This window comes from Pelodiscus sinensis, chromosome 25 (genome assembly GCF_049634645.1).
Source record: "Pelodiscus sinensis isolate JC-2024 chromosome 25, ASM4963464v1, whole genome shotgun sequence".
In the NCBI taxonomy this organism is placed as follows: Eukaryota; Metazoa; Chordata; order Testudines; family Trionychidae; genus Pelodiscus; species Pelodiscus sinensis.
The window spans coordinates 7,045,658-7,334,015 of NC_134735.1; the positions used below are offsets into that span (position 1 = coordinate 7,045,658).

The 288,358-nt window shown below is 44.8% G+C and overlaps 4 protein-coding genes and 3 long non-coding RNA genes across 16 annotated transcripts in view; 3 read left to right on the top strand and 4 right to left on the bottom strand.

Annotated features, from left to right (window-relative positions):
• Positions 1-433: 433 nt before the first annotated feature.
• On the bottom strand, positions 434-68,687 carry KIAA0319L (KIAA0319 like). Of its 4 annotated transcripts, none has more exons than XM_075908829.1 (22): positions 68,458-68,687; positions 66,746-66,879; positions 65,362-65,507; positions 41,586-42,118; positions 30,990-31,284; positions 27,950-28,051; positions 25,349-25,446; positions 24,101-24,188; positions 22,130-22,222; positions 21,242-21,374; positions 19,956-20,184; positions 19,364-19,487; positions 18,953-19,085; positions 17,358-17,506; positions 15,996-16,147; positions 15,627-15,765; positions 12,361-12,520; positions 10,468-10,610; positions 8,342-8,464; positions 7,503-7,593; positions 6,530-6,621; positions 434-4,188 (listed from the first exon to the last, which is right to left on the bottom strand). In XM_075908829.1, the coding sequence occupies exons 2-22, from the start codon at positions 66,778-66,780 to the stop codon at positions 4,001-4,003; spliced, it is 3,246 nt and encodes a 1,081-aa protein (XP_075764944.1). In that variant the 5' UTR covers positions 66,781-66,879; positions 68,458-68,687; the 3' UTR covers positions 434-4,000. The 4 variants fall into 4 exon arrangements, with proteins under 4 accessions (XP_075764944.1, XP_075764942.1, XP_075764943.1 ...); XM_075908827.1 differs by having other exon boundaries at positions 41,436-42,118; XM_075908828.1 differs by lacking the exon at positions 66,746-66,879 and having other exon boundaries at positions 41,436-42,118.
• Positions 68,688-68,780: 93 nt separating this feature from the next.
• Positions 68,781-80,464, top strand: NCDN (neurochondrin). Of its 3 annotated transcripts, none has more exons than XM_075908833.1 (7): positions 68,781-69,068; positions 72,212-72,348; positions 72,811-73,806; positions 74,672-74,904; positions 76,616-76,840; positions 77,615-77,757; positions 78,064-80,464. In XM_075908833.1, exons 2-7 carry the CDS (start codon positions 72,226-72,228, stop codon positions 78,498-78,500), a joined length of 2,157 nt encoding a protein of 718 aa, XP_075764948.1. In that variant the 5' UTR covers positions 68,781-69,068; positions 72,212-72,225; the 3' UTR covers positions 78,501-80,464. The 3 variants fall into 3 exon arrangements, with proteins under 3 accessions (XP_075764948.1, XP_075764947.1, XP_075764946.1); XM_075908832.1 differs by having other exon boundaries at positions 68,783-68,888; XM_075908831.1 differs by having other exon boundaries at positions 68,809-69,076.
• A 7,595-nt stretch (positions 80,465-88,059) lies between these two features.
• On the bottom strand, positions 88,060-128,380 carry LOC142819957 (uncharacterized). 2 transcript variants are annotated; one of them, XR_012897647.1, is made up of 4 exons: positions 125,630-128,380; positions 108,139-108,302; positions 91,149-91,206; positions 88,060-89,985 (listed from the first exon to the last, which is right to left on the bottom strand). It is a non-coding gene; the product is annotated as an uncharacterized LOC142819957 (long non-coding RNA). The 2 variants fall into 2 exon arrangements; XR_012897648.1 differs by lacking the exons at positions 88,060-89,985; positions 91,149-91,206 and having other exon boundaries at positions 95,712-108,302.
• On the top strand, positions 92,512-150,866 carry TFAP2E (transcription factor AP-2 epsilon). Of its 4 annotated transcripts, none has more exons than XM_075909037.1 (8): positions 92,512-92,716; positions 97,399-97,845; positions 99,961-100,012; positions 138,030-138,128; positions 139,653-139,881; positions 142,566-142,684; positions 148,044-148,185; positions 149,625-150,866. In XM_075909037.1, exons 1-8 carry the CDS (start codon positions 92,672-92,674, stop codon positions 149,911-149,913), a joined length of 1,422 nt encoding a protein of 473 aa, XP_075765152.1. In that variant the 5' UTR covers positions 92,512-92,671; the 3' UTR covers positions 149,914-150,866. The 4 variants fall into 4 exon arrangements, with proteins under 4 accessions (XP_075765152.1, XP_075765153.1, XP_006126017.1 ...); XM_006125955.4 differs by lacking the exon at positions 92,512-92,716 and adding an exon at positions 96,726-96,972; XM_075909038.1 differs by lacking the exon at positions 138,030-138,128.
• Positions 150,867-177,305: 26,439 nt separating this feature from the next.
• PSMB2 (proteasome 20S subunit beta 2) lies at positions 177,306-202,827 on the bottom strand. The gene is made up of 6 exons (XM_075909053.1): positions 202,627-202,827; positions 198,295-198,417; positions 195,601-195,671; positions 182,552-182,714; positions 181,008-181,057; positions 177,306-177,530 (listed from the first exon to the last, which is right to left on the bottom strand). The coding sequence occupies exons 1-6, from the start codon at positions 202,715-202,717 to the stop codon at positions 177,423-177,425; spliced, it is 606 nt and encodes a 201-aa protein (XP_075765168.1). The 5' UTR covers positions 202,718-202,827; the 3' UTR covers positions 177,306-177,422.
• A 140-nt stretch (positions 202,828-202,967) lies between these two features.
• LOC112546262 (uncharacterized) overlaps positions 202,968-288,358 on the top strand; it is a 117,706-nt gene continuing 32,315 nt past the window's right edge. Inside the window, exons 1-3 of the long non-coding RNA XR_012897654.1 lie at positions 202,968-203,532; positions 207,066-207,247; positions 274,575-274,750. This is a non-coding gene — a long non-coding RNA (uncharacterized LOC112546262). The remainder of the gene's footprint in view (positions 203,533-207,065; positions 207,248-274,574; positions 274,751-288,358) is intronic.
• Positions 207,124-213,102, bottom strand: LOC112546263 (uncharacterized). The gene is made up of 3 exons (XR_003089914.2): positions 212,573-213,102; positions 211,343-211,407; positions 207,124-207,245 (listed from the first exon to the last, which is right to left on the bottom strand). It is a non-coding gene; the product is annotated as an uncharacterized LOC112546263 (long non-coding RNA).

A 288,358-nucleotide genomic window follows, 5' to 3' on the forward strand; every position in this document is an offset into this window, starting at 1 on the left:
AATGCCTCACTGGTGGGTCAAATAGAACCCAGGAAGTTTTATATTGCAGACGCCGGGGCATCCCTGGCTAATACAGAGAAACATGTCTAGGCAAGATCTACAAAATCCAACTTGGGATGCTCTAGCCAGACTTGAGCAGCCTCTGAGTTCTAGGTGAAGTACTCTTCAGCAATTTACACATTTAGAATATCGCCCTCTCGCTTCTGGCAAGTTGCAAACACAGCAGTCAGCTGGGCAAGGGAGTAATGCACTATGGTTATTAATGAATGGTAACAAAGTGATTGGCAGACATGGAGCATAGGGAAAAGGGAACAAAAGGGTATTTGACTGATTGTAGGCAACATATTTTTCAAGTGGCAGTCGCTTGCTTTAGACACCCCCTCAAAGTTTCTCTCAAGAGAAACTGAGCCAGAAGTAAAGAAGCAGCAGCAAAATAACTTCCCCTTTTATTTGCAAGAAATGTGTGGGTTTTTTTTCCCCCCAATCATTCGTTAATCTTGATCCAAGTAACACTGCAATCAAACAAACATCATTAAAGTTCAGACAGGTTGGGCTGGCCCCAGGTACAGAAAAATTAAGAACAAACTATTTAAACTGGGATCTTGACATTGCAAGAAATTGCGCCCTTTGATCCAACATCTGGACTCAACACAAATGTGTGTCTGAAGTACATTTACACTGAAGAATGAGGAAAACAAAATAAAATTCGGCTGATGGTTCATCTAACAGATGTCTCAGCTCTTAACTTCCACACATGGGTAACTTGTAGCCATAGAATCTCTAATTGTGGAATTATAATGCACAGCCATGCAGAAGAGTTCTTATTGCAAGGTCAAACTCTGATCAGGTTACTTAGGTAACAAATGAGCAATGATATTAATACCCGGGGGTAGGAGGAAAGGGAGTTACAAGATTTTAAACTAATGTTTTTGTTGTACACATTGCTGCATCAGAGGAGGGTTTTCTCTAACATGGGCTGTCGTCTTTTTCCAAGTAAACGATCTTTTCCCTCCCTCTTCCACCTGAATAGAGATTTTTTCACCAATATGCGTAATGCTTCTACCTGCTGCTTGCAGGATTTTTCACTGACTCCCTCTCCCTTGATCAACATTAGATTTTCCCAGATTCCAAATTTATGAAAAGCTTCTCACACTTATCAGTACATAATGAGGGCACGTGTATATACATACTTCTTCTGGTAGGGTGAAACAATTTAGAGGCACGGAGGGTTAATATTTGAAGTGCAGAGCAGGGTTTTTTGGGGGGTGGCCGAAGGGGCATTTCATGCAGAGGGAGACTGTTGCGCAATAGAAGAATACTAATGCCAATAAGGAAATCTAACTTTCGAGATTAGTGATTGACAGTCATAAGCCTGCATTTTGAGATGACAAATGACTAAGGACAGGAAGCACTCCTACCAAAACTGGTTGGCAAGGAGTCTGAAGAAGGCCCATCGCCTTCTGCAAAATGCAAGTCTTCTCTTTATCAGGCAGGCAATAACTATTCCATCTGCAGCGGTGCTGTCAGACAACTAAAGCACTTCAGTGTAAGTGGGCAGTTCCCACAGCGAAATGGGAGGAAGGAAAAAAACCCTCAGCTAAAGAAAGGTGCTGTTGAGTAATAGCTGGACTGAGTTTAATGCTTTCTCCTTCCGTCACAGGAAGCCAGAGCGCCAGTGTAAAGACGCAGTACTGATGTCTGCAGCAAAAGAATCTCAAAGTGTTACTGCTGCAAATAGGCTGAGAATTCCCTGCAGGGAGGACCTCTCCAGGACAAAAGGGAAGTACCAGGCTTCAAGTGCCTAAGGGAGGAGAGGGTTCAAGGGATACCTACCTCAAGAGTTTCATGGATGATATCCTGCCCAACATTTTCAGCGCTACTCACAACAACAGCACATTTCTGACAGAAGGATGATCTGTAACTTGACTGAATCCCCTTACATCATCTGAAATGGAGAACTGTGGTGTTACCTACCGCCCTGCGTGGTGGGGGAAAGGCGGGAGCGGACGTGGGATCATGACAGCACACTGGGGGTGCCATCATCTAGGGAGAGGCCAGGCCAGGCTGAGACCACCATGACTATGGAGAGATGAATAGGCACACAGTCAGGCTGTATGGCAGAAGCGCAGTCTGTGCTACGGTGCACAATCAAGAGAGGTCAAGAACTATGGTTGGCCTAAGTCAATTGGGCAAAATGCTTATCTATTAGCTAAGTAGAAATAAACAGCGAATCCAACACTTGTGCCTAAGGAAGACATCTGATTGCACAGAAAAATAAAATTAGCAGCAGCCACGACTACATTCAATGGGGGAACACTCCCTCAAATTAAATAGTGTCTTTAATCTTCATCTGGTTCAACACAAGTCAGTAGTGCAGCAATATAAATACAATGTCAGAGTTAAAAGCCTTTTGTCTTTCAGTATCCAAAAAAGGGAAGCCAATGAAACAAGTTTCCAGTTTTAAGTAAACATGAAGAAAGGCGATAAACTAAGCACTCATCCTACAGGGGCAGAGGCATCTGACACCCCAATGAAAAGAGCAAATACGTGCCAAGGGGGGAGGTTTGGCTCAAGAAAGCAGCATGTTAAGAGACAGAAGTAGCAATGGAAAGGGAGAGTCACACACAATCACTGAACCCCATGCTTTCACAGACTGAAAGGAGCATGTAATTCAGAACTCCGCTGCTCAAGAGGATACACTCCATACTGTGACGTGCCTCTGGGAGCCATTGGCAGGTATTTGGGCCTAGAGGGTTTGAACGGCCCCAGTTTCAGTCAGTTAATGAATGTGAAGTGTGCATGCCAGCTGTCTGCCAAAACAATTTGAGAGTAAGAACATACCCCGGGCTACTCAATGACAGCACAACAAAAGGCTACCGAGGTGCCAACTGGAGGGGAATGAAGGTATCCGCCCAGGTTTGTCTTTGACATGTGTAAGTGTTTGAAGAAAGGACAGTGTCACGACATTCTACAGTAGGGTGGGAAGTGCTGATGTTTTAGTGTTACTGAGCACACGTGGACGCGTATAAGAATCTACATGGTGTGCTGCCGAGGGGAACAAGTATCTCAGGGCTTGGAATTAAGCTATTAGTCGCAGATCCCAGAAAGGCAGGCACTCTCCTTCCCATTAGCAAAGGATCCCTAAGGTCTGGAACAAACCGGGGAGGGCTCACTGACGGGATGAGGACATCCAGTCCAGCTGGTCGGCACAGACTCTGGAGATGGGCTGTTCATTCCAGCTAAAGTTTCGGGATCTGATTAGGTGCCACTTCATCTCCATTCCCAGTGAAAAGACTAATAATTTAACATAATTGCAACCCCCTTAGCTGTGAACCGATGCAGCCCCTTTTGTGTGAGCATGGTACTTTAAATGCCCCACACCCCGCATGGTTAGCTGGGGTGAAAACACAAGGTTAATTTTTAGTAGAACTGGGGCTTGATCAGTGGAGGGGGAGGGGAGAGACGGGAAAAACTAAAAAGCTTTTTCTGTGGCTGAAGTAGCACATGAGCTAGGTGCTTTCTCGTTTTTAAAAAGTCAGTTAGTGTGCCATCACTAGTGGAGGCTACAGTGGTGCGATGGGAGCCCAAAGCACGGCTCTTACACGCACGAGCCAGACCCTCCTTCAGAGAGAAGAAACCTCCAGTGGGGAGTAAACTGAAGGTCCATGGGAATTTCACCTCCATGGCAGTCCTAGTAGGTGGGTCTGTGCATTCACAGCTGCAGGAAGTGGCTCTATCCTGTTGCATTCCAGAGGCCAGGTAGTCTGCATTTCACAGTTTCCTTTTCCTCCCTTTAATTTCCCTTGAAGTCAGGATTCAAGTACAACCAGTTCTAGTCACATAAAAAGAAACCCACAAAAACAAAAGTCGTTTCCGGGAAATAAGTTAGCAGCTTTCTCCTAACACGATCCAGCTGGTCTCCAAAGGCTCCCTGGAACCGGGGACTGGAGTGGTCCCCGCTTTTGCTCTGTCCCCTACCTAAAAGTGACTTAGAGCTTGGCTATAAGATCTCTTCCCTCTGGTTCTTCGGTTTGGGCAGTGCCTGTCCGTTGCGCAGGGAGCCATTTTGACTACGGAGCAGTTTCCCTTTCTCTCGGTCTGGCCACGTGAAGATGGCTTCGTCGCTGTCCAGTTCAGATTCAGAGTGCATCAGGCTGGTGTTAAGGACCTGAGCTTTCTGTCTGCTGCCTTTAAAAGATGCCAAAGAGAATCCCACATTAGAAACACTCTCAACATTCTCAATGACACACATGTGAGTGAACAGAGAAAGGTCCACCTGCTCCCTCCATGCTGCTATTAGGCATACACCCACAGTCAAGAAATCCACCCAGTTCTCTGGAACTATCACCCAACTCCACCCGGCTTGCAAGATCCCCGCCCCCAAGTTTGTTTTAGGCATCATGACACGATCAGGTCTCACATTCATGTTGAGATGCTCCAGGACACAACACACAGAGAAATTGCTGAGGTTGTTTGGGGGGGGGGGGGGGGGGGAATGAGAGGTATTTGGGGCTTTCACACCTCCCTGACCTAGGGAAAGGGCACTGCCTACATATAGTTCTATTATGGTAAGAGAGGAAGTAGTAAAGAGTAAGCAAGGATGTACCAGTATTATCACTGCCTACTCTTACTATTTGCCCTTCTCTAGCACTGCTGCTTCTCCTCCAGCCTGCAAGGGAAGGAAGATAAATTAATGGGCTGAAATGAGATGAAATTCACAAGGGCGGAGGAGAGACATGTTTACCAATATTGTCAACAGAAGAAATATTTAGATTTCAGTTTTCAACTTAACAGTGAAATGAAACATTTGCTCTGGAAGAGAGAACGCTCCCACATGGAACTGAGCAAAGAGACACTCTGCTTAGCAGACAACAGCTAAAGCATCAAGGAGGGAATTTAGTTACCAGTGAAAAGCGAGTGGTTGAGGTATGTGTGCCACAGAGTGATGGTGGAACAATAAGCCCTTTTGCTGATAAGGATCTTTGGTGCTAGTTGCCCACCCCAGTTAAGCCTGGCCATCTGGCATGTTATCGGCAGAGGAAGTCCCCGCTTTCTTCAAGGGTATTCAAACTTGTGCTTTCAGGATACATCGCTCCCAGAGGAATGATCTGATCGGCACAGTCCTGGCAATGCCCTCCACTGCTGTCATTAGGCACTGTTCACTTTGCTGGAACGTCATTAAGGAGGATACTACTATGATGAGCAATTATTTTCAGCTAGCAAACAAGGATTAAGGACTATTTTCCATGCACTGTTAAAACAACCTCTCCCCTTTCATACAAACAGGAGGTGAAGAGTCTCGTTAATAAGGATTATTTTAAGAGCTGAAATCTCTCTCGCTCTTTGGAGGATGTGTACACATTCTGCCCAGGCTTTGCATCCTCGTTCCCTACCCTCGGCCATTTCCCCAGCAGCAATGATTGGGTGCCAGTGTTCTGCAGGTACAAACACATCATTTCTAGATCCCCCGCAGAACAAATGCAGTCACCTCGGGTAGAGGTGAACCACCCCAGCAGAATGCACCAAGTGAAAGGGGAGGGGAGGGAGGGAATACTGGCTCAGGACATAGGGACAAACTCTGACCTGGTGGGAAAGGCAATGGATTCTGTGTGCACAAAGAACACGCACAACCTGGGTTTTTAAAAAGTCTTGATTCCAAGGAAGACGTCAGCCTTCCTAGCCAGCATGGCAGGCTTTCAAACCCAGTGTCTCAAGGCCTCAATATGTTTCCAAATTCTTAGCTTAGGTTGCTGCCCTCCCATACATCCCAGTTCATACTCACACCAGAGTCATGAGAACCTCTCAGCACACAGTCCCACTGCCTACTTGTCCTAGGGCAGCAACCAGAGGGAACAATTCACTTTGACACAGACTCTTGGGATATTTTTAAATGGAAATTTGAGGCTGGAGGATTGGGGGGGGGGAGGGGAAAACCAGAGTCTCTCATGAGTGGAGCAGACCAGGCCATGCAGGTGCCTGGTTCCCACTGCCTTTATAGAAATCAGACACTGCTTACTGTTGTTCATTTGTCAGTCCAAATCCAATATGCTGCTCCATTTCTCAGCAGCAAAAAAACTATGCTACTCTGGGATCCAGCTGAGAGGTTTAATAAGGACAATGAATTTTTAGATGCTAGAGAGGAGTAAATACATTCAAAAGAAAACTGAGCCCAAACTCTTTATATAAATAACTTTTGATTATGCTTTTGCTCCTCTCTTCACTGCTTGGATCTGGTTGGGGTCAGAACCAGAGGTGGCTGTTCATGTGCTTTTTTTGTAATGTGACAAAAGCTGGAAAGACCAGGACAGGGCTATTTCCTAGGAAGTTTCCAGCCTTTCTTCTAGAACAAGGAGGGTGATAAGCTTTGACCATGTGGCTCTTTAGATCTGAAGCAAACCCCCAGACCTGCTTAGCGTTGCCTTCATCCCTCAGTATTACGCTCGTGTCACACTGCCATATTAAATCCTCGGGAGCAGGACTGTACTGTGTCAGCATTCCAGAAGTGTTAAGTTCCTCTCTCATGTATTACCTGCTTTGAGGTTTGGTTTTAACTCCAGACTCTCTTGATCGGTGGCATCCAAAATCTTGTATTTGCTTTTTCTTTTGGGTTTTCCTTTCCTCCTGGAAAAGGAAGAAAGTTAGGCTGATGTTCCCATTTAGACAAACTCAGACAGGAAAAGATTTAAACATAAGAGTTGTGTCTTGTTTCTAATTTTAGTCATATGAGAGGACACTATATTAACAAATTACTTTCGTTGCACAATTTTACATGAATCTAAATATTGCATCCAAACTCAACCTTGAGTTCCTTTATGCTTCACCTGTACCACTCTGCCCCACCCTCCCCTTATTACACCATTGTTCACAATGCATTTTTTCTAAATCAGCAACAAATGGCAGATACTTTGAGAAATGGGAATAACAGAGGCCTGAATAAGTGACTAGGGATGTTACATTTTGATTCATTTCCATCGACTACTCAATTAGTCGATATGGAGTGGGGCTATCTCAGGTGCACCTCTGCCTTTTAAATGTAATAAGAGCAGCCTGCTCTTACATTTAAAAGGCAGAGGCGCAGTGGGGAACCCGGGGTGAAGTGGGGCCAGTTGAGTCCCTGCTTGCCCAGGGTTCCTGCTGCACTTGGGCTCTTGCTACATTTAAAAGGCAGAGGCACAGCAGTCACACTGGCACGACTGGGGACCGCTTCAAGCCCTGCTCACACCATTTCCCACAGTGCCTCTGCCTCCCCTGCTATCCCAACCCCATGAAGACGGTGCTGGGGAGAACCAGCTTTTAAGCCGGCTCCCCCAATACTGGCTCCTGTTCCCCCCTTCCCTTGCTGCCTCTGATATAGAGGCAGCAAGGGGGGCAGGGGAGTGACTAGTCGCTTACATCCCTTTAAGTGATCTGCTTAAACTACTGGTTTGGATCACCTCTGCCTCAGGCAGCAGCTACATGCATTGAAGCTTTAGAGATGAGGATTTAATGGCCCAGGTTGTTACCTCTTACAACAGCAGACCACAGTCCAGGATAAGATTCCAAAGGCAACCACAATGACAAAGGACGCAATGATCACATACAGCACGCTCCATTCTGTGACCAAAAAATCCCAAGAGATACACAGTTTAGAACCTCACACAGTTCATGGCTGGGACTTTAGGTGACCCTTCTATAGAAGGTCAACTCTCACAAAGAGATGCCACATCACTTAATAGCACTAAAGAGACCAGCGTTCTGCTGCCAGCTCTACCACTAACTCCTCTGGCAGACCCGATTCTCCAGACCCTCTCTCTGCTTGTCTCTCTGTCACCCACACCACTAACAAGACATGTCTCACACGATGTATTTAATTATTAACTAGTTAGCCCTCCATGGCAGGGAAGTGTGAGTCTGATTTAATAGTGAATTCTGCTTCTGTGGTATAACTGCATTAACATTAACATTACACTTTGTGAAATGGAGGCGGAAGCATGGGCAGCAACTCCACTTTGCTGTGCGAGCAAGGGAAAAGGACAGAGGTGCTAACTGTATGCGCTGAAAATAGATTCAACTCTTTTGGTCAGGGCTCATTATCTCAGGGCTCTGGAGATCAGCTTCCTACCAATAGTCACTGACCAAGATAGGGATTCTGCTCCTGCTCCCATTAAAAATCAATGAGAGTTTTGCCTTTAACCACGTTGAGCCCCATATCTAGGTAACAGGATATCAACGCTGGCAGACAGCTGCTCTTCAGCATGGCAACGGGCTTCATGCAACATCAGTCCAACTAGGCAGCCCTCGGCTGCTTCCACGCAGCTCTCTTCAAGAAAGCAGTAACCCCCGCACCCCAGATTGCACATACCACAGTTACTCTCGCCATCTCCCATCTGCACTTTGATGAAGTTCTCCATCCAGAAAGGGTCACAGATGCAGCGCTTGGTGAATGAGTCGCAGCGCCCGTGCTCGGAGCAATTCAGCTGGCAGGCTGGGGACAGGAAGCAGGAAGATGAACTGAGTGGCTGAGAATGAGATTAGACTGAGACTTAAGCCACAGAATGCACGAGTTACAACAGCAGCCGTGCAAAAATTAGGGAGGTCTGTGTAGGTTTATCAGTTTATCAGACTGGGTTTATCAGTTAATCTTGTCGACTACATGCATTCACGCCTCCTTGGGTGGGTGGAGGGTGGGGAGCTGGCTTAAAAGCTGGCTCCCCACGAGCACCAGATTCGCCTGTTCCCAACCCCCATGCTGCTGCCTCTGATAGAGAGGCAGCAGTATGGAGGGTGACAGGCAGGAGCTGATACGTGCACGGACCAGCTTTTAAGTGGCTCTCTGCGTGTGCCAGCTCCGCAGACCCGCCTGCCCCCCTCTTGCTGACTCCTACAGAAGCAGACAGCGGGGGGAGGGGGTGACAGGCAGAAGCTGGCTTAAAAGCTGGTTCCCCACAGCACCGGCTCGGAGGTGCCACCTACCCCCCTTTCATTGCTGCCTCTATCAGAGACAGCAGCAGAGGGAAGGAGGACAGGGGAGGCTGCTGCGAAGCAGCTTCTGTCTGCAGTAAGCCCAGGCAGAGGCTGCTCTGTGGTAGTAGCCCCTGCCCACAGGGGTCTGAGCTCCCCACGGACAGAAGCTGCTCCAGCATCGCATGGGACAGCCTCTGTCTGCAGCAAGAGGTTGCTTAATATATCAGTCCACAGGGGATGCCATGAAGGGGTCTGAGCTCTCTGTGGACAGGGACTGCTGGCATCCCGTGCTGCTGATTCTCTATCTGATTTTTAAACTGGCTCCCTTCGTGGACCAGCTCCCGCTTGCCACTCCATGATGCTGCTCCTGTTACAGAGGCAGCAGTGCAGGGTGCTTCCCGGGAGTGGGTCTGGGAGTGCACTGGCTGCCACCCTACCCCTGGGGACTATTGAAAAGTTGTGTAACCACTAAAATTTCATGCGGTCACATGACTATTCAATTACATGCTATCTAACATCCCTAGTAAAAATCGGGGCAGCCTGTGGGCAAACTGGCCCCCTGCTTTTTCCCATTCCTGATTACACATGGGAAGAGGAGACAAGAGTGGAGCCAGGAATTCAGGGTTCCAGTGCCTATTTTTACACCAAACTCAAAAGATGAGGGGGTTATAAGGCAAGTCACTGTGGGGACAATATTTTGGTATTTCTTGCAGGGGTTGTGGGATTAACTAAGTACAAGCATTGTATATCATTAGGGCAGAATGATTCAGAACTTGCATAGTACCCAAGAAAAAAAATCAGAAACTATAATAAAGTGGATGCTTCTGAACTGCCCAATCCCACAGGCATCAACCTGGAACCCGTTCACTCAGTATGTTTTTCCTGTTCTCACTGGCCTGTGAAACCGACCTGATTTCTCATTTCTGGTTTTCATTTCTTAAGAAAACGGAGCTAAATTTCTCTCCAGATCACAAAGCTAGAGCTGCAAATAGATCAGCTGTGTGTGAGTGGCTCCAGACCCACTGAGAAAGTTAAGGATAATTAACCTTCTCTGTAGGAGGCTTTAGCTGAGATAGATGCCAAGCATGTCTTCTTTTTCAAGCATAATAAGCAGAGAGCAAAGCTATGCTGTCGTGCTCCAACACACTCGGATCCACAGGGCAAACGGGAAGCGGCAGGTTCCTAGCACAGCTTACCAGTGTCTTTGATACGTATAATAGGAATGGGGATGCACATGGGATGATTCCCTCTTGGCCCACGCTACGGACTGAACAAGGCAGCTCCAGACCGAAAAGCACAAGTGTCTACAAACTTCAGCTAAGCAGTCAGACTCTCAAGCTGAGAACTGACATAACTCTGTGGATCAGGCGTCGGCGGTGGTGGGGGACACACAATGCTCACTGCGGACTTTGATTTACTATTGGCACAAGACCTAGAATCCTTTCTTCAGAGCGGGATGGGGAGGGGGTAACAGCCCAGTGTGGGGAACAGAAGTTAGCTCCTTCCACCATTACTCCTACTTACTGACTGTATTAATTTCTAGTGCTCGGAAGATGAGGAAGTCAGACTGCTGTTTCCGGAGTTCACTTTTGAGCGTCCATGCCACATCGTGCCCTTTGAAGATCTGATGGAGAGGCTGGTTCTGCACAAAGAACACCATCTTTGTGCTGCAAATCAGACATGAGAAAATGTTACCGAGAGAATCTGGCCAGAATTACATGTCAGCTGGTCATCACTATATTCCAGAAAAGAGAGTAAACAGACTCTTCCTGGCTCACAGAACACAGACCAAGACCATGCAGCTCTTGCACGAAAGAAGCTCTCATTTTACCTCAAATTGAATATGACAGACAGCCATGGAGACAAACACATGTTCTGAGTTATGTTTTGAGTTATCTGTTACAACAGAACTGCACCTTTTTAGAGTTCTTTTCACTCCATCCATTTACTTAATTATGTTTTACTTGTAACAGGCAAATACATATTGTTTCGAAGAAATGCCTCACTCCCCTGCTCAGAGGAAGAACTGTGGCAACTAGGTTCAAGACAGAGATGGAAAAAATATCGTTAGGACTAAAAGCATCGGTTCATCCATTTCTTGGCTCATCTAATTTTTTTTACGTTTGCCAAAGACAATGAATTGCTCTGCTTTTAACATCGTCATAGGTAGAGTGGACATGCAGGAATCAAGAAAAGGCTGGAAATCAGGAAAGCACAAGGTCTAATCCTGTATTTGCAACTGACTTGTGTGAGACCATGGGTATGTCTCACTATCTTTGTTTCCTCTGATCTTTGAGAGGTGTTTGTAAAGAATAAACATTTTTACTGAACACAGACCAGGACAAAGCTCTACAGACTGCTAATGCTTTCCAGGTGGGCCTATAGTTCTCTAGGGGTGCTTATCTACATGCACTGTCATGTTCTTTAAATCATTCCAGTTCAACAGCTCTCAAACGGCGAGTCGGGCCCCAAAGTGGAAGGTACCCAGAGTTGTCTTAGACTCAGAGATCATGCTTCAGCCCCAGACCGCAGCAACACCCAGGGCTGAAGTTGAAACTGGAGCTGTGCCTAACTGGCCCTTGCCCAAACTGCCAATGAGCGTCAGAGAATTCACCCTGTTCTCAATGTATCCTGCCCAACTGTTTACATTTCACCAAAGCATCTCCTTAGAACACATCAGAGAACATAGGAACTGCAATACTGGGTCAGATCAAAAGTCCATCTATCCCAGTATCCTGTCTTCCAACAGTGTCCAATGTTAGGTGCCTCCAGAGGGAATGAACAGAACAGGGAATCATCAAGTGATCCCACCCCGTTAGGCCCATTCCCAGTTTCTGACAAACAGAGGCTAGGGACATCATCCCTGCCCATCATGGACCAATCCTCCATGAATTTATCTAGCTCTTTTTTGAAGTCTGCTAAAGTCCTGGTCTTCATAACATCCTCTGCCAAGGAGTTCCACAGATTGACTGTGCACTGTGTGAAGAAATACTTCCTTTTGTTTTAAACCTGCTACTTTTTAACCTCTCTTCATATGGCAGCTGTTCCAAACCCCTAATAATTTTTGTTGCCCTTTTCTGAACTTTTTCCAATGAGAAGATATCTTTTCTGAGATGAGGCGAGTACATCTGTAGAAATTCTTCCTAACCTTCAAAAACATCAAGTTACTTTCCCATCTGACCTTGTAATAGACTGCCCCACTGATCTGTAGAATCAAGGACCAAACACAGCAGCAAGCAGGACCTGGCTTTTGGAACAGGAATACCTATCTGACCACTCACATTCACAAATCCGAGTCACTCAAGAGCACACACTTTAAGCAGCATCTCAGCATGCCGTTATCACCCATTCTGATTTCCACTGGAGAGTGAATGTTTCTTGAGTTCACCCTTGTGCAGCTCACTCCATGGCTCCTACCTCTGCTCTGTGTATGGCTGAATCTTTTGAACAGTAATGTCCGAATCCAGGACTCCCAGTAGAACGCCTATCTGACGGATTAACATGCCTTTCTGCCGTTCTGTCAGCTGGCTGACGTTAACATCCAGTATCATCTCCACAAGATTGTTTTTCCTTGGATCTATGGAGAACACAGAACAAGATCATGCAGATCCTTAAGGGCTTTCACATGACAGTGTGGGTGAAAAATCTTAATTGTTAATATCCCCCAGCAAACTTTTATTTGGAGACAAAGTGGAACATCTAATAATGAAGGGATAACAAAGATGACATGGCCTTAATACATAATGGAAAATAGTAAGGCTCTTTGCACTGGGGCTCTCCACATGGAGAATGGGCCAACACCTTCAAAGGCTGTAGAAAAACATAATTGTTGTCTCCTGCCCGCCCCCACACACAGTTTCTCACATGTGTACTATTCTTAGCCGAGTCAAAAGTTCACTACAATAGGAAATCCCATATTCAGAACTATGAGCAAAGAAGACCAGTTAATTTTCCATCAGATGTCTAGTACATTACAGAAGACAGTTCACTACAACTCCTCGGCTCACCTGTGTGGTATTTTCAAAAGGCAAGGCCACACTGGGTCAGACCAAAGGTCCATTTAGCTCATAGAATCATAGAACTGGAAAGGACCTCAAGAGGTCATCAAGTCCAGTCCCCTGCCCTCACGGCAGGACCAAGCACTGTGTAGATCAACCCTGACAGGTGTCTGTCTAACCCGCTCTTAAATATCTCCAGTGACAGAGATTCCACAATTCCCCTGGGCAATTTATTCCAGTGTTTAACCACCCTGACAATGAGGAAGTTTTTCCTAATGTCCAACCTAAACCTCCCTTGCTGCAATTTAAGTCCATTGCCTCTTGTCCTATCCTCAGAGGCTAAGAAGAACAATTTTTCTCCCTCCTCCTTGTAACATCCTTTTAGGTAACTGAAAACCGCTATCACGTCCCCTCTCAGTCTTCTCTTTTTTAAACTAAACAAGCCCAATTCCTTCAGTCTTCGCTCACAGTTCATGTTTTCTAGACCTTTAATCATTTTTGTTGTTCTTCACTGGACCTTCTCCAATTTTTCCACATCTTTCTTGAAATGTGGTGCCCAGAACTGGACAAAATACTCCAATTGAGGCCTAATTAGCACAGAGTAGAGTGGAAGCATGACTTCTAATGTCTTGCTCACAACACTCCTGTTAATGCATCCCAGAATCACGTCTGCTTTTTGTGCAACAATGTCATACCATTGACTCATTTTTAACTTGTCGTCCACTATGACCCCTAAATCCGTTTCTGCAGTACTTCTTCCTAGACAATCGGTTCCCATTCTGTATGTGTGAAACGGATTGTTCCTTCCTAAGTGGAGTACTTTGCATTTGTCCTTATTCAACTTCATCCTGTTTACCTCAGACCATTTCTCTAGTTTGTGCAGATCATTTTGAATTTTGACCCTACCCTCCAAAGCACTTGCAACCCCTCCCAGCTTGGTATCATCTGCAAACTTAATAAGCGTACTGTCTATGCCATCATTTAAATCATTGATGAAGATACTGAACAGTGCCAGTTCCAAAACAAACTCCTGCAGAACCCCACTTGTTAAATCCTTCCAGCATGATCGTGAACTGTTAATAACTACTCTCTGGGAACGACTGTCCAGCTAGTTATGCACCCACCTTATAGCAGTCCCATCTAGGTTACATTTCACTAGTTTATTGATAAGAAGGTCATGAGAAACCATGTCAAATGCCTTACTAAAGTCTAGGTATACCACATCCACCACTTCCCCCTTATCCACAAGACTTGATATCCTATCAGATTGGTTTGACATGATTTGTTCTTTACAAATCCATGCTGGCTGTTACCTATCACCATATTTATTATCTTCCAGATGTCTACAGATGGATTCCTTAATTACTTGCTCCGTTATCTTCACTGACAGAAGTTAAACTGAATGGTCTGTACTTTCCTGGGTTGTTTTTATTTCCCTTTTTACAGATAGACACTGTATTTGCCCTTTTCCAGTCTTCTAGAGTCTCTCCCGACTTCCATGATTTTCAAAGATAATAGCTAAAAGCTCAGATACCTCCTATATCTGCTCCTTGAGCATTCTATGATGCATTTCTCTGGTGACTTGCAGACATCTAATTGTTAACTAGTTCTTTTATTTTCACTTCTAAACCTACCGCATTTCCACTAGCATTCTCTATGTTAGACATCTCATCACCATCCACCTTCTTGATGAAAACCAAAACAAAGAAGTCATTAAGAACCTCTGCCATTTCCAAGTTTGCTATTATTGTTTCTCCCTCTTCACTGAGCAATGAGCCTACCCTGTCCTCTTGCTCCTAATATACTTGTAGAACATCTTCTTGTTACCCTTTATGCCTCTAGTTAGATTTAGCTGGTTTTGTGCCTTTGACTTTCTAATCTTGCCCCTACATACCTGTGTTGTTTGCTTATATTCATCCTTTGTAATTTAACCCAGTTTCCATTTTTTATACAACTCATTTATTATTTTTAGATCATATAAGATCTCCCGGTTGAGCCAAGGTTGTCTCCTGCCATACTTTCTATCTTTCCTACATAGTGGAATAATTAGTTCAGTATCCTATCTTCTGACAGTGGCCGACCTGGTGCCCAGGAGGGAATGAACAGAACAGGCAATAAAGTGATCCATCCCCTGTCGCCCAGTCCCAAGTTCCAACAAAAAGAGGCTATGGGCACCATCCCTGTCCATCCTGGATAACAGCCATTGATGGACCTTTACTCCAAGAATTTATGGCATCTGTATAACCTGCACTGCTATTTCACCTTTCATCTGAGCCCCTCAAAGCACTAAGATATTATCTAATTCCCAAAAGTTACACTTATTCTATCTGACACACTAGAGAGACTGCATTGAAATAGCGTGTCCAGAGGCTAATGTTCATCAGGCATAATGATCCACATCATTTAATCAGCTCCCTCTAAATTTATATTCTAACTTTGTCGGCTCTTAATGGATTTTGGTTCATTCCAAATACAGAGACACAATTTGCTGCAGCTGATTCTGTCATTTCAGAGCATACATCAAGGTACAGAGTTCCTAAACAAGATCTGCAATAAGAATCCTTTGTTGTTACTAAGATCCTGGGTATTCAAACCTGCTTTTGTCATTGCCAGGAAAGGAGCATTCATGGCAGGATACTCCAATTTAGAAAGGATCTCCATGGTGCAAAAAACAACAGGACTCACCAGCTTTGACTTCCACTGTGGTCCTCTCTGCATCACTCTCTCCTTTGGCATCCATCACTTTCAGATGAAACGTATACGTCCCTTCCACCAGGTTGGAGAGGAAAAGCACGGGGTGGTGGTCTGAATTATTTAACACCTCCTGGGAATGTGAACAAAACACACATTAGGAAACACACAAGGCCGCTACAGATTTGACCTCTATACAGCATACTGGGATGCATCGCTCCATGTAGCAATCAGCGTGCAGGAACCAATGTTATACACTTCCAGGAGCTACTTGCCAAAGAGTCTAGCAAAACCTCCCTACATCCTCCCTACTCACGCAATACTGAATATTCCCTTTACAGAGACCATATTTGCAGCACTCACCCCCGCCGCTGGACTCCCCTCATCCCGAGTCCACAGGTAGCTGACAATTCCCTTATCATCCCAGGATTTGGATCCATCCAGGGCTGCTGTGTTTGTAGGCAGGGTGATGACCACATTCCCAGCAATCTTCGCTATTGGTGGCTTGTTTATCTCTAAATAAACAGAAAGAAAATGGGGAAGAGACTTTGCTAGACCTTAAATGGAAAGTATAGCGCCCGGTGCTGTGCTGTAACCTAGGCACCTGTAACTTGCAGGGTCTGATTGGACCTAGGTACTCCAGGCATGTTTGAACCTCTGCCCAGTACGGTGCTGGGAGGGGACACTGGAGTTCCTGACCAGACTCATACTAAGGATCCATGGCAATTTTTGTAAGAATAACTGTTAATGGCAAAGTCCTGGCTGAATTCTGAACCAGTGAATTCCCTCAAGTAGCAGCAAGAGAAACTGATCATACTGACGTACAGGAATAGGAATTACCAGACTGGATCTAGTCCAGTATTCTGTCTTTGTCAGGTGCTACCACCAGATGAGCGAGAGGAAGGTGCTGAAAACCTCACAGTTGACAGGTAACAGTCTGCCTCACAAAGGTCTCATCCTAATACAGACTGGCTTAAGCCCAAGCATGAGATTTCATAACCTTCGAAACCTCTCATTATAGCATTAACTGTTATAACGGGATATTCTTGTTATGTGTATAAAGCCCTCTATGACTCTTGCTAAGGTTTTAGCCTCAATGACATCTGAAGACAATGAAATCCAGAGTCTCGTTATACTTTGTGTGAAAAAAACATTATCAGGCTTGAATTCAACACCATTTCATTTCAGTTACAGTCCTCTTGTTCTTGTATTAAGAGACTAGGAAAACAAAAGTTACTGATCTCCCTTTCTCTAGGCCATTTGTTATTTTATATGCTTGTATTATGCCCTCTTCTAGTCCTTTCTAAACACTCTCAAATTTTGCAATTGCTCTTCAAATGAGAGTTTTTCAAGGCCTCCAGCCTTTTTTCTTCTTATGATTACTTTTATTTATTTGTATTATTGTGCTTAAGAGCCTCAGTCATGAACCATGATCCCACTGTACAGATGCCGTAGAAACAGAATTAAAGAAGTTGTGGCGCTTCTCTGAACCCCCTCCAACTCCAGTGTTCTTTCTGACACAGAGTAGTTTACCCCATGCCAACTACTGCTGTGTATAAGGACATTAGAACATTTCCCATATTATTTTCCATCCTGTTCCCTAGGCACTTTGATTTTTTTTGAGCACAGCTTTTCAGTGAGCAGAGATCTTCACTGATTGCCCTCAGTGATTGCATAGTCAGTCTTCTGATGTTACTGTTCACTTCCAAGCACAACTGGACATACCTTCTTTGACAATGACATTAACTGAGCTCTGGCTTTGCAAGTTCCTTTCATCTTTGACAGTCAGTGTGAATTCATATGTTCCATCCTGAAGCCCAGTTACGGTAGCAATGCTGCTGTTGGCATTCTCTAGTTTTACACCATCTGGTCCCCTAGGCAAAACAAAAGCGCATTAGACTGTATTCTTTAAACAAGATTGGTCTAACACCAATGAAGAGGGGATATAAACTAACAACAATTAGAGATGTAAAAAAAACCAGCTAATAACGTCACTGTGTAACCGTTAAAAATCATAATAGTTACATGCTGAGGGCTCTGCAGTATAAATCTTATACTGCAGAGCCCGTAGCGCAGCTGGCTCCCCAGGAGTGGGGCCAGTAGCCAGTGCATGTCAGGAACTGGTTTATGCCGGCTCCACTTCTGGGGAGCCAGCTGCTGCCCCATGCTGTAGGCTCTGTATCAGAGTCCACAGCACAGGGTGGCAGCTGGATTCGAGCACGTACCGGCTCCCGACTCTGCTCCCAGGGAGCTGGCTGCCACTCCAGACTGCTGGCTTTGTATCAGAGCAGTCAGCTCCTCGGGAGTGGGGCAGGGAGCTGGCGTGTAACTGTAATGGAAACCAATAAGCTTATTGGTTATGCTTATGCTTATTGGTTAACCATTTAAATAGCTACACTCTTACATCCCTATTAACAATAAGCATAGTTACCAGGTAATATCCCTGTACCTCAGCAGGAGATAAGATACTGGAGTGTATAAAGAAAAATTTATTTCTTCCAAACTCAGGCAATAAGATAGTAAAATGGGTAAATCCCACATACATTATACTCTGCACGATCTCAGGGGGTCTAGGGGAAATTAAACGTGCCAACATTCCCCAGGCCAAAAGTGCTTTGTTAGCATTTACTGAATGCAAATGACTGTTAGAAAAAATAGCTTTATGGTAATTGCACAACGAGCAAACAGTGAAAATATTATAGCAATTACAGCTCCTTTTACAGCAGAAACTTTGCACACAGCTTGCATTTTTGGGCTAACACAAAACCAACAGTTACATGTAGAAGTTATCTATAGGCTTTGCTCTAAACTTCACAAAGTAGTCAGAGCTTTCTAGGAGAAGACTGACAAGGACCAAAATTAATAGGGCTGCAGGAGAAGAAATGCTATTTGTGGTCAAGAAGGTGGTGCAAGACGACCCCATTTAAAATAAAAAAGGAGTGTCCATTAGCCCAAATTCTCATTTACACTGTTAGTGTTAAGGGGCTTTTTAAAGTGGGTGAGGTCTTTTAACACTATCAGAAATGCAGTGTAAATGAGAATCAGGCCTAAAGAGTTTAATGCTAAGCTAAGATATTCCTAATGCTTAAACAAACTTAGGGTTAGGGTCAAGCTTTGCTGGAACCCTTTGGTTCATATGTTACTTATGCTTAGGGCTCCAGCAAGGCGTACACTGGGGCTCTTCAATCAACAACCTAATCACAGTCCCATTGTAGTTACTGGAAAAACTCCCATTGAATTCAATGGAACCAAGATTTTAACCCCGGTATATTTTAAAACTCAAGTTTAAAGCTACCGATGCTCCCAAGTTTGATACAGACCTTGTTTTTTCCCAGAGGAAAGAAACTATCTTCTGGTCGTCTGAGCTCTTGCTGCCATCTAGAGTGGTGCTGTCAACAGGGAGGGTCAGTTCTTTATCTGGACCAGCATCTGCTTTGGGGGGCTTATTGTTCTCTAGCAAAGGATTGCAGATAAAAAAACAAGAGGAAATGCAATCAAACACGCTGATTGTTCTGTGAGGCAAAGTTTGGGCTTGTTTACTCATAGATACTTAGTTCAGTAGAAGCCTTAGACAGATATTACCCCTATCCCACGCTTAGAGAAAGTGAAGCACAGAGGGTTGGTGAAGTGACAGTCAAATTAGAAGTGTTTTGGTAGAGTTGGGAGTTAGCGACAGCAATCTTGCCAGCTGTGCCTGGCAACAGCCCAGTTTAATAATAATGAGAACTTACCAGGCTGCACTATTACAGTGACTTCAGCGGTGGACTGGTGACCTGCTGAATCAGTCACCGTTAGCTGGTAGGTGTAATCACCTTCTTGCATTGCAGAGAGCTGTAAGATTGGTGTCCTCACACCCTTTGAGAAAACAAGTTAGAGCATTAGGATAACTCTTGACACTGGAGGGGTCAGAGATATGAAGGGCCAGAACCAGTACTGGGCAGAAAATGGCTGCTTATTATCACTGATCACATAGATGGGGCCCACAAGTATGCATAGCATCAAACCAATAAGTAATGTACAACTCAATTTGTAAATGAAGATAATATCCACACCTTGGAGCATGATGGGAGAGTAGTGAAGTGAGATACCAAGAGGAAATGGGGAAGACTTGAATAAGGCTAAATGAGGCTGTTAGTGCAGCCATCAAATCTGATACCATCTTAAAATGTATTTAGGTTTAAACATACACTGATATTTAATCAACACACAGACTTGCATGGATTATAAGAGATGTTTCTGCATACAAACTAGACCTTAAAGTGGCTACATCACAGAACAATGGATAAGCACTATGTAGGATGTTAGGGGGAAGTCTCCACCTACTTGCATCTCCATCACCTTTCCTTTGCTACTGGGACTGAGTAACCATTCGTAGCTGACAATGCTATGATCATCAGTGCTCTGGTTCCCATACAAGGTGATCGAGTTTTGGGGAAGCGTTATCACTTGGTTTGGACCTGCATTCGCCACTGGAGGATAATCCACAGCTTTATTCACAGTCAAGCTTGCAGTGGTAGAGTTGCTGGCACCATCTGAATCCACTACCGTTAGGCTAAAGAACAAAGATTAAAAATGGAGAGGTTAGGGTGATAAGCAAAGAGCTCAAATGCAAAGGGACAAAAGAGTCTGGATTTAACTTAGGAGTTAGAAATCTAGAGCTACTTTGCTATGGGATAGAAGCCTTTGCTCTGCAGAGTAGTGGAGCCAAACACAGTTTAAGTCAACTGTGCAGTTGCAAAATAAGCTTCACAAAAACATGTAATGATAAGGGCAGAGCACAATGTTCCACAACCAAATCCGTCCCCCTCCTAATATCCATCACCTAGTTACAAATGCAGAGAAATTTCACAAAACAAGATTTTTCCAATACCCTGTTAAAAGTCACACCCTTTGTACTGGAAATGCAGGGCTTGTCAGTTTTAAAAGCACATGTTTATTTCAGCTATCTATCATTACTGTGGTAATGATGTTCGTAAGCAGAAAAAAGGCACAAAGTAAGACAGTCTTCTACTAAAACTTGAGCCCCAGTTTCTACTCGGTAACCTATCACACTGCTGTATATAAAAGGTATTCTGTTCATGCGGGTACTGAGTTATATCGTGTGTCATACTATTAATTAGACCCATTGCTGTGTTTAGCATTGACTCCACAGCAAATTAAAAATCAAAGGAAATATATACCTTCCTTGTCTCAAGCTGATGGCAAAATAAATCAATCACTACATAACTATCCACCGATTTGTACAAATACATAAGTCTAAAAACATGTTCATTGTTAATTAACACATTATATTCAGAGTAGAATATTTAAGTAATTTAAGTATTTTCTCCTGAATGTAGGATAAACTATTTTTGGAACTTCAAAAGACATTTTAGTAGTTCTCTTGTATGAAACTCTCCTTTTTCTGCTAGTCTTCTACTGATGCTACACATTTAAAAAGTCAGTCAGGTATTTTTTAATCTTTACTCAAGTGACATAGTATACACCTCTATTAGCAACTGATCAGAAAGCTCCTGTATCACAAGAGGGCAAACCACAACATAGGATATAATTAACTAAAGAAATTCATAAGAAACCTGGACTAATTAAGTGCTTTATGCAAAACTTACCTGAATGTGTAATTCCCAGGTACCAAGTTGGTCAGTTTTAATATGGCAGTATCAGTGGATACCTTCTCCTCCCGTAGTGGTCCCTTCAATTCTTCCCAGTGGAAACTGACAATTCTATCATCATCAGTGCTTTCTAATCCAATAAAAAACATGTCACAGGAGTCTGGTTTCATGAGGCCACATTTCAAATAAAGAGTTTTGGTTCTTTATACACAAGTTTGGAGAGTGAAGGTTCTTTTCCCAATCCCTAGCTACAGATCTTTCTCAATTATATTGGTTTGGTCAAATTGTGTATGCTGTACCCTGTTTTTGCAGGCACACATGTCTTTCCCAGGGAATGATATTGGTTTTGGGCAGGCAATGAGACAAAACTGAACAAGTTTAAAAGGAAAGCTTGGCAGAGTTTAACAACAAAATTGAAGGATCAAATTGAGTCTATTTAAAAGTGGTGGCTCTCTGTGTTAAGTTGCAAACGTATCAGTTAGCCAGTTTAGCACACAAATACACCACTTTTGAATAGACTCTTTTGATTCTTTGTACCTCAGTCAGGCTTCAATTCTTTTGGGTCTTCCTATTTCAGGAACTCACCATGGCAAGAGCTCCCACAAGGGAGACCTTGTGTTTAGGCTGGTGTGTGCCAAATGAGGATAGAAATTGGCAACAGAGCACCAAGCTAACAGGAATCACAGGGAAAACCTAACAAATAATTAGGATGAGTTAACTGAGTTTCCAGCAAAAATAAAGTCAAAGTCTTGTGTGTGGTTATGAATGGGCTCTTTCCACTAAAACGTGGCTCGTCTACTCCATCTTAATATGACAGAGTCTGATCATTGCCTGAGTGGACAGCCAGCCTCAGCTTGCAGGATCACATTTGATAAGGTTACTCACGGCTGCCATCGATGACAGTAGAGGTGGTTGGCAGTGAAATCTCTTGGGACTGTGGTGACACAACAGCCACAGGAGGCTGATTCACACGAGGTTCTGTGACAACAACAGCACCATGACAATGTTGTTTACAGGTAGATCGATGGTACAAACGTAAGACAAAGAACTCTGCAAAACTGTTCAGATTGCCCACCAGGGGCTGCTAAAGTAATATATGCCGCATATTCCTTCTGCTCCTTGCAACTCTATGCCCAATCTACTCAGTTTGCTAACAGAATTGCCTTTATGGTCCACCTCAGAAAGACCAAGAGAAGAGAGGTCCAAAGTACAGCTGTGAAACACAGCCGCTCCCTTAGACTGCTGATAATAACAATAGGTCTGTGATAGGCATGCAATGATTACAGCTCCCAACTCTCTGGGATTGAACACTGCACTATCCAACTAGTTACATACCAACCTGAATGGCTGTGCTTACAGGCGAAGGGTTCTAAAAGAAAGGTGCCGGTGCTCATGCAGGGATTATGACACTGTCTTGTCACTATCAACTCTAGAGCATCAGGCATTCAGAATGTGTTGTTTTGTAACCAGCTGGGCACCTATGATCACTCAGATGAGTTCAGCCACTATGAAAAAGGAGCAATTTAACAACTATGCTAGGCAAGCTACAGGTTTGTTGTTTACATTCAAATGGGCAGGGCTCGCCAAACCACGATGAGCCCCACTCGCCAGTCGCGTGGTTCGGCACGCTGCGCATGCCAGCTTATAATCTACTCGCTACGAGCGAGTAGATTACATTAATTGTTGAGCCCTGCAAATGGGCTATACATTTGCTCAGGTCAAAGGGGACATCTAACAATACTGAAAAGCCTAAACCTCCCCACTTGCAAATTGTTGGGAAGGCAAGAATATTACTTTATCTTACAAAGTTTGAGGAAAGAAGGCGTTTGAAGCTCAAGAAAAGGTTCTTTTGTATAAACAAGGGAGACACTGAATGTTCAATATAATCACAACAATGAGTCAGGAGGTTTGAATCTCTGACCTGCTAAAGCCCAATCTAACATCCCTCCCACTTTTTCTCCCTCTGTAAGCAGACCTTTATCTGGAAATGAAGCCTTAGCTGATGATATCTCGAAGTTTACTGTATACATTAGGGGTTTTCAAACTATGGGTTGTAGCTTGTAAGGGAAAGCCGCTAGCTAGCCGCTAGACACTTTGTTGACCTGCACCTCCACAGGTACAAGCGATCATACTCCTATTGGCTGAGGATCACCGTTCCTGGCCACTGGGAGCTGCAGAAATGTTGCGGACTGCGACACTGCTTCCCGCAGCTCCCATTAGGTGGGAACAGTGATCTTTAGCCAATGGGAGCTGCGATTGCCCATGCCTACAGAGGTGCAGGTAAACAAAGGGTCTCGTGGTCAGCTAGCGGCTTGACTTTACGAGCCACGACCCAGGGTCTGAAAACACTTGTTGTACACAACACAAACCCACTGCAAAAACAAATCCTGGTAAAGCATGCTGCCGTCAGGAATGAGATTTGATTTAAGATGGCTGCAGATGGGGATAATACTTCTTACTAGAAGGGAAAAAACCCACAGCGTTTCAAAGATCGGGCTTCATCCCCCATCCCTGCTGCCCTAGGTTTTTCCCTTGGTGCAACTAGTCTGTTAGAGTGGTGCTTTTCCTAGGAGCACTAGCATGCTAAATATTTCTGCAGCAGTGCTCCACAACTTGTGTCATATGTTAGTGTTCAATAGATTGACACTCAGTGTAACATAGCTAGGTATACAGGAGATAGCTTTTCATTTCAGAAATAAATTTCTCTCTCTCAACGTCTAACGTGCACGCATGCACTCTCTCTCTCTCCCTTTGTCTTTATTATGTTAAGCCAAAGCCAAGCCCAGCAAACAAAATGCCACAATACAGTTGCCAAATTAAAAACTTATAGGGATACAATCCAGCCACTGAACTTACTTGGGTTAACTGTCACATTCACGTAACCTTCCCCGTGTGCATTTTCCCCATCAACTATCACTTTGAATTCATACAGACCAACGGTGAGCTGGAAAGGAAATGAAAGAAGTTACTGACAATCTGTCAAGAGCAATTAAGAGGTCAGCCAACCATCCCCATATTGCATCCTGATACAGTGTTAGTAGCACAGACCAGAGGAAACAACGTTTTGGTCTATACATGCAAGGCAGAGGGTTTCTACTCCAAGGCAATTTAATGGATTTTTCATCTCAACAACTCCACCATAAATTAAAAGACTGATGTTTCCCATTGCCCCTGATGAGATAGGGTTGTCAACTAGGATAGATTTTCTAGCAACAGTTGATGACCAACAGAAGAAGCGTTACAGAGCTCAGTTCAGGTATCCTGGCCAAATCACAGAGCAGAGGAGAGAAAAAGTTTACACAGGAGGAACTCTTTCATTTGGCCTTCACGGACAAATGGATTTTACCCATATTATGGCTCAGCCAAGGCTTCCTTCACTTCTCTAAATCCCCAGAAGTCTAGAATTGCATGTGTTTGGAGAAGAGAAGACTGAATGCTAAGGCTCTATGCTGAATGGCAAATGTGGGGTTGAGAGCAGAGGAGGGACCCTGCATACTGTTATGGCTATAGCACTGTTTTTTTCTGAGCGCAGTGTTGGAGCAGAAGTGATACTTCTTTTACTGGGGAGATTCCTGTGAGAAGTGTTATATTCTCAAGCTGTTTAAAAAAATCTTCTTGTTAAAAATTCCCACATCTCTGTGGAAAAGACTGATCCTTTCAATCTCCTATAAAACACCATACAGCAAAGGTCAGGAAGCTAGAAGAGCTGATGACATTAATAAAACTGTGCAGCACCCCCAAATACTGGCAAGATGGGGGAGTATGTAAAGTGGGTTTTCAAAATAATCTCACTACAGACCAGCTTCATGGGGAAAGGCCTGTTCTTGAATTTTATTACTAGCTGCCATTTTAGGGTTTTAATGCTGCTCTTCAATCTGTCTCTTCTTTATCACAGATTTTATTGCACTACATTCAGCTCTTCTTTATGAAACGTTTAGCTACAAGTCTTTCAGCCAAACACTGGCAGCCTGCCAGTCATGCAATTTCCTCTTTATTCGGAAATAACATGCAAGTCCTTGGTGGCTGACAGGGTCTCTGTCTTCTCTGTTAAAGGGAATCACCCTGCATGATACACAGCAGGACAAGAAGCAGGCAGAGCTTCACCTTAGATAACTTGAGGGTCTGGGTGTGTTTGCCTTCCATCTCTCCACTGTAGTCTTTTGGATGAGTAATCAGCCCCCAGTCATAGGTGTAGCTGGTTCCTAAAGGAAGGAGAATTTCAGAGACCACATAGTTAAAGGAGCATTTAAAAAAGGGAGAGAAGAACAGGTGCTAAGTCTCTGCTGCTGCACATTGGGGAAGTCCTGGTCTATACTGCACCACCACTTTTTTTGGGAGCTAGTAATGCTTTTATACCTCATTAAGGCAGTGGTGGGCAACCTGCGGCCCATCAGTGTCCTATGTGTGGCCCACAAGACCGTTGCCCACACACAGGGTTGCCAGATTTCACTGGTTTCTGTCTGCATATTTTTTCCTACAAGTATTACTAAAGTGACATACACGTAAAGCAAAGACATGTCCCACTATATCCAAAGTAAGTGCTGCTGCAGTTCAGTCGGCACACCCCACAAATTCTAGGTACGCAAACGCAATTAGCAAAACTACCCTGTCCAGGGAGACTATCTTGGTTATGACAATCTTGCAGCCCACTGTCATGGAGGGCCCACTCACTAGTGTAGGTTGCCATCACTGCTTTAAGGAGTTAAGGAGATTTAAAATGATCACACCTGCAGAGTGCAAGGAAAGAAGAGAGGATTACTGCGCTCAAATCCTGCAGAACACCTGTCTGAAAATTTCACCCTTGACATCATAAACAAAAAAATTGTCCATTTCACTAGCATTACACTTGTCACACCAAGTCCCTCTCTACTTCTGCTTCCAGGTCCTCTGTTGTCATTGTGGGTAGAACTATAAATAAGCTTATCACAAGCAATCTCTGAATAATTTTCACTTCTTAGGTTCAAAACACAACTGAACAGACTCACCACTCTTTTGGTTTCTCAGTTTCCCCCTTCTCAGGCCTTGTCTACACTAAACAGAAGATCACTTCTGCCATGATAGATCTTCATGTGTTAGATTTAGGGAGTCTGGTAAAGACTCGCTAAATCAAACTGAGAGGAAGGGAAGCCAACAGGGAGTGTTTGCTCCCATCAGCCTCCACTGTGGGGACTCCGCCAAGCTCAGTTTAAGGTAAACTAACTCCAAATACATAGATGGAGTTGCGTAGCTTAAGCCGAGATTTCGGGTCTAGTGTAGACCTTGCCTCAGTGTAGCAATCCCTAAAAGCCACAGCTTTGGCCACCAAATCAGAAGTCAATTGCTACAAGCTGATAACATTCCTAACAGCACGTGTTATCAACTGACATTGAAGAACCACTCACTTCTTATGGGAAAGTATGACATTACAAATGCTCCTAAACCTGATCTTACTTGGGACTACACACTTCTAGTGTCTGTATTTCTGCCCCTTGCTATTATAGGAGGCAGCAAGGTCTAATGTTTAGGACAGGGGACTCACTGGGAGAACGCGGTCAAATCACATCTGTGCCTCAGCTAACTTCCCTGTAAAATGGAAAATTCCATTATCTTTATGAAGAACTTTGAGACTCTCCATTGAATCACATATTCTATGTGCAAAGCATTATTATTAGGTCAAAGGATGTTTGTATTTCAGGTGAGGTAAATAAGAACAGCTGAGTTCAAGGAGCAAGTCTCTTATCTGGGTGCAAACACTGTAATGCAATGTCATAATAGATTTCTGTAAAAGTTTTGTTGTCAGAGACCTTAGAACTTCAGTTTAGTGAAGAAAGTTTTCAGGAAAGCAAGATTCCACTTCTGTGCAAAATTCCATTCCAATGAACAACTACTTGCCACAGTTTTCTGTAATATTTCACATAGGTGAAGGCATACAGTCTGACAGCCCAGGACAACAAAAACAGTCCAGACAAGTAAAATATCTTCACTGCCCATGGGGTCAACTGCTAATCCGGATTAAAAATTCATATATATATGAATTTTTAATCCGGATTAGCAGTTGACCCCATGGGCAGTGAAGATATTTTACTTGTCTGGACTGTTTTTGTTGTCCTGGGCTGTCAGACTGTATGCCTTCACCTATATATAAACTTTTAATCCGGGTTAGTCATTTACCCTCTGGGGGTATATCTCTGCCTATGTATTTCCCTGCCTCTGTAATTTCCACTCCAATGCATCTTATGAAGTGGGTTTTACCCATGAATGATCATGCTCTAATAAATCTATTAGTCTCTAATGTGCCATCGGACTCCTTGTTGTTTTCTCAGCTATTTGTTCATCCTTATGCCTAAATCTGTATGGCTACAAGAAGAGAAAATTGTGATAGCCAAAAATATGGCTATCTGTTGACAACCATGTTGTCCTTGGAAGGGGAGAAATATTAATCTGAAACCAGGTTTTCCTAGCCTGCACTGCAGTTTTTTAAAACAATGGTTTTCCAATCAGGTTGTCACACACTTATGAGCAAGAAGAATATCCTCATTCTTGCTGAGTAAAAACAAGTCTGAACAGAATTTCCTGCATTCAGCTACTCATTTCTGAGCCAGCTCATACTGCAATGTGATGTTTAGATGGGAGAGACTTTCAAGATTTTCCCTATTTAACAAAGCATTTATGTATTGTTTGTTTCTTCGTCATCACACACTTTAAGAGGTCCCAATGAAGTCTTACCCATTGGAGGTTCAGGAAGGACAAATGCATTTAACTGAACTTCATTCTTTGGCAAGGTCACTTCGACGTTGTTTCCTGCAGAAACTACCAGCTCCTTCATAACTGAGAAGGAGGGAGAATTACAGCATTAAAAGAAACAGGAAAAAATATATACACACATACACATCAAAAGAGTGTTCGCTTCAAAGCTCGTGGAATAAAAGCAAGCTGCAAAATGGCTGTATTTGCAAACATCACTCACTGCAATTGCTGTTTCAGGTTTCGGCCTAGTACTGAATGCAAAAGTCAACGGGGCTTCACAGATTTGAGGGAAGCCTAGAATTATTCAGGTACCTCCCACTCTTTGGGGCGACTGTAATTTCTGCTGGTTTTCTGAAAAGCTGAAATGGAACCCTGGTGCCTAGTACAGAGAGGCCTCTATTCAAGATGATTCAGCAGGGATGAGAAGGGCTCAGCAGATAGAGTTTCAGGAAAGAATCCAACTCCTCTTGAATGGAAGGGGGAAACAAGAGCTGCTATTTACTGAACTGCAATTTCAGATCTTTACAAATATATGAAGAATTCAAGGTATTCTCAGCTGAAAAAATAAAAGTTCTTTGGGAGCTAAAAAGATTTACTAAAACAAGCTGCCCAAATGCCACAATTTCATGCTGTTCTAACCAATGTTCATTCTATTTTTTTCCATCCAGGTACAGAATAAATTTTGTTATGTGCACTGAGGCACGTGCAAATGTACACCACCAACAGAAACAAAAACCTAGCTGTGGTTGCTCTGCTAATCAGCTGGACGACACTGAAATTTCTCCTGAATGGCCACATAAGTGCACAATTTGTATGGAACGCTGGTTCTAACCCTAAATATGAGGTTATTCCATTTACTTTGATTTTTCTTCTCATCTTCCCAATCAGGAAAAAAAAGATCAGTTGCATTTCTTATGCACTCTTTTCCAAAGCTGACTCAAGAGAAATGACTGATTTTGTTCTTACAGGTGACTTGACAAAGGTAGGGGAAAACAGGATTTGTGGACTTTTCTGCTTCTTTATATACAAAGACTTAAAAAGGTGATAGTTTTTCTCAGAGTATTTTCTGCTCTCATTTTTTTAAATCCTGGGGATGGAGAGGGGTTGAGAAAAAAAATAAGAAAAAGAGGAAGTCTGTTCTTCTCTGGAAACTTATTAGGATCTCAGAGATGTACACTGGGAGCTATTTTAAAAAGATAGGGAGACTGAATATTTAAACTCCCATCTGATTATTAGTTAAATAGTTAACCAAAGAAACCTAACTTCCTTCTTCTTTCAGTTACTCAACCTCTTGCAATATCATAATTCTATAAGTCTTCCAATCACACACAGAGTGTCCCAAGAGAAAAGGAGAACTGGATTTCTAACAGAAAAAAAAAACAAGTAGATAAAACCTCCAATCCTTTTTTTGAAAATAACATTTCAGGTCTCCTTTATATTTTATAAAGGAGCAGACACACACTAGCCAAATATTTTCCTATGAAGGTCACTTTTAAGGCATTTAATTTAACTAGTGAGTGTGTGTGGGGTTGAGTGGAGGGTAGCTTTTAAAAAAAGACTAGCAAACTAGTTAGTTCAGATAGTCAATTGGCTTTCTTGCCTATTGTGTCGAAATCTTTCCTTTCCACTGTACGATCTGTCAATTTTCAGGGGTAAAATACATCCTATACAGGCCGGCCAATGGAGGCAGGGGCAAAGCAAGCAACTGTCCTGGGGGGTCAGGGATTCAACCCCAGCTGCTACTGCAGTAGCAATTGGAGCCCCAGGTTCTTTAAAATCGCCTCCGGAGCCCTGCACAGTGCACTTTGGGCAGTGCTGAGTGCTGCCTGGTAGAGGCATTGTGCACTCTGGGTGCACGTGTGAATAGGAATATGGCACTGTGCTGCAGCAAGACATGGTTAATGACCAAGTGTACTGCTTCTGCATGGCTGAACAATACATTGACATTTCAAGGGAAAAAAAGTCATACCCCATTATGAGTAACCACCTCACAGATTTCCTCTTAGCTGGATGGAGAGCAGTGTACAGCAGATAGTTGCTGAAACAAGGTTTCACGCTAGGGAGGTTAAATTTAGATGAATTTGAATCGACTATTTAATTAGTCGATAAGGGCGCCTCTGCCTTTGAAGTGTAGCAACGGCCTCAGAGCTGTTGCTACACTTCAAAGGTGAAAGTGCTGCGTGGAGCAAGGGGCCAGTGGGGGACTCAAGCTATCTCCTGCTGGCCTAGGGCTCCCTGTGGTGTTTCAAAGGACAGCGCCACATGGAGCCTGGGGTCAGCGGGGGAGTCCCCAGCTGATCCTGGGCTCCACGGGGGAGTCCCCAGCTGACCCTGGGCTCCACGCTGTGCTGTTGCTTTGAAACACTGTGTGCAACCCAGGGCCAGCTGGGGATGGCACTTGGGGTTTCAAAGCAGCAGTGCCGCATGGAGCCCGGGGTCTGGCCCTGGGCTCCATGTGGCGCTGCCACTTTGAAGCACCCCCTCTTCTTTCCCCCCACCCTTGTTGCCTCTTTCTGATAGAGGCAGCAAGGGGGAGGGGGAAAGCTATCAGTGTGTTGACTATCCGATAAGTATTTGCTTATCGGATAGTCGACTAGTCGTTCACATCTCTATTTCATGCCACTGAAACTCGTGTCAGATCTCTATTCCCTTTACAGTACTGGAAACATCATGTCTGAGCTGCATTTGGAGAATAAATTCAGTAGACACAGAGATCTGCAATTTTAAAAACAGGATCCCATCTCATAGCCCTAGGGTCTGCCAGGGATTCCCAGGGGCGTGTTCAAGGTCTGTCATGGGCCAGGAGCCCTCAGGATCCCAGCCCCCATGCCAGGACCTCCAGGATGGGATAAAAGTTCTAACTGACAAACATGTTGGAAGAGACCCCTTCAATGCTCTCTTGGAGAAATTGTATTCAGCTACTGTCCCACGGTAGTGGCTTTACAGTGCTTTAATGTCTGATCAGTTGCTCAGTGGGATAGTCTGTTTTTGGAAGGTGCTGCAAGGTGCACTCTCTCACCTGGCACTGGTACTGGGGTGCTTGATGAAGTGGCAGGGATAGCCCGGACTGTGGTAACATTATTGTTGGTGGGGACACCGGTGGGCACAATGGTAACAGTCTGCATCTTCACCATGCTTTTCTCCTGCAAAGTGCTGATTGTAGGGAGAATCTCTTCTAAGGAGTGAGGCTGGACGGAAGTGTTGTTTGACTGCTTGGGTTTCTCAGCCTTGCCAGTGGCAGTCAAGCCCAGTGCGATGGGGCTGGAAAAGGTTGCCAACACAGGGAGTTCTGAGGTGGATGTCCCTGCATGAGCCTGGAAAGAAGAGAACGTCTCAGTCTGAAACTGGATGCCAATTTAGTTTTTAAACTCAAACTGACCCCAAATTCCCCTCATATCTGCACAATCCAGTGCCTTTAGAATATTCACGTATTCCTCCTAAAATTAGGGAGTAATAGGCCCCACTCCATAACTATTCTCCTATTAATAGGAAGCTTTACAGCTTCCTTTCCTTTTTCTAACACTGCTACTATCTGTTTTTGCCCACCCTACACTTCCCCTTCAGCTCTTTCTCCAGAACAGCTAAGTTGTTTCCAGCTCGGCTGCATACAGCTTAGCCCTCTTAGAGTGAAATACATCCACTGTTGCAGCATAGCAGGTGCTAAGGCAGGCTCCATAGAAGGTGCTGAGGTGCTTGCAAGCCTTGAATGAGCAGAGTTACAGGAAAGTAAGCCAAATACATTAAAGCAAGGAACCAGATTTCCCTGTGGTAGTTTGTCATCACATATTCCTATTTCTGAACTGAGACGTGGGCTGCTCTGAAGGAGAAGAATTCTATCAGAATCTTTGTGCTTTAAGAATCATTCATTGCAGCAGGGAGTTATTTGTTTTAGACCATCCCTAAAAGAGACAAACCATGCTTTGAATGACATGCACCCCGCCAGTTATGTGAGTGTATGCCACAACCAAAACTATGCGAGAAAGAGGATCAGAAAGCTTGTACACATCCCCTCTCTGCATACCATGCAGCATGAGTCAATTTATTACAAATAATCAAAGCAGACAAAAACAATTTCCGTTCTTTCATCAGAAATTCCTTCTACAGCACCTAGTTCCGCCCTGGTTAGTATCCTGTAGAGTCACTCCCGGACATTTCAGCTGTAATTGGGTTTATCTGTACAGTACATGTGCATAGCATATTTTGTTGAGCAAATAATGTTTCAATAATATCTGCTGACCACTTACAACGCAGCACTCTACCATCTTTGATCTGGAACCTGTTTTGTAACTGAGTTACCCCATCACAGCCTTACCTGGTATAGTTGGGTCCAAAGGTTAAACGAAAAAAGGCACATGTGACTTTAATACCACATTAATGGCATTAAGTCTGGGCAATGGATGCAGCAGTTATGGTAGCTAGACTAGGCTGGACAGAACATTTTGACACTACTGGTAAAAATGAAGCCCTTGAACATGCAACACTGAAGCAGCCAGCCAACACTAATATCAGGGGAGGTTGGCCTTTTGTTCCAGTGCTGGATAGGCTACTTATACCTGCTCTGTCTCAGCTTCCTCATCCTCAATGCAAGGGGGAAGAATTGACTATATTTGTTCATGCATTTAAAGTACTTTCAGCTCCATGGACTGCAGATACGCAGGTAAAGCACTATTAATATTATGGGCAAAGAAGTATTCTCACCACTTTTTTTTACAAGTTAATGGGCTCGCATGCTTCAGTGATTCTATAGATTCTTCGCACTGAACGAGGCAAATCTAGGGAGATGTTACTCTGTAGCAGTCCTCATTAATAGTCTGAATACGGCCAGCACTGGCTTCCTTTAACATGCATTAGTTATAGTCAATGCCTGTTACCATATCCCTTTTACTAAGTGCACTACAAGGATAAACAGAATAGCTTTAGTGTGATTCAGAGATGAGACAAAAGAGGGAATAGCCAGGAGAATCCAGGATACAGAGCAGAATTTCAGGAATGCAGACACACAAGTCAGATTTGTTGGAAAAGCAGGAACCAGAGAAATTTGCCAGGGTTTTGAGCAGCTGTCAGGAGCCACTTTTTGTTCTTAACAAATGCCCCTCATAGGGTTGTAAGAGATGCATGGGAGGCTAGGGAATCCCCACTGTGTATGGTGGGTCAGGCCCTGTCTTCTCCTAAGAACATTCTTAGCAAATCTGACCCTTCTCTCATTCACCCTTTAATAAATAATTTGACAGAGATATGGTCTATCAGTGCACATGCATGATTGGGAACCAGGAACCTCTGATTCTAGCCCTAGTTTGTGGCCTCAGGCAAGTGACCTAACCTCCCTACCTCAGTCACCCCTTTCTGTAAAATGGAACTGTAACAGCAAGTGGGGGGGGGGGGGGTTATTTAATGACTCCATCAATCACTTGCCAGAGGAAAACCATATGTCTAGAATGGGTTGGGTTTTTTTTAAGTTCATTTAACTGGACTCTCATTTCTGCACAAGGTTTGAATTTACATTGTAAGTAGGGATATAATAGTGTATCTGTTTAAACGGTTAACCGATAAGCATGAGCTTGTCGGCTAATGTAACATGCCAGCTCCTGGCCCTGCTCCCAGGGAGCCGGCTGCCATCCTGCGCTGTTGGCTGTGTATCAAATTCCACAGCATGGGGCAGCAGCCAGCTTAAAAGCCAGCTTCACACACTGCTGCCTCTGATATAAAAGTAGCAGTGCAGGGCAGCAGTCAGCTCCCCAGAAGCAGAGCTGGCAGGCGGGAGCTGGTGTACACTGGAACCCAGCTTAAAAATCCATCTTCCAGTGTGCAACAGATCCTGAGGAACTGGCTGTCGCCCCATACTGCAAAGCCTGCAGGTAAGCCAGTTCCTGGGAATGGGGCCTGCTGGGAGCCGGCTCCCAGAATGCAATGGCTGCCAGCTCAGCTCCCAGGAAGCCAGCTGTGCTGTGGGCTCTGCAGTATAAGCTTTATATTGCAGAGTTCGTAAGATTTTTAACAGGCACACGGTTACCTAATTAACCATTTTTAACATCCCTAATTGTAAGTGCTATGGAGGAGTGACGGAGTGTTCATTTGTGTCTGTGGAGCACTCCAAAACTTGATAGGTACACAAAATATCATCAATAGTTACAGTGTTTGTGCTGGCCCCAAAGGAAAACCTTTCCCCTTCCTGTCTGCAGGAAAGGTACCCAACAACATAGGTTAATTCATTCCAAGACCAGATTGGACCATTTGATCATCTAATCTGATTTCCTGTAAAACACAGGCTAGAGAATTTGCCCAAAATAATTCCTAAGGCAGATTTGTTAGAAAAATATACAATCTTGATTTAAAAATTGTCAGTGATGGAGAATCCACTATAACCCTGGTGAACTGTTCCAATGGTTAATTACCCTCACTCACTGCTTTTGATTTTCTTACAGAGGCTGCCAAAGATTTAAATGCTGAATCCTTAAAAAGTCCACTACAGGAAATATGTCCTTGGCTTCATTTAACTGATCTTAGGTCAGGAATGCAAGAAGTACAGCTGTTCAGTTTGGCTCTTACTTTGGCAGTGAAAGAAGGACGAGATTAAGTGGAAATAAAAGCCAGAATTCAAGAAGACTAATGCCGGATAGGGAAGTGAACGAGTAGTCAACTAGTCCAGTGTTTCTCAACCTTTTTTTATAAAGTACCCTTTAAAAAAAAAAGGTATAAATATCCCCAGTACCTATAGTTTTCAGACACACACACATTTTTTTCTACCACTGCAACACATTTGTTTAAATAACTTAATTGTAGCTGGGCGTGCAATGAAATGTTTAGGTGTAAAAAGTACAAAAATAATAAAAAGCTGTAAAACTTAAACGAAAAATTCAGTTTTCTCCAAATTTCAGTTGTGTTGATGTCCCCCCCCCCTCCCCCCCACACACACTTCTCTCGAGTACCCCTAAGGGTACTCGTACTACTGGTTAAGAAACACTGGACTAGTCGATTAACCAATAAGCCTAGGATTGTGGGTTAATCTAGTCGACTACTCGATTGTGGATTAATCTAGTCAACTACTCGCATTCCCTCTCTCCCCCACTTGCTGCTTCTGTATCAGAGGCAGCAAGGGGGGAAGCAGGAGTCGATGTTAGGGGGAGCCAGCTTAAAAGCTGGTTTCTCCCAGCACTTGCTGCACGGTGCTGCCTGTCCCCACTGCAGTGCTGCCTTCATCAGAGGCAGCAGTGCGAAGTGGCGGGGGGGGAAGGAGGCTGCCACAAAGCAGCCACTGCCCAGGGCAAGCGTGGGCCCGCTGCAGGCAGAGGTGGCTTCACAGCAGCAGCCCCTGTCCACAGGGGGTCCAAGCTTCACGGCAACCTCCTCTGTTCCCTTCCTCCCTAGCAGCTTCTATCCACAAAGTGCTTAGCTCCCCCTCCCTCCACAAAAACAGAAGCTGCTGCCACCCCGCGTTGCTGCCTCTGTATCAGGGTGGGAGGCAGCCGGTCTATGAGGGGAGCTGGTTTTTAAACCGGCTCCCCTCACAGACCAGCTCCCATCTAGCAGTGCAGAGTAGCAGGGGTCTCCCCGGGAGTGGGGCCGGAGTGCACTGGCTGTGAGCCCTGCCCCCAGGGACTATAGAATAGTTGACTGACTACTAAGAATTCATGTGGTGAGTCAAGTATTCTATTACCAGCTATCTAACATCCCTAATGCTGGGTGACTGAAGTTGTAAGGCTCTGTATTTAAGAACTGGGTTCCCGTGGCTCTGTTGTAGCTGCCATGTTGATCAGCAATGCAGTACCTTTCTCTTGACTGGCTTTTAAATTCAATGCTGCAATTTAAAACTGGCAAACTTTTTTGCAGCAAGGAAGGAACTGGGACTTGGTGCCTGGAGAATGCCACTAATTTCTCTTTCTTGCAGAAGGACTGATACACGGGGTGGACTGCAATTCACCACAACATGCTTTCCCCCTCACCTTACATAATGCAGCACACACGCACTAAGCCTACATATTTACACTGCCCGTGCTTTAGCAGATGACATTGCAGCTTCGACGGCATCACCTTCATAGGGGGAACGAGATAATCCATGAGCTGCAACAAAATTTTTACTAAAACGACAGCCACTTGATCACCTCTCCAGTGTTTAGAAACAATAATAATTGGTCTGACTTGTCATCCCTCCAACAATAGTTAGGAGAGGGAGAGCGTATACACAGGGTACTTTCTGCTTCTCCTCCTTTAGCATTCAGGTAAGAGCCAGTTTGAACTAACATGTCTTTTCCAAATAGAGATGTTTGATGCTCTCAGGTAATAACTATTCTGCATGCAGTAATGATCAAGTATATTACAGACCATCTGTAAACCATGCAAATTCTCTGTATACACATGAGCATGAAATGCAATACACTTGACAGCCAAAGCAACTGACCACATGCACTGGACCAAGTTGATCCAAGATGAAATTCCATTGGTTTCAATAGTATTACCAAAGAGAATGAATATGGCCCCTCACCCATCCCCGTTTGGAAAGTGCACTGCTTTTAATTTCCTTACAGAGGCAGCCAAAGATGTAAATGCGGAGCCCTTAAACTTTCCACTACTGGAAATATGCCTTGACTTCATGTAACTGTTGTTATGTCACGAATGCAAGAAGTACAGATGTTTAGTTTGACTCTTATTTTGACAGTAAAGAAGAATGGCTAGGATACTATCTTAGAACTTGGGAGAGACAGGCTCAATTCTCTACTCCATCACAAATTTCCATGTGACCATAGGCAAATCACTTAGGATATGTCTACACTACAGCGCTAATTCGAACTAACTTAGTTCGAATTAGTTAATTCGAACTAAACTAATTCGAACTAATGCGTCTAGAACTAAAAACTAGTTCGAATTAGCGTTTTGCTAATTCGAACTAGCATGTCCACATTAACTGGACCCTGAACCGGGCTTAAGGATGGCCGGAAGCAGTGCCGGCAGGGCATCAGAGGAGGACTTAGAGCGTGGAGATGCTGTCTCAGGCTAGCCGAGGGTTGCGCTTAAAGGGTCCCGACCTCCACCCCGGACAGACAGTTCTCAGGGGTGCCCCACTTGCAAAGCAGCCCTGGCTTGGAGTGCCCGGAGTACCCACACTGGGCACATCACACCACTCGGCCATCAGCCCGGCTGCACTTGCCGCAGGCTGCCATCTGGGGAAAGGGGGCAATTGGGGGGCTGCAGGAGAGCTTCCACCCCCAGAAGCCCACAGAGCCAGCCCAGTCCTCCCCATCGGGGGCTCGTACCCCAATCCTACCTCACCTCCTTCCACTTACCCTTCCCTAGCCCCTTTTCTTGATGTACAAAATAAAGGACAATTGTGTTCAAAAATGGAATCTGTCTTTATGGAACAAAACTGGGGGAGACTGGGAAAAGGAGGTGGGAGAGGGGAAGAGAGAGGCTGGGAGAGGGGAGGGCAACTAAAATGATCAGGGGGTGGGAACAGGTCCCACATGAAGAGAGGCTAAAGAAACTGGGACTTTTCAGCTTAGAAAAGAGGAGACAGAGGGGGGACAGGATAGAGGTCTCTAAAAGCAGGAGTTGGGTGGAGAGGGTGCATACAGAAAAATTCTTCATTAGTTCCCATAAAGAAGGACTAGAGGACACCAAAGGAAAGGAATGGGTAGCAGGCTTCAAACTAGTAACAGAAAGTTGTTCTTCACAAAGCAAAGAGTCAACCTGTGGAACTCCTTGCTGCAGGAGGCTGAAGGCTAGAACTAGAACAGAGTTTAAAGGGAAGTGAGATCAAGTCATGGAGGCTGGGTCCATGGAGTGCTATTAGCCAGGGGGTAGGAGTGGTGTCCCTGCCCAAAGTTTGTGGAAGGCTGGAGAGGGATGGCACGAGACAAATGACTTGGTCACTGTCTTCGGTCCATCCCCTCCAGGGTCCCTAGGGTTGGCCGCTGTCGGCAGACAGGCTACTGGGCTAGATGGACCTTTGGTCTGACCCAGGATGGCCATTGTAAGCTCAGGGCTCAGGGTCGGGGGTCTCAGTGGACCCCCTTGATTTTCATGCACACCTGCTCCTGGGTGGCCAGGCTGGCAGCTCTCCTGCCCTAGACGGCCACTTTCCTGTGCCTAGTGCGGAGATCGTGGACAAGGTCCACGATGTCTGCACTAGCCCAGGCAGGTGCCCGCCTCTTGCGGTCCCGGGCAAGCTCCCAGGAGCCGCCAGCCTGGTCCCGGGAAGAGGGGGAAGGCTGGGGGGCATTGGGTGGGTGGCTCGATCCGTGCCAGGTGCAGGGTCTGCTGGCTGGGTGCTGGCAGGCTTGCACCTGGCACGGGCACCGTAGCCAGCCCATGCCCCTTTAAGGGCTCCGGGGCTGGGAGGGGGGCATACAAGTTTCCCTGGTGTTGGCCAGAGTGGCCACCAGGGAAACCTGGGGAGGGCTAGCCTCCCACTAGTTCGAATTAAGGGGCTACACACCCCTTAATTCGAACTAGCTAGTTCGAACTAGGCTTAATCCTCGTGGAATGAGGATTACCTAGTTCGAACTAAGCGCTCTGTTAGTTCGAATTAAATTCGAACTAACGGAGCGCTAGTGTAGCGCCTATGAAAGTTAGTTCGAACTAACGGACGTTAGTTTGAACTAACTTTGTAGTGTAGACATACCCTTAGAGTGTGTCTACTATACTGTAGGGCTTAACTCGAAATAAGCTGCACAAATTGAGCTATGTTAATTGTGTACCTTATTTCGAAACAGCGTATTTTGAAATAGGGAGTGTATACACAGCACTTATTTCGAAACAGAGCACTCTTCCTGTGACTTCCCTTACTCCTCATACAATGAGAGTTACAGGAGTCGGAGTAAGAAGTCCTCCATCTTGACAGTATTTTGACACTATTTTGAAATAACTGCCTGCTGTGTAGATGCGGACTAAGTTATTTCAGAATAGCGCTAGTTATTTCTAAATAATGTTGCTACGTAGATGTACTCTCAGTGCCCAAGTTTCCCATCTGTAAAATGGAGGTAGTAACACTTCCCTGCCTCACTATTAGAGACACAAGTTGGGTGAAGTAATCTGTTTTATTGGAACAAATTCTGTTGGTAAGAGACAAACTTTTGAGCTTACCCAAAGTTCTTCAATAAAATATATTATCTCACCCACCTTTGTCCCTCCTGGAACCAACATAGCTTCAACAAGCTTGCGTATCATGGGGTGCTATAAGAATAAAATCCATGAGGATTGTGAGGTGCTCATATACAATGCAGGTGAAGGCCTTATAAGTACGTAAGATAGTCAGAATGAAATATGTATGCTCATTAAAGGTAAGCATGTAGGAGAGCCTGAAGAAATTATGAAAGTTAAAAAAATATATTCCTCATTTCTTTGGGGAGCAGCAGAGTTTACTGGTTAGTACAGGGAACCAGGAGTAAAGATTCCTAGATTCTATTCCTGTCTCTGCAATTAACTTGATATGTAAGTCACTTAAGCACTCTGTGACTCAGTTTACCCATATGTAAAATTAGTAAGATAGTTGCCTACCTAGCAGGCTGCTGAGAGTCTTTTATGAATGCCATTAATATATGTCATGAGAATGTCTGACTGAAGGAACTTTAACTGCAACTATCATTACTATCTTAAACTTTTAAAAGAAAAGAGCCTAATGTACCTGGAAATAACACCATGAACAGAACCAGCTTATCATGGGACTACAAAACTGAAGCTAAGAGTCTAATCAGTAAGTGAGAGATTTATCTGATATTCCAATCTAGGTCATACAGGACATCAATAGCAGAGCATATGCACAGGCTGAAAGTAGGAAATGGGACGATGTAGTATCATTTACATTCGTTTTGTAAAAAAGCCTGTCAGAGTCCGGGCCTAGCTGCCAATGACTGCAACACATCTTCCTAGCTATTAGGCTGCCCAGGTCACAACTCACAGTGTAAGAAGATCATCTCCTGGGAGACTAATGAAGGAATCCTAAGCAATGAAACCATGAAGTGGAATCATGCCCCATAAAGTACTCCCAACAGTATAACTTAATTATGGAAGGAGCGCTTCCCAAAAATGGGAAACTCCCATAAAATCAGTAGATGGTGAGCAGCTAATGATGCCACAGCTTTTAAGTTTGGTTTAAAATATCCTGAGCAGGAGTAGGGCTTGATTCAGGACGTAATGCTGCAGACCGAAAAGGCCAAGCAGTTAGAACCACCTAACTTAACTGAGAAAGGCAAGAAAAGTTCAAGGTCAGCTGCAGTGAAATCTCCCCAAAATACAGGTACATTCAGAATGGGAGAATGCAATCACTGGTTAAGTCTCAATCTCGTACGAAATGCTAGATGAAGGAAAGGTTTTGGGCAGGACAGAAATACTGCAATATTGCAGGGTAGGGAGAAAACAAAGAGAAACTCATGAGTCATGCTTAAGTAGCATGGGGCTCTAGAAGATCAAACATTTGAAATGCAAAGCTAAACCACAATGTTGTTTAACACACAACTAGCTCTGGAATTCTCAGTGGTGTCCTTTGGCTCCACTCCACATCCTGTTCTGCAAGATGATGGCTGATACCAGTCACAGTGCTATATAGCACTACAAGATTTGCATAGCTGGAGTGGAATATAGTCTCTTAATTTTCCACAGCCAGAATGTAACTACAGGAGAAAGGAGCCCAGCGCAATAATCCCGAATTCCTGAAATATGGCAGGAGATATTCAAGCCCTGTAGCTTCCTAATGTACGATTCACTCTGCAACACCACTCCTATTAGGGATTCTACAACGCCTATGGATCAGACCCTTTGCACATATGACAAAGAGCACCACAACTATTTATGTTTAAATCAGACATCTGGAATTTCTGTACTGACTTCCTATTTTTTCTTTAACAGAAGGCCAAATGATCCTCATTTATCAACTGCTAATGCAAGCCTCTCTGGAAGTTAGAGTACGAAAGAATGAGTATTAAAACAAAAATAAAAATTAAGACTTTAGATCAATTACAGAATATGATTACTTAGATCTGATTGAGGACACATGACAAAACAGCATAGATCTGTACAGTAATGTGCTGAATTGCTCCAGAATTCAATACTTACTTGTTTTATTTTGTGGGTCAATCAGATATATTATGGGTAACTGACTGCAACATCCATGAACTCCCCTGCCTTTTGCTTGTTACAGAACACCAACCAGACAGTTCTTCCTCTTACCTGTCACTTTTATGATGAGTATTATATGGACAGGAAACAGTCTGCCTCTCACCTTTTTTTTTTACTGAAGATAAAAATTAAACTAAATGAAACTAAATCCTCCCCCAATTCAGAGTCAAACTACTGCCCTGTCTCTCTGCAGAGGCTGAAAGCATATTTCTGAAGGTACCTTCTAAGTATTGTTAATAGGAGATTGCATAATAAGAGACAACCAGAAGGATGCTCACCTGATACAACACGTTAAAATTAACACTAGCAACAGAAAATCCATTCACATACCCATTTCATTCCCAGCAAATACACTTACCCACAAAGAGCCACTACCACTTGGATCACTCAGTGCATTCACACTATTGCTCTCAGGAGAGGCAGGGCTTTTGTTTTTCTGCTCTTTTGAGTCCTCTCCATTTTGCTGTGAAGTTCTCTCTAGAGCTGTATGGTTATTGGGAACATGTACCTTGCTCAATGAAGGCTTAGTTTCCTGGTTATCCTTTAGGCCAATTTTACTCAAGCTGCTCTTGGATTCGCTGTCCAAGGTCCTGGCTGGTGGATTTGCAGCATTCCCATTGGTGGGGACACCTGCTACGTCCCTTTTCAGCAGCTCCGGAAAGGACCTTCGCAGTCTCTTTTTGGCTTGGGCTGGTGTGTGCCGGTCCAACAACTTGTATAGCAGAGTCCCCACCTTGCCATCAGGTCGAAAGCTTAAGGAGTGCTTTGTAGTTTTCAATTTCTTTAGAAACACCAAAATGGAATCTGAGGAATTGGTCCTGTTTGCCTGACAACTATAGGGAATCATGCAGTTCACCTGGATACACATCTTTTCCAACAGCCAGAAGGCATCACAGCTGGGGCTCTGGCAGCATGCAACCCAGCATGACTGGACAGTGTGAAATCCCTCCAGAAGATGTAACTGGTGATCTTCCCATGATCTCAAATGGCCACCAAACAGGATCTTCTCTGGCAGGCACACAGCTCTCTTCCAATTTACATCTGGGAAGGAGGCAGAGTGGAAAAGACAATTCAAAATGTAGTAAAGTGACTGACAGTTAACCCTTGGTACTGCCAAAGAGTGTTCAGAGTATAGGAGTGGGGTCAGAGCAAGGAACAAGAAAGAAGGACTCCTGGATTTGAGGATCAGCTCAACTGACTGCATGTGACTTTAGACACATGTGCCTCAGTTTCCCTCTCTAAATCAAAACAGCACCTTATCCCATGCAAAGGGTCATCATGAAGGTATTACAGAAGGGCAAGATATTACTAAGCAGTACACCTAGTTTCTGGTATGCTCAGTTTGGGCTGGTAAGTCCATCTCTCTACACCGAGGCCCCTTTTATATTAAAAAAAAATCTCCTGTAGCACCTAGATACAAATGTTATTTGTCACCAAAGCCATTGGAATCAAGTTTTCTACAATCAGCTATGGGCTGCATCAACTGAAAACAAAACCACTAGACTGAGCAAATCTAAGTACATCACTTTTGACAGCTCAAGTATAGAAACAGCTTCTATTATTTTAATGATCCTGGGTTTTTAATTCCCCTCCCAATTTTTGATTTTCTAAAGGACCACTTTACTCGCAGTCAGAAATCAAAAGGAGACTTTGTAAACCATCATGTGAGACAGCATGGTGGCAAACCACGCTGTGAGAATAACCAGGTCAGGCCACTGCTTTGCGGAGAATGTATCCATGTTCCAGAGACTTCTGTCCGGAAAAAGGGAACTTCAAGCACAGGGACCAGTACTGAGTTCTGAGACTTCACCTTTCATTGAAACAACCTTTCATTCTGAACCCAGAGGATATCTGCTTTGAGTGAACTCATGGAGAACTGAGTTATGAGAAGCAGTGCGGTCTAGTGGTTAGACCAGTCAGGAATCCTGGGTTCCATTCCTGGAGCTGCTGTTAACTTGCTATATAACCTTGGATTCACTGCTCAATCTCTGTGCCTTGATATATACTTCTGCAAAACCATTTACTAAGGTCACAGGTGCATTAAGACTCTAATAATGTTTGTAAAACACCACATAAGTATTAATACTTTCTGCTTCCCAAAATGAACACATACATAATCATGCCCCTCACCTACTGAGATGTGTGATCTGTTGTAAACAGATTCAGTTCTGGTGATAGCACTGTAAACATCTTAAACATCTGGGGCCTCTTCTGAAACCAGATCAGCCTATATGCTTGTATACGGAAGCTAGTATAGCTCTGAAGCCCCAGTCAATGCAGAAATGCTTTCCTGCCGCAGATGCTTTGCATAAAGAATGTTAAGGTTGGCTGACTGCAGCATGAGCCTTGGGTAATGAGATGTTCTGTAGCAATTAACCTTGTGGAGAAAAGACAAAATATTTTGAGCTTAGGTTATCACCTGTGTAATGCACCTTGGACTGAGTTTTTTTCCCAGTGTCAGTTCCATTGAGTCCACTTGACAAATACAATAGGTGCAAAATATTCAGTTCACTCACTATACCTCCTTTGAAATGCAGTGACATCAACCACAAGTAACGCATGGAGAAACTTGCTAAGTTTTCTAATCAAAGTAGGCTTTACTATGTAGCTACATTTAAAAAAAAGAAGAAAAAGTTATAGCTTCCATGAGAAATAGGTATGGCTTTACATGCTGCTTAAAAACATATTCAGGAGAGGCCATGTGCTTTAGTGGACTCAGAAAGGGACTGGAAGTCAGATTCCCAAAGTATTAATTCTGGCTGTGCCATGACTCTTTCAGCGACCTGTGGGAAACAGCTTCATTTATTTGTGGTTCAGGTTCCCCACAGGGCAGCTACTACAAGCAGAAATGCTTTCACAGAAGCAAAGTTACTTTTTAATTTAGAAAGCAAAGGTCTCTTTTGATGAAGAGCTAGAGAAGATAACTTGTGCAGAGTTGCTGGTTAATACTCCATTAGACCAGGTCAAGGCGGTGAGAAAAATTCCTTTTAGGAAAAGTGATAAAAATGACAGTTACGATTTTATTTGGAAGCAGTATCTGGATGAACACTGGGACTAGATACCTTTGAGGTGAATATTACTCCTGCACCTCCTCCTTCCCTTCAGGCCTTCTCTCTCTCACACACACAAGGTAGTTTGGAATTCATACTGCCTTCTTTTAGGATGTGTATTCTCTTGTAATGAGTACTTGCCAATTTACTGTAAATACATTTGTGTGAAATTTCAATTAAATAAAACCACAAGAATCCCAGCAATAAAGTCATGTGAAATAATCACTGTTCTTCATAAGCAAGATCAGGTTCTACCTGTCTAAACAAAACCGCCTGGTAATCCGAGAAGGATGTGGTATGGCTGTGTATCAATTATTATCAGGGGATGGTCACATTTTCCTTTATGGAAGGGGGGATGGAAATGTTCAGTCAACAGCTTGAAGTCTGCATCTCTTCATGCAGAACAATGATTAAAAGCAAGATTAAAATATTATGGTAAGATTCAAACCTAATATACCAGCCTGTCTACAAGGCACTTTCTGTTATGGAACGTCTTTTAGATATAAAGCAGCAGGCTCTGCAGTCTACACATACTGAGAAGTTTATACACAAACCCCATCAGCTATTCATTTATGATTGAGGATCATGCACAGTTTTGCTGCCATGGGGAAAGGATCAAACACTTTTGTATGGATTTCTATGCTTTGACAACAAAGAAATGAAAACTCACTTCTACTTAGTTGGTGAGAAAATTTTAGGAAAAGATGGGAAGAGAACAAATACAACTTAGAATTGTCTTCACTAGCAAAGTACAATGGCTCAGCTATACCGATGCTGCTGTACCACTGCAAGATTGTTCTTATAGCAACTTTCTGCTCGTTAACATTTAATCACCTCAAGGAGCACCAGTACTTATGTTAGTGGGAAAAGCTCTCCCACCAACATAGTGCTATGCACACAAGTGCTTATGCCGGCGACACTTGTGTCACTCAATATTGTGTTCTTGCATGCCCTTGAGCAACATAAGGTACCAACAAAAGTGCTAGTGTACACATAACCTTACTCTTCACGTACAAGCAATTTCTACCCCTCTCCTCCTCAAGACATATTTTGGCAGGCTTGATGCCTAAGCTTTGTATCTAGGCAAGGGGTCGACAACCCCTGGCATGCATGCCACGAGCGACACGTGAGATGATTTTGAGTGGCACACGCAGACTAACCTACTGCTGGCACCCTTCCACTTCCCCGGCAGCAGGTTAGGCTGCGTGCACAGTGGATCTGCGCTCAGAGGTGCCCCTTCGTCGGCTGTGGTGTGTGCTGCTGCCAGTGAGTCCCTGACATCCTCTTGCGCTGCACGACCCCCTTCCTCTCCCATGGGACTACCTCTGCTGTGCGGGGCCCCAGGTCCAGCTGCACCGCCTCCTCCTTCAGGCCGCCGCTGCCAGGGGGACCTCTGCACCTTGGAGCTGCTAGCGAGCAGAGCAGATGGCATGGAGCTGAACAGCTCGTAGCTGGCTGAGCTGCTGCAGACCAAACAGAGCCGCTGCCTGCACTGCGAGGACACACTGGTTTGCACCAACCACATGGACGAGGCTCTGGAGGCCTCCAGTGCTGCTGCCCAGCTGGCTCAGCTGCGGCCTGAAGAGCTGCGAGAGCTGGCCGAGAGCCTGGAGCTCAGTCTGCGCCAGAAAACACTGCGCCTGCTGCCCTAGCCTGCCAGCATCCCCGAGGGACCGGGCGAGACACTAGGTGACCCCTGCTTAGCTGCCCCCTGTGTCGGTGGCTGCTGTGCGAGCCAGTGACCCTGCGCTGCAGCCACACTCGCTGGCACTGCTGTGCCGTGCCTGCCATGTGGCATGAAAACAAATGCCTCCCACCCCCTCATGCCCAGATCCCCACTCCCTCACTCATCATATCCCCCCACGTCCCCCGGCCAGACAGTCTTGCTCCTGCCCCCGACCCAACAGCCTGGCCCCTGGCCTGACAGCCCGCCCCCTCTCTTGCTTCTGCCTCCTCCCCTGGCCAGACATCCTATTCCCACCCAGACCTCGCACCCTCTCCCCCTCTTACAGTCCACCTCCTGCCCAGATCCTGCACCCCATCCCTATCCCACTCGCTGGCAGCCCTGTCCCACACATTGGACCCTGCATTTTTGTCCCCACTCCAGAGCCTAAAATCTACAAAATCCAATGGAACCCCAGAAAAGTAAATCTGGCCTATGGAAAGCCCCAAACCTCAGTCCTTCCTGTCCCTTCCCCTCACCCCATAGGGTGGGAGCACCAGAGGAGTAAGGTGTCTCAGTTGGGGGCCATATCAGAGAAGGTTGGGGGGGGGGTTGGAGGAGGTTTTTTGCTTCTCACTGTGTGGTCCCCAACTGATTCCCCGACCCAAAATTGGGTCTCCACCCCTGTCATAAATAAAGAAAACATTCACAATTTTAGTGTTGGACATAATATTTTACTTTATTTAAAATGAAGTTTGATAAATTAACATGAGAAAGATAAAACTCAATCTGTTTCATAATTTAAATTAAACCATTCTCCCTAGCTGCAGCTGGTTCAGAAAATAAGGTCACCGTACCCAGCCTGCCCTTGCCTCCCCTACTCTCTCCTTCCCCCGGCACACAGATCCATGAATAAGTTAAATCTTGGTACGCCAGTTCTGAAAGTTTGCTGATCTCTGCACTAATAGGTAAGATCTGCATCTTTATTTATTTATTAATGACGCTGCTGTAAATTGAACTATTATTGAATTAAAAAGTATCACCGGCACTTGGACCCGTACATAGAGGTGAATAAGTCAAATCTCAGCACTCCACCTCTGAAAGGTTGATGAGCCCGATCTAGGCTTTTCTGGTGACATACCAATATTTTTCTGTAGAGCTCTGAGCTTTGTTTACAGGATGAAAGGGTAACTGAAAGCCTCTCTCTCACCCTTCCCTCCAAAACATTCCTCTAAGTCTTATCATTATTGGCACGTTGTGTTTTCCAGAGATCAAAGATCACTCTGCCCCTGCTTAAGAGCCAAAGTTAAAAGGAACAGCTGATATATGGCTTGTATGCAACTGATCAAATATTCCCTCCTTTACTCCACTGTGATTAGAGGAAATCTGTTTGCCCCAGTACAGGTTGAACCTCTCTGGTCCGGGACTCTTGCCAGATCAAAGAGCCCTAGGAGCAGAGGCGCAGGGAAAAGAGCTGGGAGCTTGGTGACTGGGGCTGGCTCTGGGCAGCAGAGCCCTAGTGATCCCAGAGTGGCAAAGCTCCGGCAGCTCCAAAACTGCGGAGCCCCAGTGGCCAAAGGGAAGCAGCAGCCATGGCGACCCTGGCAGCCCCACCAGCCCCATGCCAATGGCAGCCTCAGAGCAGCAGAGCCATGGTAGCTCTAGTGGCCACGAAGCCCCAGCGCAGAAGGAGCTCCCAAGCCCCAGCTATCCCAGTGGTCGTGGGGCAGCAGGAGCCCAGCAGCCCTGTGGCTGGGCATGTAGCCAGAAGCCCGGCGGGGGAGGGGGGGGAGAGGGGGAGCAGGAGGAGCAACCCTGTGTCTGGGAGGAGAGCCAGACCCAGGGAAGGCCTGGAGTCCGTCAGCAGAGAGGTGGAATTGACCTCCTCTGGTCTGGCCAACTCTCTCGTTCAGGCCTGGTCAGGTCCTGAGGGTGCTGGACCAGGGAGGTCCCACCTGTAATCACCAGGATATCTAGTTGTATATGTTCTCTAGCTACACCAGAAAGATGTGGATATTGAGTCTTCCATACCTCCAACAACATGCATCCTCAGTAGTCTCAACTCCATATCCCTGAAGCAGTCTTTAGATTGGCAACATGACTGGTACACAAGTCTCCATTCCTACCTAATGCACTGCAATTTTTTTCTGCTGGATGAGGTGAACACCATTTAAATGCAGTCCCACACTGCTATGCATCCTGGGGAAAAATCTGGATTAACTCTGCCTCTTGCCCAGTATCAAATATGCACCTCCTTATTAGTGCACTAATAGGTACTGCTGCTAATTTTCCAAGCAGAAAGCAGTTTCATGCTTACTGCTGCTGTATTTATATACCAAATAATTTAAGGTCTATTTACTGAAGGACAGGCCTACATTGGTTGTATTTTGGTCAGTAGAAGAGCATTCCTACAACTTATATGGGAGGGACCTTTAGAAAAGGTCAACATTATTTGCTGAACTAAGTCTCTAACATAGGTTGGGATTACATACAACTTGTAACGGCTTTGGAACATCAAGGTGCTTCCCGCCCTGAAGAGGAAACAATTTTCTCTTACTGTACCAGTTGCACTATTTACATCATACAACATTGCTAGAAATGGTAAGGGGAGCTAGTGATTTAATGAAAATGCATTTCAGGGACTCAACAATGAGCATGGCAACTAGCAACAAGTGTCATCAAGGCATGGAAAGGGACAGCCAACAGCCAGCTGAACATATCTGAAGAGAATGGAGAGGAATTATTCAGAGTGATTAAAGGGAGCATAACAAGCAGTAATGGGATGAAATTGAGAAAGGAAAAATCAAGTATATCCAGAACAGTTCCCCACAAGGGAAGGACTAGACCTCTGATTGGGACATTTAATATTGAAATGAATGATCTACAAGAAGATGCAAGATAGGAAATAACTCTACACTCTTTCATGTGTCACGGACTAGATGATTTAGCAGAATTTAGTACTGAAGATAACCGTGATTCCGGTTTGATACAGAGGAGTTGTAGCAGGTACAACAAAAATAATCCATTTATCCAAGCCCTCGCAGACTTGAAACAAACATACTGAGCGAAGTTAAATACACATTGCTGCAGACAATTCTCATCTAAGTCATGCTGGAATATTTCCAACGGATTACAGCTGAAGGTGGATACTTAACAGGGAAAACAGAAGACTTGTACATAGGACTGGAATGTGAGAAGCCTGCATTCAGAAGTTCTGATTTGGAAAAAATCCTTAGCAAAACCTGAGACACCTCCTCAACACAAAGTCGTAAAACAAGGAACATGAATAGTGTGTGAACCAATACTTGGAATTGCTCAGAGATGGGTGGCTTGAGTCAGACAGTCATTTTAGCAGACTCACCCACTGTGCTTCCCTGAATAAGAGGAAAGAGAGCTGCATGGAAGTTGATTAAAAAACCACTTTGGCTTTAACGAGGAAAACAAATGAGCAAAGCAGGGAAATGTCTGAAATCTGGTATTTTTGTTTTTTTGAGAGATTGGGCCTCCCCAAACTGATTTCCTACACTCTTCTGTTCAGACAACATACAGTTTTAGCTGCAATGGATCCATTTTTAATGGGCTACACATTCAGTCTTGCTCCTTACTAACATATTGCTCCTTCCTAACCTGGAACAGCATCAGCACTTCCAGCGGATGCACTGCTGGGCCAGACTATGGCTATTTATACCATGTCTAGGTAGAGGAAGCCTTCGGAGTGCTGTTTCCTCCCTCAATTGGGCTGCATGCCTGTTACTGCAACAGCAACACAAAGACTCCTCTTCTCAGTGGGACAAGGCTCCACCTTCTGCATGCTCCATGGGAACAGAAGATTTAGACTCAGGCTTTGATCCCACAGCGACACTTAAATTAGCCTTAGGAACAAGTAGCTGTTTAAGTCCCCATTGTCTGTGACTGGTCCACACATCACTTGGGATAACAGCTTGTTCCAGAAGCATGTGCAGAAAGCTTCATAACTTGATGATCACAAACTGTGAAGCTTGTCTGCCACCAATAGGTCTCTGAGGCTGGTAAGAAGAAAAAATTAATATAAAGAACACACATGCCTGAGACCTTGTGTCTCACATTTCAGTCTGAAGCACTTTTTTATGATTAACATATAACTAGAGGTTTTTGATTGGAAAGGACTTGTATCAGCTCTCTTTTAATGAAGCTACCTGCTTAAATCTGGAGTTCTACAATGTTTAAAGCAGTTTCAGAGGGCAATTATTAAAGCATGGGGGATTTTCTTCCAGTGGAGTAGATGACTATCTTTTCTCCAGGTTATGCAGTCCACCATGGTTTTCATCACTATTTCACATACAACTCCGTTAGCTCATATTAGTTCAATCATGGAACATACGTAAGGTTTGCTACTATCACATGCATCTGACGAAGTGGGTCTTTGCCCACGAAAGCTTATGCTCCTACACTCCAGTTAGTTTATAAGGTGCCACAGGACTCCTCGTCGCTTTTGCAGATTCAGACTAACACGGCTACCCCTCTGATACTTACTATCACATAGTTCACCCTGCGTATGTGATCTAGTCCTTCCCTTAGCCTGTGCCTGTCTCGTCTGATTAAACTGTAAGTGCCTCAGGGCAAGGACCACTTAGTTCTCTAATCCGTAAAGCACTTAGCAAAATGGGGCCTCTTTCTTAGTGTTCCCTTAGACACTGCTATAATAAACACAATTAAGAATAATATTATTAAAACCTTTAAAATATTGTTTAAGATTCTAAGTCACATGTATTTCAACACAATATTTTACCAAAAAATAAAAAATGATTAATTGTAAAATGAGAGGGTAATAGGGACTACACGATATGATGGCTTCTAGTAAAATGAGTTATTTTTTTAAAAGTACTATATGAAGACAACTATCAGCATTTATATGTATAAAGGGACACAAATTTACACCAAAAGTTTTTAATTAAACAATACATTCTGCAAAATCTACTAGTAATATTTGCATTATATTTTTAAAAATCAATGAAAATAGCTTTTCTAGATATTAACCTCTCTCAACATCAATCAGAAACCTATCCACTGAATCACTATGTACCAAAAAAAGAACAACAGTATTTTCATTGACTTACCTGCAGTGAAAATTGAATGGTGAAGACACGGTATTGGCAAAATGCCAAAATATCAACTTTCAAATGAAGAAAATGTTGAATTGCTTTTTGTTTTTGATTTCTTAAATCTTGCAGAGAAGAAAATACCAGGATGGTTTAATAAATCCAAATAATTTATCATCTGTCATTTCTGGCTTTTATTGGTAGTTACTCATTAGCCAAAACTAGTTGTTAGTCTCTCCTTTATAAAGGGCAGATAAAACCTCTTGGTGTACATTATAATTGTACATTATAACTAAAAAGTTTGGGAATGAAAGGCTATAACACTTCTTGTTTGAAAACAGTTTATTTAATGGACCCATGTATAGGACTTTTGGATTAAATGAAGTGGCAGTAAAGTACAGGAAGTAACTCAGAGGGTAACATGAAGTGTGATACCAGCAGCTAGTCACTACAGTAAAGGTTACGTCATCTTACCCATTATAAAGCTTTCATTTCAGAGTATTCTGTGTCATAAAAAAATGTTGCCCTAGGCTGAAAGCTGACTTATGATGTCTAAACCACTGGAACAAAATTTTATTATCAATTTTGGAGGGAGAAGAAGTCAGTTTGACCAAATTTCAGTCTGAGAAGAGAAAAAAAAGCCTCACATTTCTAGCTTCAGGATTTATTTACTATAGTTATGTGACTTTAATTGTATAGGTGATTATTCTACCACGTAAACTAATGTAGTTTTCAGGTGTTTTTAAAAAGCCAAGTTACTTCATACTTAGATCAGGCACACATAGCTCGCACAACAGGCTACTTTAAATTTTCCGTGCTAAAAAAATCCATAGGCAGAATGCATGCATAGATCAGTGGATTAAAGGCTCCCTATACTCAGAGCTCTGCAGATTAAGGACTCCCTAAAATAGATTAATGGCCTAAGGGATGTTGCAGTGCCCCAGAGATAATGGGTCACTGGGAGATTACCTGACAAACCATGTCAATGTGTAAAGACTGACCCCAAAAAGAAGGCTCCCTGACTCTCTGGCAAAGTCCTCTTGATGGCTGGACACTTTTATAACTTCTATTTCTTTTAAAGGATGACAAATTCATGACAAATCCTATGTTATTCCCTAAAATACTGTAACTCACACTCTTGTGTTTATGTTAACAGTCTAATGATTCTGCATATTGCGTGTGGCTACTACAGCGATGGACACTTTGGAAATAAGAAATGGTTGTACTGTGTTATACTCAGTGATGATTGTGATAGTTACAATGTAAACATGTAGGGAAACTGTGACAAGCAGAAGGCTATTACTCCATCCTTAATGTTGCTTTAAATTTCCCTCAAAAGGGAATGGTTAGAAAACTTTCCCTCCTCTCCCCCATGTAAAACTTCCATTTCCTTTCCTTCTCCACTCCAAAGAAAATAAGGTTCTACATTTGGCAAAGATTTTTCAAGTAGAATGTATGTGTTTTGAGGCAGGGGGGAGAGTTCAAGTTTCCATGCCTCAATTTCCCTAGCTATTAAAATTAAAATAATTTGTATCTGCCTTTGTAAAATGCTCTGTGACTCTTGCACAAGAGGAAACAAACATGAAGTGTTATGCTTCTTTGTTCTTCTAACTATTGTTCCTTGATGCCTTTTGCTGACCTAGGTCATGCTCAAGGCCACAAGTATAGAGAAGCCTGAATTCCACATACTGGAGAGCCACAAAAGTTACTCAAGTGTGTGAGAAGGGGATTTTTTTTTGCCGGGGGGGGGGGGGGGGGGGGGGGGAATAAAATTTGGAGTTTACCACCTGTCCTGAACTATAGTTTAATTAAGAGCGCTAGTGACCAAAACTTGCAAAATCACCATGAAAATCGAGCAGCAAGGTAAAAAGTCTCCTTGGCAATCCTTATTCCAATGATAAAGAGAATTACATTTCACTCTGCTGTCCCAGGTAATTGGGTGCATGCAATTTTGCCATGATGTAGCAACTCTTCAGTTATAATATTTATCACTGAAAGCATCTGGTCACAGTAACCTCCACACAATCTAAACAGAGAACTAGAGGCAAAACCAAAGTGAACTTAAATTCTGCTCTAAAGAGGCGTTAATGTTTTATTCAAACTTGATGGGTTATTCCAAATAGCATGTTCCCCCAAAATGATAAGTTTAAAACCATCCCAACTGAAAGGTGATTTTGTTCTCCAAATGTGGAGAGGAACAAAAGGACTGTTTTATTTCCAACTTATATTTAATGTCTACTCCGCAAATACAACTTGAAAATAAATGGGCAGCATGACTAGTGAAAGAAATCATTGGACAACAGAATTTTGCTCTAAATCTGTTTTGGCAGCCACTCTGGGATCACCCTCAATTTAGAAGATAGAAAAGAGGAGGTGAAGGTTTCTAACAAAGCAGAGTCCAATTGCTATTTTAAATGAAACACTGAATAAATGCAACAGAAGGGCTAAGTTGACAACAGTACCTTTTAAACCAGCACCATTGTTGTCACACTTTATCAACATAAAGTTCCTTCTCAAAGAGCAAGCAGACCAGCCGCTGGGCCTGGGGGGAACATATGACCTCATTACACTTTGAAGTGCTTAGATTGTGATCACACTGACAGAGCATCATGTGAGCCTAGCAGGGAAAATGACCCTGCTGTAACCTGAAGTGTTCATCATGTTACTGGGATGGGAGCGTCAAAAAAAAATTCTTTTTAAACAGGGTGAGGGGAAAAAGATGGTCATCAGATGCACATTAAAATCTGAAATTGACAATTCTCAGTTCTCTCAACTTTCCTATGAGCACAAAACAAATTGGGTTCTTTGATTTGTACTATGGAGATTAAAAACTAGCTCCATCATTGTGAATATTAAGAGGAATTTTGCTCATCTTAAAGCTGTTTTTTAAAAAAATTAACTGTGCAAAATACACTTCTTTTTGGAAGCTAAGAACACTCTCTAAGCTAAAAAAAACCTCTTAGGTGAATTGAATGTAGGGGAGCAATGGAATTTTCCCTGCCTCTAGAAGTCTATATCCCTCCACCACATCCCCTTTTTATATTGGTCACCTGTTCCTACCTGAGATGATCTTATCCCTAGCTCACTGACTTCTGCAGGGGAAAATGTGTGCTGAGCAATTTAAGAATTTAAGCCCACTGAAAATCCATGGTATCTGTCCATAGATTCCTGTATGTGTATGATCCAAAGCCAAATGAACAATGTCTGTTTTTTTAAACACCAAAAAATGGTTTATGAGAAAACATCTCCCCTGGCAAATCACCCTCAAAATATTATGTTCCTCTAAGAACTCATGTTTGCAACCTAATAAATGTATCCTAATAAATGTAGATATACCAGTGCAATCACATCAGCACACATAACCCCCCAGGGCACTGCATATAGAAAATTTCATCTCTCTTTTTAGTTGGCTGGCACATGGAAGGACAGAAATACAAAGAGGAGATTAAAACTGCATTTGGTCAAGTTATAATTTTCAGAGCTCTACTAATACACACCTGCACAGTATTTTACCTGCCACCAGCATCAGGTTACCCAACACAGCTTTCCAACAATTCCACATGGATAATTAAAAACCTAATTTACTCAGCTCCTGGAAATAACTTGCATTTATGAAGAAGTGCAATTTATTCTGTATGAAAGCAATGTGAATATGGATATATGCAGGATTTTTAACTACATGATTCTATGATCTTTGATGACACTCACAAAATCAAGTTGATACAAGCAAAATGACATGGTATAAGATGGGACTTGTAGCATCATAGACCAAAGAGCTGGAAATGAGCTACTAGATCCTCTCTAGTCCAGCTTCATATGGCAAATGTAGGATTTTTCCCTGCAGGATATTTTCTGGGTGTCTCTCCCAAAAAAGTCACCTGGTTCTGTAAAATGTAAAATGCATTATCCAATAAAGTAAATTGTATAGTTAAAAGATTCTCTCATTGATCCATTTTCTTTTTCCTAGAAAGAAAAGGAGGCACTAATAATTTAAAGCAAGTTTTAAATTAAATTAAATTAGACTCGTTACCCACAGCTCAATGTTTTCACAATCTCGGTATGATGCACATCTTTGACAAGCTCTGATGTTTTTAGTGAAAATGGAACTTTGGAGATTTTATGCTACCTTCCATAAAGAATTAATAGCTAAAGCTTTTCCTGAAGTGAATTTAAAACAGACAATATCAGGCTCAAATGGAGAGGACTGATGGCCAGCTTTTATGTTTTAATTAAAAAAACCTCAGTGATTCTTTGACTTGGTTTCTTTCACATATTATTAAACCTACACAGCCAGTATAAATGGTGGCATAACAGTTTTGAATCATTACTGGAGTTTGATTTTGACAGAGTTCTATGATTAATTTGTTGTGTAAATGAGTAAAGGCTCATTATAGCATCACTCAGCAGGTGATGCAATATTATTGCCAACTTTGAGAAAGTGAAGGAAAAAATAGGAAATTTTATTTGCATTTTCCAGCTGTTTTCCTAGTTATGCTCTCGTGCCAGTTTCCTTAAGCTGATTGTCATGCAAGACTGGACAGTAGTAGAAGAATACTGGAACAGAGGAAGTATCAAACTAAATCAGACCAGGGATTCATCTTCCCAGTATCTTATCTCGCAGGTCATCTCTACATTAGGAAATTATTTCAAAATAAGTTATTTTGAAATAATAACTCCCAAAATAACTATTCCAAAATAGCATGTCCACACTACATGGAATCCTCAAAATTAGTCCAAAGCAGGCTCCTTTAATGTAGATACGCTACTTCAATTTACAGCCCCAGGAAGCACTGGGGAGTAATTACTCTGAATGACTGGAGAGTAGTTATTTTGAAATAGCAGCAAAAGAGCATCTGCCATCAAGCTTGAACAAAGATATGAACTAGATGGGCCATTATATTCAACACCCTAATGACATCAAAAGCTAAGTATTGGGCACGTACAGCCTAATCTAGTGGCCCCATTTAGCATGGACACTTTAACTGACGGATTTTTTTCTCCTCCCCCTATTTTTCTGCTTTATAATTCAACCTCTGTGCCTCTTGCTCCATATTTGTCATCTGAAGAAGTGGGTTGCACCCACAAAAGCTCACGATACTATCTATATATATTTCTGGTTAGTCTCTATGGTGCTACAGGACCATTGTTACATTTTTTTTAGTTACAGACTAACATGGCTACTCCTCTAATATGGTTCAAGTAGTTTATCAAAACTCAACCTCTTGCAAAAATGAATTACTTTGCATTGCTTACACCAAATCTTTGCACACAGCATACAATGCTGTAGGTCTATGAATATGCAGTATTTGCATGGAACTTCAAGGCCACAAATTAGAAGTGCACCTTCTGTGTTTTAATTGTTGACTCTAGAACTCATTGACATAAGTATTCCTAAACAATAGATAACCTGAGTCTAGCCATTTCTTTGTTACAGACCTTACTTTTAGAGGATTGAAAATAATAGCCAACCAGTCACCAACAAATAGTACTGGTTTAACCAGCTAATGCAAGGATCGATTTTTGCAAGAGCATAAGAACAGCCATGCTGGATCAGACCAAATGTCCATCTAGCCCAGTATCCTATCTTTCAACAGTGGCCAATGTCAGGTGCCCCAAAGGGAATGAATAGAACGGGGAATCAAGTGATCCCTCCCCGTCAACCCATTCCCAGCTTCTGACAAAGACTAGAGACACCATTCCTACACATCCTGTCTAATAGCCATTGATGGGCCTATCTTCTATGAATGTATCTAGCTGAAAAGTCCTAGTTTTATTTCTCTCTCCTTACAAGGAAGCCATTGCAGATGCCTAATCATTTCTGTTGCCCATTTCTGGGCTTTTTTCAATGCCAACATATCTTTTTGAGACAAGGCGACCACATCTGCACGCAGTATTCAAGATGTGGGCATACCATGGATTTATACAGAGGCAATAAGATATTCGCTGTCTTATTCTATATCCCCTTTTTAACGATTCCTAACATTGTTTGCTTTTTTGACTGCTATTGCACACTGAGTAGATATTTTCAGAGAACTATCCACAGTAACTCCAAGATTTCTCTTGAGTGGGAATAGTTAATTTAGTCCCCTTCATTTTATACATATAGTTGGGATTATGTTTTCCAACATGCATTACCTTGCATTTATCAACATTAAAATTCATTTGCCATTTTGTTGCCCAGTTACCTAGTTTCGTGAGATCCTCTTGTAGCTATTCTTAATCTGCTTTGGTCTTAACTATCTTGATCAGTTTAGTATCATGCAAATTTTGCCACCTCACTGTTCACCCAATTCTCCAGATCATTTATGAATATGTTGAACTTCTTAATTGTTTTAGGTACTAGTACTTATTTTATTAAAACCAGATAATAGTTAACTGAGATTTTTTTTCGGGGCCACTGCCACTAAGTCTGTGAAGATATTTAGGTAATCAACACTCAGATTTACTTTTTTATGCCAAAATTCAGATTAGTGATTTGAAGCTGTATATATGGAAAAAGTTTGCCATCTATAGCAGTATAGCTATGCCAGCAACTTGTTGGCTGAACGCTCATTTGGGTATAAGTGTGGGATTGTTTGATTTAGTTTACTTCCAAAGTGTGTACACCAAACCTACAAAAATACACTTTTGTGCCTCAAAAAGAGTGTCACAGCTAGCAAGGTTATAGTGGTATAACTGTCAGTTTAAATTCACAACTTAGCTTATACTGGTAAAGTTATCCCATGTAGAAACACTCTTACTGACTCCTTAAATGTTCCTTGCCCAAAGCTCAAGCCATATCCACACTGAGAGATAAGGTCAAATTTATTAAGGTCAATTTTTAGCACCTGATTTTGTAAAGTCAAAGGTTCATGTCCCCATGACGTGCAAGAATTCTATGTAGTTTGAAGTAGCGTGTCCTCAATAGGGTGGCTTCTGTTGACTCAGAGCAATGCACTGTGTGTAGCTATCCCACAGTACCTGCACCCCTTTGCATTTTGACTTATGCTCCCAGTGCATGCTGGGATCAAAACTGTGCAGTGGGTGCTTCTGGTACATATCATCTACATCTTCTAATGCTCCTTTCCTCCCTCCTTGAGAGCAAGGGCAAAGTGTTTTTTTGCACCCTCTTTTCCCTTGGTCATCCACGCAGACTCCATAGCAGCATAAGCATGGAACACATCATGGATCACATTGAGCATCAAAGTATTAGCATAATGATATTAACCAGGGTGTGCTTAATGATGGGGTATGTCCAGAGAATATCTGCAGTCTGCTGCAATGAGGAAGAATCTTGGAAGGCTACAAATATATTCTTCTGTGAAGCACTTGAGCTGAGTGATTGATAAATGCCACCAACAATCGATCCTCTGAACACAACGGAATGCCCGTTCTGGTGCTGTGAGACAAGCACAGACTGGTGGGACTGCATAGCAATGTGGCTATGGGACAATCAGCAGTGGCTACAAAACTTTTGCATGCATAAGGCCACTTTCATAGAAGTTTGTGAATTACAGGCAGTCCCCGGGTTACGTACAAGATAGGGACTGTAGGTTTGTTCTTAAGTTGAATTTGTATGTAAGTCGGAACTGGTACATATTGTAGGGGAAACTCTAGCCAAACATTTCTCCAGAGCTCAGTTTTATTCTCCCACACCTCACTTCCCTCAGTCCTTTATTCTCAAGCTGAGGTGTCTGCTGAGAAAAGCCGCTCCGCGTCTCCCTGGTCTGCTGGGGGGGAGGGGGGTGCTAGCTTCGCGTCTCCCTGGTCTGCTGGGGGGAAGCAGCTAGTGCGGGGTTGTCTCACCCCATTTGTAAGTAGGGATCCGATGTAAGTCGGATCCATGTAACCCGGGGACTGCCTGTACTTTCCCACCCCCTGAAGTGCAGGAATGAGAGCTGCTTGGACAGTGGAAAAGCACAGGGAAACTGCTATGACAGCTAGGAATCAATTTGGAGTAGGGAAATCTACACAAGCACTATTGTGATCCAAGGAACCACGGCAATCAATACCTTTCTGCTACAGTGGACAGTGACTCTGGAAAAAGTGGAGGACATAGTGGAGGGCTTTGCCATGTTGGGGCTCCCTAACTTGCCAAGGAGATACATAAACCACAAGGAGTACTTCTCAATGGTGCTGCAAGCTATAGTAGATGACAAGGGCTGTTTCATCTACATCAGCGTGGGATGGTTGGGAAAGGTGCATGACATGTGCACATTTAGGAACTCCTGCCTCTTTGGCAAGCTGAACTTTTTTTTCCAGAGCAAAAAAATACTAAGACATTGAAATGCCAATTGTGATCTTTAGGGACCTAGCCTATCCCTTGCTCCCCGTGGCTCATGAAGCTGTACATGGGTAGCTGGACTGCAAAAAGGAGTAGTTCAACTATAGGCTGTTCAAGTGCAGAATGGTGACAGAACATGCTTTAGGGTATTTAAAGGGAAAGTTCTGCAGTCTACTAAGGTAGGCCTCAGCAAACAACATTCTCTGCTTGCTCTGTGCTCAGTAATACTTGTGAGAGTAAGTGGGAAAGCTATCTGGTAGGGTGGGGGGAGGGAGGGAGCTGAGACACAGTGCATAGCAGGGGGTTTGAGCAGCCAGCAGGGCAATAAGGAGAGCACAAGAGGCAATGAAAAGCAGAAAGGCTCTGAAAAGATAGTTTTATGAATGACCAGTTTTGAGATTCAAGCATGTTGCTCTCAATGAGGTACCCCTGCATTCACTGTGTTTGCCTGTAAAACTCCCCTCATCCCTTCAAACAGAAGCAATAAAGAGATTGTTGCTCAGAAATCATGAGTTTTTATTTAGGGATGACAGCAGGGACAGCAAAGGACTCTGGGTTGGGAACTTTGGGGGGCGGGGGGAAGAGATGGTGATCACAGTTGCAAGGAGGACAGACTTTGACTTTGTGATACATCCGTGTGGGTTGAGTGGGAGGCTACCCTTGACTCCACCTCGAGAACACCCTGCATTCCAGGTCCCCTGGGAGAGAAGGCTAGGAAACTTGGTGAGGAGGGAATGTTGGTCCACCAGGGCTGGAAGGGGTTCCTGTAGGCATTCCGGAAAGCTGTCAGAGTTTATCACACCTGCCATGGATGATAAGTCTTTCTCCAGGTTCCTAACTCCCAGTTCCCTGTACGCTCGCCTAGCTTCATGCTCTGCATGCATCTTCTCCAGTAGTGTATTCCTCCACTTGCTTAAGTGCTCCCTGTCTAAGTGGGCAGATTGCATTTGCTCCTTGAACAAGTTATACCTAGTCTGTATTTGCCTGCAGAGTTTTACCACATGGGCAGTGGATGTGCACAGCAGGCTCACTGCTATTCCCACTATAATGAAAGAATAGACTTTACAGGAGATAGACTTTCCTTTTATTTTAACAAATTAGTTTTTACTCTGTTGTGTGTCTACAGATAATAGAGAGGTGTTGTGTACAAGGCCACAGTTATGCTTTTTAGTGGTCGTTATGTAGCAAGTATAATTCAGAGTTCTTAGGGGAGCAGTTGGACTCAGGTTAGTGGCAGGCCTGGTAAGTGACAGGCGGGGGCACGTGCCTGCAAGAGGGAGGGGGGTCTGGGTGTGGCAGTAGGGCAGTGGTTCATGCAGTGACCACATGTTACGCATCTCCCATTTGCCAGGAGAATTCAACTTTCCTTTCCCACAGGAGTGGATGGGCAGGGAGGGAATCTGGATGTGATGGTAGAGCAGGGCTCAAGCCATGCTTCTTTGGAGAAGACAAACGGAGGTTTACTGCACAGATATCAGCCAATAGCTTCCCCTGCTTCATCCAGACTGCCATGCGAGCTCTCAGCCTTTGTCCAATCACACAGAATGATAAGGAGCAGATGCTGACAGTGTAGCCAGAAACCTGAACCTTAGGCTGCAATGCTTTGTGTTGCAATGATGCCAGACCACTTACTGCTGGCTTGGTGAGGAAAGAGGTCCTATCATGGAGGACTGAATAGGGCAGGCTTCTCCTAAAGCCTTGCAAGAAGGAGTAAAGCGTTCCTCTCTGAGAGCTTTATGGAGATGTGCAGGGAGGATTCCTGCTCTGTCTCCAGACATGCTGTTCCTGGAACCCCTGCTGTGTAGACACATTGGCCACCACAGATCATGCTTGATTGCCTTAAACCATTTTTAGCAAGATTAAAAATGTGAACTCACCAGAAGTGCCCTCCCCAGGATCAGTGCCCAACTGTGAAATGTCCTGAGAGGAGGGGATTATCTCTAAGGTTATAAAAAGGTCCTGGCTGTCAGTGACATTGGTTCCCCTGCTTGCTTGTTGACCATTTCCCTCTTCTTCCTCATCCATGCTGTCCCCCACACTACTGTCTGAGGAGCACCTTGTGAGGAATCCATGCGCTTGTTAGGGAAGCAGGTCAAGTCGCCCCCAAGGATCACATGCAGATGCTCATAGAAGTGGCATGTCTGCAGCAATGATTCACATTATCCATTTGCCTCCTTTGTCTTTTGGTGTGACTGCCTCAGCTCCTTTATTTTCACTTAGAATCACTAGGCGCCCCGGTATATTCTCTCTCCTCAATGTCCTTGCTGTTTTGGCATAGGTACCTGTATTTCTTTCACTGGTTTATAGGTCTGCGAGAAGAGATTCCTCTCTCCACAGAGCAATGAGGACCAGGATCTCCTGCATACTCCAAGCTTGGTGCTTGTCTGCAAGCCTGGGATTCATAGTCAGATGTGCTGGTCAGGCATGCTGCCTGCTCTGAGGTCTGCTTGCCATGCTGGCTACACAGAAAATGAAATTCAGTTTTTCCCAGGGCTCTTCCTGTTCACCTGGAAAGCAGCTGAGCTGAAAGTCCTGGCCAGATGTTCACCGCAGAGTTCTATGGGACACCTTCTGGAGGTCAAGAATATCAACGTAAAGTCAACCATACAAGTTCAAATTTAGTGTTAGCCCTCGTGAAAGCAGGAGTATAGAAATCAACTTTAACAGCCCTTAAAGCTGTGGTTCTCAACCGGTGGTCCATGGTGACATTTTTGGTGGTCTACAGGAACACTGTCCAAAGTCACACGGCGTGAGCAGGCACCACCATTAGGCTGTTTTACGCCGTGTTCACAAGCATGCAGTGTCATCCATAGCGTCACCTAGGACGCAACCCCGTTGTGTTGCCAGTAACTTCCGTCTGAGGCTCTGAGCGTCAGTGTAGCTGCCACCATCATACTGAGCGGTTGCTGTGTTGTTCGTCCTGTGATACATGTGCTGGAGGTGGTCCACGAAAATTTTTTGATTGGCCTGGTGGTCCATGGACTGAAATGAGTTGAGAACCACTGCCTTAAAGTCAATGAAACGAGGTTGGTAGTGTGGACTCATTTTAGAAAATTGAACTAATACAAATAAGTTTAAAATAAATGCCCAGAGTAGAGCTGGCCTCAGTCACACCAATACAGAATCAACAGCTTTAGGTTTTGAAACTATTAAAAAGAGGCCATTTCTAACAGGGAAATCAGTCTACAGGAACCAAGCAAGAGATCTGATAAAAGTCAACAGAATACAGAAAGATTGGAATTCTCAGCTAAAAAACATGGATTTAACAGATCTTTCAGTTCTGACCATGAGATTAATGACACTTACAGTTCATCAGCTTAATCAAACCTACCACTTAGCAAATATCAAGGTAGACGTTGAAATTAAGACATAATAGAAGCTAAGTGTATCCCACACAAGGAAAAAGAGCGTACCCCCACACAAGGAAAAAATTCTTATGTGGAACTAATAAATGGCAAAATCCTAGTGAGACAAGGCAGTTTGTGGTTTTTACACATTAGCAGGTGTAAGAAAACAAAAGGGGCATCTATGATTCACCTGGATCTGACAGCGGATCTGACAGCTTGTGTAAAAACTGCTTTTTCCCCCCCAGTGTCTTTACCTTGTTAGTTAACCGGGTAAAAACACAGCTTATACCTAGTGATGATAAGGCCTGAAACACAACAAAATGCTTTGATCTGGAAATACCAAAGATTAATCTTAAACACAATAAAAAAAAAAAACCCCTACCAAATGAAAAATCCTGCACCCAGTAGCTAATTTAATTTTCATTTAAAAAAAAAAAAAAAAAAAAAAACAACAACAACAAATGGCCTGGTAGCACTGTATAAACTAAACAAAACATGTAGATGGTGTCATGAGCTTTCATGGGCACAGCCCACTTCTTCAGATGACCGGAGTTATGAGTTTAGGATGTGCAGACCCAAAATAAATAGGAGAAGGGAAGGGAAGTGGGGAGGGGAAAAAAAGGAAGGGGGGTGGGAGACAGAGAGCTAGAGGGAATCAGTAAGTATCTGAAGATTGGGTAGTTAAAACGAAGCAGATAAGAATCAGTCAATTGATAGTATCCTTGTTAAGGGTATTAGGAAGCTGCTGTCTGAACAAGAAATATGAACAAAAAACTTTTAATCACACATGAAGAGATATTAGAACGAACTATTAACCAATTTGTAAACAAAGTATAATAGGGTTACAAGGAATAACCAGCATGGTTTTGTCAAGCACAAGTAATGTCAAACCAACCAAATTTCCTCCTTTGACAGGGTTACTGGACTAGTTGATAAGGGGTAAGCTGTGGATATGACAAATCCTGATTTGACACAATCTCACATGACATTCTCATAGGCAGAATAGTGAAATATGGTCTAGATAAAATTACTATAAGATTGATGCACAACTGAATGAAATATCATACTCAAAGAAAAAGTATCAATGATTTACTATCAAACTAGGAGGGCATAATCTAATGGGGTTCCCCAGGGATGAGTCCTAAGTCAGGTACTGTTCAATATTTTTATTAGAGCCTTGATAATGGAATGGAAAGTATGCCTATAAAATTTACAGATGACATGACATTGAGAGGGGGTTCTAGTACTTTGGAGGACAGGATTAAATGCAAATGACCTTGACAAACTACAATCTGGTCCAAAATCAACAAACTGAAATTCAATAAAGATTAAGTGCAAACTACTTCAGCTAGGAAAGAAAAAAAAAAATCAAAGGCACAACAACAAAATAGGAATAAGTGGCAAAACTACAGAAAGGGTACTGTGGGTTATAATGGTTCAAAAACTGAGCATGAGACAATATTGTAATCCACTCTCCTCTCTTTCGGAAAAGATTCTTAACTGTGAGAATGACAAGGAGTCCTGTGGCACCTTATAGACGAACAGATGTATCGGAGCATAAGCTTTCGTGGGCAAAGACCCACTTCATCCAATACATCTGTTCGGCCATCTATAAGGTGCCACAGGACTCCTTGTTGCTTTTGCAGATCCAGACTAACACGGCTACCCCTCTGAACTGTGAGAAGACTCTCTGGAAACTTCTCCAAGCAAAACAGACACACAGATGTATATGAACTAGGTGGAAAAAAGACTATTGTTTCCTGGAGCTACTGAGAGATAGCTACTATCTTATTTAAAAGATTCTCAGGTCAGCAGCACTGTCATCTTAAGCCAGGTATACAAGAAAATTAGCTTGTCTTAACTATGTTGATCAGGAGAGTGAGAAACCCACTCCCCCAGAGCAGAGCTGTTAAGTCCCCATGTAGATAGCGCTAGGTCAATGGAATAATTCTTCCCATTAACCTAGCTACTGCATTCTGAGTAGGGATGTTAAATATTGGTTAACTGAATAGTTGAGTAACCTCATGAATTCTTATCCATTAGTCAACTATTCTATAGTCCCTATGGGAGGGGCAGGCAGCCAATGCGCGCTCCTGGCCTCACTCCCAAGGAGCAGCGTGAGGTGCCAGGTGAGAACTAGTCCATATGGGGAGTCAGTTTAAAAACCAGCTCCCCTCATGGACCAGTTGCCTGTTGCTTCTGTATCAGATGCAGCAGCACGGATCAGCAGGGTAGAATGGCAGTAGCCTCTGTCTAGAGGGTTCTGAGTTCCTGGACCCGGTGTAAACCAGGTTGCCTGCCCACCCAGTGCCTAATACACTTTAAATGCAGAGCCACAGCAGGAGTAGATCCCGGACCTGTCACAAGCCAGGACAAAGCCAGGCTCTTGGTCAGCCTGCTAAAAAATGTACTGGGGGTGTGGGGGTGGAGAGGAAATGCATGTAGTCTATAGCATTAACCTTTTGCTTTGCTTATCAGATAATCGGTTAATAGACTACACAATTACATCCCTTATTCCAAGAAGATGGACTACCTCAGCTGTGCCACTGTAGCATTTTAAGAATAGATAAACCCTTAGAGTAGTAAGGTGGTGCTGCAGAAAGAGTTAGTAAAATCATCATTACTACAAATTGTGTTACTTGGTCTACCTTTCTACCAGTTTAGAGGCATACGTTGCTATGGAGACACACTGTAACCCCCCTTCCTCCCAGGTACTTGCATGTGGATTGGGGTGGAGGGAGGGGGGCTATTTCACTAGCCAGGATGTCTGGCTGCCAATTAACAAATTTCAGTGTCCTTATTCTTGATCCATTTTAAATTAATCAAGGAGCTGAATCTAGACTGAGGCACAGAAATAGCTGAAAAAAAGACTTGAAGAGTCACCTGTAGATGAAGAGAGGGCACAGAGGCAGGCACATGTATAGAACAGGTGCAGACTTCCCAGGCAATGTCCTGATAAAATCCAGAAGCTAATGCTGAACTTCGCTTCCAGCCTCTTCTCCATGGCCTTCGTGGGCAGAACCAGGGCTCTAGAAACACACAAGAGAAATTATGAACCAAATAATTTATATGTAGTTCTTCATGAAGCTGACAAGGGGAAAGAACTGGAGGAGTTAGGGAAAATGGAGCATTCAATCTTATCTACCATGACTCAGACCAACTGCAGAGAAGTAATTACCAAGATTATGAGAGATATCAAATAAAAACAACAGTAGCCTTTTTGTGTTTGTACTGTAAGAAATTTGGTTTACTCTCACAATCTCTCTAGACACTACCACTTGCATCTCTGAAGCATCAAAAGCAAAATCCCCAATAGCATCATTATAATCCATTTGATTCTGTATGAGCACTCTGGAAACTTCCTTTTCCAATCTGCAACATGCAGCTGACATTCAGCCAGCTCTGCTTCGATAAAACAAATACCAATAAGCCCAGCACATCTGCTAGGCAGGCAGCACAAAATGTCATCACTTGGTTATTTGTACTGGCTGGTACCAGTCAGAAACAAAGACAGACAAAAGTTAAGCAGCATTGATAAGAGACCAATTAAAAGCCTATCTTGTTACACAGTTCGTTTCTAAGGACACAAGAGGATGATACTACTGGTCAAACCAGAAGCTTAATCTTTGAGTTTCCAGTTTTCATGTGTGCCAAGAATGAGGGTGCATTCAAAAACAAAAAACAAGTTGTAACTGGAGTTTGACCCGGTTCCTCTCTGTTCCCTGGCTACCCTCATTCTCAGACTGAGGGTGTGTCTAGACTACAGGGTTTAAGGCCTTTTTTCGAAAAACTTCACCTGCGTTTAGACTGCTGTCATGTTCTTTTGAAATTAAATCTAAAGAAGGCGGCAGTTTTTTTGACCGCGGAAAACCTCATTTTACAAGGAATAACGCCTTTTTTTGAAAGTGCTCTTTTGAAAAATGGTGTTATTGAATGCAAACAGTGCTTTTTCAAAAGAGAGCATCTAGGCTGCCCAGGTGCTCTCTTTAGAAAATGCAGCTCTCTTTCGAAAATACTGGCTGCTGTCTAGATGCTCTTTTTCGAAAGAAGCTTTTTCGAAAGCCTCTTTCCAAAGAGGCCTGTAGCCCAGACGTACCCTGAGAATAAGAGTCCAGATGTAACATTAACTAGCTCTGAGGAAATCTGTCACTCAAGTCTTCTTATAACATCATAAGTTACCTAAGTCCAGTTAATGGAAGGCTCTAGCGGATATATCTGAAATGTAAATGACTTGAAAAGTTAACAATCTACAATATCAAATATCTACCTTACAAGGCAGAATGTGGGCATTGTGATGCTCATGTAGTTTGTGTCTGTGAGCCACCTCACGCTTCTCTCATGAGATTCAGCAGCATTTTCGTCACTGAGTATCAGTTTATTCCTAAGGAAACTTCCATAGAACTAGGAAAAGAATTTTGACCAATGGCAGCAGACAAGAATACAAGACATTAGATAAATCTTATCGATGCCAACAGTTTATGACAACAAGAAAATTTCACAGGGTAACTAATGAGAAAAGGGAGTAGAAGGGAATAAAAGAATATTTAACCAATAGAAAGCTTGCAACATTTCTGTCCTGTATATTGAAAGCACCCCAAAAAATAAAAATTTCAATTTCTGCTGCTGCAGCTGTCTACGTGAATCATCTCACAATGTTTACTTGAAATGTTTTTAGATCAATGAAGATTTATCATAATCCGGTCTGTCCAGCTACGCAAAAGTCTGTTCGTGTACACAGCGATAAACTCTGTTTGATCAGCATCTTAACAGCTGTGAAATGAGACGTTCAGTTTGAGTAATCAGAGCTATTTTTTCATAAACTTGCAGCTCAGACAAACTAGTAAACCCACTGAGTATATGACTTTTTAAAACACATGTTTGTCTTGTAATCATATACATTGCCTTGCATACATATTATGTTTCAAAGAGTTTGTAACTTCTACCTACCCATAACAGGTGAAAGAGGAGCATAAAATAAAGCAAAACCCTTTCCAAAAGGTGGCTCACAAGGAAAGTTTTGTATGGGCAGTCACACTAGTTCACATAGATACCAAGTTTTAATAATGAAAATATCTCCAGTATCTACTGTTATCTGACAAAGTCTTTACCTCATTACTATAGTTCTCAATTTCTTTTCTTTCTACTACACAATCATTTGCAATTTGGGAACAGTAAGGTAACTATCCAAAATAAAATAAGAGAGACATTAAATAAAACACTTTTCAAAGTAAACCTGAATTTCTCTCATCTGCAGTGCTTCCCCTCCCCCAAACTACACAGCAAACTGAGAATGGAACCAAAAAAGACATTTGCGCTAGGTTCCCCTCTCCTGCTTGCAGCTCTTGACAGCATTTCTTTTGCTTAGAAACTCGAAGACCAGTTTGTTTTGTACAGGGGAAAAGTAATTTTCTGGAATAAAAAAAGGGGGGACTCAACTGAAAGTCTGACAGGGATCTGATCCATGGACACAAGAGGAATCCTGAGACACCGGAAAGAGGAACATTTATTTGGGCATAAGCTTTTGCAGGCAAACCCCCCAGTTTGTCCAATGCCCAAGTAAGCCTGTTAGTTGTTAAGGTGCCACAGGACTCCTTGTTTCTGCGGACACCGACTAACGCGGCGACCCCGTCAGAGACTCGAACCATTGGCAGCGATATGATGAGTCCAGCAGAGAGTTACTCGCTCAGGTACATCCCTGGAGCCCTTTTATGTCGCCGAGCGGGGACTAAAAAAACCTCAGGGGATGAGACTGGCAACCAAGCCCCGTGGCCAGCACAACAGGCTGAGGCCAAGCGGCTCAGCCGCTGCCTGGGATCCCAACACGCCCGGAGGTTACCAAGCCAGGCTGTCGCCCCCTGCCACGTCCCAACCGAAACGCTCCCAGGCCGGGGCGCAGCCGCCGCCTGGCAACCTGCGGAACTCCCGGCCCCGGGGTGTGCGCAGCGCCGAGCACCCAGGCCGCGGCGAACAGGCACCTACCACGGGCACATGACCGGGGAGCTCCAGGCGCTGCTCTTGCGGCGGGGCCCGGTCAGAGCCCAGCTCGCTGCTCCAGGCGGTGACACTCGGGACCCGGCGGCCAGGAGAGCCCCCGGGGCCGCCCCAGACTCGGGCCCGGCCCCCGCGCCCTCACCCGCGCTGCTCCCCGCAGGGCAGGGGGGGCTCGCCGGGGGGCCGCGCCGCCTCCTCGCCCGCTTCCATGAGGAGCCGCGGGCGCGAGCAGGGTCCGAGCGGAAGCTTCCCTCAGCAGCGGCAGCGGGGGAAATGTAAGGGGGCGGTCCCCGCTCACCTCTAACCCGGAAACGCAACCCGCCACAGCCACCCGGAAGCGGAAGTCGGCTCGGCTTCTGCGGCGGAGCCCGTGGTTTTCCTCTATCTGCCGGCGCCTGAGCCCAGCAGGAGCTGCCCGGGTAGGGAAGCGCCTCGCGGGCTCGTCCTGCCTGAGGCGAGCAGCAGGGAAGAACTCCAGCCGGACACTGCCCACATCCTCAATGGCGGCGGCCGCACCACCCGCCCCCTAACAATCCGGCACGCGATTGGCTGGAGCTGGAGCACGGGGCGCGCTCACTGGCTGAAGGCAGAGGCTGAAGGTTGTGAGGTGAAGGCCCTGGGGGAGGCGGGTCATGTGTGGGCAGCGTGTTCAGGCTCCTGTGGCATGAGGGGGATCTTGGGGGGGGGGGGTGGAGGGAGCCTCTATGTGAGCCCCTCCCTTGGGGGGTGCCAGGCGGCCAGCTTCGGTGGAGGGCAATGGAGGAGGGGTTGCCCCAGCCTTTGGGGGTTATGGCTTGTAAGCGAGTTGAGGGGGGGGGGAAACCTCGGGGTGGGGGATGGGGGCCTGTGTTCCCGAGGGCGGGGTGGGGGGAGGGGACAGAGCGTCCCCAAGGGCAGGAGCTTACCCATAGTGTCCAACGCGCTAGCCACATGTGGCTATTTGGCCGGTTGATTGTGGCTAGTTCCTTATACCAGTAGCCACTGCAGTGGCTGCTGCTTCAGGACGGGTTGGCCACCATAGTCCAGCTTGGTCACTGTTTCTGCTCACCCTCAAATTTGTGAGGGGGGCGTACGCCCCACTCTTAACAGGGCAAGTGTCTCCTAGAACCCTACTAACAGAGCCCTGGAAAATGTTGCCACATGGCAATGCAAACTTGTGGGTCATGATTGATGCCTAGGTTTACAGGGGACTGGAGGTCCAGGGGTTGCAGGACACCGTGTTGGTGTATGATAGTCATAGGCAGTGCCTTTGCTGCAGGATGAGGCTAGGGACTCTCTTCTGCTGGTAGCACCAGCGTTCTGGGAGGATATGAAGGAGAGGCCCAGGCTGCTTGTGCTTATTAAGATCCTTAGAGCTGGACAAATTTCAACACAGATAATTGCTTTATGGTCTCAAACTATAGCAGCTCTTTGGTTTGGATTCTTCTATTGTGAAACAGTTATGTAGCATCCCTGCATGCTGTCCACTCTAGAGGTGACTGAATCTGTGTGGTGGATGAAATGTGTATTCTGTGTGGTGAGTGTTTTATACAGTGAGGTACATTGCTCCAGAAGGAATGGAGCTCTGGAAATGTAATTGCTAAAGCAAGCACACTCTTACCCATCCACAGGCTGTAATAGGTAGTTTCAGGACTCTTTCATTTAGTCCTGATCTATACTAGGGAGTTATTTCTAAATAACCCCCCTTATTTCAAAATAATAAATGGAATGTCCACACTACCTATCCCGTTATTTTGAAATAACAGGCTTGTTATTTTGAAATCTATACTCCTGCTTTCCTCAGAGAAGAAGCTTATTTCAAAATAGTTATTTTGGGCGTTGTTATTTTAAATTTAGTTACGTCAAAATAATTTCCTAGTGTAGGCATGCCGTTAGCCTAATAGGCAGATTTATGACTCAATAGTCCCACCTGTAATATGCAAGTACACATTCATGTTAGTATGTGCTGTATTTATATGTTGTGGCATTATAAGGCCAGGTAGTTATTTAAAAAAGCTTTGTGTAGAGTGGAAATATGGAAGTGTAATGAGCCTGGAGACATCAGTTAACTTTCATGGTTACACACAGTCTCCTGGTATGCACCCACTGGCTCCCAGGAAGCCTATTGCCCCCACATGTAACCATATACAGGCAGTCCCCAGGTTACGTACAAGATAGGGACTGAAGGTTTGTTCTTAAGTTGAATTTGTATGTAAGTCGGAACTGGTACATATTGTAGGGGAAACTCTAGCCAAACATTTCTCCAGAGCTCAGTTTTATTCTCCCACACCTCACTTCCCTCAGTCCTTTATTCTCAAGCTGAGGTGTCTGCTGAGAAAAGCCGCTCCGCATCTCCTTGGTCTGCTGGGGGGGGCGCTAGCTTCGCGTCTCCCTGGTCTGCTGGGGGGAAGCAGCTAGTGCGGGGTTGCCTCACTCCGTTTGTAAGTAGGGATCCGATGTAAGTCAGATCCATGTAACCCGGGGACTGCCTGTAATGGCTGAAATTTTCAGTGGTTACACATTTATGTAATTAAACACGTTAGCATCCCTAATGCTAAAAATTGTACTAATGTACAATCACAGAGTTCATCTCTCAAATATTGTGGCTATTTTGAAGTTAAATGCTAAAAAGAATCCAACTCTACAAAATATCCTTGAGGAAAAAATAAAGTGTGTTGTTGAGCAGTAGAAGCACACATACAAAATGTCCATACTCTTGTTTTCTGTTTGTCTAGGGATTCTGTAACTTGAAAATAGCCTCAAGAGCTTAAACCAAATGTCATTTAAAAGCTTTTTTCATGTCTGGATTTGGACATACTGTACCACGTTCGAGCTTGGAACAATTTTTTATAGTTGAGTAATAAACTTCTCCGAAACTGTGGTTTGTAATGGAAATGCTGATGACCGATTCTTGAGCCCAGCCACATGAATACGTAGCCATAATTAAGGAAGCTTTCTGCTATGTAATTATCCAAACAAAAGAGAGCTGCAAGCAGCCTGCATGGAATACGCATTCGAGAAAGGCACTACCCTACAATTTAAGACCGAAATAAATTTAGCTCTAAATGAGCAAAATTTGGCATCCCTTAGTTTGAATTGGTTTTTAATAATTCCTTCTCTATTTAAATGGTGAGCTGCAATGTTTTTTTTCTCTTTTCTTTTTCTAGTACTAATGAAAGTACTAGACAGATAGTTCTGGAGGCCTGGCACATCGGAATAGACCATATAGTCCAAATTAGTCCCATGATGCTTTAAACAAACATACAAAGCAACATGTATAACACACCTGGCCAATTTTACCATACTACCGATTCCTTCCAGACTCCTACAGCCATCAGCTTATGCCCTGAAGCCTCATATTTGATTACCTTTATGGTAGTTTACATGACTACAGATTTTATTATGAGCCATAAAATAACCCAGGTCCTTTTAAAATCCAGCCACTGTATTTGACATGCTGACAGTCTGCAGTGAGAATTCCACGGGTTGACTATGTGCCATGGAAAGGAACATTTTCCTTTTCTTTTAGATCTTATGATTAATTTGATCCCCATCCTCTGATTATGGTGCAGAATGATGATGGGGCTCTGAGTAGTTTTCAGTGATTTTAAACATCTCTGCCACATTCCCCTCTTCTTCTTTTTTCTTCTCAATTAGAGCATCTCTCCATCATACCTGGTTCCGCCATGGAGAGTGACTAGCAGCCTCCCACCCCATCCCAGTGTTTGCTTGTTTAGTAAGCGGTGCCTTTCTGTGTTCACAGGTGCATGTGGCATCATGGCTTCTCATTCAGGAGCTGCTGAGGCCAGTGAAAATGCAAGGAGCGCAACGCTGGAGCGGTGCCTCATTGTGCTCAGAGACGCAAAACATGACAGTGAACAATTTGCAGCCCTACTCTTGGTAAGTATCCATCGAGTGCAGCCACATCAGAAGCAAACCTAGTAACAGCCACTGTCGGTTAGACCTCCCTGCATGGAGAATTGTTAGTGCAGATCAGAGTCAGGAGTCCTGGGTTCTATTTTCAGTCCTGCCATTGACATGCTGTGAGACTTTGGGCAAGTTCCTTCACATCTCTGTGCCCTGACTTGCCTGTTTGTAAAATGGGCGTTAAACTGGTCTCCATGGGGGGGATGAGAGAGTTAATCTGATAGCAGAACACTCTGAGATGCTCAGCTGGAAGATGCTGTGAGTGTTAACAGCTGGTTTTTTGTCCAGGTGCCCAGGATGCTATGCAGATGTGGGGGCAGCTGGGTGGTTGGGGGTCTACTTTGCTGTATAAATGAATGAGTTCCTCTAAAGAGCCTCTAGCAAGGCTGCTGCCCATATGCTTGTGCTGCTTACTAATCCATGGTTGTCTTGTAGGTGACCAAAGCAGTCAAAGCTGGAGACATCGACTCAAGAACCCGGCGTCGGATCTTCGACGCAGTTGGATTCACATTCCCAAACCGGCTTCTTGCTTCCAGGGAGCCCCCAGCTGGCTGTCCGGAGCACGTGTTCCAAGCGCTTGGCCTCACCCTGCTGGCATGTTTCTGCACTGATCCAGAATTAGCTGGCCATTCCCAGATCCTTAACAAAATCCCAACCTTCAACAACATTCTGGCTTCCCCATCTGATCCAGACGATGGGTCCAGGAGCTCCATGATCGATGACGTTTACCAGTGTCTGGGTGCTGTTCTGGCCACTCCCAGGGGCCCCAAAGAGTTGGTGTCCCAGGGAACCGTGTCAGCTCTGTGCCAGGCCTACCTGAATCGCAGTTATGGTTGTGACCGTGCCCTTGAGCTGCTCGTAGGGCTTCTGGCCATAGCAGAGACAAAGTGCTGGCAAAGAGCCACCCCTGACCTCATGGCTGTACTGAGCAGGCTCAGTGAGGAGTTCCACCGAGCTGAAGACATGACCAAGTTCCAGCTGTGTGATGTTCTGCCTCACTTTGTGTCTCCGTCGTTGCTGCTTACCCGGAACCAACAAAGTTCTGCGTCCCTCTGCAACCTTTACAGAGGCCTGGTTAGCATTCTGAGCAGCAAACTGAGCCAGTCCCAGCGTGACCCCGCACTGAAGCTTGCTGCCTGCCTCACGCAGGCCTGTGGCTCAGAATGGATCCCGGCAGAAAGGGCCGGGAGCAAGTTCCTGGCCCTGCTGGTGAACCTGGCTTGTGTGGAGGTCCGTCTGTCTCTGGAGGAGCTGGACCCGGCAGACGTGGACGAGAAGCAAGAGGTGGTAACAGCCTGTTACAGTCTGATTGAGCTGGGGATCCTGGAGTGCATGAGAGAAGAGAAACCACGGCTGAGGGAGGCACAGAAACTGCAACTAGTGAGGATCATGGAGGAGGCATTTGGGGCTGTGATACACTACCTGAGACAGGTAAAGCGATGACTGGGAATAGTCCCTTCCCTTTCCCCAATGTGATGCCTGCCTCGGAGTGGGGGCAATCATGGGGAAAGCTCTCTGTTGCTGAGCCGTGGGAGATCCCAAATGCACATAGGTCCGTGGAAGTCGGGGAGAGTTTCCTTTGGCTTCGATGTGTTTGTTTTTGTCCATGTGATTTTAAAAAACTATCTCCCCAGACACACTCCCCACACCCACGTGCTCATTCTTGCTCCCTCTTCCCATCACCCAGATGCTTGGAACAGTTCTCCCTGATTCCAGAACCTCTCTCGTGATCTTCTCAAAGTGTTTTCAGATCTGGCCGGTCATGAGACCAGAACTGTGATCACTGTGATTTGCTTCATGTTGGTGACACTGTCTTTCCTGGAAAGAGAGAGAGTCTATTTGGCAGTTGCTCTCTAGAGAACAACCAGAGATGGGAAGTAATGCTTGGTAGTGTCAGAAATCCCAGGCGGTTGTAAACCTGTCCCATGTCCATTCATGTAGCAATGCTGTCTCAGCTCTGGGCCAAGACTGAATACAGCAGGACTTGGACCAGTATTTTCATTTCCTGTATAGCCACAAGCGAGGTGGCTCAGTTCACTAGCGTTCAGGGGAGTGTCGGAAGTTAATGCTGACAGGAAGTATGCCCCAATTCAAACGAGTTTCTCTCACTGGCATGAGAGCCCAGCTTTTCCTGTTGTGTTTTTCTGTCCTTTACTAACTGCTCAGCACCGAGTAGAAGGGCCATCAGGGGTTTCTGCCTTTTTCCCTCACTTCATAGGAGGACTGAATGGGAAAAAGCCTATGCTCTCGGAGTTCTCTGCTGCATCATCTCATGCCTGTTCTGTTCCATGGACAGGTGGGAGAACAGAAGCTGAGGGATCCTTTCATATTTGCCTCTGTTCGAATCCTGAGTGCCTGGCTGGCTGAAGAGACCTCGTCTCTCAAGCAGGAAATCTGCGACCTCCTGCCTTTCCTCATTCATTACGCAAAGACGCTTTTCCAAGAGGAGGACAAAGCCAGGAGCCTATCCCAGCATGCAGCAGAACTGAGCAGTCCTCAGGGCTCCCTGTGGCCCAGAGACGCTCTGAGGTGAGTCTCTCAAACGCAGGATAGACATAGGTATGCTGCTGCTGGAGTTACTTCTGCATCTTGGCACAGAAATGTACATCCCATTGGACAATGGGGCCAGCCAGTCTGAATCCTGCTTCCAGCAGCAGCCCACAGCTGGTGCCTCAGAAGAAGGAAAAACTCCATAACATTGCTATGTATTGGTGCAGTTCTGCATAGAGTAGCTAGAAAAATCCCTTCTTGCGACCTAGGGCAACAGCCAGTACCTTGGAGCACGAGAGCAGAATCTTGTCTTAGCAGAACTGCTGTCGATCATCATTCATGTTTTTAGGAGTCCTGCACAATATTTGACTTTGTCCCTTCCTGCAGCATAGAGTCCCGGGGGCTGATTGCATTCAGTGGGAAGTAGGGATGGGAATGGGTAACCGGTTAACTGTTACCCGGTAAGCATCACTCTTACCAGGTAATGCTTACTGGGTAATGGTTAACCAGTTACCCCGGAGCAGCCACTTCCCATGGCACCGCCAGCCCCAGCACAGGGAACTGTGGAGCAGGCTGGCGGTAGCGGCCCCAGCGTGGGCTGGAGGGGGGTGAGAGCCTACCTAGTCAGTTAACCGGTTAATTGATTCATCAGGATTTTACATCCCTAGTGGGAAGTAGCATTCCTATTGTTCTACACATACCAGGCATTTACTTCACGTGTCTTCTTGCTCACTGCATAGGTGGCCAATCAGATTTCGTGTTTTTCCCCCTTGTTAACCGCACTCTTTCACCCGTAAGGCTGGTGCAGCTGGATATTGCTCCCAGCGTGATCCCAGCACTTGGAGCTCAAATAGCACAGGGGGTAGGAACCTTCTGCTGTGTTCTGGCAGGATGCTTTGAACTCGACGGTACTTCAAGCCTGTCTCTGATGCTTAGGACCAGGACAGGAAATTGAACCCTGGTCTCCTGGACAGCAGCACACACAGCACCAGGCTTCTAGCTTGGCTGCTGTTCAACAGATTTCTCATTTGCTGCTCAAGAGACAGTTGGAACACCCTTTGTAAGGTTCCAGGAGGGACTGGATGTTTAGTCCGATATCGAGACTAGCCAGAGTTGTAATGGTTAATGCAGCAAAGGGTTCTGAAAGGGTTATGGAACTTAAACTATAGCTATTAGGAATTAGAGCGAGACCTTCCTGGGAGCAGATTTCCCACATCTCTCTGCTGTGGGGTTTCTTGCACGTTATTCTGACACCTCCTATTGGAGCCTGCAGACTGGACTAGATAGTAGGGATGTAACCGTGTAACTGCTCAATGAATAACCGTTTAAACAGTTAACCAATAAGCTTGGGCTTATCTGTTTCCATTCACAGTTACATTCGGGCTCCTACCCTGCTCCTGGGGAGCTGGCTGCCACCCCACACTGCTGACTCTGTATCAGAGGTGATGCTGCTGTATCAGAGGCAGCAGTGCGGGGTGGCAGCTGGCTGCCCGGCAACTGACTGCCACCCTGCACTGCAGGTACGTGTAACCACTGACATTTTCAGTGTTTACGTAGTTACCCAATTACCCACTTGTTAACATCCCTGCTAGAAAGCCTGTGGGTTGATCCAGTCTGGCAGTTCCTACATCCCATTCTTTCTTCAGTGTCGTTCCCACCTGCTTGTTTTGTTTCTAACAGATTGAAAAGCCAGCCAGTGCCCAGCTAACTGCATTTCCTTCATTGTATTTCCAACCCTGTGCCTTTCCAGATTCCTGCTACCGGGCTTGTGCCATTTGACAGCAGAGGACGGCCCTCGGGAAATCCTTATTTCAGTGGGGGCCCCAGCACTGCTGTGTCAATATTTCCTGCACCAGTGGGAATTGTTGGCCTCGGACCCCCACGCCGCTGCTCTTCCGGACAGCACCGAAATCAGTCTGCAAACCTCCTGTGGAATTTTCCTTAACCTCGTGGTGACCGCCCCAGAGTTGGTCAGGTAACAAACCCGGAGCCGCAGGAATGCGCTTGTTTTAAGAGCGTCAGTTAGAAAGCGCTATGAGAGATGAGTTTGGCGGGTCCCAGCATGTATCACTACTTAGCTGCCCATTGGCAGGATCAGCAGAGGCCACCACTGCCTGTGTCATAACACTGAACTTCCCCTCGGCCTAGACACCCTCTGGGCAGGCTGGAGGCATGTTGGCCAAGTGAGGATTTCTTGTAGGCTGCTCAGGGGCTACACTGCTCAGTGCTTTGAGTTGAATCCAGCCCTTCTGGATGTGCAGAGCTGTTCCAAAAGGGCGTCTCATTACCTCGGTTTCTGCTCCCCACATGTCTGAATCAAGTCAGCTGCCTCTGCTGAGACAAACAGGCGTGGCCTCGTGTTAGCCCTGCAGACCAGCCTGCGGGAACAAGCCAGAGCCCGTTCTCCCTTACACCGCACTGACAGAGTGATCAGAGCGCTGGAGGCTGAAAGAGCTCCGAAGCAGTGTAGTGCCACGTTGGAGAAAAATTTCCTTTTGATCTGTAACAGGAGTGTGATTTATTTGGGGCATGACTGAGAAAAGAATTAGAGATTTTACCACCCTCCGGAGTCTTTTATGACACTAACTTTACTGTAAAAAAGCATCCGGTTTCTCTAGGACTCCAGGGTTGAGGGTTGGGATTTTCACACTGTCACAGTGTCGCTTCCCTGCCTTGCATGAAGTCTCGCACCTCTGGGTGCTTCTCACTCGACTCAGTGCATGTCTCTCTGGGTTGGTTGTCTCTCCAGGCGAGACAAGTGCTTTTCCTCCCTGATGGACGTGCTGCTGAAATCTCTCCCTGCTCTGCTGCTCCAGAAGGATCGTCTTGTGCTAGCAGCCAACATTGCCACTCTGGGCTTGATGATGGCCAGGATCCTTGGCAGTTCTCCCGGTAAGAAGTGATCCTGCTGACAAAGCAAAGCACTTTGGTCGTCACTGGGAGGGGACTGAGATCGGGGGAGATTGCACAACCGGGGTGACCAGCCCCATTTGGGGTCCCTGGAAAGGCGTGTTCAGCGAACAAACCCAAACCTAGTGGAGCAAAGAACGTGCGCTGTGCTTGGGGGGGGTGCTGGAAAGAGACGTGGGTGAAGGAACTCCCGTATCACAGAGTATCGCCTAAATCTGCTGAGGAAAGCCTTGTGCAAGCTGACTCATGGCCATCCCAGAGAATTAATTCATTTCCCTTTTGTTTCAGCTCTCCAGGGGACACCCCCAGCCCAGGACTTCTTCGAAGCTGCCATCTGCTTCCTTTCTCAGGCCCACGTTGCCCGGGTAGATCTTGCCAGCCAGGGCTCAGCAGTGGCCGTATCCCCAGCCTACGAGGAGGCCTGGGCTGACCTCCGTGAGCTGTGGTTCCTAGGGATGCAGGCCTTCGCCAGCTGTGTGCCACTCTTCCCCTGGCTGCCCCCAGCAGTCCTCCGGTCGCGTTGGCTAGATGACCTCTTGCGGCTCTTGGGCCAGGCTGCCCCAAGCTCAGTGGACTTGGAGCTCGTTACGGCGCTGCAGGGCGTCCTGCTGGAGCTGGCCAGAGCCAGCCAGCAATGCAGAGATGCAATCGCCTTGCAGCAGGGCAGGGAACTGGCCAATCTTTATGGCATGGCAGCTTTAGAACAGTGCCTTTGTGAGCAGTGAATGGGACTCCCCTGCCACAGGCGGGGGAACACAGCCCGGCTTTGAGAGAGGCTTTCCTAGCCCCTCACACACCATTCAGCCCTTTACTGCCAGGACTAGGAGAAGTGTTCAAATAGCCCAACACCTTGTAAAATGAGAGAGATGCAGTCAGAGCTCAGCAGGGCCTGGAGGAGCAGGGTTTGCTCTGCCCGGCACTTGCCGCTCAGAGTAATTGCGGCCTGGATGCGTTTTGGTTCTTTGCAGTCACAGACTTGGGCACAGGGGCCCTTTTGGGTGAGGGGGAAATTTGGTCCCCCCCAGGAGCAAGGGCTGGCGTGAGGGCACCCCTTGAAATGCCTTCTGTCCAGGACGAATGAGTCTCTGCTGTTGCTGTGAAACTGGCCCACTGACTAAATTCCCCCGAAGCGGCTGTGCAGTTTCCCAATAAGCCCTGTGCAGGGGCTCAGGGCTGCAGCGGAGAGAAAGATCTCTTCCCCAGCCCCTGAAGCTGGTGGGGGCAGGACGGGCATCCCTCCCTTCCATCCTCAGCACACACAGTTGCCACAGCCAGGGAAAAGGGACACCTCATTGCTATCCCCAGCAGGGAGCCGCCCAGGTAAGCCTGATCCCCAGCCCCCCAGGCCTGAGCTAAACTGCATCCCAAAGTCCACACCCACAGCCTGTAACCCCTCCTGCACCCCAAGCCTCTCCTCAAACCGAGCCCCCTCAGCCCCACCCCAGAGCCTGCACCCCAACCCTCTATTCTAGTCATGAGCCCCCCCAGCCTCACCCAGGAGCTCACATCCCCAGCTGGAGCCCTCACACCAATCCTCTGCCCCAACCCTGAGTTCCCTCCTTCTCAGAACCACTTGGCCCCACCCTGCCACATGAACTTTGTTGTATGCACCAATCTGAAGGTGATGTGTCGCACGTCCCCTCCACAGCGGTGCACACAATATTCATTCTGCTCAGGGATGGGAAAAGCTAGAGGGAGCGCTGCCGCTGACCAGCTCTCCCTGGATTCCATGTTGGGCAGGTGGTTTCCCAGAAGGCTTGTGTGTAAGGGTAACAAAAGCAGAGGCACTTGCTTCTCTGAAGCCTGAGCAGGGCACTGAGTCACTTGCCTTGCAGCGTTCTGCTCGCACCGAGTGCCCACCTACAGCCTCCCAGTCTTGGGCGGTCCCTCGACTTTACGGCTCCTCTGGCAAGCAGCTCCCCCTGCTGGTCAAATCTGTGCTCTCAACAAATCTCCATTCTGAACTGCAGCCCTCCCCTGCATTGACAGTGGAACTCCCCTACCCCCACACCTTATCCATAGCTTGGGGTCCGCACCAGTTTTAAGACTGGGACTCAGACCTGATCTGCAGCACTCTGCTATTCCAGTCCTAAGCTCTCAGCTGAACAACAAGGATGACTCTGTCGGATTCTGACAATTCCTCGATTCAACGTGAACAAAATTCTACTAGGGCCCGGAGCCGAGACTATCCAGAGTCAGTTCCCTTGTGACCTGAGTGGGCCTTGCACTCGGGTCCAATGCGCTGGAGGTGAAATGACTGCACGCTCTCAGATCAAGCAGCGTGATTGTACACAGTGCAGCTGAGCTTTTACTTGAAAAGGGTCAGGGCTGCAGTTAATTTCGGTCTGTCGTTTTTGGCAGGTCCCTTTCATTGTTCTGAGAATGGAAGGTTATCTCCCCCATTAAATCAGGCACAGCACGGGAGAGCACCCCCATGCCACGGATAGAAGGGACCCTCGGATTTAAACTTCCCAGGATGTTGATTTTCTATTTTCTTACCTTGACCAAAGGATTTTTATTTGCCTCTCTCTGGGCTCTTGGATGCAGCCTATAAACCCTGTGTTCCCACGTGGGGGATGGCTTTTCCTTTTCCGAAAGAGCCAAGGAAAAGCTTGATCATCTCTGATTCTTTTGGCATTTCAAATTTTGTAAAAAGCATTTTAATAAAAGCCCACTTGCTACTGAAGAATTGGTTTGTTGCTTCAGTTTGAAAATCCCTTTGCTAATGAGATTTAATTCTCTTTAAAGTGTGGGACTGTGTCTACACTGGACCCCTTTTCCGGAAAAGGGATGCAGATGAGACAAGTCGGAATTGCAAACGAAGCGGGGATTTAAATATCCCCCGCTTCATTTGCATGAACATGGCTGCTGCTTTTTTCCGGCTCGGGGCTTTGCCGGAGAAAAGCGCCAGTCTAGACGGGATCTTTCGGAAAATAAAGCCTTTTCCGAAAGATCCCTCATTCTTCTTAAAATCAGAAATAAGGGATCTTTCGGAAAAGGCTTTATTTTCGGAAAGATCCCGTCTAGACTGGCACTTTTTGCCGGCAAAGCCCCGAGCCGGAAAAAAGCGGCAGCCATGTTTATGCAAATGAAGCGGGGGATATTTAAATCCCCCGCTTCATTTGCAATTCCGACTTGTCTCATCTGCATCCCTTTTCCGGAAAAGGGGTCCAGTGTATAGATAGCCTGAGAGTCTCATCCTTTCTCCTTTGTACTCACTTCCCTGAATTACCTATTGTCATGCTTGAAATTATAGCAACAGACCAGAGAAAAGACTGGAGAGCTCCAAGGATGAGTAATGGGGTCCCCCAGCCTATCGCCTAGCCTTTCCCTAATGTTTCCAAGGCTCCGAGGACTAGTATGGTATCACCAAACTGACTAGCCAAGTATAGGCCCAATCATGCAAGAGCCGCCACTGATGTTCACTTTAATGTGCGGAACAAATGTTATGTGCACTGAGAGGTGAAAATGTGCACTGCCATGCTGTCAACTTCGGGCAGCTGTGGGTGCTCTGCACATCAGCTGAGCAGCACCTGAATCTCTCTGGGGGGGCCATGCATGCACTCACCCATACAGGGAACACTCGCCACCATGCAGATGGACTCCTATGCCACACAAAGCATCGTATCAGAGTGGGGCCTGTAAAAGGAGCCTGTTTTTACCCATGAGGGTAATTAGTCATTGGAACAACTCATCTCCAGCACGTGGTGGCTTCTCCAGCACCTGGCTTTGTTGAAATGGTGATTTGACAGCTTTCTAAAAGATGCGCTCTAAGCTCAACCAAAAGTCAGGGTCTGGATGCAGGAATCACCAGGTGAAATTCTCTGGCCTGTGTTCTGCAGGCGGTCAGACTAGACGGTTGGAAGGGTCCCTTGTGGCCTTAAGATCCATGAATCCATTTATCTCCAGCAACCCTTGATGTCCATCTTCGGTGACATAAGCAGCTGCTTCTTTTTAGCCACTAGGGGGTAGAGCACAGCTTCAAGGCAGAGAGGGCTACTGCCAACAGCATAAGTAGCCCAGTGCACAGGTGGGGTGTTTACTAACACGAAGCTTCCTGGGTCTTTTTTCTTCTGTCTCATGCAGCATATTGGTCCCCTATGAATGAAATGCCTGGTAGTACTGGATCCAGCAACACTGTTCAAACCTAGTCCAGAGGGTGGGCAGAAGTGGTGTTCTCATTAGTTCAAATGATTTGGTTCCTGACATGTTGGTAAGAGAGGGTCAGATTTACTCCAGGTTGAATTAAGTGGGTTGAAGGCATTGGCACGTGGGTGTTTTTTGTCACCCACATGATGGTATTTGTGGGACAAATGCCTGTATTTCTTCAGCCAGGTGATAAATTCTGTTTGATTTGCTGTCTCATCCGCCCTCTGATCCATCGTTGCTAGAGCTGCTTCTGACGTCCCTGCTCTTATTTCTGATAGCTGTGCTGATACCACAGAAAAGTTTCTGTTAGAAAAGAAACAGGCGACCCAGGAGCAGATGGGGTAAATGGAACTGCTTTATTGCCCTTGCAGGTATACCTTAGTCATTCAACACAATGTCCAAGTGGCACCAATTACATCCTTTTATCTATTTTAGTATGTTCATTCACATGTCTAGCACTACTTTTCCTAAAACCTTATTTAGTGATGTTAGCTCCCATAAAATGAATATTAATAAGCAGGTGGTGAATATTATTATACCTGCCCCTAATTACTATTTACAGAATTTCTAACTAAATCAACACTTTTCTCTGCTACAGACTTTCCAAATCAGCAGGTTACAGAGATTACAAGAAAAGTAACCCTGAAATATTCATACAGAGCCAGTGAGGGTAGGTAAAAGAAGAGCAGCTGCATGCTTATCTGTTTTTCTAGGCTGCAAAAATGAAGGAAAAGAGCATATTCAAGGGTAATACCTACCGTGGCTGAACTCCTTAAAACTATCCCAGACCCCTATTCATTTTATATAGCCCAACAGCCAAGTATTGAAATTTCCTTCTCACAAGCCCCCTACTATTAAATGCAGGACCAGTGTCATCCTGTAGTCTCTCCGTATAAAACCTCCGTGCTACGCACAGGCAGGAAGGTGTATGATATTTGTTTGGCTCCACCTCAATATCTATGATGATGGGATCTTTTCTTTACATGCGAAGAGAGGGGCTCTTGGGCTAGCAAGTCCTTTATCTTTCTGTAGCTCCCCCTGGGTAGGGTTTCAAAGAACTTTATAGATATCAGTGACTTTAACCTCAAAGCTTCCCTGTGAGGTGAGGTGAGGAGTGTATTGTACCCATTTTACAGAAGGGGAAACAGGCACACGGAGGCTAGGTAAGCTGCGTTATACAATGCAGCTACAGAAGAGCTAAGAGGACAGCAAAGCTTTCCTAGGGTTCAATTCAGGGCTGTTACTGTTAGACTGTTCCATGCTTTCTCTTAACCTAATATTATAATATCAGCCTGCAGGTGGTTGTTTTTTTAAAAAAAAACAAACAAACAAACCCCTACAGCTTGGATGGACCAGTTAATTCCAATTTTATCCAAAGAAGCGTCACTAGCAAAGATGAGCCGTTCTGGAGCCAGCCAGCTATGCTGAGGCATGACCACCAGAGGTCACCCTAAGAGCTTGGAACAAAAAAAGTTCTGTGACTAGTGTTTGCCACTTCTCAAAGAGAACCGAACAAACGGTTCAGGGCGGATGCCCTGAAAACCACTGGGGAGGGAGCACTGTCAGCTTCCTGGGACAGGGAGGAGGTCATGATAAGAGCTTCCTTGAATGAAAGGCTCGGTTATTGGCTCTTGTTTTTCAAAGTCCCAGGCTTATGTAAGGCATTTGCTTTCATAATCCCAGCAATGGCATGTGCCGTCTGGAGAGGCCTGCGGTCGAGAGGCGTATCTTTCTGATCTCCCTCACTTGGAACCAAATGCAAGCCAGCGGCACCAGGAAGGAGCATCCAAGACAAGCAAGTGGATGACCCCGCCCGGATTAAAGACGGTACATCACTGTGTTCGCATAGGCCCATCTGCTGAGTGGCTGAAGCGCCACACCCTGCCAAGAGCAAGCCTGACCTTCCGCAAACAAGGGGCCCCGCAAGAGGAACAGGAATATTTTTAAATGCATTTCAGGTCGTCAGCACCGCGATTTAGCCAAGGTTGCTCCTGCCCCTGATTCCATGTACTGTTCCCCTACTAGGCATGGAGCGCCTGTTAGTAGAGGAGATATGTGCCCGCAGTAATGCAAACTGGACCCTCTGCCCAGTGTTGGGATTCTCTGCCTCCCTGCTCATGAGTAGCACCAGCCTGATGACCCCAGAGACTGGAAACCTCCTGGGTACCAGCAGCCCAAACTTCCCATGCATGGTACCTGCATGGATACCTGGCCAGGCACTAGCAGGGTCCCCTTTTAAGAGGGGGAGGGAATTCAACCCCTGTGACCAATGTTCCCTCTAATTTTTTCCATCCATGTGTGGAATACAATTTGTTCTGCGCACTGAGACACGCGCAGATGCGCACCAGCCATGGCAATGCAGACTGCCGGCTGTGGGCGGGGTAGCTGGAACAGAGCATGGATCAGGTGATTCACACGCTCCAAAAGTGCTGGGCTGGAGAAGGAAGGAGCAGGTAAGTGTGGGGCTCCATTGTCCCAGTGCACCAGAGGCACGTGGGAGTGGGGAACAGAGAAGAGGGCTGCAAGTGGAACCCCACTGGGCCATGGCCGGCTGCAGCACACTGAGGTGGAGGGCCACCTGTGTGGCCCACCCACTATTCATGGTTGTCCATCATCCCTGATTAAGCCGGTCAGCTCAGCCATTTAACACTTCATCCAATGGCGAAGGCTTTGTGGAACTACCCGTCCCTTTAGATTAGAAATGGTTCCCTAAAATCCATGTCCGATGTCAGATTCCTGTACTCTGCAGCTCAGGTCATCCTATTGATGCTCCTGCAGGAGATGGGGCTGATGCCCGCTGCTGTATGGAAGTGGGTGATCGCTCAAGCCATGGGCAGTCCCCATTTTTCTTCAAAGATTCATGTCTCCGCATACACGTGACAAATGTAACCCCAGGCTTTCCATGAGCCACCTGGCAAAGAGAGCTGTCCCGTGTAGGCACGTAGGGGGTAGAGACAAATGGAGCTAAATGCTTGACAGTCAAACATTGTGGCTGTGTCTACACTGGCAAGTTATTCCGGAAAATCAGCCGCTTTTCTGGAAAAACTTGCCAGCTGTCTACACTGGCCGCTTGAATTTCCGGAAAAGCACTGACGATCTAATGTAAAATCATCAGTGCTTTTCCGGAAAAACTATGCTGCTCCTGTTCGGGCAAAAGTCTTTTTCTGGGAAACTGTTCCGGAAAAGGGCCAATGTAGACAGCACAGTAGTGTTTTCCACAAAAAAGCCCCGATCGTGAAAATGATTATCAGGGCTTTTTTGCGGAAAAGCTCATCTACATTGGCCATGGACGCTTTTCTGCAAAAAGTGCTTTTCCGGAAAAGTGTCCTGCCAATCTAGACGCGCTTTTCCGAAAATGCTTTTAACGGAACACTTTTCCGTTAAAAGCATTTCTGGAAAATCATGTCAGTGTAGACATAGCCTGTGTATAAGCGACTGGGCTGCTTAGGAAATGCCATCGCTGGCTCATCCCAGGCCCGGGCGGTCTAAAACCCAGGTTGGGATGCAATATGCCATTAAAGTTTGCTCTTGTCTACTCTGGCCCAGGGTGCTGTGATGAGAGAGGGGGAGCGTTTTCGAGTGGCTAGCTGTGATGCTCCAACTTTTTGGCCCGTGGATCACCTGGCTCAATGTAAATTTTTCCGCAGACCACCCGTTGCTAATGGAAACTCACCGTTAATTACATAATTATGCCCGAGCCTGTGGGAGCCCACTTTTACCATGGCAGCGGCGCTCCTCCACGTGTAGCCTATGCAGGGGCGGGGAGGAGTTTGCTTTCTTCACCTCCCCGCCTGCTGGTTGGAGATAATATTGCAGCCTCACGGCCACATGCCAATTGTGAGGCTGCAGCAGCAGCACGGGCTCCCTGCTGCATGGAGGAGGGGGACTTCCACCGTGGACCACCTGGGAGGCAGCTGTGGACCACTAGTGGTCCGCGGACTGCACTTTGAGAACCACTGGGTTAGAGCATAGGAGGCGGGGTCAGGAGTCTTTGTATGGTAGGAGTACTCTAAAGGCAGCATCTCACAGGGCACAGCACAGTGTGAGAGCCAGTCGCTGCCCCAAGAGATCAGTCTAAATCAGGGGTGGGCAGCCTGCAGCCTGAGGGCTGCATAAGGCCCATCAGGGTTCGATGTGTGGCCCACGAGACACATTGTTCATTACTGCCCATGTGCAGGGTTGCCACATTCTGCTGGTATGCAGCCGCATCGTTTCTTTTTTTCCTGCTGGTGTTACTAAAGTGACACGCCCATCAAGCAAGAGCCCATGAAGTGAGGGGGCAGGCTGATTGTGCACAACACTGATGGGGAGGGCCGTGTGCTCCCTCTGCAGCCAGTCAAAGTGCTGCTATGGTTTAACTGACACACCCCACAAAGTCAAGTGGAATTAGGAAAACTACCCTGTCCCGGGAGACCATCTTGGTTATGTCAATCTTGTAGCTCATTTGGATGACACTCATGTGACCCACTCATTAGTCTAGGTTGCCCATCACTGTCTTAATAGACCAGACAGACAAAGGAAAGCATCATGGGAGAATAAAGTGACTTGCCAAAGATCATGCAGTAGGCCAGTGTCAGAGCCTGGGCTAGGACCATGCTGCCTTCTAGGTTCTCTCAGAGCTTCTACCTGTGAGTCAGTAGCAGCCCTGAGGCAAGTCATGTCACAGTTTCTCCATCTGTACAATGGGAACAATAGCATGTTAATGCCTGCCAAGTGCTTTGATCTCCCTTAGCGGCAGGTGTTAATACTATTGCTGGTAACACCATGCCTTTATCTCACAGCATACACCAGTGCAGGCTCTCCAGGAACTAGCTGACTTGTTCTGCCATCATGTGGGTGGGATGGATAAGGTCTTGAGTGAGCGGGTGCATATTTTGCTTTGTTTTATGTGTCTCGCTTAAGGCGCATTGCCAGTTCTGCAGCAACGTACGTTAGCTGACAGTGCTTACTCCTATCAAATCATCTCTCCCTACAGTACGGGTGATTAAACTAAATATTTCATAAGGTTGCTATTTGGCGGCAGCACCACCTCAGAAATCATCCCGGGCATTTGTTCCACTGGCTTGCTGCAAAATATGATGAAGTTGGTTGGTCTTGTCGGGCTCTGCGGTGACAGGAACGGCACTGACCCCAGCTCACCTCCAGGGGTAGCTCTCCCATTAAGTAAGCGCCCTTCATCTGAACCCTTTTCATTCCTCCCAAGCTCCAAAAGAACTTTGTGGTTATGTAGCTTTGTTTGTTCCCTGTTACTTCTTTTAAATGGTGTAGGCTGGGAAAAGTATTAGATGAGAGCTGAGACAAGATTCTTAGTGGCAGGGAATCCAGAAGAGGCTGAATCAGCTTATTGTTTTGTAGGATAAGCCAAGCGACCATATAGTCTTATTTATGTTCCCCTGTCTTCCCATTGCAGCAGTGGTTTTCACTGGCAATGACATGTCTGAATGCAGGCTGCAGAGTGACTGCGTAAAATACCACACAAGCTGCACAATTGGTGGACAAACAGTTCTGGCTGGGGACAAGTTTCTGTCACCTCCAGTAGGTGATCAGTTTTGCAGGGGTTGCCAGTTTGAATGGCAATATTCACAGCAAGGGAACAAGATGCCAACTGACCTCAATGGAGCCAGGTTCTTACCCTTGGTAAACACTGGTCTCGGCAGAGGACGACACATTTTGTACACACGCAGTCCATTCATACAGTGGCTTTGGAACTGGTAAGCAAAACGTCCCAGCTGGTTCCATGAATCACTCCATGCACCCTGCAGTTTTATTAGTGAACGCTTGACCCATAGGGAAGTTTTCCCATGCAAAAATGACTACAGGTTGGCTGTGTGTGTATATTCACGCCTATCTGACTTTGTATGGGGTAACTGAAATATATACTCCTGTAGGTAGATTAATTAGATCACACGGATATTTTAATTGCTTTTTGAAAAGCTTCGGAGGAGTAGCCGAGTTAGTCTGTAACTGGAAAAACTTGAAAAACCATGACTAGTCTAGCAGCACCTTAAAGACTAACAAAACATGTAGATGGTATCATGAGCTTTCATAGGTACAACCTGAAGAAATGAGTTGTACCCAGGAAAGCTCATGATACCATCAATGTGTTTTGTTAGTCTTTAAGGTGCTGCTAGGCTGTTTGTTGTTTCTCAAGTTTTTAAATTTTGACAGTCTAAGCCAATTAACTATATTCAGTTGTGATCACTCTGGGGCCAGGGCAGTGTTTCAATGTGTGTTTGTGCAGCGCTCGGCACAATGGGGTCATAATCCTGGCTGGGGCATTGGGACCCGAAGGTAACAGTTTGGGAGGTGGCTGTTGCCTTAGGAGCAGCAAACTGTGTCTAAGGTTCAGTTTAAATGGTGCCCATCAATGACTGTTTGAAAATGCTCTCCAGAAACCTTTGCAGCACTGCCGGGCAGATGGGAGATCTTGCCCGGTTTGTAAGTGCAGTCTAACCCGCAAGTAGTGACCTGGGGTGCAGTGCAAGTCCAGCGCAGTAATGGGAAGCCCTGGAGATTGCCATGGGATGGACAGGAAGGGGATGTGCAATTCCAGTGATAGGGAAACTCCAGCCAGAGGGAGGTTGTACAGGGAGAAAAGCATAAGAAGGTTCCCAGGGCGGGCGCTGGGGGCTGGGCAAAGCCAGGTGTGCTGCTCACCTAGGCACAGCAGATGAAGAAGAAGCAACATTACCTTTTCCTGCCCTATAAGAAAGGAATGAATGAAATCATGTGTTCTGTTCCCTCAGCTTGCATCTGTCTTGTCTGGGACACAAATCAGACATCAGAAATGGTAACACACATAAACCTGTAGGGGAACATTTTAACCTGCCTGGGCACTCAATCATGGATTTAAAAGTAGCCATTCTACTACAAAAGAATTTCCCTACTCAATTACAGAGACAGACTGCAGAACTGGAATTCATCTGCAAGTTTGACATTGTTACCCTGGGCTTGAACAAAGACATTAACTAGATGTCGCATAATAAAGCCAATCTCCCCGGCTTTTAACACTGCATTTTTACATCAAATGCTAAGTATGGGACCCTTCCAGTCCATTTAATTAGCCTCATTTGCACTGATCCTATAATAGACAGGTACTTTTTTTTTCTCTGTTATCATTAACTTGGTTTCTGATATTTCTACTCCCACTCATCATCTGTTGAGGTGGGTTTTGCCCATGAAAGCTCATGATTCTATAGATTTTTGTTAGTCTTTGGTAGTCTCCTTGTCTACACTAGGAAACTATTTTGAAATTACTAAAATTGACTTAACTTCCGATTTAACAAAATTGAACTTGCGTATCCACACTAAGAGGGAGCCTTGAAATTAATCCAAGGCAGGCTCCATTAATGTGTACATGCTAGCTAGGACTCAGAGCCCCAGGAAGCACTGGGGTTATTTCAAATTACTCTGGGGAGCAGTTATTTCAAAATAGTGGCACCGGTGCATCCACACTGCTGCTATTTCAAAATTACTGCTTTGGAATTAGTGTTATTCCTGATGAAAAGCAGGAGTACAGATTTTGAATTAAGTGGCCCATTATTTTGAAATAACGGGGTTGGTAGTGTGGACACTCTGCTTATAAATTCAACCTAAGGGGGGAGTCCTAGTGTAGACCAGAGTTAAGGTGCCAGTTTTTAAAGTTACAGACTAACATGGCTACCCCCCTGAGGCTGTCTTATATGGTGAGACAATGTTGTCTCCTGGTTTCCCTGGATTTTGCATCTGACTCTAGCTCCTACTTAGATTGTGAGCCATTTGGGACAGGGGATAGCTTTTTGCTCTGTTTGTACAGCACCTAACACCGCAGGGTCTAGGTCCATGACTGGAACTTCTAGGTACTTGTGATAAAGCAAACACCTAATCCCCAAAGCATCAACACACACTCACCCTTTCAAAATGTATCGCACCTTCCTCTAGCACAGCTGGGATTGGTCACAGTCGGAGGCAGGATCCTGGGCTGGACAGACCCTGGGTCGCATCCGTCCCTGCAATTCCTACCTGCTTACACCTGAATGCAAAGCTGAGACTTGTCCTCACAGGCAGCTGGAGGGATTTGTCCTGAAACAAGTTCACCAGGAATATTTGGTCAAAACGTGGTCACTTTTTTGTGCTTCTTTTTGTTTTTGTTTTCACAGCTTCCTCTCTGATGTGCCCAGCTTTTAGCTCCCTGCCTCCCCCATTGTGTTGCGATCCTGTGGGCAAGCGAGTTAGCTGTGTTTACTACTAGCATTTTGCACAGTTTCGCCTCTTTCTGACGAATAAAGGATCAACAGTATACGGCTGAGACGGGCGAGGGGCTTTAAGAATGAACTGAAACATAACTGCAAAATACAGCATGTCCAATCCAATTTTTCTTAGCAAATGAAACGGATCTGGTGGAAAATAAATACAGCTCCCACAAACTTTCAGGGGCAGCATCTTTGAAAAGCATTTTTGGAAGGAGGGCCCAGGGAGAGGACTTGAACAGCATTTGAATAGATCAGCCCTTTACACCTCTACATATCCCTCTTCCTTCCCTTAAATGCCATCTTTAATAGAAATAAATTAGAATAAATGATCTGCCTTTGCCTCCTAAAGACAGGTGGCAGAGTAATATTAAAAGAAAGGAATAAAAATTCACTTAATGAGCATTGTTAATTAAACCTGGAAATCAAAGAGGTCTGAGTTGTGGGAATTCAGAGGGAAAATGAAAATGAAGGGAGCTGTAGCTCCGGGCGGGAAGAGTGGAATTAAATTAAATGTAATGTGGGATTCTGTTTGTTAATGTCTATCACACATCACAATGTATTACAGTTTAGGTTAAAGTGTTTCTTCTCTGCTCATGCACAAATTACACCCTGCCACGAATGGAAACTTCGCCACAACCGCGGACAGTCTGGTCCTAGCAAAGACTTGGTTGCTGTTTATGTGTGTTACAGTAAAACCAAAGTAGATCAAGTCCCTACTGTGCCAGGCACTGTACAACATATGCCAAGAGACAGGCCCTACGCACAAGCACTGACAAAGGCCAGGAGGGAAAACCGAGGCACAGAGCAGGGATGTGGCTTGCCCAAGGTCTGTGGCAGAGCTGTGACTAGAACCCAGGTGGCCTGGGTCAGTGCTTTGATCACAAGAGGGAGGAAGGAAGGAAGTTGATCATTTCCCAGCCTGCTGCAGAGCAGTGAGGCAGGTTGGCACTTTATGGAATAAGGTGAGTGAGAGAAGGGAGTAGAGCCCTGTACCTCCAGTTGTCCAGCCTCCAGTTCATCCTCCACCTCATCTTGAGGCACAGTCTGGGCCCTGTGAGGCAGAAGAGACATTTAAGATAGTGCTAATAAGCCAACAACTAGAAGACAGAAGGAGAAGGATTTGGTAAATAAGGGGCCCACCGTGATCCCCTCCAGTTCAGTAATGCACACACTGGAAGGACCCCACACTTATTACTCCGTGCTGGGTTGGGTTTTCATGCTGTGCTGGTAGCATCTTTTAGAATTCAGTCCTCCACCTGCCCCTGCCCAGACACACCCCAGCACACGCTCACCCCTCAGACATACCCCAGCACACCCTGACCGACACGTCCCCACACTCACCCTTTAGACATACCCCAACACATGCTCACCCCTCAGACAGCCCCACACACGCTTGCCCCTCAGACACCTCTCCTTATCCCTCAGACACACCCACACACTCACCCTTCAGACACATCCCAGCACAGACTACCCCCCCACACACACCCCAGCACACACTCACCCCTCAGACACACCCCCACACACTCACCCCTCAGACCCTCCCACACACTCACCCCTCAGACACCCCCCACACACATTCACCCTCAGACATACCCCCACACACTCGCCCCTCAGACCCTCCCACACACTCACCCTTCAGACACACACCCACACTCACCCTGAGACACCCCCACACGCTTACCCTGAGACACACCCAGCACACACTCACCCCTCAGACACCCCCCACACACATTCACCCTCAGACATACCCCCACACACTCGCCCCTCAGACACACCCCCACACACATTCACCCTCAGACACCCCACACACACATTCACCCTCAGACATACCCCCACACACTCGCCCCTCAGACCCTCCCACACACTCACCCTTCAGACACACACCCACACTCACCCTGAGACACCCCCACACGCTTACCCTGAGACACACCCAGCACACACTCACCCCTCAGACACCCCACACACACATTCACCCTCAGACACCCCCCCACACACTCACCCCTCACCTACCCCCGCGCACACTCGCCCTCCCCTATAATGGGTGGAACGTCAAACTACTGGCCTGGGCCCAGAGTGCTCGGTGCCCGGCGCCGAAAGGCACCAGCCCCAGGGGCAGCTCTGCGCGGGAAGCGGGTTTCCCGGACACCCGAGTCAGGGCCGCGGTGGGGCGCGGGAGGGGGGGGGCTTCCGTTTGGCCCCTGCCGCGGCTCCCCTCGGGGGGCCCTGCGCGGCTCTGGGGCGGCTCAGACCCACGCGGCGACTCCGGATCCAAGGATTCTAACGCGAGGCAGCCTCCCACCGCGCCGCGCACAGCCGCGTTCGGGCTGGACCCCACCCGGCCCGGCCCCGCGGCTCCCCCGGGGGTCACTGGAAGCCTCCCTGGGCTCCTCGGGATTCACTTCCCCCGCCCCGAGCGGCCTGGGCAGGACGAGAAGCCGGGGCCCGCAGGGGGATCGGGCTCCTCCGGTTTGGTTGTGCGCGCCGGGTGCGTTTCGCGTCCAAGCCTCTGCCCCGCCATGCACTGGCAGGCTGGGCGCGTTAAGGAAGAACCCGGGTACCAGGTAAGGAGCGGCTGGCGGGGCTGGCCGTGCCCGGGGTGGGTTTAGTTCGTGGAGCTCCTTTAAACTCCGCTTTGGAGAGCCCGTGAGCTACAGGCCGGCCAGGCGCCGCGGTGCGGCTTCTTCCAGCCTCCCTGCGCGGTGCCTCGCCGCCGTGCCGCTATGGGGTGCATCTCCCGGCTCCGAATCGTGGGTCCTCGCGGGAAGGCCGTGTGAACCCTGCTTTCTAAGGCTGTGAAACGATGCAGGGCCCGAGTAGTAGAAGAGCTGGGAGGCGAAAGGGGATGGAGGAGCCGCGATGGATCGCAGGGGTGGCCCCGGCGGGGAGAGGGAGGGGAAGAGCCCGAAATGGTCTTTTTCTTCTTTTTCTCTGGATGGTCCTTCAAGTCCGTGTGCGGGGTTGGCACACTGTGTGTGTGTGTGTGTGTGTGTGTGTGTGTGTGTGTGTGTGTGTGTGTGTAAAAGGGGGGAGCGGAATTTGCTAGCTCACAAACAGGGAAAGTGGACAAACTTAAAAAAAAAATCCGACTTTGCTCCTTCACTCCCTGCCCCGGTCTCCGGAGGCGCACGGTGATGGGCACTTCGAGGGAGGGGGGGTCTCTCCCGGCACTACCTTTGCACAGCTCACAGAAAACGGACAACACCAAAAAATTGAGTCTGGCCCTGCACTTGGTGGCGGTGGAAGGAGGAGAAAAGTAGCCGGGAGAAAAGAAGCCAAACACATTCATTTCACCATCAATCTAAGGACCTTTCTTCTCCCCTGCGGTGTTTCTCATATTTTTAACAAATCCATGATATCTCCATTGTCAGGGAAATACGCTGATTTCTTTGTTTGTTGTTATTATTTTCCACTCCGCAATAAACAGCTTAATTCTCCTCTTCCCGACTTGGTGCCGCAGGCAGAACGTTGCTATGTTCCCTGTGCGTTTTTCCGCTCCGCCTTGCGCCAAGTCCTTGCCTCTTCTTGGCCCTGCAGGAGCTGGGAGAATTACAAATATCGAGTTTGCAAGGGAGCTCCTGTTGCTGTTGGGGGGAGGGGGCGTTGGGGGAAGAAAATGATCCGGTTTCTCTAAACACAGTAAATTGAGAGCAAACCAGTGTCCTATGTTATTTCAGTACAAGCCCGTGTGTACCGCCAGAAATTTACTTCTCGGGATGTAGGCGTGCATGTGTGATAAAGGAGCAGAGATCTAAATTTGTGCGCGCGCGATACAGGTGTGAATAGATGTGCGCGCATTGCTCCATTAGGCGCGCAATTATCTTTCTGTGAGTGTCTCATTCTAAAGACAGAAGCGTAGTTGTGTGTGCGGTAAATGAGCTGTTGGCGCATTATAGACTTCTGAGTAGTTATGAAAGTCCGTGTCTATAGAGATATATTTGTGTGTGTGACTTTGTTGGAGTATGTGTGTGCAGAGCCATTTGTGTGTTTGTGTGTGTTCAGATACTTTTCTGTGTTTTTGTACAGACTATTGTGTGTATGTGTGCAGATCCGTTTTGTGTTTTTTTACAGATTTCTATTGTGTATTTGTGTGTATGTATGTGCAGAGCCGTTTGTGTGTTTTGTACAAATGCTTTTGTGTGTATGTGTGTGAAAATCAGGGTTTGTGTTTGTACAGATATGCTTGTGTTTAGTGTGTCTGTGTGTGCAGACCCCTGTTTGTGGTTTTGTACAGATACGCTCGTGTGCTTGTATGTGTGTCTGCAGATCTGTTTGTATGTATTTGTACAGATACTCATGTGTGTTTGTGTGTGTGTGTTTGCAGATCTGTGCGCGTGTGTTCAGATACTTTTTGTGTGTTTTTACACAGATTCTATTGTGTGTTTGTGTATGTGTTTGCAGATACTTGTGTGTGTTTGCACAGATCCGTGTGTATTTTTGTACGAACACGCTTGTGTGTGTGTGTTTGTACAGATTTCTGGTGTGTGTTTGCACAATTCCGTGTGGTTTTGAACGTCTACGTGTGTATGTTTGAGTGTATGTGTGTGCAGATCCGTGTGTTTGTACAGATCCATATGTGTTTTTGTACAAACGCGCGTGTGTGTACACACAGATTTCTGCGTGTGTTTTTGTACAGATCCGTGTGTGTTTGTTTGTGCAGATCCGTGTGTGTGTTGCAAGGCACAGATCTCACGCGTGAGGGTGCCTGCGCTAAACTGGCACCTATCGGAGAACTCGCCTGACTTTATCACTCCGAATTTGCTGAGGACTTTCGAATGCTGGGCAGGAATCCGGGTGGGGGATGGGGTGTCCACACAGTGATTTTGTTGGTTTTAATCCACACAGAACCCCCATCTCCACCCCCGCCCGCCTCTCACAAGCCCTCGCTCGTTGGCCGGGGTTGCAACCTGCCTCTGCTGCACGAAACACCTGCGGAGCTAGGGCCGGCGAAGGACTGGGACAACGCCTCTCTCCTGGCCCCGAGCCGGGGCAGGAACGCTCCACTTTCCCGGGGGAAGGAGCAGGCTGCTCCGAGCTCCCCAGCCTGCCTGGACCCGGCCCGCTCGCCGGGTCACGCCGCCAGACAGGCAGGCTGCGGATCCACAAAGGGTGGGGGACTCACTCCAGCTGGGAACCGGCCTGTCCAGCTCCCCCCGAGCGCTTCGTGTTTTTGCTAGCCCGGGGTCAGGCTCTGAACAAGCGCAGCGCTGGGGCGGGTGGCAGAGGGTCGGCGGGGACTGAGATGAATTTCCCACCAGATAGAAGAGAGACAGAGGGGCAGACAAACAGCTTCATTAGCAGGGCGGGGGGAAGAAAGTGGCGCAAACCCAAATGCCTCGGTGCCCCTGGAGAAGGAGGGTGGGAAATCATGACCCGGTGGCGCTGAGACGCGAGGAGAATTCTTGACAACCCGAGCGCGGCGGAGGAGAAAGGTGCCCCCGCGGGGAGCGAACTGGGCGCACGGAGAGCTGGCGGAGGCAGCTGCGCTGAAGTTGCCCGTTTATTTTCAGTCGCGCCCTGACCAGCGCTCATTCGTGAGTTTCCAAAGGGCGCAGAGGGAGCCGGGCGAGCAGGATCGATTGATTTCCGAGGCGGCCGCTGGGAACTGCGCTGCTCTTACGAGACAGAAATTAACACCTTGCTCGGGCTAATAAAATTAAACCTTAGAGCAACACAAACGTTTCCTTTAAACCTCGAGTCACCTCCACCCCGGCGTCTTCCCTCCCCTCCCCCCGGCCCAGCCTCCTCTCAGCCGTCTGAAATCGGTCTCTGCTCCCCTCCCCCACCAGCCCGCGGGAGATTGCGGACACCAGTGGACTCGAGAAAAAACAACAAGAGATGCAAAGCAGTTTTGCAGCCTGCTTGGAAGCCGCAAGGGTTGGGATTCACCGGCGCCCGCCGCAAAACCCGGGGCTGGTTCTTGACCGGGGAGGACTTTGTCGGTGAGTCTGGGCTCCGCACAGAGCGTGTAAGAACGGAACAAAACCGCAAAACCCGGATCCCAGGGCAAGCTGCGCAGAAAGGCGCCGCGAGCCTGCAAAGCCGCGCAGGAGACAACCCAGTGGTTCCAAATCCAGATGAGAGGAAGAGTTAATGAGGCGTCTGGAGTTACAGTCCCTGCTGCCTTTGGCTTGCTAGGGATCTTCCTTCTGCTGCCTCCTCTGTGCCCCCCCGAAAAAGAGACCAAAAGCGGGGGGTTTAGAAAGCACTAAGAAAAACGCTAAAAGCAAACTGCCTTTTGGCCAAACGGATTCTCTCTCTCCGCGTATGTGTGTGGATGGGTGTGTGGTGTGGTTTTAATCCAGATTCCGTTCAGTGTAAACGAATCTCTCCGGCTGAGAGACAAATCCACACCGATTTAAAAAAAGATTCTCTCCCTGAATGTCGTGATTGTTTAACCAAAAAAACAAAAACCAAAACCACAACCAGAAAGAGACACCAAAGTCTCCCCGTCCATGAACTCGAAGGGAAGCGGCTCTGTCTCTTTAACGCGCGCGCCCGGCGCGTCCTGCGCGCGCCCGGCGCTATAACTGGCGTGCATGGAGTTGGTCTGGGCTCAGAGGGAGACGGAGTGGGAGATGGGAGCCATCTGAAATACTTGGAAACGGAGCGATTTGGGTAATTTAAAGGAACAAAGCCACCCGCTTAGCTCTCCCCCGCTGGATCTGGGATTTTCCTCCATGGAGCTGCGGAGCTGCGCCCGATTTTAAAGGATTGCGACCGGGGGTTTCTTTTATCCCGCCGCCTCTCTACTTTGGCACCGTCCTGCAGGGTCCCCCCCCCCCCTGCACAGATGTTAGTTCACACTTATTCCGCCATGGTAAGTTGGAAGGAGAGGGGGGAAGGGGAGTCCCTCCCCAGCCACTTGTCCAAGGAGCCCCCCAGAGCGGTGAAGGCAGACCGCCGGGCCCCTGCGAGGGGAAAGGGCTTTCGCCCTGTATCGCTCAGCGCTGGGGCGGGTGGGGATGAACCTCAGCTCCCAGCGGAGCAGGGAAGTGGAGGCTGGAGCGAGGACCTGCCCGGCCAGGGAGAGGAATCTGCGGCGAGTCGGGGCCCCCCACGTTCGTGTCCCGCTGCGCTGCGTGGCGGCTCCTCTCCCTGCCAAGGGCGGACAGCGGATTCCTCGCCCCGTGGCGGCCCTGCCAGGCCGGGGGCTTTGCCCGGGGCTTGGGGACTTTCTCTGCGCCCAGAGCCGGGCCCCTAGCTCCGCCTGACCGGCCTCTTTCTTCTCCCTCTGCCTCCGCAGGACCGTCCCGATGGGCTGAACGGGGCCTCCACCGGCGGCCGCCTTTCCCAGCTCTCCTCCCTGAACCAGGCGGCTTACTCCTCGGCCCCGCCGCTCTGCCACACGCCGGCCTCGGACTTCCAGCCCCCCTACTTCCCGCCGCCCTACCCGCAGCCCCCCATGGCCTACTCGCAGAGCCAGGAGGCCGGCTACCCGCACCTGGGGGATCCCTACAGCACCATCAACCCCATCCACCAGCACCAGCAAGCCGGCTGGCACTCGCAGCGGGCCCGGCAGGAGGAAGCCGGACTGCTCTCGCAGACTCACCGGGCGCTGAGCCTGGATCCCCGCCGGGAATACCCGGGGGTCCCCCGCCTGCTGCACGGGCTGGCCGATGGGGGCCACGGGCTCGGAGACGGGCCGCTGGGCCTCCACGGACTCGGACATCCCAGCCTCGAGGACATCCAGGTACCTGGCGGGCTCGCCAGAGCTGGGGCGGGGGTGGCATCCGAGCACTTAACTGCCCCACGCACAGTACAACCTCGGGGGCCGCGTAGGGGCGCGGGGCGCACCCCAGGGAACCTGGCTGGCGGGGACTAAGCAGCCTTTGTCGGCTGGGACCGCTCCGTTCCCCCCAGTGCCCAGATGCCAGCTGACTGCCTGATCCCCTTTGCTTCCCCCCTCCCCTCTGCGTAGCCTTTCCGGGGAATTCCGAGGGGGGACAGGGAGTGGGGCAAAGCGATTAACAGGGGAAGGGGGTTATTCAAAAGGGGGGGCTGACGGGGAGCCCCTTTGTCTGAGAGAGGCTGTTCGGAGGGGGGTGTCAGTTCACCCTAAAAGTGCCCCTCGCTGCTCATCACTCCGGGGTGAGCGGGCGACTTGTAATTGGGTTTGTCAAGGCGGAGAGCGACCCCCCAAAGTGATGCGAGAAAATGCCCGGCTGGTATTTCAGAGCCGAAAAGACTCCATTCTGCGGTAACCCGGGTTAGGACCTTCCCGCTTGGGGTAGGGGGAATTTTCCCTTTCCAAACGGACGGGCCCGGGTCTCAAAGGGCAGCTGTGCCTTGTTTCTCTTCGCACCGCTCCTTTCCCACGCGGCGTCGTTTGGGTTTCTTTTTAAATAAAAATAAGAATAGCATGGGGAGGTTGGCCCCCGAATTGTGGTTTCTTTAGTGTCGGGGAGGACAGAAGGACACATTTCTGTTTCCAAATGGGAAGGAAGAGGGGTTGCTTTGCAAACGCGCTACTTTATTTTGGGGATCTTTGCTGTAAATTCTGGATTGGCTGCAAATCAAATCCAAGGCTCTCCTTCCCAATCCCTTTTCCTGGATTTGCGCCTCCGCCCAAATTCTGCCCGCTTTTGCCCCCTAAAGAAACTAGATTTCCCTTCTGCGATCTAACATGAAATGTTTTCTAACTTTTGAGCAGCGCGATGTTTTCATTGTATACAGTGATATTAGCCGCAGAAGGACTCGGGGGGACGAAACCGATATTTACAAAGCATTGTTTAACTGTTTGAAAAGAAGGGGCGAAACACTAGCTTGTTTATAAAGGACAGAAATTTAGTCATCCCCTTCGCTTTTATTCAATTATGTCACAGCGATGCTTTCATTGGGCCATCAAAGAGACAAACAGTTAAAGAGCATAGAAAAGGAATAGTGGCACTTTTATTGGCTCGCCTTCCCAAGTGTCTCGTATGAGTTCAAGTTAATATTTGTAGTTTCGCATCGTTTTCTTCATTCGCGGCTAGCAGAGGTGCAAGAGTTTTGTAGAGAGCTTCAATTACTTACGTAAAAACCCCAAACATACAAAAAACCCCACCCCGTTTCGTGTTTTGTTAATATCCACGTGCTTTTTATTTCGGGATTTGCCCACGCGTGAGCAACGGGACATATGGAGAAAGAAATAATTATGCGCAGAGACTAAAAAACGCCCATTAAAAATATTTAATCCCCAGTTCAAGCGATCTTTGTTTTAATTTTAAGGAGCCATCTATTCTATTAAGAGAAGTCGGTCCAATCAAAAAATATGGCCTCGCTTTTCTGGTCTCTCTTCATAGCCTGAAACCACGCTGCGCACAACCTCCTTCGCGATCCCCCTTCCAGCTTGGATTTTTTTTTTTCTCCGTCTGCCGCTTGGAGGCAATTGCAAACTGCCCCCCTCCAAATAAACCCCCTGCCTGGAATTAGCTCACGAGTTAGCTGAAACGATTCTTCCTCTCCCCAAGAGATTGGGGCCGTAAATTCTAACGCGAAAGTCTGTGCGTGGCTAGCAAGAAAGACCAGACCTAGTTTCTTGCCCTCTGTAACAAAACAAAACAAAACAAAACAACCCTAAAGTTGGTTTCAATCTGATGAAATAGCCCGGGTGGTTGTTCCGGGGAGCTGCACGAATCCATTTGCAAGCTCACTCTATTTAAGGGTCTGCTGGATCTCATTCGATCTTTATTTCCATACCCCCCCCCCCGGGAAGCCCAAATCTCTGCCGCTGGGGTGTGTGTGTGTGGGGGGGGATGGGGCCCGCACCTTGGGGTCTACCCTAGAAAAAGCAGCACCCTGATATTTTTGCCTTGCGTGTTTTCAGGCGGTGGATGAGGCGGGGCTGAATTTACTGGATCAGTCGGTGATCAAGAAAGGTAAGCGGACCTCCCCTGCCAACAGGGGCTGCAACGAACGGTTGATGAGGAGCCCCGCAGCGGGGCAATTGGACCCCGGGGGAGGGGGGAACCCGCCATCTCTGACGCTGCCTAGGGTTTGAAGCAGCCGGGTTTGCTCCAGAGGCGCGCTCCGGGTCCCTCTCCGCGTTATGGGGTCCGGTCCCTCCCTGTATCTTTTTTTTTTTCTAACGACTCCCCTAAAACACAGCTCGCGCCGCTCAGGGACGAGCTGCCAATCCGGGCTGCTTGCTCCAATTTCCGGACTCGGGGCCTGATCCAATCTCCGGTGTCTCGCAGAGACCCTCGGTTTTTCCTATTAAAAGTAATTACTTCGGGGCCTGCCCGGCGTTCAAATGCATCCTCTCTGCCTCTGGATATTTACTGCCTCATAAAGCACTAACAATGTCAGCGCTCACAGGGGCAGGAGAAACCTGGGGCGGGGGGGCTGGTGAACTGGAATCTGCCCCCCCCCCCTTGCACACTCCGCCAAACCCGCGTGGCCCTGCCTCGCTGGCTCCATACGCTGGAGCCTGGGGGGAAGGCCCCGGGTCCGGATCTTCCAGGAGTAGGAAGAAGCGAGCAGGGGAGGGTGTCTGTGTTGTGTTAAGCCGGGTGCGTCTCTCCCGAAGCAAGGAGCTGGCGTAAGGCGATTCGGCCTCTCTCCAGATCCGGGCCATGGGGCCCGGCTGGGGCTGACAACCGAGGGCTCTTTTAATCGGCCTCCTTCGGCCCAGGTATCTTTCCTAAACCAGAATCAGACAGCGCGGGTGCGCCTGTTCTGGGGTGCTCCGCAGCCCCCCTCTGAACGGGCCCCCGGCGAGCTGGCCAGGTTGGGGCCTGATCCAAAGCCCGTGGAAAAACTTCCAGGGATTCCGGTTGGCTTTGGATCGGCGCCTTCAGCAGCCAGGACCACCAGGGGCCAGTGCAGCAGGGCCCCGCTCCCCTAGAAAGCGGCAGCGTTCGTGGGGCCGATCTACTCCGGATTAGTCCTTGTCCTCCGCGCCTGCAGCTCCGGATCCAGGGCGCGCCCAGCGCTTGGTGGGCTCCCCTTTGCTGAGCGAACCCGGAGCTGGGAGGGGGCAGAGTTTCCCTCCCTCTCTCTCCCCAGGAGAGTAAATAGAATTAGGAAAATATTTTTAAAAATAGACTCTGACTTGGGGAGTGGGGGGGAGGGGAGGTGTTCCAGCCGGGAGAGCTGCGCCGCGGTGGAATCCTTACAAACTTCGGCCATCGCTTCCCAAATTCAATCGGCCTTTGAGTCTGTCAGAGCCTCACTCGGCCCCGTCTGCTGCGGGGCAGTGAAATGGAGCAACCAAGGAAGGACAGTTTAAAAAAACCAAACGAGTCGTGCAGGGTTGGAATCGCCGGGGGGGAGGGGGGGAGAGGGAAGGGGACAGAGGCATAAGAAAGAAAAGGGACCAGCTGGTTTCTCAGAGCCCTTCAGCTACCTCCCCAGGAGCCCGGCCCGCGTGTCCCGGCAGATGCCCCCCTGGGCTGCGTACCTGGGCCGGGTAAAAAACGTGCAGCGAGAGCAGCAAAACCGCAGGGGAAAAACTCGAACAAACGAAACATTCGGTTTGATTCACAACGGCTCGCGTCTGCACGGGGGGCTTGGATTAGAGTCGGCCCGGCGTGCGTCTCTTTGTCCTTCGCCTTCTTCCTCCCCCCCCCCCCCAATAGTATTCCTGCCTTACAAGGGGTGATGGAAAAATCTAGCTCTAGGTCCCTATGAGCGTGGGATGTGCCCCTTGTCCAAGGCCAAGTCACAGGCCAGTGGCGTAGCCAGGGTGAGCAGCCAGACTCCGGAGTAAGGCGCTCCGGAGTACAACTTTTCCAACCAGGAATCTAGGAGAGGCCGCGGCCCAGTGACACTTGCTTGTTCGGAAGCTCCTAGGCCAAGCCGAGCTGTGCCATGCGGGCAGCGCTCAGAGTCGGGCTTATGCGTTCTGGGCAGCGTTTGGCCAGCTCCCAGCCGCTCACGTGGGCTCAGGGCAGTACCCACTGGGCTGGGAGCTGAAGGGAGACCAGCATGGAGCCTGGAGGTCCGAGGGGGAAGGGAGGGAGGGAAACCTCCAGGTTATTTCCACCTTGCTCTGGGGGAAAGCCGGAAACTCAGAGCCAAGCCTGTTTCTCCCAAGAGTGCGCCCAGGAGGCTGGCGAGGCTGCTGAGCCAGCAGGCCGTGGGGTGTCAATTAGACAACTCCAAAATAACCCCTGTCCTATGACAGCAGGCCTCGGAGGAGCCCCACCTATGCGAGGGGTGTTAGCCCGTCCCGCACTGTTCATCAACCTCCCCTCCTCTTCAGTGTGCGTGGCCAGGGAATGCAGGCTCGGGCCGGGCCCGGGGCAGACTTGCTCCATGCAGGACTGGGCGCGTAGTTTGCAAACTGTTCCGGGAACTTGGCGGTCTCTGGAGCCCGGCCGGTGCTGTGCGGAACCCAGCTGTAATTAGAGCCAAGCCGTGAGCTCACCGGTTATTTCTCCCACAGACTAAAATATCTGCGGAGAGGGTGGTATGTGCTCCCATTTTGGAAACTGCCGCATTCATCCCATGGACCCTACCGGCTCCGAGGGGGGCTTTATGGTTAAACCCAGGCTAAAGCAACTTTTAAAAATAAAGTGCCGCGTTTGCATTCCTGCCCCTCCCCCAAACAATCTACCCCAAAGTCATTGCACAGTAATAGGCAGCAAAACGCTTTCCAGCAGTGACACTGGGGACTTCAGGGGCTGGCTTCGTATTTTCAACAGTTCATTGCGAGTTGATGGCGCTGCGCCGCGCAATTTGATTTCGGGATCCTAGCATCTGGGTCACACGCCACATACCCTCCTTCCCCCATGCACCTTCATCAAACCAGATGAAAGCGGGAGGAATTCCTGGGAAGCTATTTGAATAAAAAAACAAAGAGCAGCGACAATTAATTACCGCGCTGTATTTTGGAACGAGCCTTCTTCTAACGAATGCAAAATAAAAGGCATTAACAACTGTGACTGCAAACTACCCAGCTTTGATTTTAGACAGCAGACTCCTCGCTCCGCTTTTAAAACGCGACTCCCTCCGGAAGAGCCGAATGCACTGGCTTTTCTTTTTGTTGCCAATCTGTCCTAGTGAGGCCAAATCCCAGACCGGAGCCAACATTTTTCTGGGTGCGTTTCTGTTGATTTCGGACTCAGTCGGGGTTTAGACTAGAAAGGTGTTTGCAGAGGGAGAAAGGGGTCCGGCTGGGTCCCGCATTCTTGCAGAGGGAGCAAATGGTCCTTGGCAGAGGAGAGTGAATGCGATTGAAGAACCTGGTTGATTCCCCCTTTCCCCACTAGGAAATCGTTTCTCTTGTTCATGAAATTATCCGGGCATGTGCCACACGGGGTGAGGTTCTTGCTTCGCATTGCACTGGGGCGCTTTGGGGAGGAGGGGGACTCGAACGTGAAGCAGGTAACCGGGGTGAGAACGACCGTCTCCAAACGGGCAGGCAGTGAAACGTGACGAATAGCGGAGGGGAGGCAGGACATGACTGAATCTCGGGAGGAAGGATCAGTCCTCCCCGCGGCATAGGCTCGCTTTCCATCTGCCCTCCCTGCGCGTCCCGGCTGACACTCTGGGCCAGTCGCGGTGGGATTTGCAGAACCGGCCCCAGACAATTCCCTCGACTTCAGCCACTTGCACTTGAATGAGCCCGGTCGTCGGGGGGAAGGACTGATCAGCCAGAAACTCAGGCCGGGCCCCGGCGGGCGATTGTCTCCCTGGGCGCAGGAGAAAAGTAGGGTGGGAAAAGCAGAGGCACCTCCCCGGGCAGGCAGGAGCCGCGGGTCCCATGGGCAGGGAGAACTCTCCAGATAGGGCGAGTTTCCGAGGACAGTTGCGAGGTGCTGCTCCAGTTTCAAGTTGTTCTTTGCTTTGCTTTTCTTGCGCCTCCCCTCCTCCGAGTCCAGGAGACGCACAGAGTCCGGCATACAGGTGTCCGAGGAGGCTCAGGGGATGGAAAGGGCTCTCATAAAAACGCAGCTTCGAGACTATTTTCTCATCTTAGTTTGCAAACACCAGACCAAGACTGAAAAGCCCAGAGGCCGCGCAAGGGCGGGTGGCCTTTCAGGCCGGTCGGGGAAGCACTGGCCGTGCAAGTGAAAATCCCAGAGACCATGTCAAAGGCGACACAAAACCTCCAGCCCGGGGTGGGCTGTTAGCTCATCCGCGAATTACTTGCGCTGCTGTCAACCCGGCTAGCGAGAAGGCGCCGAAAAGCTGCGGGAGAGGAGAGGGCAGGTTTCAAATAGGAGCCCCGCAGATCTAGATGGGCCCGGAGATATTGATCCGGGGCCGCTCTTGTATGAGCCGCTCCCAGGTCCCGTAGGACCAGCCCTCGTTGGGGAGAGAGGCACGTGAAAAGCGAAGCGAGCTGCAAGCGAGTTGAGCCCAGTAAAGCGCATTTGAGCCCCACGAGGGCGGAGGGAAACTTGCCAGCGGATCCTTTGTAACCTTCCCAAACGAGGTTCGACCCCAATCCCACAGGCTGAGCCGTCAGTGGAGGCTGCGAGCGGGTTGTTTCCAAAGTCGGACAATCGCTCCGCGAAGGACGCGCTGAGCCCCGGGAGAGAAACCAGCGTGTGAACGAAATATTCCTACTGCCCGCTCCTTCGAAAGAGCCCTCTGGTTTTCTAGGCTTTTAAAGACAAGCCATGGCCAGCTGCCTCCCGTTAAAGAATTCAAATCGCCCCCCGCTCTGAACTCCAAACCCTTCCTCCCGGTCCAAAGACGGAACCGAAATTGTGCTTTGCTTGCAGCAGGGAAAATCAAGGCTGCTGGTTTTCAGCACAATGAGACCCGGGGAAATTCTCAGAACGGACAGCAGAATGCAGCCCCTAGATTAACACCACCTGCAGAGGCAACCCTGGGTTTCTTGGTTTGTGTTTAATGCATTTTATTCCCTGTTTTAGACGTCCAGGGAAATTGATTGCAATAATGACAGTCAAATAAACGCGAGCCATAAATATAGGCGAGCATAAAGTGTGTGTGTGTGTGTGTGTGTGTGTGTATACACACACACACACACACACACACACACACACACAAAACGAGTTCCCGGTGTCACTGAGAGAGTGTCTTTCATCATTTTCTGCTGACTTTCCCCTACCTGTTCGCTATCCCGTCTGCTTGCAAACAAAGCTCCGTGGTTAAATAGCCCAACTCCGTAAAATATTTTTCTAATAAAAAACTCCATCGGAGTATCGCGGGGAGCGTTACACCATGATCGATTGATGCGGCTGCCCGGGATAATAGCTTGTATGAAATATTCAAGCCTTGCTCTTGGCTCCCCTTCGCAAACAGATGTAGATGCAAAGAGCAGTTTAACCACTGATAGGTGTAGCCATTACACCAGGCCCAGGGACACAGCCGCGGATCTATTAAAAGGCTTCGTGGTGACGGGGAATACGGGCAGTTGCAGGTTTCTGAAGCTAGCTCCGAAGGATGCAAAAGCTTCTGAGATAACGACACCTGATAACAGCTGAGTGACAAGTGAACTAGGGTAATAAGGGGAGGCCTCCTGCTGAGGCAGAACACCAGTGAAGTTAATGGGAGTTTTGCCTGAGTAAAGACTGAGGAGTTGGGGTCTGATTCACCAGTGCCCTCCACTTCTGGACAATCATTTGCACTAGTGCAAAGTGGGTGTAAACCCCTACCAGATCAGAGGGGTAGTATCTTACACTAATGTTGCACTGGTGTAAATAATTCTATTATACTAGACATAGACTAGAGCAATGGAGAAATCAGGCCTATTATTTATATACTCCAACCTCCATAATCCAGGTTTCCATGATCTGGGGGAAGTGGCTCTGCACTACTGTTCCCCCCCACTCTCCGGGCTGGTGGAACAGCAGTACAGTAAAACACTGGTGAGCCCCTGCACTGCTACCCACAGCGTGCTCCTGCACCACGCTTCCTCCCTCCTGCACCCTCACCCCCAGCACACTTCATTGTTGTGAACACTCATGGTCTGGAAAATTCCATAATCCAGTATAGCCTATTTCCCAAAATTGTCGGATTAAAGAGGTTCAAGTGTACTGTATTTTAAGAAGAAAGGGTGTGTGTGTGTGGGGGGGGGGGGTGACTCTTGGACCCAGTTTCTGATCTTAATGTCACCAACTGAAATCTAGAGTAACTCTCTGAAATTAACAGAGATCAGAATATTTTCTTACTGGGTCTAATCTTGCAATCTTTACACAGGCAAAGCTCCAATCAACATCAATGGTATAGGGATGGTAGTCATTACATAGTAAAAAAAAAATCATGGTACATTACAGTACCCTTTACAGGAAACAATGTTATTCTATAATATAATTTAATTGCAGAAGGCATTTCAGTGAAGCATTAACAACCATAATTATTTTAGCTTTAATTAGAACACATAAGAGGCATTTCATTAAATACCATTGCATGAGAAATCGTTACAACAGGCTCCACTGTGTGCTTGTGCTCTCATTACAAATAAGTGTTTTGCTGCACATTTGCTTTTTTGCCTGTGCCAAAAGCATCAAAGATAACAGTTTTAAAATATGCTTCAATGAGAATACAAGTCTGGAAAGTGGGGCTGTAATTATAGTGTGTGAAGGGAGGGTGTTCCCCTCTTCCCTTGTCAAAATGTATGATTATTTAGAAAAATCTCTGTCTCCCAAATTGGAATGATCATTATTGTTACAGAGCCAGGCTTGCATCCTGAAGATTTTGCTGTGTGTCAAAGAAAAAAAAAAAAAATTGAGAAGCAGAGGCAAGTACATACAAGTCTTCTGCAACCTCAGTCCCAGCAGATAATTTCCAATCTGATTTCTCTTAGAGCAAAGGTAGTATAAAGATGCACAGTATGTTTTGAAGAGAAGTCAGGGTTGTTGTTGTTTTATTTACTCTTCGTAGTATCTTTAAAGTCTTGCACACAATTTCCAGATCTCTCCGTATGTACATACTGAACTTGTTGTGTTGGAGCTGCTTGGGAAGTTGATAAATGAGAGTGCAGGGTGTGCAAACCAAACCGATCATCTCTAGCCACATTTCCAGAACATTTCGGTGGCTCTGCAATAACACAGTCCACATTGTTGCGTTATGATGGAAGGAAGCAGTTGGGGAAACTTTTACGTGAGCAGGAGCTGCAAACGTGTGACTGAAAAAGATCTACTTGGTGGGAACAAAAACAAAATCATGCCCAGCTTTCCTCCATGGCCCTAATGTTATAGGGATCTTTCCGTCTGCCCAGGAACCATATTTTTCAACAGAGAAAGAAAGACAACCAGCCTTTTAAACCTAGGGAGCGATCCTGCCTTCCTTAGCACAACAGAATTCTGCCAGAGTAAGAGCCCCAGGATTGCCATGTGTCATGGGGAAGTTTTTAAAACACAGAAAGATCTCCCTCATTTTCAAGGTAATCAGGCTGGAATGCCTTCTGGTGCAGCTGGCCAGCAAAAGGCCCATGGGCTAAAAACAGTGCCTATGCATCCTGCTGTGGTGGGGAGGTCACCCTATGGGCCAGACCTTGAAAACTCTTATTACAAAGTGTACATTGGCTTTACTAGCCAATGGGGCTTCTGACAGTGCTTCATGTTATGTTCCCTAGTTACTGTTTGCAGGATCAGGCCCTATACTTTTCTCCTGGTGCTCAGTCCTTTTACACTTGGAGGTTTGCAGTAACTCCTCATTGGACACAGACCTAGTAGGGCGCAGGAGGCGTGTGAGTCATACAGCTATATAATGTCTGTTTTTCCTTTTTTGATTAACACCACCTATAAGAATGGACATATTTTGATTTAACAACAAACCAGGGCCGGATTCTTCTCTGACTGAAATCGGTGGCTAAGATTTCATTCCCATCAGTGGGAGCCTATCAGCCCTTTAAAGTTGTTCAGAGTTTATATCTACAGCAATAGTTAATGGTATGTTAATCCTCAAATGACTGGCCATTCTGCTCTGCATGTCTGAAGGGAAGGTATGTTTTTGCATTGAGAGCCAGGAGTTTCTAGTCAATAGTAAATAAACAGTGGAGCTTTTAACTGGAAGGAGGTAGAATTAATTACCTTGCAGCCTTATTTATTTTGATGTGATATTGCATCATTCTTTCTTCACTCACCTCTGCTTACTTCAAAGTCAAATCTGGAAGCCTTTGCTCCTGTAGGTAAAACTCCCAGTTAAGTCTTGTGCATAAGAGTGGGGTTGCTGTTTTTATTCACTAGAACACTGGCACATACTGTTGCATTTTCTCTGAGAGATCCATCCTTCCCTGCCCTGGGATCACTGAAAGAATGAATTATAATTACAATTAAAAAAAACACCTCCTGCACAAATTCCAAATGTTTTACAGTCTGGTAGTAAAAGGTATATGATGAACAGATTTATAGTGGGGATTTCTCATTACATTTCTCTGCTAGATGTGAATGGGTGAATGTAAAGAACACCCAGTTTTGCAACAAATTGCACTTTAATCTTGATACATCAGGCAAGTTAACCCAAAACTTCCTCACAGTGTATCTCTCTGGCACAAATCTAATATAAATCTTTACAGGTGAAAAGGGGGGAAAAACCTATCTAGGTGCTCAGACATGGTCAACAAAGCATCCAGCATCCACCCCATAATCTCTACAGTGACCTTTTCCCATCTTTATCAGGAAGTTTTTCATGCCCCGAGCTATTAAATCATTTTACTGCAGCCAACTACAGAAAATTTGAGCAAAAAAAAGGGACGGCAAAATATTAAGAGACCTCTATAACTTTCCCAACAAAGACCTCTGATACTTATAAACAGTAGCTCTGCCTGTTTAGTCTGTCACCTTGGGTGTCCCTAGGGTACATTATGCCTCGTCTCTTTAGTACAGTGACTGTAATTATAGATCTGGCTGGAGCAGATCCATATTCCCTTTGCACAAATTGATACTAACATTGAGTGACTGAGATTTAATGCAATCTGTTCAACAATGGAGTAAAACAGCAGCAAAAGGCAGTTATTCAATATTGCAGACATCTTGTTCAGATATTTGCCACAGCAGGTATGGTCACAACTGAGGAGATTTCATTTAGTCCCAGGGTTTATTGCCAAAATATTTTTTTAACGTCAATAGTTTAGGTAGCTAGTGTCACCCTATACCATTTCATTTGTATGTAGCTTTAGGAGATGAAATAAGTGGTTTGATGTGAATCTGTTGTGTTTTCCCAGGCACACAGAGCTAACCATGTCTCCTTCTGTCTAAGTGGCTTTTATGTAAGAATAAGAAAAGCAGCAAAGAAAGAACAAATATAAAGTGCGAGGGGGGGATGAGCCTAAGTCCCAGTAGCTCTCCACCTTGTGTATCATTAACCTATGTGCAAGCAGGGATAAAACACTGCTGTTTGATTTGGTGGCATTTTAACCCAGTTGCACACCCTTTACACAGATGTAATGGATTGCACAGAGTGGAAGATCAGTCCGGAGTGTGTGACTCACTCCACATCATTCTGCCTCTGAAAGGAAACTCAAAATGACAGCTGCCAAGCAGCAGACAGGGAGACTCCTTTACATTTAAAGGTGTAGTATATATAAAGCAAAACAACACTATTCCTTTCAATTACGTATCTCTGTACCCCATAGCCGTCAGGGCTGGAGAATTTAGGGCCAGATTTTGTTTTGATTCCGCTCTTTCAGCATGGCAGCAGGTTAGGGATTTGCGCCTGCAAGAACATTCAGCTGTTTGTGGAGATATTATAGCAGGAGGAACAATTTATTCTGTAAATGGAGGAGCCTCTTTGCTTTTCACAAATCATCTGTGAGCAATTTACAATGTTCTCATATTCATTCTTTATTTGGAATTATTCCCTGGGTGATTTCTATGGATAATTCCTGGGTCTGTAGATTGTTCAAGAGCACTTTGTTGTTGCGACTATTCAGAAGTCACTGTGTAGATTAGTTTTGATGGGTCATATAGGATCATATCGGATTGCTTCTATTCCCTCACTGGATAAACAGAACTCTTAGCCAGATTTTGGGTGTGAATATGCATTCAAAATTCACTTGCCACAAATATTCTCATAATTAGCTTAAATTTGCTGTTTCCACAGACATTTGTCCCAGTAAATGCATTTGCTAGAATCGTGGTGGGATGGAGCACAGGCATAGACTCACAAAATCTGTGAATAGCCAGAGAAATTTGTGAGGCATTTTCTGAATCCTAATGTAGGTGCTGGCATAGACCAACTTCCGTGGGCTTTTAGCTCAGATGCAGAAAGATTACAGGTCCATCTGCTCTGCAGACGAAGGCGTCACTGCAGTATGGGTAGGCACAGCCACACTAGCTTTAATCTAGCAAGGATATGGCAGCACAGATCCCGCGACATGGGCCAGCAACCTGAGTACATACCCACAGGCCCCCGCAGGTTGTACTGTGTGGCTAGCCTGTGCCAAAGCTACATCCACCACTGTTCCCTACACCAGCTAGATTGCTAGGCTGACGTGTCAATCCATGTTGTAGTCACACCTGCGTTTGCAGTGTAGCCATTCTCTAAGTGACTCGCCCAAGGTCACAGAGGCCTGGTCTATGCTACATGGGAAGGACAAAGTAAGATACACAACTCCAGCTATGTCAATTACATAGCGTTGACATATCTTAAATCCCTGTCCACACAGTGGGAGGTCAACGAGAGCAAACGTTCCCATCAGCTTCCCTTACTCCTCGCAAGGAGCAGGAGTACTGGCACCAATGGGGTGCCCTCTGAGTTTACTCCAGCGGTTCTATACTACACCTGCTAAATCAAACCCCGGAAGATCGACCGTGGCAGTGTCAATCTTCTATGTAGTATAGATGTGCCCTCAGTGATTTGCCCAAGGTCACACAGGAAGCCTGTGATGGGAATTAAACCAAGGTCTTCTTAGGGGCAGGCTAGTGATCCAACCATTGGACCATCCTTCCTCCTCATTGCAAACATGGTAAGAGATAAGAATAACAGGAGAAAAATTCAGAACAAAATATGTAAAACCTTAAATCACTAAATCAGGGTTCTATAGATATTTCAACTATTCCACACATGCACAATCTCCACTCCCTGCCATGCACCTGTTATGCATCCTCTTGTTAGAAAGTGCTTTAGAAATGCCTCTTTTCCATATCCATTTTTCAGAGAAAGCCTTAACTGAGAAGGGGAATATATTTTTCCCCAGTACTGTTATTTAACCAGAACAGTCAAACAATCCCTCTGAGTTCACGGTAAGAATTTAGTTTAGGGCTTGGCTGCCCTGATGGATTGAACTCAATGGCATTTTCTGCTCTTTCACCTGCTCTCGTTGTGTCTTTGAGGCGTGAGACAGCTGCTCACACTCTGACATTAAAAAGCATCTTCAGACAAACAGCTATATGGGAGGCACAACACATTTCCAAAACCAGACAGCGGGAGCTCAAAGCAGGGTCGCTTAACCAGGCTTCACTGTGCTGTCTTTTAGAAGGTGGAGAGAAGTGTTCTTCTGCATGTGAAAGTTGCGTGTGGTGCCACTGAGTTTTACATTGAACGGCTGCCATTTGAGCTCAGAAGTCAGGAGGTTTATTTGGTTGTCACATTCACGCCCTTTCTGGAATGTTTGAAACTTTATGATAAAGCCTTTTTGTTCAGTAGAAAACCTAGATCTCCTAGGTACCTTAGCGCCTTTAAGATACATATCCATTGTGAGACCAGCAGAGGGCACGTCTGCCTGAAAAGCTACGGCATGGTCATGGTGGTCATGGTGGTCTGGCAAATGGGTGCTTACAGGCAGCAGTGAGGCGGAACAGAGAGAGTACTGAAAGAGAGCTTAGATGTCAACAGTGCAATGCAATCTTATAAATAAACAGTTTGGCTTTGGTGCTTCATAATTCTTAAGTATCAGCGAAATGCATCCAATGTAAATAGCTATTTGCATCCAATGCATTTATAGACTAAGGGTCTGAAGGAAGAGGTAAATCTTCCCTTGATATCAGAGGCAGCAGGATCGGGCTCTTGCTGTCTTTATTCATGTATTTGAATTTGTTTGATTTGTCAGCTGAGGATATTTTGCTGTTGATAGCGGAGCGTCATAGCTCCAATCAGGATCAGGACCCCATAGTGTCAGGTAGTGTGGAGACATATTGGGAATGAAATTCAAATTTTCCTGGGGCTTTTCCTGTTTACCTGGAGAGCAGTAGAGGCGCAAGTTCTGGCCAAAGAGATCAGAGCAGGGAAATATGGGATGCCTCCTGGAGGCCAATAGCCTCAACTTTCACCAATGCTGCATCTACACTACTGTAAACTGAATCATGCAAGGTCAGGAACAGAGTTACTCATGAAATCAGGAGTAACCAACATCAGCTTCAGTGGCACTTAAGGTCAATGCGACAGGCTTGATAGCGTGGGTGCATTGTTTAGAAAATTGACCATATGCAGTTAAATTCAATGTAAAGTCCCAGTGTGCACCAGGTCATAGAAACTAAGTTCCTACCTCAAAGAGCTTAGAGTCTAAGGCTATGTCTAGACTACAACCCTCTGTCAAAAGAGAGATGTAAACGAGCCCGATCAAAAGTGCAAAGGGAAGTGCAGATTTAAATATCCCATGCTTCATTTGTATATTTGCATCCAATTGCTGTGTCAAAAAAGTTTATTTCAAAAGTGAAACTGCAGTCTAGATATGGTTCTTTTGGGAAAAAAAACCAACCCTTTTTCGAAAGAACCCATACTCCTGAAAAAATGAAGAGTACGGGTTCTTTTGAAAAAATTTTTTTTTCAAAAGAACCACGTCTAGACCGTGGTTTCACTTTCGAAATACCCTTTTTCAAAACAGCGATTGGACATGAATATGCAAATGAACTGTGGGATATTTAAATCCGCGTTTCATTTGCACTTTCGATCGGGCTCATTAACATCCGTCTTTTGACAGAGGGATGTAGTCTAGACGAGCCCTAAATTAAGACAAAATGCAACAAGTGGAGTAACAAGCCAATGGATGGAATGAAGGCGGGAGTGTGAGGGATAGGTATTTATATGGACTAGTCCTGTGCATAATTCTTCAGGTTTCAAGATTTAAAAAAATCCTACAGCAAAATTAAAAGCCCTGATTCACCCATAGAATTTTCAGTGGGAACTTCGTGTGTAGGACAGTGGCTGGCTGGGACTCTCGTAGAGTTTTATGTTGGTGTTAGGGGAGTGATTTTATTTTTTGTTTATTTCAGTATGTGTAAGAATTCAGTTGTAATTACAGGCAGTCCCCAGGTTACATGGATCTGACTTACATTGGATCCCTACTTACAAACGGGGTGAGGCAACCCCGCACTAGCTGCTTCCCCCCAGCAGACCAGGGAGACGCGAAGCTAGCGCCCCCCCCCCCCAGCAGACCAGGGAGACGCGAAGCTAGCGCCCCCCCCCCCCCAGCAGACCAGGGAGACGCGAAGCTAGCGCCCCCCCCCCAGCAGACCAGGGAGACGCGAAGCTAGCGCCCCCCCCCCCCAGCAGACCAGGGAGACGCGAAGCTAGCGCCCCCCCCCCCCAGCAGACCAGGGAGACGCGAAGCTAGCGCCCCCCCCCCCCCAGCAGACCAGGGAGACGCGAAGCTAGCGCCCCCTCCCAGCAGACCAGGGAGACGCGGAGCGGCTTTTCTCAGCAGACACCTCAGCTTGAGAATAAAGGACTGAGGGAAGTGAGGTGTGGGAGAATAAAACTGAGCTCTGGAGAAATGTTTGGCTAGAGTTTCCCCTACAATATGTACCAGTTCCGACTTACATACAAATTCAACTTAAGAACAAACCTACAGTCCCTATCTTGTACGTAACCCGGGGACTGCCTGTAATAGAACACGAAGCCTGATTTGGAGGGGGGGGGGAGCTGTTAATGATTTAAGTATATTCATAGGCCATTACTGTTACATCATATCCTGCAAAAAGAAAGGAAAGATGCAGTATCATTTTGTAAAATAAAAGACCACTATTTGGAGAGTTGTTTCTCTCCACTCTGTGTGAGCCTGCACATGCACGCATACAGACACACACTCACTAATAATCACACACACAAAGATCAAAAGAAGGCTTTTTGCTGTGTCTGCATCGACATCCCTTCATTAAAATGATATTTTAATGCCTTATAACTGCAGCAGGACACTACAACAAGGTGTGTGTTAATGTGAGATAAAACATGGCGGGCACAGTGGAAGGCCTTGGTTTTTGTCTCAGCCTTCAGAAAGCCTCCCGGGCATATGTTATCTCCGAGTTTCACGCACCTTGTCATGACTCACTGCTTAATTAGATGTTTTGAAATGAATTCTTCCCCCTCTGTTGGAAGTAGAAAGTCTTTTTTTAAGAAAGCCAGGTTCAGAGGAGGTTGCTTGGCTGCTCCCTGGGTGTGTTCTTTAAAAGTTACCCTGGCCGTTTCCTTTGGGGAGATGTGAATTTGGAACATGGATTCTTCCTCATGAGTTGATGCCTTGGAGGAAGTGTGCTTGGCCCACAGAGATACCTCCTGTACCCAATCCACAGCTTGAGGGGCTGAGCTTGGCTTTTTAGTTCAAGTGTTGGGACTCACATTTTTAGCTCTGGAAGTTTCCAGTTTAGTTCCCGGCATTGGCCAAGATGGCAGCCATCACACAGGCTTCCAGGATTAGATTGGGCAGCAGGTCCCCGGGGTTTTGTTTCAGGTTCTATCACTTTCTACGGTCTTGGTTAAGTCACCACACTTATTGGAGCGATAACTCAAGTCGCTGCATAACAGATCACGTACAAATGCTCTTTAAAGGAGACTAGGTGGGTGTGGGAGACACCGTGGGACAAAAGCGTGAAACAGGCACTGAGCGAAGATTGGGAGGCTATTTCAAGGAAGACAGAAGGTAGCAGCCTAGGAAAGGGAGATCGGGGGGCAGATCAGGCCCGATTCACAGATTCTAAAAGGAACCTCCAACTTTCTATTTATTATGAGTTGCCACATGGAATATTGCTTAGCCAGAGTGCCTGCTGACAGGCCCCAAGGTGGAGCTGTCCCACATACCCCGATAGACGGCCATTTTTTCTACTGGCATTTGTAAAGCTGGGGGATTTGAGTTTTTGCGCAGCCTTGCTGGCGGCTGCTGAATTCTATTGAACTGTGCTGCTGCTCCGAGGTTCTCTTTAGGCATCCGTGATGTTGGATTGGAGTAATGCCTAGAGCTGGTCAGAACAGACGAGTTATGCTTTGCAATTCTTTTTAAACATTTCATTGTACTGAACATTCTTGTGATGCTGTCCAGATTGTAACGCCTGAAAAAGTTTGGATTTTGTTTTTTCTTCTCTCCCTTCTGACCATTTTGTTTCTGAGGAGATGGGACGATGGGGTAGAGGAAACTGGAGAGAAATGAGGGGCAACTGAAAACTTTTCTGATTTAGTTTTTTCCATCCAAAAATTTAAAAACATTTTTTGTTTTTTTTAAAGGCCATTTTTAATCAAAATCCATTTTTGAATGAAACATTGTGACACGTTCTAGCTATGTTGAGGGGTTCCCACAGCACACGGTGCAGGGACTGCGCGAGTGTGAACATACTGAAACAAACAAAGCCACCAGGGAAGCTGAGTTCACAGCAGCAATGTGAAGCCGATACGAGCGTTTAAAATGTAACTGATAAATTAACACATGAATGCTGTTAATTGACTATTCTTACTAATGACAAACTCTTCTGTGAGCACCTGGCGTGGAGGTAACAAGCTTAGTTTGGCATCCTGGGGCACCGTGCCTTGCCCACTCTGGTCCTGCCACTGCTCCTGGTGCAGTTGAACTAGCAGGGCACATTATGTCTCAGGCCCTGTCTGGTCATGGGGGAGAGAGAGGGCAGGATCTGAGGTTAGTTTATTAGAGTTACTTGAACTTTCTCCTTTTTCTTCACTGGCACTTTTAAAATCCAGACAGGCTGTTTTTCTAAAAGATCTGCCCTAGGACTAATTTTGGGGGAGTTCACTGGCCCGCGCTGTATAGGAAAGATAACTATATGATCACAGTGGTCCTGTCCTTTCTGGCCTTGGAATCTACGAAAATATTGAAGCATTGTCCTTCGAGTCCACATGCTCGAAAAGGCACAATGATTAGAGCCAAATCCCTGCAAGCTGCATGGAAACTTTTTAAAGACACCATAATAGAGGCTCAACTTAAAATGTATACCCCAAATTAAAAAACATAGCAAGAGACCTAAAAAAGAGTCACTGTGGCTTAACCACCATGTAAAAGAAGCAGTGAGGGACAAAAAGGTATCTTTTAAGAAGTGGAAGTCCAATCCTAGTGAGATAAATAGAAAGGAACATAAACACTGTCAAATCAAGTGTAAAAATGTAATAAGAAAAGCAAAAAAAGATTTTGAGGAACAGCTAGCCAAAAACTCAAAAAGAAATAACAAAATGTTTTTTAAGTACATTAGAAGCAGGAAGCCCGCTAAAAAACCTGTGGGTCCCCTAGATAATCGAGATCTAAAAGAAGCAACCAAGGACAATAAAGCCATTGCGTAGAAACTAAATGATTTCTTTGCTCCAGTCTTCACGGCTGAGGACATTGGGGAGATTACCAAATCTGCACCGTCCTTTGTGGGTGATGAATCTGAGGAACTGTCCCGGATTGAAGTGTCAATAGAGGAGATTTTGGAACAAACAGAAAAACTTAATGTTAACAAATCTCCGGGACCAGACGGCATTCATCCAAGGGTTCTAAAAGAACTCAAATGGGAAATTACGGAACTATTATCTATGGTTTGTAACCTATCGTTTAAATCGGCTTCCGTACCTAATGACTGGAAGGTACCCAACGTGACACCAATATTTAAAAAGGGCTTTAGAGGCGATCCTGGCAATTACAGACCGGTAAGCCTAACTTCAGTACCGGGCAAATCAGTCGAAACAATAGTAAAGAATAAAATTGTGAGGCATGTAGAAAGAACATAATTTGTTGGACAAAAGTCAACATGGTTTCTGTAAAGGGAAATCATGTCTTACTAATCTATTAGAGTTCTTTGAAGGGGTTAACAAACATGCAGACAAGGGGGATCCAGTAGATATAGTACACTTAGATTTTAAGAAAGCCTTTGACAAGGTCCCTCACCAAAGGCTCTTGTGTAAATTACATGGCCATGGGATAGGAGGGAAGGTCCTTTCTTGGACTGAGAACTGGTTAAAAGACAGGAAACAAAGGGTAGGAATAAATGGTAAATTTTCAGAATGGAGAGGGGTAACTAGTGGTGACCCCAAGGGTCAGTCCTGGGACCAATCCTTTTCAACTTATTCATAAATGATCTGGAGAAAGGGGTAAGCAGTGAGGTGGTAAAGTTTGCGGATGATACAAAACTGTTTAGGATAGTCAAGACAGAAGTAGACTGTGAGGGACACCAAAAAGATCTCACCAAAACTGAGTGATTGGGCAACAAAATGGCAAATGAAATGTAATGTGGATAAGTGTAAAGTAATGCACATCGGGAAAAATAACCCCTACTATAGGTACAGTATGATGGGGGCTAATTTGGCTATGACAAATCAGGAAAGAGGTCTTGGAGTTATCGTGGACAGTTCTCTGAAAACTTCCACACCGTGTGCAGCGGCAGACAAAAAGGCAAATAGGATGTTAGGAATTATTAAGAAAGGAATAGAAAATAAGACACAGAATATCTTACTGCCCATGTATAAAACTATGGTACGCCCACATCTTGAATACTGTGTACAGATGTGGTCTCCTCACCTCAAAAAAGATATTTTGGCCTTGGAAAGGGTTCAGAAAAGGGCAACTAAAATGATGAGGGGTTTGGAACGGGTCCCATATGAGGAGAGGTTAAAGCGACTGGGACTTTTCAGTTTAAAAAAGAGGAGACTGAGGGGGGATATGATAGAGGTCTATAAAATCATGAGTGGTGTGGAGAGGGTGAATAAAGAAAAGTTATTTATTAGTTCCCATAATAGAAGAACTAGAGGACACCAAATGAAATTAATGGGTAGCAGGTTTAAAACTAATAAAAGAAAGTTCTTCTTCACACAGCGCGTAGTCAACCTGTGGAACTCCTTGCCAGAGGAGGCTGTGAAGGCTAGGACTATAACAGAGTTTAAAGAGAAGCTAGATAATTTCATGGAGGTTAGGTCCATAAAAGGCTATTAGCCAGGGGACAGAATTGGTGTCCCTGGCCTCTGTTTGTCAGAGGCTGGGAAGGATGGCAGGAGACAAATCGCTTGATCATTGTCTTCGGTCCACCCTCTCTGGGGCACCTGGTGCTGGCCACTGTCGGCAGACAGGATACTGGGCTAGATGGACCTTTGGTCTGACCCAGTACGGCCATTCTTATGTTCTGTGGAACCAACTTTGCACTCCAGTTTTCTTATGTATCTTATTCTCCATACATGTCTGGTGGCTAAATGCAGGAGAGCTTCCCCCACGGTTGGCTTGTAAAGTGGGCTGCAAAGTACTTTGAATGCCCACAAGCCCAGCCTGCCAATTGCAGGCAGTTCCCAGCAGAGTGCAGACACCAGCAGCAGGGCACTGGCAGAGTAGGCTGAGTTCTGAGATGCAGTTTAATCAACCCCCGCATCCTATTATGCTTCGTGTAGGCAGCAGGCTCGGGGCTCTCAGGACAGGCATGTCCTTACTGCCTTGAGCACTTGTTTTACCTAACAAAAGCTCCCGGCTCAGTATATTTCTGCTGTCATCTCCCCTGGTGCTGCCCCAACTGGAACAGAATGAGATTATCAGCATATCTGCACAGTCATAAACCTGGGGAGCTCAGTAATGTCTCCGTGCTGCGAATACCCAGCACACCGCTCAGAAATGATACTCATCTTGCCTGCGAAACTCCGTCAGCTCCACCAGGCCAGATTGCCTGCTCCAAGCATCACTTTCCTCTGCCTGCTTGGCTTTGTTTCACAACAAGTCGTTTCACCTCCCAGAACTCAGAGCCTTGGAGCAAAATGTTGCTCTTCTTCAGCAGACAGGCAGTTATGCCTAACAGGAAATCCTGGGTTCTGTTCCTGGCTCAGCTACTGTCTGGCTTTCAATCGAGGTACTTACCAGGCCTCATTACAGCAGGCATCCAAGCACCTTACAATAGTTAATGTATGCTCTTCGTACTGCCCAGGTATTGCTGTTATCCTCATTGTACAGGTGGGGAACTAGAATCGTAGAGCTGGAAGAGACCTCAGGAGGTCATCAAGTCCAGCTCCCTGCCCAAGGCAGGACCAATCCCAACTAAATCAACCCAGCCAGGGCTTTGTCAAGCCGAGACTTAAAAACCTCCGGGGATGGAGATTCCACCACCTCCCTAGGGAACCCATCCCAGTGCTTCACTGCCCTCCTCGGGTAATAGTTTTTCCTAATATCCAACCTAGACCTTCCCCATTGTAACTTGAGACCTTGCTCCTTGTTCGGCCATCTGTCACTACTGAGAACAGCCTCTCTCCATCCTCTTTGGAACCTCCCTTCAGGAAGCTGAAGGCTGCTATCAAATCCCCCCTCACTCTTCTCTTCTGCAGACTAAACAAACCCAAATCCCTCAGTCTTTCCTTATAGGTCATGTGCTCCAGCCCCCTAATCATTTTGGTTGCCCTTCACTGGACCCTCTCCAATGCGTTCACACCCTTCCTATAGTGGGCACAGTGAGGATATGTGACTTACTCAAGGCCATTGTGGCAGAGCTGTGAATCAGATTCAGGTATCCCCATTTACATCTCTCTAACTACTAGACTATCCTTTCTCCTTCATCTTTATTTGCCTGCTCGGTGCTAATCCAAGACCCCCCCCAGATGAAAATGCACAAAACCTTAATTACCCAAAGAATCCAGTTTTTTGAGTCACTGATTGTCCCCTGATCCCTGGGCCATCCCTCCTCTTCCTCTGTGACCTTTGGCAGGTTACTTAGGCCCAAAAATATTTAGACTTCTAACTCCTGTTGAAATCAATTGAAATCCATGGTAGCTAAGGAGCCTTAATGCCTTTCAAGACGTGGGCCTTGATCTCTCTGTGCCTCTGTGAGTTTTTTCTCTTTAAAATGCGGATTATTTCTTCCAGGGGGGGGGGGGGAGGGGGAGGGAGAGGACCTTTTTGGGTTAGGGGCCGATGACCCACAGACAAATCAGTCGGGGGCTACACATAAGTGCGAAGCAAAGTGAGAAGCCCCTGAGAAAGAGAAATACATTCCCCACATTCCCCTTGCCCACCAGAGCCTAGGGGGCCCCAGGCTAGTAGATTTTATGTGCTCCAGTCCTGTGGGTGGGTGGGTGGCTGGGGGGCTGGAGTTCCAGCGCAGACTCCTCAATGCTGAGCTTTGGGGGCTGGATCCAGACAAGCCGGGGCTGCATCCAACTCCCTGGCCTGAGTTTCTCCACCCCTGATTTATTCAAAGTGGGTAAAATGCTTTGGAGATGCTATGGGCTAAATTCTGCTCTATTCAGATTCCCTTAGCACCCCAACTCCTGTGGTATCTGGGTACCACTGTTGGATGAAGCAGATCCAGTAGAGGGTCTGGGGCACAGAGAGAGTTGCTGCTGGAAAAAAGAATGTACATGTTTGAGTAGATTTGCAAAGGCTTTTCCCTCTCCCCGTCCAGCTTCATGTCCTGCTGTGCAGAGTGGACCAAATCGACACCCTGATTCCAGACACTTTTGTTCACTGGGGACAGAAACCCTTCTCTAATTCCTAATGATTTGAATAGGATCAGGTCTACATTTGCCCTCAGGGTTCAGTTCAGTGAAACTCCAAAAATTCAGGAGACTCCCCTGCATGCTAGCACCTGCACAGCTGGGCTGCAGAGCCTTTTAGGAACACCTGGGCTTGGCTGGAGACACTTTAAGAGCCTCTCCCAGGCTATTTGGGCTTTGCAGACCCGTGACAAAGCCAGGATGTGTAGGCAGCCCCCGGAATAGTTGAGAGATGAAGGCCTCAGGCGGAGGCTTGAGGAACCACAAAAGCAAGGGAGAAGTTGGCAGCTGGGCAGGTTTGGGGGTGTGTGGGAAGGGGGATCAGTCACTGGAGGTCTGGGGCAGTTTGTGCCCTAAGTCCATAGTGGACATATGAGGGGTCACAGAGGCCCAATGGGAAGTGGCTTTGGCCAAGCAGCTGCCAGTTGACATGTCCCTGGGGCCAGCTCAGAGTGCAGGAGTAGCACAGGGTGGTAAACAATCATTGCTAGAGCTGAACCCAAATGAAACCTCTGCAACTGATGGCAAGTCTTCAGCGAGGTGTTGGAGTTCAGGAGGGGTCAGGTCGATGGATGGATGGTGGGGCCCATGAGGAGTCAGTCCTGGAGCTGAACTCTGCCGCTTCAGCTCATGGCCAGAGTTCTCTGACATGCAGAAGGCTTGCAATTCTGGCTTGGTGCGGACCCTCTTCCCCTCTATCTCAGTTGCTTATCTAGCCCCAGGCACCAAAGTACTTAGGGGCTGGGTTATGAGGGATCCAGTCAGTCCTTGTTCCATCTGGACTGGCTGGACAGGTCCTGATCTGCATGAGCTCCATCTCCAAAGGTGAGACGACTAGGCTGAGACACAATCTCCCAGACTCTGCTCATCTCTCTGGCGCGTCATGTTCCAGTCTCCACCAGCCATGAACAGACACTCCCCCTGCAACTCTCAGATACATTTTTCTCTTGGCTTGTTCTGGATCTCTTCGGTACTGGACTGAACTGATTTTGTGACTCGAGGGATCTTTTCATGTGTGGCTAAAAGCTCACACTGGTGTTAGTTAGCACAATATCCTCTAAAAACAAAAAATAAAAATTGCTTATGATGAACCGCATGTAAATGAGAACACTGAACGCAGCCAAAGATCTTGCCTCATTCAGTGAGCTCCAGGGGGTTTGCAAAAGCTCAGCAAATCCAGGTTCACAAATGGGAAAATGGAGGCACCGATAGGACAGGTTGAGACACTAGGCCCTAGTCTGCACTAGGGAGTTATTTCGAAATAACCCCTCTTATTTGAAAAAATAAGCAGAGCGTCCATAGGAACATAAGAATGGCCATACTGGGTCAGACCAAAGGTCCATCTAGCCCAGTATCGTGTCTGCTAACAGTGGCCAATACCAGATGCCCCAGAGGGAGGGAACACAACAGGTAATCCTCTCGTGATCTCTCTCCTGTCATCCATTTCCAGACAAACAGAGGCTAGGGACACGATTCCTACCCAACCTAGCTAATAGCCATTGATGGACCTAACCACCATGAATCTATCTACCTCTTTTTTGGACCCTGTTAAAGTCCTAGTCTTCACAACATCCTCTGGCAAGGAGTTCCACAGGTTGACTATGCGCTGCATGAAGAAAAACTTCCTTTTGCTTGTTTTAAAACTGCTGCCTATTAATGTCATTTGGTGATCCCTAGTTCTTGTATTGTGTGAATAAGTAAATAACTTTTCCTTATTCACTTTTTCCACACCAGTCATAATTTTATAGACCTCTATCATATCCCCCCTTCGTCTCCTCTTTTCTAAGCTGAAACATCTAAGTCTTTTTAATCTCTCTTCATATGGGATCCATTCCAAACCACTAATCGTTTTTGTTGCCCTTTTCTGTACCTTTTCCAATGCCACACTACCAAGCCCGCTATTTTGAAATAACAGGCTAGTTATTTCTAAATCTGTACTCCTGCTTTCCTCAGGGAATAAGGTTATTTCAAAACAAACATTTCGGGAGTTATTATTTTGAATTTAGTTCTTTTTAAATAATTTCCTAGTGTAGACATGCCCTAGTGTGGGACTTGGGAGATGTGCAGTTAATTCCCAGCTTTGCCTCAGATTTACTTTCTAACCTTGAGCAAGTCACTTAGGGCCAGATCTGCAAAGATATTTTAGCTCCTAACTCCCACTGAAATCAATGGAAGCTAGGGGCCTAAATATCTTTGTGGATCTGGGCTCTAGTCTATCTGTGCCCCAGTTTCCCACCTGTGCAATGGGAATAATAGTCTGCCTTAGAGGGATGTAGTGAGGATAAATTCATTAAAGACTAGAAGGCACTCAGATACTGTGTTGATGGGCCATATAAGTAGCATTAATAGAAGTTGGTTAAGAAAATTGCTCAAAGTTACTCAGTGAGCCAATGATGACAGTGAGGCCTCCTGATATGCAGTTCCCTCCTCTAATCGGTAGGCACCATTAACTCCCTGCAGGCTCATTACAGATAGACAGTAATCAGATGCATAAAAATCCCTGCTAAACTGTCTGTGCTTAGCAAATACCCAGGGCAGAGATTTTGACAACGCTGTGTGCACCGAGTGAGAGAAAGCGGAATTGTGTTTGTTTTGTCTGCCGTGGTATTAGCAGGAGTCACTGCCTGTCTTTTCCCAGAAATATTCAGGATTGCTCTAAGCTGGGGTGGGGAACCTGTTTTTGGGTCAGGAGCTGCAGACCCATAACATTATCAGTCAGGGGCCACACAAAAGTCAGAAGACTCCTCCCGCCCTCCCGACTGGGAAGCAGAAAAACACTTTCCACATTCCCTTTGCACACCAGAGCCTATGGGGGCCCAGGCTAGTAGATTTTCTGGGCTCCCCAAGAGATAGGGTGGGGCAAAAATGAAGAGTTCTGTGTGTGGGAAGGGGCTGCCAGGGGTCTGGGTGGGAGGTAAGGTGCAGGAGTGGAGTAGGTGCGCAGGGTTTGGACGGGAGGGGGCCACAGGGCTGGAGCACCAGCCCAGCTCCCCAATGTGCTTTGGTGGGGGGCAGTTCCGGGCAAGCTGGGGACAGATGTTCCTGACCCGTGCTCTAAGTGCATAACATGCAGGAAGGGCCATTCCAATCAACAAGTGATCAGAACAATTATAAAAGTGACGAGAATGTACGGCTGGGTTAACATCTGCAGTTAAAACAAGCCTTTCATAAGGATAGCTGCCTGTTTCATGCTGATCATTGAATTCAATCTGACACTTATTAGAACTGGCTGGGATTTTTTTTCTCCTGTAAAAATGTTGATGAAAATTGATGTTTTATGAACAATCCTGTTTTGTTGAAAAGCCATTTTACACTGAACAAAAAACATGGACAGATATTTTTCAACCAGCTCAAATTGGTTAATAATTGCCACCATAAATGCCAGGAGGGATCAATTTCTTGACATCTGTTGTTCTGCAAAATGATTCTTAACTCATGTTGGCATTACATAACCTGGCGTCTGATGGAGGCCAGTCATACTGGTGTCTTTTCCTTACAGCTACCTAGCTCCACGCCACCCAGTGACTCCAAAATGGCAGGTGGACTGGCATATTTACATTACTGTGGTTTGAAGTTCAAATCAAAGCCCTCCCCAAATGTTCTGTGGATTGGCAGCAAGTTCTCCATGAAGAGAAATATTTTTTGTATTACTATTTCAGTCTAATCTTTGCTGAAGGCTCTTTCACCCTTCTAGAATCTAAATACATTTTAACAAATTGATAGCAACATTAACACGGCTTATATAGGGTTTCGAAAAGACACCGAATCTTTGTTCTCTCCATTAAGATTATGTAGATCCAAGCCACACAAATTCAGGCGCTTCTATAGGAAATACAGTGAAAATCTCTCAAGCATATTACTGTAAAATGGATTATACTGTTTAAATACATAAAGATCCCATATACCATTGCCGAAATGAATAAACCTATGATGCTTAAGGCTACTGAGCAGAGTGTGTGTGTGTGGTGTGTGTGTGTGTGTGTGTGTGTGTGTGTGTGTGTGTGTGTGTGTGTGTGTGTGTGTGTGTGTGTGTGTGTAAGTAAGAGTTTGGTACTGTGGTACACACCGGAAACTGGGCTGCTGATATATATTAAAAAAACTTTCTTTGTGATCAGCACCAAACTCCAGTTTCAAATTTTTCATTTACATTTTTAGACACTCTCAAATCTTTATTTTTATTTTCATTCCTTCTCTCTCTCCATTTTATTTTCTTTTGCTCGCTCTTCCAAAACCTATATGTTTTTCTAAATTAATATGAGGCAAATACAGTATTTATGAAAAGGGGCATTTGCTATTGAATTAATAAAGAGCTAGTAATAACTGAATTAAAGATTTTATTATATTTTAATTTTGCTAATATAGACATGAAGGGATTCAGCTGCATGACTTAAAGGAATATTATATTTAATTATGAAGGAAAAATAGAAAGAGCTAATGTTTTGTAATGAATCCTACTTTTCATGAGAGATATGAAGGTGAAAATAAAAATTACAACATTGTTCACTATAGACAGCAGACAGCATTGTGAAGAGCATTACTCGGATAGTTATTTCTAGAGCTGAGGGACCAATAGAAAAGTTATCTGAAATTATCAATTGAGGTTTAAAAGTAAATTTATATGGGACTGTGTCTGTGATTTATTTTATTCACTTTCTGTGATCATTTGAGTTTTAAAGTAACAAAAAGTGAATTTTAACCTTGAATATTTGCTAACTGTGAATTACAAAATTTGCAATTCAGGTTGTTAGTTAAGTCATCCAGTCAGAGAACTGAAACAATTTCACGTGACTTGTTAAACTGAGGAAGACTGTACGAACTGTGAATATTCACAATGAACTGTTTGTGAATTAGTTGCAGAAATGCACGAATGATTCTGAATAACAAATACACTGGAGCATTTTGTGATCCATTGGCACTCAATTCATGAACATAAAAGAAGTCAAAATTAATTAAATGCAATTATTAAATGCAGATTACTTGCGTACCTCTATTTGCCAAACTTGAAGATGAAAAGGACTTTATGCTCATGTGTTGAATAGTTTTGTTATAATCTTGATTGGCTTGTTTCCTTAAGGAGACAATACAGTATTCAGGTTTCATTCTTTAACTTAATTAGCACCTTTCAGTCCAAAGAACACTCAACTGCTCTAATAAATGTTACAAGCTGTTAATGAAACCCACCACAGACATTCAGCTACCTTCTGGGATTAAACACAGGATATGTTTAACAGTCTATAGCAACAGCGGACCACATTTTGAGGGAAAAGTAAAGAAGAATTTGTAGTCAACTGAAATCACAGGGGAAATTTAAGTAGGTTGAATGTATAGGACTGACAGGGTCTCTGCAAAGTCATGAAACTTGCTTTGAGGCAGATCTGATCCCTGACAGGTATTGTCTAACCCAATCTGTCCTTAAACACATCCAGTGAGAGAGATTCCACAACTCCCTTCAAACTACTCAAATATTAATTTGGTCCAGTATATTTAAGTGCCCACCTTTGAAGGCATGATCTACTGTATTGATTTGAACTTGGAAGGAAAATTTTAGTATAAAGACCTGACCTGAGCACAGGATCTCTTGGTGTTACTGATCTTGTGGGAACAGCTTGGAGGCTTCTGCCTTTCTTCCTGCTGCTCCTTTCCTTTGAGATTCTAAATTCTATTTAGTGATCAGCACCCAGGAATCTTGAAAGCCAAAAGATAAAAAACAAGAATCTTTCGATCCTTCCATTTGAAAAGGCCCAGTAAGCAGATTACAGCATTTCCCAGAGAGGCTCTTTGACATGGGGACTTGGTTCAGGTTGTGCATTCAAGATAAAGAAAATACCTGTATAATCCCCTCTGGGAAGAAAGGATAATTACAGACTGCAGGTTTGAAATATGGCTGATGGCACTGACCTCCTTCTCAGGACCTTCAATAAATACCTCCCTGCTGAAATGCCAGGAAATTGAACTATCTGAACTCCGAAGTACCGTCTGATTGAGAAGCGCTTTCAGAGGTACAGCAGAAGCTCACACCCTCCTGCAGACACTTCTTACCATGTGCAATGTATAACTGGAGACATTCCAGATGAGGTTAGATTAGTCCTCCTTGATGGATGATGATAACCCTCTGCCCTGCTGAAGCACCCTTCATCAGAAGCTGTTTGCAAACATTAAATAAAGCCTACATCAATATCCCACACTAGCGGGCAAAATGAGGCAGAGAGAGCTCAAGTGACATACCCAGTATCCCACTTTGTGTCAAGGAATCAAATTCAGGAACCCTAGTTCCCTGGCTCCTGCTCTAACCACTAGGCATCACTGTTTCTTATGCAGGGAACTGGATTAGCGTACACAAAAGCTTCCTTTGTGCTAGCCTCTAGAATTTTGTCACACACAGTGAAATTTATCTTAAGCAACTTCTCAAAGGACTCGTAAAAACAGATTTGTCTGCACAGGTGTCCTTTTAAAGGTGGAAGAGAAATGTACTCTCATGGTCATAACCCTATAGTAATTCCTTCAAATCAGGGGAGCTGACACCAGTGTAAGCAGTGAGAGGAAAACCAGGACCAGTGTCTACACTTCTTTTTCAGAAAAAGGTATGCAAATTGCACTCCACAATTTGCATACATTTTTCTGATTCTTTTTTTGGAAGAGGCTTTTCCGAAATTTGAGGAATATAGGGCTTCTGAAAGAGCGCATCTGCTCTTCTGAAAAAAAATTCAGAAGAGCAGACGTGTTCCCTGGATGCGGAGGAGTTTACTCTGTAGTGTAAACATAGTTTCTAAGGATACTTCTGGGGACTATGTCTTAAAACTACAGGCTGTATTACATTGGTGGTCTCTTATACAGGTTTCACTGAATACCTCTTAAATGCCATTCAAGCATTACTGACTTTCTGAAGAGATGTGCTATAACAGCTTCATTACCATAGGTCCGATGTAGTTGCGATCTAGAGTTCAGTTGACATGCGTCAGAGAGAGGGGGAAAACACAGCTTGTAGGAAGGGGAAAGTTTACTAATCTATACACCCCCTGAAAACTTGTTTCTTCTTTGCTATCCCCAGCGATATAGCTGGAAATAAATAATTTAGTCATGAAATGTTACCACATTTTTGCCCCCAGAAATGGTTTTCAGAAAGGACAATTGGATTTGAAGTGGAAAAGCACTTGCACATTTTTGTTGACCCCTAAGAACAGTCCATGTGCACAGTCAATATATGAACCTCAGAATGTGTCCATTATGCTCCTGATCATGGTATCTTAGTGGCTGCGAAAATCATGTGGTATTTTTCATGTACCGGTAATTTGATTGGATGGCATCTGTACACTACCTGACCACCACTGTGCAAACTGCTAATTTTACAATTAAATAGAAGATTCAGAATTTGCTTGTGGTGAATATTCCTGCTTAAAAATTGCTGTTTATAAGTCGCCTACTGAAGCTTGAAAGCTCAGCTCTTTGTGAGAAGCAGACACCTGTGTACTGCAAACACAGCAGAAATGAAATTCACTTTTGAATTCAAATGAAGATTTGCAGAAGGATTTACATCCAGATATTGTTTGAAACTTCTAGCAAAGTTCAGTGATTCTTAACTCTCCTCATTAGGATGGCAGGTCAGTGGGAGTAAAGCCAGTTTTAGGGAATGAGGGGAAACATTTAAGCTTAGAGTTGCCTGATAGGTTCAACAAAAATACTGGACACACTTGACATTACATCACAATCTACATTACATCTTATTTAGAAAATACTGGACATTTATATTTTCTCAATTTATTTCCTGAACAGAAAGCTCAAATATTGGAGTGTCCAGTTCAAAACCGGACACCTAGCAACCCTATTTAAGCCTAAGAAATACCAAAGCCAAGACTGCAAGACTCCCTCCACCTGGTCCAATTTACTTGCAAAGCTCTTTTTGCTACATACTGGTGTGACCCAGGGGCTAAGGATGCATTTTTCTAAGGAGAGAATAGAGCAAGGTTGTCACTGTTTTCAAATGTACACCAGGAACCAATGGACTGGTCTCTAAGGACTGTATCTGGCCCAACAATAGAGTTTTCAGAGCCCAGCACTGCAAGGAAACTTTCAAAAGCTCAAATAGTAACTCCTTACAAAGACAGGCAGCATCAGGGATTCCTGGCCATGGACTGTCTTTTTCACCGAGTCCCCATGCACTTAGGACAAAGAATGGAGGGTGTCTCCAGAGACAACAGTCCCACGAGATGGCAGATATTTTAGTGCTGCAACCCTAACCCATCCCTGACTGATGAAAGCTTATTCTGCTTGAAGTGCAGTGGGATCTGGGGATAGAGAGATGTCTGCTTTCTAACAGACACTGGGGACTGGCGTGGGATGGGACAAACTGGACAGAAACAAATAGGAAATTCCCCGAGCCCTTTCTCTTTTTTTGAGAGGTATATTCCCCCTTCCCTGTCTGGTTTTTCTCTGTGCTGAATCCAAAGCAAAGGCTTCTGTGTGCAGGGCTCTCCTAGTTGGGACTAGGGGCAAACATGCTAGAAACCTTGTGCTAAAGCTTCCTAGTCTTGGGAGATCTCCAGCTAATTCTACGGAAACCAGCCTTACTTTGTTCTCCCTGGTGCTGGTTTTACACCCGTCTCATTCCACTGACTCAGTGGAGTTCCTCCCACTTTACACTGGGGTCAATTATTGGTGAGAACCAGTTTCAGGACATTCAGATAAAGGAGCAGGAGTTTGGATGCTTCCCCAGACAGGACCGAACCCAAACACCAACTGTCCTTTCGTTCTGCTACACTTTGTAAACACCCATCTGATTTAAAGAGGAATAAAGGATCTTTCGGAAAAGGCTTTATTTTCCAAAAGATCCCCGTCTAGACTGGCGCTTTTTGCCGGCAAAGCCCCGAGCCGGAAAAAAGCAACAGCCATGTTCATGCAAATGAAGCGGGGGAGATTTAAATTTGCAATTGCGCTGTGTCTAATCTGCATCCCTTTTCCACAAAAGGGGTGCAGTCTAGACACAGCCCAAGTGTCCTTTCGTTCTGCTACACTTTGTAAAGACCCATCTACAGAGGTGGAAGGAAGCGGGGGTGCCCTGGTGCACAGCTCCGGCAAGACTGGGCTAAGCTGCAGCAGAAGCCATTGAAAGAGCTGGCAGGGACCCGGGTTGCAATAGGAAAGTACCTGTAAGACATTTTAAGTTACTTTCACCGCTGCTCATCTGTTCATTTTACAAACCTTGGTCCTACCCCTGCTCAAGTCAGAAGGGATTCCAGCAAAACCCATGCAGTTCCCAGTATAAGCGAGATCAGAACCAGGGCCCAGGTTATCAGCCAATGTGCTATTCTTTCAAGGGAGCAGAAGAGAAACCCTCCTCCAGCCATGCTCCTGGTGCAGGGAATAATCAGCTTACAGATTGTAAGGTGACAAAGTTCTCAGTTGCAGGGAGTGTGATGTACCATTTCTTATGGGGAGCTGAAGCAGCTGCTTGAGGAAAGTCAAGGGCTGGATGCAGATGTTTTTGAAGGAAGGATTTTGATACCAGAGTAAACGTGTAAAGACTTTTTAAAAAAAACAATCTGTAGGCAAAAGTGGATCTAGTGTGATTCTCATTTCCCTCAGTTCTTGCTGGGGGGCAGGGGAGCTGTGTTTCTAATATGAGCCTTGTGTCCCTCAGATCCCCTGACCCATCTTCACCCTGAGCCAGGCACAGGGCACAAAGAGACCCACTCATCTGAGGCTATGTCTACACTACAGAATTTTTTTTTCGTAAAAATGACCATTTCCCCCCAAAATCTTCAGTTACATCCACACTTTCAAAAAAAATATCAAAAGAACAGAGGGGTTTTTCCGACATTGGTAAACCTCTTTCTACAAGGAAGAAGCCTTTTTCCCAAATAGCTCTTTGGGAAAAAGGCGTGTGTGGACGGGGAAGAGGGAGTTCTTTCGAAAGAAGAGAAAGAGGAAAAAGCACAGGTGCTCTGGTGGCCACTCTGTCCATAGTAATCACAGCTGAAATGCGAGATAGCGTCCATTCAGTGTGGATGTGATCTGTCGAAAAAGCAGATCACTTTTTGGATGCGCTTTGGCAGTGTGGCACCTTATAGACTAACCAAAGTGTTGGAGCATAAGCTTTCGTGGGCAAAGACTCACTTCGTCAGATGCATGTGACGTCTTTGCCCACGAAAGCTAATGCTCCAACACTTCAGTTAGTCTATAAGGTGCCACAGGACTCCTCGCCGCTTTTACAGATTCAGACTAACACGGCTACCCCTCTGATATTTGGAAGTGTGGACACTCTCTTTTGGAAGAAGATTTTTTGGAAGCTCTCTCCCAGAAAAGCTTCTTCCAAAAGAAGACTGCAGTCTACCAGTGGTCCCCACCACTGTGCCTGCGGGCGCCACGGCGCCCACCGGGGCATTTATGTGCACCTACCAAATGATCTAGGCCGGCTCCGCCCCCGGCGCATGCGCGGTGCTGGCCCTGGGTGCATGGCGCATGGGTGGCCCCTGTCCCGGGTGCGTGGCACATGCGTGGTGCTAGCCCCGGGTGCGTAGCACGTGAGCGGCCCTGCCCTCAGGCGCTCAGCAGCCCCGAAAGGTTGGGGACCACTGGTGAGTCTCCATTATACTCAGCAATAGGAGGGGTAGATAGCAGGCAAAGACGGCCTTGGGTAAACGCCCTCAGAGCAGGGGGCCTCCCAAGCCAGCATGGAACTGGCAAAAGGCCTCTGCATTGTCCCTGATCCGCCTCTGGTACCAGGACATCCCGATGGGAGAAGGGCTTGTGGCCAGGGAGCTCTGCACTACAGTTATTCTGGGCTGTGGAATGGCCATAAATTAGAGCAATTCCTGGGATCTAATGTAAACCAGGGGTTATGCAGCCCCACCCCACACCCAGAAATGGCTTAAAGCTGCCTTTCTCCTTATCCCTCTGGGCTGTATCTCTGGAGACACAGCACAGAATCCAGGCTCCTCTCACCCATCATGTTTTGGAAAAATCGCAGCGTTCCACTGGAAACACCAAGCTCTTCACGTGTTGCTCTTTCAACTTCCTTCTGTCTGTCTCTAAAGTGCCAATCAGCCTTGTACTGAGGCACTGTATCTGTCTGCATCTATCGTCCCAGCACTTTTCACCTACGGGCTCTTCCATCCAAGGATCTCAAAGCACTTGACAAGCTTTAATTAAGCCTCACAGCATCCCTCCAAGGTATCTTTCTCCCCATTTTGCAGATGGTGAAACCCAGGCACACAGGGAAGAAATGGCACAAAGCATGTCCATGGCAGGGCTGGAATAGCACCCAGAGACCTGACGCCAGTCTCTTAGCTCTTACCACCAGGCTGCCCTCGGGCATATGTGGGTTTATCGCTGCTCCACTGCATGATCCAGCAAGAGGAGTGTGGGAGTGATGAAAGCTGGTCCCACCCTGTTGAAAGTAGGGAGGGAAGGTATGAAGAACAGCCACATGGCTGTCTGTTCTGAGAAACTAGGACACATTTGGAAATCTCTCCCTGCCCTGGTGTGAAAGTTCCTGTCTGAGATTACTTGAGTTCTGTCTCAGCGTGAGTTTCAGCCTCTGAGACGGCTACGCCCAAGGTGTGTGCAGAGGACAAAAGAGATGCAAGTCAGCGTACACGTGGGAGCATGCAGACACACACACACAAAGCATTTCTGGGTAGAATTGGAAATCACAAGGTTCTCTCATTCAAAGGGAAGACAAAAGAGAGCGTGCCCCCTAGCACCATGGCTGGATGCTCACATGGGATTTTAGGTCACCATTTATACTGCTATTTGGCACACAAAGTATGTAGTGTATAATCACCAGTGCCTCCCACGGGAGCATGAATCAGTCAGTGAGACCCTGAGCCCTTCCTGATGGAAACACACCTGGCAACACGGTATTGCTGAAACACAAAGGCAAATTCCCTTCCAACATCTGCCCACTGCTTGCTCATTTATTACTCACTCTGCAGTATTTTCAGTGGATAAACTTATTATATGAGAGGATAATATGGAGCAGAGACTATGTGAGAAAATCCCTCTTGATATATCAAGGCAACATAATTTCAAAGCAAGTTCAAAGTATTTCATACTTTGGGCAAGTCCATAAGCCTAGAGTCCCCTAACTCCCATTTATTTCAGTAGGAGTCAGGTATCTGGCTACCTTTGTGAATTCTGATTCTCCTTCTATAAAATGGAGATAAAACTTCTTGTCTTCATCCTTGTCTATTTACACTGTCAGTTCCTTGGGGCAGGGACTGCCTCTCGCGATGTGTCTGTTCAGGGCTCACTATTTTGTGCTCCTTTTCTCAGCCGGGAATAATAATAAATGCTGTTCCTCAATGATACGCTGCCGTTTTTAGTCTTTACGATTCTGGTTTAACATGAGATTCTAAAGGGATATAGCTAACTAGCCAATAGCCCATCATAAGACAGGATTTCCAGGTCTCTCCTCCACATCCTATTCCCTTTCTATCTCGCTCTTCTCTCCTGAGCCTCCGGTCTCTCTCTCTGTCTTTCTCTCTCTCTCTCCTTTGCCTCCTGCCTCTCTCTCCATCTCTCTCTTTCTCTTCTCCCCCTCCTGCCTCTCACTCTCTCTCCGCTCTCCTCTGCCTCCTCTCTGTCTCCGTCAGGGATGCACACTTGTCCAGGCCCCGCCCCCGGCCATGTACGTCACTCAGCTGACTTCTGTGTCGCTCACCTGGGCCGCCGCGGAGGAGCAAGCGGCGCACATGGCCATTTGGGCCCCACACTCCCCATGCTGCATGGGCCGCCCAGAGAGAACAGCCAGCATTTCAGCAACAGCGCCGCCCACAGGGAACAGCCAGCATGTCAGGCAACAGCACCGCCCAGAGGGAACAGCCAGCGTTTCAGCGTTACAGACTCACAGACATTGGGCTACTATATATAGCTAATGATAGGTGGCCCCAAAACACAATCTATTCATCTGCCTAAAACTCTCTGCAGACTCCATGAGTGCCTCTGCCTATGTGAACTTAATATTCCTTGCTTAAAAATAAATTAGTGCTGATTGCCCAGCACACAGGTCACTTCTTTTAAATCCCTCTTTACACCCCCTTTGCTTTGCAAAGCACTTTCTCCGAGCATTTCCTAGGCAATAAGCTCCCTGCGGCTACAGATTTCAGGGACCACTCGCTGCCCCTAATGCTACCACATCCTCCCTTTATCAGAGCCGATAACTCAGCTATGGCACAGCCTGTAGGCTCCCTGGGGCAGGGGCTGTCTTTTGACACTGGCGCTAAATGGGGTTCTAATCTGGATAATTGTTTCACAGAATACTAGACTGGAATGGGTCTCGGGAGGTCATCAAGTACAGTTCCCTGCTCTCACAGCAGGACCAGGCACCATCTAGACAAGTGTTTCTCAATCTTTTTTTTTTATATAAAGTACCCCTTTAAAAAAGAAGTTATAAGTATCCCCAGTACTTACGGTTTTCAGACACACCATTTTTTTTCATAATTGCAACATATTTGTTTAAACAAACTTAATCGTAGGCGGGTGATGAAATTTTTGGGTGTAAAAAGTGCAAAAATAATAAAGTGCTGTAAAACTTAAAACAAAAATTCAGTTTTCTCCAAATGTCAGTTGTGTTGATGTACCCCCCAGACTTCTTTCACTGTACCCTTGGGGATACTTGTACCACTGGTTGAGAAACAGTGATCTAGACCATCCCTGATAGATGTCTGTCTAACCTGCTCTTAAATATCTCCAGTGATGGAGAATCCACAACCCCCCTAGGAAATTTATTCCAGTGTTTAACCACCCTGCCAGTGAGGAAGTTTTTTCTAATGTCCAACCTAAACCTCCCTTGCTGCAATTTAAGCTTCTTCCTCTGTCCTCCGAGATCAAGGAGAACAATTTCCTCCCCTCCTCTTGTTTCCATTGAAAAGTGTCAGAAAAGAAACAGGTTTCAAGCTATCCAGGCAGTTACTGAAAACACGCAATAAGTGTACCACTTCAAACATGACTGGGGAAGGGCAGGTGACTCAAGAGGGCAAAGGCTTAAAGGCATAGAAGCTAAGCTGAGCAGACAGTGCCACCTAGCCATATTTTATCATCCTTTCCATTCTCCCTGCCCCATTGATTCTTAGAGCTTTGAAAGCTCTGTCAGGTATAGCTGGCACTCTCAGGGTATGTCTACACTACCCCGCTAGTTCGAACTAGCGGGGGTAATGTAGTCATCCGCAGTTGCAAATGAAGCCTGAGATTTGAATTTCCCGGGCTTCATTTGCATGAAGCCGGCCGGCGCCATTTTTAAATGCCAGCTAGTTCAGACCCCGTGCCGCGCGGCTACACGCGGCATGGACTAGCTAGTTCGGATTAGGCTTCTAATCCGAACTAGCTGTACACCTCGTTCTAGTTCGAACTAGCGGGGTAGTGTAGACATACCCTCAGTATCTTAAATCAGATCCACTGCCAGCCCCCTAGCCCCGTCTAACACAGACACACAAAGAGAAACCCACCACGGCAGCATCCCTTCCTAGCAGTTCTGGAATAATTCCCTCCTACAGAGGCCTGGCTATCTGGCAATCCCTGGAGGGAGGGAAGAAGACACCTGTGGTGAGGTCTGTATCTAGGAGAGCATTTTAACTCCTTTGCTAACCAACGGGCGAGGTTTGTTTTCACCCTGTGATGCTGATGGGCAGTGCCCCATGGGTGTGTTCCTGTCACATTCACACTGGAAATAGAGTCTGTATAATACAAAAGACAGATGGCTTAGCTCACTAAAAGTATGTCTACACTAGCCCCCTAGTTCGAACTAGGGAGGCTAATGTAGGCATTCGAACTTGCAAATGAAGCCCAGGATTTAAATATCCCAAGCTTTATTTGCATGTTCCCATCCGGTCGCCATTTCTAAATGCCACTAGTCTGGACTAACTGCCCCCGGCTACACGCGGCAGTTAAACAGTAATTCAAACGAAGTCCTCAGTTCGAATTACCTGTTACTCCTCCTGGAATGAGGTGTAATAGGTAATTTGAACTAAGGACTTATTTCGAATTACCGTTTAACTGCCGCGTGTAGCCGCAGGCAGTTAGTCCGGACTAGTGGCATTTAAAAATGGTGACCGGATGGGAACATGCACATAAAGCCTGGGATATTTAAATCCCGGGCTTCATTTGCAAGTTCGAATGCCTACATTAGCTTCCCTAGTTCAAACTATGGGGGCTACTGTAGACATACCCTTCAGTACCTAACTAGAGTCCTGCATTTTTGGGTTGTCCAACCGCAGTGAGGTCAATACACTCCTTGTTACTCACACCTATTTCTCATCGACACAAAATCGACTGATGAGAAGGCAATATTCCCACTGTTCAAACATGGATCGCACCTGAGACAGGACATCTCAGATGGTGTAAACCAACGAGACGTCAAGGAGAAAACTTGGTACAATGCAGACTGCTTGATTTTTATATCCCAGCCTTCATGCGGGAGGCAAACCCCTGTGAACATTGAGAATGTTCCAATCCAGACTTGTATACACACTGTGCAACCCAGTTCTGGCTCTGCTTTCAGTTTGCACATGGAGTAACAAAACGCTTCCTGGTGAGAACCATCCACTGGCCATGAAAGCCTCCTCACCGTCATGTAACTTTAAATCTTGCTACAGTGGTTCCTCCTGCTACCCTGGGGTGCAGGTTGAAATGTTATTTGGTTAGAAGTCAGAACTTCTCGGAGGGTCAGTCATCTGGCAGCATTGACACGGTTCAGAAAGTGAGACTCTGCTCTTTCAAACTGCATCGGAAACAAAGCGCGCCCAGCGCTAGCACAGACAGAGCTTCATGTTGCATGCTGAGTATTGGGCAAACCTCCAGTAGTCTCGGGTTTCCCTCTTGTCGGCAGGCGGGCTCAGGTGTTCTGATCACCTGCATCTTCGGCTATGTCTAGACGGCAATGTTAAATTGGAAAAAGTATCTTTTTCCGATTTACTTTCGAAAGAGCCTTTTCTGAAATTTGGCGCATCTACATGGTGCCAAATTTTGGAAAAAAGTGCTCTTTCAACACACCCCTTATGCATTGTAGAACGAGATTTATGGCAAAAGAGCGTGTCCACTTTTTTGAAAGCCAAGCAACAGTTGAGCAGATCCAGGGAACATTTTGGTTTGCTTGTGACAAGAGCCGATGTTGGTTCTGAAAAAGCCCAGGAAACCAAACTCACAGTCTCTGGAGGTAGCTTTGTGTCTCACCTGCAGCAGGTTGATTGGTAAAAACACTGCAGATCGGACCAGACAAACAGAAGGAGATGCCAAACAGAAAATAGTTCCTGTTGTTATGTCTGACTGTCTGATTGGATTGAGGAAGGCTGGCCTAGTGGATAGGGTAGTGATTTTGGAGGCAGGAGATTGGGAGTGCTATCAGTGGTCTGCTCTGCAACCTTGGACAAGTCACTTCCCCGCTCTGTGCCTCTGTTTCCCCTTCCACCTTTGTCTGTCTTATCTATTTACATTGCAAACTCTTTGGGACAGGACTCTCTCTCCTTCTGTGTATGTACAGCACCTTGCACAATGGGGCCCTGGTCTCAGTTAGAGATTATAGGCACAACTGAAATACAGATCCTTATTAAAATTGTCCGGTATGGGTTCTCCTTGTCACGGTGCCTATAGAATTCAGAAAGTCATTGTAATGGAGAATGCCTAATTGGTTATGAGCTGCGGTTCTGGGAGTGGCAGGGACTAGCTGAAGCCTCTCGAGGTGGATTAGTTTTCTGCAGTGTGCGTATTCCTAAAAAAAGTCAGCACATGTTTTAAAATGGTCGTAGTGGCTGTGGGGGCCACCAGACAGCTGTGCCCCACCATATGTCTGTGCCTGATGTGTGTCCCTTTTCATATGTGTTTCCCTATTCATACACCCATCACTGTGCTGCCATGCACCGTGCTTGGTCTCACTGCCCAGACTCTGTCATGGCATGGATGGCCTCCCACACACACCTCTGCATTTTTCCTTTTTTGCTCTCCAAGGTGAGCTTTTGAATAACTTCCAGCATTAAACCACATCAAGTCCAACTGGATTCACTCTCTCATCCAGGACCCAGGGGAGAACATATGTTGTGATGTGTGGATGAGCGGGGTTGCATGGTTCCACCATGTTGCATGGATATGTAATCAGACACACCAATGTGTAGGTGCCCAGTGGTGTATGGATGCATGAATCCACATGCATGATGAAGTGTGAACCTACTTGTAATGAACAGCTCTTCACTGACCCACGAATGCATGGAGACATGCAGCTACCCAGTGATGCACAAAACACACGAAAGCACAAGACATGCACAGTTTTCCAGGGATGCATGGGACTGCATGGATGCATGATGAAGTCCAAAACCATAGCAATGCATGGAACTGCAGCGAGACACATCTTTGTGGTGATACGTGGACATTTTTAAAACATGCTCTGGCTTTTTATTTTAGGAATGTGCCAAGGGATAAATATTAACCATCCTGGGAATGTGAAAGAAAGCCCTGACGTCGCTGCTGTCTGGAAGCAGCTCTGCTTTCCTAGCCCATACGGTGATGTTCTTGAATCTTTTAGCCTCTGTTCTTCCCCTTAGAACCTCTTAATAAGCCACAGACCCAAGTGTCTTAATGTCAGATCTTTACCCTTTTCGAGTCAGTTATAAAGGGAAACCCAGGCAACCTGTCCTTCAATCCCCCAACGCTGTCCAAGTTTCACGCTGAGCGGGAACTTAATATACCTTAGCTTATTTCCATTAATCTTTCAGCCCTAAAACATGAGCCATTTTTATGTAACATGTGCTGCTTTTTTATTGCCACGCTAACAAGTTGTTGAGCTGTATTTACAATATGCTGATTGTAAGACCCCTTTAATAGGCTCAGTATACTTGCCCTTTCCGATTAAATTTCGGGTTTGCTGTTTCATTCTGGGCATGTGTATTTCCTTTATAAAACCTGGATCTCGCCCTGCTATTTGTTGCTCTAAGTATTAGGCATGTGTACTGTTTGAATGCACATCATGTAGTGACCATGACTCAGTAACCACAAAGCATGCCAGGGTTTAAATGATCTGGAGTGACTGTATTTGCAGTGAGCGATGGAGTCTTTGGAAACCGTGGATTTACTTTTGTTCAGCTAAATTGGGTATTAATTTCAAAATATAAAACCCAGAGTCACTTGGCACAAATCTCTGCCAGGACTCTAACCAAGAAACCTTTATTGTGTCTAAAAAGGTTTCTTACTGAAGTGACGCCTGGGGAAAATAGGTCAATTTCATTGTGGGTGTAAGGCCACGGACCCTGCATGGTGCCTGTTATTCACCACCATCCATCTGCCTTTCTGCTTTTAATTGGCTTTTCCCCCAGTAAGTGCAAGGCAGTTTGTTCTGCGTTGTTTGGGGAATGGATCTTTTCAGGTAACTTTAGACTGAGGTGACCAAAGTGTGGGGCTTCAGCTTATTGCTTGTGGGTCCGATTCAAAGCCTGAAGAATTTGAGTGTGAGCCTTCCCATAGCCACAAACACAGCCCTTCGCTGCCCTAAGAGTTTCAGATCACAGAGGTGCTAGAGTGAGAGTCCAGGTCTGTCGTGCCTCCCGAATGGTGCTGTGTGAACATGGGCCCCAATGCAAATCCAAAATCCCGCCAAAAGCCAGGAGTACTGAGAATCTCAAAACGGGATCCAGATCTGTGACAGGCTCAACTAAACCCTGTATCCCCGAGCTCTCCTCAGGCAGACAGGGTTTGGGCTATGGATCTAGATCAAAATACCCGATCCTGTCCCAGAGGCCAAATGAGAACCCCAGGTCGCAGCACCCCAAATTGTGGAGGGATGAGTTAGAGTTCTGCATTTTGCCTGGCCTTCAAACCCACCCCTCAGGCAGCTTCTCCTTCTCCATTAGGAAACATACAAAGACCAAGGAAAACACCATGGTCACGGTATGTTTCCTGACAATGGAAATGCCTGTTCATTGGCTTCCTGGCAGGCTGGCAGAGTAGCCCTGAGTCTCACCAAGTCTGGGTTTCCCCTGCTTTAGATCCTTTCCAGTGACTTTTTTTCTCTTTTGCTGCTTTTCCTTCCAGTGCCCCTCCCCTCAAAGGCAAACGGCACCACCATCTCTGCCTTGTCGATGAACAAAGACAGTCTGATCGGAGGGGTGACAAATCCCAACGAGGTCTTCTGCTCCGTGCCTGGCCGGCTCTCCCTTCTGAGCTCCACCTCTAAGTACAAAGTGACCGTCGGGGAAGTGCAGAGGAGGCTTTCCCCACCAGAGTGTCTCAATGCTTCTCTTCTTGGGGGAGTCCTCAGGAGGTAAGCACCACACCGGGGTTATCGTCCTCTGATTTCATCTCTCCTCCGCTTCCTTCAGCTCAGAGTGCATAAGCTATTTCCAGTGATGAGCCCTTGCTGGTCATTATAAATCGTTGGTCTTGCAGGCCAAGTCATGCAGCCGGAATCAAATCTGGGACCCCTGGAGATTAGTGCATGAGCCTTTCGTGCATGAGCTAAAAGTCAACTGGCTGGTGGGAAAGGCTGTAGAGCAGACTCTTTATTCTCTCTGTAGTGATTTTGGTGCCACTGGATGGGCCAGTGAACCACACCCAGAAGGTGTGTGGGTTACACACAGGGCCAGATTGAGGGGTGGGCGTGCCGGGCAGTTGCCAACTGATGGGGGGGCGCCTGATGGCAGCTGTAAGGGGCGCGCGGTGTCCCTTACAGCTGCCATCAGGCGCCACGCGCCCGGCTCCCGCAGCGCCAGCCCACCCGCATCCCCACGGCGCCGGCCAGCAACGCCCTTCCCCCCACAGCCACGGGGCCCTACATGGCTTGGCGCGTGCGCCAGCAGCAACAACCAAGCCGGACTGGGCCATGCTTGCACTGTGCGCCCCGGGGGGGGGGCCTGCGCACCCTAGGGAGATGGGCCCGCTCCCCATGGGCAGGCTCGTGCTTGCCCCGTGTGCTCGGGGGCGGCGCCGTGCACCCGTGCCTGGGGCTCCAGAATACCACGGGCCAGCCCTGGTTATACAAACACAGAACAAAAAGATAGTTCCCGTACCAAAGAGTTTACACTCTCGGGAATGCCTCTGAGACTGTCCCACCGATGTCAGAGGGCACCCGCGGGTCCTTCTGATCAGGTGTGATGTACAGGTTTGGTTCCAATTTCAAACCCCTAGATCTGAATCTGAGAAAGTTCACAACCTGATCCAAATTGTGCAACTGTCCCCTAGGTCTATAGCAGGCCATGCCAAAGCCCTGGTCCCAAACACCCTGCCAAATGTCCGGGATGTTCAATATCTGAATCCAAGCATGAATTTTGTAGCTAGTGCCCAAGTTCTGGGATCCACTCTGAGTGCTTTGTTCAGCTCTATCAAGAACTTATTCCTATATCTTGTCATGGGTAGAGAAAAGATCCAATCCAGGGCTTCTTTTATCTCAGAATAGCAAAGGCTTCAGAGATGTCGGGTTAAATTATTCTAGTAACAGGCCCCTGTTTTGCGGCTTCTTTGGGGGTTGGGCAATTTATTTATTGCCTTTTGCAGAGCTGCTGCCCAAACTTGCCATGATGTCTGCAGGGGAAGCTAACTGGTTGGCTGTTACTGTGGTCAATCATTCCAGTAAGACCAATCTTTGGGAGGTGGCACTCCCTAAGAACAACATTAATGCCTAGCAAGTTTCTGTGCACCCCTGGGCATAGGGGCATTTTGGCAATACATAGCATTGCTAAGCTTGCAGACCAAATGTTTCTTTGTTACTGAATCTGTGAGATATCTGTGTAACCTACATACCTAGGCTACATCTAAACTATGATCCTCTTGCGTAAGGGTAAATGCAAATGGAGAGCTCATTTGCATATGTCGGACTCTCATTTGCATTTCCTCTTCCTTTCCCTTTTGCGCAAGAGGTTTTTGTGCAAAAAAGCGCTGTGTAGACAGTGCCTTTTTGCACAAAACCCCCCTTTTTTTGAGGAAGAACAGCTCTTGCGCAAAAGGGGTTTTTTGCGCAAAAAGGTGCCGTTTACACAGTGCTTTTTGTGCAAAAACCTCTTGTGCAAAAAGGAAAGGAAGAGGAAATGCAAATGAGAGCACAGCATATCCAAATGATCGCTCCATTTGCATTTGCTCTTCCGCAAGAGGATCGTAGTTTAGACATAGCCCTAGTGTGGTTCACTGTCCCGTGTAGTGGCACGTAGACCACTTACAGTGAGAGATAAGAACAAGGGAGCTCTACAACATAAGCTGAGAAGCAGTGGGCTTTTAGCTCAAGTGCTAGAAGCTCCTATACGAAACTCCAGAGATTCCAGATTCGAATCTACAAGGTGGCAGTTACACCTGCACAAACTTAGATGAGCTGCTGTTTGTTGGAACAAAGGCATCGCTATGGACTGCTGTTGAGAATTTGAAACAGTAAAACTAGTGACTGGATGAAGGTTCTTTTATTCTCATATCTGTTTCATTCATGGAATAGCAGGTCTCTTAGGGTATGCCTACTCTACAGAGAAGATTGAAGCAGTTGCTGTCAATCTTCCAGGGTTCGAATTAGCGGGTCTAGTGAAGAGGGGCACTCCAGCTGATGCCGGTAGTCCTGCTTCCATGAGGAGTAAGGGAAGTCGAAGGAAGAATGTTCTCCCTTTGACTTCCTGCAGTGTAGACAGCACCAAATAATCGAGTTAAGGTACTTTGACTTCAGCTACACTATTAATGAAACTGAATTTATGTATCTTAATTCGACTTTACCTACCTGTAGTGTAAACATACCCTTAATGGCTATAAAAGAATCCAGGACTACTATGTCAGTTGGAATACAGAAATTGATTCTAACAAACTTTATATTCTGTTATCAGTAGTTCTTACAGTTGAGATTTGTGTGGGGCTCATTGTATATTTTATGCCAGATCAAACAACTACTCTGTTAGTGGGCTGGGGAACAGCCATTTGTGTGTTGCTTTTTCTTTTCTTTCAGCTAAAAGCTTTTCCCTCCTTGTTTCCCACTTGCAGGGCAAAATCAAAAAATGGTGGAAGGTGTTTAAGGGAAAGATTAGAGAAAATAGGCTTAAATCTACCTGCAGGAAGGCGTAAAGCTGCCAATGTCACTTTGCTAACGTCACTGGTGGAAGGTAAGAGTCATCTAGTATGATGGTTTAACATCAAACTGGGGTGCATGACCTTTGCCCGGTCTAAGTCTTCCATTTTCAATGTGCCAGAAGGCAGAGGGCCTAAAACAGAACAGATTATGCACCAGCCATCATTAATCCAAAGTAGGGTCCGCATATACTTCTCCATCTTGACCAAAGCATGTCTTCTGAAGCTAATAGATTTCTGCTGGGCTAACAAGAGCAGTTTGGAGAAATCACTCAGAATCAGAATGAGATAGGACTCTGACTAGTTCACATAAGTTATTCTTTCTTCTCCCTCATTGCATGAGTTTAACTCTTCTAATCAAGTTTTGGCGTGAATTTGAAATGTGCTATCAATTACTTTTCAAACTTAAAATTCACATTTGTGAATTACTACAAGTAAAACTCAGCTGCATGAAAATTCACAGAAACCAAATACAAAAGGACCATGAACATGACCAAAGCAAACTCATTAAGAAATAATCACGAATATTCACCAGACTTAATTTCCAGTATCTACGCACCACTATTACAGACTTATTGCACTTCTGAAAACATTGGCTACGTCTACATTGGCCCCTTCTCCGGAAGAGGCATGTTAATTTCAAACTTCAGAATAGGGAAATCCGCGGGGGATTTAAATAAACATGGCCGCCACTTTTTTTCCGGCTTGGGGAAAAGCCGGAAAAAAGCATCTAGACTGGCCCGATCCTCCGGAATAAAGCCCTATTCCGGAGGATCTCTTAGTCCTACTTCGAAGTAGGAATAAGAGATCCTCCGGAATAGGGCTTTATTCCAGAGGATTGGGCCAGTCTAGACGCTTTTTTCCGGCTTTTCCCCAAGCCGGAAAAAAAGCGGTGGCCATGTTTATTTAAATCCCGCGGGGGATATTTAAATCCCCTGCGGATTTCCCTATTCTGAAGTTTGAAATTAACATGCCTCTTCCGGAGAAGGGGCCAATGTAGACGTAGCCATTGTGTCCTTGGCCCAAACAGACCTGTTTTGCTGAAACTCAGACTTGTGTAGATCTCTACATATTCCCTTGTCTTGCCTTTTAAATAGTTCAAATGTGCTTGCAGTGCTAGATGCCCCATATCTGGCTCCAGGACACGTACTCTGTACATTCCTTAAAAATATGCTTTGAGGTTGGCTCAGTGGCACTGCTGTGTGAGGGCAGGGTTCAGTTCCCAAAAGAGAAACAGTTTTCAAGGGTGTGTAATGGCAGATAGTCTGTAGTGGGTGATTTCTGAGCATGGTGGACTCCACAGTCAACATATGAGTTGCCCTATAAGCATGAAGTCCCCTGTCTTAAAGCTGCATGTTTAGTAGTTCTTCTCCCAGCCTTCACACTATGGAAATGATGATATCGCTATCACATCTCTGGACCAAAGGACCCAGGAAGGAGACAAATGAAATAGCAGCTTCTAGCTTTGGAATCCATTGTATTTGCGCCCAGCGTGTTGGAGGCAGCTGCCTGCAGTTTTTGAATAGAAAATCGTCTCCATTGTTGCCAGCAAATTAAATGACCCGCTTCATTAGGCGGAGGTTGTTACCAAGGGCAGTTGGTGCGTGCTGAATGACAGGCTGATTTCCATGAAAAGAAAGGAAAGAAAAGAATAAAAGAAAAGGAAGAAATAGACATTTTGATTTCACGAGGCTGCTGACTTTTGGGTTACTGCTGACCAGCTTGGACTAAATAAAAGAGCAGCGCCATGTGTTCTTGATGGATATGATTTCCTCTTGCAACTCGGTGTTATGGTGTTGGAAGATGTATCAGCCAAGGGAAGGTACTACTGCTTTGCCCTTTTTCAGCAGACAGAAACTAGGTTGTCCTGTTATGTCCCATACCCCTTTTTTCTTGGACATTTTAATCACTTTGCTCTTCTCTGCCTCTCCAACCTCTGTATTTTTTATTTATTACTGGCTGTTTTTGAGCATTAGTTATATTTTTATATCGATGCACAGCTGTTCATAAATATTGTTGGAGGGAGAATTCTTACAAAAAGGAAGCAACGCATGCTAGAACCAGGGTGAAGGAAAGAGCAGAAATCACAACGAAGTCCTCCAGAAACACACGATGCAAAGTGACAGTAAACACTCAGCTGCATGAAAATTCACAGAAACCAAATACAAAAGGACCATGAACATAACCAAAGCAAACTCATTAAGAAATAATTTCTAATAATAGACTCATTAGACATATCTAAGTGAGTTGCATGGACAAATAGGTAGAAATAGAAATTTGTGTTTGGAATTTTCCATGGGATTTTGGGCTGTCCGGTCTCTGGCATGCTAGGTGGAGTTTTCACTGGGGTCATGACAGGGATGAATTTGGCCTTAGTTCTGTGCAAGATGCCAGGTTACGTTCCAACTTTCAAAATACTCTCAAACACGCCAACAGAGAGCTATGGGAAAAGAATGTGGTTAACGGCTTGTTCACTACTCAGTGAATCGATGCTGAAGCGATCGATCCACCGGCGGTTGATTTATCACGTCTGGTTAGATGTGGTAAATCGATCTCCAGGTTCTCTCCAATGGACTCCGGTACTACACCACAACAAGAAGAGTAGGTGGAGTCGATGGGAGAGCAGCCCCTGCTGACCTTGCTGCATAAAAGACACCATGGTAAGCAGGTCTATGACTTCAGCTATGCTCTTTATGTAGCTGAAGTTGTGTATCTTAGATCACAGTGTAGATCAGGCCTAATTTAGGTTTCCAGCCCAAAAACTTTAATGGGACTCTTCACACACTCAAAGAATAGCGTGTGGTGAAATGTTGGCTGAATTAGGACATCACTTGTTTAAAGTCACTGGACAATTCTCCTTCATAGCCACCTCTAGCAGGTGCCCTCCTGCAGCACACCAGCTTGGTGGTGCACCAATTTATTTCATTACATCAGGCAAGGAAGTCCCTGTTCCATCAGGCTGTGATTCAGCAAAGCACTTTAAGAACATGGGTAGAATGCTATGAGCAGTGACTCTCCGATCAAGCCCCTGTACAGTGTATTAAGTTAGGCACCAATCATGAGTCACCTTCAAAAAACATAGACTACACTACCACAGGAAGTCAACTTAAGCAATGCAACTCTGGCTACTTGAATAACATTGCTACAGTCAACGTATCTTAAGTCAAGTTACTGCGGGCTCTACATTGCAGAGAGTCAATGACAGAAACTGTCCCATCAACTTCTCTTACTCTTCTCATCCAGGGTAGAGTAACAGGATCAATGGGAGAGAGATCTTCAGTCGAATTGGTGGGTCTTAACTAGACTCACTAAATCGACTGCCAATGGATCGATCTTAGCGCATGAATCCTGGCTGTAGTGTAGAGTGAGCCTTAGCCACTAGCACATCCTTCTATCAAGCACCAGGGACAGAGCCAAGAAGTTCCAACTCCCAGTCACTTACTTTAACTCCTCTTTTATAGCCACCATTTCCCTATTGCACATAGGTGGATAGATTTTCATTCATTTGGCACACACGTGCATGCGCCCGCACACACAAAATTGCCCCAACTCTCATTTTCTAGTATTTCATTATTTATTTATGGCTCAGGCAGTGAGGAGGGAAAGGGAACTGAGATGCTTTGTACGGGAAGCACAGATGCTCTGTCCAGAATAGGCTTCACGCACATGCCTCTCGGAGCTGGGGTGGCAGCAATGGGAACTAGGTTAATGCTATGAGGATGGATGGCCTAATACGTATGAACAGCGGGGAGGCAAGTCAAATTAGCTCTGTCTGCCTAACTGGGATTTTGGGCATGATCAATTGCCATCAGCTCTGATTATTTCCACGGGGATGCCTGAAGATGGATCAATTTCATCAATGAGAGGGCAGTTCCATGGAATGATGGATACCCAGGCTGAGCACTCTCCCCTTAGGCCTTTCTGTTCAGTGAGAACAGATACAAACAAGAACCTATCTCCCTTTCCATTCCTGCAGTGTTTCCCCTTTCCCTTGTTCTTGAGTAACCACCACATCAGGGTGTGTTCCCACTTTGACAGTCTGGGTTTGCGATAAAGCAGCATAGTTGCCTATCACAATGAGATCATTCTCTGATGCTGACCAGTAGGAAAAGGTAGAAGGAGAAAATAGGTGAGAGAGAGGTGAGGAAGGAGGCACAGAGATGTCTCTGTGACTCTTCCTCCTGTAAGAACACAGCAGATTCCACCCAGATGTGACTTCAGCCACGTTGACTTTCATATGCTATTTTATCAGCCAGCAAAGGGAGGGAGGGACAGCCAGGGATCCTCAATCAGGGGAATGATTCTCCCACAGTAGAGTACGAGAAACTCCCATTGGTATCGGTGGGAGCGTGACATAGCACAGCACTGCCAGAGGTGCCTCCTTTTGGCGGGCATGACACAAGACAGCTGCCTGCCCCAGTTTCCCCCTGGAGGGTCCCCATAGAGTCCAAAACATCTTCCTGAATATAAATCCAGTCCTTGTGGACTCCATTTATGACAGACGTCCTGTGCATGTAAACCGTCACAGAGTCCCACAACCTTCGTCTGGACCTTCCCCAGAATAACCCAAAACAGTACACGCAGCAGTGTTGCCGCATCCAGCCTCATGCCCCAGCTTTCCGTCCCAGTCCTCTTCTGTCCTTGTACCATGACAGCCAGCCCAGCCCTTCCACATCCAGAGAGCAACTCCGCTCTTCCCAGCTGGGACACCCCAGCCTCTCCACTGAGAAATATCACCTTTACTAGGGGAGCATCCCTCACCCTGCCCCCGCCCCCCACTCCCATCTTCGTTCCTCTGGGCCCAGCTTTCTGGCCCTGGAGTTGTCAGTAGGGAAGCTCCTTTCTGGCCCTGGGCTCTGGCTCTTTGGCTTAGAGCCAGCCAGCATCTCCCTCCCCTGCTCTGCTTGCATTCAGCCCTCCAGCCCTGACTTTCTAGGTTGGGGACACCAGCCATCAAACCCCTCGTGTCTGCCTGCAGCTTTTTCCCAGGCCCAATACAGCTTCCAGCAGCTCTCACTTGCCTCTTATTCCCACTCAAGCAACTCTGATTCACCAGGTCTCTTCCTTGTCTCTGTCCTCCCTGGTCCTTTGTAGCCCCAGTGGTGCCCTGTTCTCTTACCTGGCCAAATGGGAACATTTATCCAGGCACTAGAGAGATGAACTTTCTTCTAACCAGTGGCTAGTCACCCTGTGGCACAGCTAATCCCAGGATGCTAGAGCCAGTCATGGCGTGTCCAGAAGTCTCCTCCACCCCCACTTGGCTAGAGAGCTGAGAAAAAGGGCATCCAATCAAAATGAGCAAGGCAACCCAATAAGGCATGTGGAGACTGCTGCAGAAAATGCTTCCTTGTTGTTACACAAGTACAGATCCAGGTCATTAATTTCTCCTTCTAGGCGAAGCGGTTCACCTCGCCCGGGATTTCGGCTATGTGTGTGAAACAGAATTCCCAGCGAAGGCAGCAGCAGAATACCTGTGCCGTCAGCACTCTGATCCCAGCGAGCTCCACACCCGGAAAAACATGCTTCTGGCTACCAAGTGAGTATGCATCCCCTTGTGCTAGGCACCGTATCTCCATAGCACAGAAAGGCTGGCCCTGGCCCAAAGAGCTTCCAGCCTCGCAAGAAGGATGGCCCTGTGGTACGGTGCTGCCAATGCTCCTATCTGAAGGATTCACAACACAGTGAAATGCAGCATGCGTTCACATCCGAAGGACAACCGTGAACATTCAAAGGGCATGCTCATTGGTAGGGCCCACATTTGGCTTGTGTGTGCCTTGCATGATGTCACACATCAGGAGCAACAAACCTGAGTCCACGTCACAGGACACTTTCCTCTTTTTTTTGGTTGCTGGATTGTAATGGTTATGTTTTAAGCTATCTGTCTTAAGACTGAGGTTTTTCAGCTTAGAAAAGAGACTAAGGGGGGATGTGATAGTGGTCTATAAAATCATGACGGCGTGAAAAAGGTGAATAAAGAAGAGTTATTTACTCCTTTCCATAACACAAGAACTAGGTGTCACCAAATAAAATTAGTAGGCACCAGGTTTAAAACAAACCAAAGGAAGTATTTCTTCATGCAATGCACACTCAATCTGCAGAACTCCATGCCAGAGGATGTTATGAAAGCCAAGATTATAACAGGATTGAAAAAGGAGCTAGATAAATTCATGGAGGAGACGTCTATCATTGGCTATTAGCTAGGATGGACAGGGATGGTGTCCCCCGCCTCGGTCAGAAGCTGGGAATGGATAACAGGAGATGGATCATTTGATGATTACCTGTTTGTTCATTCCCTATTGGGCACCTGGCATTGGCCACTGTTGGAAGACAGACTAGTGGAGCAGATGGACCTTTGGTCTGACCCAGTAGGGCAGTTATGTTCTTATGTTTTCCAGAGGTGTTCTACTCTGATCAGACACTCAAAAATATCTTCACAGGATTCCCTGCTTCTTGGGATGCAGAGACTTTCAGATCAGTTTGCTTAGTTTGCAAGCAAAAGAGGGTTTTATTTAATTGCCAGCCTTGCAAACACAGCCTGGGATCTGAGCTTCAAGCCAGGTTCTTTCCTTCTTGGACATCATTGCTAATCATAAAGATTTTGCAGGCTACATTACGCCCTAAGTAATACCCCACTGCCCTCAAATTCTGCCCTCAGTGACACTTGGGCAAACATGATTTTTACTGGGCCTTCATAATGATGCACAGAGAATTGACTCTGAGACCCAACAAACTCCTCTCAGCCAGGCTAGCAAAGAGCTATCCAATGGAAATGACCTTCAGTCCAGTTCAGGGCTGGATTCAGACCAGTGTCCTGGAAGGAAGACATTTAGAGACTCTTGGCTCAGCCAGGCCCCCACGGTTAACACATTAAATGAGTTACAGAAACAGAGCACAAAAAAGGAATCGTCAAACAGAAATGTAGGACCATAGATTTCCAGCCTCTCTAAAAATGTAATGGCTTCTTTTCTCTTATAGGCAAATTTGTAAAGAGTTTGCAGACTTGATGGCCCAGGATCGTTCTCCGCTTGGGAACAGCCGCCCATCTCTCATCTTAGAACCAGGTGTCCAGAGCTGCTTGACTCATTTCAGCCTGATAACCCACGGCTTCGGAGGCCCAGCCATCTGTGCAGCACTCACAGCCTTCCAGAACTACCTGGTGGAGTCCCTCAAGGGGTTGGATAAAATGTTCATGAACAGCACAGGGAACGGGCATGCGGCTGGAGACTCCAAAGTGTCAGAGAAAGAAGTGAAGCATCGGAAATAACATGCTGTCTGTCTCCCTCTCCCTCTCCACTGGAGGGAGCTCTTCCCAGCTCATGATAGGAGATCTGATCTTACTGGTGTTGGAAAAAAAAATATTAAGACCCAGCGCAAGATGTTTCCCGAACTACAATATTTGAACTTGGGACGCAACTTTTAAAGCAAACAAATAAGAGGACTTAAAATTTAAGAAGAACTTTAATGGACATCACTGAGATCGAGAGAATAAGACAGGTTGATGGCTTTTGTTTATTTTAATTGTGGATGCAGGAAGCCAAGTCATGTGCAATTTTATTTTATTTTGTTTTCTTAACCCACAACAAAATACTGACGTGCTCCAGGAGTCCGTTCAACTCGAAGAACTGAAAAATCAGCAGAGAGGAAAGGCCTCAGCCACTCGAGATCTTTTTGAAACCGAGGCAGAAATCAGATGGGGCATCTTTTTGGGTTGCAGGCCAGATCTGGATGTATAACCTGCCTTCAACAGGCAGAGAGGGAATCTTCCAAGGATACCACCTAAACAACAGTCCTACACCCCAGACAAGAGGAATATCTCCAGCCTTGCTGCCTTGATTTTCAAGTGGTTTCAAGACTTTGTTTACAGTTTGCAACAAACTGACACTCACTACGGATTTTCTGCGGGGCCTATGGAACCCTGAGCCATGTCATGAGAACAATCTGACACTCGGACGTCTTTCCAAGATGGGAATTGATCAGTGAGAGCCTTCTGGAATGTTGCATTCAAGCCAAGGGGGTCGAGTAGTTTAAGTTACACCTGGGACTAAATAAAACTCCATGACCTACGAATAACAGCACACAAGTTTCTAAAATTAATAATAATAATAATGAATAAAGCACAAGGAGCAGAACTTGAACCAGGCCAAATTGACTGAACTGAACTGTTCTAAATCTGTACATATTTATTTATGTGTAATTAAATCTGAAAGTTTTAAAATGTCCAGTGCAAGTTATTTATATCTAATTGAGTTTGGGATTTTTTTGTTTTGAAAGAGGAAAATCTCTGGATTTTCTGCCTTTAGAAATGGGAATGAAATTTTGGAGTCACAAAACTGTAGCATGGACAACAGGCTGTGATGCTAATGACTATAGAAGTTCTGCAGGGTTTTGTACTTGCTGTCGTTTCTCTTAAAGCTGCAATCGATGTACAACACACCACACCACAGTGTCATTCTCATTATCTTAATAAACCTCTTTTTATTTGAAGAAAACACCTCCGTGTTCTCTGTGACACTCATATTCTTCTGGTTCTGTGGCTGCCAACAGGAAAAGTTCTATACATTCACAGGGGTGGGGGAAGTCCAAAGCCCCCTTTTGTTTTATTTGTGTAGCTGCCATTAGACTGAAATAAAATATGGATTAATAGAAATGAGCTGAGAGTTACTGGAGCTAGGATTTGTGCCTTGCTCCCGCAAAGAGATGTACTTTGGGCAGGCCCCCTACAAGAGCACAGAGCCAGTTGCAGGATTAGAGTCTTTGATTTTACTGAAGACAATAGAGCAGAGAGGGGTTTACAAAATTAGGACTTGGATCCAAATTTTCAATCCTCTCCATGTTCTGGGATGTTTGGAGCCAAGAAACAAAGACCACTGTGAAGTTCTGACTGGAATTGGGATTCAGATCTTACACACCTGCAAAGTTCTAGGGTGTTTGGGTCTTGAGTTTTGGCTCAAGTGTCTTAGTTCAGGCCAGTGTCTGCTTTATATCATCTTCCTTTGGGACTATAGCAGAGGCTGATGGAAAAACAGAAATGCTCAAATGATCCTGACATAAGTGCCCTTGAAAGGGAGATGTTTGGCAATTTAAAAGGGAACCTAGAATTTTGTATATTGAAATACTATAGTGCCGGGCCAAAACTGGAACCATTTATCCAAATCTTCATCCCTCCAAAATGGAAACCAGAGCAAAACCAGCACTGAGTTTGGAGTCTTCAAAAAATATCCCTACCCCTCATGGCTCTGCAAAACCAAGAGTCCTGACCTTGCCCCATTTTTAGTATCATCTTGTGCGTGTGAAGAGGGAGAACTTCAGAACAGGGAATATATAAGAACTGGTTGAGGGAGGGGATTGGGGGTTCTGGAGATCCATCTGCTGTCCGACATCCGAACAATATACTGTAACATGGATGCTGATATATAATTATAATCTCTAAACATGCAAAGGTGAGTTCAGGGGATTGAGAAGACATTTCAGAGTTATAGTTATACAGGCTTGTGTGAACAGACCACTCTTTGCATAAACCAATTAATTCTTTGATATGACAGTGATGGTGAATGTTCTTGAAATGCAACAGAAACATTCTTAGCATGAGCATCAGGGAATATGCACAGTAATGTATTCAGTTTGTTGGGGAGCAAAACCACCTTCTCCACTGCTTTCCCCTTTGGGCTGCTGGTGAATCCCTTGAAAATTTAACGAGCCAAGGCCTGGCTCAGGTGGGAAATACTTCCCTGTAAAGTGCGTGGGAGGTTACAGGCTCTGCCCCAGGCTTCTGGCTGCCTTTGGGCAAATCACACATGGTCTGGTTTTCAGAAGCACCCAAATCTACATTTTCAAAAGGGACCAGTGATTTTGGGTGCCCTGCTTGTCACCTAAAAAGAGCCTGGTTTGCAAAAGACAGGTGTACGGCATTGTCTTCAAAAAGGGGCTTAAGATGTCCACAAGTTGGACACTCAGAAATGGAGGCACCTAAAATAAATAACTGCTTGTGAAAAGTCAGCTGAGTCCCACAATGGCAGCAGAAATCAATGGGAAAGGCTGGTGCTAAAGCCTCTGAAAAATCTGGCTCATAACATTTCTGTGCTGCAGGAGCACATCAGGAAACTGGGTGTAATAATACCCCTAAGTCTGTTTGGAGGTGAATGGGGGGGGGGGCGGTCAGAATAAACCCATAAATATTTGGTGCTGGGGCCATATAAATACCTAGATACACAGAAAATACTCTTTTAAACTCAATTGATCACCACCAAAGAGAAGATTAGTCTCAGGCCTTTCCCTTGTGCTATTATATCTTGCTAATAAAATCAAGGTGTACACCCCAAAACACAAGACAGTGGGGCACTTGTTAGCTTCTCTCTTTTTGCTTCACTCCATCTGCTTGTCTTTCCCAAGCAGGTGCAGCAGATCAGAGCAACCCAACACATATGTATTTGTTAGGAGGATGCTATTTACTCAATATCCTATTAGTACTAGCATTCACTTGTCAGGACCTTTCTGTAGGGCCCCCACGGTTATTTTCTCCTTTTTCCGATTCCAAGCAGCCAGGAGGATCCTTTCCACAATTCAGCCCCTCCCCCTATAAGTTCCCAGACTGATGAGATGTATCAACGTGGGAAAATATGTGACATTACTGTTGGCAAAGTGTATTTCAAAATAGATCCAAGCTTATGATTTCCATCAGTTATAGGACACGTTGGAATTTCAATCTAAAATCTTGTTTAGATTAATTTTGTAGAAATAACAAATCTAGGAAAACCACAAGACAATCTCTGACATGAACAGTGGAAAAACATATAGACTAAGACTCTAAGTTCCCTAACACGGAGATATCCCCGGGGTAAATTATGATTAACATTGAAATACGACTATGTTATTATTAACATAAAAGAAGAGGCGATAGTTATGTGTTGCTATTCTGCATGGCTTTGAATAGTATGAATAAGTCATCTTAATAGACTACCTTAAAAATGACAGGATGGTAATCTCTCTGTAGTACACCAACACAATAAATACACTTTTGCAAGTTGCTGACTTGTGCCTGGTGTGTTCTTTCATTTATGAGAGCACCTTTAAAGTTCCAGTTTAACAGAACATAAAGAAGTCACATAATCAATAATCAATGGGAGTCTTTCAACTGACTTTAATGGGATTTGAATCAGACATGGGGATTAAAAAAAAAAGGGGAGGGAGGGCAATTCACCTTCAAATCCACAGAGTGAAATTGCAGAAACAAACTTCTCTTTGCAGTGGTGGTAAAATCCTCAGATATAATCAATAAGCTCTGGGAAAGTAATTGAAAGAGGATGCCTAAACAGTAACATTCTAGTCAGAGCCCCACTTCTATTTTATTTGTTCCTGACCCAGATTTTGAGAGAACCAAATCTGGACCACCCTATTATTACATAGGATCAAAATCCTTTGGGGGAGTTTAGTTTTTAGAATGCTTTTTGGGGGGAGAGGGTTAGATTTTTTAGATTTTATGACCAAAACAGACCATTATGATCATCTAGTCCAGTGTTTCTTAAACTTTTTAAGACCAAGGAACACCAGACAACATTTTTTTTTTCTGAAGAACACCAAACATTTTTTGTTGAGAGGAAAAAAAAAAGGGGAAGGAGGAAGTTATTGAGCAAAAAAAAAAAAAAAAAAAAAAAAAAGTTGCCTGCCCCTTTAAGGGTGGCCATTTTGAATTCTATTGTTCACGGGAACACAGTTTAAGAAACACTGATCTAGTCTGACTTCATACATAACTCAAAAATTATCACTTGGGCCACCAGGGGCTTTTAGTGCCATAAATGAGAGTAATGTCTTTAAATCAACCCCTAAACTTTATCCCTCCACCAGTAATACAGCATTTACCACATCTGAACTGATGACCTCTGGCACTGAGCTAGCGAGTCATTTAGGCCTTGTTTACACTGGTATGTTTTGTTGCCAAAAGGCATTTTTTGGCAACAAAACAGAGAGCACGTTTATACTGCAATGTGACTTTTGTTGGGAAAACACCCAGTTTTGGTGACAAAAACTTCCAGCTCTGCAAGAGACTTGTCTTTTCCCCTCCCTTTATTGTTGACAAAGAGCCAGTGTGAACTCCGCTGTTTGTTTTGTCGACAGAATTGGCTTCTGCTAGTATCCCACAATGCCTGTGCTCAGTATTTTGTGATCTCTGCCCTGCAGGCATGTGCTCCTCTCCTTTCACAGTTCCTGGAAGTATCTGAGAGCTGAGTGAGCTGCTCCGCTGGGAAAAAACAAAGAGCAAATAATTGGAATGCACCTGTTCTGCCCTGCTAGGAACACAGCAGCAGGCAGACTGCTTACCCACAATGCTTTGCCCTAACAGTCAACAGAATGCTATGAAATGTCAACAATGGGAGGCAAAAAAACCAGTTTGACCAGTTCTCACTTTTGCATGTCGACAGCACTTTTGTGGCTAAAGCTTCTGAGTGTAGAAATAACTTCAATGGTACATAGTCATCCAACCAGAGTGGATAAGAACAGCCATACTGGGTCAGGCCAAAGATCCATCTACCTCAGTATCCCAAATTCCAAAAGTGGCCAGTGCCAACTGCCCCAGAGGGAGTGAACAGAACAGGCAATCATCAAGTGATCCGTCCTCTGTCATCCATTTCCAGCTTCTGACAAATAGAGAATAGGGACTCCATTCCTACCCATCCTAATGGCCAGTGATTGACTTATCCTCCATGAATTTATCTAGTTCTTTTTCAATGCCTGTACTTCACAGCATCCTTTGGCAAGTAGTTCCACAGGTTGACTGTGCACTGTGTGAAATACTTCCTTTTGTTTGTTTTAAACTTGCAACCTATTAATTTTATTTGGTGACCCCTAGTTCTTGTGTTATAGGAAGGCGTGAATGACTGTTCTTTATTCACTTTTTCCACACTAGTAATGATTTTACAGACCTCTGTCATATTTTCCCCTCCTTTAGGATGTGTTCAGTGAAGCTCCTTACGGTTATACTGAGCCTTAGCATATTTATTCTGATGTCCCCAGAGTATGTTTCTGCTTGACCTTTCCTAGAAAGCAGAAGTCTGAAGACATAGCCTGGAATATAGATGTGTTCCCCTAAAATGACCTTCAGTTTAGTAACAGAGGGCATAGCAGACATCATATAAAAAAGCCTGTTTGAATGCAGATAATGATCCATTCTCTTTTGATGGTAGGGCTGAGGTTAGGGAAGATCAAAATATTGCTCAAATTCAAACAGGTAATAACTATAATATACCCAGATGAGTTCTGATCTTGTGCCCCTCTTACTGGGACCCTACAGGAACAAGCTGTATATTATCTGGGATTTCCTTGGGTATGTAGTTCTATTTTTTTAGCGAGCCTTCTACTGCACAGTGTGAAACTGACTAGGGAATCTTCAAGGGGCACAGTTTCCTTGCCCTTACTCAGTACTCTAGTGACCCATATTCTGCAAAAAGATAGGATGGCTTCTCTACCAAATTTTTTCATGTCCAAAATTTCAGCTGACATGCTTACTCGGGCTCATTCTTCCATGCACACTAGATAGACCTCAACCAGTTCTGTTGCAGCATCTCAAGTTCCCTTTCTTAAATGTATACTTTAAGAGGTGATTCACAAGCCCTCCCAGTTCACACACTCCACCTCCACAGCTAACCCTCTGCCATTGGCCAAATTCCTTACTTAAGTCTGATGTTAGAAACATAATTAAGGGTCAATATTACGTTGAGCCTTTTGCTGGTTCTCTGCATAGGGGTGATGTCAGACTCTCTCAGGGAGAAGCATTCCTAGAAAGTTGCCTTGGGCTTTCATTGTGATTGAGAAGTCAACTTATTTTCTTTGTGGGTTGTTTTGTTACTACCCCAAAAATAAGTGTCACCAAAAACATTGATACCCATCAATAGAGTGATGCTGAATTACACCAGTGAGAAAATGGCCCACCAAACCCTTCAAATTTTCTTGACCAGAATGCAAAAATCATGCCTGAATCTCCATAATGTCAGGAAGCAAAGTTTTCACAATGGAGTCATTAATATTTTTAAATACCTTTTATAGTGGGGTACACTCAGAAAAGATTGTCAGGCTAAAACTGGTGGCTTCCAATACTTATCTCTCTTGATTTACATGAGGATGCTTTCTCTATTAGCTGGTACTGTCCTGTTTATGTGCATCATCCAACACAAAGAAAATTTCTACAGCCAGAACTTAGCTCACAACTTGACACTGGACAAGGATCAGAATCCAACTCACTCTCAAGTAGTGCCGTGACTGTTTCCAAAGCTAGCAGGAGTACTACGAGGGGAGTAGAGCCTGCATGTTAAGAAAATACAATAATGGCCATATGAGCCTTTCAAAATTCCTAATAGCAGTGGTGAGTTTGCAGGCTAGCTATGGTGTAAGCCACACCCTGCTACTCCCTTTAAATAGAAGTTTTATGTGGAGTATTTCACAAACACTTTTTTGAAATGCCTAGGACATTTTTGGCTATATTTTCCTGTTTTTGCATGGTGGAACATGCCAGGCTGCTTAACAGAAAGAACTGCTACTAGAAATCTTGGCGGCCTTATTAATTCTGAAAGCTAAGTGGAACTGTAAACAAAAGGCATTGCTGCATTTCCTGGGCAGATTATATGATACTCAGATGACTTCTCCCTTTTATTTATTTGGATATATTTACATCTGTGCATGCAGAAATTATCATATACACACACACACACACACACACACACACACACACACACACACAAGCCATTTCCTCTTTGCATTTGAAATATTTTCAGCTAAGCTATCAATATTGTCAAGTTCTCTGCATAAGAACTTATTTTTAGTGATTATTTATGTTCCAGTAGTACCTAAAGGCTCCCAGCTAAGATTTCTGTAGTGTAAATAAATAGATAACACAAAGGAAGGATTATCATTCACATTTTATAGATGGAGCTCTATTTCTTGTTAAGATATAATGTTGCAATGCACTGCTAATCCTTAATCAGAGAAAAATGTATGCTCTTTAAAAAAGTCATTTTGATCATTTGTACCTGAGTAAATGACAAGGCTGGTGAGATAGCTGCCATCAGAGACTGTTTCAGAAGAAGGAGTAATACCCATATGTAACTAAACATGGAACCTTTGTGTAAACAAGTCACTTGCTAAGTGATATTATTGATCCATAGGAAATATTGTAATTTAGGCTGATTTTTACCTTTACTGCCAGCATAGAACTCAATATGCTGTTAAGACAAACACTATTAGGGTACGTCTACACTGGCATGATTTTCCGGAAATGCTTTTAACAGAAAAGTTTTCTGTTAAAAGCATTTTCAGAAAATCGCGTCTAGATTGGCAGGATGCTTTTCCGCAAAAGCACTTTTTGTGGAAAAGTGTCCATGGCCAATCTAGACATGGTTTCACGCAAAAAAGCCCCGATTGCCATTTTAGCCATCGGGACTTTTTTGCGCAAAACAGTACTGTGCTGTTTACACTGGCCCTCTTGCGCAAATGATTTGCGCAAGAGGGCTTTTCCCCAAACGGGAGCAGCACAGTATTTCCGCAAGAACACTGACGATCTTACATGAGATCATCAGTGTTCTTGCGGAAATTCAAGCGGCCAGTGTAGACAGCTGGCAAGTTTTTCCGCAAAATCAGATGATTTTGCGGAAAAACTTGCCAGTCTAGACACAGCCTATCTGTGAGCACAGATTCTCAAACTGCAAGGCATGGATCACTAGAGAAACTGGTTCCAGGCAGGTGATAAATGTGTTGGTTTACAAACAGTATCAACATATGTATCTGTTGTAACTACACTGACTCAAATTACAAAGGTGATACGGTCGGGCATGCTGAACAGACCTTACATATGAGAAATAGTGCTGTCGATGATTCAAGTGGCAGGGAGAGATTACACTTTTTTTTTCTGCATTTTGAACAATGAACACAGACTGGGCTGTTTTATTTCCCATTGCTGGTCAGTATCACTATTTTGGTTTTTCCAGGATTTTTGCTGTGCTGGAGTTTCCAGCAGCAAAAGAGAATGTTTTAATCCAAACCAACGCCTCTGGTCAAGTTTCCATTTCATCCCTCTCTCCTCCCCCAGATGTCACTAACATGGTGTAGCTCACTGCTTCCTGCTAATGCTTCCATCACGGGCTGCCCTTAGTAGGACATTGCCCATGGGAATTGCCAGACTGGATCAGACCACCAGCAGTGCATCTTAACTAGTAGCCCCCATTTGATAGTCACCAGTGCTAGGAGAGTTTCCTAAACCAAGCGGTCACTGAAATCTACAGTAACTGCACTGGCTCTAATGCAGCCTCTGGGCAGCATGGTTAGCTCCACTTTGATGTTTTTTAGCTGCAGCCTTTATGGGAGGGAGGGTGGGGATGTTCCAAATCACAGGACGGAGGCGGCAGCTTTGCCTGAAGGGTGTACACGGTGGATTGTCAAGATGGTCAAACTTTTGCAGGGGAGGGGGTGTGAGAAAAGGGGAAAATGCCACAGAACTGGCAATCCCATCTGCTAGGCCCACAGCAGGAATCCCATCTATATTACTCTAGTAGAGCTTCCAGAATGCATCGGGATAGGGGAAATGAAAGTACTCCTCCATTTTAGATAGACATCTGTCAGGGATGGTGTAGACGGAGCTTGGTCCTGCCTTGAGGGCGGGGGGCTGGACTCGATGACCTCTTGAGGTCCCTTCCAGTCCTATTATTCTATGATTCTATGATTTTCCTGTGCAGGTGTGGAGATGTCCATTCTTACTTAGAAGAAGTCATCCATCACAGCCTCTTTGAATCTGTTGAACAACAGGAACATTTGGGCATAGGGTCAGTAAGGGAAAGTGCAGTTCAGGTTTGTCCAGTTTTTTCCTCTATTAACACCATGCACCTTGTTTAATAAGTGGGTACTGCTCTGGAATGGAAGAAAGCCATGTTTTTCACAGCTCTGGAACATAAAGGGCCTCTTGGTTTCGCTCGCAGCAGTTTTTCGAATCAACCTAAAAACTAAAAAAGTAAAACCATACGGCTTTATAGCCCATAATTCATCATCAGAGGTTAACCTCAAGTCTTTAGCCAGCTTCTGTAAACATTACAGAGATGTAGCCAAGCTGACCTCTGGCAGTGTTCTCACAGGCAGCTTTCTTGATGTTCCACTGAAGTGTGAACAACAAATACAAAAGTAAATACTAATACACAAACATAAGTATCAGATGCACTCAGACCAAAACTCTAAGGGTGTGTCTAAACTACAGGTTTCATTAGAAAAAAGTGGCCTTTTTCAAAAAAAATTCCCCTGCGTCTAGACTGCCGCCGCGTTCTTTCGAAATTAAATTGAAAGAACGCGGTGGTTTTTTCAACCGTGGTAAACCTCATTTTTATGAGGAAGAATGTCTTTTTTCGAAATTGCTCTTTCAAAAAAAGGCGTTCTTGAATGCAAACAGGGCTTTTTCGAAAGAGAGCATCCAGACTGCCTGGGTACTCTCTTTCAAGAAAGCGGCTTGCTTTTTCGAAAGAAGTGGTTGCAGTCTAGATGCTCTCTTTGGAAAGAGGCTTGTAGTCTAGATGCAGCCTAAGTAAGATGGTAAGGAAAAGGTTTTTTTTTACGTTTTCTTCTTCCATGGATAGTATAACACACGCATGATTTACAAATAAAACAATTACATCAGCATTTTAAAGGAGCAGCATCAGATTTTTTTTTTTTAAAAAGGATTAATTGTAAAAATTTAATAGATTTTTTTAATTTAATTGATTCTTTAAGAGGAACAAAGAAATGGACTGACTCCTAGTCCTGTATCTTGATAGTGCTCAGACCAGAAGCTTTAGAGTAGACAATGGTGCAAGAAATGCCAATGTTGACAAGAGTGGAATAATTTGCCATATGGGATTCTTCTTAACACCCATGAGTTGGGAGGTTCATTTATGCTCCAAAGCAGGTGAGTTTATAACCCTTCCAAACTTTTGATTTCTTTTCTCTTTTCATGTAAGGCCCTGCTCCCTGTTTTCAAATATACACAGTTCAAATATCAAGCCCTCCCTCTTTGCTGGAGAACCTTGGCAAGATCATTGAGAATGAATAGTGATGACACTTAGGGTTGCCAGGTGTCCAGTTTTGAACTGGACAGTCCGGTATTTGAGCTTTCTTTCTGGGAAACAAATTGAGACAATACCAGACACATAAATGTTCGGTATTTTCTAATTAAGTTTTTATTATTATCATGAGTATCAGTACGTAGTTGCGTACTGCCTGGCTGGTAGATGTGCTCACACTGCGTAAGCATGTCTATTAGCCAGGCAGTATGCAACTACGCAGTAGAGAGGCGGGGGCGGGATGGAATCCCTGGGGCCAGACTTGCCTATGCACCCTGCCGGGACCATGTGCGGAATGGGCAGCACCCAGGGATTTGCGTGCGCCCGAGCCTGCTCTGCTCCCAGCTGGCCGATGCTTGCCCCTCCTGCTCACCCCGGCCAGCCCTGCTCCCCTCCTCTCCCCCCTCTCCCCCCGATCTGAGATCAAGTATGCCCAGACATCAAAGGATGTAGGCACAAGGTGTTCTTAAAGAAAGAGTTGCAAAAAATTTGTTAATGTTGGCAAGACACTATTTTTCCTAACCATGTGCTCAGGAATAGCTGAATCATTTTAAGGGAAACTCCCTCTCCTCCCAACATTTAACCTGTGACAGTTACCCACAGAGAAAATTTCAATCCAAATGAATGAAGTCTGGCAAAATTATAAGCAACTGAAAACAGGAGCTTATAATGAAAAGTATCAGATAACCTTAAAGATCCGCAGTGCCAACACCTATATCTATATTCTTGGCTCTGAAGCGTTCAGAATTTTATCCACTGTGGCTGAGCTAGCTGAGGCAGAAACTGCCACGGAGTGCATGACAGAATTCTTGATTTAGAATCTCTTTACCATTCATCCTCGCCAGAGTGGTTACATTGGACACCTGCCAAATAATGCCATCTAGCCTGCCATGAGACCACTGATGTTGCCTCCCTTTTTATTACTTTGCTGCCAAGGAATATACTGATTTTGACTTTTCCAATTAGGTCACTGATTCTTCAGTAGTTCCTGGGGTTTCTTGCCATATGATGCTACTTACCTACCTCCTATTTGGCACACAGGCCTGCAGCCTTGTCCACTGTGAGGGCTTCTGACCATGTCTTTTTATTTGCAATGTGCCGTATATTCTCAAAAAACAATCTTATCTCCCTCTGTCTTTATCTCAAACCTCAATGCTGTCATTTCTGAGATACTTCCAGATGCACTGCATGTAACTGCACAAGCAGCCTTACCTGGAGTAACATACCCCTTCATGTCTGTCACCACAGTTCCTATAACACCACAATTGCTACCTGCTTGTTTTGTATTAACAAGTTAGGAAGGAATCACTATTCCACATTCACACTGGTGTTCTCCACTTAGTCATATGAAGGCTCTAATTTGGTTATGAAATAAAGCGGAGGCCTGGTGTACAATACAAACTGTACCCATGGCTCTCTCCTGCAATGTGCTTATGGAGATCCACCTGTGTTTGTAACCAGCTTGCAAGCAGGTTCCTTGACATGGTAGAATTTGCAGTGTAGGTAGGGCCTACATGAAAGGCTCAGTCCCAGAAGTGATCAGTTTCTAGACAGGTCTTCTTTTCCTCATGTCTATTTCTGCAGCCAAAAAGGTATATTTTTACCCTCCTCCCCCCCACCCCCGTCTCTAACTATTATGCACAAAATCTGTAGGCTTGGCATTGTCTAAAATACTTCAGGATTAAGGCAATCCTTCACTGTTGTCTGGCCATTACTACTATATAAACCTCTGTTGCTCTTCAGAGGTTCCCTTCAAGCAGCTTTATGGAACTGTAAAAGGGTGGGACACGGATCCTCAATATAGGATATCTGAAGGGCTTACAATAATTCTACTAGCTGCTCCTGCTCTAGACCTTACAAATGGTTTGATCTAATGATCACAAGCAATGTATCAAATATTTTAATTGAAGTGCTATTTTCAAAAAAAAGAGGTAGAAGCAAAAAATCAAGTAGAAAGAGAATATGGATAAAATGGAAAAATCATTAAAAGTCAGGTAAAAAAATGGACAGGCTATGGCTGGGATTTTCCCATCACAGTAAAAAGCACTGAGACAAGCACTGAGCTTGCAACCAGGAGCAGGTAACAGGGAGTTTGAAGAGGGAGTTCTCCAGGTAAAAGAGGAGTAAAAACGGGACCCTTGTGGTAAGTAGCTGTCTGTAGTGTGTGTTTGTGTGAGTGGGAGTTATTTGCTGTGTGCTGAGCTTCTGTTTGTCTGGTTGGTTGGTTTGTTTGAAGGAGCTTCTAAAAGGTTTGAAATCTAGAAGCCTCTATTAATTGGCTGAGCCTCAGTCAGGGGGAGGGGCTACCAGAGCTATATAAGCCTGTGAGTCAGCAACCAGGGAGCTTGCGACCAGGAGCAGCTAACAGGGAGTTTGGAGAGAGAGGTTAGAGGGCGCTAGTGACTTCTGACCTTCTTTAAAACATAACTCTTATAATAATCTATATTCCAGAGACTTAAAAAAGCCCAGTTTATACTTAAACTTATTCATAAGAAAAATGGAGACAGAAGCCCAGCAGCAGAGTGGGTGCTATCCTGTTTATTGCGTCGAGTGTAACATGTATGATTACCTGCCCTGTGGGCGGGTGGCGTATGTGTGCACCCATTGCAAGGAGCTCCTGACCCTCAGAGACCAAGTTTGGGCTTTGGAGGCCAGGGTAGCTGAACTGCAGGAGCTAAGGGAGATAGAGAGATATGTTGATGAGACTTTCCAGGACACTGTAGTACTGTCCCACCTCCAGTCTGAGAGCCCCAGTGCTCTTAAGGAAGATGAAAGTCTCAACGGAACAGAGCATTCAATGGGAGCAGAGGGAAACCATCCCATAGTTGGGTCCCTCCTTCCAGAGGATGTTGTGGTATCCTCTCGCACTGAGGATACCTCTGAGGGGGAGGGAACGCCAGTTGTTAGGAAAATGCAGGACAATGTAGCACTTTAAAGACTAACAAGATGGTTTATTAGATGATGAGCTTTCGTGGGCCAGACCCACTTCCTCAGATCAAATAGTGGAAGAAAATAGTCACAACCATATATACCAAAGGATACAATTAAAAAAATGAACACATATGAAAAGGACAAATCACATTTCAGAACAGGAGGAGGATGCGGGGGGGGGGGAAGGAAGGAAGGTAAGTGTCTGTGAATTGATATTAGAGGTGGGGAGAGTGGGATGTTTGAGTTAATGGTATTAGAGATGATAATTAGGGAAGCTATCTTGGTAATGGGTAAGATAGTTCGAGTGTTTGTTCATTCCTTTTTGGAGAGTGGCGAATTTTAACATGAATGACAGTTCAGAGGATTCCCTTTCAAGTGCAGATGTAAAAGGTCTTTGTAGCAGAATGCAGGTGGTTAAGTCATTGAGAGAGTGTCCTTTCTGGTTAAAATGGCAAGAAACTGTTTTTTCTTTGTGATCTTGTCTGATATCTGTTTTGTGGACATTAATCATTTGGCGAAGTGTCTGAGATGTTTGTCCAATGTACATAGCAGACGGACACAGCTACATTTCTATCGCAGGTGTTAGCAGTGGGTGATTCGATCGTTAGAAACATAGATAGTTGGGTTTGTGATGACCGGGAGAACCGTATGGTCACTTGCCTGCCTGGTGTGAAGGTTGCGGATCTTTCGAGGCATCTAGATAGACTTATGTGTAGTGCTGGGGAGGAGCCGGTGGTCGTGGTACATGTAGGTACCAATGACGTAGGGAAGGGTAGGAGAGATGTCCTGGCAGCCAAATTTAGGCTGCTAGGAAAGACTAAAATCCAGAATCTCTATGGTGGCATTCTCAGAAATGCTTCCACTTCCACACGCAGGGCCAGGTAGGCAGGCAGAGCTTCAGAGTCTCAATGGGTGGATGAGACAATGGTGTAGGGAACAGGGGTTTGGATTTATTAGGAACTGGGGACACTTTTGGGAGAGGGGGAGCCTATACAGGAAGAAGCATTAAAAAGGCCGTAGAGCAGTTTTTAAACTAAGAGATGGAGGAAAGCCGATTGGTGCGGAGATGCACGTAAATCAGAGGGAGACTTCTCTTAGACGAGAATCCATTGATAGAGATTCTCTAAGCTATAGTCAGAAAAAGAGGAGGGGAGAGGACAAACCATGGGCCAGAGCAGACAAACAACCGCGTATAAAGGAATCTAATGCATCAGGGAAGGGCAGACAAATAAGCAGTGGCAAATTTTTAAAGTGCTTCTACACAAATGCTAGGAGTCTGACTAATAAGATGGGTGAACTAGAGTACCTTGTATTAAAGGAGGAGATTGACATAATAGGCATCACTGAAACCTGGTGGAATGAGGAAAATCTGTGGGACACAATCGTACCATGATATAAAATATATCGAAAGGATAGAGCAGGCCGGTTGGGTGGCAGGGTGGCACTGTGTGTGAAAGATAATGTAGAATCAAATGAAATAAAAATATTAAATGAATCAACATGTTCCATAGAATCACTATGGATAGTAATTCCGTGATCCAATAATAAGAAATTAGCAGTACGGATATATTACTGACCACCTGACCAGGACAGCGATACTGACATTGAAATGCTGAGGGAGATTAGAGAGGCTACCAAAATAAAGAACTCTATAATAATGGGGGATTTTAATTATCCCCATATTGACTGGATACATGTCACCTAAGGAAGAGAAGCAGAGATAAAATTTCTCAATGGTTTAAATGACTGCTTCTTAGAGCAGCTGGTGCAGGAACCCACAAGGGGAGAGGCAATTCTCAATTTAGTCCTGAGTGGAGTGTAGAATCAGGTTCAGGAGATAGCCAGTACAGGACTTCTTGGAAATACTGACCATAATATAATAACATTCAACATTCCTGTGGTGGGAAGAACACCTCAGCAGTCCAGCACGCTGGCATTTAATTTCAAAAAGGGGAATTGCACAAAAATGAGGTTAGTTAAACAGAAAGTAAAAGGAACAATGACTAGAGCAAAATCCCTGCAACCTGCATGGAAACTTTTTAAAGACACCATAATAGAGGCCCAACTTAAATGTATACCCCAAATTAAAAAACATAGCAAGAGACCTAAAAAAGAGTCACCGTGGCTTAATCACCATGTAAAAGAAGCAGTGAGGGACAAAAAGGTATCTTTTAAGAAGTGGAAGTCCAATCCTAGTGAGATAAATAGAAAGGAACAAACACTGTCAAATCAAGTGTAAAAATGTAATAAGAAAAGCAAAAAAAGATTATGAGGAACAGCTAGCCAAAAACTCAAAAAGAAATAAAATGTTTTTTAAGTACATTAGAAGCAAGAAGCCTGCTAAAAAACCTGTGGGTCCCCTAGATGATCGAGATATAAAAGGAGCAATCAAGAACGATAAAGCCATTGCGGAGAAACTAAATGAATTCTTTGCTTCAGTCTTCACGGCTGAGGACATTGGGGAGATTCCCAAATCTGCACCGTCCTTTGTGGGTGATGAATCTGAAGAACTGTCCCGGATTGAAGTGTCATTAGAGGAGGTTTTGGAACAAATAGAAAAACTTAATGTTAACAAATCTCCGGGACCGGATGGCATTCATTCAAGGGCTCTAAAAAACTTAAATGGGAAATTGCTGAGCTATTATCTGTGGTTTGTAACCTATCCTTTAAATCGGCTTCCGTACCTAATGACTGGAAGGTAGCCAACATGACACCAATATTTAAAAAGGGCTTTAGAGGCGATCCTGGCAATTACAGACCGGTAAGCCTAACTTCAGTACCGGGCAAATTAGTCAAAAGAATACTAAAGAATAAAATTGTGAGGCATGTAGAAGAACATAATTTGTTGGACAAAAGTCAATATGGTTTCTGTAAAGGGAAATCATGTCTTACTAATCTATTAGAGTTATTTGAAGGGGTTAACAAACATGCAGACAAGGGGGATCCAGTAGATATAGTACACTTAGATTTTAAGAAAGCCTTTGACAAGGTCCCTCACCAAAGGCTCTTGTGTAAATTACATGGCCATGGGATAGGAGGGAAGGTCCTTTCTTGGATTGAGAACTGGTTAAAAGACAGGAAACAAAGGGTAGGAATAAATGGTAAATTTCAGAATGGAGAGGGGTAACTAGTGGTGTCCCCCAAGGGTCAGTCCTGGGACCAATCCTTTTCAACTTATTCATAAAAGATCTGGAGAAAGGGGTAAGAAGTGAGGTGGTAAAGTTTGCAGATGATATAAAACTGTTTAGGATAGTCAAGACAGAAGCAGACTGTGAGGGACTCCAAGAAGATCTCACCAAACTGAGTGATTGGGCAACAAAATGGCAAATGAAATGTAATGTGGATAAGTGTAAAGTAATGCACATCGGGAAAAATAACCCCTACTATAGGTACAGTATGATGGGGTTAATTTGGCTATGACAAATCAGGAAAGAGATCTTGGAGTTATCGTGGATAGTTCTCTGAAAACTTCCACACAGTGTGCAGCGGCGGTCAAAAAGGCAAATAGGATGCTAGGAATTATTAAGAAAGGGATAGAAAATAAGACACAGAATATCTTACTGCCCATGTATAAAACTATGGTACGCCCACATCTTGAATACTGTGTACAGATGTGGTCTCACCTCAAAAAAGATATTTTGGCCTTGGAAAGGGTTCAGAAAAGGGCAACTAAAACGATTAGGGGTTTGGAACGGGTTCCATATGAGGAAAGGTTAAAGTGACTGAGACTTTTCAGTTTAGAAAAGAGGAGACTGAGGGGGGATATGATAGAGGTCTATAAAATCATAAGTGGTGTGGAGAGGGTGAATAAAGAAAAGTTATTTATTAGTTCCCATAATAGAAGAACTAGAGGACACCAAATGAAATTGCTTTTCAGATTTTACTTCTGTCAAAGTTTCTGCTCAATTTTTCCGTCAGAATAGCAAATAAAGTGCACACTATAAGGGTGCATGCCACCCTGCACCCGTAGGTCAAAAGAAGATACACAATGTGAGCTACGCAAACTGTGCATCTTGTTTCAATCTAATTTCAAAAGTTTATTTTGAAATTTGGTGCTGTCTACACAGCGCCAGATTTCGAAATAAAGCACTATTCCAACAAGTCCCTTAAGCCTCATGGCACAAGGGTTATGGGGACACCGGAACCATGTGCCTATAATTTTGAAATACATTTCAAACTAACAGGTGTGTTTAATAGTGATAGAAATGTAGCCGTGTTAGTCTGGTGTAGCTAAAACAAAATACAGGACTATGTAGCACTTTAAAGACCAACAAGATGGTTTATTAGATGATGAGCTTTCGTGGGCCAGACCCACTTCCTCAGATCAAATAGTGGAAGAAAATAGTCACAACCATATATACCAAAGGATACAATTAAAAAATGAGCACATATGAAAAGGACAAATCACATTTCAGAACAGAAGGGGGATGCGGGGAGGAAGGTGAATGTCTGTGAGTTAATGATATTAGAGGTGGGGAAAGGTAGATGTCTGTGAGCTAATGGTATTAGAGGTGATAATTGGGGAAACTATCTTTGTAATGGGTAAGGTAGTTGGGGTCTTTGTTCAGCCCCCCGTGGAGAGTGTCAAATTTTAGCATGAATGAGAGTTCAGAGGATTCCCTTTCAAGTGCAGATTTGAAAGTCTTCTGGAGTAAGATGCATGTGATTAGGTCGTTGAGACAGTGTCCTTTCTGGTTGAAATGGCAAGAAACTGTTTTTTCTTTGTGATCCGGTCTAATATCTGTTTTGTGGGCATTGATCCTTTGGCGAAGTGTCTGAGACGTTTGTCCAATGTACATAGCAGACGGACACTTTTGGCACATGATAGCATAAATTATATTTCTGGATGCGCAGGAATACGTATTCTCGATCTTATAACTCACTTGGTTAGGCCCAATAATGGTATCAGCAGAGTGAATAAGTGGACAAAGCTGGCAACAGGGTTTGTTGCAAGGGAAAGTATCAGGGTTGGTATTAGTGTGGTATGTCCTGTGGTTGTTGGTAAGAATCATCTTGAGGTTAGGTGGTTGTCTATAGGAGACTATGGGTCTATCTCCCAGAGCTTCTTGGAGTTTAGTATATCCTGTTCCAGTATAGGCTGTAATTTATTGATAATGTGTTGGACAGGTTTAAGTTGGGGGTTGTAGGTGATGACAAGTGGTGTTCTATTGTTGGTTTTCTTGGGTCTGTCTTGTAGTAGATGGTTTCTAGGTATTCGTTTGGCTCTTTCAATTTGCTTTTTTATTTCTCCGGGTGGGTAGTTGAGGTTTATAAATGCTTGGTAGAGATCCTGAAGTTTCCGGTCTCTGTCAGTGGGATTAGAGCAGATGCGGTTGTATCAAAGGGCTTGGCTATAGATGATGAATCGTATGGTGTGTGCTGGATGGGAGCTGGAAGCATGTAGGTAACTGTATGAGTCAGTGGGTTTTCTGTAGAGGGTGGTGCCCCACAGTATGCTAATATCTTTATGGCTGACCTAGAACAACGTTTCCTCAACTCTTGTCCCCTTTTACCCCTTCTCTACTTACGCTACATCGATGACATCTTTATGATCTGGACGCATGGCCAAGAAACACTGGAGACATTCCACAGAGATTTCAAAAACCTACACACCACCATTAACCTCAGCCTGGACCATTCCACACGAGAGATCCATTTCCTGGACACCACAGTACAAATCAACAATGGAAAATTAGACACCACTCTCCGCGGTATGCTGAACAACGACCCCAACTACCTTACCCATTACAAAAAAAGCTTCCCCAATTATCACCTCTAATACCATTAGCTCACAGACATTTACCTTCCTCCCCCCCCCCCCGCATCCCACTCCTGTTCTGAAATGTGATTTGTCCTTTTCATATGTGCTCATTTTTTTAATTGTATCCTTTGTATATATGGTTGTGACTATTTTCTTCCACTATTTGATCTGAGGAAGTGGGTTTAACCCATGAAAGCTCATCACCTAATAAACCATCTTGTTAGTCTTTAAAGTGCTACATAGTCCTGTATTTTGTTTCAGGTGTGTTTAAGACGCAGGATAGCTATTTTGAGATATTCCTGGTGTCCCGAAATAGCACCACTATCTAGATGTAGCCTATGGGTCCTGAATCTGATTTTCCTTGCATATTTTTTATAACAACGTAATGCTATTACCTAAGAACATAAAAGCAACCATACTGGGTTAGACCATCTAGCCCGGTATCCTGTCTGCTGACAATTGCCAATGCCACATGCCCCAGAGCGAGTAAACAGAACAGGGAATCATCGAGTGATACCTCGTCTGTCACCCATTTCCAGGGACACCATTCCTACTCATCTTGGCTAATAAGCCATTGACAGACCTAGCCTTCATGAATTTATCTAGTTCCTTTTTGAACACTGTTCAAGTCATGGTCTTCACAACAGCCTCTGTCAAGGAGTTTCAGAGGTTGACTACATGCTGTGTGAAGAAAAACTTCCTTTTGTTTATTTTAAAACTGCTACTTATTAATTTAATTTGGTGACTCCTAGTTCTTATGTTACAGGAACAAGTAATTAACTTTTCCTTATTACTTTTTCCACACTGACCATAATTTTATAGACCTCTATCACACACCCCTTAATCTCTTCTTTTCTAAGCTGAAAAGTCCCAGTCTCTTTAATAACCTGCAATAAGTTACGACTGTTTGGCACCAGATTCAGGACTTAAATTCAATAAATCAGATTTTATGTTTTATTTCTATTTATTGAAATGTGCCAGCTATGGAGGAAGTTTCTTTGCTCAATATTTATTACGAGGCTGCTTTAAAAATGGAGCTCCTGTAGCACCCTCAACAAATTGAAAGGTTTCTCTAGTTTCAATGACCTTTCTGGAAACATCTCTGCATCCTTCCCCAAAATGTTAATTACTTCTTGCAGCAGTACTCCTGTGATTCACAGGGAATATCCCAATGCATCCCAGACCAAACATACAGTACGAGGGGAGCTGGTTTTCTTCTCATGCGTAGACAACCACCATCACAGAAGTCTGCGCAACATCAAGATGCTCGTGCTCCTATAGCCAATTACCCACTGGAGAACTCAAGACCAGTGCAGTTACCGCTGTTCTCCCCTCCCACCAACTTACACTTCCTGCCACCTCTAGGCAAGAATCTGGAGATGCCACCTCTACCATTGAACTACATGGCAGCCTGTTCTAGGCCTATCACCAGTGGGGCGAGGGGAAGAGTGAGAAATGTGACTAAAAAAAAAAAACCACACCACCACAAAGGACATTTTCAAGGCGCAAAACTGCATTCATCTATTTCAATTACATTTAAAAAATATTAACAGGCAAACCTGAACTATTTCCATTTGTAATTTTGTTTTTTATTCCACTAGCACAGTGCCTGTGTGTTTTCCAGGAACTCACTCTGCCTTTCCTTCTTTAAAAGAAGTGTCCAATTCTGCAAAAAGCTGTGCATCCTTAACTCTGACTGGGTTCTCATGAGAACTAGCCTCTTCCTAAGCATTCCTTATGCATCCACATGTGTCAGATTTATAATAGCAAGATATATTGGATGAAAAGGGAACCTTAAGACAAACAGATTTTGGCAATGGCCAAATGAGGCCTTTAAACTACAGCTTTTTTCCAGATTTCAGTTTTTGGCTGGGTAGCAGAAGGGGCGAATAGGATACAGGATCCAAACAAATGAACATACGATGACTGTCATCCAGATATTAAGAGGAGTTTCTTCATAGTCCAGCCCAACCATTCTACATCTCCTCAGGAAGACTGAAAAAATATTAATGGACCCAAGCTGCAAAGTTCAATATGTCTGGATCATCCCAATATAGTTAAGAATCAGCCCAATCTGTCAGCACATTTGAGGGTGCTCAGATGCAGGGTGTATTAGTTCCAATGCTATACAAAAATAGATTTAGCACAGTTTGATTTTTTAAACTGACACTAATCTTTAATCGGACAACACTTTATTGAAGGGAAAAGCACCTACTAAAAATTCCAAATCAGACCCTTCTAAAACAGTCTTTCCCCTCACCCTCCTTAAACAGTAAAGGTATTCTATACTCCTTACACAGCTGTCTTGAGTTAAGATGACATGAATAAGCTTATTGGATAACTACCTAATGGCACATTAGCACGGAACCAAAACCCTTAAAATGTCACTTTACATTTTCAAGATGACTGACTGTTTTAATTGTTAACACAGTCCACAGACGGTCATTGGGATGCAGTGGTTCAAATCCAAACTAGTCAGGAGAAAAGAGCAGAAAGAGGAATAGGATTTTCTTTATGTCACTCACATTTTCCATTTTTAAAAAAGGCTACTGAAGTGACTAAAGCCTCAGTTTAGCTTGACTGGTGCTCAGATCTGAATTTCCTGAGCTTAGTTACTGTTGATTGCACCGACTGATAAGGACACATGGAACCTTAATATATGGTTAAATCCTTGTAGAGAGGGAATTAAGGATGACATTTTGAACGGATTTTTACAACTAGATTTGAAATAGACTCCCCAACCACACACTAGTCATTACATGTAATAATACAACTGTGCACTGATGTAGCATTTTTCACTCCCTACATCTCAAAACTTCCCTTTGTAAAATGTTTTATCTCCACCTTAAAACTAGGGAAACTGATGCATAGAGAGCTGGGACATCTTGCCCCAAGTCACAAAGTCTGTAGCAAAACAAGCAACAGAAACACTCCAGCCCTCAGCCTCAGCCCCTACCTAGTAGCATACTGCACTGCCTTCTGTTAGCACTTTACAGGACGTAGTCTTCATTTGTTTTCAAGAAACTGATGTGGCTGAGCAAATCTAGCTGTGTGCATCGGTGAGGTGCTATTACCATTCTTTAGCCTTGTTTTCTACCCCTCTGAAGCTTATTGTGGATGGGTCCACTGTGCACCAGACATTTTGGGATCCTTCACTATATATCCCAGTGATTTGCTAAGGATAGAAATTGGACACTAATTACCAGGATCACACTTTTCCTTTCATGAAGACTGGCACCAAAATCACTTCATTACACCACCTTCCAAATTCTCCGGGACTTTGATCCGATTGTTCCAGATTCCTTTATGAAGGCCAACTGATTCATATACAGTACAACCTCAGAGTCATAAACACCAGAGTTACAAGTTGACCGGTCAACCACACACACCTCATTTAAAACTGGAAACATCCAATCAGGCAGCAACAGGGACAGAAAAACAAACAGCACAGTGTTAAATGTAAACTGCTAAAAAATAAAGGGAAAGTTTAAAAAAGATTCAACAAGATAAGGAAACTGTTCCTGTGCTTACTTCATTTAAATTAAGATGGTTAAAGCAGCATTTGTCTTCTGCATAGTGAAGTTTCAAATCTGTATTAAGTCAATGCTCAGTTGTAAACTTTTAAAAGACCACACGTAATATTTTGTTCAGAGTTACAAACACACTCCATTCCCAAGACGTTTGTAATTGAGGTTCTATTGTAGATCTCTGCTGATAGTGGACCCGTGCGTGTCTATTTTTAATATGCAGCTAAGAACCATTAGTTAACAATACCTGCAGGCATAAAAGTGTTTGAGCTACAAACACACTGTATTTAACAAGCTGAAGTAAACACTTGGATAGGACCGGCCTACAAAAATGTGCATGAAATGCCTTGGTGATGCCTTTAGAGGTCTCTCTGGTCAGCATCAGTAATCAGCTTGATGGCTGGGCACAGAAGATGGGGCAGCTACATTATCTTCAATGATAGGTAAGAAATTGCTGGTTTTCCCTAAGTGAAACTAAGGTAAAGTATCTGCTATTTCACTTATCCTAAGTTGTTGTTTGTGTTCACTGGGCATTGACCAGCTGCCATACCTCATTCTACAAGAAGGGCTCCTAGTGATGTTCCAGGCAGTAAAATGTTCCTCAGGCCATGTCTTCACTACAAACTTCTGCCAGCATCGCTATGTGGGTCAGCAGTGTAATCTCTGACTTGCATAACTGTGCGGGAAGCAGCCCCTTATACTGGCAAAGCTACACTTTTGCAAGTACCTTTTATGCTCAGGCCCTTGAGTGAAATGAACTATATGACCAAAAGCAGTTTTGGCAGTATAATCTGTATCCACACGAGGAGCATATAATGTATCTGTATACATATCCCAAGCACTCAGTGTAGACATGGCCTAAGGCACAGATTCAGTTCCCTTGTAAACTGATCTTCAGCAAATTCTAGGCCCACAAAAAGATGAGCTGGTGCACTGATCTGTTACATACACGCAGTCCTCAGGAAAAGACCATCTTTAAACAGGAAATCTAAAATGAGAAGAGTGCCTTGTTAACTCTTTAGGCCCTGAGGCGTTGGTAATAAAACATATGGTCAAGATTATTAGACAAAGCAAAGCAAGCAGCTCAACATAGATGTGGCAATAACTTTGAAATACTTTAACCAGGGTCACAGCATTATAATTTCTTTTTACATCAAACTTATTTTTTAATGGAAACCATTTTATTCTGCAGTAGTTTAATTCCTTCAAAAATATATCTGATGAAAATTAGATCTGTGATGTTAGATTTAGATCTTGCCACAGCATTTCTGAAGTTAAGGATCTGGGATATTCTTTATAAATGAAAATTCAAGGGCTTTGGAGCTAAAGTTGATACATAGTGTATATATACGCAAAAAGACAAAGTTTTGTCATCCCCCCCGCCCTTTTCAGCACATAACTGAGGTCGGAAATCTTTCCCTTCCATCCACCCTATCCAAAGCATTACTGACCAATTTGCAACTGGAAATTTGCTATGGCCATCAAGAGCTTTACAACTGCAGTTTTCATACAAATCTAAAAACAATCCAGCAGATCTTTAAATAGAAATAAATCTTTGGACACATTCTTTTAATGAAAGGACAATTTACTTTAAGAATCAAGTCATATACAGGAAACTGAGATTAAGTGTAGGAAAAATCAACTGATTATATATACATGGTGCAATTTCCGTTGGGACATAAACACAGGGCTTCTTCAACGGGAGATATAATAGGGCATGGTTATCACTTGGTTTTAGGAGATTAAATATTAGGGCTGGTTTTCAATTAGGTGGCAATGACTTGTTAAATGCGACATCAATGTAGGAAAAATATCTAGCGAAAGTATAACTATCTCCTTCAAAACAATAGCCCTTCTAAATAAAATGTAAAATTATGATGCTCCAAGCAGATAAAGTGCTTCATTAAAGAGCATTTTTAAATTTTTTGCAGATTCTTTGTTCAATTGCTTTGCGAGTAATGGAAGTCCATATTTATTTATTCCTGGAGGTTGCTGCTCTGTTGGCTCTTGAAGCAACCCCTTGTATCCCTCAGTCAGTGGGGATTCAAAGCTTGGTCCCTGCCCTCAGGCAAAACATATGTTCCACTCTAACCTGATTCCACCAAGGGTGTTTGGAATGGAATAATTGTTTTATGTTTATTAATCACCTGCATGCAGATGGGTGCCAATAAAAAAACCCTAAAACCTCAAGGCAGATCCTTTGCCAGGCATATCAGGCCATTTATGGCATTACCACCACACCCATATGTTGGTGTCCATTAAAACAGAGAGCCTCCAATGAGGGGATAGACAGACTTTTTCTATTTTATATGCAGTGATGAAAACATCATACCAGCTCAGCCAATCTCTTATGATGTCTTCTAAAACAAACAGGAAACATGCAAAAACATTCAAGATTGGTGGTAGAATAAATTAGAGATGCTGCTTACTAAAAGCTAAAAAAGACATTAATGCAACACAGGAAGGGTGAGATTTCAAACACTGAAAAGTCAGAACATTCAAGTTAAAGTTCCTCCTATCAGGTTAAATGTGACCTGCCAAGAGAAAAATAATTCTGTTGAGGTCTTGTTTGTTTATGATGTACAAAGTCTGAAACTTTTTTAAAAATTCTGAGTAATGTCCTGCTCAAGATTGTTTCAGAAAAGTCTGAGACACTGGCTTAAAACTAAAAGCCACTGCTGCCTTAACTATAGTAAAAACAGCTGATAAATAAGTACAGGCCAGCAAAGCCCAATGGAACCAGAAGTCAATAATAACTATAACTAAGGAAGCCTAGAAAGGAAGAATTGTTTCCTTATTAAGGCACTGGACTGGGACCCAACTCTGCCACAGACTCCCTGGGTAACCATGGATAAGTCTCAAGTTCTCTATACATAAGATGAGGATTTAATACTCCCTCTGTTGTTTATTTAGATTGAACTCTTTGAATCCCTGCCCCCATGTGAAATCCTAGCCCCCAGTAAAGTGATTGGGGGTTTTGCCATTGACTTCAATAGAGTCAGAATTTCACCCAAAGCATCTGTATAGCTCTCACGATGAAGCCCTAGTCTCAGGCGTGGGGTCTCAGTCATACTGGAAATACAAATATGTTCAGAAAAGGGCACTTCTGTAAATCAAGAATGCTCTGCAAGTTAAGATGGCCAAGTCTAACTTGGCCTTCTGTAAGAAGGATCAAGTAACTGTATGTGGAAACTAGACCATGCTGAAAATACTACCCACTGTAAACAATTTTTCACATACCTGATCATTTCTGATCAAAAGCACACATCTCACATGTCCAATCTGAGGATTCTAATCAAGTATTTAACTGTTTATCAGAGTTCAAAACTGGCCTCTGAACAGAACATTTGAAATGGCTGAAAACAGCTTAAGCTTCCGATTCAGGTAATTCAAGTATTTGAGTGAACTAAGAGCCTTTATAAAAGTTCAAATCTAGTCCAAGATTAAACAAATGTCAGCCATTAGATAGCAATTATCTGAGACAGTTTCATGATAGACAATATGGCGATGCATAATAATTAGAATGGAAACACCATCTCATTCTGAGACAGATTAGTGATTGTTCTCACGGAATGAAAAAGGCTCTCTTTATGTAACATGGAACAGTTCACAGAAGATCCATGAGACACACAAGTAACATTTATGTTTCCTAAGTATATTCTAGTTAAGCCCAATTCAAAATAAGTGTTGAAAATGGATGCATCTTAGCACGCATTCTTTTGGACACACTGACTTATGGTGCTCACCGAATTCACGATTCATCCTAAAATATTATACTGTTATATTTAGGATGGCTAAGATCCAACTGGCAAGCAAAACAACACTTTCCAGTAACTGGATTTCTTCTCCAACAGCTGAGCCATAAAGGATTCTAGTTTATGCCGATATTCATTTTTTACTTCCATGTATACTCTTTTCCAAAGAGCCTCTTCCTTCAACTTGGGTCTAAATAACAAAAACAAGTCCAAGAGAAGTATATTAAGACATTCTGACAGTTGACCCCTTTACTATAAAATTGGAGAATTTCTTGTAGCTCTCCTATAGATCAAGTTATGTTGTCTAACACAAGCGGAACATCATACCAACTGCTTGCAGGACTGCATCACATACTGAGAAATGGATGACGGATACTTACCTACTGAAAGGGAAAATTAGCATTTGAACAAAAATTTAAGAAGGTAGAGACTGGAAGCAGCAAAACAAGAAGCTGAGAAAGTACAGAGACCCAACACTAATACAAGGGCAGACCAGCAAGGAAAGAAGTGACAATCTGCATAATCATCGACTGGCAATCCCAGAATCCTTTCTGCAGAGTGACGACAATTCAATTTTCTTTGGGAGAAAATGGTTAATGGAATAAATTGGTAAGATTGGCTATATCAATGTCAATCTTTATTTGAAGACTCCAAGTACAGTACATTAATTATATATGTCAAATGAGTAGAAAAAGCCAAAAATGAACTGAAAGATTTCTCTGGGAAGATCCAAGGGGTTAGGATGACACTTTCAGAAGGGGTATGTTGTCCATTTCATGGATGCCGTCTTTATCAATGAACCGGACGCTGAAAGAAGGTAGGTTCAGGATGAAGCGTTTCTGAAGCTGTTTAATAGAGAGAGAAAGGGGAAAGATTTGTTCAAAAAAAAAAAATCTTTTCTGAGAGAGAGACACACTGTTACACGTTCCAAAAGTTTAAGTTTCTTCCCTTCAGTTTCTGTCCTGCTTTCATTTTGTTTCTTTGCCATCTCTGGACACCAAAACTAAGATATGCCTTTCATATTCCAGAACCCTTGACTGTGTCCTCCATAGAAGTCAATTTGGAAATTGGGAGGGTTTGAATAGTTACCTTAAAGAATTGCATGAATTTTACAAGTAGAAAGAAATCACACACAGCACCATTTTAAGCTTACTGACTTGCATAAGCAAACAAATATTTTATTCTGTTTGAGTTTTAATATTTACCTAAAATTCCTTTTCAACAAATCTGAAGTAGGACTAAGAATCTGAAAAAAGAGGCTGCACACCGCTGATGTAATATGTGTTAGATGAACTTGCCATTTCCAAATTTATCTTGATATACATCTTAAAGAATGTGTCTTAAACTAGTACCTAACAAGAGAACCACTCTGCTGAAAAATTAACTTGACTGTGTGCCAGGACTAAGTATTTACCAGGTCCCCACTGTACACACTGCTTGGGATATAAACGTCAGTCAATCGTGCATGAGATGCTGGAAGCATGGGCTCCCTTTCCCACAGTGCCTGTTATTTCAGCATGAATTCTCTGTTCTCTAAACAAGATTTTTAATTCCAGTGAAAGTGGAGAAGATGACAACCATTTTCTACCATTGCATTTAGATATAGCAGGCAAACATTTGAGAGGGGCTGAGCTCATTTGTTTATGATGTATTTACATGTGTAAACTTCCCCACCCAATATGCACCACATACGAGTTAAGGTCAGAGCTTTTTTTTAGGCAAATGCCGACATCACCTTCAGGGTAAAACACTTGCTGTTTGCACTTATTAGCTCATATTGGATGGTCAGTTTGATATACAGAGGATAACGCCACTTCATCTTATTTGAGTGTAGGACCCTTGATTATATAAAATAAATGTGGTATTGTTTGTTCTTTTTATCAGAATGAACTGCACTGAGTAAAGAGACTCTGCTGTCACGTTATTTTCTTTTGTTATTTGTATGTTTTCAATTTTTGTGTTAGGGTGCATCAATATAGTAAGCACTTGTGACATTTTTGTTTTTATTTTTTAGTAGTAGTGACAACTGGTGGTACTGTGGTAGGCTGACAGACCAGTGACTGAGACAAAGACAGAGGTCAAAATGTCAGCAGGTCCTGCTCCAAGTAGCACTGTCTGGTAATATAGTATCCCCCCCCCCCATGCTCCAAGAGTATTTTTACTTTACAAATATTTAATGAGCAGACTGATTTCTATAAAAACAGGTTCTGCAGTTCTCAAGGTATATTCAAGGCAGGACCCTTCAAGGGTGGATTGATTTAAAACAAGGTGATTTAAGTCACAATTTAAATCACAAAATAAAGTCATTGATTTAAATCAAGTTACCAAATACAGGGGGTCCCCGCTATAAGTCACCCCGGTATACATCCGTTACACACTAAAGTCGTTGACGTTTGTAGGAACTGATGTGTTATAAGTCCTCCCATTCCCCGCTATAAGTCATGCAAAACACTCCCCCCCGCCCAATTTGCTTAAATGGAAGTCAGCCACAGGGGAAAAAAATTCCTTGCTTTAAGTTGTTTCACTATAAGTTCAAGTTTTTTGGAACATATCTTGGACTTCTAGCCAGGACTCCCTGTAAAGACAAGACTGTCTGTGCTTAGAGTGCATTTAATTTTGGTGTAAGCCCCATTGTACTCACTGGCACTTCTGTTTTTTGAGAAAACAAGTATAGAACGGGGTTCCCTTGGAAAAGGAGTTATACTGAAGTAAAATAGGGAATAGCACTTCTGGCATCACCGTTATGGTCTGTGGCCATGATATTCTAAAATAAGAGATTTGCGTTACACAACGTAAAATTCCAGGAGATACCACCACATAAGCACAGAACAAAAACAACCATCCTGTCTCTCTCTTTGCAAATATTACTTTTTAGTCCGCTGAGAAATTGAAAGCCCAGAGTTTTCAAGAAGCAAGAGCTAGTAGTTAGGGTAGACAGACTAGAGCAGGGATGAGGAACCTTTTTTGAGTTGGGGGCTGCTGACTCTCAGAAAAATCATTCGGGTATACACACAAATAAAAAAACCAACAACCCACAAACCCTCACTGATGTGGCCCCCGACTAAGGAGAAACACTCCCCACATTGCCCTTGCATACCACAGCCTAGATGGGCCCAAGCTGGTAGATTTTCTGTGGTCCAGCCCTACAGGTGGGTTCAATGGGAGAGACTGGGTCCCTAAGACTCAGGAGCTAGATCTAGGCAAGCCAGAGGCAGAATCCCACCCATGGGCCTTGGATTCTCCACCCCTGGAATAGAGCCGTTAATTCATTTTTACAAGATGGTAAGTGTAGGTGTAGAATGTTTGTGATGAGATTTAATTATAACTTTTAAAATAAGAAATTTAGTGTTTATTGATATTTTTAAAAAATTAAAAATATTTAAATAACGCAATCTAATTTTTTAAATAATATCTATTTTTATCCACCCTGGGACACCATGATTAATGCACATTTTCAAAGCACTTTTACAATGGCATACAAAATTAAGAAATTAGTTGAACTTTGCAGTTTTTGTTACATCTCAGGAACTATGAGCTCATCAGCACATGACAACAGCAAAGCTACTGTCTATTTATCAATCTACTGAGTTACCGTGCGAGACTATCCTTTCAACTCACTAGATGTAAGAGACATGTAATGGTCAGAGAACAAGACACCCTTTTTGGGGATAGGGTTGGGCAGCACTCAAAAGTAAATTTGCAACCTTACTCATTACCATAAATGCTTGTAAAGACTTCCGCAGCAGACTTCTCCCCAGTAAAACCAGTTCACCTCTAACCTCCAAGAAACAGTAGTACTGTTCTTCTAAAGAGTTATGGTGTGAAAAGGATATTTTTGCTATAATTGGAGGAGATCAACTGCTTCAATGCCAGAGGTCAAGTTACTATCTGACTTGATTATTCAACTTATGAACTAAGGAGAGAAAGTAGCTTAAAAAAGTGTAATAGAAAAATAAACTTACCACAAGCACAGGATAAGTATCAGAAGGTTAAAACATTTTAGGCAGAAACAACATAAAAAGACAAAGTCAAGGGCCGTCTACATCAATATTATGGTTAAGTATGGAAGGACCAGAAGTAAAGAAAAGCAATTAAGCTTAAAGTTTACATTCTGGAGGACATGAACCATACTAAGACAATGTAAGTACCCACAAATCCTTTTCCTCAGTAGCTGGTTCCACATCTGGCCAATGTATATTTATTACTCCTTCTGGCAAAGGCAGGAAAAAATGTGACAAAGGAACAGGAAAAATATCAGCAAATCAAGGCAAACAAACATTCCTTTCTCAAGATCACATAGGCCCAAGTCTTTGGTGACTCACCTCCTCTAGACATTTCTTTAGGAGCTCCACTGCCTCCTCGCGTGTGATACCTGAAAGAGAAAACACCCACAGATTGCTTTAGTTAAAGGCCATCTCTCTCAAGTCAATCTTTTTATTAAATTTAAACAACTTTTCAGCTGAGCACCAAAAAACTTCTCCGCAGTTCACAGAAAACACATTCCATATGTACTGAGGATGCCCTGCACTGAAGCATTCGCACTGCAACAAGCCATTGAGAATCGATTTGTTATACCAATGGGAAGCATGACGGAATTTTGCCTCCCATGGCCAGTGACTGGGCTTTGGAGAAGTCCAGCCGTCTCTCTCTTCTTGAGTTTATTATGGTTTTAAATCAGCTCCATCTGTCCACAGCCGGCTGCAAGTCAGTGAAAGTGGGCGGGGATTAGTTTTAGTGCTACGTTCCCTGCTGGGTATTAGTTTTAATAATGGGAAAGGCACGTGTGTGATGCCCCTGCTACTCACACGTTAGGATTAAAAAAAAAAAAAAAAAAAATCAGCATTCAGTGAGGATGGCAAACTGTGACAACATATTGTACTTAATTATTTTTCTTTTGGAAGGGGTGGGGAAAAAGAAGAAAGGCAGCATCGCTTCCAGGAGACACAAGTAATGAAAAAATTACAGAGATGGATGCTTAGCATGCATTCAACTTGATTCAAGTGCTTTTGTTCCTATCTCATGCCCGCTGCTCAGGTGGAATAAGTTTTAATTAGAGAAGAACTGCCAGATTCCTGATACATTGGTTGCAGGAAGAAGATAGAAATATTGCTAAAAGAAGGTCTCTGCTATGGCTTAGCAAACAGAGAGGCTTAGTTTGGATGTTATTAAAACACTGAGAGCTGCATATATACAAGGAATTATTACTACTGTTTAGTGTCTACATCAGAAGAGGCCATCACAGTTTGGTCTCTGGCAGTGGGAAGAGGAAGCAGCTCTGTGCAATTTCGCTCCCTCTCCCCCAAAGCCGGGGGAACGGCAACACAGCGCTTCTCTGGAGGCTTTTCCCCCACTGACCCTATAGCAGTAAGGAGTGGTGCCTGGGGGAGGCAGGGACTTGGGAACCATTTGTGCCTGTGAGAGTGGGGTGCCAGATAAGTGCCTCATCTCCACCCCCCTTCATGCACCTTCCTTCCCCGATCTCACCCCAGCACCCTTTAGGATCCACAAAAATTCGTTAAACCAGAATACCTTATTTTTCAGGATCACCAAATGAAAGAGGTTCAAGTGTATTAGATTATGATAGTCAAGAACTAACAGGTTAGTAATTAAAATTAAACCACTTCCTTACTTTAAAACGGGGCGGAAAAAGTCTAGTTTCACTGCAGCCTCCATTTTTACTGAACAACTTTGTCTATAGATTTTTAGATCTTTATTCCTCAATATCTAATTTCTGTGCCTACCACAGCATCAGAACTGGGCAGGAGTGAGTCAACAATTCACAAATTCAAAATTTCTCCTTATTAAGCCTTTGTTTTACTAGTTGGTAGAAGGAGAATTGTTTCTTTGCCACAAGTTTCATACTTACTTGGCTTGTAATAGCGGTCAAGAATACTCAGGGTTAGGAATGCACCATATCCATGTGCTGCAAAGGGAGCTTTAGCTAGGGCTGCAAGGTAATCCATATAATAAAGTGCAGGGCCTTCATGCTCATCATAGCCAGCCAGAAGTAGATTGACATGGTAAGGGGTCTGCAAGCAAAAATATAGAGTATTGATTAATGCAGCAATACTAACCAGCCTCCTCTACTGTCCCCCAGAATGTGTAGAGAATGGTAATCCAGCCCATTTCAACATGCTCCTTTGGAAACAAAGTGTTCCTAACAATTGTACAAACGACTACTGAGGAAAGTATTTGTATTAAAAATCCTTAAATGGCTCGAGTTTTGCTGTTGTGGGGAAGCAAACTTCTTTGCTCACTGTATTCCTCCAAGTCGTGTAAGACACTTTCCCTTCAATCTGTTCCTTAGAATCCTTTCACAGTGTTTCACTTTTATGGGGACAAAACAATTAAAACACTTTCGCATCACACTCTCTCAACTAAATGCTGGGATTTTTTACTGTCAGCATACAATCACAACGTGGACTTTTTTGGCCGGTACAAAGTTCCTGTTAATTTAATATGCTGTTTGTTTAGTTACACTAAATTAATTACACAGCATTTTAAGCCAGTATGAAAACAGAACATGGTGTGAACAGTTTTATATATATAATGTTACATTGTAACATTAACTGCCAATTAGACTTTTATTCCATGTACCAAGTTAAACCTCTATGACCTTACTTTCAATTTGCTTCCATTTAGATTTCAGAACCTGGCCCACTTCCTCTTTATCACAAGATCAAGATCAAGATAATCAAAGTTTCTTCCCATCCTTATCACAGACATTTTTCATATTTTTGTCTTTTAGGTTTCAGAAATAGTTTTACAGATGCAGAGAATTAAGCGTTAGCCTGCTCCAGTTTAATTCTTTCCTCCCTATTCTTGTTTAAGACTTTAAAAGCAATCCATTAAATAAAGATGTTTTCATGTTTATTCTTTAGCCAAGACAGACCACCCAGTTCCACTAATACAACCATGTCTTTTACTGGATTATAAATACAGATCTAGTAATTCTACAAAGCCCCAGGAGTTTGCATAATGTTTTATACGGGTTATCATTTTCTTTAAAACCTCATGTATTCTTATTGCATTTTCCACAGTGGGGAAGTGGTTGTGTAAACACATAGCTATAGATATACCAAACACATGTGAACACATTATAAATGATTTCATAGTGCATATACACACACAAGATTACCAATTGGTGATGCATAGGCTCATACAAGGACTACATAGAATCACCATATGCTTGCTTAACACTTTTATACTTTTAGTAGTTCCATACTGATTTCAGTACTTGGCATCAATAAGAAACTGACACTACACATAGTGTGTTCATTAGATTTTCAGAAAATTTAAATCAACACCAGCCAGCCAGAATAGGGATGAACAACATCTACTACTAGTGCCAGAGAGCAAAATCATTTTGAAAATCTGGGATATGTGTAGCCGGTTAGAGCTTGTTTCTTACATAATTGAGAATGTAAAGTAAAAAAGATTAAATTTTTAGGAGCAAAACTTATTTCCATCACTGTTCTACCGAGGCTATTACCTGGAGTTATTCTGATTCCTTCTATGAGACGTTATTAAACAGCTTTAAGCAAAATAATAGGATAAAGGTATTAAATAATGGGGTTAACATTAAGTTGAGACCACAAAATCATGATAGTAAAGAACATCACTTGATGCAAGTACAGGCTGAACCTCTGTAGTCTGGCACCCTCAGGACCTGACTAGCGCTGAATCAGGGAATCTGCCAAATCGTGGGAGGTCAATATTGTCTAGCATCATTACCAACACTTCCACTGCTTACCAGGCTCTTAGAAGACATTTAGGGGTAAATTAGAGCTAAGCAACAGCACAGAACATTCACAGAAAGGACTAGTGGCTGTAAAACTACATGGAACCACGGTAAAATGGACATCTGGCTAACTAAAATAATGCCAGACCACAGATGTTGCCATACCAGAGAGTGCCAGACTAGAGAGGTTCAAACTATATTAGACAGAACTTTGAGTTAAAATATTTTTAAATAGAATTAGAGTGCTATAGTTTGAATACTCTTCTCACAAAAGGAGGACAGATTGATTAGCTTTCCCATTTCATGAACCATATACTTATAAAACAAAAATTAATTCACTCAATGTTTTTGGACACAAAAGCAATTTAGTGAAATATACACATTTTAAGGGTTAGTCTCATGCTTAACAGGCCCAGCTGCAACCAAATACTGTAGTACACCATATGAGTCTTATTGGTTTCTACTTTCATCAGAAAAAATAAGGACAGAAAGCAAAATGACAGTCTCATTTACATCCAAAATATAAATTTATAAACCAAGACTGTTTCAATCATTCCAGAATCAAGTTGCTATACAAACGTATTAGTTTAATGAGCCTATGTATTATCATTTATTTATGCTTAAACATCTCATGCACATCAAAGTTGGCATTTAAAAGCCATGACACGCAGCACAGAAGATAACTCACAAATTATTGTGCTACTTCGAATTACCAACTTTTGCATGTGTGAGAAGCTGAAGCATAAATAAGTGGTGTCACAGACTAATTAAATCAATGCAGCTGTGTAACAACTTGCAGTTTCTAAAATTCTTCTGCAGAAGCCCAATGAAACATCTTTTGCTTGTTTTTTTTTTTTATTTCAAATGTAAATAAATCTTAGACTCTCTCACTACTAGAGGACAGTGAGGCCCAAATATTAGATAATTATTTTCACACTGTATTTATGATTTCTGTATTCTTTCTAACTGATTTTAACACTGAAACTTACAAAGAAATGCAGTATTAAAAGGGCATTTTCATACATCATGTTGGGGAGTAAAATTCATGTTTTCCAAGGAAGAGCTCTCTCTTCAAGCAACATCTTTTTCTGATATCTAAACTCACCATTGCTTCCCACTGCAGTGTCCACAACATTTATTTAACTGCTAGAATTTCCAGTATGTCATGATCTTGTTTCAAGTGTAGCAGTTCAGGACTTGGATGTGAAGTCCTAGCAAAGCTATATTTTGGAAAGTGGCACTCTAACGGGGAACTGTTCTGTTAAAACCACTTCACTGACTTGTAAATATACCTATTTTCATATGTGAATGTTTAAAGAGTTTAAATTGCTTAACTTAAAAACACTGGACGACAAGTAAATACCAAACTCCATATGTGTTGAATGACACGCTCCTGACCAATCAGCCCACAATACTAAAATCAAATCTGTTCCCCCCCAATTATACTGCAAAAATCATGCAAAATACAAGCCTTTCAATACCCACTAGCTGATACTCCCATTTGCCAGACACAGTTGCCAAACAAATAAAACCAAATCTTACAAATTATCATCTCAAATAGTTTTTACCCCTAAAAGGGAGAAGGATCTAGAGACACCAGAAGTCCAGTAGGAATTTTACATTTTCTATGGCCAGGTCTACATCGCAGCTGAAAACTGGCTTACGATACACAATTCCAGCTACATTTTTTACGTAGCTGGAATCAACGTACCTAAAACCTAGCTTTGGCACTGTCCCCACTGTGGAAGGTAGAGAGGAGAAATGCTCCCATTGACTTCCCTTACTCCTTGTGAGGAGTAGCAGTCCCGGCATCAATTGGGGCACACTCGGCATTTGACTTAGCAGGTCTTTACTAGACCTGCTAAATCAAATGGAGGAAGATTGATTTTCTCCATAGTCTAGATGTGATCTACGTAAAAATTAAGATCACAGTATGACGACAGGCAGCAATACAAATCCCTAAGAAAACCTACTTATAAGCATTAATGTTATGCTTTATAAAGACACTTGTTCTAATCTTTTAAACCTTTCTATGCAACTGATCATCATGGCACCTTAACATAGATCAGCAACATCTTTGCTAGTCCAGCACTTGGGTCCCAACTCTTCTATGCCTGGTCTCTCAACTCAGTGGTTTGAAACAGAAAAGTGCCAAGTCAGATATTTGTTAAATACTCTCTATATTGAACTTTAGTGGCAGAATGTTTATCAATTTCAAACGAGGCATGGGATTTAGTTGCTAATTAACATGAGCAAGATTTCTGAACTTGAATGTTACTGTGATTACAAAGGTTTAACGTGAGAAATGATGGGCTAACACTTTTGGGACTGAGGAAAAACAATGCATTTTTTTTTGTGTCTCAAGAAAATGCAAGCTTTCCCTTCAGTTAAAGGAAATATTTTTCATCGCTATCTAGCTTTGCACTCTATGCCGTTGGATTTAAAATAACTGCAGTGATTAAGAAGAGCGTGAAATTCTTCAGAATTTACAGCTGAAGAGAACAGTTGTGAGAAATACATTGAAACAACAAGATCAGCGATGGGAGGCTGGGCGGTGACAAGCAGCGGTGTGACATCTGGCGGAAACCAAAGTCACAGCAAGGGGGAGAGAGAGGTGGGCGTGAGGAAGCATCCTGCCAAGCGTGGACAGCAAGAGAGGAATTGACAATCTTCCTTTGGACTAAGGCCAGACCCTGCCACCTATAATTACACATAACATCACAACGAGAAGCTGCAGTTTAGATTTTTTTTTTAAAGTTATTTTAAATGATGTGCAGCAACTTAATATGTTAAACATTCCAAACTTGGCACTGGCATTCCCAGCAGGTAAGTCATCTGGGAGGTTGAGGAAGGCAGTGGGTTGAGAAAGGTAACACCAAATTCTTTCTGCCCCATGTTGATTTGTACTGCAGCAGCCATACAGGAACCGACAAAAGGTCTTTTCAGAGACTCAAAAATACATCAAACATGGATAATGGTAAAATGGGTTCTTACCTGTGAAGGTGAATACCCAGTGTGAGGAGCACAGCATATCAGAAGTGATCAATCAGAATTAAACACCTTCTTATCAGTACAGTGCTGATAGTTCAGCCTTGGAGACACTTGCTATAGAGTCCTTTACACCTCCCTAACAGCGTAAAGGGGCCCTAATGTGAGCGAACACTGGCAGAATAGTGTTAAAGGTCCTTTCCATAAATGAAAATCAGGTTCTAGGACTCCAATGGACAGTGTGAATTCTACTCTGAGCTTAGGCAGGGTTCCACCAGAAATAAATCATGGTCCCCCACGTCCTATACACTAAGGGTATGTCTACACTGCAAAGCAAAAAAAGACTATACGCTTCAATTTGGGTTTCAAATCTGATTTGCCATGTCTTCACTGCTATTGTAACCTGGGCTAAGAACACACTTTCCTTTTCTTTTGTAGTGTAGATGCACTGTATTTGGCTTTGATTTCACATTCCATGCAGAAAACTCAAGACATTGTCTACTCAAGAGTTTTAAACCGTTTAGTTTAACTGATGCAAACCCATGCGAAGATTTTTATTTTGGTTTAAAATGGTTTTAGTTCAGCTGTTTCTAACTGAATTAAGCTAAACAAAAATAAGGCAGGTTCAAAAACAAAACAAGAGCACAGACAAAAACAAAACAAAACCCAGCATTAAACTAGTTTAAACTTTTTTTAAAATTCCACCTGAAAACGAAAGCAGCACAAATGCACATGTAGACAAGCCCCAAGTCCAACTGCCATTAAATGAAATGTCAGTGGGTAAAGTTAAAGATTTTACAAATATCTGTTACAGCTATTGCTATGCATCTTTAAAATTACAATGCAACACCACAACCTTGGCAACCAGCATATGGACACAGCAATTTTTACTGACTGAGAATTCACACACAATTAGACAGAATGTGTAATCTGCTCTATAGGTAACAATGAACACTTTTTAAAAAAGCGGCTTAAAAGAAACCCCTCCAGGTTTGAGAAAATTTCTCTGGAACAACCCATAATACATGGGATCTTTACTGCAGACAAGTAACTTCAGTTTACAGTGGTTTAGGGTCCCTCAATACAATATATTCTATCAAATCTTGGAGGCCTAACCGAGCTACACTTGATATTCACAGTGCAAAAACTTTGATAAGACAACCCTGTTCTGAGCCACCACTTCAAACTGTCTCCAAGGTTTTCAGTACTATTTTGTTGAGCTCCGATAGGCAACTGATCTATTAAAAAAAGGTATCACTGTACTTACAAGTACACTGTACTTTTTGCTTTAAAAAAAGGTATCACTGTACTTACAAGTTCATGCAATTGTTTACATTAATACACCTCCAAAAGTAAATACTGTAGTACTTTTAAAATCAACAAGAGTTCAACCTCCTCAATGTATATTTCTAAGCAATCCTAGCAAAATATGTGTCCTGCAAATGATCTATGAAAGTAGGTTGCACATCAAGGCCCATATTATAAAACTGGGTCCACCTGACATCTGACTGCATGGATTAGAACCTAAAAGGATAAAGCTACAAGATTATGGTTTTATACTGATTTTAATTGAGTAAAAGGATATTAACTGCATTAGAAGTTCAAGCTTCTCCTTCGAAGGCTAAATGGTACAGGGTGAATTTCCAAGCCAAATACCCCTGGGATACCAATACAAAAAATGTTCTGTTTGACAGGATAAGGACTGTAATATCAGATCTCAAAAACTTAATTTAGCTATTGTCCATCTGCAGAGAAAGAGATGGACCATTTCCTTGTTGCTATATATATTTTCATACACCAACAGCAGCTCCAAGTTTGCATGCTTTCTTGTTAAAGGCGCTGCCATATTGTAATTAGAGTGGTTTCAAAATTTAATGACTTAAAAATGCAACATGGCACAGATGCCTTATTATACCAGCTAGTTAACACAGTATTTGTTTTCTCCATTCATTTCACTTGCTAATCCAAAATGCTGTCTCTACCTAGCAAATAAAGCTCACAGATTAAATCACTGATGGTCCAATGGCAAAATGTAACCCCTGTGTTTGCTAATCAGTGGTATTTTTGAGGAGAATTCAGGCAATATTTAATATTGTGAAGCAGACTCCACATGTTGAAGCAGAATTACATGCTGCAAGGTAAATGTAGCAAGTAATGAATGCTAAACACTCAGCGAGTGCTAGAAATATGAATAACTATGATTGCAGAGCATTACATTAATGCTGGATCATCCACAGAGATCGACAAATGAATTCAAACTAGCTGAAGTGGTAAGGGATACAGATGGTGGTTAACAGTGTAGAACATGCTTCAGTTTGGGTTGGGCAGTAACACTCTGGAAAACCTAGCAGAACACTGTTTTAATATAACAGAGACTCAAAATATACTATGTCAGTTGGCGAATTTCTTTGGAGTAATCAGCGAAAAACACCAAGGCTCCTGAGTTCCCTTCACTGTATAACATGGAGAGCCACAAAAAAGCAATGAAGGGGAAAGGTTACATGAAATGTCCCCACTCTCCTCCCCATCTGGCACTTTTGTGAACACTCTGCATATCCTGTAGTAGTAGTAGTAGTAGCAGCAGCAGTGGCGCAAAAAGGGGCGGAGCCAAACAGGACAATCACCAAGCTCCACCCTCTCCATACATTAGAGGCCACAAAAACAGAGATTGGTTAATGCAGCTCCTCTGATCTGGAACCCCACTGAATAAGTCACAGCATAAAAGCTTCCCAATATCAATTGTCTAAGAGGGAGTAGGGTGGGAACAAAAACTGAAAGGGCACACAGGAAGAGTTCCTATGGCCAGAGCATCTTTGGACTGGGACATACCACAAGCGAGTGACAATCTGAAAATGTTCTAGTTTTACCCCTGCTTGCAATACAACACCTATGAGGCCCTCAAAGTAGGAAAAGGGAGAATGCAGCCCCGCCACACATATAGTCCCACAGGACTATTCTGTCCCCACTGTATATTTTACCCACCATCTCCATTATTTCCTATGTGAACACGTCAATTACTAGTTTAACAGAAAATTGGGAGATGGATCCCTGTGTTGCATTTCTGACTGACACTACTCTATGACCTTGACCAGGTTGCTTCAGCTCTGTGCTCATTTGTACTATGAGGATATTATTTATTCACTTCCCCTAAAGTAATCGGAAATCTCTGAGGTGTGTATGTGCAAAGTACTGTCATAAAATTAGACCAAGACTTCAGCAACAAAGTTGCACCAAGTAAACAGCACAAGTACAGTACTTAAACTCCCAGAAGAGTTTGCCATATATATTTTCTAGTCACTAAATGGTTTAAAGGCTACTACACATTAATGACCAAATGCCCAGAAGTCCTGCTCATACTCAACTTTCTTCCTGTTCAGACTTGTATTTTGTAACACTGGTTAACCAGAACAAACCCCAGTAAGTGAGGTCTCCCAGATACATGTGAATGGGGCCCAGGACCTTTTTGGCACAGAGCCATTTCTTAATCTATTTGGAAAGAAGAGGATAGTCTTGAGAAGTATTCTGGATTTAAGTCACCACTTTCCACTCAGTTTTAAGTCAAACTGCTTCCATTACCAGATTCTCAATAGCTCAAACAAATGGGGTTTATTCTACAGATAAACTGACAAGAAAAATTACCTATTGGTTTTAGAGGTAAAGTTACAGATTTAAGACAGTTGTGTGAGGTTGACATGAAAATCCTTAATGAGTAGAGATTCAGAAAAATTAGGGATGGAGTAGACATACAGGTTTTTTTTAAAACAAAGCCAAAAATCTTTGATATAATATCACTATACTTCCAGTGGGGATATTTAGCACAGAAAAAGGGATTTCTGATCTCAGCAGGCACCTAACTGGATAGCACACACTCTCGAGGAGTGAGAAAGCAACACCTTCTCACATACAATCCCCCAGAGAGAGGGGATTTACACCTGAAAACTCATAACTGTATCAGCACTGTGATGGGCAAAACAGCAAGTTAAAAAAATCTGGTTAATTTAAACCAGCTCAGAGTTCAACTTCCCTCTTCTTTACTGAGACGGGACTGTGACTATAGCCTGGCTCTTCCTAAAGGCTAGGCGAACATGAACGGTAGGAATTTTGAGGCTATACGTGGAGGAAAAGGTAGAAGGGATCATGGATAAACTATACCCAAAAAGTTGGGGTAAGATTATACCATAAAAAAATTAGGAGATATCTTCTAATTTGCCTGCTCTCCTGACCCCAAAGTTAGAATAATCAGAGTTTGGAAGGGTCATCATCTTTTATAAAGCTCCAGCTTCAGGTGTTCAACCCACTAAGGTAACATTTCCCATTGCCAGATCTAAACAATCTACGCTTCAAGTATCACAGGTTTAAAGTATTCACTTAGGTCAGTACAAAGCAGAAACCATATGCAATTCAGGTTCAGTCACAAGTGACTTTCTAAGATATTAAGAAATAAATGGGGTTTCGACAAGACAAACTGCTTTAGACATTCCATTCTTGGCTACCTTAAAAACCTTTTCATATTAGCCTTTCCAAGTATTAGCTGTTATAAGCCAACGGTATATGTTCAACTTAATTTGCAGGGAACTTCCTGCACCTTGCTGTGCATCAAGATGAAAACATACTTTTAAACCATTAGTAAATACCTAGTCCCTCCCTCTTTCCCATAAAATATAGTAATATATATATTTATTATGTTTTATAGAGATCACCAACAGCATTAGTTTAACAGACTCCCAGAATCCCATGTGAATGACTTCTTTGTATAAAGAACTACTAGTTATATTTTTATTGATTCTAATTAGGTCACAATGGGTACAGAAATACAACAAATATGTGACAACTGATTGAGCAAAGAACATAACTAACTGATGCCAATGTTTGTAACTGCATGTTGAAAGTGCTGCACCTTCATACAAGCACTAAGTGCTAAGTTTTAAAAGACGACAGTGTTCTCCCTACAGTATAGAGATCTCTGTAGTGTGACAGTGGTGTCAAAGTGCGCCATTTGCTCGGGGGCATTGCCATCTGCAGCAACACAACATTTTGTCTCCGGTAAATAAACACATCTGCCTTTGCCAGTGTCCTCCCCACTGTGCTGCCCATCTGGAGCAGGTGAGCTGGAAGGCAAGCCTGGGCACAGGGAGGAGGGGGGATGCAGGGAGGATCAGGCCTCAAGGGACATGGCACATAGAGGAAGAAGACAGTGCCGCATCATGTCACATCCTGCTAACCGCATTTGCCAAAAAGCATGTTAAATTACCCTCGTTAGCGATATTTTTATCATATGTAACAAATGGCTGTCTGTGCTTAAGTGGGCAGGACATTCAAAGTCAATTTCACCTATGCCATCTGCTCTGAAGGTCCTGTGACCTTGAGACAAGTAATCAGCCTCTTACGCAATTGACAGACAAGGCTGTACATGCACAACAGAGGGAGAAGAATTACAATACTGCAGCTAATGTCACTCATGGAAATGCAGAACAGCTCCAGGCAAATGTGAACATTTGAATGAAAGTCACAATAAGTACCATTTTTATAGGACTAACATATCTACAGTCGAATTTGGACAGGCTTTGTGTATGGATGGGGCCTAACAATAGGACTCTCATACGGGCTGGAGCCCAAAACCTTAATACAAATATTGAGCACTATTTGTAAGTCTGAGAAAGGTTCCCTGGGAAATTTCTATAAAATGCCCTAGCAATAAAAAAAAAAATTCCCCTGCTTATCCCCATACTAACATAATTGCTCAGCTTAATTTATAGCATCAATGCTCTTGTTTTCCCACTTTTCTCTTGTGTGGAAAGCATACATATATCAGACAGAGGACTGCTGAAATCCCTAATCTCATATATTTAGATACCACTTTGCCCTTCCCTAACAACTTCCAGCAAAATATTTATAGCACTTGACAAGCAGTTAATTAAGCCTCCTCTCCCTATGAGGTAGCCAAGGATTACATATTTATAAGCAATACCCATTTCACAACTGGGGAAAAGTGATGCACAGAAGTTGATATTTGACCTTCAACATGTCACACGGCAAGCCAAAAGCAAGAGTGGAACCCAGACGTCCTGACTTCCTCACTAAAATTGCCAAGCATCAAAGGGCACTTATATAAGGCATCTGAATGATGAATGACAAAACAGTATTTATTAGCAATGCTTTGAAATATTACCTTAAGGAAGTCAAGTCATTGCACTCTGCTAATTAAAAAAAAAAAAAAAAAAGCAAGCAGCTTCAACTTGGTTTTGGTATTTACAGAAAGCTTCATGTCTGTTTACAAAAAAGGGCTTGTTTTGCTAAGAACATCAAACAGCTTTGCTCTATTAAATCATTTTGGGAGAAGATTAAACGGATTCAATGCATTTGCATGAGAAGTGATGGCCTTATCTCAATTTTAAAGGGGCTTAATTCACTTAGCTGTCTGATATTGATGACAAAATATTACTGGTACCAAAAAATCTTAACCCTGTAGTTGTATTAGTTTATGATAAGTGAGGTGATAGGCACTTTACAAAGAAAAAAAGCAAACCATAGGCTACAATTTCCATACAACAGACCATTTTGGTGAGGAAAAACCTATAGTTAAAGAAGGAAGAGACCTCTTGATTAGAGTTCATCCATCTGCAAGTGAAAGTTATTCTCCTGCAATTCATATTGGGTAGTTAGCAGACATTTGGTGCTCACTAAGGCTTTGTCTACATGTAAATGTTTAAAGAGCAGCTGCACTTTAAACTGAAAGTGTGGCAATTGGGCATTTTCTTCCAGTGTTAGGATCTTTCTCCCAGCACTATGTAAACCACCTCCATGAAGATAGGGTCTAAAAGTGCTGGTTCAACCTCGTACTTTACAGCACTGTAACTTGCTACACTGAGGCAGGAGTACTTTTTCATACTCCTGAGCCAGAAAGTTACAGTGCTGTAAAGTGCCAGTGTAGACAGCTTAAGGCACTGGATTCCGGGCCATATCGTAATTTCTATCCCACACTTTGAAGACAATTAACCAGATCATGATCAAAACATCGTCTTAAATTTTTCATAGGTTCAAAGCCTCCATTCGTGGATATTCCTTCTATATATTTTCCAACATATAGATACAGATCATCAAAATGGACAGTAAGCTGGGCTAACTCAAGTATCATTTGGGGAAAGATATTTCTCGATATTTAAAGTTTTTTGTGTCCTTAACATGAAATGACAAGCAAACCTATTATAAAAGTAGGTAAAACTCCTATGATAGATAACATTTTACAGAAAATGGAATAGTTGTCGATATCATCTTCTTAGAACTGAACACGATATTATTGCAACTATTATTTAACTACTAATACAGGAGAACCTTGATTTGCCAAATGTCTCCAGGGTCCCCAAAATAATAAGGGGTTGTTAAAATGAGAACATGAAACAACTAACAAAAGCAAACCAAGATGGACAACATGAAGCACTATTATTGTACAGTAATTATTTATTTGTATCACTGAAAATATTTAGGACATAACATAGCACAGAACTATAATGAAGATATGAGATCCAACCTTGTGGTTCCTAACACACGTATCTCATAATAGTATTATTTTTTTAGATGCTTTGTGAGGCTTATGTTTTTCAGATAAAGCATTTCAGAAATTTCAGTTTAAGAAAACCAATCAGATTTGATTGTACACAAGTTACACCAAACAACTATGAGGCAAAAATCTAAAGTTATGCTAAACGGTAAATTGCTAAAATGATCTGCACCAAGCATAAGAAGAGAGCATGGAATTATGAAGTGAAAGTGAATGATATACTCAGATAAAAAGGGAAATATCTTCCCCCATCCCTTTTGTAGCAACAAAACCTGATTGTTCTTAAGAGTCTCAGTGCCACATTACTCACTGTGGGAAGCCTGTGGCTTCACTAACTTAGGCCATACTCAAATCAGTCGCTTGTTTCAGAAGAATTGAGAAAAACTTGGCCAGTCACATGTTACTTTCATTTTTATTTTGTGTTTTCTGCCCTGGAGCACTCAGTCATGTGAAAGCACATGTTTAAATTGTGAGCCCACGGGGAAAAAATGAAACAAAAATATTGCTGAGAAAAAAAAGCTGTCACAGAAGAAAGGGACGTAAGGAGGGAAAAGGGCAAACATAGTGGTTGATTCTGCAAGGTCTTAGTAACTCCAACCATTGCTATCATGCCTCAGTTGTTACTTACCCGACTGCGTAGGTAGTCGGCCAGATTTCTGCGTGTAAAGTTTGCTGCTGCAGTAGGAGACAACTCATACCCTGAGATAATGAACAAAGGCATATATGAGGACATTGGAGTGCAAATGAACCATGCTTATTACTTTTTCTCCCGCTATTTGTTTCATAATAAAACAGGAAGGCAACATGATTGAGGGCAATCCCATCTTCCTATTCTGGCTCTGAGAACTTATTTATTATGTTCCCTTTACCCGTCTACATTTTTCCAATGTTGATTGACAATAATTATACTGACCTATAGCAAATGGGGCTTAGTTTTCAAATAACTCAGATCTATAAAGGGGTTCAAAATATAAAGCACCAGAAAAATAGAGAATATTACATACCCATATTCTGAATATTTCTTCATACAAACCATATTCTAAAAAATGGCACACAATTAAACGGGGGGTGGGGGGGGCACTTGAAGAGGAATAGAGATGTTTTTCACCCAGGATCTGAAGACAGATGGAAAGTTTCTGCATTTCTGCAAATCACAGGGTATGCCTACACAGCAATTAAACGCTCCCAGAAGACTTGGGTCAGCTGACTCTCACTGAGGGGCTATAAAATTGCTGGGTAGATGTTTGGGTTTGAGCTGAAGCCTAAGCTCTGGGACCCCCTGAGAGCCCAAGTCAGCTGACCCTTGGTCTGCCACAGCTGACCAAGGTCTTCAAAGGCCTGGACTACAGAAGAAAAGGCTCTTGACTGACTAGCAAGCTTGTGAGATTGGGTACATTCTGAAATGAAGGTGGATTTTTTTTTGTTAAAACCAATGCTTTAGACATGCAATTCCATTTTAATTTATAGAAAAAGAGACTCCGTAAAAAAAGCAGGCTAAAGGTTCCACCACCCGTGACAATGAATAAAGAATCAAAAGACAGATTATTTATAGAAGTCTTCAAAGGCACTTGATCAAAAGTCCATGCTAAGAAGAACAGAACAAGTTATTACATGATATCCTGGTATCATCAGAACTTTTAACTTGCCCTAAAGGATAAAAGTTTTTACTAGCAATCTTAGCTTTTTTTTTCCCCAAGCAATGACAAAAAGTGCTCAATCTATTGCTTCAGAGAGTTATAAACAGTGGACTTCACTAAAATACAAAAATACTTTTACAATTCAGTAACAATTCATCTATATCCTGAGTATATGTGAACCAAAGATTATTTAATTAAGAGCTGAACTATTTGCAGTCACTCTAGAAATTCAGAAAGCAAAAAGATCGTAAAGAAAAACTGCTCCTTTTGATAGCTCCTTATCAAGTCAGTACAAATCCAATCACAGATTTGAACATATCACAGGAGGTGATCAGTGCTTGAAAAGGCTGGAGGAAGACATTATAATGAATTGCACATAGCATATTTCACTAGAAGTGCTCTGCAAACTAGTTGCAGTACTCTCGCAAATGAAGTATCATCTTCTCTTTTTGCAGAAGGAGAAATTGAAGCAGAGAGGTCAGATGATGTGCTCAACGATCACACAACATCAGAACTTGCAACAGACACCCAGATACCAATTATCCTATCCCTCTCTTTCTAATAGCTAGACCATCCTCCTGTTTTGTACAGGCCAAAGTGTGCTGATTCTGGTGTTGCTCTATTGGGGCCTGTTGCTTTTAGGGAAGGGAATTTTTTTTAAACCTGATTTAATAAATGAGTTATTGAAACATATACTGAGACATTCATCATTCATATATATTCAGTGGGAAATAACTTTTAATTGAAAAAACAAACTTGGGTGGATCGAATGTGAAGTATTCAAGCTCCTAACTTACCTATCTTGCCCTCTTTACCATATTTACCTCTGGCTATGTCTACACTACGCAGCTTTTGGCTACAAGACTGCATCGATACAGCCCTGTAGCTAAAAGTCAGCATGTACAAATGCTGTTTGTCAGCACTTCTGACATCAAAATACTTCTAGCCCCAAGTAGCTTTTGCTACGTTAGCAGGAGAGCACTCCAACCAACAGTGCAGCATTCACACTTGCACCTGCTGCAACCAAACTTTTGTCGTTCATGGCTGTGTGTGTGATTTAAGCACTCATGAAGGACAAGTTTTGTTGATCAGTTGCAAGTGTAGAAAAAGCCTTAGCCCCTGTAAGTCAGAAACACACAAACTAGACAGACTTTAAGAAAATGAAGTGTTAGCACTTCTCCCAAACATCAACTTGAAATAATCTAATAGTTTTTTTTTAAAAGGACAATAACTTCATTAATCACCACTCCTTATATCTGAATATTTTTCAATGACTAGAAGAAACTCCTTAAAATTACTAAAACTAAAAGAGTTAGTACTTTCACAGCTCTTATATATAATGTTTGCCCTGTTGAGAATCTATTTTTCCTGTTTGTGCCAGTTCTTCAAACAGCAACAAGAGCAAGCTTTTAAAAATGATTAGCAGTAAACTGTGATTGTAAACCCACAAAAACTCGCATGGTCACTAAGGCACAACATAATATTCACAAATATATTTCAGTAAAATAAACATACAACATTTCCAGCTGTCCTTTAAACTCTCAGTAACAAAGATACTGAGCCCCTAACAACATGCCGGCATATTAGCTCACATTCATACAATTACAAAACATGACATCTTGTTCTGATTACACTTTAAAACAAACCCAGTAAGGAACTGTTTTGAGTTCTAGTTTTATACTTACCATTTCTCATTTTGTAGAGCTGAACATTTTTCTGGATGTACTCTGCAAACTGCACAGTGTCTCCAGCTTCCCCCACACACAGCAGTAAGATCTTCTCACTCATTTTAAACATCTTATCATGGTCTAGGCAGCAAGACAAGAACACACATTACAGTCATGACCAAGAATATGCTATATTACCAATACCATAGCAGTTTCACAATGTATTTAATAAGTGCCAGGTTAAACGATTTTCACTCAATTATGCTAATCAAAGTGTCCCAACTAAATTACAATATTCACCTTCTCTCAGTTTTCCAATTAAATCTGTTGAAGTGTTCCTGTGTGCCATTAAATATCTGCTGTCACAATTCAGAGAAGTGACTGCAATTGAGTGGTTAATGTAATACCCTCCATCTACTCTGTGAATGAGTGTATGGCCCAATTCGTGCAACTTGAATCTATGCTTACAGCCCATTTACCCGCATGGATCACTCATGGAAACAGTGTGTCTCAACACAAGAGTCTACATGTGCAGTTTCAGGAACAGATTCTGGAGCTAAATTCTGAAGTGCTTTGACAGTCTTCAGAAGGCAAGATGCTACAGAAATGCAAGGTGTTACTCATGTACCAAGATTGGTTAAAAGTGCACAAAGACAGAACAATATTTTAAAAAAAAAATAAAGTATTAGCTCCTTCATTCTATTCTTTATTCACCAATAAAATATTCAAGATGTGATAGTGTAATTATGGGTAGAGTTGAAAAATGTGAACTCATTAAGCAAAGAAAAGTTATGAAAAATGTAGGATCAAAGCGTACAAAGGGATTTCCCTTTTCCTAAGATAGAAAAGGAGTCATTTGGACAGACAATGCTTGACAAGCAAAAGCCCTTCTTTTAAAATATAGGGTAATCAATGCAATATCTGAACTTTGAACTTAGCAACAAAATCATTAAGCAGACCAGAATTCTTCCCTTGAAATCAAAACTTTAAAACTGTAATTTTCTGAAGCATTTTTCAAATCTCATTGATGACAACAAAACTATAGAAACATAATTTTGTACTATCCCTAATACTGTAATCTTATCTGACCACCAGTCTGCTTTAACTAGATAAGATAGATAAATTTTCAAGCAGCTGCTAGTGCCTAAGGAAAAATGCTTCTCCATATTCAGGCTTGGTCTACAGAACAGCAGTCTAAATCTCCATATCTGAATCTCACTTTCACTTTCCATTTACTAAATACTGTTAAATAATCTTCCCTGGAAACCATGTTTGAAAGCTTCTGAAATGTTACAATCCTTTAATAGGATTTGGAGAGTATTATGGAGTTGTTAAATACTTTAAAAGTTGCTTTTGAGCGTTCAGGGGTTGCTATTCAGGATTGATCATGCTCTGTAATATGTTTACACTTTGAAGGGAAAAAAAACACTACCAGAAATATTGTATATCAATACTACATATAGGTTACAGTTTTTCAAACTAGGATTAATAAATCCCAGATGTCACTATGTTTGCTTGAAAAGATTAAATCAATTCCAACAAGATTTAAACACATTTTACAAAAACTTTTTTAAAAACCTGACTGTATTTGGTAATTTAGAGAAAAGACTGCAATTTATTGCAGAGATTTCTCCCTAACTTAGCATGTTGTTTATGAAACAGGAATACTACTTTTCTTCATTTTTGCAGACATTAAATGAGGTATAGCAATCAGATTGGCTACACTGCAAGATCAATGTCTCCAATTTCATTGAAATACTCCCAATATTCAAGGGAAAGGAATGATGTTTGGCTCGCTTATTTTTAAAGCCCCAGCTGCTGGATTCATGTGATTAAACAAAAAATATTTTTACATAAAGAAAGGAAGTTTAACCCTCCTGACTGAAGAAAAGCACTTGAAAATGGAACTGTGTTAACATAAAAGTTCAACTGTGAATATCAACCCTGAAACCAAAGTCACATTAATAACTTTAGTTTTGGGGGCCCTAGCTCCTGATTTCCTCAATACTTGTGGCTGACAATACAGATCTAGTAACTTTTTAAGAGGAAAAAATTATATGTGGCACACGAACAGCTGACAGCACTTAGTTCTATATTAGCGAGGTAAAACAAGTCCCACAAACATGCATTACTATGCTCATGAGAACAATCCCACTGACTAATACCTAAGCCCTGAAACCTGGCCTGCAGTAAGGACATTTTAAGGTGTCCCTGCCATCAACTATAACATCAGTTCAAATGAACTACAGGTAAAGTTGATAGGAGTCCTGTGGTGTCCAACCAGTTCTGAAGCAGACTAGCCACATTCAACCAGCCTAATAGCCACATGTGGCTAGTGCCTAGTGTGTTGGACACCACGTACCTAGACCCATTTTCTACCCGTTCAGATAGGTTTGTTTTAGTTAATGCTATTAAAAAGTAATAACAGAAACAGATCGAGTCATGGAAGCCTTGGTTCCTCCTGGTTCAAATGAAAATTAAAATTTCTGAAGGAAATATATAAATTTTTCAAGTGCTGACCCAGTCCATTTCCATTGGATAATGACTCAGAAAGGAAGTAAAACCCTGGAGTAAGTAGTATCTGTACTCTTCTCCCAACACTTGAGTAGATTATTCAGAATGCTCAGTATTCTAGCAACAGATTTTAAAATAATAATAAAAAAATAGAAGTGAAAATCCACAGGCTTCTTTATAAAACCTAAAGATTACAAGAGCTCATAGTAATATTTTTCCATCTCCAGTAATGTTACATTACTCCAGTGGTTACATTCACACAACCTGATGTTAATTCTTTTGGTTTCACTCATTTCTCTCAGGTGAGCAATAATGAAGATTTTTCTATTTGAAAAAACTTAGAAATGGGCTGACAATTTGGTTCTTACATCTTCCAAGAGCTAACATCTAATGCTTTACAGATGTTAATTTGATTCATTTTTAATAACTCTCAATTACCCTTCCATTTCTCCTATGCGGCTTCTCATGGAAGGGAAGAGAACCACATAAGTCAAGGGGAAAAAAATCATTACGCTGTTAGCCATGAAATCTATTCTTAAAACTCACCCTTTGGTGTGATACCTATGCATCACTCCATAATGGGTAAAGAGTGGATGTACTCTGACTACTGCTAATTATACCAGTTGGGATAATTTCACTGATACCTTGACTTCCCTACTGCTTCTTTTCCTCCATTACTTGCCCCTCATCCTATATGTACATACTTTATGATGCTGAGATAGTCTTCACTCTCATAAATGTATACACTGCCAAATACAGGGGAATCCTAACCTGGGTCTCTAGACTCTACTTCAAGAGTCTGAGATGACAAATTCATGATTATGCTGTAGAACTAGTAGAGAATGCATACAAATATCTAAAGTCACAGAAGAGAAAATAGAACATAAATTGCTTTTCTTAAATTTTCTAAGCCATGTTTGCTACATAGAGGAAGTACCTTTCCATCAGGAAATTATCAACTGCACAAGTTGCTCTTCGGGCAGGAGCCATGCTTTCCTCAGTGTCTGCACTACATGCAGCACAATGGAACCCTAATTCTCGTCAAAGCCCCCTGGGTTGGTTTCACAATACACCACTATATATCTTGAGGAATACCTTATTTTGCAGAAGATAAAGCAAATTCCGTCGAGTTCTAAAAGCTAGCCTGTTTCCCAGTTTAAAGGCGCATAAATAGCAAGTGGTGACACAGCAGCAGGTGCACAAGAAGAGCTATAATCAAGGGGGCAGGGATCTCTCAAGAGAGCTGCACACCTGTGCCAGAGCCCTGGAGTCTACATCAGAGGCAGTGAGGGAAAAGAAATCTTCATCTACCTCAACCCCCCCACTCTGAGCACCGGTCCCCTCATCCCGCCCACCTCAACCCCCCCCTCACCCCGAGCAACGGTCCCCTCATCCCGCCCACCTCAAGCCCCCCCTCACCCCGAGCAACGGTCCCCTCACCCCGCCCACCTCAACCCCCCCCCTCACCCCGAGCAACGGTCCCCTCACCCCGCCCACCTCAACCCCCCCCTCACCCCTCACCCCGGTCCCCTCAACCCCCCCCTCACCCCTCACCCCGCCCACCTCACCCCGGTCCCCTCACCCCGCCCACCGCAACCCCCCCCTCACCCCGGTCCCCTCACCCCGCCCACCTCAACCCCCCCCTCACCCCGGTCCCCTCACCCCGCCCACCTCAACCCCCCCTCACCCCGGTCCCCTCACCCCGCCCACCTCAACCCCCCCTCACCCCGGTCCCCTCACCCCGCCCACCTCAACCCCCCCCTCACCCCGAGCAACGGTCCCCTCATCCCGCCCACCTCAAGCCCCTTCACTCCAAGCAACTGCCCCGCCTCTCACCGTGCTTCATCTGGACGATGCTGGAGGCCGCCACCGTGTCGGAGGCCAGCAGGATGTAGTCGGGGCCCTGGATGCCGATCAGGTACTCCATGGCCGGGGCGCGCTCTTCCTCTCAGGCCCGGGCCGGCGGTCGCTTCCCTCCCTTCGCCACAGCGCGACGTGACACAGCGAGGCCGACCGACCCGGCGCGCGGCGATGACGCAGTCACACGGTCTCGCGAGAGCGCCGCCTGAGCGCGCGGGCGGCGGGGGGGGGGGTGCGGTCAGGTGACCTCGGGCGCTCCAGCCAGGGACCTCTGCCCCACCCCCCACTTTACCCAGACTCTGCCCTTCTTCCGCCTCTTCCCCCCCACCCGCCTTTCATTTCTTCCTGCCCCTCCCCCCCCAATTCTGAGAGAACATGGATAGGCCTGGGCCCCGGAAGCCATGGGGGTGTCTGGCGTGCCCCCCCCCCCCGGCCTTCCTCACTTAACCTTGCAGGGTGTGACGGGGCAACTGTGCCTGCGGGGCAGGGCTTGCAGGGAGAGCCACTCAGAGACGCAGGAAGGGGCACGTGTGGCCACCCCGTTCAGCAGTTAAAATATGGGGGGCACAGGGGGCCAGTGCACTTCCTAAGTCCCCTGTGGTGTCCGAGCACGTGGCTTAGGGACAGGCTGGCTGCGGAGTGTTAGCTGCAGGGCTGACCGTGGCTCCCTGTGTCCGTGCGTTGGTGGGCAACAGGCTCCTTCCCCCAGCCGGGTTCATGGCAAGAGGAGCAGGTACCAGAATGTGTTTCCTTGCAGGGGGCAGCCTCGTGGTTGCAGGACTGCAAAGGGCCTGGCCATAGGGAGCACATCACTGCCTTTATGCATCGCCATATCCTGCCAATCACACACCTTAAGCTGCTTGTCCACCGTACCGAGAGCAGGTCAGTGCACTTACACATCGTTGCCGTAGCTTCACATTTATCACCATAGTCAGGCACGAGAAGAAACTGTTGTTGATCTGACAATAAGAACAGCCTGGCTGACTTAGAGTAACGGTCTGTCTCGTCCAGTGTCAGGTTTTTCATAAGGAATGTACAGAAGAAGGAATTTATTGAGTGATTCATCCCCTATTGTCCCAATTCCATTTTCTGGAAGTTGAAGGTTTATAAACACTCAGAGCTTATGGTTGTGTCTTTGACCTTCTTGGCTAATAGCCACTGATGGACCTATATCCCATGGATTTTTCTGAATGATACACTTCCTGCAGTGGTTTTATGTCAGTCAGGAGTACTTTATGCAGGCCAGGAAAGTATTCAGCAGTCATACCACGAAGGGAGAAATAGCAATTCCAAACTCCATAATACATAGTCCTGCTGTGAGTGCAGGGGACTAGACTAAATGACCTCTCAAGGACCCTTCCAGGCCTGTGTCAATGAATCTTTTCCTATATCAAGCTAATTTGGTGTAGACACTAAATAATGTTAACACAATGTCTAACCATCCTGAACACTGTTATGCATGCAGGTGTGCAACTCAAGTGCCATTCTCAAATGCTAGTCCCTGATGTGACCAAATCTGTGTCACTTAGATGAACAGGTACAAAATTACACAGTGATGTTCCCTATTGATTCCCTTGGTGAGTCCAGATCAAATGCATAATGATAACAAGTCAAATGATTTTTCCCATTGGGGGAAAAACAGCAAAAAACTGGGATCCGAGTCAATGTTCAGTTTGTCCTTTATATCATCCTTAGATATGCAGACTGCAATTAAAACTTACCAAACAATTTTTGTGATGTGTGAGACCGGATAGCCCCTAGCTTGTTTTTGGTCTCTGTCAGCTCAGCAGGATTTGCAGGCAGGAGACAGAATTACTTTGTCAGTACTTTGTCAAGAAAAAAATTAGTGATGGTGACCCCAATTATAAAAGAGGCCAAGTTAGGGAAGCTTTTCCGCAATAATGGTGCCTATCTTAAACTTAAATGGAATATCTTACATATTCTCACCACTTAGAACTGGTTCAGGAAAAAAGTAATTTTCCCCTTCCCTCCCCATTTTTCATTTCTTTTTTATTATTTTTTTATCTCTCTGCTATTATTCCTATCAATGTAGCAGCTTGAGGGCCCTCCGTACTAGGTGCTGTACATTTACATAATGAAAGAGTCCCTTTCCCAAAGACTGAGAGGTGTTGTAGCTGCAAAAACAATGAGGAGTCCTCTGGCACCTTAAAGACTAACAGATTTATTAGGGAAGGAGTGGGCAATAAGGTGGTGGTTCGTGAGGGTTAGCCCCTGTTGGGCCACCGCCGCTGTATTTACCTCCATGGATGCAGGTACTGGTGATCATAGCGCCTCTTGGTTGTGGTCACTGTTCCTGGCTAATGGGAGCAGCAGGTGACGGTGTGGACTGGGACACCACTTCCTGCAGCTCCTGTTTGTCGGGAACAGCGATCTGTGCCCACCCTTTCCCTGAAAAAAGTAGTGAGTACACATTCACTGTTTTGTTAACAAAAGGCAGTTTTGGGCAATAAAACATGCCAGCGTAGACAAAGCCTAAGACACAATAAAGTAATTTGCCAAAGGTGTCGGTGGCAGAACCAAAAATGGAGCCCATATCTCTCGAGTCACAGTCTAAAGTCACAACACTGTCTTTCCTTACTAATCACACTTTTCACGCCAAAGGGTTGGGGTGGGAGGATAACAACTAAGGCTATGTCTACACTGGCAATTGAGTGACAAATTTTTTGCCATTCAAAGTTGCTAACCCCCACTCCCCACCCCTGACAAATTTTTTAGCAGCGAAACAGTGCTTTGACGAAGCAAATGCTGCTCATAGGGACTAGAAGTATTTTGTCAGCAAAAGAGCTGACAGAGGCCCCACTGCCCAACTTTTAGTGACAGGAGTGTGTTGACACAACCTCTTTGCTAAAAGCTGTTAGTGTGGACATAGTTTAATAGATGCACAGTTCGCTATAGGACAAAGGGATTTTGGCCAAGGACCACTTTGATGGATGTGTCGATGAATATGTGGATTGTGTGCTGCGTTTAGAGTGGGTCTAAATGCCTGCATGAATAGTAAATTGGCCTCGATATCTTCTTGATCTCTTTTCCTGTCTTTGAGTTCAGGCTCTCACACAACTGAAATTCTAAGATGTTCAGTGGTTTTCAGAGTATAGTGTAGAAGGAAATGTTTTTGCATCAGGAGCAGAACTTTGTGAACAAAATAGAAAACCATCTAATTCCCCTCGTTTCTGGTTTTGCCATGGACTTGAAACTTGATATATTCCTTGAAGCTGTTGCACCTTTCAGGCAAGCCTGGGATTAATGCCAGGAGAACCCCAAGGCAAAACTCAGAAGAAGGAAGGAGATTGAATTTGTGCTGTCTAAACATCACTGCCCACTGCAAATAGAGTTGCCAGCCCTCATAGCAACATAAAACTGGAAGAAGTATGGTCAGTTGTACTATAAACAATTAATGACAATGACTAGACCTACTTTCTACTGAAGCTTTTTGATGCTCCAAATATAGAGGAAAATTATGAACTGTGTTTGTAAGGTAAAGGTTCTTGGGCATGAATTCTTTCTGAAAGAAATTGCTGCTGCCTCCACAGCCTACAGTCTTTGTAGTCTAAAGGAGTCGAACTGTGACAAAAGCCAGTGAAATCGTTCCTGGAGTGACGGAGTAATTTATCTATTGCCCAGCTTTGTGTCTGAATTAGCCGGCAATGCCAGCTGCACTGAAAAGCTGAGCTAGAGGTGTCTGCATCCGCACATGTCTCTTAGGCTATGTCTACACTACTAGGTTATTTTGAACTAACTTATTTAGAAAATAACTCCTGAAATAACTATTTTGAAATAGCATGTCCACGCTAGAGAGAAGCCTCGAAATTAGTCCAAGGCAGACTCCCTTAATGTGAATGTGTTACCTCAACTTAGAGCCCCAGGAAGCGCTGGGGAGTAATTACTTTGAATGACTCTGGGGAGTAGTTATTTTGAAATAACAGCAACTAATCGTCCACACCAACCTTCTTTCGAAATAAACAGTATTCCTCGTAGAATGAGGAGTTATTATTTTGAAAAAAACAAGTCCATTATTTCAAAATAATTTCAAAATAATGGGCTTGCTGTGTGGACGCTCACCTTGTTATTTCAAAATAATGGGAGGTTTTTTTTAAATAACTCTGTAGTGTAGACATGCCCTTAGTGACTTTCAGCATACTTAGTAGTGAAAGTGGTGGATGAGCTGTAGAAAGCAACTAAAAATATGTATTCAGACGTTTAGCTAGTGTCCCCATCAGCCCACAGTAACCCCTCCCCCCACCACATCCACAATTATTTAGGGAGGCCCTTATTACAGTCCGTATAATAGTCCATTTAAGTCAATGGAAACATTCCCTTTAGACTGAATGGGAGATGAAGCAGGCCCTAAATTTTAACCCATCTGGTTGTCATTCAAAACTTTTTTTCCCCTGCAGAATTAGTCTGTCAGAGTGAGAAACCAGACACCAGAGGAAAGCTCCTAACTCTAGATGTCAAAAGCGGCTGCTTTTTTACATATCGATTGTTAACTTGAACAGTTTGCTGGTGGAGCTGTAGACATTTCCTCCTGTGACAGCAATTTGTTGATTTCACTCCTTTGGCTTGAGCTGGAGTTTCTGTAAGTAAAACCAAAGTTGATATTCAGTAAGTGACGATTCCTTTGTTCCTCGCATTCTATGTCCTTCCTTTCTCCCACCCTTCATCTATTTAAATTGTGAATTCCTCAGACTAAAAGCTGTCTCTTATTTTGCGTATGTACAGCATCTAGCAGTTGGGAGGCTCCAGGTGCTACAGTAATATAAATAATTAACAACAACAACAAATCTTCTAATTATCTGGCCACTGAAAAGCAGACAATCAATTCACATAAGCTACGTCTAGACTGCATTGCTTTTTTGGGATAGCAATGCCGCGTCCAAGGACATTTTTGAAAGAACGGACATGTTCTTTCACCATCCCTGTAAACCTTGTTCTATGAGGAGTAAGGGAAGGCTTGAAAGAGCACTTTCTTTCGCAATTTGGTGCTGTGTAGACACGCCAAATTTTGAAAGAACCTCTTTTAAAAGTAAATTGGAAAAAATACACAATTTGCGTACTGCAAATTGCATTTCTTTTTCCAATTTAACAGTGCAGCGGAGATGTAGCCTTATAGAATAACCCTGACTGGCACTTGGTTTATTGTTTAGACTCCACCATAGGTTCCGAACCATAGGTTGGGAACTCACTTAGTATGCTCGATAAGGGCACGTCTACACTCGCCATGATGGAGATTGGTGTTCTGGTGTTCGATTTAGTGGGTCTGGTGTAGACCCATTAAATCGAAAGCTGAGGACAGCTCTTGACAGCCCCTGTACTCCTTGCAGTCACAAGGAGTAAGGGTATGTCTACACTACCCTCCTAGTTCGAACTAGGAGGGTAATGTAGGCATACCGCACTTGCAAATGAAGCCCGGGATTTGAATTTCCCGGGCTTCATTTGCATAAGCGGGGAGCCGCCATTTTTAAAACCCCGCTGGTTCGAACCCCGTGCAGCGCGGCTACACGGGGCATGAACTAGGTAGTTCGAACTAGGCTTCCTAGTTCGAACTACCTAGTTCGTGCCCCGTGTAGCCGCGCTGCACGGGGTTCGAACCAGCGGGGTTTTAAAAATGGCGGCTCCCCGCTTATGCAAATGAAGCCCGGGAAATTCAAATCCCGGGCTTCATTTGCAAGTGCGGTATGCCTACATTACCCTCCTAGTTCGAACTAGGAGGGTAGTGTAGACATACCCTAAGGGAGTAAGGGCTGTGTGGATGCCGCCAAGTTCGGTTTAAGGTAAGTCAGCTCCAGCTTCGTATTTTACGTAGCTGGAGTTGTGTACCTTAAGCCAGCCTTCCAGGTTCAGTGTAGACCTGGCCTAAGAGTTGTCCCATAAAGATTAGCAGTCCATTACTGAAAGAGCCCTCTGAAGCTTTAAAAAACCCATCACCAGTTATCTTACCAGTCACCGTGCGGAAAACTGCTCAGGAAATGAAATACTGAACTCTGTGCTGCATGGCATATAGCTGAATGCAGCTATGTCAGCACAGTCACCATTAAGTTATGAAAATTGAACATTGTCCTTGTGGGTTAAAAAAATTCCAGCCATGCCAAAAAGCAACAGCAAATTGTCTTTAGGAAACTGTATAAATGAGAGTAAGCAGCAAATTCAGCATTTTGACTGTTTTCCAATTGCCCATAGCTACACTTGTTAAATTGAGTGCTGCGTGCATAAATCAAAACAGGATGTTTTCTTTTACCTAACAATGGCAAAGCTCTGTGCCAGTTTTTAAATGTGTTTTCTTGTGTGGATCCAATTTGAAGTTTTAAATACATTTTTCCCTATAGGTCTCTATACATATTGCATATATATACACAGCCAGGCGTTTTAACTTAGCAGGTTTAGAGGTTTTTTTTAAGAGAAGGGTTAACAAAAAATCAACAACTACCATTCGTGTTGATTTTTATTGTGCCCTTGGGTGCAATTAAATGTTGAGATTGTTATTGAATGTTTCTTGACAGATTGAATTTTCCTGTTTAGGAAGGCCACATACATACACTACATACCTACATCCCTTTCTGGAGGTAAGGCATTTCAGAAGCAATTGTACTGATAAAATAAAGACAATAGTGCAGTTAAGAAATGGAGACACCCAATAATTAAATAGACAATATCAGAGCCGCTGTGTGTTTTAAGATTTGAATGGCTGGATTTTTCTCCTTATACTTGTTTCCAAATTTTATTTTATTTTATTTTCTAACCAAATGTTTTAAGATTGTTTATAGGAATTTTTAAAATTTTATTTTCGGGTCTGTTGTAAATAAACCAAAATTTATAAGCAACTATTTAGATATCTTAGGTACTTACATGACGTTCCACTGTTGCGGAATCTGAGCGTCTCACATTCTTTTAATGTATTTAGCCTCCCAACTCCCCTGTGGGGTAGGGAATAGCTATTATCTCCATGTTACAGATGGGGAATGGAGCCACAAAGAGATTAAGTGACTTGCCCTAGGTCACATAGGGAGTCTGTGGCGGAGCAGGGAATTTAACCTTGTGTCTTCCAAGTGCAGGGCTAAAACCAATAAGAAGCACTTCGTGTGGCTTTGGTCTTATAAGGAATCCAGCAATTAACACACTGTGTGACTGAAATAAATGACTCAACAAACCTGTGTGTGTTTGAGTGAATATGTCTAGCATTCACAAGTAATTACGTGATAACAAACCAGTTTGGGTTTTTGAGCTATCCTGAATTACAAACGGATCCCATACTTCCAGGACAACACTATAACGATATTGACGAGTAATTTTACAATAATGAACCAGCATATGTGTGAAATGTGGGTAGAAAGATAGGCTAGGATGAAAAACTGTAATATCTTGCACACCAAGGAGGAGAGGATATTTGACTATACTGGAAAAGCTATAAACCAATAAATGTCAGTAAAAAGAATACATAACACAGGTCCATATTAGGGATGTAAGAGTGTAGTCATTTAAATGGGTGATGGTTACCCAAATGGTTACACATGGCTGCCGGTCTGGTTCCCAAGGCAGAAGCATGGGGCAGCAACCGGCTTCCCATGAGTGGGGCGGCAGGTGGGAGCCAGTACTGACTGGGAGCTGGCTCCTGGCATACACCAGTTCCTGGGGAGCCACCTGAAGCCTGGTGTGTAACTGTGTAACAGCTGAATTTTCCAGCCATTATTCAGTTAGCTAATTACACACCTTTTAAGAGCCATAGTCCATATAGGCTCTCCTTTTTATTAGAGGAAGGGTCCCGCAGAGCAATGCTAATTTATATCAGCTGAGGATCTGGCCCAGAGAGTACCCTTTTGTCCTCTTCTCTGGACATTGGCAAAAACCTATATTTTCTAATTTATGATGGTATTTGCAGGGGAAGGGGGAGGAATCAAAATCTGTTTAATTGGTGCTGATTGCCCCAGCCAAGACCCAAATGCAGACAAGTAATTCCACCAACAATTTGAAAACGACAGTGTCCACAGAGTCATACACTGTTTTTTCAAATCTTTCAGCAGCTCCTTTTTTATCCCTTCACAAGCTGTCCACCCACTGCTACAGTTGTTATTGTTACATTTACGCAACAAGCAGTTAACCTGATCAGATTGCAGTCTTTCCCATAGTATCCGTCCATCAGCTGTCTGCCTCTTCTGGAGGAGGTCTGTGAGCAATAGTGCACGGCAGGGTGTGTGGTTGTAATAATACTGATCACTTCTGAAGCAATTTTTACACTTGTAGATCTCAAAACATTTAACAAAGGCTGTCCCAATGGATCATTTCCAAATTTTGCACAGAAACTAGTGCCCTCCAGGACAGGCAGTATCATGTTATACAATACAGACATGACCAGTTTTTGTAGATGGGGAAACTGAGGCTTAGAACATGTGTGAGTCACTCATGGACACACAGCCAGTCTATATTAAAGTCAGGGATTGAATTCAGACCTTTACACTCTTGAGTCAGATCAAAAACTCTCCAGAAAGTATCGTAGTTTATCGGAGACAATATAGAATTAGGAAACAGTGTTATCTGTTGGCTAGAGCAAGGGATTGGAAGGGAAGTAGTCTGGGTTCAATTCCGGATTCTGTCACTGATGTATCTTGTGACCCTTGGCTGTCAAATAATTTAGCTATGCTTCAGTTTATTCAGTAGTAAATGGGGCTATTTTACCTACCTTACAGCAGGGCGATGCGATTTAATCCATGATTATGGAATGACTAGGAACACTGTGCAAGGAACCTGTTGGAAGTACATTGCACAAGGATTAGACAGGTTATGTTCAAGATGATTTGATTAGAGTTTGTGTTATGATGTTGCCCCTCACCACTGTATGTTTCAGCATTGCATTTGTGGAAACAGTTTTATAATTACAGTATTGCAGTTCTTGGCACGTACATCTTATTTTCTAATGTTGGTTCCACAGCCCTTCCCAGAAGTGGAAAACTCTTGTTGCCTTCATGTTACAGATGGGTGAAATGAAGGCACTGAGGCAGTGATTACTAAAGATGACACAGTAAATCAGTGGTTTTCAAACTTTTTTTCCTCACAACCCAGTTGAAGAAAATTGTTGATGCCCGTGACCCAACGTAATTGTATCCTTTGACTAGGCTCCGAGCTGGGGCTGGGAATGAAGGGTTTGGAAGACAGGAAGGGACTCAGGATTGGGGCAGGAGATTGGGGCGCTGGGTTGGACATGGGCTTACTTCCAGTGGGGATTCTAAGGCTGCTTCCCACCTGTCTTGTCATCTCAGACCAAGTTCTGTCCCAGGAGCAGCAAGGGGCAGGTCTGAGTCCTAGGCAGAGGTGTGCAAGCAGCTCTGCATGCTGCTTTCACACACAGGTACTGTCCACTCCAGTTTCCATTGGCTGGAGTGTGGAGCCGGTGTCCACGGGGAGGGCATTGTGTGGAGCCCTGTAGCCCCCTGCCTAGGAGCTAGACCGGCTGCTGGTCACTTCTGGAGTGCAGTGTGGTTCATAGTGCAAGGACAGGGAGGAAACCTGCCTTAGCACCCCCACTATTCACTTGGTCACGGCCCGTACTTTGAAAACCACTGCAGTCAATTGGGGCAGAGCTCAGAACAGGACCCAGGTTCACAGGTCACAGTCTGAGCTGTTGGACTGAGCTACCGTCACATCATGTGACACATGTATGATACTTTATGCCGCTGAGATGATTCTTTGTTCTTATTTAGCCTGTTAGCCCGAGCTCCACAGATGTAGCTTTCAGCCTCACTTCCTCATCTTGCCTCCTTTCTGTGGTCTTAAATAAAATTAAAATGGGAGTTTTCTCTAATCAAATGGGAGAAGACTCCTGCTGCTCCTTCTCCACCCAGTCTAGGATGGTGAGATCCCCTGGTCGTGCACAGAACTTGATTTTGCCCAAGCTTTCTTGAGCCTAGCTCACCTGTGGCGAACTGTGCTTGTCAGGGTTTCAACTGGCAAGGTTTCCATTGCTGAGCATTTGTTTCATGTGTTGTTTGTTTTGACAGCTGGGTGTTAAACACTACCGAGGTGAAGGGGTTTTGTCAGTTTATATTTAAATCATGAGTTCCGTTCTCCTGGGATGCAGAGTGAACTATTAGCAGGATGAAAAGCAGCTCACTGCAGTGCTGGCTTTTCCTGCACACAGCAGCTTTGCATTGGGAGTCCTATGAATATGGAAAATCTCCCATTCATCTGACCCGTGCATCCCGAAGCAGTGATGATTACCATTAATATGGAAAGAATGTGTGTTCCCCGTGCAGTGACAATAAAGCGCCTTGCTAAGGGCCGACCTTCCCACTGACACTGCAGGAAAAACTTAATGGTAGCTGGATGCTCTGATAATGCAAGGGCTGAGCACCCAGACCTATCACCAGCTGGCATGCAGTGGGTTAACTGGTCCCTCCAGTTGGAACTATAACTATTTCCTGATCCTCAGTCATTTGAAGAGTGTTTACTCTCCACCCTGCAATTGCCAGAATGGAGAATTGATTGGAGTTTGCAGGTGAAAATGGATTGCAACTTGCTGTCCATAGTGTCAATGGAGCTGATTAGCACATGCGTCTGTCTCCAATGGATTGATCTTACAGGTGAGAATCGTTCAGAGACCAGATGGGGCCATGGCCCTCCTGTAGGATGCTCATTCAAGGCAACCTCAGTTGTTCAGCCTGTGTCGACAAGGGGATGTTCGCTGCAGCAAAACAGCAAAATGAGTGTCATTCGTACTTAATCTAATCACTGGGACATAGGAAATGTCACTGCTACTGTACAAGATTAGTTTAAAAGCCTCCTAGTAGCATAGCATGACATATTCCCTTCCTGCTGTATTACAGCTCAAAAGAGAGCAAACGTTAGGGAGACTAATAGGATGCATGTTTCCTATTACTGACAGGGAATAAAATTTAATTTCCTTTTTTGCCTAGAATCTTTCAGACCCCATACACCTCAAAGAACTATATAAAGGAACTCATTAGCTAGTGAGGCTATTATTATTTATATTCTAGAAGCCCTCATTAAGGATCAGGGCCCCATTGTGTTAGGCACCGTACAAACATATAGTAAAGTGACAGCCCATGCCTTAGAGCAGTGGTCTCCAACCTTTTTAAGCACAAGATCACTTTTTCAATTCAAGTCAGTCCAGGATCTACCTTAAACCCAAATACTCTTGTCCCACTTCCTTCCTCGCCCCTTCTCCAAGGCCTTGCCCTTTCCCCGCCCCACTCCTTCTCAGAGGCCTTGCCTTGCTCACTCTGTGGAGATGTGGTACTGGGGTGGGGTGGGGTGGGGTAGGGTGGGGGGGGGGGGAGAAACCTTGATATCACCAACCTCTTTTTTTTCTCCCCCATCCTGCACAGCAAGCAGGAAGATCTTGAGGTGCAGCTCCAAGGCAGAGGTTAGGAGAACCGTGGCAATGGGGGAAGAGGCAGCTGAGAGTTCTTTGCTGCAACTCTGGCTGCCCTGACATGCTTTTTTCATAGAATCACATCATATTAGAATTGGAAGGGACCTCAGAAGTCATCAGGTCCAATCCAATGCACTCACGGCAGGACTAAGCACCATCCAGGTCATCCGTGACTGATGTTTGTCTAACCGTCTATTAAAAATTTCTAATGATGGAGATTCCACAACCTTCCTGGGAAATTTATTCTGGTGTTGAACCACCCTGACAGTTAGGAAATTTTTCCCAATGTCCAACCAAAACCTCCCTTGCTGCAATTTCTTTGTAGCCTGGGACATTGGAAGCAGTTACGTTAAGAGGGAATTTAGATGTAGGCATTTGGGGTGATACCTTAGGCTCATAGAAGTCAATGGCAAAACTCCCATTGACTTCAGTGTGGCCATAATTTCATCCTCAGATTCTGTCGTGATATTTTTAATGGCTACAGTGGATAACCCACTAGTGTTGGACAAGAAAGGGCTTTGCTTTATTATAATCTCCACTGATACAATTTAGTAACATTGCATCACTATTAAATTAATGCTAAATCATTCCATAATAATATGATCTTAAATTTACATAGTGCATAGGATCCGCAAGGTGAGTGACTGACTTTACGTGATTAAGGAATCCCACAAGTGCAGTGCAGCCACATCTTGGGTGGAGCCGGTCAGCTGTTAAATAGCATTTAGCAACTCTACACAATAGGAAAAGGCAGGAAGGGACAAAGAATCCCATTTCCAGTTGAAACAGCAAGCAGGATTTAAACAGGCAAAGTCAGTGACCCAACATGGAATTCATTCAGGAGACTGGGGTTAACATCCTTGGGGAAATTGACATGGTGTGATTGTTCAAGAGGGACAAGCATTCAGTGATAATACAGGAATGTCCAGGTGCCTTAGAGTATGTCTACACAGCAGGGCTAAAGTCGGAATAAGCTATGCAACTTCAGCTATGTCAATTGCATAGCTGAAGTCAAAATAGCTTAACTCAGCTTTTAGCGCTATCTACACAGCGGGAATGCAAAGGAAAATCACTCTTCCTTTGACGTCCCTTACTCCTTGTAAAATGGGGGTTACCATGGGTACGAGTAAGAAGTCCTCCAGCTCAACATTATTTCGAAATAAAGGCTTGTAATGTAGATGCACACTCTGCTATTTCAGAATAACATTGCTGTGTAGACGTACCCTTAGAGAGAGAGCTTTTCGTAACTTAGACAATCCCAGGAATGTCTGAACTACTTGGAGGTCAGGGAGCACTTCATCCCAGGTACGACTCCACTAAAATCAACACTATAGAAGCACCTTCACTCAAGTGAGGCCCACGGATTGGCATTACAAGAGCAGGTGCAGGTCATAACTGAAATGCATCCACAGAGCATTTTGGGGGGTCAGGTCAACTGGAGGCAGAGCAGGACAGCAATGCATTGGCAGAACTCTGGGTGGGCTCAGAACTAGACTGGAGGTGGCAGGAAAGGAATTGTGGGAAAGAGCAAGGAATTGCAGGAAAGCTGTGTGGAAAAGCTGGAGTGCACTGAACCTCTTTCTAACCAATGATCCCTCACTTTCCTGAATGCCAAACGCACACACAGAAACGTTAAACAAAAGGCTACACCACAGTATGGGTCAAAGGATTCCTTTTTTGAGAGAGAGAGAGAAACTTTGCAAATTGGTACACAGGCTGTTTCATTATGACGAAATCAAGAAACACAGAAGTCATCTCTACTCAAGAGACTAAAGGCCAAGAATAAACTAGTTTCATTGCACATTGCAGGAGAATTGCCGCAGTACAATCCACTACTATGGATAGAGGCTTCTACTGTGCCCTTTTCTAATTCCAGAAAAGCAGCTACTTCCACACATGGATGTTGCAATGGAAGGGGTAGTGGGACACATACCCTGGACCAGTAATTGGCATCTTAAATTACTGAGTGGGCCACAGGAGTGGACCTACTTCTTCTCAGTGGGCTGCAAGATTGTCATAATTTAGACAGTCTCTTGGGCTAGGGTAGTTTTGCTAACTGCTCTTGCATACCTAGAATTTGCAGGGTGTGTGGCAGTGCTTTGATGGGTTGCAGAGGGAGCACATGGCTCTCACAATCAGTGTTGTGTGCAATCAGCATGATCCTCACTTCACGGGCCCTGGCTTTACACTCACGTCACTTCAGTAATACCGTTGGAAAAAAACCTATGCAGGCGGAAAGCATCAGAATCTGGCAACTCTGTATGTGAGCAATGGTAAGCAAAATGTCTCATGGGCCACACATAAAACCCCACATGTGGCCTTTGAGCTGCAGGTTGCTCACCACTGCTTGGACAATTATGGACCATTATGCTCCAAGATGGAGCAAGACATTCTTAACACTCCAGGGCTATGTCTGAACTGGCAGCTTCTTGCGCAAGAACTCTTTTGTGGAAGAGTTCTTGTGCAAAAGCTCTTCCACAAGAGAGCGTCTACACTGCCATGTGCTTTTGCGCAAGAGCATCCATGGCAGTGTAGATGCTCTCTTGCACAAGAAAGCTCTGATGGCCATTTTAACCACAGGGGCTTCTTGCGCAAGAAATTCATGATGCCTATCTACACTGGCCTCTTCTAGAAGAGCTCTTGCGCAAGAGGGCTTATTCCTCATGGGGAGAGGAATAACTCTTCCGGAAGAAACCCTGTTTTACAACGCTGTACTGTAAATTTACTTCTGGAAGAACGCTCATGCAGTGTAGACAGCCGGCAAGTTTTTGCGGAAGAACGGCTGTTCTTGCACAAGAAGCTGCCAGTGTAGACGTAGCAGAAGTAAAACATGCAGCAGGGAAGGCCATTTAACATGGCCATTTGCATAGAGCTGCTACAACCTTAAAAGGAAGGAACTTGCAAATGAGGGTTGGGAATTGTTAGGGATCAGAGCTTTGATTTGGTTCATTATATAGGAGGGGAGAATATACAGTGTCTGCTCCCCCACAATGAGGAAGTATTTATATCCAGGAGTTTAGTCCAGACCCATGTCTTGTTGTAACTTATGAAAACTAGGCTGAAATGAGGCCCTTTTTTGGCAGACTAGTTTATACTGTGCTCTCTTCAGTCTGATGCAAAGGTAACACTAGATCACAGGAGGTGCACTTCTGCCCAGGGTTATACTTAGCTGAAGTGACAGAAAGAAATCCACATCTGTCTTGCCTTTCATGTAACATTCAGGACTGGATTCAGACTTTCCCAGAGTTTTGGGATGTTCCAATCTGGGATTTTGCCTCATAACCGCTGCACACTTTTCTACTGCGCTCTTAAGAGAGCTTCCCCAGTAGAACTTTTTCATGTAGGTCCTAGGTGTATACCATGTAGGGGCCAGGCAAGGAACTTCAATGTGTTCATTAACTGAAGTAAGTTGTATGTAGCCTATCATATGGGCTGTCCTGTTTCACTCATTTTCATTGCATCCCCGAGTTTGATGCTCCTGTTTGATCTTTTTGGGAAGCCTGGGAAATATAGTTCAGAATACACTTGGGGTGTGTCTAAACTACATGGCTCCATTGATGGAGCCATGTAGATTAGGCTGATCGGCAAAGGGAAATGAAGCCGCGATTTAAATAATCGCGGCTTCATTTAAATTTAAATGGCTGCTGCGCTGAGCCAACAAACAGCTGATTAGCTGTTTGTTGGCTCAGCGCACTAGTCTGGACGCTCCCGCGCCAACCTGAAAGCCCTTTATCGACCTCCCTGTTATGCTTCATAGGATGATGTTTACTGGGGAGGTCAATAAAGGGCTTTCATGTTGGCAGGGGAGCGTCCAGACTGCCCCGATCTGCCGACAAACAGCTGATCGGCAGAGCGGGGCAGCCATTTAAATTTAAATGAAGCTGCGATTATTTAAATCGCGGCTTCATTTCCCTTTGCCGAACAAACAAATCTACATGGCTCTGTCGACGGAGCCATGTAGTCTAGATGTACCCTTGTACTCCAACAGCAACATGAGGAGAAACAGTTCAGTGTGTCCAAAAATGATTTCCCATTTTGATCATCATGAGCTTTAACTGTGGAGGTCTATGTATGGAGACCGGTGTAATGATCAGATTTCACAGTCAGTTGCTAATTTTGAAATCAAGCCATGAGAGAGAGAAAAAAAATCTGCTTCAAGTTATTTGATACTTTTTTCCCATTGAGAACAGACCAGACAGGAAATCAAGACTCAATGAGCTTTTAACAAAACAAATGGAGACTTCTTTAATGCTCTGGATGTTTCATAGACAGCAGCACCATTTCAAACATTCCTCTCCCATTTCTCTAACTTTCTCCTTCTGTTTGAATTCTTGCAGGTCACTTAAAATGTCTGTCTTTTCGCCATGTCCTATGTTTCAAAATTGGGGAAAACACAATCAAATTTTCATCATGCTTATTTGGTAAATTACTTGCTTAGTTACTTATTCCATTAATTAAGAAGACACTGGCCACTGCCAATTCAAAGGAAATTCGGAGAGGCAGTTTGGAGACAGGATACAGGGCGAAATGGACCATTACTCCAGTCCAATGTAAAGCAGTTCTTTATATTCCTTCATTTCCACCATGTCACTTCTATGCATCATTCATTAAAGATTTTGGACAACCACAACAGCAAAATAAATATTTGGTTAGAGATTATTATTTGTTAGAATCCATTTAGCATTAATCCAAAGCGGCATGACCAGACCTCATATTTTAGAGTTCCTTTTTTGTTGAGAGAAATGCACTGCTCCACAGGTCATAAGATGTCTGTAATTATGACCCTGAATAGATAGAAATGTTGCTTCTTGAGACAAATTCTATCTGACAGTTTTTACAGTACGTTCGTTCACAGCAAAATGCCCTGTCCCCTGTCACCCGGATTGAAATTATTAAGAAAGACAGACATTTCACTGACAACTCTAGCCTCAGGGGGGGAAATATTCCTTCTGTTTCTTTCTGAAGGTCAGAGCTCATATAATGCAAAACACTTACAACACACACATACAACACACACATGCACACACAAAATAAAACTTTCTCTTCGCTGGATCTTTATAGTAAACAGGAACCCTTTCACACACACGTAATAGGAAATTCAGTTAGAAAGGATGATCCTTAATTTTTTTCCATACAGCTCTTTTTTTTCAAATCTAATTTCTGTCTATTATTTATGACACTTGTAAAATGCACACGTAAATATACAGTCATACATGCATATACACACATATACATTCTATATATTTATACCCATATACACATTTGAGATAGAGAAAGATACTGTATTAAGTAACTGAGCAAATAAGTCAATGTGATTTTTTTTCCTCTAACAAATTTCACCTAGGACATCACCATTTGTTTTTATTTCTTTGTTATTTGAAAGCAACTGATGATTTTCTTTTTTTCTCTTCACACTTAAAAAAATCTGTGCTCAAATTATATTCACTGTTCACTAGTCAAGTTGTGATGCTGACTTTGGATTGGCCCGGTGAGTCACATGGCATTGGTTTCAGGCCAGGATTGGATGACCACACGGGTGCTTGCTATATGTGGTTGCCACTCATGTGCTTCTGTATTTGAGAGGCTGTGCTGTGGAAGATGCCAGGCATGAATGGCTCCTAGCTTTGTCCACAGGTCTGATTGCATGTGATAATATGAAGGAACACGGTAGCATATGAGCTGTCATTCAGTAGGACTTGTGTGGGCAGCACTCAGATCACTTAATTTAGGGCTGCAAATTGGACTTGAGCCAAGGTTGCCAGAGGTGAGAAACTGGAGTACAGCTCATTAAACCCCTTCCATTGCAACAGTTAAAGCAACATCCCCATCTTCCAACTCAAACCAGCTCCTCGCTCGCTGACTGCAAGTGTGTCCTCTTAGCCTTGTATCATTTGCACTAAATACCTTTGAGCCCGAACCAAACTGGGCATGCGCTTTAGCCCTTAGACCTTCCTTTGTGAACACTTGCTGGAGCAGGGCAGAACAGCCTCGCTTTATGTTCAGAATTCTGGGGCCAGTTTTGCTTGTGTGCTTAGGGCCACCCTTTGGAACTTGACTATACTATGATATGGTCTTGATGTCCTTTTAGTCAATCCTCTGCTCATTTGTCTGAGGTAGGGTTGCCAGATGGTTTCAACAAAAATACCAGACACACTTGACATTACATCACAATCTACATTACATTTTATTTAGAAAATACCGGACATTTCTATTTTCTCATTTATATTTTCTCAATTTGTTTCCTGAACATAAAGTTCAAATACTGGACACCTGGCAACCCTAGTCCAAGGATTTCAGAGCTCTTTTAAATGTTAGTGAATGAAGGTGATGCCCTGTGAGATAGGCCATTATCATGATCCTCACTTTATGGATGGAGAAAGTGAGGCACGGCAAAGATTAATGGAATGCCCAAAATAAGCAAGTCAATCAGTGGTAGAGATGGAAAAAGAGCCTAGGATTCTTGGCTCTGTCCCCAGCTTGCATCGATGGACACACTTGCCCTCAGCTACAGGAGAAGTCCGGACCCTTAATCTTGGGGTTACTTCATACTGTCTCCTGGCACTATAGACAGAACCCGAGTCCTGGCTCCCAGACCCCTGCTTTAACCACCAGATCATGTTTCTTTTGAAATCCTGTTGTGAAGAGCAAAATCATTTCTAGTCATGCCGCAGTTATTCCACTTCAGACATACCCAGGCCCTCTTTCCTCCTATCGTCCCACAGCCCCTCTTAGAATTGGTGTCTTGACATTTCTTGATTGGCGGAGACTCTAGAAGAGAAGGGAGATGATATTAAGTGGGTTCCATGGTACCTGGTTCATGACTTTGAGGATAACCCTCTTCAGATACAAGGAGATCTTGCAAAAGTTGGCTTTTGAATTTGTTCACTTGCTGCTGCTCTTCTATCCTGAGTCCCTTATGGGCACAGAGCGTTCTGGAAGCATGACAAAGTCCCTCCCCTGAAGAATTCACAGTGCTGCAAGTATTCCAGTCCTTCTGGCTACTGAGCACCTCTTTGAAGGTGCTGTTCCCACTCAGCTTCTTGTGTTGAAGTCCATGGGAGTTGACAATGCACAGCTCTTCTACAGGGTCAGGCCCTAACTCAGACTGATACAACGCACTGGGTGCCTGCTGAGGCAAGGCTATGAAGAGCCATTACTATTGAGATAAGGAAGGGCAAGCTGTGGAGTGTTGAAAGAGGATTTGGAAGATGCTTCTTGCATGGGGAACGGGAGTTTTTGCCAAGCATGGGGAGCTGAAATGAAAGACGGAAAGAAGCTAAAAGTGGGAGAAAGGATCAGAAGGATAAAGGTGGCAGCAGTTATGGGACAACATCTGGGGGAGCACAAAAAATCTAGGCTCTGACCTTCTGCCCTAGTGATCTAGCCCTTGTGCCCTGGCTTCCTCTCTTTCAAAAACACCCCAGTGCCTGGACAGCATCTTCTAAAATTTGCAAGAAACTTAAACTTTTCTTTCTCCTCTTTCTCTCTCTCTTTATTTATTTATTTAAGTTTAATTCTGAACAGCCGGCTGCGTTCAGCCTGACTGGTTTGTTATGGCTTATAATTTGTGTTAGGATTAATTAACTAATTACCGACAAATGTCCGTTGGCAAGATTCTGCTTCTGCTTGTCAACTTGAAGTATTTAATTATTTTAATCATTTACTTTCATCTTCAGAATTTATGCTCTTCCAAGAGCGTTTCTAGGCATCTTTTAATTATTATTCTAGGTTTTTTGTTCTGGGGTGGTGTGTGCGCGTGCGTGTGTGTGTGTGTGTGTGTGTGAGGGATGGTATAATTTCTCATTAACTATTTCTGCAAGTCAGTGTGCACTGCTACATGCTAGAAACTTGTCCCTGATTTTGAACTCCTGGCTCAGAAGGAGACAGACTGAGACTGGAATTGTGTGGGGGTGTAAGAAGAAGTGTGTGTGTGTTATAGAAGCACTAAGCAAGGGATGAACTTACTGCTTTAAAGTTTACCAAACGTGTTTCAAAAGAACTATTCCTTTCCTGGAAAAAGATTGTTACAGGTATTCTTGGGAACAGATCTTAGTCACTGCTGTATGCAGCTTCTTAGTCTATGAACCCAGTTCTACATAGATATATGCACACAACTGACTTTATTCACTGTGAGTGGTTACCTTGCCTAAAGTTAAGTATATAAGTAAGTCTGTTCCTAATTGTCTTTGGGTTCCAAACCAAGACCGTCTTCTCCGCTAGTACTAATGTAATAAAATAAAGGAGAAATATTCATTGATACAGCATTTTTCACCTTTAAAGGATTCCCTTTTTTAATATAAGATACAGGGCAAATTGCATGCCCACTTACACTCCATTATCTTCAATAAGGTTTGGGGGAGGCACATGTCAGTGAAGAATTTAGCTGTATAGACATATTGCAAATGCTATCCCTTTGAAATGCAGCCAGCTCTGGGGTGGGAGGGCAGCAGATAGCTGAATGACACTGGAGAGGGGAAATTTTAGCAAAGGGCAGCTGCCTCTCTGTTCTTGAAAATGCTGTGGGATCATCAGAGTCATGGGCCTTTTCTAGGAATCCCTACATTAAGGGATGATTTGCTATTTTTAACACATTTAGTGGGAGAGAGGCATCTATTTTAACATATATGCAATTGGCTTGGTCAATTCAATGTCCTTTAAAACACATTGAGCCTTTAATGTTCCTTCTCCTCATCTTTTGGCTTAAATTCAGAATAAGGCACCTAATTCCATCATAGTTTTCACTTCCCATTTCCAGTTACACATATATAGAGCTCTGCAAATCTGCGGGTATCCTCATCCAGGAATGTGGATGCAGATATCCACAGCTCATTTTTGGAGAGATGGATGTGGATGCAGATGCAGATGCAGATACAAATTTTGTATCTAGAACCCTTCAAATTTGTGGATATCCACTTTATATCCACGGATAGCCACATCGTACCATACCCAAGTCTGCATCCATAGGTATGGGTACAATATCCCACTATATGTGCACAAAGGTATATAGTCTATGGAAGCATATACACAAGCACAGGTATACGTAATTATATACACACAGGTGCACCCAGAGTTTCCAGATACAGCGACTGCATTATAGCAGTTGTTGTCCAGTTACTAGTGCTAAGCACTCACAACTGTCATTCACTTCAGTGCATTTAATGAATACTTACAACCTTTAAAATAGATAGCTAGAAGGATATCCATATGAACATACACAATGTCTAAATATACATAAACAGAAATATACAATTAGATAAGTATATACTCTCAAAGCTAAACACTAAGGCTGTGTCTACATTGGCACCCTTTTCTGGAAAAGAGATGCTAATGAGACAAGTCAGAATTGCAAATGCCGCTGGGGATTTAAATTTCCCCCGCGGCATTTGCATGAACATGGCTGCTGTTTTTTTCCGGCTCGGGGCTTTGCCGGAGAAAAGCGCCAGTCTAGATGGGATCTTTCGGAAAATAAAGCCTTTTCCAGAAGATCCCTTATTCCTCTTAAAATCAAGAATAAGGGATCTTCCGGAAAAGGCTTTATTTTCCGAACGATCCCGTCTAGACTGGTGCTTTTCTCCGGCAAAGCCCCGAGCCGGAAAAAAGCGGCAGCCATGTTCATGCAAATGCCGCGGGGGATATTTAAATCCCCCGCGGCATTTGCAATTCCGACTTGTCTCATTAGCATCCCTTTTCCAGAAAAGGGTGCCAATATAGACACAGCCTAAAAGATCCAAACTCGCTCGGCCGTCTTCCTTTCTCTCTCTTTCACATATCCACCAGAAGGTACTCCTAAAGGGTTAAAAATGGAAAAAGGAAATCAAGATGAGCTGATAAAAGCAATCAAAAGTCACTAACATTTTCATTATTATGATTCATCTGATTTTCCCCCTCCCCCAAATACGTTATACTGCCAGTGCCCCGAATCCTGAGGTCTGTGCCGAGTTTTTACTCTGTGAGCAGATTGTCAGCTGGTGTCACTTAGCATAGCTCTGTTGATGCTGATTTGCACCTGCTGAGGATCTGGCTCACCGACTTCAAGAAGAGGGTCTTTTTTCTACCCAAGTAATGATTGATGAAGGATTTGGCCCCGGGAATATTTCTTTTAGGAAACAAATTAATCCCTTGGACCAGAGCACTGATGAGACTGTGCTATTTAAAAGGTTTCTTCAGGGTACATAGTTATATAGAAAATAATTAGAGACAATGCAGCAGTTATTATTACCACTTATATCACTTTAAAGTTAATCCAGAGTGATCTGTAGAAAAGCACTGGAAGAGCTGAAAATGGAACTTCCTAAGCTAAGATTACTCCATAATGCTGCCAGCTTTCTAGACCAATGTTGGAGATATTGGGCCAAGTTCACCATAGCCATAACTCCACTTAAGACAGAGGGCTTACACCAAGGATACTAGCACCCCTACTGCCCAATGGAAACTGAAGGCGCTCCGTTCCCTATAGGTGAAACTCTAAGCGCTGTCCCATCTTGGGACCAGAAACATGGTACAGTAGACTTCCAATAATTCAGAACCTCTGGGACCTAAGTGGTGCCAAATTATCAGATATGCCAGACTATCAGCAGGGGGGAGGGATAGCTCAGTGGTTTGATCATTGGCCTGCTAAATTGTTGGTTATGAGTTCAATCCTTGTGGAAGCCATTTGGGGCAAAAATGTGTGAGGGATGGTACTTGGACCTGCTGTGAAGGCAGGGGACTGGACTCAATGACCTTTCAAGGCCCCTTCCAGCTTTAGGAGATAGGCCATTGCCATTAATTACTATAAGATAGTTATATATAAACTGTTTTTAACCCTTTTTATTGTACATACTGCATACAGTATACTATAATGTTTTAGTTTTTTTAACCCTTTTTTACCCTTTTCGCTTGGTTCAGCTGCTGCCACTGCTGCCTTGTGACTCGTTTTTGCCAAAGCTCACTTATTAGGCTCTTGCCATTTTGATGCCGGACTATCAGGAGTGCCATACAATTGGATGCCAGACTATTGGAGTTTTACTGTAGTTACAATAGTATTTGAATGTAGTTCTCGCTAGAAGCGTCCTAGAATAACTTCCCCAAGCAAGGGTTTTACTAGCCATTGTTGTCAGTGGAACAATGTGGATTTACACCACTTAAAAATGGCAGATCTGATCAATCCACATTGCAGTCACAAACTAAAATGCTGGTTGGAGAACCCTTTAAAATGTGGGGCTAATTGTCACCACCGTGACATTCTACTGACAGATACTTTAGAAATACAGATTAGATAGATAGGTAGTTGACATTTGGCCAGTCATGTTGTGTTCTTTTTAAAATGTGCCCACATGTCCAAAGACTTAGTCATGAGCTAGTTTTATCCAATCAATCAGTGCATCAATGTCCAAGCAGGATTTATGTTACAATAGCTTCCACCAAATATATTGTGATACACATTGTAATTGACATGGCTTTTCCTATCCAGTTTCCTTAGATCTGCATTTCAGAAAGAACAATGCCCACTACACTGGTAGACTTGCCTATTGACTCACTGTCAGTTCCTGTCTGGGAAGTTCTCTATAGTACATCAGTCCAATTGCACTAGTTTAGTCTGATGCTAAATTTGCATTGAAACCCTTTGGTCAAGCCCAGATAAAGGTGTGGACACGGAGCCTGCGGGAGCTACCTGTTGATAAGGAGTTTGCTAGACTGGGAAGCCGATTCTAAATGCCACTGTTATTATAGCCTCTTGGCTACTAAAGCCTTGATTTCTATGGACAGTGCAGTGAACAGCTGACTGGACATGCTGTGGTATTAGACAGGCTACGTATTATACCTTTGGATGAACATACGTTTGGGGATCTGTCGATCTTTTCAGATGACATCCCAAACTCTTGACTTGATACATGACAGATCCTGCAATGTGCACTTGGAGGGTTAATAAAGGCTCCATAGCAGCTTACCGAAAGCGACATTGCCCTGGTAAACTGTAAAAGAGAGATCTAAATGAGATTAGAAAGATTGTCTTAATTAACTTCAAAATCCCATTAATTAGAAGCCTCACTGCATTAAAAATTGCTTCAATGACCCGGCCAAACCACAACTATAAATGAAGACTGATACATAAATGGCACTGAGGCACAGGCAGGAGTTGGGCTGCATCCAGCTCTGGGGCTTTTTCTGTTTGACGACTGTGTTCCTGACAATAGCTTTGGACTCTTCCATGCAAAAATGATGTCTGTAATACATACGAGGGAGAGGAATCTGCACACAGACATGGTTGTTTTCTCCTTTTTCCTAGCCCAGAATTCTCCTCAGTACACTCTTCCCTTTTCCCGAAACTGACAAAGAAGCCGACATACACACGTGCAATGCTCCCCCCTAAACTTGCACCTATGCCGGCGCGCGCACGCACACACACACACAGACATGGACGGACGGAAACATGCATAGAGGAATGTGTATTCAGAGACTGACACATAAATTCCAGTCCACACACACAGTTCCTCTCCGTTGCCCATTATCACATGCATGTGCACACACATAGCATAAACACAGGGGCAGGTATGCGCGCACGCACACACACATATCACCCTTTGCTCCACCATCTGCATTGGCCATTTACCCACACTCACAGGGTGGGTCTCCGCCACACAAAGGACTGTGCTAATTTTGTTTCTCTTTGCAATATATCTTGAGACCTTGGAATTTCTGAACTAACTGTGTAGTTATTTATACCTTTTGGACCAGATTTTCAAAAGTGCTCCGCATTCACTGTGATACTCATTTAGGTGCTTGAGGCTATGTCTACATTGCACCCTGAGTTCGAAATAACTCACGTTATTTCTAAATAACAGAGTGTGCGCCTACACAGCAAGCCTGTTATTTTGAAATGATTTCAAAATAACAGGCTTCTTACTCCAACTTCTGTAACCTTCATTTCACAAGGAGTAAGGGAAGTCGAAGGAAAAGTGTGAAATAGGCAGCAGGTTTAAAAGAAAAAAAGGAAGTTTTTCTTCACTCAGTGCACAGTCAATCTCTAGAACTCCTTGCCACAGGATATGGTGAAGACTAGGACTTTAACAGGGTTCAAAAAAGAGCTAGATAGATTCATGGAGGTTAGGTCCATCAATGGCTATTAGCTAGGATAGGTAGGAATGGTGTCCCTAGCCTCTGTTTCTCTGGAGGTGGGTGACAGAGGAGGGATCACATGAGGATTACCTGTTGTGTTCCCTCCCTCTGGGGCATCTGGTATTGACCACTGTCGACAAACAGGATACTGGGCTGGATGGACCGTTGGTCTGACCCAGTATGGTCGTTCTTATGTTGACTTCCTGCTGTGTAGACCGTGCCAAAAGCCAAGTTAAGCTACTTCTATTTCATCTACGCAATTAAGCTGAAGTTGTGTATCTTAGCTCGACTTTAGCCCGCAGTGTAGACATACTCTAAATGGGACATGGGCTTTGATTGAAAATCAGGTCGACTATTTTATTCCTCATAGAATATGTCCATCCTGTTCTCTCCACCTGCCTGATCTGCATGGCCCCATGTTACAGGAAAAGAGGGATAAAAGGGCTCAAATTACCTTTTCTGTTCCATTCACTATCAGACCCCCTCTTATTTAGCTCCTCTCTAAAGTAAAGTGTCCTGGAGAGCTACAGATAAGAGAGGACAAATATGATTACCACAGAGAATGAACTGTAGCTCTGATGGGGTAGCAAAGTCTAGGGAGACAGTTGTAATCAGTCTGCACACAGCCCTCTTGAATCCCTGGTAATGACACGTGTGAGGGAAGGGGAAGTGTGGCATGAGCAATGGGAGAGTGAAGCAGAGACCTAGACTGTATTGGTGGGGATTGTTGGATATAGCAGACCTGGGTTCAATTTCCACCTCTGTTGCAGATTTGCTGTGTGAACCGGGATGAGTCACTCAGTCATTCTGGGCCTGGAGATAATAATGTGTCCTTTCTCCCATCTTTTGCCTGTCAACACTGTAAGCTCTTTGGGGCAGGGACTGTCTCTCACTACGTCTGAAGAGCGCCCAGCACAGTGAGGCCCTAGGCTCTGTCAAGGCCTTTAGGTGCTACTCCAATGCAAACAGTAACAATAATGGAAAGATTTCAAAAGAAAACATGAAAGTCTGAGCTAGGAATAGATGAGTTTATGTGACACCTTGTCTGGTTTACTCTCTGGCACTGCTATATGTCATACTGTTCAAAATCAGTTTGAACCACGCCTCCTCCAAAAGCAATGCTCCTGGATGTGAGGGTGGGCCCGATTCCAACTCCATGGACCTTGTCCATGGAGCAGAGCTGAGTTCACAGAGCTGCTGCAGCCACGTGCAAATACAGCTGAGTGAGTGGAGGTAGCAGGAAGCAGCATCTCTTTGAAGACCAACAGGAAGAAATCGCTGCAGAGCACAATGTCAAATGCAGCAAAAAGAGCAGAGAGCATCTTGTCTGACCTAGTTTTAATGCTGTTGAGGAAGGAATCTTCCAGCCATGCTTTAGCAGAGCGATGTCACACCTGTGTGCTATGGAGCAGAGGGAAAAAAGAGAGAAAAGTGCAGCAAATAAAATAATTGAGTGGGTCAAAGAGGGAGGCTAATTCACAAGCCCAATAATTAGTCAAGTAGAATAAAAGGCCACATCCATCATCTATATATGCAAACCAAAATACTTCATTTTAGACATTTATTTATAGGTCTTTCTGTGGCATTCATCTGTGTAGACAAGCATAAATGCATGCAGCTTCCCAGTCCCACAATGAGCTCATCACAATGCCCATCCATCAGACAAGAAAACTGAGGCACAGAGAGAAGAGGTGACCTGCACACAGTGAGTCGGCTGCAGAGCCAGGAATAGAATCTTAATCTCCAGATTCCCAGTCCTATATTTAACTCTCTCTCCCTTATCTTGGAAAACATCCCTGTAGAGAGCATGATGGGTTTGCAGAAATTTTCTCTCCCATATAGAACTTGAAAAATCACTGTAGCTCACTGAGATGCAAGGTTAGCATTGGCTCTAAAGGGTATATATGTGATTCCTTATAGGAAGGTATGCCTTGCCATACTGCAGGCTGACAGAATGAACTTCAGTTTTTGCCCCTGGCATTTTTTTACAGCTCAGCTATTCCATTTAGGACTTCAGAGCCAGTGGAAGGAAGCTCAGATCGCTTCACTGACCAGCCATAACATCTAGCCAGTACATTAACTGCCCTGTTGCCCTGATCTGATGTGGTTTTACAGACAATAGCTACTGGCTATTTAGGCAATGTATAAATTAACATATTCCGCTCAAACTAGGAACATATTTAAATTAGGGGAGAGTGCCCTTTATTTGTCAATCATTCAACAGCCACATTCAAATGTTCCTTCAAAAAGACAATTCCAGCCTTTTAAATTATACTTCTGACTATTTGTCTTAATAAGGGTAAAGCATTGTTAGTTCAACTGTTTCTTCTCTTCTGTCCATTCCCTCCCCACCCACCCCCCACTCCCGCTTTAATTAAAACAATAGCAATCTGCTCCTCTGGAATTTCTTTCCCAATTTGGCTCAGTAACTTATGACCTTCGAGTCGGAACACCTTTATTTCTGTTCATGCTAGGATCACAGATGCGGAGATAAGGAAATCAGTACACAGATTAGCAGCCACAATATTGATACACAGCACACAGATATCCATATTAACAGCCGCGGATTTGCGTACCCACAGTTATCAAGCAGATATCCATGGATTGGCATGGCTCTAACTATAGTTGAATGCTATGTAGTTGAGATCTCTAAGGCTGTTTTGGTCCCAGACTTTCCACCTGCAGCCATTCTGCTTGTTGTCAATATCGAACGCTGCAAAGAAGCTAGAAATGGGGCAAGATTGGAGTCGTGGGTTTGGAATACAACCCTGAAAGCAAAACCCCAACATGACCCAGAATATTTTGCAAATCTCAACACAGCCAGGATTTTGTTCTTCTCTGATGTGCTATTGCAATTATGGAAGCTGAGTTTGGTGCACAATTCAAAATAGTATCTGTGGGTACAGGCTGGGAGCCCCAGCTCACACAACTAAGCTCCTACTGAAATCAAAGTGAATAGCATGAAAAACGACAGAGTGGTGTGTACTGAAACACACAACTATCTGTAATAATGAGGAACAGGAAAAGTTTCTGAGCTGTCCAACTCTGCTCTCTCCCTGTGCATCATATTAAAATGAAAGCTCTGCTCATCCTTCTCCCAAAATGGAAGTGAGCAGCAGAAAGAATTCTATTTAGATGGGAATTATGTTGCTGCTGTACTTATATACCAATCTACCTTCACTTGGATCAGCCAGGGAGGCTACAGACTGAATGCTGTTTCAGTGCTCTAAGAACGATCTCAGAGTTCTAGAATCCACAACCACCCATTCTGAGAAGGTCACTGCAGAGCTCAGAACCCTCAGGGTATATATGCCTCCAGGTTCTGGAGCATAAAACACTGTGCTGCTTTTTAGAGGACAATATGCATTTTTGAGAACATACCTTGGTTCAAAAAGCAACACTCTATGTTCCAAGAGCCTTCGTCATGTTAGAACATGTGCCCATGTTTTCAGATGCTTCAGACTTCAGGAACATAAAGATGCATTGCATTCAAAGTGGCATTGCTATTCTGGGACTGACACGCAGGCAGCACATTCTAATTGTAATCAGTATTCTAGAACACACAGACACTCTGGGTTCTAAAGGACATTGACTGTCTAGAAATCACTGGCTGTCAGTGTTCTGAAACAAAGTTATTCAGAATTCTGCATGCGGGTTTTGTTATTTCCCTGGGAACTGTAAATTCAGTAGAAGTAAATTTCTGTATCTTAACAAATCATCAAAAGATCTTTCCTTCCACAGCTGCTGTCATAGAGCACTTGCTCCATCTGGCTAACCTGGCCAATCAACAACAAAATACATGAGAATGCTCAGTAGGAAAGGTTTCCCCTGCAATTATTTCTCTCTGTAAAGAAAACACAATTTAGCTGTGAAGATTCTGATCACCCATGTCTCCAACCCATTACAACTGTCACATCCTGGCTTTCCCAAATCTTTCCCCAAGCATCTATGCAGTAATGTTGATATGGGGGAAGAGAGAGGAGGAAAAATAGCTCTTGAGTGAAGAAAAAGAGAAAATAAATGTATAGTTTGTAAAGCTTGCCCCATCTCTTTTCCCTTTAAAGCAAATGCCGACACCTTGCGCTTCCCCAGCAAATACAGGCCAGTGTGTTTATGTAAGATCAAAATCAGCATTAATCAGGATCTTTCAGTCATTACCCTGGAATAAACTGCTCAGGATGCCAGCAGCAGGTTTTGTAAAACAGGGAGACAGTAATGGACACACGCTTGAATGAGCTTCCAGCCATTTGACTGATAGCCCCAAGGCTGGGATTTTTATTATTATTATTATTATTATTTAGAAAATAAACTTTTGTTTGTTAAGAAAAGAGATGTAAAGGAGCTGAAATGGAATGTCTCTTTAACACCAAGAGGCCTCTCTCATAAACAGCCTTGAAAAGAGAGACCCTCATCCAGGCATCCTTTGAGGTTATTGTGTGAAAAGCACATTAGAGCCCCAGCGTGAATTACCTTTCATAAAAAAGTAAACCTTCCAAACGTGCTTCTAGCCTAATGATTTGCTTAGTGTAAAGTGATCTCCATCCCTGATGGGTTCACGGTACCATGGCCATTTCAGACACACAACACTGATTAGTACAAGAGAGGGGAAGCAAGTGCCTTTCTTTTTATTGCATGTGAAGGCACCCGATTGACAGCTCCAGAGACTGACATCTGGGGTTTATCCACAGAGCACATATAGTCTGGACAATATCAGTAGAGGCTTCCTCCTTGTTGCTCTCAGTATGTCCCGGCCCTGACCTAAATGCAGGCACATTGCCTGGTCCATTTAGCCTTTTGCCAAGATTGCTGAAAAAAGGGATCAATTGAGTGTTGCTCACAGACGTATTTATCTGTAATGTGAACACTGAGGAATGACCTGAGATCCTGCTAATTCATTTTACTGGCTGCAGCATGGTAGTAGCTATGTGGATCCATCAGCTGCTTCCCCATTCATCCACCATATACAGAATGCATAGACAGGGCCAGGGGCAGATGACCGTTTTGCAGGGCCCCAGGCAGCATAATTCCGTGGGGCCCCCCCTTTGCCATGGCGCATGCGCAGGGCTTTCTGAAGCGTGGGGCCCGGGACGGCTGCCCCGTTCGCCCTGCCCTATATCTGCCCCTGGACAGGGCAGCGATTACCTCAGCCGTGAATTTGGAATGACCTCTGCGAGAGGACTCCAGGGATCTCCTCAGCACCCACAGTGGCTGCTCAGGCTGGGGGTTGAGAATTTGGCCTGAAGATCATCTATGCCTGCAGGTATTCCTCAGGGAATCATGTCCTGATAATGCTGGCCAGTGTTGGCTGCCAGTGTAATCCACACGCCTTCTGGAGGTGGTTCGCTGTCCCTTGTAGTGGCATTTAGACCACGTGCAAAGAGAAGAATGATTTTCCTCTACAACCCACCCGCCTTTATAGCTCAGGCTGTAGAGGCTCATGTACTAAGCTCCAGAGGTCCCATGCTGAGTGTTGCCTGTCAGTGTTGCACCAATTCACCTACTATAGCAATGCAGGCCAGGGAAATGCCTAGAACAGCTAGGATCCAACCAATGAGCCATACCAGCAGAGTGGAAAGAGGAAAGTTTTTTCTTTAAGGACAGTATAGGGGGAAGGGATAGCTCAGTGGTTTGAGTATTGGTTTGTTAAACCCAGGGTTGTGAGTTCAATCCTTTTGGAGGCTATTTGGGGCAAAAATTTGTCAGGGATGGTAGTTGGTCCTGCTGTAAAGGACTAGACTCAATGACCTTTCAAGGTCCCTTCCACTTTTAAGAGACAGGCAATCTTCATTAATTTATTTTTATCCCTTAAAGCTTTATAGGGCTCCCAGATTCCACAGGGCTGGGCATGTTTGATATGCACAGTAATAATGACATGGACAACTACTTGTTAATAACCTGTCCAAAAGGTTTAAGCACCTGAGACTTTGGGAGACAGCAAATTATTAATAAATAAGTAACAACAGAAAAAGCCCAAATGCATTCAAAGTGGTGCCTTTCTCTTCCCAGCTTCCTCTCCCCTGCCTCCCATACCCACCTGCCTTTCATTTCTCTCATGCATGGAAGGTATTAATTACTAAACTTGCTTTAATAGCTCACAGGAAGTGCCCTGCAGCAATTCCAGTGCAGAGTCAGCTCTGTCTTGCGCTGCTTCCTAGCCTGCCCGGCTGGCACAGCTCTTTGTGGTTTTTGCTTTGTGGGCAGGGGGAAGGAATAGCCTGGGTCTGCCTGCTGGCCTGCCCTGTTCTGTTGTAGGCTCCAAGCTGCATATGCTGAAGGCTGTGTGAATTGAGTAGGAATTCTTTTGTGTCTCAAAGAACAGCTGCCTCCAGACCCAGCTCTGACTTTTCATGAGAGAGTTTAGTGAGACCGAGGCCTCACTCAAACAACCTCTTCTTTAGGCAACAAACCAGTAACTCTTGTGAAACATACTAGAGCAAATGGACCAAACCCACAGCCAGATCCTAAATAGAAAGGGTGATCTTTGGTTCAAGGACTCTCAGCCTGACTTCCAGTCCTGGCTCTGCCACAGCCTCTTTGTATGTCCTTCAGCAAGACAGTCTTTCTGTGCTTCAATTCCCCCATCTGTAAAGTGAAGGTGATAAGCTTTGCTTTCCTGCACCCTTTGTCTGTCTTGTCCATTTAGGATGTAAGCTGTTTGGGGGCAGAGACTGTTTCTCAATGGGGCCCTGATCTTTTCTGGGGCTCTAGATTCTACTGGAATGTAAATAATAATAAATGGAGTTGAACTCCGTGCTCAGGGGAAGTTTGCATTCAGATCCACACCCAAACTTTGGAGCTCAGGTTCCTGGCACAGATCTGCTGTTGAAGCCAACAAATATGCATTTTGTATCCCAGGTTCACATGGTCTGCAGTGAGCCACAAGGACCCAGTACTGCCTCTGTAGGTGCAGTCCCTTTGCTAGTTGTTCTAATTGCATGCATCCAGCTGTTTTCTGTTACTATTGGCTTAGCATGCTACTGATAACAATAGAGGGAACACTTAAGGCAACAGGCATGGGAGATACAAGGAATGTTAACAAAGTTAGAAAGTGTATAACTAGTACAAAAGATACAGGACAAATACTAATGCAGCCAGGGGAGAAGGGAAATTATTAGTGCAATGAGAGAGCTGGCAAAAGGAGCACTAATGCAACCCCTCATGTTGATATGGGACTTACTATTAGATTAATATGATGGCGGCAAAGGACACATGCTAGTGTGACAGCTGAAAGTGTCAGCAAGTCTCATTGGGTCAAAAGCCAATAGTAACTCACACAATGACAGAGGAGGTGCTGTGGATGAGGTACAGAGGAGTATGTTGGTGGTCCAAATGTCCATCGGGTTGTGTGCTGAGGAAAAAATAGAGCAAACAAACAGAAGAGAAGGGTGGCTGGCCCCTCCCTGTGGTGAAAACACTGATGACCTGAGAGGACCTCAGACAGTCACACCAAGCTGTCTCAAAGTCATCTGGAAACAAATGATTCTCCATTACTGGGAGGAAGATGCATGTTGCTCAGGTTTTGCCCATGGGGGAGATCCAGACAAGAATGTTTTAGGTACTGTTCTCATTGCCTGTCGCTCGGTGCATGAGAGGGAAGCAGCGAGAAGGAGGGAGCAGAGTTTGTTGTGAGGAATGAGATTTCCCAGAGCTTTTTGGAGATGATAGAAAAATGAAAACTTGTTTGTACAAAAAAGAAGTGAAATTTCTAAGTTATCTTCATTTCCAAATGTTTGTGATGGGTCCATTTTCCATACTTTTTTACATTCCTCGCCATTTCTTCTATCAAACACACTGAAACTGTACAAACCTTGGTTTTGGTAAATAAAATATTTTTTAACATTTTGAATTTTTTGACAATATGGAGAGATTGTGTACCCAAAAAAAGTAAGAAATGGCTCTATGCATGAAAAAAACCAAACCCAAACTTTCATCTAGATCAGAGATTATGCTACTTTCTTATATTTATTCTTAATTCCATCCCATTATCAGATCCTACCCTGTTTGTCCCATGTCAAATAATTCCTCTCCCTTCTTGATGCTTACACCATGGCTACGTCTAGACTGGCAAGATTTTCCGCAAATGCTTTTAACGGAAAAGTTTTCCGTTAAAAGCGTTTGCGGAAAAGAGCGTCTACATTGGCACGGACGCTTTTCCGCAAAAGCACTTTTGCGCAAAAGCATCTGTGGCCAATCTAGACGTGCTTTTGCGCAAAAAAGCCCCAATCACCATTTTCGCGATCGGGGCTTTTTTGCGTAAAACAAATCTGAGCTGTCTACACTGGCCCTTTTGCACAAAAGCTTTTGCGCAAAAGGACTTTTGCCCGAACGGGAGCAGCATAATATTTCCGCAAGAAGCACTGATTTCAGAAAGAAGGAAGTCAGTGTTCTTGCGGAAATTCAAGCGGCCAGTGTAGACAGCTGGCAAGTTTTTCTGCAAAGCAGCTGCTTTTGCGGAAAAACTTGCCAGTCTAGACACAGCCCTATAATTTATTCCCTTTGCTATACTGGAATAGCTATACCTTTATAAAAACCTTTGCAGCAATATATAACTATCCACCCTAGGGAGTCGTAGTGATTTATCTCTTCTGTTCTAGTTAAAGTGGTACAGCTCTTGAGTGTAGATGAGCCCTAGGGCTCTGTTTTATTCTAGTAGCCTCCTCTGCTGCCTAACTTTGTCAGATGTTGATGGCTCTTGCCTGTGGTTAGTTTGTTAACCTTGTTGACATGACAATGCATTAACCTTTCACCTCCTCAGTAATGAGCATTGCAACTCCCGTCCCACTGACTAACTTATTATTCGCTGCCACTCATCTGTGGCTAACCTTGTTAAGCTTATCAGCTAAAGAGCCAGTGAGATAATACGTTCAGGTAATTTGCACTCTCGTGTGGATATGGACTGGCAAATTAAGCTTAAAACCAGGGAAAGAGGATTGCTATACTGCCATATCATATTAGCACTACAAATCATAGAATCATGGAGCACTAGAACTGGAAGAGACCTTGAGAGGTCATCAAGTCCAGTCCCCTGCACTCTCAACAGGACCAAGCACTATCTAGACCAGGGATGGGCAATAATTTTCGATAGGGGGCCACTCCAGGAATTTCATAAGTGGCTAAGAGCTGCACTCGTCCATTATATTAATGGAGGAGGTGCGGGGTCTGGGATGGAGGTTGAGTGTAGAAGGGAGTTTGGGGTAAGAGACTGAGGTGCAGGAAGCGGTGTCGGATCTGAGAGGGAGTTTGGGTGAAGGAGGGCATTGTGACCTGGGTCAGGAGACTGGGGTGCAGGAGGGGTTGCAGGGTCCAGAAGGGGGTATGGCTACAGAAGAGTATTCTGATCTGGAGGAGGGGTGAAAGAAAGTGTGCAGGGTCTGGGAGGGGGTTGTGACCTGGGCCAGGAGTTCAGGAGAGGGTTCAGGGATTTGGGTAGTGACTGGGGGTAGGGGATGGGAGAGGGTATAGATGCAGGATCAGGGGTGCAGAAGGTTTGGGTTACATGGGGTAGGGGTCCAGGAGAGGGGACAGAGGGTTGGGGAAGGACTGGCTGGAATGCCAGAGGCAGGCTCTGACCAGGAGGCATTTACCTGGGCAGCTCCTGGCCAGCAGCCATGTGCAACAGATTCCTCAACCAGGCGGGGGCCATGTGTGCTGCTCTGAATACTGTGAGCCTGGAGGAGGGGTACTTTGCACACTGCCTATCCTGCAAATAGGCAGCTCCCGGAAAACGGCCAATGGGAGCTGCAAGATCACGTCAGGCACAGGGCAGCATGCAAAGCCTTTCCTCCTCACCCTTCTCCAGACTTGGAGTCTTCAAAAAGCTGCTCTGAGCAGCATGGGGAGGACCGGGCAGGGAGCCAGGCTGAGGCTCCTGCTGCACCCATGGGCCAAATCTGGCAACTTGGCAGGCTGAATCTGGCCTGTGGGCTGTATTTTGCCCACCCCTGGTCAAGACCATCTTTAACAGATGTTTATGTAACCTGCTCTTAAGAACCACAAAACTCCAGTTGAGGCCTACATTTCTGGAAAGATTTGGAGAAGGTCCAGAGAAGAGCAACAAAAACGATTAAAGGTCTAGAAAACATGATCTATGAGGGAAGACTGAAAGAATTGGGTTTGTTTAGTTTGGAAAAGAGAAGCCTGAGAGGGGACATGACAGCAGCTTTCAAATATCTGAAAGGTTGTTACAAGGAGGAGGGAGAAAAAATGTATTCCCTGGGCAATTTATTCCAGTGTTTAACCACCCTGACAGTTAGGAAGTTTTTCCTAATGTCCAACCTCAACCTCCCGTGCTGCAATGTAAGTCCATTGCTTCCTGTCCTATCATCAGAGGTTAAGGAGAACAGTTTTTCTGACTTAAATGGGGCCTGCGTGTTGTGTCGTCTTGCCTTAATCTTTGTATTCATGCCCATCCAGGTGAAAGAAACTATTTGCATATATTTGCGTATTTATTTGCATGTATATGCAACCGTACTTAGGTTGCAGCCCTCAGCACGTGCTGTGAGTATCAGTGTGGCCCACAAGGCTTCCAAAGTTGAGTGGCCCTGCCCTAGATGAGAGAGAACTTGATGTTTGTGCTTTCAGCAGGGGACATTCTGACATCCTGACATTCCTCATATCATCTGGGGCAGAGAGAGACTGCCTTTCTCTTTCTTTTTCTTCTGGGGTGTGTGTATTAGGGAGTCCCATATGAGTGATGTACAGAGCACTTTGGGGGCTACAGTAGCTCCTGTAAGCTTGCTTTCTCCAAGGGAAGCTGTTTAACATGGGAGCCCCTGCTAATTTCTTAGTTAATGACACCCTGCCTCTCCCTTTGGACACAAGAGTCTCACTCATTGGATGTCCAAAGCTACCCACACTGGCATGGCACACTCCATTCCAAGGGGCCTTTATTTCCAGTTGGGGGTCAAGCATGTTGGGATCAGAGTTTCCTGTCAGCTGCGCATTTGCACGGCCACCTAGGAAAAAGTCTAGTTCCACCCAGCTGATTAGCAAAGCGCCCGCAGCCGGCAGCATGTGTTTCTGCCGGTGGTGCACATCCACACATGCCTCATTGCACATAAAATTTATTTTGCACATGGATGGAAAAGAATTAGAGGGAGCATTGGTTGGGATCCTTCCTGGCAACAAAATGGAATGAGAAATCTGCTCTCCCTGGAAAGCCCTTTAACGTGTAGACTCTGTTCCATGTTTAGAGGCAAGGCCCTCGGTTTGCATCCTGACTGGCCTGCCCCTGCTTTCCGGCTTTGTCTGCACTGTCCCTGCCCCCCGCAGTAGGGCAGCTGAGCACTATCACTGAAAAGCCCATTTGCTTCACGCACACCCGTATGGCACCTGCCGAGGCGGCATGACAGAGCGATGGGGAGACAGGCAAAAGCACAGAACAATGAAGCACAGGACCAGAAGGACATTAATCACCTCGCGACGATTAGGGGCTCACTGAACACAGGTTGCCTCAGGGCCTTTCTGCTCCCATACCTCCGCGTGCCCCAGTTTGCAGCACTGTGAAACAAATGCAGCCCAGATGCATGCATGAACTTTAAGTCTTGGAAACACTGGCTGGTTTATAATTCAGCTCTCAGATTTTAGTTGCTCTTTCTTCCTATGCCTTCTTTTCCCCATCAGTTCCTAAAGGCTGATGTAAATGACAGTTTCTTATTTGTTTGTGGTGCTTTGCCGTGTGGCTGATCAGTGAAATAAGGAACATTTGTACAGAGACTGTTATTCCTTGGGCAAGTCTGGACTGGGCTCCTACATGGCTCCAGCACCTCTTTATATGGGCGAGAGTTATTCTCCAATGGCTTGAAGCTTTAGCACAAGCAAACCTTACCCCATCCTTAGCCATGCCTCTTTAGCAAAGGGACAATTTCCAGGGCCCAATGCATCTCCCATTGAAGTCAATGCAAGTCTTTGCCTTGACTTGCAGGGGGAGTAGTTTGGGCCGTGGGATAGGAAAGCAATGTGGGTCCACTCCAACACAAAACTTTGGATTTCCAGGGAAGCAGGAGCAGGTTGTTGCCTGATGGGACTAGTGCATTCAAAACAATAACCTTGTAAGCAAAGAACAAGCTCAAAGGGTGAAACCCTAGCTCCCCTGGAAGCCAGTGATAAAACCCACGTGGACTTCAATGGGCCAGGATCTCACCATGCCTGGGGCTTTAGTTTACTTATGTCCTAGAATCTCACAAGAACAGATCTTCCAGTTTCAGTGGTGTCATTCCAGCCCTAGCTGCAACTCACCCGTACATCTGGAAGCCTAGTCAAGGATCACATATTGCAATGCTTCCCGCTCGGCCCTTGTCTAGGAAGCAGTCTGGACATTCCAGGGCACCAAGCATGTCTGGACTGCAGTGTTATCTGAGGAGAAGCTAGGGGTATGGTTCTGTTCACTTAATGTTCTGTGTAGGGCTCTGAGGATGGCTGGGTTGCTTGAAGGACAATCTAGGGATGTGCCAAGCCATCAGAAGGTTGGAGCATGGGGGGCAGGGACTTGCATATGGCTTGTGGGGAATCTCTCTGGCACGCCTCTCACAACGAAGGCGGAGGACAGCTGGAATAAGGGTTGCTAGAGCTGGAATACTTGAGGCAATCAGCTTGACCATGGCAAAGAGCCAGAAGCCAATACACAGTCTAAACCACAAGTTAGGAGAGATGGTCCCAGAGTCCAGGAAAGGACCTAAGGAGAGAGAGGGGTCTTGGAGAGAGACAGAGTAACAGAGGGAAAGAGAGAGAAAGCCATAGAAAGTAAAAGGAGGATGGCTGGGGAAAGAAGGACAGGACCCTGGAAATTAAGAGAGAGGGAGACCCAGAAGAAAAGAACACAACACCATATATCCCTGGGAGTGCATCCAACTCCAAAAAGCCATGTGTCGAAAAATGCATCAGTGTTTCTCCATGCTGAAAGACGCAAACTCATTTATTTAGTGCCATCCATGTATTGCACGGGAATGGATGTATATGCACATATTATTTTAACTTCATGGTTCTCCCATCTGTACATAAAACAGCCCAGGGAGTCGAGGTTGATTCATCTGTTTGCCACAGAAGATGGATCAGTTAGCAAATTATTTTATTGACCCGCAGCTCTGCTCAAGGTCATTTGTTTCAGCGGACAAGGCAACCTGCCTGGCATGGCAAACAGGGACTGGAGAGGAAACCGCCTTATATTAAAACCTCAGCATGTCTGAGTCTGTACGGTTGAAGCAGGAGACTTGCCTTGTTACAAAGCATCTCCAGTGTTGTCCTGGACCATTCACAAACCCTGTTTGTTCTTGTGGGTATAAATTCAGCACTCGGACATTAATGCTGTGGCTGTCCAGGATCGTCCAAGGCTTGCACTCATTATTGGTATAAAAATCTCTTTTCTTTATACAAATATGGTTTCCAATTGGGGATGTTTTAAAAGCAAAACATAATTTGGTTTGGAGAGGAGTCAGCTAATGAAAGGAATCCAACCTCTATCCCAAATTCAAACCAGACTCATAGATCCATTCATGTTAGGGCCAGAAGGGACCACTGTGGTCATCTAGTCTTATCTCCTGTGTACCGCACACCGCAGAACCTTGCCCAGTGCAGTGCCAGTCTGAACCCAGAGAAAATTTCAGTTAACCTTGAAAAGCAATGCTGCCAACTCCCAGTGAATATCAATAGTGTTGGGTGCCTAATCCCCTTGGGTACCTTTGCAAATCCCTGCTTTATTTGTCAGTTTTGTAGATGGGCTGATGGGCTCAGCCTGAATGGAAGGTGTTGTCAAGCGGTTGGAATAGCGGCTTGGTTTGGGGCTGGCTGATGTCCTTAGGCTGCGGAAAGTTTAATGCTGTCCTTCATTGTGCAATGCAGGGAGTTGATGGTCAACAAGGGTGATAAGGGTGATATTCATTAAAAAACAATATCATTGGAGCCCTGTGTGGATACAAAATTTGTATCCACATCTGCCTCTGCAAAAAATGATCCACGGATATCTGCGTTCACATCCCCAGAGGCATGGGTATAAAGTGGATATCTGCACATGTGTATGGTTGTAGATCAGAGGTGGGCAATAATTCTGGAAGGGGAGCCACTTCACAAATTTCAGAAGTGGCTGCAGGCTGACCCAGAAGGGGCGGGGCCTCAGGCAGAAGGGGCGGGGTTGAGAGTCTATCCTACCAGGAGCTTTGCTTGACCTGGGGTCCATCCCCACTGACTTCTGGCCAGTGGAAGGGATCTGGAGCAGATGGGAAGGTGCTGGGGTGGAGGCCTAGAATTCAAATAACACAGCTCACAGCTCCTGGCCCTCACTGCTAACCTGTTGCCTTGCAGCTGCCCGGCAGGCACAAGCCCTTTGAACAGAAGCAGTTGAAAGGGCTCGCACCTCCCAGGCAGCTCCCAGGCAACAGACCAGCGGAACCGAGAGCCCTTTAAATAGAAGCAGTTGAAAGGGCTCATAGCTCCGGCACCACTAGCTAGGGAGCCAGAGACACGCGAGCCCTTTCAATTGCTTCTATTAAAAGGGCTTCTGCCTTCCCCGGGGCTGCTAGGCATGGCGCTGGGAAGACGCAAACCCTTTAAATAGAAGCCGTTAAAACGGCTTGCGAGTCTCTGGCTCCCAAGCAACGCACTGGGGGCGGGGCCTGGAATTGCCTCGCAGGCTGGATCCAGCCCCTTGAGAGGCTTTTGCCCACCTCTGTTGTAGATGCAACATTTATATCCACATCTGTAAAAATTACCCACAGACACCCACATTCACATCCGTGGATGTGGCTACCTGCTGATAAAGCAGGTATCCGTGGATTTGGAGGGCTCTAAATATCATGTAACCTCACAAAAACAAAGCAAAGCCTCTTTATCCTCATCATTACCCAAACCTCCTGGATCGATCTATGCTAATGGCTTAGTGGGCTTTGTGACATTAACATCAGGGTCTCAGTTTGCTTCTTAGAGCACATGCGTCCATATCACCAAAACCACCAAAACTTCCTGACTAAAGGAAGAAATTGGGTGCAACTCCATGGAGAGACCTGGAACTGAATGGAGCATGCACAAAAGCAGCACTGCACCCATGCATGGATAAAATGAGCACCTCACTTCCCAAGGATGTCAATGTGACACCTAAATTAACTTACAATATTATTTAGAGACAAAACTTAACACTTGTCCCTAGGGCCAAAGAGTGACTTTTGAGATTTTCCTGTTGCAAGGAACCCATCATGTGCTTCTCTCTTACAGTAGCTGCATCTCATCCTTTGAGCAGGGGTGGGGAAACTGTTTTGGGTCGGGGGCCGCCCACCCAAAGAAAAATCAGGAGCCACACACAAGTGAGAAGCAAAAAAGCAAAACAAAACCCTCACTGCCGTGGCCCCCGACTGAGAAGGAGAAAGACACTCCCCACATTCCCCTCGCACACCAGAGCTGACTGGGGGGCAACCTAGTAGATTTTGTGTGCTCCAGCCCTGCGGTGGGGCAGTGGGGTAGCTGGGGTGTGTGTGTGTGTGTGGGGGGGGGGGGGTTGGAGCACCAGTATGGGCTGCTCAGTGCTGGGGGTGGGGTATGAGCCTCGGGGGCAAAATCCAGGCAAGCCAGGGGTCACATCCGGCCCCCAGAGTTGAGGCTCCCCACGCCTGCTTTTGAGGTTCTATCCATTCCATCCTCAATAGAGGAATCCAGTCACTTCTAACCATTCACATTCTGGCTACTCATGTTCTAGCTGTAGGCTGCACTGGCTGATTTCTTGTACCCAGCCCAACCACTTTCCTGCTTCTTTGCTGTTCATCATTTGAGTTCCTTGTTGAGCTGGATCCTTGCTACTTGCCTTACTTTTAACCTCCCCACGTATTAAATAACTGCTGTCGGGTTATCACAAGCTTCTGCAGAAATTAGATGTCCACCGAGTACCCTTGCACAAACTCCTGCCATATTTTCATCAACACTCATTTGGTTCTGCATCTGTTATTCTTGCTGTTGAAGCAGCTTTTAAACAAAGACATATGGGTCCCATTAACACAGCATTTTGTTCATGTGAAGCGCCTGCATCTTGGGCAACACCGGTTGATTTTCAGTTTATGGTGAAAATTCTTTACCCCAGATTTTTGCAACGAGGCGTGCAAGAGAGAATTTGTGCATGCAATTACTGTAACTGTAAGACCTGTGCTGCTGGTCATCTGCATGTGCACTTTTGTCAGGATAAAGCTCATCGGCTGGAAAAATTATTGGGATCCTCTCTGATTAAAGTCACCGTAGAGCAAAACAGATGAATTTTAATAAATGTACAACTCTTACTTACAGGCTACGTCTACACTGGCCCCTTCTTCGGAATAGCCATGCTAATTTAGAACTTTGGAATAGGGAAATGCGCGGGGGATTTAAATATCCCCCGCGGGATTTAAATAAACATGGCCGCCGCTTTTTTTCCGGCTTGGGGAAAAGCCGGAAAAGAGCGTCCAGACTGGCACGATCCTCCGGAATAAAGCCCTATTCCGGAGGATCTCTTATTCCTACTTGAAAGTGTGGTAGGCAACTCCCTGATGATGGGAAGCCAGTGTAGCTGGCACCTATGCCCACAGCTCCTGCCTACACCAATATAGAGAGAACATGCTAAGGGAGGGATGGGGCATGCTAGTTATGTTCCTATGGCTCCTGGGACTTTACACCAATGATTAAATTAATGTAGATTCTATGCTGCTCCCATGGATGTTAGGGCGAGGCAGCACAGAATAAGGGAACTGTATGTAGCTCCTTGGCAAACCTCCATCCTACCCACTCCCCACTCCATGCCGAGCAGAGCTAAGACATGGTGGAGAGCCAAACCCAATGTTTTGTACTGATGAGAACACACCTAATCCACACGCTCTGGAATGTTTCAACATTCAACATGGGCAGCTTGTTTGATATTCATGCCCCTCCAAAGTTCAGGTGTTCTGGCAGTTTGGAAATTGTGTGTCACAATAGCTCTGACTTCGGGGCAAACAGCAGATTGCTCTTACCTTGATGGCTGCCATTTCCCAAGATTTGGAGGTGGATACTATTTGGAAATCTGTGTGGCCTAAGGGAGATCTTGTCTCACCTGCTGTCAGTTTCAATGATGGGGATTAGGATTTTGAGTAACAGAAAGACAACAGAGGCTCACCACATTGGCATGTTTAGAAGAAAATGATCCTAATTAAAACTATCTGCCTAGGACTAATAAAAAAACCCTGGGAATATTTTTTTTCATTATTCTTCAGGAGGCCTTTTCATCAGGGTTCCCTGTAAGTTGAGCACTTGTGCGACCACCCACGAGAGATTCAAATGCTGCGTAGCTGATTAGCAGCACGCCCACAGTTGCCCACAGCTGGCAGCATGTGTTTCTATTGGCGGTGCACATCTGCACATGCCTCAGTATACATAACAAAATTTATTCCACACATGGATGGAGAAAATTAGAGGGAACACTGCTTTTAATTCTATGTCAGATACTACAAAACATGCTATGTCTCAGGAGGTTTTTTTAAGGAAAGACCGGGAAAAGCTAGTTGGAAAATGGCAATCCTTTTTCAGCGGAAATTTGTACAGATTTTTCATGTATTTCCCATTTTCCTCTCACTTTCACATAAAACATTTTCAGAATCCCAAATTTTGGGATGGTAGATTTTCGTGAAAAAAATATTGTTTTTCTTTGGGGACAAAAATTTGGTTTCAAACCATTTTTTGGTGACAATTTCATTCGCAACCCAAAAGCCATTTTTTATCAAAATTATCTTATCATAAAAAAATTAAACCAGCTTGAGTTTTAGGGTTTTTCCCCCCAAAATTACAAATGATTTGGGAAGGAAGGCTGAGATTGCAAAGCCACACAGTTCCCATTAATTTTAATAGGAGCTAAGCGTCCAAATGCCTCTGGTGTTTTTGAAAATCTCATTCATGTGAATGGAGGTGGAGCACAGGGTCAGATACTCAGCCAATGTAAATGATCATAGCTCAGCTTATTTCAGTGGAGCTGGGACATTTAATGCCAGCTGAGGACTTGGCCTTTGGAATTTTATGGACAGGAGATAGGATGATTATCTGGACTATAGTCCTGATTCTTCAAGGCCCTCAGGCTTTGATGATCACCTATGCTAAGCAGATGTAAAATTGCTCTCATCTGTGACCGTAAGTAGAGAATTCTTAATTGGGGTTGAGGCATTTTACACCCAGGCTACGTCTACATTGGCATGATCTTGCACAAATACTCTTTAACGCAAGAGTTCTTGCGTTAAAGTATTTGTGCAAGAGAGCGTCTACACTGGCATGTGCCTTTGCGCAAGAGATGTGCTTTTGCGCAAGAGCATCCGTGCCAGTGTGGACGCTCTCTTGCGCAAGAAAGCTTTGATGGCCATTTTAACCATAGGGCTTTCTTGCGCAAGAAATTCATGATGCCTGTCTACACTGGCCTCTTGCGCAAGAACAGTTGTGCAAGAGGGCTTATTCCTGAGCGGAAGCATCATAGTTCTTGTGCAAGAAGCACTGATTTCACACATTAGAACATCAGTGTTCTTGTGCAAGAACTCCCCGCCAGTGTAAAGAGGCAGCATGTTTTTGTGCAAAAGCGTCCGCTTTGGCGCAAGATTGCACCAATGTAGACACAGCCCCACTGTGTACAGACGTAGATGATTCAAGCTGTAGTATGATGAAGAATCAGACCCTAACAGTCATGTTCTGGGATAAATCCAGATTAATGTCTTTGAGGTCATTTGGGAGCAGAATTTGGCCCCATCTGAATTAGAAATGGAGCAGAACCACTGATCAACTTATCTGTCAGACCAAGTTTATCCTGGGCATAAATTGGTGCCACTCCAAATCAAATGCGTGGCCCTGGTTTGCATCGTTTAGATTGCAAACTCAATGGGACAGTGTCATGGGGTCTCACTCACCTCATGCAAGCAACCCTCTTTAGCCTTGTGCATGTGGCTGTACTCCTTGCTATGGTGGCCTTCCTACCACCCAGCTCTCTGGCTGAGTCTGAGCCTCTTGAACTCCAAAGAAGAGCTGCCTCACTCTGACCCAGCAGTTTCCTTTTAACTGGCTTGCTGGGCCCTGGTTGGTCACTTTCTTTCCACCACTCTATCTTTCCAAGAGGACTTCTCTATGGTTTGCTGGGCGGGGTGTGGCAAAGCCACAAGCCTCCTGCAAGGGGCTTCAGGGCCAGGTCTACCCTGTCTCAGGTAGGGATAATCTTTGTTTTATATATACGTACAACACCTTGCACAAGATCCTGGTCCCTGACTGGGGCCTCTCGCTTCCACTGAAATACTAAAATGATAGCGATAATCCCTGGTGTTTGCATTACTGCACTGGAATTCTTGCAATTTTTCAGTCCTTTCAGCATTCAGCTGGGCTGAATATACCATGAAAACAGCCTTTCCCACTGTATTTCAGAAATTTTGGCTTCAGTACCAACCAGGAGCAGAAGCAAAGTGCCTTCAATAACAGTGATGTGCCATGGGGATGTAACAGGAGGGGAAAGATTTATGTAAACATTTCAGAACCTTCCAAAGAAATGTGGTTCCCAAAAATACAATAGTTTTGTGAGTTGCAGAGGGATGGCTCTGATGTTTATAAACCAGTGACTCCATTCCTGGTGACTGTTAATTTTGTTAATTTTCATTTACAGTCCAGATACTACAGTGATAGGCAATTTACAGCTCGAGTGATCAATCAGTAGATAGATCTTTGGGCTGGGAGAGGAACCATTTTTGTGTGTGTCTCTACCGGGCTAAGGACACCCATGGTGCTTAACAAATTAAACAAAAATATTGAGGCAGACAGAATCGTATTGAGCTGTACAAAAAAAGCTCCCTGTAGAAGCCAATTTTAGCTCAGTATGTCCCTGCCTTACAGGGATGTTATCAGAATGAATTCATGTTTGTGAAGCACTTTGAGATCTCAGGGAGAGGTGCTAAGTATTATTGTTTGGAAACTATTTCACAGTCCTGTCCTTGGAGTTGTTAGGAAATAAATCCTTTTTCCATCACTCACACATCATCACTTCTCCCTGCCTTTGCTATATGACCCTTTTCTCTTTTTCTCTTGCATTAGATAGAACAAGAAGTCTTACTCTGCCAGAGTCAGAGCTTTCTAGCCTTTTTCCACATACAAGACAAAGATTTTTCACCCAGGGTGTGTCTAGACTACAGGGTTTTTTCGGAAAAAAAAGTGGCCTTTTTTCGAAAAAACTTCCCCTTCATCTAGACTGCTGCCATAGTCTTTCGAAAGAAAACCAAAAGAACACGGCAGTTTTTTCGACCGCAGAAAACCTCATTTTACAAGGAAGAACGCCTTTTTCCGAAAGTGCGCTTTCGAAAAAAGATGCTATATAATGCAGACTGTGCTTTTTTGAAAGAGAGTATCCAGACTGCCTGGGTGCTCTCTTTTAAAAAAGCGGCTTGCTTTTTGGAAAGTACTGGTTGTAGTCTAGACGCTCTTTTTCGAAAGAGGCTTTATAAAAAAAGTTTCTTTTGAAAGAGGCTTGCAGTCTAGCCGTAGCCCCAGTGTAATGTGCCAGTGTAATGAGCTACAAAACCAAGAAGAAGAAAGTAGACTGGAGCAGCATTGTTAGGGTCGTCAAATGCATGTGTGAAAAATCAGGATACTTTTTTTCGGGGTGGGAGTCATAGTTGCATATATAGTACAAAGCCCATAATATCAGGACAGTCCCAAGAATATTGGGATGTCTGGTCACCCTTCACATTGTAGCTGGACTCTCAAGATCCATAGGCAGCATGCTGTATGTCCAGTGAGCTAAAAGCAGCCTTCCCCAGCTGATGCGAGCTCTGCTGAGATAGTTCATTCTGTTGCTTACTGGTGGGCATGATGCCAGCAGCTTGCACAGGGGTCCAAACTTCCTGTCTGCTACAGACCTGGGCTTCGTAAGAGTTTCTTCCATCCCAATTCATGGGAAGAGGAACAAGCAAGGGCCCAGGGAAGTACAGGGATGTGGCTAGTGGAGCTTTGACTATACAATCCTACCAGTCCTCCTCCTGCACCAAGAAGAGAGAAGAAGAGGCTATCAAACAGCCTGGAGGAGGAATCCATTGTTCTGGCCCCTGAATGTTAAACAGCAATGACCAGGCCCATTACCTGAGGCATGGTGCAGGCTCTGGAACTTGGGTTGCTAAAACCACAAAGTTCTGTTGTTCATATTAGCAGTAACCATCAATGGAACCTGGACAAGCAGCTTGCGGTATCGCTAAAAAACCCAGGAGATATCTCAGAGTCTTAGTGAAGAGGCTTAGGGACAGCACAATTAAAACAGCCCACTAGAAAAGAGTGAGGGAACGAAGGGCACAATTCTTCTTGTGTCCAGGCAAAGCAGCCCCAGGTAAACGACTGATGGAACACTTCCCTCGCTTCCACAGCATCGCTTTGGGCCCATTGCAGAACAACACAAAAGTCACGGGGGAGGCAGGGAGGCTCTCCTCCTTTTGTCCAGCTTCCGTCTGCCACTCCATCATGTAAAACTGCTTCCATGGAACCCAAGCTGTGACTAAACAAGGGACCCCTTTACCTGGCAAAGCATAACTGATCCCACATGCTGACTGACTTTGTGGATAACCCTGTCCTCCCCCCCAAAATATCGTTTGCTGTAAAAGAAAAGTTAGAGGGTTTTTTTTCATTCACCTGCCCCATGCCATAAATTTTCATGCTTAAAAAAATTACAAATGCTCCAGATTTGTTTTAAAAAGCCAAAGTAGCACATCCCTTTGTGCAATGCTTTTTAAAATCCCTGTTAAGTTCCTGTACATGCTGACAGTTTTACAATTTACATGACAGCTGGCTTGCTTGGAGGAGATCTCTGTTAATTAAAATAACACAAAGGGAAAGAAGCGAAATCGTGTCAGCGGATAATTAATTCGGAGCAGGGCACCAGGCTGCGCGCCTATCCCGTGAACAAAACTCTGCAGGAATTCACAGCTTAACAGGGCACAACTCAGCTACACCTCCCAGAGCAGTTCTGCCCTCGGTGTTTAATATCCCGCCCTGCACAAGCCTGCTGTCACTGTGGTATGGGCTGTGCAACTGAGAGTCATTTACATACCAGAAGAGGCCACACCCCTTAGCATCACCCATGCCACTGGGATCCCCACAGAGGAACACATGTTGCCTGTAGATATTATCATTCTTATTTACATTACAGTTGGACCCAAAGGCCTCATTGTGCTAGGTGCTGTACATTCCTATAGCACGAAGGCATTTGAATCCGTGTATTATTATGTATATTGCAGTAGCACCTTCAGCTCCAGCAAAGATGGGGCCCGTCGGGGTAGATGCTGCACAGACACATAAGAAAAGGCAATCCCTGCCCCCAAAGTGCTTACAATTTAAGCAGATAAGACAGACAAAAGACAGGAGAAAGGATCATTATCCCCATTTCACAGATGGGAACTAAGGCACAGAGAGACTCAGAGTCACCCTAGGACTCTGCAGAAAAGCTGGGAATTGAGCCGAGGTCACCTGAGCTCAAACTCCCATTAAGAAAGATGAAGGGCCAGTCTAGCTCCTAATTAAGTTAATCGCGAGAATCCTGCTTTAGAAGCAGTGCCCCAAAAGAATACAGCTTTGTGGGCTAGGCTCATCAGAACTGACTCTAGCTCTGGACTTAAACTTGGACAAGTTTCAGATGTGAGGGTCCTGATTTCAGCTTTGAACTTTCTCCAAACTCTAAGGATCTGATTCAAGCTCACCACGAATTCCATCATCTTGGCCTGGCTACGCAGGGCCCCTTGCTGTTATTATCATCTCAGATGAGAACAGGTCAAGATAGTATCAAAACCAGTACACTAAACAAACCAGCGAGGGCTCCCCGGCTTGCAGTCGGAATGCGCAGTGGCCAGAGAGTATTGTATAGGAGCCCCTTCCTGTACTTTCCAGCCCATCAGCTTGACTTGCCATTGGCTCCACAGAGAGAAAATCCAGCCAACCACCTCCATTGTTCTCCTCACTGGTCTTTTCAGTGCCACCAGCCCTGGGCCAGCTGTAATGGAGGCCAATCGCGTTTCTTACAGCAGGCTGGCTTGGTTATCTCCCTGTTCCAGCATGGATCATCTCAGGGAAAGCTATCAGAAGCAGATCCAGGAGAAGCTGAAGTGATGCTCTCACAAAGAGATGTGATGTCCTTCTTGGCCAAACTGCAAATCTTCTAGGGCCTATCCTTCCCACTGAGTCATGCAGATAGTTCCTGAACAGTTCCTGAACATGGCAGGAGCTCCCGAGTGGGGGTGGATATTATGTGGCACAGTGATCCCAGAAGTGTTGCTCCGTTTACAAACTGGGTACTACGATGCAGTATCTATCTGTCTATCTACACTCATCATCATGGTGTTACTTGGCTGGCGCGATGAGGTAGGAAGGGACACAGGGATGTGCGGAGACGCAGGGCTGCAGAAAGGAGAGCTGATGCATTCACTGGGCATCCCTCCAGGGTGCCTGTGCTGAGCAGATTTGGGTCGGTCAGCCTTGGGAGTGCCAGCGGTGGCATTACAAAGAGGGAAATAGCTCCTTCAGGGAAGGACACATAACAGGATTTAACTAGGGCCGAACTAAGCTCACTTAGCCATGACCCTTAGGCTGCCTGCTGAGCACAAGATCGAGGAGCTGGCTGAGCGCATCCCCAAGCTTTGGGGAGATGTTCACTCTGCCAGCATGTCCTTAACCTCACACGCTATCTGCTGTTGCAGTCTTTTCACCCACTCAATGCCCAGGAATCTCTCTTCTGATCTAGCAGCAGCTGTTGGGATGGCAGGGGAAGCCAGTTCTGTCATCTCATGGATGACAGGAGGGGACCCAGACAACAGGAGAAAGGCTAACGTAGTGCCCATCTTTAAACGGAGAAGGAGAGGAGAAGCTGGGGAACTACAGACCAATCAGCCTGATCTCAACACGGGGGAAGCTACTAGAGCAATGGCTAAAAATATCAATTTGCAAATTCCAGGAGGACGAAGGGGTGATCTCTAGCAACCAGTATGGATTTACCAAGAACAAATCATGCCAAACCAGCCTGCTTTCTTTCTTCAACAGCCTGATTTCCATCTTTGGTGGATACGGGAAATATGATGCACATAATATACCTGGACTTCAGCAAAGCTTTTAACACAGTCCCACATGACATTCTGATAAGTAAGCTGAAAAAATGGACAGAACTACCATTCAGTGGATACCTAATTGCTTAAATAACCACAAACAAAGAGTAAATGGAATGATGTTGGATTGGAGGGAAGGTTTAAGTGGGATCTGTTCTGGGTCTGGTATTGTTTAATATCTTTATTAATGACCTGGATATAAAGAGCCTGCTGAACAAGTTTGTGGATGACACAAAGCTAGGGGGAGTTGCCAGTACTTTAGAGGATAGGGGGATCTTGATAGATTGGAGAATTGGGCTATCAACAACAGAATGAAATTCAACAAAGAATTGTAAGGGGAAGAAAAACTAAATGTGAAAGTACAGAATGGAGGAAAACTGGCACTGCCAAGAAGGAGCTGGCGGTTGTGGTAGGTCACAACTTCAACATGAGTCAGGACGTGATGCTATTGCAAAACTAACAAATGCAATTGCAGGTTGCATTAACAGAGGCATATCATGCAAGCCATCGCAGGTGAAAGTACTATTCTACTCGGCGCTGGGTTGGCCTCAGCTTGAGTGCCTTGCCTAATTTTGGTCATCAATATATAGGAAGGATGTAAAAAAATTGGAAAGAATCCAGAGGCAAGTGACAAAAAGGACCAAAAGGATGGAACACAAATCATATGAGCAAAGGCTGAAAGAACTGGCATGTTTAGTGTGCAAAAATAAGGAGGGATATGAGAGTAGTCTTCAGATACTTGAAAAGTTGCCATAAAAAGGATGGAGAAAAGTTGTTCTCTTTTCCATAGAGGGCAGGACAAGAGGTGACAGGTTCAAACTCCAGCACAGCAGAATTAGATTAAATGTCAGAGAAAACTTCCTAACTGTAAGAACAGTTGGCTAGTAGAACAGACTGCCTAGGGAGATTTTCTGGAGGCTGGATCACTATCTGCCTTGGACAGTTTAGACATAACAAATCTTGCATCTTGACAAAGGGTTAGCTTCGATGACTCTTATGGTCCCTTTTAATGTTCTGATTCTATCATTTTATGATCTCAGACATGGATACACTCTGAGTGTCCCTGAAAGTGCAAGGGCTAAAGGGGCAAAAAATCACCAGTATACCCTCTAAGGAATATAACAAGATGCAGTGGCCCCAGAAGAGGGAGGGGCTAACACAGCCATAGAGAGGCTGATCAGAGCCCAGCCAATGGGGAATGGGCTTATTGGAAGCCAATCAGTGGAAGGCTTAGAAGCAGCCAATCAAGGCCAGGCTGGGCCTTATAAGAAGGGCTACAAGACAGAGAAGACTGGGTTCTCTGCATTGCGACTGATATGTATGCCCCTCAGTCACATTAAACATATGCACATCTCAGATGCAGCATCCTTGGGGTTTACTTAGTTTTAAGAGTTTGAGGTTTAATTTTGCGCCTCTTAAAATAAGAATGATGGAAACAAGCAAGGCACAGGTAGGTGCTGGGCAGTGTTCCCTGTGAGATTGCCAGGGCACCTCAGTCCTGACCCATAGCCATCCATTGCTATGCCAGTCTTGCCAATGCACCTCTATATTCCAGCTGTCTGTCTATGGATTTCTAACTCTGATCTACATTACTCCGGACACCACTGAGAAACAGGCTGAGGGTATGTCTACACTACCCCGCTAGTTCGAACTAGCGGGGTAATGTATGCATACCGAACTTGCTAATGAAGCCCGGGACTTGAATTTCCTGGGCTTCATTAGCATAAAGCCGGCGCTGCCATTTTTAAAAGCCTGCTAGTGCGAACCCCGTGCCGCGTGTAGCCGCGCGGCACGGGGTTTGCACTAGCCGGCTTTTAAAAATGGTGGCGCCGGCTTTATGCTAATGAAGCCCGGGAAATTCAAATCCCGGGCTTCATTAGCAAGTTCGGTATGCATACATTACCCCGCTAGTTCGAACTAGCGGGGTAGTGTAGACATACCCTGAGTGAATAGTGATTTATTTTCCTCCCAAACATTCATCTGATTCTTCTTTTAAAGAGACATGCTTCCCTTGTGTTCTGGACTCTTGTGTTTGCTTTCTGAATTTGTTCTACCCAAAGAGTTTGATGGCAAGAAAGTTTGTTGAAGGCACGAATGTTAAGCAAATACTGCAGAATTTTCATGGAAAGAAAATTGCAAATTCATATTCATGTGCATTTCCACCAGAAACAGGATTCAAAGAGGCATGCATATCCAATCAGGGAACAGAGATGATACCACTTGACCTGTATATTCAATCAAAATTGTAATTGCACATTCAAATTGTAATTTTGAGCATTACGTTTTCATAAGGAGGAAATCTGTCAATATAGCAGGAAATTGTGAACATAGAGGCTGTGTCTAGACTACATGCCTCTGTCGGCAGAGGCATGTAGATTAGACAGATCGGCAGAGGGAAATGAAGCCGCGATTTAAATAATCGCGGCTTCATTTAAATTTAAATGGCTGCCCCGCTCTGCCGATCAGCTGTTTGTCGGCAGAGCGGGGCAGTCTAGACGTTCCCCTGTCGACAGAAAACCCTTTTGTCGACCGCCCCAGTAAACCTCATCCCACGAGGCATAACGGGGCGGACGACAAAAGGGTTTTCTGTCGACAGGGGAACGTCTAGACTGCCCCGCTCTGCCGACAAACAGCTGATCGGCAGAGCGGGGCAGCCATTTAAATTTAAATGAAGCCGCGATTATTTAAATCGTGGCTTCATTTCCCTCTGCCGATCTGTCTAATCTACATGCCTCTGCCGACAGAGGCATGTAGTCTAGACACAGCCAGAGAGGCAAAACTGGTTGTATAAATCACCTGTTACAAACTATTCCCAGAACTCTACATCAGACAGTCAGGGTGTGATCTCAGAAGCTCCCAAGTGATTGAGAAGCAAAAGTCCTGTTGAAAATCAGTGGCACCCTTTTGCTGGTGGACTGCACTGTCCATGGACAGATCTGCACCATTTGCATTCTTGCACACTCATCTATTTTATGTCTGTAGTCTAGGGGAGTCAGTTTAAAAATATGTATCTTCTTAAGGTTCTTCTAAGCAACTCACACTTCTGCAGGCTGGGATCTCTGAGAACAAATACACCTTTGGTAATAATTAGTTTTCCTCTTAAGCTAAAACCTTCAGGCCTGGTCTACACTACATGGGAAGGTCAAAGTAAGATTACGCAGCTGAAGTTGTGTAATTTATGTACCTGAAATCCACATATCTTAAATCCTCGTATACACAGGAGCAAATGCTCCCATCAGCTTCTCTTACTCCTCACAAGGAGCAGGAGTAATTTGGAGGATACTGACGGGGGTGCCCTTTGAGTGTGTTCTAGCGGATCTATAATATACCCACTAAATGGAACTCCAGAAGATCAATCGCGACAGCATCGATCTTCGATATAGTGTAGACGTGCTTTCAGTGTCTCTACATTTTTCTCCCAGCAAGAAGCTAGAGAGGGAATGATTAAATAATGGTGATGAGGACCCAGCTAATAAAAAGTACATATCAAAAACACACTCACATGATGCACCTATGCCCATTCATCACAGACACACACCGCTCTCACACATATCCCACATGCATGAATTTCCAGCACACTCATACACCTCCACACACTCAGATCATCACAGATACATTCCTTCACACATATGCACAAACACCATGCCCCTCACTCACCTTCCTCATGTACAAATACCATGCCCCTCACGCATTCCTCACACATAATCAACACATCCAGCACTTCCCCTCTAACACACACCTCCTTGTTGCCATAAAGCACATATGCACAAGCACTCACATCCATCACACCCTCTCCACACTTGCACACATTTTTCAGGATTCATAGTGCAGCTGCAGTGTGGGGTTTGCACCAGGAAATTAGTGAGCCCTTGCATAAACCAAAGTTGTGCCTGTCTCATTTTCCTGTGGTTTCATTTTACATGGCAGCAAAGCAAATGGTGACATTACAACCCAGACGTTAGCTCTCATAGGTGAAGATTTTATTGGCATGATTTTGGCTAAGGGACCCCAAGCGCTCACATGAGTCTCTTGTTCAGCTCAAAGCCCAGAACAAGTGGGTTACTTTGAATTCTGGAGCCAAAATGATTTTTATACTGAAAGGACGTGCAACTGTAACACTGACAAGCAGAACCACAAACCTGGGCCCTCTGGAACTCAGTGCATTAGCCTCTATAGCGTGAGCTTCATAGCCAGCTGGCTTGCAGCTAAGGCTGTAAAGCACACTCATTCTTTCTCTCTGCAAGTGGTCTAAGAAGTGCCACTACACAGGACAATGACCCACCCCCAGCAGGTGTTTGGGTTACACAACCACATATACCACAACAGAGGAACCTATTGCATGGGCAGGGGAAAAAACAGGCTATGTAGGCCAGGGCAGAAATGCTGGGAAGACAGGAGGCCCCTGGGTTGGTTCTGGATTCAGGAACCCAGGGGGACTGGGAAAAGCAGACCTCTAGGCATGAATGTCTGAGAGAGGCAAAGTCAAAGAGAAGGACAAAGGGAGGAAAACCAAGCAAGCCAGAAAGATGCTTGTCTGGTGCTTGCAGTATACCGGGCTCTAGCCCATGGTATCAATCAAGATGGGCGCACGATGTGGACCCCATCCTGTTTATAAGCACCCCAAATTTCAGAGTGTATGAGTCTGGGTTTTGATTCTGATTCATTACAAAACGCAGATCCAGAACTGAATTGTGAAGGCCTGTGAAGTTTGGGATGATGATTCCTGCCCTCCGATCGAGCTCCTTACACTAGAAAATCCCAGCGAGATACATCCAGCCAGTTCGGGTACATCTAACCTACATCCCTCTTTTGAAAGAGGGATGTAAATTAGACATATCGAAATTACAAATGAAGCTGGGATTTGAATTTCCTGCGCTTCATTTGCATAATCGCATCATGTTTTTTAAAAAAACAAAACGCTATTTTGAAAGTGAAACCACAGTCTAGACGTGGTTCTTTCTAAAATTAAAGCCGTTTTTAAAAGATCCTGTAAACCTCGTTTTTTGAGGAGTACAGGATCTATCGAAAAAGGCTTTTCTTTTCGAAAGAACCACGTCTAGACTGCAGTTTCACTTTCGAAATAGCGTTTTTCGAAAAAACACCGTGACATGATTATGCAAATGAAGCACGAGAAATTCAAATCCCAGCTTCATTTGCAATTTCAATATGTCTAATTTACATCCCTCTTTCGAAAGAGGGATGTAGTCTAGACGTAGCCTTCCAGAGCAGACCAGACCCTGCAGGTGCCCCTTCTGCCCAGATACCTACTGAGACCAAACAACTGGACTTGGAAAATGAAACCCATGCTCCCAACAAACCAGGCTCCTTCCTCTATTTATATCAATATCCGTAAAACTGGCCACTCAGCAAGTTGGAGTTAAAGTTATGCTTAGTTAACTATTCTGCTGCTTTCTCTCGCAGCCTTTTAGTGTGCTGATCAGGCGAGCTTAGAGATGGGGGAAAGGAGAAAAAAAATAAAAAGCAGAAAGGAAAGAGAAAGAGAAGCCCAAGGCTCCAAAGCAGCTGAGGTGTCAAAGACAAAGATTTAATGAATATGCCTGCGGTTCACCTGAACAGATGAGCACAAGCTAGAAGGAAAGAACGAAGAAAATGGAAAAAAGAAAGGATCATTTTTCAGATTGGCAGTTCCCCTCGCAGACATCTTTTAACAAGAATAAAAGGACTTCAGCCCTGGTTTTAAAGGGCCAGCATTGTTATTCTCTTCTGCAGCAGCAAGGAGGATATTCCGGTCCTACCAAGTGGGATCCCATCTTGGTCTGGTTATTAAGCTGTAGTCCAGAGATGAGCAACCAAGGCCAGCGAGTGGGCCACATGAGTTGCCCTGCTTCGTCTCAGTGGGCCGCAAGATTGTAATCAGACATGTGCACCTCCCGTGACCCCAAGAATAAGTTTAAATACATTAATACGCAGCATGCTGAATATTTCAAAATACGTAGAAACGCTTTAATCAGTCATATAGCGATAGAACTGCCATCAGGGTCAAATAATAACAAAAAGAAACATTTACACTTCCTTTACAATATCAAATCCCTGCCCAGCCTCTTCCCCAGCCTCCGGTCCCGAGCGCATCCCATCCCATCCCTGCTCCTGCCCCGGCCTCCCAGCACTTCCAGAGCACCATGAATCTACACTGGAAGTGCTGGGAGGGAGGGGGAGTAGGTAAGAGTGGAGTCCCCAATGCACGAGAGGCATAGGGGAAGGGGAGGGGGTGCATGTGCCGCACATGGAACCCCAACGGGCTGCATGTGGCCCGTGGGCCACCGGTGGCCCACCACTGCTGTAGACGGTGGGGTGCAGCAGGATGCAGAAGGGTGATATGAGTCCGGATTTCTCCTCCCTGTTTTTACAATCGGTTGGCGGATTTTCCTCTTGACCCCGGTGTGCCAGAGCCTCTTAGAGACGAAAGGTAGCAAGAATGGACAGTGCACCAGTCCAGACTCTTCCTGACTGTGATCAGTCTTCCCTTGAGCTACATCTCTCATTGCCACTGTCCCCACTCATCTGCGTGTGGGACCATCCTGAGGGGACTGCAGGCAGGGCTTGAGGCAACGACCCCCAGGCACAGGACCTGAGGCACCCCCCTCCATTGCCACAGGCCTCACCTTTTTCCACCCCTTCCCCAAGCCCCACCCCTGCTGTGTCCCCACTCTCCCCTCCCCTCTTCCCCAAGCAATGCAGCCCAGGAGATTATGTGGGAGGGGCCTGACGCAGCAGCAGCAGGGGTCCCCCTTGTGGCGGCGTGGCGTGGTCCTCCGCCTCTTGCACCCCCGTAGTGGCATGAACAGACTCCACCAGCCAGTAGAATAGAGGGAGTTTATTGCTTCTCCAGGATACAGCACAGCACAGATGTAATCTGGTTACAGGAACTGGGGCTAGGAGGCCTCAATGCCCCCCCCCTTGAGATGGGGGGTGGCTGGGCCCTACAATCCCAGCCCCCTCCCTAGCTCCTTCTCCCCTGCTTCCCAGACCCAAAACTAAAACTCTTCCAGCCCTGCCCCCCCAGCCAGGGTGACATTCCACCTTCCTTTGTTTCTCTCCCTGGGGGGTAGCTGGTTGGACAGGTTGAGAGACCCTTGCCTAGTGACTCATCCCCTGTCCTGCTGGGCCGTGCTACAGACAGCAGCCAATGGGGGTCACCCACAGCCCCAGCATAGAAACCAGCAAGGTACCCCCCACTACGTCACCCCCCCGCCCCGCATTCACCATAGCGGTGGGAGTCGGAGTGGCCAGACAGCCTGTTCTGCCCCACTCCACTACATTGCGCTTCCGGCCAGCTGTGCCCTGCTTCCCCAAAAGTGCGGGACCTGGAGTGACCGTCCTGAACCATCCTATGGACAGGACTGCTCTGGTGGCAGGTTCTGTGGTGGCTGCCATCTTGCCCAAGACACCAGGGATTGAACGAGGGAGCCTCCAGAGCTGACTGCAGCCCCCTCTTCTGCTGGGGGCTGAAGCAGACACATAGCGGCGTGTCGGGGGGCACGTGCACACCCACAGGAGTTTCCACTGCTGTGAAAGAGGAAAGGGAATCCCTGCCCCTCATTTCTAGCCCAGTGAGCTGCTGCACCAGCAGGCATGGAGAGGTCTCTAGGCTTTGTCTTCACTAGCCAGGCCCACCCAGAATCGGGGACAAAAGAGGGCAGCTGCCCTGAGGATTTGGTAGAAAGCGATCCAAAAAGCAGCGGTGGTGGCTGGAGCTCCGGGCCCTTTAAATAGCTGCTGAATCTCTGCACCGCACACTTGGGGTAGCACTAAGGGGGTTGGGGAGCACCACCTCTGGGCAACCTTAGGGCTGGCTGTAATCTGCTCCGCCCCTACAAGACAGAGCTACTACCCTACCCCATCTTGCCCAGGGGCCCACAGAGGCTGTGGGCTCCCCTGACACTAGCCCTTTTGTCAGGAAAACTTTCGTTGTTCGGGGTAGTTTAATTGTGCCAGTGGGAGAGCTCTACACAGAGCCCTTATGTAGGGTCCTGTAAGGTCGGCAGTGTAGACATCCTCTTAGCACTGTCCATAGGAGCCCTGCAGAAAACTCTGGGTTAACCACCCTGGAGTCACTGGGGTCAGGTGTGGGTCAGTGGACTCCACCTTAACAGAAAGGAGGTGGAAGCTAGAGTCTGATCCCAGGGACAGCTGTTTAGCCATGGGAAGAGGACATGGGTCAAGGAAGAAGCCCTAGGATAAGCCCGTGGTTTAGGAGTTAGTTCATGCAGCGCAATTTTGGAATGATTGGAGCTTTTAGTTACGAATACCAGCCCCCAACTGAGGGTGACTTTCTGACTCCAGGACAAGTTGGGTAGGTTTTGTTTGGAGCCGAGCAAGGAATCCACACTGGGTTAGTCCCTGAGGAGCGTGGCTATGAGGGATCATACGGTAGCATTTCAGAGACGCATGGAGAGGCATTTGCAGAAGCTACAGCCAGACCAGGCAAGCCTCTCGACTCATTTATCACAGCACCCACAGATCCCTTTCCAAGACAAGAGAAGCGCAATAAGTAGCCTGCTGGGAAAGTTAATCTGAATCCTGAAAATGTTAATAAATACGTTTTTGAAAAAGCCAGTGCAGGTCCCGGGTTCTTCACATAGCCAGAGAGATTAAACTGTCTGCACCAGCGACACATTTGTAGTGCAGAACAACACACTACTGTGTGAGTGTGTGTGTCTCTCTCTCTACCAGGCAGATCGTTCTCAGTAATGTATCTGCAGCAGGGTACCTACAGATATCCTGATTGCTAGCTCAGCTGCAGACATGTGACACAGAAGATAGACTCTTTTAACTCCAGGACACTAGTGTTAAAAAACCAAACCAAAACAAAACCCCTCCATTAATTGCTGTAGTTAATTCTTTCTTCTTTTACAGGCTACAAAGTCATATGTTATGACCAGGTCTGACACTTCATCTAGCTGAGGATAGCGCTGCATACACTGTAGCCACAACCTTACATAACATATACAGCCACATTGGATTCATACAGACGCACCCGCCATTCCCACTCATACATACACAATGAGATATGCCCATTTACACAGGCATTTCCTCCTGATCTCACATGCCAGCTTGTGTCTTGATATGCAGACATGTTTCCAGACACCTTCCACAGACAGACAGCCTCCCCTCACAGATATTTCTGTGACGCACACAATATACTGTTGTCGAGTGTTTTGTTTCTGAGTTATTCCTCCTGAAGGAATTTAAAAGTCAGGGCAGAAGAGAGATTTGGGTATGAAATTCCTTTGCAATTTTCCAAAATAGCGATTTTTCCCCAATGGCTCTTCATGGATCCTTTTCTGTCTCTTCAGAACCACTTCTCATGGATATCTTATTCTTCTCTAATCCATTCCATGTCCAAGTAATTGGCTATGATTTTTCTGGCTTTTCCTCTTTCAAAGGTCTAGAGGAAACTATTTTAATGAAACTATATTTAGCACAAAGGGTTCTAAGCTTGCAGCCTCACTTCCTCTCTGCTCAAATGTCCTGCCAGGATCATCCAGCTAAACTGGGGAGTGAGAGATTTGCAAGAATAATCCCTTAGAAAACCCACAGCCTCAAGAATGGCAAATTTACACCTCGGATGGGTCCTCCAGGCACTAGGAGGGGAACGGAATGTCTCAATTCTTCCAGAGCTTCCCATTCTAAAAGGCCACAAAGCAAATGTGAACCTATATCTGCAGGAATCAGTTCACTCAACTACCAAAACGCAGCCACTTCTGGAGGGTAGCTTTCTGCAGCACTACATATCACACTTTGGAGCAGGAACTAATGATGAAACCCTTTGATGTGATCCTGTTCGGGACCTAAAACTGGCCCCATTCCAGAAGCTGGACTATTTGTATTGGATATGAAGACCTGAATTTTCAATTACACTAAGTCCCTGTTACATCGCTCTGGTAATATAAAGGTGCTGTTGTGAGGGTATGTATATGCTTTCAGTTGCAGGTGGGGGGAGGGGCAGTTAACCCAGCTGGAGGCAAGGGCAGAGTTTCGGGAGTGCAAGGTGGGCAACAACCATGCGCACCGGGACGCAATTTTCTTCCCATTCCCCGGACTAACAGGGAGCAAGGGGAAAGTACTTGCATTCTGTGATTTACTCCTCTGCCCCCTCCCTTCTCCAGCCAGGAGTGAGAGGCATGCATGGAATGCAAGTACTTTCCCCTCACTCCCTGATAGTCTGGGGAACAGGAAGAAAAGCAAGCCGCATCCTGGTGCACACAGCTGCTCCTCCCACCCCCCACCCCCTGCCCTCCCAAAACTCTGCCCTTGGCTGGAAGAGACATACAGGCACTAGCTTTGATCAGACTAGTGTGCTAAAAATAGAATGTAGCTGCAGCAATGTGAGCTGAGGGAAGAGCTAGTCACCCCGAGTACCTACCCCTTCGAGACTCTAGGCATATACTGGGGGGGGGGGGGGGCAAGCCACTCTCATAGTCACATTGCATCAGCTACATTCTACTTCAGTGCACTAGCTCAATGAGCGTTAGCACGAGCATGTCTCCTTGAGCTGGGAATCACACCCTGAGTTCTAAGTGTAGACATAACCTACAGGAAAATCAGACTCCAATTGACCAGATGGCTCAATGGATGATCCAGGGAAGGCAAAATCGGTAGCTGAAATGCCCTTTCCACAATGTAATGCCAATTTTTGGGGAGAGGACAATGCTGATTTCATTATAAATGTGTGATCAAAAGCCCTTTTTAGTAGCGTCTGGCAAATGACATTGCCTGTCGTTTGGGAAGATAACTCTCAAGCTAAAAACATTGATCCCCAGTTTTCAGTAGTTGCGTTGTTAGGAAATACATCTTTCATAGGATAAGACGCATGATGGTTTATGCAAAAAAAAAAGCCTGTTACATTTCCGCTGAACTCTCTAAGCAAGACAGAAAGAAACAGTGCCCAGTTTGAAAAGCAAATGCTGACAACGGAGGTTAGTGACTTTAAAGTCCCCCCCCTCCTGCCCTGTATATGTCGAACCCTAACTACAGACCATTGGAAAGTTTATTTGGGTGAAATCTGCCCAGCCTCATCAAAGTCAATAGGCAGTTTGCCACTGACTTCACCCTGGCCAGCATTTCATCCCATGTGTTTTTAGCACCATCTAGAATCCAGAGCAGGATGGGGAAATCTGCAAATATATGCTGTCTGCGTGGATCTTCAATCAGATAAGACACTGCACAATAGCAGGGCAGTTAACAGAGTAGCACCTGGCAATTGTGGTGAACAGGACAGACATACAGTGAGAATATTGCTATTGCCACCTTAAAATAATAAGGATTTCAAAGGGAAACACTAATCCCAGTCCCAGATCACCAAGGCTATGTCTAGACTACATGGCTCCATTGATGGAGTTTATTCGGCGTAGGCAAAGAAGCAGGGATTTAAATAATCCCCGCTTCATTAAAATAAAAATGGCCACTGCGCTATGCCGACGATCAGCTGATCCGGCACAGCAGGGCAGTCTAGACGTGCCGCGGTCGACAAGGGAAGCCTTTGTCGACCACTCCGGTAAACCTCGTTTCACTAGGATCAGTTGATCGGCGGCACAGCGCGGCGGCCATTTTTATTTTAATGACACGGGGATTATTTAAATCCCCGCTTCTTTGCCTACGCCAAATAAACTCAACGGAGCCATGTAGTCTAGACATAGCCCCAGACAGCAATCTCCTTACCTTCGAGTCCATCCCTAAGATTCACTTTGTCCACAGTGTCCAACATGAAATGAACCAAACAATTAAATATTAGTATAACCTAATAATGAACTCCAGTTCTTAAGTGCAGAATTTCAGGAATTCACGAAGATTTTCCAGTTCTGTCAAAAAAATTGTCCTCTCCAAATTAGCCACAGAGGAATGGAATGTCTGGGAGAGTTGGTCATCAGTGAAAAATATCCTTAAAGGGAGCTGAACATGACAATAAAAGGTCTGTAAGTAATCCTATTGGAACTGAGAAATGCATCAATAGAAAGACTGGCTTCACAGTGATGATGCCACTGAGTAGATAAAAAAGGATTCTGTTTTCCACCAGGGTGCTGGGTCCAAACAGTGTAGAGCAGAAAACACAAGATAATTATCTGGAATGAGAATTGTGTGTAAACGGGGATTATAACATTGGCTGGCCTGTGATTGTACAGATAAAAACTATTAGATAAGAGCGAGGTATGGTTACAATTTTAAGTCATGTTAGTGACCATCTCTTGAGACAACCACATAGATATACACAGGACTCAAATCTATGTGACTTTGAAAAATATTTTCAGAATCTTTTTTTTGACAAAATTTTGTGCATTAAGATATTGCAAAGTTTAAAAATGCTGCTTTGGTAGAATGAACATAGATAAAAAGAAAAGATATTCAGTTGCTAACACAGGAATGTTGATATCTAGAAAATAGGAGTTTTTTCTCTTAACATTTCTTTGAAAATTTTTTTGTATTCCAATGAAAAACTTGAACTCCAACAGTTTTTGGTTTCTTTCCCACCTTTTTTTTCCATTGGTAAAACAGAAAAAGGGAAGCAGAGGGGGACAAGAAAACTGATAAATATAAACAAAACCTTTTTTTCTTCAAATTTTCAGTGAAATACATTAAATTTTTCAAATACATTAAAATATCAATTAAATTTTTCATTTCAGGAAAATGGCAATTTTTGATGAAAAACGATCTGGGTGAAAAATTTTGGACAATCTCTACTAATTCTTGTGATTGAAATCTGAGGATTCCCTGTGTAAAATAGGCACGGTCATGTATATCATGTGGTATCTTTGGAGATACAAGTCAATATCTATACACATTTCTGATCGAGATGTGGATCAGCCAACCCATCTCAACACAGAGAGAAAACTGGACTTTTTCAGAAGCTTCAGTGGACTAAGGCTGCGCTGAGTGCTCATCCGATTAATGAAAACTGCTTTCTTTACCGCCTCTTCTGACAGACTTGACTTCTGAGTGTTTATTAAACATTATAGATGAGAGAGTGAGGCTGAGGTGAGGCAGGAGATAACTAGTATTTCAGGTGCTCAGGGCAGGTAAACACCTGCTTGCAATGCAAACCTCTGCGTTCCTTTTGAGTGATAATCAGCCAAACCAGAACTGCCTTGCCCAGAGGCAGCCAAAGCCAGTGAATGCCTCTTGATCCTAGGGGAATTGCAGAAGCAGGTCACAAGGTCACTGCAGCTGAGCTGAGGATGAACAAAGCCAAATCAGAACAGACTCGCTAAACTTTAAACACTTGGCTTAGTGTTTTATATTCTAGCCTGGGCCCTGAAGCGCATGGAGTTTTGACAGGATGTAATAAAATATGCTTATGGATGCTAGCAGTGTGTGGTTTCATTTTTAATGTATAGAATTGAATTTGTTTGCAGTAAGATCCGGACACCTGCATCCAATGACAACATGCGTCACCCTAAGACCCTGCCAACCAAATGATATTTTTTTAGGGCTTGATTCTCCCTGCAGCTCATGCAATTGTTTACTCCAGTGCAGTCAGTGTAAAATGCTTCCTTTCTGATTTTGTAGCTGTTGACTCCTCCTCCCCTTTTGCACTGGGATGAATGGCTGCACAAGGTGCAGAACAATAGCGAATTAGTTCCTGGGAAGTTTATTTTGCATTTCTTTTCATTTTCATTTAGTCTCTGAGCTTCCTGGGAATGCCTGAAGCAAAAAAGCCAAGAAACAAGCAAGCACAATCCATTCTTGGGGCCAGTTTATGCCACATCTTTCTCTAAATTAGACAGAGCTTCAGGCCTTCCTTCATTCTAACCATCTTGTACCTAGTCTCATTTCATATGGGTGTTGGCACCTTGGTTACTGTCCCATGCAGCTGTAACCTACACACCTAGGCTCCGTCTAGACTACAAGCCTCTTTTGAAAGAGGCTTTTTCAAAAGATACTTTCGAAAAAGCATCTTTCGAAAGAGGTCGTCTAGACAGCAGCCAGTATTTTCGAAAAAGAGAGCTGCTTTTTCGAAAGAGAGCACCCAGGCAGTCTGGATGCTCTTTTCTGAAAAAGCACTGTTTGCGTTCAATAATGCCTTTTTTTGAAAGAGCACTTTCGAAACAAGGTGTTATGCCTCGTAAAATGAGGTTTTCCACAGTTGAAAAAACTGCCGCGTTCTTTCGATTTAATTTCGAAAGAATGCGGCAGCAGTCTAGACGCAAGGGAAGTTTTTTCGAAAAAAGGTTACTTTTTTCGAAAAAACTCTGTGGTCTAGACACACCCTTAGTGTGGTTCACTCTTCCAGGTAGTGGCACTTAGACCATTTACAGGGAGCGATAAGAACAAGGGAGCTCTACAGCCTCAGCTGTGAGCCAGCTGGCTCAAGCTATAGAAGCTCCTACCTACTCCCCAGGTTCTAGGGTTCAAATATGCCTGGTGGCAGTTACACGGCATTCAACCAAAGGAGTGGATCAGAGCTTTTTATGCTGCTGCTTGAAACAGGGGTGGAGGGAGCTGCATTCTGCTACTACAGTTAGGGCTCTCTAGGTTTGTGTTTAGCTGCAGGACAACATTTTAGGAAGGCAGACTTTGATCTTATTTCCTGAGAGTTTTTCTTTCCGTTTCATGTGTATTTCCCCCCCCCCCTTTTTTTGTTTTATTACTCAGGTGAACGTTAATATTCCCAACGGCACGGAGGCTGCAAAGGCAGGCTCGATGCTCCAGTCCAGTCTGGAATGCTGTGGTCCCAGTTACTCCCCCTTCACTGCCCCTTCCCCCCACATGACAAACCCAGCTACTATAACCTGAAGGCACAGGGATGAGAGATAATTTAGTCTCCAAGCAAGTTTGTTTGTAGGCCTCTCCTGGGCAGAGGCTGCCAATTATGCTCAATATGCTGAACTCTGTCAGCTTCGGTTCTTGTCATGCAAAATACTAGGGTGGTGTGGGTTTTTTTCTTTACTGTTTTAATGACATTGTGGAGGAATCCTAAAGATGGAGCTCACACTCTTAGGCCTCCAGCATGTTTTTCTGGCTTCTGACCCAACATCCCCTGGGCATCTGTGTCTGCTTGCAGTGGCTGGCAGAGAGCATGTATGCCATGCGGGACACACGGGCTGCATTGTCATGAACTGGCTGATGTGTGTGCCCTCTGTAGGGGGGAAGGAGTACTACTCAACAGTGTCATAGACCCTATGCTGCTAAATGCATTGGAGGTTCTACTTCAGCTCATGTGATAGAGGCTTTCACATTGGAAGACGTGTCGCTAGGATCTGCTGATTGGTCGCAGCATAGAGCACTGTGGCGATCAAGGCTGAAGTTGTACAATAAGGCCTCAGGTTTGACTGATGACCTCTCCTCTTTGTCATACGCCTGATCTAGCATACATTTGGACTTGAGCATACTTCCTATCCGTCAGGTGTTGAAAGTGGTGCCAAATTTTAGGAAAGAAGATTTTCCCTGACATTTGCTATTAGGCAACCTAGGACCTCAGTGAGGAGGTATTAGTGAGCTCCTCCTTAACAATAAGAACTAGGGGTCACCAAATGAAATGAATAGGTAGCAGGTTTAAAGCAAACAAAGGGAGGTTTTTCTTCATGCAGCGCACAGTCAACCTGTGGAACTCCTTGCCAGAGGATGCAGTGAAGACCAGGACTTTAACAGAGTTAAAAAAAAGAGCTAGATACATTCATGGAGATTAGGTCCATCAATGGATATTAGCCAGGATGGGTAGGAATGATGTCCTTACCCTCTGTTTGTCTGGAAATGTATAACAGGAGAGGGATCACATGAGGATTATGTAACCAGTCCTCAGACAGGCCACTCCATGAGAGATGGCAGCGTTGAGCTTCTGAGGAGAGTTCAGGATGTTTGAGCCAGTGTCTTGAGGAAAACTGTGCTGGAATTAAAGCTGATCACAAGTAAATGGATAAGGAACAAGTTCTGTGCTGGGAGAGGAGTCAATATAGGACACAGAGACACAACACAGGGCACGGTTTGGCCCTGAGTGAGAGGCAGTGGATGTAGGGACCTGATCCAACATCCATTGAACTTCACCCTCTTGGTTCACCACTAACTTGCTGCCTGTAGCTTTGAGAAGGTCAATGCATCTTTCTGTGCCTTCATTCCCATCTCTGTGAAGGGAGGCTAACAATATCTCACTCCAGTCAGTGTGGAGCAAGGGAGACACTGTTTCAAATTAATTAATTAAAAGGCTAAAAAAAAGCAGAGGCTAAAGGGGGAATATGCTAGAGGTCTATAAAATCATGACCAGTGTGGAGAAAGTAAATAAGGTAAAGTTTTTTTACTTGTTCCCATAACTTAAGAACTAGGGGTCACCCAATGAAATTAATAGGTAGCAGGTTTAAAACAAACACAAGGAAGTATTTCTTCATGCAATGCACAGTCAACCTGTGGAACTCCTTGCCAGAGCATGTTGTGAAGGCCAGGACTTTAACAGGGTTCAAAAAAGAGCTAGATAAATTCATGGAGGTTAGTTCCATCAATGGCTATTAGTTAGGATAGGTAGGAATGGGGTCCCTAGTCTCTGTTTGTCAGAAGCTTGGAATGGGTGACAGAGGAGGGATCATTTGATGATTCTCTCTTCTGTTCATTCCCTCTGGGGCACCTGGCATTGGCCACTGCCGGAAGACAGGATACTGGGCTAGATGGACCTTTGCTCTGACCCAGTGTGGCTGTTCTTATGTACATGGGTCTCTGGTGCAGCTTCACCAATGCTATGGCAGAAACAAATGTGATCCAAGGCATGTATGACACTTCACAGGTAGACGGCATCTCTGCCATCCCTTGGGGCAGTATGGCGTGAGAAGCAGAGCTGAAGCTGGTCCATAAAATTCTGTCAGAAGTATTGATACACAGCACATAGTCAACCTGTGGAACTCCTTGCCAGAGGATGCTGTGAAGGCTAGAACTGTAACAGAGTTTAAAGAGAAGCTAGATACATTCATGGAAGTTAGGTCCATAAAAGGCTATTAGTCAACGGGTAGGAATGGTGTCCCTGGCCTCTGTGTGTCAGAGGCTGCAGATGGATGGCACGAGACAAATCGCTTGATCATTGTCTTTGGTCCACCCCCTCTGGGGCACCTGGTGCTGGCCACTGTCAGCAGACAGGCTACTGGGCTAGATGGACCTTTGGTCTGACCCAGTATGGCCATTCTCATGTTCTTATGTTTCAGCCCAAATACGGCCATCCAGTTGTGTTTAGAGTCTGCTGGCCAACCCAGGGCCCAAAGAAAACATTTAAAGCCCTGGAAATACAAAAGTCAAGAAGAAACATTAGCTGAGCTGTAGTAAGGTGGGGTTCTTCCAAATAAATCTGTCTTAGATTTTTACATAACTCATGTTACTGTAGCATCTCAGTGCCTCACAATCACATAGCATTTCTAATTAATTCTCAACACCACATCCCCACCCACAGCACAGGCAGTATTATCGGTGCCTTTTCAACACCTATGTGATGTGATAACAATAGTATCACCATTTCGCAGATGGAAAACCGAGGCACAGAGAGGCTAAGTGATTTGACCGTGATTAAAAAGGAAGTCTGGATCATGACTGCAGGTCTCCCAAGTCCTAGGTTAGTACCCTACTCACCTGAGCATCCTCCATCTCTTCTTCCAAAACATTTGTGTGCTTCAGCCTTGGTTGTGTAACTGCAATATCGCACCTCTGAGCAGACCTCTGATAGATGGGATTTGAACCTGGGAACTTCTGAATGTAAGTGCAAGAACTTCTGTTGCCTTAGCCAAAAGCCGTTAGCAAACCAGTACACCTCTGTATACTCCACCCATTACAGAGGGAACAGATGCATTGAGTAGGAGCAGGTTACAGAAATGTTTAACTTTATTATCTTCAATATTATTGTTGCTCATAAGTTTGTGGTAGAGCTAGGAGTCTCAGTCATGGACCAGGAGCCCATTGTGCAAGGCACTGTACAAACTTTGCAGTGGTGAGAAATCTCATTGACTTCAACTACTCACATGCTGAGTCTTGGGTGTGTACAAAATACTTAAAGTAAGGACAACTTAAGACTTTGGCATGTCAGTATCATCCAGCTTGGGGCCAGGAAATCAAAACTAGTCCCCCCAAATATCCTGTTTTTCTAATTACAGAATTTCCTCCCCGACCAGACCAGGTGCAGCCAAAATCCCCAATAAAAAAAGCTCTGATTAAAACTCTGGTATCAAGTGAGTCATAATCCTTGCCAGCTCAAGGGCATTTTTTTTATCTATTAAAAACTGTTTTCTCCAAATGAAATTAAAAAAAGGGAAGAGATAACAAAACTCATTGCTTTTTCATATAAAAAAGGAAGAAAAATTTCACATTTTTTTTAAAAGTTAATAAATGGCCAAGCCCCAGCAGATGGGTGTGTGTGTGCGGAATTTGCATTTTTCAGATTAACATGCACGAGCGAAGATAGAAAACGCACTCGCCCCTAGGGAAATAATTTGAGAAATCTTTGCATATTTTATTTAAAAGCATGCCGCGTTAGGCAGGGTAATAATGCAGAGCGATGGTGATTAGGTTAGGCCTGAAGGGATCACAGCCTGGGACCCTCCCCTCCCTCCTCTCTCATCCTCCCTTCAAACTCCCCTTATTCCTTGGTTTACTCCCCCAGACAGCCTGAGGGAGTAAATTACATGTGAAGCAATATCACATGTTAGGGGGCTTAAACCACATTCTGACCAGCATGCAGGGTCCTGGGTGCTGTATAAGCCCCCTTTACACCCTTAACATGGGGTTTAGACACAGGGAAAATAGGGCCTTGTATGAGACCTGGGAGGGTGAAATTTGTCCCTGTGCAGAGTGACGAGTACATGCCTTAGACTAGTGTTTCTCAACCTTTTCATATAAAATACCCCTTTAAAAAAAAATTATAAGTACCCCCAGTACCTACAGTTTTCAGACACACAATTTTTTTTTCTACCTTTGCAACACATTCCTTTAAACAACTTATCTTAGCTGGGCGGGCAATGACATTTTTGGGTGTAAAAAGTACAAAAATAATAAAGCTTTGTAAAACTTAAACCAAAAATTCCATTTTCTCCAAATTTCAGTTATGTTGACGAACACCCCAGACTCCTCTCAAGTACCCCTAAGGGTACTCGTACCACTGGTTGAGAAACACTGCTTTAGACAACATTTGCCTATAGGTATTGTGGCCTGAAAGAGCTGAATTTAGATGTAAGCGAGGCTAAACTTGCTGAATTGTGGGGATTTAATCCCTCTTGGGTGTTTTTTAGCCATGATACCCTGTCTCACCACTTCATAAGTGACTGAGAAATGCTTCCCCGTGTTTTAAACCCACCATCAGCACCGTGACACAAACCTGCACTGATGCCAGCCGCATACTGGCCACAGACATCCCGGAGACCAATGCTGAATCCCCAGCTGGAGAATGGAGGGAAGTGGTTTTCCCAGCCTGTGAACATTTCTAAGATTTCAAAAATGTTCCCAAACTGGGCAGACATCTCAGAAATTTCCACAAAACAAAACTCTGAAACCATATCTTGGGTTCAGGTGGGTTTTGAACATTTTGTACCTTTTCCTTTTAATTTTGATAATTTTTTTATTATTTTTTCATTCTATTTACTCCAAAGTGCAAAAGGAAAAGTCATCTCCAACCAGAAAAACAAAACTTTTCATTCAGAAATGTCACCATGTCCATTTTGAAGCTCCCCTTCCCCAATTTTTTTTATTTTAGTCAAGAAATTTGACGAAAGCCATTCTGCCCTGTGGCAAGTTTTAGTGTGAGCAAATCAGCATTTTTCAATGAAAAAAACATTCCATAAAAAATGTCCTGGCCAACTGCCCCAAACCCTGTGGAGCTAAAATTGGTCTCTGCGGACTGGCAACATGAGGATTCATTAACACATGGGAAAGCCTAGTCACATTCCAAAATTGGTGAAAAGTGTCATATTGGCATGTGTACAGCTGGCCATTCTGCATGGGTACATCTACACTGCACGGCTATTTCGGGATCCCGGAGGTATCCCAAAATAGCTACCCCGCATCTCCACAAGCCGCCTGTTATTTCAAAATATTTTTTTAAATTACAGGTGTGCTATTTCAGCATCCTGGTAACCCTTGTTCCATGAGGATTCAGGGATGTCTCAAAATAGTGTGTTATTTCAAAATTTGGTGTTGTGTAGACGCGCCAAATTTCAAAGTAGCCTGTTTTGAAATAGACTCAAAATAAGAGACGCAATTTGTGTAGTGCAAATCGCGTATCTTATTTCGAGTTTCGGGTGCTGTGTAGATACCCCCCCCCCCTCTCAAAGTGCTCACAGCTGCCCAGGCATACATGTCCACCTGTCACAATCCAACCTGCCATGTTAAATTAACAATAGGTATCAATTACTATTAATATTCAATATGATGGAATAACTGTCTGGCTCTGTAATAATGCAGAAGATTTATTTCTATTATGGCAGGACTGCCAAGGATCATCAGGGTCCTATTGAACTAAACACTTTGCAGAGAAGTAGGAAAGAAGAAAACCCTGCTCTAGAGAATTTACAGTCTGGGCCCAAGTCTACACTAGGGGAGAAAATTGAACTAAGATACGCAACTCCAGCTACATGAATAGCATAGTTGGAGTCTGCGTACCTTAGTTCGAATTTCCATGGCGTCCCCACTAATGGGAGGTTGATGAAAGAAACTCTCCTGTCGATTTCCCTTTCTAATCATGACCTGGTGGAGCACTGGAGTCAACAGGGGTGTCATCAGTGGTTGATTTAGCAGGTCCTTGCTAGACCCGTTAAATCAAACCTTGGGAGATCGATCTCTGCGGCATCAATCTCCCAGTAAGTGAGACAAGGCTTCAGTGTCAAAAAGGATGTAAGTGGCAGAGGATAATAAACAATCATTTTGCAAATATCGACCAATGTATTTGCAAATACAATACACCTGTGACCGAGAGGCAGGCGGTGTTCTCCTTATAATGCAGGTGGGGGATCTGACACAAAAGTCCATGTACCTTAAGTACTTATATGGCCACCATCATAGTTACAGTATTTATCCCAGCACTGCTGTGAAGGAGGGCAGGGCTGTTATGTCCCTGGTACAGATAGGGAACAGAGAGACTGACAGATCTTTTAACCCATGTCTCCCAGGTTAGTCCTCCTACTAGACTTTCCTTCTATTCCCAAGACTTTATGTGACTTCCTTATGGCCAGATAGGAAACAAATCTAAGCTAAAATTGAGGCTTAGGGGTCCCTGGCTCCCAACACTGTGCTTGGGACATTAGTCCCAGTCTCCCATTCTCACTTCCTCTGCAAGGGATCTTTCCATTCTTTGGACAGAGCTGAGATGTTCCTGTGGACTGAAGGTATCATGACTAGGTTCTATCATGAACAAAGCCACTTAGCCACCTCCAGCTCCTTTCCTCTCTTAGTTGGTGAAGGTCTGTGGCGCTATACACAGATTTGGGATTGTCTCTGTAAAGTCATGCTCCAGCGAGTCCTTTTGCTCTGCTGCCACCAGCTAAGAACTGACAGAGAACCACTGCCCCCAGGTGCAAAGATCATGGGAACTGAAATTCATCAGGACAGCAAGGAAGCAGGGCAGGAAGCAAGCAGGCAGTTGTCAGTGCAACCTTGGTGAGTGCACACTCAGCTGATTGAGATGCCCACCAAAACAGCTCTGGCCAAAATCTTTCAAGGACTGGTCAAAGTATCTGGGAGTTTCTTCCTTGGAAAGGGTCTTTTGTGTCTGAGTCATAATAATAACCATTGAGATGTCCTAGAAACCCACCATCACCAGCCCTCCCACCCCAGGACCTCTGTCTTCCAGAACCCGTCCTCATAGAATCATAGAACACTAGAACTGGAAGTGACCTCGAGAGGTCGTCAAGTCCAGTCCCCTGCCCTCACGGCAGGACCAAGCACCATCTAGATCATCCCTGATAACCTGCTCTTAAATATCTCCAGTGATGAAGATTCCACAGGCTCTCTAGGCAATTTATTCCAGTGCTTAAACACGCTTGGCACTAAATGATTTGAGGGAGGAGCTTAACCACCCTGACAGTTAGGAAATTTTTCCTAATGTCCAACCTAAACCTCCCTTGCTGCAATTTAAGCCCATTGCTTTTTGTCCAATCATCAGAGGCCAAGGAGAACACTTTTTTCCCTCCTCCTTGTGACACCCTTTTAGGTACTTGAAAGCTGCTCTCATCTCCCCTTCTCAGGTTATGTCTACACTGCCAGTTTTTTTCAGCGGGAGATATGCAAATCACACTCTCATTTGCATATCTTCTGCCGATCCTTTTTGCGGAAGAGGTTTTGCCGCTAAAAAGCTCCATGTAGATGGGGCCATTTGCTGGGGAAAAAAAACTTTCACACGATCCTGTAAACCTCTTTTTTTTTTTTGAGGAATAAGATACTTTTGTCGGGAGAGGCCATATTTCAGAAAAAAACCTCTTTCGAAAAGTCCCCTTCTTCCTTGCGGAATAAGGAATACAGGGGCTTCCGAAAGAGCGCATTTGCTCTTACGCAAAAAAAAAGTGGAAGAGCATATGCGTTCCCTGGACGTGGCAGAGTTTTTTCGGGATACTCGAAAAAACCCACACTCTAGCTGTACCCCTACTGTGAGGACAGGGGACTAGACTCAATGACCTCTCGAGGTCCCTTCCATTTCTGCTGTTCTATGATTCTAATGTTATGGGAACAAGCAAATAACTTTTCCTTATTAACTTTCTCCACACAGGTCATGATTTTATAGACCTCTATCATATCCCCTCTTAGTCTCCTCTTTTCTAAGTTGAAAAGTCCCAGTCTTTTTAATCTCTCGTCATATGGGACCCGTTCCAAACCCCTCATCATTTTTGCTGCCCTTTTTTAACCTTTTCCAATACCAATATATCTTTTTTGAGATGAGGCGACCACATCTGTATGCAGTATTCAAGACGTGAGTGTACCATGGTTTTATATAGAGGCAATAAGATGTTCTCTGTCTTATTCTCTATCCCTTTTTGAATGATTCCTAACATTCCGTTTGCTTTTTTGACTGCTGCTGCACATTGAGTGGATGTTTTCCGAGAACTAGCCACATGACTCCAAGATCTCTCTCACTTAAGTAGTTGTAGCTAATTTAGTCCTCATCATTTTGTATGTATAGTTGGGATTATTTCTTCTAATGTGCATTACTTTACATTTATCAACATTAAATTTCATTTGCATTTTTTTTGCCCAGTTATTTAGCTTTATGAGATCTTTTTGAAGCTCTTCACACTCTGCTTTGGTTTTAACTATCTTGAGCAGTTTAAAGGGAGAAATGATAAAAACTCAACCAAAATAACAGGAAAAGAATGTTTACCCCCCGTTCTCCAGACTAATACAGCACAGGACTTGAATTTCTGGTCTAATCTCTCCTATTTGTCCTTGTTGGTCTGCAGAAAGAGAAGTTCATTTATAGGATGGCTGATCCAGAAGCCAGGGAGGAAAGAACTGAGCACCATCATTCTCAAATCTAGCCTGTGAGATGATTTACCCAGAAATGACACTGCAGCACCAGACTTGCTGATTGGCTCCTGTCTTATGACATCATCCAAGAAAGCAATGTGGACTCAAGGTGATGCATCTATTTTATGTACCTCTGGTGTTCTCTTTATCCAGATGAATGTTGGTTTTGTTTTAATCTTTGTGAGCAGCCTCCCACTGTGATATCATGTGGCAAGGAGTTCCACAGGTTATCTCTTGGTATCATGTGGCAAGAAATTCCATGGATGATCTATGCTCCATTTTAAATGTGTTGCTTTTCAGTTCCATTGGGTTGCTTCTTGTTCTTAGAGGACACTAAAGGGAAAGCATCCACATTATAAATCATCTCCTACTATAGGTGGCACTCAGTGAGGGGGAAAGATGGCTTTGTGCTGAACGCTCTGGAATAAGACTTATCCATTCTGGGGCTCCTGGCTCTGCCACAGTCTCCCTGTGAGACCTAGGGCAAGTAATTTATTTTTGACGTGACTCCGTTTCCTCATTTATAAAATGGGGATAATAATATCTCCTTTGCTCTGTTGATTTAGACTGTAAACTCTTCACGGCAGGGACTGTCACAATATGTGTGTGCAGAGTCCAGTGCAGGAGTACTGAAGGGGAAGGTTGCAATGCTGTAACACAATCTGAATGTGGTCTGCAAATAAGAGGCTGTTGTACAGCACAATTGCCAATCTAGCACCTTTCGTCAGCAATTCACTTGGGCAATGTAAGATGTCTTATCCGGCTGTTACCATATAATCAAACATACAATACCTTTTCCTGGGAATCCCCTCCAGTGAGAGTTTTACAGAAAGCCCAGGATTTACACATCAGTGCAAGGGGATTAGGAATTTGGGTACACAAACCCTTTAGGCACCTCTGTAAACCCCAGCCCCAAAGTTCAGCCGTACAAACCCTGAGCTCCAATTTCTGTAGGAAGATGAATCATAAATTGAGCCTGGGTGTCGTGAAAGCATGTGTATCAGCTTGCTCCCTTTTCAAAGCAAGTAATAAATCAAGGATCATCCCTTAAAATACTTTGAAACACTCCACAAGGGATATATTTTTAACACATGGCTCTTTGTGTGAGAGAAATCAAATTGCTTTTCATAAACTGCTTCTGCTGTAACCCTAACAGCCCTGCTTGGCACTCGTGTAGAGCTTTTTATCCATGATATATCTGAAAGCACTTGACAAAGGTGCTGACATATATCCCCATGATCCCCCACAAGGAAACGGACACACAAAACGGTGACATGACTTGCCCAAGATCAGAGAGCAAGCCAGCGGCAATGGGACTAGAACCAATAGGAACCCTGACTACCAGGTTGTCCTTTGGACCACACAAGGGGAAGTGGCCTAAAGGTTTCAGAGCAGCCTTCTGAATCCTGCATTCTAGCCCCTGCTCTGCCATTGGCCTGAAGAGTGACTTTGGGTGAACCACTTCCACTGCTGCCTGCCTCAGTTTCCCCATGTATGAATAGCCGGGTGATGGCAGCTGTCTACCATCCCAATTCCCTCCACCCCCAAGCTAAAGAAGCTGGGAAAAGAAGCTGGAGGTGAAGGGGAAGGAATTCTCTCCCAGGCTTCCCCGTAGCTACAGCTACACAGCCCCGAACCTGCAGCTGTCCCTGTTCTAAGGAGTGTAATGGCCGACAAACCTTCATAGAATCCCCTACCAATCTTCTGGCTTGCTTGCCCCAGCCTTGCCAGCTGAACCCAGCTATAGTATATGGGGACAAGGTGAGTGCCCACCTCCCTGAGCCAGGTTACGTGGCACACAGGGGAAGGTGGTACCTCAAAAACCACCCCTGCACAGAAGAGAAGGAGGCAGGAGTCTTGAACACATTTTTCTGATTCAGAAATTGCCTTGGGTATCTGGCCTTCTTGGCCTATGTCCCAGTATGCTACTTTCAGCCCTTCCTGTGTTTTTCACCTGTCTCCCTTGAGCAGCACTGAAATGCAACTACCTCTGGGGTGAAAAAAAGGGTCAGAGAATCTTTAATGTCCAAACAGGACATTGAGATTCAAGGGCTTGTCTGAAAGAGTCCTACATGGTAACTATCAGGGTGCTGGGAAGGGTTGTGCTGACTTTTGGTGTGCTTTTTAGGTTGCATTTCTAGGACCAATGGGTGCTACAAATGTCTTGAAAGCAGCAAGGAGGAGCATAGAGGTACATGGAGCTCACCAAAAAGCTGACCAAAGTGTTCTGAACCACCAGGTTTCAGACAGGGTCTTATTTCACCTCACCTGATTGGCTCCCACCCATTCAATGCATCATTTTCAGCAGAACTCTAGTCAGACTAGTGCAGATAAAACAAAAAATAGGACAATGTAGCACTTTAAAGACTAACAAGATGGTTTATTAGATGATGAGTTTTCGTGGGCCAGACCCACTTCCTCAGATCAGGAGTCTCCCGGAGTCCACTTAGGGAACAATCAGGTGGTAGCATAGTGTGCAACTCCCATTAACACCAGTGGTGCAAGGCAAGATTAAAAACAGCTGGGCAAGTGGCTGGGGATTTAAGATGCTGCAGTTGTGCAGCTTGGGGGGGGGCATTAATTGGTTGGGGGTGAGTAGGAAGAGCATAAATAGGAGGCGGGGGCCACAGTGGTTCAGGCTTTTTGATGATGAAGTAACAAGGCAAATGCTGAGGGCTTCAGTAAAAGTTGAGCTGTGCTACATTGCAGATTTCCTTAGGCCTGGGAGTTGCTCAGTGCCAGCTTTGGTTAGGGCCCTGCAGATATTTGGGCATGTGGAGGGCTGGTGATTTTGCCAAACCTCCCTCAGCTAGGGAGGGAGCCACCTATGCTGGGCATTCAGCTGAAAGCAGTTCCTAAAGCCCACCCCTCTTCTGAAGGAGTTTGGCAGGGCAGCTCCATGAACTATTTGCGCTCCCTTGCATTTTGAGGTGTGGGGGTACCAGTATGGGAGAAGATGACTTATAGGGCAGCCCTAGCCATTTGGCAAGATGAAAGGGGTCTTCTCATTGCATTACTATTTTAGTACCTAGAGATATGGACTGAGATTGGGGCCTTGTGTTGGAGCTGTACATGCACATGACACACCTTGGCTTACAATTGGCCAGAGAAAGGGGAGCTGGAGAGAGGCAGGATCATTAGCAGGGTGTTACTTGTGGGGGACTGAAGCCCAAAGATGAAGTCCTAGAATACTAGGACTGGAAGGGACCCCGAGAGGTCATCGAGTCCAGTCCCCTGCCCTCATGGCAGGACCAAATAGTGTCTAGACCATCCCTGATAGACATTTATCTAACCTACTCTGAAATATCTCCAGAGATGGAGATTCCACAACCTTCCTGGGCAATTTATTCCAGTATTTGACTACCCTGACAGTTAGGAACTTTTTCCTAATGTCCAACCTAAACCTCCCTTGCTGCAGTTTAAGCCCATTGCTTCTTGTCCTATCCTCATAGGCCAAGATGAACAAGTTTTCTCCCTCCTCCTCATGACACCCTTTTAGATACCCTTTTAGTCACATCAGTATTGCCAGTTTCACACATTATAAAACTGAGTCAGGCCTTAAAAATATTTCTTAAATATCATGAGGGTTTTTTTAAGGGATTCTTTTTGTTTTCACTTGGGTTTGAGCCTTTCAGGATCATGTTTTCTGTTTTTTTCTGGGGGTCCATGAGGGCTAGAAATGCTTTAAAATGTGGGTCATGGGCTGTCAGGATAACTCCAGAAAGGAGACGGTTTAAGAAAAAGCATCCAACACCATGGCAGTCAGGATAGCACTGCAAGAGCTGGCAATGCCGAGTAGATGGCAGAAACATGGGGCAAACCAGCTCTTGGGAGTCTAAGCTGAAGAGGTTCCTGCCCTGCTCTTTTAAAAACATCATCCTGTTGTGTAGACCCCAGCGCCCTGGAGTCAGAGGTGTTACAGCAGGATTTGCTAGCCAGCTCCCTGTTCCTATCTCACTCAGCCACCCCGGGTCACTCCAGGCAGCGCTCACTTTCTCAACACCCCAAATCATTAATGGACTCACACATGCAACACTTTGACACCTTCCCCTCCTCCTCTGGATGTAGGCAGGGGTTTATATGTGCCGTGGCTTCTGTTAGCTTCAGACTGAACTTTCTAAAGCGGGGGAGAGAAGAGGATAAAACCTTCCCCCTGGCAAAATCCAGGAACTGGAAAAGCCCCTGCTACTTCCCCAAGCTTTGAAATCTGAAACAGAGCAGCGGCGAACAAACCCAAGCCTGGCGCTCTCTCTGTCTGTTTCCATTATTAATAAACTTTGAAGGGCTCCCTTCTGCTCTTAATGAGATTAGTGTTATTTTCAAGCATTGCCGCAGGGCAAAGGACTGAAGAAGTGGCTGATCTGTAAACTAAAGGGTGCTAATCTATGGGGGGTGGGTTCCCCCAGCCCCATAGCCCCAAGGCATCAGGGGTTGGGCCAAGAGTAATCAATTAAAAGAGAGGATTAGAAGAGTCTTGGTCACTTGCTATTTTGAGGTCTCTCTAACACACTTCTGAAAACAAACAGCCAGAAGGCTGCTGCGGGTGCTTGTGTGCTCCAGGGGCAGAGGGGTAGGAGAGAGAGAGAGGAGATGGCTGCTGATCAGGAGGGGGATTCCAACTTTGCCATTAAACAGCGATAAGAAATATCGTAGTCACATGGCCCTTGTTTACATTTTGAACCAAAAGAGGAGGAGGGGAAGAAGTCTGCCCTTAATCCATTGACAGCCACCATTTGGTTAGCAAGTTTTTCTGAGAGTGGATTTAAAACCTAACTTGATTCTGTTCACTCAAGATCATTTGAAGAAATGGGCTTTGCCCATGAAAACTCACGAGACGATATGTATATATATTTGTGAGTCTCTAAGGCAGGCCTGCACAACTTAGAAAGCGGTGAGGGCCATATTACTCCAAAGAAAACAGCTGCGGGCCGCAAGTAGGGATGCTCTCCCAAAAAATACCAAACACATGGGCTAAACATTTTTGTTGAGGGGGAAAAAAAAAGAGCCATGTGTGTCTTCACTTGGCCCCCCGGCATTTGTCTCTTCTGCACCCTGCCCTTTGGTGCCTTCCCCTTTCTCCTGACCTGCCCCCCTCCCCTCAGCACAAGCCCCTTCCCCTCCCCTACCTGGCTTCTGCCTTCCAGGTTGTGAGGCTGCTGGAGCCTTTTTGAATCTGGCGGTCACTGGCCATGACGTCATGACATCACACCAGTGTCCTGCCATCTGCAGGCATCACACTCTCTGGCTTGTGCCCCACCTCCTTGCACCGGAGCTGCATGCAGGCAACCTGGCAGCGAGAATCACCGCACTTCCCCCTCCCCAGCGGCACTCCACTTCTCCGCCCAGCCGGCAGATCGGATGGGGCCACGCCGCCCGTAGTCGGCACAGGCTGCACAGTGAGCCCCTGCAGGCCGCATGTGGCCCTCGATCCGCATGTTGTGCAGGCCTACTCTAAGGTGCCACGGGACTACTCTTTGTTTTTGAAGTTACGGAGTAACATGGCTACTACCCCCTCTGAGCCTTTATTCAGTTTGTTTAGTTTATTGCCAGGTTTTTAGCGTGGTTTAGAATTTAGGAGTTAAACCAATGAATGTGATGACCCCACATACCACAGTGCTTGTGGTCTTCCAACTATGAACTGTTAGAGCAAAAGAAAGGCACCAGAGGCTCTGGTTGTGTAGAAACATAGAGCCCTTCCTTGCATGTTGGGGTCCGGAATCCTGTGCCCAGATTTGGGCACATCCCTCACCAGAAAGAGACTGACAAGTTTTTCAGGGAATTGTGCAAAGAGCAATAGACAGGTCAAAGCCTAACTGGACTGTCTTGAAATAGGGTATCTGTGAAATACACCCAGGATATCTACAATCACCTAGAGGCCAGAGGTAAGTAAGCAAGGGCGCCCTGGTGCGCAGCTCCTGTAAGAGCTGGCTGAGTTTCAGTAAAAGCCAGCAAGGAGTTATTTAAAGAGCCGGCAGGGACCTGGGTTGCAATAGGAGAGGACCGGTAAGAAATGTTAAGTTACTTTCACCATTGCTTGAGGCCCTTTTAACGAAAAACCCAACATCAATGTCCTCCCTCCCCCCCGAAGCGCTCACTCCGAAAGGGTCTCTCTGCGATTCTCATAGTTTGCAGCTTTTGCCCTTAGTATTGGGTATGGACATCTTTTCTTATGCTTTCTCCTCTCCCAAGAGCAGGGCTTGAATATGAATTGGGGGGGAGGGGATTGCCTGTTGCAAACAGAGGGTCTTTGCTCTTCATGATGTTTGTCCAATAGCTTCTTCCTCCCAATTGAGCTGTCCTATCTGTCTGGGTGGGAGGCAGGGAGCGAGTCAGCTGAGCAGAGAGTTCCAAAGTGGACAGAACAGAAATGCGATCTGTAGAGGGCGGATGAAGCAGTGCACCCTGGCATGGATGCATGCATGGGGCCTGTGACTTGGGAGGAAGCCCCAAAGAATTTCTGGGCTCTGTTGTGGGAGGTCTTTTCCTCAGTGTCACGGAGCTCATGGCGCTGCATCACTAATCTTCTCTGAACCTCCCATTGACTTCTGTGGGCTTTGGGTTAAGTCCTTATAATGCACTAGGCAAAGGAGACACCAGATCTGCTGGACAGCAAAGCGCACATATGATGGAGGGTTCATTGAAGCGATTGGCTGGACAGCTCTGGGGAGTCAAGTCCTCTGTTGCCCCTCAGAGCAGATACAGTACAGAGTGATGGCGAAAGCCTTCCTCCACCCTATCTCCTCACAAGACCACAGCCCAGATGCTAAGGGGAATTCAAGCTGCATGGCCCATTTTCTCATTAGCCTTTCTGCTGAGAAAAGCTCATAAAATATTTACTGACTTGGTTTTGGGAACTAGGCTGAGACCATTCAAGCTCAAATCATGTAAGGCTTGGGATGGTTTCTAACAGGTGACCATGAGGAAAAGGAAGCAGGTTCTTTGTTAAGAAAACAAAGGTCCTGGAAGTGTTCCTAAGGCAGGCGCGGCAACTTGGACTTCTGCTTTACAACTTCTAAATATGCTCCCTAAGAGCATGTCTACAGAGCAACATTATTTTGAAATAATGTAGTGTGTGTCTACACAGCAAACCCGTTATTTCGAAATAAATTTGGAATAACGGGCTTCTTACTCCAACTTCTGTAAACCTTGTTGTGTGAGGAGTAAGGGAAGTTGGGGGAAGAGTGCTCTATTTTGACATAACTGCTGTGTAGACATGCCCAAAGTCAAAATAAGCGATTTCAACTTAAAGTACGCAACTGACGTAGCTCAAGTTGTGTAGCTTATTTCAAGTTTAGCCATGCCCTAAATGTCCTAAGCATCCATGTAATCTAGCAAGGAACTAGCCAGTCCCCTTGTGAGAGATTTCACAGCCAGGAAAAGTTTCCTTTCATTCAGTCTTATTTTCCCCTCTGCTCAGTTTTCTACCCCAACTCCTAGCTAAACGCTCCTCTTTGGCTGCCATCAGCAACTCCGCAAACCTCATTGCCTCCTTATGCTCTGCAAACACTTGTCACAGGACAGTGGTCTCCACTGGTACACTGAGACCGCTGAATGGCTCTGCAGTGACACACAACATTGCATACCTGCTACTAGGTCAAATTGCAAAGGATGAATATAAGCAAATAAATCAAGTATGTAGGGGGGAAATTGGAAAGGCGAAGGCACAAAACGATCTCAATCTTGCTAGAGACGTAAAGGGTAACAAGAAAACATTCTACAAATATATTAGAGGCAAGAAGAAGACTAAGGACAGCGTACGCCCATTGTTCAATGAAGAGGGAGAAACAATAGCAGAAAACATGGAAATGGCAGATGTGCTTAATGTCTTCTTTGTTTCATTTTTTACCAAGAAGGTTGGTAGATGCCCTAACATAATGAATGCTAGTGGAAATGGGATAGGTTTAGAAGTTAAAATAAAAGAACAAGTTTAAAATTACTTAGAGAAGTTAAGTAATAGAGATGTAGCCATGTTAGTCCGGTCTTGCTGAAACAAAAGACAGGACTATGCAGCACTTTAAAGACTAACAAGATGGTTTATTACCTCATCACCTAATAAACCATCTTGTTAGTCTTTAAAGTGCTGCATAGTCCTGTCTTTTGTTAGAGAAGTTAGATGTCTTCCAATCACGGGGCCTAATTAAGTGAATCCTAGCATACTCAAGGAGCTGATAGAGGAGGTATCTGAGCCATTAGCTATCATCTTTGAAAAGTCATGGAAGTCTGGAGAGATTCCAGAAGACTGGAAAGGGAAAAGGGCACTAGATTTGCCCTTTTCCAGTCTTCTGGAGGGATTCCAGAACACTAGAAAAGGGCATATCTAGTGCTCAGCTATAAAAAGGGAAATAAGAACATCCCAGGAAACTACAGATCAATCAGCTTAACTTCTGTGTCAGGAAAGATAATAGAGCAAATAGTTAAGGAATTCATCTGCAAATCTGTGGAAGATAATAAGATGATAGGTAACCATCAGAATGGGTTTGTAAAGTACAAATCATGTCATACCATTCTGATAGTTTTCTTTGATAGGATAACAAACTTTGTGAATAAGGGGGAAGCTGTGGATGTGGTATACCTAGACTTTAGTAAAGCATTTGATAGGGTCTGGCATGATCTCCTTATTAATAAACTAGGGAAATACAACCTAGATGGGGCTCCTATAAGGTGGGTGCATAACTGACTTGATAGCCATTCTCAGAGAGTAGCCATTCTCAGAGAATAGTAATTAATGGTTTGCAGTCATGCAGGAAGGACAGAACAAGTGGGATTCCGCAGGGGTCAGTTTTGGGACTAGTTCTATTCAATATCTTCATGAGCAATTTAGATATTGGCATAGAAAGTATGCTTATTAAGTTTGCAGATGATACCAAACTGGGAAGGGCTGCAACTGCTTTGGAGGATTGGGTCAAAATTCAAAATGATCTGGACAAACTAGAGAAATGGTCTGAGGTAAACAGGATGAAGTTTAATAAGGACAAATGCAAAGTGCTCCACTTAGGAAGGAACAATCAGTTTCACACCTACAGAATGGGAAGTGACTGTCTAGGAAGGGATACTTCAGAAAGAGATCTAGGGGTCATGGTGGACCATAAGCTAAATATGTGTCAGCATTTTCACACACGATTCTGGGAGGCATTAACAGGAGCGTTTTGAGCAAGACACGAGAAGTCATTCTTCTGCTCTACTCTGCACCGATTAGGCCTCAATTGGAGTTTTGTGTCCAGTTCTGGGCACCGCATTTCAAGAAAGGTGTGGAGAAATTGAAGAAGGTCCAGAGAAGAGCAACAAAAATGATTATAGGCTTAGAAAACATCTCCTACAAAGGAAGACTGAAAGAATTGGGCTTGTTTAGTTTAGAAAAGAAAAGACTGAGGAGGGACATGATAGCGATTTTCAGGCATCTAAAAGGGTGTTACAAGGCAGGGGGAGAAAAATTGTTCCCTTTGGCCTCTGTTGATCGGACAAGAAGCAATGGGCTTAAATTGCAGCAAGGGAGGTTTAGGTTAGACATTAGGAAAAGCTTCCTCACTGTCAGGGTGGTTAAGCCCCCCTCAAATCATTTAGTACCAAACATGTTCCATGTTTTTAAAAAGTGATCATTTTAGCCCTTTAATTTTGTTCTTTAACATGACTAGTTTAAACGAGGAGTCCTTTGGCACCTTAAAGACTGACAGATCTGTTTGGGCATAAGCTTTCGTGAGTAAAAACCCACTTTGTCAGATGAAGTAGTTTTTACCCACGAAAACTTAAGCCCAGATAAATCTATTCGTCTTTAAGGTGCCTCAGGACTCCTCATTGTTTTTGCAGATTCAGACAAACACAGCGACCCCTGAAAATGGTTCGTTCAGTCACTTCAGATGCAGTTTGTAGAAATAAAATTCTCAATACTAGGCAAAATTAACCCCAAACCCCAGTGGATTCATGGTGGCAAACCAGCATCCCTTATCCCCTTTTGACAGAAAGATCTTTCTTCTTCATTCCTAACTTGCCAGAGGGAGAACCCATCTGAGTTCCTACTTTTCACCCGCCCACTAAAGCCTCCCCTTGGCAGTGGATTTAATCCTCATAGCCACACGGTTTCACATACTTCATTATCATGTGTTTGTGGATTAAGGACCAGCCCCTGAACACTCCTTTGTCCTGCCCATTGTTGGGCATTTTGCTCGCCTCTGCTTTAAACCTTGTAACCATTTTGCTGCTTTTTAAAATCCGCCTGAATAGGGGGTTGGCTGAAAAAGGGGGAGGGAGGCAAGTGGGGGGAAAGGGATCTGAGGCATTGAGGTTAAACAGAAGCATTCAGACTGCAGCTGCCCCATCTCAATATCTTCCCAATGACCCCCCAGGCCCAGCAGCAGAAATGAACATCGCCGGCAACGTGGCAGCCCCGGGACAATACACCTGCTTGCTGGGGACAACCACTTTCATGCTTATTGGGATTAGAGATTTTAAGTGTCGTTCCAAATTGTGTGGATAAACAGTCTTGTGAAAACTTATCGTAGCAAAAGGGCCCCTGCCGCCACCCTTCGTCCCCAGCCTTTTGTCCGGGCAATTTTTATTGGCGGATTGGATTTGATGAGGTTTAAGGTTTATTCTAAGGACTCCATTGAAGAGCTGATCCTTTGTCTCATGCCGCCAAGCGTGAAGAATATGAAACGTGGGCACAAGTAAATCTGCTTTTCACAGGCATTAGCCATTGGCACACACAGGGACCACCAAACGCCAGCTGAGACCCACAGATCCTGCCCTCCCCACCAGGCTGGCCCTGCACTTACAGGGGTGGAGTGGACATTGCTGCTTTCTTCATTTTGGGGTCCAGTTCAAAACTTCCCATCTTGTTTTTAAAATCCTTCCAAGCAGAGGTGGCCCTAGACTAGCTGCCGGCAACTGGAGCCCTAGGCGAACCATGCAATCAGCGCCCCCACCCCCAAATCCCAAGGGCAGATCCTTGAATTTGGCACCCCATTTAACTTGGCACCCTAGGCGACCGCCTAGTTTGCCTATATGGATGGGCCACCCCTGCTTCCAAGGCCTAATGCCAGACCTTTCAGTCCCTGTTACCTTGGCCTCAGCTATCTCATGCCGACTTCCCCTATGTCCCTTAGTACAGTCTGCCCACTATCCGGGCTATATTAAGGCATAGATGCTATAAGCCTGTGCAGTGAGGGAGGTTTAGGTTGGACATTAGGAAAAACTTCCTACCTTTCAGGGTGGTTAAACACTGGAATAAATTGCCTGGGGGGGGGGGGGGGGGTTATGGAATCTCCATCACTGGAGATATTTAAGAACAGGTTGGACATCTATCAGGGACGATCTAGACGGTGCTTGGTCCTGCTGTGAGGGCAGGGGACTGGACTTGATGACCTCTCAAGATCCCTTCCAGTTCCAGTGTTCTGGGATTCTATGCCTGCAGCCCCAGATGAAGTCAAGTGAGGATATCAGAATCTCCACTTTTGTTCCCTTAAAATAATGACTACTTTGGTTTGTGGAACCAAGGAAAACCTTGAAAATGTGACACCCACCCCTCACCCCATGCAACCAATGCCTGCCTGCCTTGGCAGACAGCCTGAAACAATAGCGCTGAGAGGCGTGAACTGTCACATTCATCTTTACTCTGAAATCACCTGCCACCCCAAAGCAGAGGGTGGGGCCCTGATGTGGGGTGAGGCTGTGGCAGGAGATTGGGGTGATGAGGGTCATATGTGAAGGTGCATCTTAAGGCCCCAGATTCCCTTTATTTGTCCCAGTCACTACGATGTAAAACCCATTTTAATAGCTGGACCCATTTCTCCCACCTTGCCGATTGTCCCTTTGTTTTCAAGGCACAGTGGAAAACCGCTCTCTCTCCCCTCCCTGGCCTCTCTGCCTCTTAATTTTTCTCTCTTCCCCCCAGACTTTTATCCCTTACTTAACTGCATTTTCTAACAGTAAAGCGTTCAGGGGATGAGGTTTGGATGAAAAAGATGCTAGGAAAAATAAATAAAGCCATGTTGCTTTATCACAGTCTTCTGACTACGAAAGGGGATGTGTTTCCAGACCCTGAGAGATCTAGGGGCTCTGTGGACATGCTTTGGAACTGGGAGTCAGCTTTGTGACATACTGGTAGGCTGGAGAACAAGCTACTACATGTGTATCTGAGTGTGAGTGTATGTCTGTCCACGCATGTGGTCAGTGGGCGTGGTATGTCCCGTTCTGTGTCTGGTCAGAGAATATGAGTCTTTTACAGCCCCTGGCTATGTGACCTGGCCCTTGCCTGTGGAGGTTGATGCATTTATCTGTGGGGGCCCAGGTCCGGGGCTGTCCCTAGACGTTTTGGTGCCCTACGCTGCCCCTACCAAGGTAGGGAACTTGGGGGAAGAAGTGGAGTGGGGGCCAAGCAGGGGTGGAGTGTGTGTGAGGTGTCCCAGCCCTCCTCTCTGAGACAGTCCTGCTAGTCTTACCGAGGAATGGGGCCGGTGGCCACAGCCACCCACGATGCAGCACGTAGCTGCGTAGGGCACCGCAAAATATGGGGCAATTTGGCGCTCTGAATTTTGTGGTGCCCTTCGCGGCTGCGTATTTTGATAGGGACCACCTCACCCAGTTCAGTCAGTCGGCATGACCAAGATGGTGGTCCTCTCACACACACTTAGAGCTGTATGGAAGGCAGCCATTTTGGTTCACAAGGGTTCCTGCCAACCTTCTTTCCAGCTTGGGTTTAAATGGATTTCACACACTCCCCTATTCAGATAGAATGAACCCAACACTTGCCTGTAAAATTCAGTCCCAATGGCTGAGACCGGTGTGGTTTCTACCCAAACCCACAACTGAGCCCAGCGTCTCTGAGAACTCAGCTCCCAGCTCTCTCCAAAACTCAACGAGGGACTAACCCTTACCCTGCTCCCACGCTCACTCAAAACCCGCCACACTTGGAACAAAGCTCACATTGGGCAAAAGCTCATGCTTACTGGCATCTGCACATTTTTGTTTGCTTGCTGGGTGGGGGGGCATTAGCCCTGATGGCCTAGGGGCCTGAGGGGCCTGTTTGCCTGAGCTTCGAAGGCCGTTGCTCAGCTCCAGGATGGGTGCGTGTCGGAGCAAGTTTTGTGTAATAAAGGTAGAATACATCAGGAGCTTCTCCCAGATTAAAGGCAGCCTCTAGGGCAAACCTTCCTCAGAAATTACCCTGTTGATTAATCTCTCCCAAAGCAACTGGTGATAAATGAAGTGACTATGGGACAGGCCTGCCAGTAGAGTTTGATTTTTTTTGGAAGGAGGAGGGGGTGGGGGCGGGAGAAGCAAGTGGAGAAAAAAATTACAGAATGTCATATGCCTGCCGGCTCCAGTGGTGCACAGCACACTAGAGCCCAGAACCCATGGCGTGTTGTGGCTTTGAAATCCTATCCTGCCTGATTAACACTGTCGCTTGCCAGTTGAACTGCAAGATGGGGAAGAGGGTGGCGGAGTGGAAGTTTGCTGCATTGTCTGTATCATCAAGATGTGTTCTGAACTGACTGCATGGGAGGAATGTGGAAGCATGGGGAGAACAAATTGCAGGTCCAGTCGATTTTGGGTTTGTGCCTAGAAAGAGCCTGATGTGGGTGATACCACGACAGCGATTTCTATTAGGGTCCATAAGAACATAAGAATGGACATATTGGGTCAGACCAAAGGTCCATCTAGCCAAGTGTCCTGTCTTCTGACAGTGGCCAATGCCAGATGCCCCAGAGAGAGTGAACAGAAA

Coding starts and splice junctions, on each gene's coding strand:
- KIAA0319L (XM_075908827.1), bottom strand. CDS start 66,780: ATGAGCATCACAATGCCCACATTCTGCCTTGTAAG. Junction 22,223..24,100: donor GAATGTGACAGTTAACCCAA/GTAAGTTCAGTG, acceptor TTGTTGTCACAG/AACCTCGTGTGAATCAGCCT. Junction 12,521..15,626: donor CACAGTGGAAGTCAAAGCTG/GTGAGTCCTGTT, acceptor TGTTCTCCATAG/ATCCAAGGAAAAACAATCTT.
- NCDN (XM_075908833.1), top strand. CDS start 72,226: ATGGCTTCTCATTCAGGAGCTGCTGAGGCCAGTGAAAATGCAAGGAGC. Junction 72,349..72,810: donor AATTTGCAGCCCTACTCTTG/GTAAGTATCCAT, acceptor GTTGTCTTGTAG/GTGACCAAAGCAGTCAAAGC. Junction 77,758..78,063: donor GATCCTTGGCAGTTCTCCCG/GTAAGAAGTGAT, acceptor CTTTTGTTTCAG/CTCTCCAGGGGACACCCCCA.
- TFAP2E (XM_075909037.1), top strand. CDS start 92,672: ATGCACTGGCAGGCTGGGCGCGTTAAGGAAGAACCCGGGTACCAG. Junction 97,846..99,960: donor CCAGCCTCGAGGACATCCAG/GTACCTGGCGGG, acceptor GCGTGTTTTCAG/GCGGTGGATGAGGCGGGGCT. Junction 148,186..149,624: donor AACATGCTTCTGGCTACCAA/GTGAGTATGCAT, acceptor TTTCTCTTATAG/GCAAATTTGTAAAGAGTTTG.
- PSMB2 (XM_075909053.1), bottom strand. CDS start 202,717: ATGGAGTACCTGATCGGCATCCAGGGCCCCGACTACATCCTGCTGGCC. Junction 182,715..195,600: donor CCGACTACCTACGCAGTCGG/GTAAGTAACAAC, acceptor TTTTGCTTGCAG/ACCCCTTACCATGTCAATCT. Junction 181,058..182,551: donor TGACCGCTATTACAAGCCAA/GTAAGTATGAAA, acceptor TTTCTCTTTCAG/GTATCACACGCGAGGAGGCA.